Source organism: Sus scrofa, chromosome 1 (genome assembly GCF_054392235.1).
Source record: "Sus scrofa isolate SSC_HxYL_T2T_F1_AM1 chromosome 1, Sscrofa_HxYL_maternal_Yorkshire_Landrace_v2.0, whole genome shotgun sequence".
Classification (NCBI taxonomy): domain Eukaryota; kingdom Metazoa; phylum Chordata; class Mammalia; order Artiodactyla; family Suidae; genus Sus; species Sus scrofa.
This window is the reverse complement of record NC_139383.1, coordinates 195504198-195792555: the sequence shown is the minus strand read 5'-3', so window position 1 is coordinate 195792555 and position 288358 is coordinate 195504198. Positions and strand designations below refer to the sequence as shown.

Here is a 288358-nt window from a genome sequence, read left to right as displayed (position 1 = left end):
AAAGCAAGCAGATTAAAATGAAGATTACAAACTCAAGGCAAAAAAATTAAAAATACCACTCAAAAATGACCTCTTGACAGAAGTAGATGGGCAAAATACACAAAGAGAGCATCAGGCTGAATGGAGACGCAACCATAAAGCTGTGGTTTGATGCTACTGTTGGAGTCAGCCACGAAGTACCAAAGTTTTTTAAAACTAAAACCAACAATGGTAGTTAGATATGGTTTTACAGAAATATATTACAGGGGAAGCACATCACTTAGAGCTGTGGCCTATGACAGTACCAATCTGTGCAATGTAGAGCAAACATATGCATAAAATGAGTCTTACACTGTAGCAGAAACGATTCAATTAAGTAGGAAGTCAAATTTTATTTAAAAAAATAGAAAGGTGTGTGTGTATATGTATGCATGCGTAGGAACCTTTTATGTACGTTTCATAGAGAGCCTTACCCCGAAATTTCATTCCCATAAATCACTGCTTAACATGAATGAGTTAAATTTTTGGAGTACTTGTCATGGCTCAGGGGAAACGAATCTGACTAGGAACCATGAGGTTGAGGGTTTGATCTCTGGCCTCGCTTAGTGGGTTAAGGATCCGGCCTTAGCGTGGGCTGTGGTGTAGGTCGCAGACGCAGCTAGGATCTGGCATTGCTGTGGCTGTGGTGTAGGCCTGTAGCTACAGTTCTCTAGCCAGGGAACCTCCATATGCTGCAGGTGCAGCCCTAAAAAAGAAAAAAGACAAAAAACAAAAAAACAAACAAAAAAGACGTTTTCTTTGGTAGGTACAGCAGTACTAAAAGGAAAATTCCAAACGTGGCAGTGTTAACTTATGGTAAGGAGAAAATTAACTTACTACAATTGTACTAGAGTTCATTCAGGAACATTTTAAAAATCTAATCACATTCTCAATTTTTAAAAGTCACAGATAGACATAATAATTATTGTTTGAAACATACAGTAAGACAGTCATATTTATTTATTTATTTTATTACTCAAATGAATTAAGACAGTCATATTTATATAACAAATAAGCCTGTCACAATCAGTGTAAATTCCCAAAAAATTTAAGAATGGGAATACAGAATACTCCACATCTTTACATGACACATAGCTAACTTTAAGTCTGTAGTTTTAGGATTATTATCTTCTAAATGATACCAAGGTGATAAGGAATTTCACAAGTTTTTTGTTATCTATAATATGTAGAAAGGCCAGTTAAAATCAGAGGCTAGATTGTATTACTGGCCTTGAATTAAGAGTATTTATTTCCTACCTTCAATAATCTCTGCCCAGGTTAGAAATAAGAGGCCCAGTTAACTATGGTAACTCTGAGAACAGAATCTTCACAACTCAGCCAATCTTTATCTGTTTGTTTCATTTCTTAATTCACTGAAAATAATGCTGTTCAAGAAATTAAGTTTTATAAAACATGGAAAACTTTTCTGAAAAAAAGAATTGCAAGCCAAACATGCCATTGTTAGGAGCTAAGAAAAGAAGGATCATCTTAAGAAACAAGAAAAGACAGACCATCTTAGAAGTCATCAGAATATGAAGATTATCTTATACTTTAAAAATGCCAAGCTAAAGATGTTATTAGCATAGAGAAAAAGTTTGGATGGTTTCTCCACATGTCAACACAAGTGTTTTCAGAGCCTACTTGATACCCAGTGGAGAACAAGCTTCTTACCAAATTTAGCTCTTCATTCTGTCTTACTGCTTCAGAATATGAATCATCAAGTTTTTTCTGCAATTCAGTCAACAGATCTTTCAGCTGCAATGAAGTTTAGAGTTTATGATTGATCTCCTTATGATATCTCATGTTTGATGCTACTTGGAAGCTCTGCCACAAACAACTTACACTGAAATATTTTATCACTATTATAAATTTAACTTAAATTGAGAAGCAAGGTTAAAAAAAATTCTATTTAAAGTACCTCTCTGACTTCTGTAACATAGGTAGATCGTTCAATTTCTGCCTTCTCTAGTTCCATTTCCAAATGCTCTCGTTCTCTTCTCAGCTAGCAATGCAACAAAGAAGGACAAGTTAAGAAACATTTAAGATGCTTTCCTACAATGAAAAGTTATGATACTTACGAATATAAAACTGTATGAATATAAAATCATACCATCTCATACCCAATATACTCTTAAAAGCAAACAACTGCATCATTAGATAAAAGAAATCTTAAAATACAGCTTTTAAGACATCCTTAATACTAAAAATAAGTTCCATAGGTTACAAGTCAAATGATGAGATAACATACATTTTCAATATCTTTATTTTCTCTTCTTAATCGCTCTAGCTCTTGCTCAGAAGATGTGAATGACAACTGCATCTGAAATGTGAAACAATTATACGACCAAGTCAAACCACCAAGGATACAGAGGCTTTTCTATCTTATGGAAATTTTAAAAAATTATCTACTTCAGAGGTTTTTAAATGTATGCCATTAAAGCCATACTGAATTTTAAAAGAACTTAAAAATGAGAGTGTCATATTTAACTTGATTTAAACTATGGCCAAGGGAGTTCCTGTTAAGGCTCAGTGGTTAAAAACTCTACTAGTGTTCATGAGGAAGCAGGTTTGACCCCTGGCCTCACCCAGTGTGTTAAGGATTGGGCATTACCATGAGCTATGGTGTAGGTCGCAGCTGCAGCTTGGATCCCACATTGCTGTGGCAGTGACACAGGCTGGCAGCTGCAGTTCTGATTCGACCCCTAGCCTGGGAACTTCCATATGCCATGGGTGGGACCCCAAAAAAAAGCAAAATAAAATAAAATAAACTATGGTCAAAACCTACCACACTAGGCCCAGCTAAAGTACTTAATTATTTAATAATTAATAATTGATAATCAGCTGTATTTAATCTCCAGATGCACTGATACAGAAAACAAGCGAGCAACAGATGGCTCTCTTTACCACCCAAGTACTACAATGCCACGAACATCGAAGATACCAGACTTTAGTATCTATGAAGACTCCTGAAACCAGTTCCCTGAAGGACATAAAGGGACAACCATAAAAGAAGAAAAACTAAGACTGCACAATAATATTCAGGTCCCAAGAAAAGAAGGACTTACTAACTTCTTCTTGAACACTATACCATGAGTCACATATCCATCATTTAAAACTTATTTTGAACACCAAATTCTTTTCCTTATGTTATCACATTGTGATTCCATAACTTTCAAAGCACTTTACATTCTGTATCATTATTCTTTAGTAATACTCTAAACTAGTGAGTCTCAAACTTTGGTGGGCATCAGAGTCACTTAGGAAGCTGTCTAAACACAGATTGCTGGCCTCAGAGAGTTTCACATTCATTAAGTCTTGAGTGGGGACCGAAGAATGTGCATTTCTAAATTCCCATGTGATACTAGTGCTGCTGGTCCAGGGGCCACACTTTGAGAATCACTAAGCTCTTTCTCCTATTTTTAAACAGTTCACACATCCCTCACATTTATTATTTTTCCTTAAGCTCTTCTTTTTTAAATACCTGTTTAATAGTCTTTTGTGATTCATCGACCTTAACTTTCCATTTATTTTCTTCTTGCTCCACACTTCTCTGTAACTTCTGTAAAATTCCTTCCTATGAACACAAGTATAGTTGTTCTGAAAAATTCATGTTCTAATACTATTTAAGCCATTAAGGAATAAATTTATAATTTTTTAAAATGTAGATTAAAAATCATTTCCTACTGTTTCTGCAAGGACGGACTTGTATTTTTCACACTCTAATTGTAACAATGTGTGCATTTCATCAGCTTCTTTCAACTTGTGCTCCAATACCTGCAAAGAAAGAAATAAAGAAAAATTCTCTAGTTTTACCAGAAAGTTTTGTGCTTCAAATTTCAGTACTTAATGATATATTATGACAAATGGTTTCTAACTGTTTTATCATTAAACTCTATATTTCAACCTTTTAAAGTAGGTTTTACTAATAAAACTCCCAGAGTCTGTTTACTACAAAATATAGTAAACGATTTTAAAATAAGTAGGCTTGTCACTCTTTAGTATGACAGTAAAATCAAAGCAGATCCAAGTAAGATCACAATGCCACTTGAGATACAAAAAAAGTTAATCTCCCAAATTTCAGTAGTCAAGGATAAAAATGCATCTAGGCTCTGACACTCCCAATGATATGTATTTGGGGATACATGAGAAAACTAGTCAGTTTCTACCTGTCTACCTTTTATTTTACCTTTACTTTCTAAACACAGGCTAAAAAGAGAGTAAGAGTTAAATAGTTTTAGAAATGACTACGATACAGAGTTAAAGAAATGACAAGCATTACCTTTGTACACAAATCAAACACAAGGAAGATCTGATAGCATTTCCACCAAAACGTATACAAAATGAAATCATCTTCTTACACTTCCGAAAAGATCATTATTCTATTCAAAATACAGCGTTTATCTTCCCCAAGCTGATAAAGACAAATCCTTACTTTTTTTTTCTATGTTTGTTTAAAATTTAAATATGGAATTTATGTTGTGGCTCAGTGGTTAAGAACCTGACATAGTGTCCGTAAGGATGCAAGGTCAATCCCTGGCCTCACTCAGTGGGTTAAAGATCTGGTGTTGTTGCTGTGGCTGTGGTGTAGGCCTCAGCTGCAGCTCTGAATCAACCCCTAGTCCAGAAACTTTCAGATGCCACAGGTGCAGCTGTAAAAAGAAAGGAAAAATAAAGATAAAACATAAATATTCACTTCTTGGACTAACCTTAACCTCCTCTGAATTTGAAGTTTCAGCCACACATTCTTTTGCCTTCTTTTCAAATCCATGCAACCATTCACTGTAACTCTGTGGAAAAGAACAGTCAAAATATCCAATTTCAAAAAATACCTATATGAAGTAAGTAAACACTTTTAAATAACCAATTCAAAGACTATAAGACAAGCACAATCCCTCTGGAAATTTCAAAGAAGAATATAATAATTGTATAAGTTGTACATAACCCAGCCTGTAAAATAAACACTAAAAATATACCTATGTACTACCATCACAATCAAATCTAATTAGCACAACACTGTGGATCAACTATACTTTAATTACAAAAAATCTTATTCTGATTGACAAAAAAAAAGTAATCTAAATTTATTTAACTATTTTACAATACTTCCAACTGAATTCTAGACATATGGGTAGAAGATCTGGGCTCAAACCAGACTTTACCACTTACCAGTGCTAGGACTAATATATTTGATCTTTAAGACAGAGAAAGCCCAGAATGAATAATTTTTCACAATTTTTTTTTCAGGTGAGAGTTGGTTCTCAAAAACTGAGTTCATAAACTAAAAGCTCAACTGAATTTACCCTAGTTAGAGGATTTCAGATTCTATGAAGATGCTCCAAGGACTGAGAAAATACTTCAAAATAATTATGTATTATGAAGAATTTTAAAAATCATAATGAGAAATAAGAATACAAAAACATTTACGCATTTAAAACCAACAAAAACTATTTGGATGGAAAGTTTAGCTGATGTAAACACAAGGCATTATTATTGTTTTAGTCATTATTTCAAATTTCGGAATAAATTATCCTAGATTTTTGATGCTTCTCTGAATTTTAAGCTCTGATAAAGAATCTTTGTCAAATATTTTAAATTTCCTCTTATTCCTCTCTTAAGTCTTTGGCTTAGTTTAATTCAAGATAAAAATAACACACATGAAATTTCTATTAATTGCTCTAATTAAAAGTTTCACTTATGTGGCTGAATCAGGACTCTCTATACTCCAACAAATAAAAACGAAAAACAGAAGAGGATGCTGTGATCACCCTGTAGTATAATACCATAGTACAAATTTGTCAAAAAAAAATCCTCTCCATTTTAAAAAAGTTACATTCTCACATCATAAATGTGAACTGAAGACTAAATGACACAATTAAAATCCTACTTTGCTTCAAAAACTGGGATTCAATATAAATGAAATTTAGCTAAAAAACTGATGTACCTATTTAAAGTATGTAAACTTGGGAACCCTATTACATTGTTGGTGGGAATGTAAATTGGTGCAACCACTGTGGAAAACAGTATGGCAATTCCTCAGACAACTAAAAATAGAACTACCTTTTGATCCAGCAACCCCACTCCTGAGTATATATCCAGAGAAAACCATGACTCGAAAAGATACATGTACTCCAATGTTCACTGCAGCACTATTTGCAATGGCCAAGACATGGAAACAACCTAAATGTCCATCAACAGAGGAGTTGATAAAGAAGATGTGGTATATGTACACAATGGAATATTACTAAGCCATTAAAAGGACAGAAATGACAGCATTTGCAGCAACATGGATAGACCTAGAAATTATCATGCCAAGTGAGGTTAGACAGTGAGACATCAACATCATATGCTATCCCTTACATGTGGAATCTAAAAAAAGGACACAATGAACTTCTTTGCAGAAAAGATAGTGACTCACAGACTTTGAAAAACTTATGGTTTCCAAATGAGACAAGTTGTGGGGTAGAGGGATGAGCTGGGGGTTTGGGATGGAAATGCTATATAATTCGGTTGTGATGATCACTGTGCAACTATAAATGTAATAAAATTCATTGAGTAATTTAAAAAAGTAAAGTATGTAAACTTCCCTTAATGCAGGTCATATAGTTTTAGATCTATCTTCTACGGATTTCCTTAGCAAAAAAAGCAATAGAGAACAGTTTTAAAAAATTACTTCATGTATAAAAGCCCTTTTATATCTACTGACCATGCTAACTTACATTAACTATTATTATTGCTGTATTACCTTAGGGTAAATAGCTATTACCTTATTATTCATCATATCTCTAAAAACCTAAAATGCTAGACCCCCTAAGTAGCATACAGAAAGCTTCATATATTTCTTAAACACAGACTACATGCAGAAATATTCAACTTTTAATAAGGGGATAAACAAAAGTCAAATGTCATCCTCTCTGTCTTATGGTGATTTATAAATCCGTATAGTGTCAAATAAGTTTGCTTGTTGAGAGTAATACTGCTATTACAAACGAATGTTAAATAATTTTTAGTTCTGGTGATCTTATACAATCTTTAAAGAAGAGAAATTATGAACCATTAACTCTCTTGGCTCATAAAATACTTACAAATAAATCCCCCAATATCATTTCCATTAATGAAATATAAAGTAGGAATAAAGAAATAAAAACAGCTTATGGCCACAAAGGAAACGATATGTAATATCTGGAGTTTCTGTTGTGGTGCAGCGGAAACGAATTCGACTAGGAACCATGAGGTTGCGGGTTCAATCCCTGGCCTCACTCAGTGGGTTAAGAATCCGGTGTCGCTATGAGCTGTGGTGTAGGTCACAGACTCAGCTCGCTCGGATCTAGCATTGCTGTGGCTCTGGCAAGGCCTGCGGCAACAGCTCCAATTAGACCCCTAGCTTGGGAACCTCCATATGCCATGGGTATGGCCCTCAAAAGACAAAAAAGACAAAAGAGAAAAAAGAAAAGAAAAGAAAAAGATATGAAATATCTGAAGAGCAACCCCTTCTTCTAGGTTTAATGTAAGAAAAGCACTAGAGACAACAATGTATCCAGACTGCGCAGCACAAGTTATTTCTTCAGCTCAAACCACAGATGTGGATATCAACTAAATGGATCAAACCTGAATATATCCTCAACAGTTATGATGGAAACAAAAAATGTTTGTTTCCTGTCCAAGTAGATATGATGTAAGAGAGCAAGCAGCTATAACTCAAACTACACAGAGAACAGGCCACAAAGCTTACTGACACTGCACCTAGCACCTACTGCCCTCTCCTTGGAGAAATATTCTGATTCCAAGTTTGGTGCAGGAAATGTATACAATAAACCAGGAATATATTGTCACACCACAAAACAAAGAAGCTACCAAAGTTTAGCAATGCTGTGTCAAAAGGATTTGGTAGCCAGCCTAAAAGCTCTAAAAAGCCAAAGAAGCGGAAGCAGACATTATAGACCTAGACCAAGAATTCCATTAAGACTGCCCATAAAGTCATCTCATCTCACGCCAGAACTAGTCTGAATCTAATCAGGCCTCCACTGACTACCAATTTATGGGATACGCAAAAGACAGAGGAACATACTGATGTTACAAGGATGAAGTCAGCTAAATCCAGACTGGGAACCTGAATTCGAAACCACTAGGTTTAAAAAAGGGGGTGGGAGTGGTGGCGAGAGCTGACAAATAAAGGGAACCCCAGGAATAAACAGGATTTTAGAAGACATTTTAAATGAATCAAATGGTGACCTTACTTGGGTCCTAACTAAAACAAACTTCACTAAGTATATATTAGTTAAAATAGATTTGTACGACAAGTGAAGAAATGCAAGTACTGACTAGATATTTGAAATTAAGTATTTTTAAAAATGAAATAGTATTATTTTTTTTAAAGGAAACCTTATCTTTTAGAAATATTTAGAGATGAAATGCTCTGATATTTGACTTCCTTCAAAATAATGTAGGAGGTACAGAGCTAGAGGTAAAACAAGATTGTTCATGTATCAATGCATGCCACATATTGATAACTGTTCATGGTATACTGGATACATTGGGCTCATTATGCTATTCTTTCTACTTCTGATTGTATATACAATTTTCCATTAAAAGAAAAAAGACCTGTAACAACATTTTAGGAAACTACAAGCACACTCACTGGCTTTCTCTGCCCTCAAATAATCACTATATTAATTCTCTGAATCAAAGCAACTTTTCCCTCCCATTTAAAACACATACAACCTCATGTAAATCAAGTTCTTCTGTATCACCGTCAAGACTTTGGCTTAAAGAAGTTAACAGATGACCAAAACCTTAAGTTTTAAAATGAAAGAACCTGGTTCATGATATTAAATACATTTAAAAATAAAGTGATCCTAAAATGAAGATGCAATCTCAAGTTCTATTTTGAATAAAGCCAATGAGAACATTATTGATTTATTACTACTGATTTTAAATATTTTTTCCCAAATATGTTTATGATCCTCTGAACATCTCATATAAATTTTACAGAATACAACAAAGTATCAGTTGAAAAACTAGAAGTGATTTTGAACCAAGTTATTGATTTTAACTACTCAAAAGCACACTAGGTTAAAAATGGGAAAGAATGAGAAATCAGTGCACCATTCAAATGGAGAGTGCAAATGCTACTTATTCACAACTTCCCTAAATAATGATAAAGATGTCATATCTTTTTTTAAAAAATAATCTTACCAAATTAGAAGGGACAGACACCTTTGGAAATAAGTTTCTGAGAACTTCTTTAGCTTCTAACTCAATAGCTTCCACATGTTGTTGTCTTTCCTAAAGCAGAAGAACCAAATCAAACTTACAAGGCTATAGAATTTAAAAAACAAACAAACAAACAAAAAAACCTATAGTCTTTTAAGCTCTGAGGGAAGAAAAAGTCATACTGATAAATGTTGAAATTTTCCATTTTGAAATACCAAAATGCTTCCATAATAAAAAAAAATCCACAAAGTCTAAAAAGCATCCTAAATAACAAATGTCTTATTTTAATCATAATGTCTTATTTTAATCAAGCCAAGACAATATCTGACAATATGGACATTTTCCTTGCCATGAAATCAAGCGATGCCCCTCTGGGAATAATTCAAAAAACAAAAACAAACAAACAAAAAATAAATTTCCTATAGCTAAAACTTTAAACTACTTGTACAAAAAAACACTTCCTACAGCTAAAATAAACTGCATGTAAAAAATATGCATCTGGGCAAAATAACTGAGACTTATTAGGCTGGTAAATCTCTCTCCCATAATAATACCATGGGATTAAAATGGCAACTTTCATATTTCCAGTTTCAAGGTCAGTTGTAGGGATCTACTTTACCAATGCCATACATCAAGAAGACTATCAATTATCAGTTGAAAAACTAGAAGGGATTTTGAACCAAGTTACTGATTGGTCAGAATGTGTGTATGAACTCTGCCCACTATAAATTTAAGGAAGTATTATAAATGTGTGTCTAAATTTGGTAATTTTAAATCCAAGTCTAATGGGTATCAATTATTAACTCAAACCACAGTTTGTCAAAATTAGGGTAATCACATGAAAAATAAAAAGCTAACATTCAAACTGTAAGATAAAAAAAAAAGACATCTATAAAAATGCACATCTAAACCAAGCCAAGAAAATCATCTCAAAAAACTGGTGAAGTTCAACAGGTGACAAGAAGGCAAGCAAGCCAGCAAGATCTCAATCCTATCTTTTCCCCACCATTTAAATGTGATCTTTCAAATCTATTACAGATTTAAGATGCACACACCTCAATTTAAGAAAATCTGATAACATGAGAATCTAAAGTTACACAATAAGAAGCTGGATATTAATCCTATTTTGTACACACAAAAAGCTGCTACTTTATTTAGATTAGTGGCAGGATTTTTAAAACAGATGTTTTAATGGAGTATTCTCAATAACTCAATAAAGTCCACTATTTTTTCAGGAATATATCCACCTAACTGCATAAAAAAGGTATACTCATTTAAGAAAAGTGATTAACTGCTAATTCTGAGATCATGAAGAGCTCCTCTTTATCATCTGACCATAGAAATGGTAGAGAAATCTCTGAAGAAAATCAGTTAGGAAAGAGACACTGTGGAACAGAAACCTTTTTGACAATTCCCCAAGTGAAAAATAGCCCAACTAAAGCAAATAGGTGTCTAACTTGTAACTAAGAAGCACAAAGATGTACTAACAATTTTAGATTAAAAGTTTTCATTTGACATAGTAGAATTCATTGTGGATAGCTTAACACCTAGAAAAAGATTTAATACTGAAAACTGCATTATTATAATTTCCTTACTATCTTTATCTAAGCGTAGTATGTGTCAAGTTATCTTCCATGTGAACATGTCATTTACTGTAGGAGAATGTTTACTCCTTACAGCAGAACTTACTGTCCTGGGTCAATCAACATCACTTTACACCTATGCGGAGGACTCTCTAAATTCCATTAAAATAGAAAAAGAGTAAAGCCTACACTCTGTAGCTCATTAGATGGCAAGAAGCCATTTGGACTTAGTGATAATTTTTGAAATATGAATAAATTCTTACACTCATAAGCAAACACAAGATGAAACATTAATTCTAGCTTTCTTTTGGAATCATAATATGCAAGATTGCCTATGACAGGTGGTATACAGCTTCTTGTAGGAATGGCATTATTAAAAGTTTAATGTTTTCTATATATCAGTCTCATTAACAAAGTAAAAGCTAAAAGGTAGCTCTTCACAATGAAAAACAAAGTTAGAGAATCAGAAACTACACCAGAACCCCTACTGCTGACACAGCTGACTGCGACCATTTACAATGAAACAGTAATGTCCTACCTAGCCTAGATATTCTGCTCCCAATATCTGCCAGGTGTCTCAAATTAAGGTTTTAGTGAAAATTAGGGCCTGATGAATAAGTATATAAGTAACTACAAATCCATTACACTAAAGAAATAACCACAAACATATACTTGATTAAAAAATTATCAAAATCCTATTATGCTTTAAAAAAAAGTCCTTCAAATGTCACTAAGACTTGCATTTAAAATTCCTATTACATACTACCTCAGCACACAAAATACTTATAGAATGCTTATGTAAATAATATAATGAATTTTAATCCATATATAAATTTAATAATTCAGTTCCACCTTTACTATTGGTAGGAATTTCAAAATGCTTGACTAAACTGGCACATTCATTTCTCTCAATCTTTAAAAACAACTTCTCAATTACAATTCTTAAAAGTCTTCAAACCACGGAACAACTTGAACTCAGGGAGAATATTCTTGATCATTTTTAAGACAGAGGGGGATACATGTTTCAAGAGCACTTTACATACTCTGGTCAAGAGAATTATCCCTTATATTAATATTCTTTACTAAACATAATATATGCATCATTACTATCCAGCCGTTTTAAAACCTAAACTTTAATTTTAATTCAACCTCTTCTAAGGAACCATTCCCAATAATACACCCAGGATTGACCCCTTCCCTGTACTTGTGATGATTTTCATCATTTTCCATCTTGCCTGAGTCATCTTAGGAAAATCCATCGTGTATCTTAGGTACATCTGAGGTACCCAAATGCGTATATTAATTCAGTTAGAATTTATTGGCTCAGGGTTTTCACCAACCCAAGAAGTTCTCTTAACCAACCTAAGAAGCACACACTGTCTGACAAGAGCTTTCAAAGGGTAGCAGAGGTCTCCTGAGACTCTTCAGCTTAAAGCAGTAATCTCCAAAGCTCAATCATATAATCACAACAAAACAGCATGCCAAAAATTAAAGCTTCAAGGAGTAGATGAAAAAAGCAGAGATGATAGAGATGATAAATGTGGATGATAAGGAGTTTTTATGTTTAAATTGCAGTAAAATTAAATGCTTTAGTCTGATTTAAGACAAGCTGCAGATTTTCTCTGTTCAATGGATTATTTCTAGGAGTCAGCATTACAACCTTGGAAGTCTTGTTCACTTTGTCCTGCAGCATTTTTTCAGTTGATGCCAATGCTTCCATTGCTTCCCAGTTTTTCTCCCGAAGGTCCTAATCATTTTTAGAAAGAATGATTTCAGTTTATCCATTATTGAAAGATTTTTGCTTTTTGCTTCATCAGTATTTTGCACTGCATTTAAATGCTGGTTACTGCAAAATTATTTCAATGGGAAAATATGTATATTAGCAAAAAAATAAAAAGCAATGTTTAGAAGTTTGAATGAGAAAATAAAGATGCCCACTCCCCAGGTTTTAGCATACACACCAAATATGCCAGCTTTAAAGTAATTACTATGCACATGTGACAAGGAAAAAAGCATTCGAAAGTAAACACAGAAACCAAGATTAAAAATACACATTGAATATTAGAGGATTAAGGACAGAGCAAATATACATGTATTTAAAAAAGCTTTACGTGTGATTTTTAAATGAGACCCACTATCACTCATGGGACTTCCACTGCAACATACCATACCATTTTTTTTCCTCTAAATACGTTTTACTGATATAACACATTTCAAGTCTAGCTAGGAATGACATAAAAATTCACTGTACTTCTCTACCTTTCTTGGCATGGTCAAATGGGCATACCAAAAAGCAACCTGATACGAATCTTATGAGCTACTTGACAAAGGCAAATAGGGAGACTAAAAAGCTAGAGAACACATTCTTTTGGAAGAGAAAGAAAGGTCTTTGAAACTGAGTTCTGAAAGATCTATTTTAACAGCATTTCATTAGCAAATACTAATAAGGACAATCAGCTATATTTCAGTCTGTCTTGATATTCAGAATAAAAATAAAAAATAAGAAGCCAATAATCATCATGTATTGAATGCTTACTTATGTGCCCAACACTATACTTGGCACTTTACATAAATTTTCATTAATCCTCACAACAACCCTAAAAGATATTTATTCCATTTTACTGACAGCAAAACCACAGCTCAGAGAGGTTAAGAAATGTGATCCAGTCTACACAGCAAATGAGGTAGCAGAACTAGAATGGACTGACATTGCAATCTGCTGGCCTCCAGTATTCTGGTTTTCTGCACACTTCAATGCCTCTACCTCTGCTGCTGCTGCTGCTGCTGCATTAGACTGGAGTGACTATGCCCTCCTTATCTCAGACTCCCAATAATAAAACACAGTTAAGATGTTAGCAGTAATATAGGCAATTCATCTCAGGTTTTCTAGCCAAGCAATGCTATTAGTAATGTTACAGAAACATACAAAGGGAGTTCACATACCTAATTTTGACAAACTCAAGGGAGCAGGAACATTTCAACTTGTTAAATTAACAAATTAACACAAACTTTGAAAAATCTAACTTACATTAGAAAATACCAATAAATTTATTAGCAACACTCAGATTTCAGTAACATTTTTGACTTTGCTGAAGTCAATAATGACACTTTTGTGTGTATAAATTCCTTGTCTAGCAAGAATGTTTGCACTCTTACAGGTATCCTTTTCTGGTCAGAAAGAATTTAAGAAATTCAGCTAAATTTACTATTTGTCGATATTTCCTAGGGCACTATGCCTTCCATTCTAACCTAAATGTATTCAGATTCTAAGACCTCTAATAAGCTTAATTACCAAGATTTGAACAACCTCTCAGTTTAAAAAGGGAGGTGCCAGAAGGCTTTGCAAGATATTTAATTACAAAAAATACTGGGTTTGAATATTGGCATTACTCCTAGTTTACAAAAAGCCTAGCCCAATCAAAATAAGAGAAATCTTTAAAATATTGAGCTGAAAGAATAATTTTTCCAAATAAAAGTTCAACAGAAAGTTGCTATAGTGTAGTTTTTAAAAAAAATCTGAAGCTGTAACTATAGCTTCAACATTTAAAATGATATTCACAAGTACACAAAATGGATTTTTCTTCTATTCACTTAAAAAAATGCACTTTAATAAAGTGATTACCCCAATGATCCTCCCAAAAAAGCTGCACATAAAACAGTACTTTCCCCCAAGAATTAGAAGAAATCTGAGGTAAAAGTAGATTAAAAAGAAATTCTGAATGATATTTCAGTGAAATAATAATTTTAATAATAACGATAAGTTTTACTTTGATAAAGATTTGCTTACATTGTTTTTCTTCCTCTGGTGTTCAACAGCATCCTTCAAAGAATCTAATTCATTCCGAAGACCACTTATTTCTTTCTCTCTTTCTGAAATTCTGAACCAGAACATGAAAATACATATAGCAATACTTTAGGTAAATAGTGGTCATAATATATGTTACTACAAAATAAAAGCAACAAGTAGATGATCTTTTGAAAAATGCATTCACTTAAGGGGCAAACTCTTTGAGCTTAACTACAGTTACCACAGAAAGCCTATTCATGAATTCCTATTTTTAGAAATGATTTTTTAAATAAATTTTTACAATATGACATGCTGACATTTATGCTAAAGAGAAATCATCCCCTAAGAAACAGCTCATGAATACATGAACTGCTGTAGTTGTAGTTATTTCTATTTTTAGCTAGAACAATGAAGTAGCTATTTTCAGAAAAGTAAAAACTGATGTAGAAGCACTCCCTTAAATATATTTTTTTCCCAGAAGGTAATGAAATCAATTATGACTTTCTGTGAGTGGCTAACCCACAATGAAAGTATTATATTTACGTGACGTAGATGTTCTCTTTTCATTTTCATAACAGTCCTGGGATTCATGTTTTTCTGGTTCTGTCAAATGAGTTATTTCCCAGAAATGCAGAAAGCAATGGCAAAGATTCACAATTCAATTCTTTTTTTGTTTGTTTGTTTGTTTTGTTGTTGTTGTTTTTGTCATTTCTTCGGCCACTCCTGCGGCATATGGAAGTCCCCAGGCTAGGGGTCTAATTGGAGCTGTAGCTGCTGACCTATGCCAGAGCCACAGCAACGCAGGATCCGAGCCGCGTCTGGGACCTACACCACAGCTCATGGCAATGCCGGATCCTTAACCCACTGAGCAAGGCCAGGGATCGAACCCTCAACCTCATGGTTCCCAGTCAGATTCATTAACCACTGCACCACAACGGGAACTCCCACAATTCAATTCTGTTACAGCTGAGAGGCAGATCCAGTAGAAAGTTAAATTACAAATAGCTCTTCCCTAAGAATAAGGCTCTATATAATAGACTGGCAAACTGGGTGTGACCCACAGTCTGGTTTTATATGGCCCCCAAGCCAAGCTGATACTGTGTTTTTAAAGGCTTGTGGGGGGAAAAAGAAAAAAAAAAGAATACGAAACCATGTGACCCACAAAGCCTAAAGTCAGGCAATTTATTAAAAAAAAAAATTTGCTGATCCTTGCTCTATATAGTCACACTCAAGACTCAATGTAACAGTAAATAATTCCTTTTTTTTTTTTTTTTGGTCTTTTTGTCTTTTCTAGGGCCATGCCCATGGCATATGCTAGGGGTCTAATCAGAGCTGTAGCCACCAGCCTACACCAGAGCCACAGCAACGCGGGATCCGAGCTGCATCTTCAACTTACACCACAGGTCATGGCAATGCCAGATCCTTAACCCAATGAGTGAGGCCAGGGATCAAACCCGCAACCTCATGGTTCCTAGTTGGATTCGTTTTTGATGAGCCATGATGGGAACTCTAAACTAGTAAACCACCAACTTTGTAAAGAAGTCAAGATGAAAGAACACAGAGATAGCATCAAATATACTCAATGTGGTTGACATTTGATATGTTGAAACACACCAATTCATCTGAAATGAACTTAAATGCAGCCTCTTATTAGAGAAAAATACAGAATGTTTTAGTTAAAAAAAAAACAAAACTCCTTGGATCCCCCGTCATGACTCAGCAAAAGCAAATCTAACTATTAACCATGAGGATGCAGGTTCAATCCCTGGCCTTATTCAGTGGGTTAAGAATTTGCCATTGCCATAAGCTGTGGCATAGGTCACAGATAAGCCTCAGATCTAATGTTGCTGTGGCTGTGGTGTAGGGTACAGCCCTAAAAAGATACAAACAAACAAAACAAAAACAAAAACACCTCCTTAAAAGAGAATCACCATGAAGATTTTTAACATAGAAGCTAAATCAAAATTTGCAACATTCAATTCCACAATGAAATCAGGAGGATAACTAAGATAATTTAAGGTAAATTAGTGAATATAGGCTTCAAAGATTAATTTAATGTGATAGCTTTTTTTGGAATGCCAAAAAAATAAAAATAAAAAAAAGTTATCTCCCTCAACAAAATATTCAAAGATATCCAAATACCATAAAAGGTGCTAAGCTCAGCCAAAGGCACAGCTAAGCTATATTGACCTACAGTTCAAGAAATCCAAATAGAACTGTAAAAATTAGAGGAGCATTGCAGTTACATTGAATTGCTTATCTAAGTACTGTTTTAGTACATTAAAAGTTACCACTTCCCAAATTGTGAATAAAAATAATTACTTACACTTTTAATAGCTCTTCATGAGGGGGATAAGAAGATGCCTATTAAAAGAGTTAAAGGCTATTTTTTAAAAAAGCTTTTTAGAAAATGTCAAAAAAATTAAAACTCTTTTCAGATATAAATTAAGACATCAAAGGTAAAAATACCTTCTATTCTATATGCCATCAAAGAGTAATTTTAATAAAAACAAACACATTTATAAAATGCAATGAGTGCTAAATTGAATCTTCACTGTCACCATATTCTTAAAATTTTCATTAACAAATACTTAGCAATTTCCTATTACCTTAAATTTTGATAGTGCACAGTTCATATTTGACTATATTAAGCTTCCAAAAAGCCCAAGAAAATTAATAAAGGAAAAGTAGGAAAGTTAGTTAACTTGCATGTAATAAAACTGTAATTTTACATAATACATAAAGGAATTCACATATGGTGTTTAGTCCTTGATGACTACACTCTCCCAAACTAAACGACTGTAGGATTCTTGTCAACAAAGACTCTTTTGTCCCTCAGAATACTTTTTAGTTTACCCACACACATTCATAAGATAAATTAATGTAAAGGATTTTTTGGTAACATTTTTAAACTATTTTTAAAGTTTATTTTTAACCAAGCAGAATTATATCTTGAAAAGGTATTTTAAATAATAGTAAACTATTACTTATAATGTTACATACACATTTCTTAGTTTCCCTCCAATTATAGATGTAATATAATGTAATTATAGATTGAATACGTAATATTACACATTTCTTAGTTTTTCTCCAATTAGAGATATTTTGTTGGGGAAAGTGTAAGTAGGATATACACATATTTTTTAAACTGACCTCTACAGGACTTTAACTGACTTGTTAAGAAAAGCATTTCAAAGGACCTGAAAATATACATACACAGATACATAGCAGAGTGCTAATACAGATAAAAATATTTGTGTATACTGTACAAATTGCAGATTATCTACAAACTGCTTTGTTTTGTAGGAAATTTGATAAACACATAAATAAAATGACACATACTTTATTCTCAATGAAAAGGCAATGGTAATACTTTACAGTCACTGACAGTCACAAAATTTTTTACCACATAAATAAAAGGCAGGTTATCTAAGAGTACTTACTTGTTGGTAGCTTTGTTGCTTAAGCTGCTCAATTTGGGATTTAAACAGCTTGTTTTCATCTTGTAACTCCTATTTAAACAAAAAGTAAACATGAATATATGGACAAAGATGTTTAATTTCCATGTAAACTTTAAAAACATATCATACAAACTAGGAAAATTCTAAAATAGTAACAATTTTTAAAGGGTGTAGTAAGCTCTATATTAAAACACATTATAAAATTAGAATAATTACTCAGTGCTAGCCTGGGAGTGGGTATGCCTCAATGGAAAAAAACAGAATCCAGAAACAGACTCAAATACCTGTAAGAATTTAGTACAAGTTGACACATTAAGTCAGGAGGGCAAGTTCTAGTGATGTTTTGAGCTGGACGTTGCTCTGTTGTTGGGGACTGTTTAGCAGTAATTATAGCCTCCATCCACTAGACTCAGTAGCACCCCTCTATCAGCTGTGATAACTAAAAATGTCTCCAAATATTGCTAAATGTTTCAGGGTGGGGGATCACTGCAGTACAGTAATAATGGATTATTTAATAACATGGCTAGTCTTTTTTAAGGTTGAAATGTGATTCTCCTAACTTACTCAAATACATTACATCTGAATAAATCCTCTAAGCAAAAAAATAAATTATAAAATATTAGAAGCAAATGTGTTAAAGTATTTTTATGATCAGAGAGTGAGAGATACCTTTCAAGACACGAAACTCAGAAAATTATTTATATTTGAGTACATAAAAGTTTTAAACTTCCAAACGAAGAAGGCGAAAACAAATGAAGTCAAAAGAAAAACTATTATCACATATGACAGAAGGCTAATTTCTCCGATTACATAAAAAAGATCTTATAAATTAGTAAGAAAAAGTCAAGGGGAAGGGGGCTATAAGAAAAATTAAAGCCCATTTCCATACAAATGAAGAGTACTTCTCTATCAAATGCAAACTAATCTGACCATCTCTCAAGCATAATATCGAATGTTTTCATCTTCATCAGTGTTGAAGAGAATAAAGGGGAAATTAATGGCCTTCTGTTGGAGAGTGTAATTTAGTTGCTGTAACTTAATTATTTAGTGTAATTTAGTTGTCTAAACAATTATAGTTTGGTCTGCTAGGGGAGTATAACTTAGTAAAAATACTGAAGGGCAATTTAGTATTATCTGACAAAATTAGAAACAGTCTACTTGGGAAGGAGAAGGAAGGTAATAGAACCAACCCATGAAGCATGAAATATGAGCACAAGTGGAATTCCCATCATGGCTCAGTAGAAACGAATCCAACTAGAAACCATGAGATTGCAGGTTCGATTGCTGGCCTTTCTCAGTGGGTTAAGGATCTAGTATTGCCATGAGCTGTGTGTGGGTCACAGATGTGGCTCACATCTGGCATTGCTGTGGCTATGGCGTAGGCCAGAGGCTATAGCTCCGATTCAACCCCTAGCCTGGGAAGCTCCATATGCCACAGGTGCAGCCCTAAAAAAAGAAAAAAAGAAATATGAGCACAAGTATTTGAGGCAGTACAGACGTCTAAAATTTCCTCTCTCTTAAAAGCAATGTTCTGTAAAAACTTTCAGTACTAACTACATGAAGATGAAGAGATACTATTTTCTATTTTAACTACAACTTTCAAAAAGGAAAAAAACCCTCTGCATAAAACTTGAACCCACAATTTCATTTCCAGGATTTTTAAATACAGATATACTAGCTTAAGTATTAAAAATGTGTGTGTGAGGACATTCACTGTAGAATTATTGTAACAGGAAACACAACCCTAAATTATCTAAGTATCCATAAACTAGGACTGGTTATGTAAATGATAATACAATCATACAAAAGAATATCACAAAGCCATTAAAAATTAAAGAAGTACCTATGTGGAAAAATCTCAAAAACATTATTAATTGGGTGGTAAGGGGAGTAAAATACAAAAGTGCATATGACTAAACACGAAATGTCTAAAAACTATTATAAGTGCACACATACACACGCATTTTATACATGGGCACTTTCTCAAAAGATATATAAACAATTGATAGTAGTTATCTCTGAGGAATGAGACCAAGTTTCTGGGTGGGAGGGAGAGACATTTTCTATTCTATTTTCTTTTGTTGTAGTTAAAACTGTTTTCAAACATGCAAAGACAATAACTCACACATAATCAATTTTAAGTAAATATATTTACCTGTAACAGCTTTGTTTTGCTTGAAAGATCACTTTCTTTCTCTTTTAGCATAGTTTCCAATCTCTTCATTTCATTTTCCTTCTCTTTCAACCTAGAATTTTTACAAACACTTTATTTTAGTTAGGTGAATAGGTGGAGCACAGAACTTTAGGATAGTAAAGCTATTTTGTGATGATACTATAATAATGTATACATATCATTATACACTCCTCAAAAACCAGAGAACGAACACCACAAAGCGTGAACCCTAATGGATACTACAGACTCCAGTTAATAAGATATTGATTTGGTTCATCAACTGTAACAAATGTACCACACCAATACAAGATATAAATAAGAAATGGGGGGAGAGTAAACATGTATTCTCTGTACTGTTCTCTCAAATTTTTCTATAAACCTAAAAATACCCCCCCAAAATTCTTTTTATTTATTTATTTTTCTCTCTCTCTCTCTCTTTTTTTTTTTTTTTTTTGCCATTTCTTGGGCCGCTCCCACGGCATATGGAGGTTCCCAGGCTAGGGGTAGAATCGGAGCTATAGCTGCCGGCCTAGGCCAGAGCCACAGCAACGCAGGATCCGAGCCGCGTCTGCGACCTACACCACAGCTCATGGCAACGCCGGATCGTTAACCCACTGAGCGAGGGCAGGGACCGAACCCGTAACCTCATGGTTCCTAGTCGGATTCGTTAACCACTGCGCCACGATGGGAACTCCCCAAAATTCTTTTTAAATCTGAGGTAGAAATAAATCTAAAAATCACACTTTAATCATCTATATACCGATTACAAATAGACCACAAATACGTCTCAAAGCTTTCTATTAGCAAATGACACAAAAGCACCGTGGGAGTTACACAATACCCACAAGATAAACAATTAGATGTACAAATGAGCAATCTCAATGCCAAGAATAGAAACATCTACTTTGTCTCCATGAAGACAATGACATAATAAACATCTTCAGTATCTTACATTTCTATAGTTTCAAAGGGCCACTTCTTAAACATCAATAATGACTGATGAGGTTACACCACAGCAAAAATCTCTTAAAATTGATAGAAAGCCAAAAAGTTGAAGTCCAAATACCTTTCTTGTCACTGTAGACTGATTTAAGAGAACAGACTTCACAGGACAAATTTTCTAGGATGAACATTTACAAAGACTGATACCTCCTATGCTCATCAGATTGGGTATTTTTACTATCTGGCACAGCATAACTGCTATGACAACAGAGACTACTTTCCCCCAAATACAAGTTACTTTTATCTATTTTTAAAAATATTTATTTATTTATTTATTTATTTATTTATTTTTGCTTTTTAAGGCCATATCTGTGGCATATGGAAGTTCCCAGGCTAGGGGTTGAATCAGAGCCAGACCAGAGTCATGTCTACGACCTACAACACAGCTCATGGCAACACCCGATCTTTAACTCACTAATCGAGACCAGGGATCAAACCTGCATCCTCATGGATTATAGCAGGGTTTGCCACTGCTGAGTCATGAAGGGAACTCCACAAGTTACTTTTATAGAAAGATTCAATATTTATTACTAAGTTTACGGCTAAGATTATCTTCTGGTTAATTCAGAGATGTTATTCTTTCAAATACTGATTTTTATGTGAAATAAACTTACCCTCTCTTTACAATAATACATACTTCATTTTAAAAAGAGAGAGAGAACTCAAATAGAACCAGTTTATATTAGCAGAAACAGTATTCAGAAAATGCAATCAAAGGGTTTTGCAAAAGGTTAAAGTCTCCAGGTATTTGTTTTATTTTACCAGAGACTTATTTGCCCCAGACTATAATTCCTACTTAACAAGAAAGTTCATGACTTAGATGAAAGCTCATCATAATATTCAAGGATATTCTAGAAAATATTAAGAAGTTTCTCTTTAAAATGCTGGCTAAAAGTATACTTACACAGTCTCAAATTCGTCAAATTGTGATGCAGAATACGCCTAAGAAACAGATCGACATTTTTAATTCTAACATCAAAAAGATCAGGTACTACAACATATTATCTACAGAATCACTCACCAATAAAATAAAAACATAATTACATGCGGTAAATTTAAGATTGGGCCATTCATAAAATCAAGATAGAATGAATTTTCTCTAATTTTTTTTTTTTTTTTTTTTAGGGCTGCACCCAAGGCACATGGAATTTCCCAGGCTAGGGATCTAATTGGAGCTGTAGCTGCTGGCCTATGCCACAGCCATAGCAACACCAGATTTGAGCCATGTCTGTGACCTACACCACACCTCACGGCAACGCCGGATCTTTAACCCATTGAGAGAGGCCAGGATTGAACCTGCAACCTCATGGTTCCTAGTCGGATTCATTTCCACTGCTGCCACGACGGGAACTCCATAACTTAATTTTTTAATATCCATTTGTTAAATGATTACAGATTAATATATCAATTAAATGCAAACACTTAAAAATAAGCTTAAGAATCCATTTCAGGAGTTCCTGTCATTGCTCAGTGGTTATCGAATTCAACTAGGAACCATGAGGTTGCAGGTTCAATCTCTGGCCTTGCTCAGTGGGTTAAGGATCCGGTGTTGCCATAAGCTGTGGTGTAGGTCACAGACGTGGCTCGGATCCCGCATTGCTGTGCTGTGGCCTAGGCCAAAAGCTACAGCTCCAATTAGACCCCTAGCCTGGGAACCTCCACATGCACAGGTACGGCCCTGCAAAAGACAAAAAAAAAAAAAAAAAAAAAAAAAGACAAAAAATAAATAGATAAATAAACAAATAATTTTTAAAAAAAGAATCCATTTCAAAAGCACAAGGAAATATTTTTAGGCTTAGGTTGACAAATGAGGCAGTAATAGGCTTGACAGAAATAAAAGTTAACTTATTTTATTAAAAACGACAAAACTGTGGTACAGCAGTAATTTTTATAGAAAAAAACTCAGAGAACATACTAACTTCTTTATTTTCTAGCACGGTAAAATAAAGATTCATCATTTTTTTATGAAATATGCTGGTAATCGGTTTATACTATACCTCTTTCAAATTATGTTGTGCTACCTCCTGAACATGTGCTTTTAAAGACTGGTTTTCTTCTTGAAGATCCTGAAGGAGAACAGATGTGAATAAAACTGATATGCAAATATAGAACGGATATTTGCATTTGTTTTTAACTTCTCACCTGTAACCACTTCCCTCTGTTGGCTAAGTCTTTCTCCTTCTCTTCTAAAACAGTCTTCATGGTATTCATCTGTTCCTCCTTTCCTTTCAATCTGACAATAAGTTAATAAGAACTATCAGTGAAAGTGTTACATGACTATACAAAGCAAAAATACTGGAGATTGGAAAGGTATATTTTAGGTTGTACTCACAACCTAAATTGATTAAAATAAATATTTTAAGCATAAAGGCATATAAGACTTTGGAGATATCAAATTAAAAAGCAGCTCTACTCCTACCCCTTAACACCCTGTTTAAGTCAACACTATCAAATTTAGACAGCTTATTACAACCAGTTTGGTATGAAATACATAACCAGTTTCACAGTCACTTTTTTTTCTCAGCCACACCTGCAGCATATCGAAGTTCCCGGGCCAAGGGTCAAAGCCGAGTCAACTGCAGCAAAGCTTAATACACTGTGCCAGGCCAGGGATTGAACTGACAATGCCACAGATTTAATGTGGATCATTAACCTACTGTGTCACAGCAGGAACTCCCAAAATGGCTTTCAAAATGATCAAAGAGCAACATGTCAATTTAAGGCCTATTCAGACTATAAATCATAAAAATAATACTTCCAACTCTATCCCATCAAAAAACCTACAGATTAAATCCTAAAGAAAAATTTTAGACCTTGAGACCTTTTTGAGATACAATTAAAAAAAAAAAAACAAAGAAAGAACTCCTTTTTTGGTTTTTTTTTGTTCACACCCCTGGCATGTGAAAGTTCCCAAGACAGGGATCAAACCTGCACCACAGCAGTGACTCAAGCCATTGCAGTGATGACGCCAGATTGTTAACCTGGTGTGCCATAAGGTAACTTCTTTGAGAAATAGTATGATGTTCTTTAAAATATTATTTAAAATCAAATAAAAAGAAGCTATGATTTTCATATTTAACTTGTGGAAAATAGATAATTAAAAGGAAATAAAAAAGATGGTACTTACAAGTTCTGAAGTTCCTGAACTTGAGAAGTGATAGATAACTGAAATAAAAAGCAGAAAAAAAGCAATTCATAATCCCTTCAATTTATTTACTAAGCTTTATGATAAACTTTATAAAATGTGTACACTTCAAATTACAAAGATCCTAGCTGAATTATTCATGCCAAAATGAGGCATTTTGATTTTACTTTCTCTTGACTCAAATGACAGGAAGAGTAATCAATTAAAAATGGGGAGGGGGAAAGACAGGAATATAAATATCTATATGATGTGATACTTCTAAAATTCTGAAAATTAGAATATTAATGGTCCACATAGCTCCCTACCACATCAGAGCACTTTTCTTTCCACTCTTCCAAGACCAAATACTCAACAATACTCTACATTGTCCTTTAATCTCCTTTTCTTACCATATACAGTTCAATAGTACTTTTTATTCCCTACTGTCTTCTAATAGAGTCCTTCTAGATCTTGGCTTAGATGCCAGTTCTCCAGGAGGAGACTTTCCTGAACTCTCAATCTATATTAGGAGTTTAATCTTGTCATCTTTCCCTATTTCATTCAACACATTATCTCCAACCACTAACATAGAGCTTTAATAAGTAGAAGGAACTAAATAAATATTGTTGAATTAATCTATGGGATAAATGAAAGAATGAATCATCTCTTCCATGCACTCTCACCATATTTTCAGTGAAACTTTATCAGCTTAAATTCATCAAAACCACCATCTATTTCCAAAAACCACATCTACCATTGAAATCCCCCAATAAAATTTGTACTTTATTCTACACGCAAAGTTGTGCAATACATATTCTACAACAAAATATTTTGGAACATGCAGTTGAAAATGAAAAAGGTTTACCAAGTGCTTTGTTTTTTTTAAGTGGGCAAACTAAAGTGAAACATTAATACAGAAAATTTTCCCCCCCAAATTTAAGTTTTTAACAGTTTTAATATTTTAATGTTGATTAAAATATTAAGAACATTTTCTCAAATCAGGCAAAAATTTTTAAAAAGCACAGAACTCAAAATATTTATAGCACACTACTAAAAGTTTTTTTCTAACAAGAAAAAAACCAAATAGTTCATAAATACACATACAGTAACAAATCTGTCATGCTATGGCTCTGGAATTTTTACCTGTTGAGCTTTTTCAAGCTGGATATTTCCTATTTCTTCTTTTAGAGCCTCTATTTCCTTTTTCAAATCCTTGACAATGACAAAACAGACAAGATTGGACAATGGAAACACAGAAATTGACATAAAATGCAATGTAGAGACAAACACACAAAATTAAATGGTATTCGCTCAAGTTGATAAACAAAAAAAAAACCCCACAAATTTTCTCTCTCTCAATACCTGAATAGTTTTCTCTTTATTAGCAACTTTGAGAAGTTCAGCTTCCAGAAGTTCTTCCACAGACTTGATCTTTCCATCTTTTTCATGGATCCTTAGATAAAGAAATGCAGTATTAAACTTAGAAAGAAATCATCAAGATATAAAAATAGTAACAAATCATGAATAGGCTCACCAAATAAATTCTTCCCATTTTAAGTAAAATAGCAATATATCTTGCAGATAGAAGGGGGGGGGGGAAACTACTTAAAGCTCTTCCTAAATGAGAATTAAGCAGTAACTACCAGATAGCTGAAGCCTATGCACACCAGGAGCCTGGAACACGCTTCAAAAGTGCACAAGGAATATAAGATTTGTACCCCAAATATTACTAGGGAGAAGTGAATTCCTCTCAACAATACTGCTTCTAGGACTCTGAAAGCTGTGGCAGAACTTATATACAATTAAGGCATTAAACTTTACAAACACTTCAAGAAAATGATACACACATGGAACTGATCTCTATCCAATAATAGTTGCTGCTTCAGAAAAAGAAAATTAACAATTTGATGCCATAAGTTAAGAAAACAAATGGAGTAAATCAAAGAAACTGAGTTTTTTAACGATCGCATTGTGCTGGGAAAGCACAGCTAGGTGCAATGAAAATTTTTCTATCAATGAAAAATTCTAGAGTGAAGGTTAAACTAACACATATCAGCCATCTCAAACGGACAATAAAGTAAGATTTATGAGCACTAAGAAAATGGACCAAAGAGAAAGAGTGGTTTAATAATGTTATCACTTACACTTTCTTAAGTTCTTCAACTAGAGATGCAAAGGAAACCTGGAAATAAAAAGGTATTCTACTTAGTAATTTGCTCAAAACAAGTGAGTCATAAATAGAAGAATACGTTATTCTCAATGTACTTGGATTGGATTTTTCCACTACACTAAAATCCAAATGGGAAAAGTAAACACAGGAATTAATTCTTTCTAGATTTTTTAAAATGTTACAGCTATGAAAATGAAAAGCACTTTGAAAGTAACTAGCTTTAAAGCTACTCATGGTAAGCACAGGTCAAAAAAAAAAAACAGATAAATATTAAAATTATTGAATCGATAATTTTAACCAGATAATGAGAAAAAAAAAAAAAAAGATAGGAAAATTGCCTGATTTCAGGCAGCCTCTTTTACGATTAGAGTCTTAACTTTATATTCGAAAACCTTTCATCATTGCAGTAAGAGGCAATGACACCCTATCTTGAGTACTCAATGCCTGGCATAAAGTCAGCATTCACTAAATTGAAGCTTCTGGTACAGATAATCAAGTCACCGACCATTCACAGATTAAAACATTTATTGACAGGAGTTCCCGTCGTGGCTCAGTGGTTGGCTAACCCGGCTGGCATCCATGAGGACGCAGGTTCGATGCCTGGCCTCACTCAGTGGGTTAAAGATCTGGCGTTGCTGTGAGCTGTGGTATAAGTTGCAGATGCGGCTCAGATCCTGCCTTGCTGTGACGGTGGCGTAGGCCAGAGGCTGCAGCTCCAATTTGACTCCTAGCCTGGGAACCTCCATGTGCCTAGGGTGCTGCCCTAAAAAACAAACAAACAAACAAAAAACCATTATTGACAAATTCCATGTTGGAGAATGGAGGAATAAAAAAAAAAAAAAAAAAAGATTTGTCCCCATATTCGAATATAATGGGTTTGTCTACTGATTAAAAGAGAATGGTTGTAGGATCTACTAAATATATTACCTGATCATTCTGCTTGGCCTTTAAATCTTGAACTTCTTTCCTCAAAGATGAATTTTCTGTTCTTATTGCCTTTTTCAAAGACACATAAGAATAACATTTATTTTCTAAAACAAACAGCTAGCTTCAAAATACACTTCGCTCTTCATTTTTCTCTAGCTCCTTCTTTTCACTTCTGAAGGTCCAGAAATATCACTTGTTCGACATGTCTACAGTTCTATAGCTCCAGAGCTAGCCTAATGGATTTTTAATTAAAATACCCTCACAAGTATTTCTCCTCATGTTTCCACAACCTGAAAACCATAGTCATTTCTCTCCCTAAAATCATATACATCTTTTACCTTATTTTTCCAGCAATCCTATCCCAAATTGAGTTAGTTAAGGTTAATGAAAACCAAAAACTGCAACTGCATTCTCTCCTTCCTCGGGCTTCCAATAGCATTTCATGAACTTATCAAGCCCACTAGTTACTGTCTGGTTATAACTTGGATATGAGTGGAGGTGGTGAAGCATATGTTACAACTATGACAACAGTTTAATACTTAATACTTCATTAAGACAGTGAATGCTACAATCAACCACACATTTTTGTATTTATAATAAAATGTTAAGTTTAATGAAAAAAGGCATCATATATATTCGTAAAATGTTGATGACTAATATTAAGTTTAAAATCTATGGGAAAAATATTACACATTACATGAAACCCTTTCATGTTCACTGAATAATCAATGACAAGGAAAACAAGTATACAAAATGCTTTACATTCAGTTCTTCTTCTTTAGTGGCCACCTGAATAAGTCCAGTTTCAAGTAATTCTTCTACAGTCTTCAACTTCTCATCTTTTTCTTGAATGCTGAAATTATAAATTTATAACATATGTATGAACTACTTTTCAAGGAAAATGATATGGTTCCCAAATAAATATTTTACACACAGACCAACTCCTGTGTCCATCATTCCTCATAAACATTCAATTCTAGAAAGGTTTCTGAGGATTTTTGATCATGGTCTAAGGTAAGTAGACCTTTACCAAAAAGTAAAATGTATTCAAGTTATGTATGCTTACACGCTAGCCTAAACAAATAAATCATAACCACACATGACACCTACAAACCTAATGTAAGGCCAAATCAATCAACAGATACCACTCTCTTCCATTATTTTTAAAGAATTTAGATTAATATACTAATAATTCTGGTAACTCAAACTTGGTAGAAATGAGTCATTAAAATATTTTTAAAAATTTTAAAGCTCTTACCATTTTTCCATTTGTTCCACGACATCTTTATTAGGCTAAAATAAAATCAACAACAAAAAAAGTTTAATTTTACCAAGTTTGCATGAGGTAAATTAAAACTAGTTTAGAAATAGATTTTTTTTTTTTTAAAAAAAAAAAGCAGCAGTCATTTACTCATTCATTTAGCTGCACTGGTGGCATATGGAAGTTCCCAGGCCAGGAATCGAACCTGTACTGCCGTAGAGACAATGTTGGATCTCTAAGATAATTGTTTAGTATTAATTAGTTTCAAAATTTAAGATGATCCACATCTAAAGCCTGCTAATAGTTAAAGAATTATTTAATTCAGGGAGTTCCCTAGTGGTTCAGAAGGTTAAGGATACAGCATGTCACTACTACAGCATGGGTTTGATCCCTGGCCCGGAAACTTCCACATGCCATGGGCACAGCCAAAAAAGAAAAAATCATTTATTCAGGCAATGCAAGACAGAAGAGAAGCAGCTACACAAAAGACATAGAAAAAGATGACAGTACAAAGTGGGCTTAAAAAATGAACTAGTCCCTTGTGAACAAATTTTTAATTACTATAAAGAAAATCTTACAGTAAGAAGAGAATTTGCCCCTCCTTTACATTAATTCTTCAAATCTAAAAATCCAAGGCTCTAAGGTCTTGCAGGCCAAGAAGGAGGCTTTGTTCTTTTTTTTTTTTTTTTTTAAACTAAGGTATAAGGCAAGTCCACAAAACCTGTGACCAAATGAATGAATTTTTAACATATAGATTTCACATAACCACTACCTAAGCCAAAATATAGAATGTTCTAAAACTGATTGTAAAGTTTGTAGCACATGAACATATTCTCCTGTTAAAAGACGTCATATGAGCTGACCTTCGCCTCTGACCCATTCTTCTAGCATCCCCTCCATACACACAATGTTCTCAATGCTACAATTTACTATGCACCCAGAAGCAAGGCTTTCTCCTAGATGTTCCTAGGCCTTTAGGCAGCTAAGTAACATGACAAAACAGGTTTGGGGGCTTTTTCCCTTCAACATTCTCTTCCACCCATCCCATTCCCTACCTGCTTTCTCTTATTTGCTAGTTTCTTAATTTTTTCCAATTTTATTACAACCATTTTCCACAAATACTATTAATTTTTCTTTTGAAAAATCCAAGTCCTAAGATTTCACTTATTATATATTTCTAAAAATTAACACCCTTTTCTTCAATGCCTGAGTTTATGCCCTCAGTTTTACAGATCTCAAATATCACAATACCCTAATAATCATTTTCTCCCTGTCTCTAGTTCATAAAGAATATATTGTGAGGGGCAGAGAATAACTTTCCAATGGGAAAAAATTTTCCCACCATCATGAAGAGGACAGGAGCTGTTAAGAATACATTAAATCATGTTTATGAACTGTGAAAAATAAATCATTCAGTAAGTTTATAAATCTTTCATCAAGATGGTTTTTGTCCCTCTTTATTTTTGATGACTATCATCTCACATAAAGACAATACAAAATCTGTAACTACGTGTGGTGATGGATGTTAACTAGACTTAATTGTGATCATTTCACAATATAAACAAATGTAGAATCATTATGTTGTTCACTTGAATATGTAAAATTATCTCAATTTTTAATAAAGGAACACTGTTAAGAGTCCAAATTATCTGCAGCTTAATCATTTAGCTATATTATATCTTGGTACTATGTAATTCACTACCACATAAGTTCAAACACCTCATGGTTACCAGAATGATCCATCTAAAATACTAGACAAAACACTTATTCATTCTTTCAACATCCTTCGGCAGCATACCAACATGCTAGATCAAATGCATGGTCCTTACACAGCACAGAAAGTCCTTCATGATTAGGCCCTAGCAAATCTTTCTCTACTCTTACACCTCATACTTGCACTTCCATAATATGCCAATATGCTCTGAATATGCCAATTTGGCACACTTCCATGACTTTTAATATGACTTTTAGCACTCAGCCTGGATTGTCCCCTATCAGTTCAGCAAATTCTTGGCTATTTCTCAAAATCAGGTTTAGCTGTCCCCTCTCTATGATGCCTCTTTGCCCTTACTCTTCTTTAGTATCTCTTCCTCTAACGTTGTACATACAGTTTAAGAATTTTATTCATCACACTTTTCTGTGCATACATCTATCACCACAATAAGCCATATTCTTGAGGGTAAGAACCAAGTCTCATTCATCTCTGTAGACTTAGCTTTGTAGCATAATACCTAGCATATTCTCAATTAGTAAAAATTTAATGGACTGAATATCCTTCAACAAGGTTACAGTTTAATAACTACTCTTGGTCAATTGCTCAATGAACATTCAGTTGCATGAAATTGACCCAGCTTAGCACCTATCCAACATTTTAAGTTAATATATTATTATTCTAATCCAATCTAATTTTTCCTCCCTGGATGATTTTCAAAACTGTATCTTACACAATAGTGAATTCTTCTGCAATAAAATACAACTGGGCATCAGGAAAAAAGAAAAACTTCCTGCTCTTATAGTTTTTACTTAATAATTTAATCGCTGAATCTTAAAAATCTACTATAATAAGAATAAAAAAGAATGTTATTTCTTTGCTAAAAAGTCAAGACGGTCAAAAAAAGGACATTTCAGGACCCTTCCACCAAAAAGGTTTATTTTATTCTAAGTAAATGAGATCTTAATAACTGATTTGTTTATAGGATCTGTAACAACCTGTTACCTTACCTGGCATTTGTCTTTCTGCTTCCTACACCTGAAGAAACAACAACTTGGCACCATTACTGTTTTCTGCTGCAGTAAGCTCAATCTTTTCCTCCAGGATAAAAATCCATGAGGAAAAAAAAAAAAACAAAAACCTGAGTTTTTTTATATAACTAAACTGTTCATCTCTCAACTGTCACTTAGAATTCTGACTGCTGGGTAGGAAGGGGTTAAAGAAAGATGGAAATGAAGGAAATTAAACTTATGCTAATCTTTATCTCTTCCTTCACTATCAATGGCAATAAAAATGACTAGAAAAAAGCCAAAAGAGCTGGTTCTTTGGTTCACCAAGATGAGAACAGAAGTCACAATGACAACCAAAAACACATCACAGTCAAATGCTTTCTAGACGATTAAAGAAAAAAAAAGCTTTCAGAACAAGAAGAAAAATCCCAAGAATTACCCAAAAGAGCAAATATTAAAAGATAGGTTTCCTCTCTTAAAATAATTCTTTTAAATAAATTTTAAAATGTGGTTATGAAATTTTATTCTGTTGACTGCTCTTTATATTAACAAAATATCTAAACATACACAGAAACTTTATACCAGATAGAAGGCTAACTCAATAAGAAAGAAATTAGAGGACTTTTTAAAAATATTCACTCTCGCACTTACAAGAGAGAATTTATGTAAAACGTCAGATTGGAAATTGTTAGGGTATCATGCTATCTTAAGGGAAAAAAATTTAGGCTAGTGATTTTACTCTTGTCTAATGATGAAGAATACCGTCTTCGGTACAGAACAAAAGTGAAAAGAAAAGATTAAAAGTACCTGTTTAATAATTCTTATTAAACCCTAAATAAGAATTACCCGCACCTCTAATCCTGGAATTCTAGGGCAGATTGAGAAGTTTCTAGGCATTTGTTTTACCTCCTATGAAGTTAATTTTACTAAGTTTAAAACTTTATATACTGAAATAGATGTTTCAGAATCTGTGATAATCAACTAAAAAAAAAAACCTGCATTCTGCTTTTCTCAGTAAGAATTAATACAGCTAAAAAATATCTATCATATTTTACTAATCCAAGTCACCAATGATGCATATCACAACTGATAAAAAAAAACTTTACATAACACTAAAAAATTAAAAACGCCTCAAATTAAACTGTAACCAGAGACTAAGATACATCCAGAATTCAGAGATGATAAATTTACAAGAAAAAAAATTTACAATTGACGACGTGTCATATCTGTTAAAAGCTATACCACAAAGGGAAATAAGATTTAAGAACAGGACTTAAACACCATTTTAGCATCACAGTGGCATGAAGTCATGACCCTCCCTAAACATCATCTGTTCAGCATTTTCTCCTCTACTACCTTCAGTTTGAAAGGGCAAAGCATATACAAAATAATAAAGATTATGCAAAGCACTTAATACCATATTTGAGGAGGGAAGATAAATAATGGATTATTTCTTGACAAGTCAAAGGAAGTTAACGAAATACTTGCCAAATAATTCCACAGCATTTGGCACAGCTACTTATACCAATTCAATATCTGCCTAAATGTGCATTTTAAAAGAAAAAGCATGTACCTGCTAAAGGGAGTGCTATCATTCGCAATAACTTACATTTCAGCTTCTAATAAAACGTGTCAAAATTTGACAGTATTGGAGAAACATGCAAAGCTTCTATTTTAATGTGTCATCTAATATGAAGACTTTCTAGAATATTTCTTAAAATTGGAATTCAAAGAATTATTTGGAAGAGTAAGAAGGCAACCCTTAGGAATAGCCATAGAACTTGAGTTTACAGAGCCATGCTTACTCAGGCTTCTACAGTTTTGATGGCTTGCTATAAACACAGCAATAAATATGATGGCAGTAGGGCTGGAGGTGAGATGAAAAAAATAAATATTCTAAAGGGAAGGCATTAAGGCTTAACACATTTGTTATATGCAAAGCACTAGGCTACTCACTATACAAAGACTTACCCTTTTAAATCTAACAAGCTTATATGTAAATAAAATCTCAATGTAAAAGACTTAGGAGGAGAGATCTGAGAAATGTTAATCAATTTGATCAAGATCACTCTGCATTTAAGTGCTGGTAGGAGGTTTCAAATCCATTCCCTTTTTAAGAATTCACATTGCCTTAGAGAAAAAAGTGAGGTTCCAAAAGTCTAAGGACTATTATCCTGAAAGCCAAATGTATCAAAATAACTTAAAGAAATTATTATTTTTTTTTAATTTCTTCCTTCTCTCTCTCTTTTTTTTTTTTAAATAGGGCTGCACCCACAGCCTATGGAGGTTCACAGGCTAGGGTCGAATTGAATCACAGCCACCACAACACCAGATCCTTAACCCATTGAGTAAGGCCAGGGACCGAACCTGCGTCCTCACTGATGCTAGTCAGATTTGTTTCCACTGAGTCGCAAGGGGAACTCCAGAAATTATTTTTATGAATTCTATTATACCTTTCAAAAAAAAAAATTCTTATAAACAGGTTAGCATTAGTTTCTTCTTAGGAATAAAAATTATATTTTCCTTTATTTAGATACTTGATTTATGAATAGAAACGCAATTAAAAGATATATCTACACTTCGATTTCTAAAAATGAACGAGTTGATTATTATTTTAAAAGAAGCAGATCTTGCTACATACTGGTTATTTCTAACTTAGACTTCATGAAAAGTCTTACCTGTTCAGAAATAAGAGTCTGTAGCTTTTGAACTTCTAATTGTAAAGCTTTATTTTGGTCATTTAGAATCTAAAAGAAAGAATCTCAATTTACTCTTTTATTGAGAAAAGGTAACAAAGCAATCATTTAAATGTGGGTTTTTTTTGTTGTTAAATCAAAGCCATATACAATTACTAAAAATACTTATAAAGTGACAGATGAATCGTATACTGACCTAAGAACGCAAATCTCACATGGCTCCATTTTTCACTGTTTCAGTGAATATATTTCCAAAGTACAGGAATCCAGTAACAGTATAAGGTACATGGACAATGGTCTCTAAAAAAGTTTCTACTGAGACCCCATAGTCAATCATGTGGATTATCCCAAACAGTGTTAACACTGTCATAGAACCCTTTCATGTGTATTTCAAAGAGTTGAACAGTTTGTGCCAACAAATTCTGGGAAAACCTGCTTTCCTAAGTAAGTACTCACAGGATTCCTGTTAAGTTTAAAAAAAAAAAAAAAAAAAAAGCAAAGCAAAGAAAAAAAATTTAAAAAAAAAGCAAATCTTACTGCATGTAGCAATGTACCCTGGCAATCAGAATGTTTCATAATACTCAAGCTGTTTGCATGACCAAAAACTAGCACTATACCAACAATGGAGACACATAAAACCATCTCAAGCTACCAAATGAAAACTGTAGAGAAAAGGTTGGGGCAAAGCAAATATCAAAGGTCTATTATAAAAACAGGTAAGTTAAAATAATTTAAGCAAAAAGTCTATGATAAAATTAACTGTATAATTCTCCAAATAAACTACAGAAACAATGTTTCGGAGTGATTGCATATAAAAAGTAGTATTTCTACATTCACTTCAAATGAAAATTACACAAGGTTGTTCAAGAAAGCTGAGTTGACAAGGTTAATTACACACCTTAAATTCTTCCATTTTGTTTGAAATCTCACATTGTAGCTGCTCTTCAAGCAATCTTATTTTATCATCCTTAACATGAATACTATGAGAAAAAAACAAAATTGAATTACTTCATATATTAAAATTACTTCATGTATTAAAATTAAAATACTTCATATATTCAGAAAGCTTACATAAATTATGTGCACAACTATCAGTTATAAGCAGCAATATTTTCTGTAATTACACTTGAACATAAACGTATGAATGGCTTCATATACAGCAATAATTTAATCACCTTTTTTTTTTTTTTTTTTTTTTTTTAATTTTATTTTCCCACTGTACAGCAAGGGGGTCAGGTTATCCTTACATGTATACATTACAATTACAGTTTTTCCCCCACCATTTCTTCTGTTGCAACATGAGTATCTAGACATAGTTCTCAATGCTATTCAGCGGGATCTCCTTGTAAATCTATTCTACTATTCTACGTTGTGACTGATAAGTCCAAGCTCCCGATCCCTCCCACTCCCTCCCCCTCCCATCAGGCAACCACAAGTCTCTTCTCCAAGTCCATGTAATCACCTTTTTTGCATCTTCTCCAGTTCATGTGCAGCAGCAGCCTGTGGTGGGAATAAAATAAGAATTGTATCATTTCTCAGGAAGCAATCAAACCTAGTCTTTCACTATTTTTAATAAGTTATATTTTCAGAAATTTGGAATTGTTAAAGCAACAGCATACACTACTGCACACTTTTTGTTGTCCAGTATTTTATATTTCTCACTGATAAAAGATATATCCTTTTTTGACTGAATAGTAGAAAGTGAAAACAAATTAGCACATTGGGAGTATTTTAAATGAATCCTCAGTTATTTCAAAAGTTATCAATTTCTTGGATCAAACATTAATTTCAACATTAAAAATAGTAACATTTAAGTGAACTGGGAGAATTATGGTCAAACAAAAGAGGCTTTTAATAATAAACCATGAAGCCAAACACAAGTAAACATTATATTTACTATTTACATGGGTAAAATTAGGGCTTGCAATAGCAATAAAAATAAGTATAAACAAACTGAAATTCTAAGGTTAAAAGCAATAAAGATCTACCTGTTCATTTGCCAGGGCCTGTAATTTCTGCACTTCAGCATTTAATAAGAAATTCATGTTCTGTATATCCTAGAACAAGAAGGAAAAATAACATTGTAAGTATTTAATTTATGTTAAATTTGAAGTTTGTAGCATATGTCTTCTACTTAAGCAAAGGTCTCAAATTACAATTTCTCCCCTTTTTTGGGGGGGGGGCCACACCCACAGCATATGGAGGTTCCCAGGCTAGGGGCTGAATCAGAGCTGCAGCTGCTGGCCTACACCACAGCCACAGCAAAGCCAGATCCAAGCCACGTCTGCAACCTACACCACAGCTCATGGCAACACCGGATCCTCAACCGACTGAATGAGGCAAGGATTGAACCCAAACCCTCAGGAATACTAGTTAAATTCATTACCACTGAGCCACGATGGGAACTCCTCAAATTATAATTTCTTAAGTCAGAAAGAAAATCATCAATTCCTGTTATTTAAAATATTTTCCAAATTACTGTGAATAATATCATGTGAGAAAAGGCCTTTGAACTTCTCCTCTTAGAGGGATAAAGAGGGGTTTCTAATTCAGAAAAGAGATAGACACTTTTCAAATGAATTCTGAGTATTTTCCATTCTTCATATAGATACTCATACTGTACAAAAGCAGGGTAGTTAAATGCCTATAAAGAAAACCGTAGCCATTTATATAATTACTTTACCTTAAGTTCCTCCTCTTTACTTGCTAAATGATCATGTTCATTTGCTAAAGAATCTTCAGTCTGTTTTATTTGTTTATCCTTTTCTGCAATCCTTAACAGGAAACAGATTTGTACATTCAATAAACATTTAGAAATTTAGTCACAAATCAAAGGATTAAAAGCCTCAAATATGGTCATCCTTATTTAAGGGGCTTTTCAAGTAACTACACCTCCCATTTCTATAGATCTTTTCAGTTTAGTAGTAACTGTCACATGCATTATTACAACTCCTTAAAATATATACAACTATTTTAAAATCTGAGGTCAAAGAAGTTAAATATACCCTCACAAGCCTGGCAATGTCAAAAACAGATTTTCAGTCTTCTGAACTTAGGTCATCCATGTCTAGGCAAATAATATAATACACACACATAAAAAGAACTTTGTTTTGGGCATATCACCACACAGTTAGATACAGAGTAGCTACAACTACTTATTAGAAACAAAAACTAATTTTCTCCCACTAATCTCCAATTACAATAATCTCTTCCACATAACTGCCAAAGGCCAAATGGAAAAAAGTTTCCCCAATGAACTATACTTTAATTAAAAAAAAAGTTTCCCCAACTCTTTTTATGACAAAGACACAAAAAACACAGAATGTATAATGCTTAGGAACCAAACTCACTGAGAGGGAAAGTGTAAGTTGTTCCAAATCCAGTAAAGAGAATTTTTTTAACAAGTTAGAACATAAAGTTAATCATGAGTAGAGACTCTTAACAGGTATCAACAAGTGGTAATTAAGTAATTATAAGAATAACATAGAAAGGCAGTCTTACACTTTATGTAATTCTTCTGCTAGAGCTGAAGCAGAGGTCTGAGAAAGAAAAACCATGTCAACATAAAAGCCTTTAAGGAAAAGTTTTAGTCATATAATATTCATCATAATAGAGCTTTAAAAACTGAAAGCAGTAAATGTACATAATAAAGTTAAGGCAGTGTCTGGCCCATAAAGAGTGATAACTAAATAACAGCTATTATTCTGAAAGTAAATTTGATCACCAATGGCCAGTATTGGAGAATTACACACCATAAGACATTTCTAATAAAATAAGTTGACAAGCAACTCATATACAGGAAAAACAGCAGCAAAGGCCATTTTTCATCCCTATGATTCTTTTCCTTAGTAATAATTTCCAGTAATTACCATTATCATAAATGATACCATTACCATAAATGATACCATTTATGATTAAGAAAGTAAGTCATTTGGTAATACCCATGTTCATCTTTACTTTTCAAAAAGTACTTAGAGGAGTTCCCGTTGTGGCGCAGTGGTTAACGAATCCGACTAGGAACCATGAGGTTGCGGGTTCGGTCCCTGCCCTTGCTCAGTGGGTTAATGATCCGGCGTTGCCGTGAGCTGTGGTGTAGGTTGCAGACGCGGCTCAGATCCCGCGTTGCTGTGGCTCTGGCGTAGGCTGGTGGCTACAGCTCCGATTCGACCCCTAGCCTGGGAACCTCCATATGCGGCGGGAGCGGCCCAAGAAATAGCAACAACAACAACAAAAGACAAAAGACAAAAAAAAAAAAAAAAAAAAAGTACTTAGAGTACTCTCTAAATCTTTAATTTCTAACAAATTGTCCTGAACTACCTCTCAGCTATAACTTAATATCTCAACACAGAGCTGACAATTTATGCATACATATACCTCATACACATACACCCTTTCCTATATTAAATAATTCTTTCCCAATTAATTTTAGACTACAGTTTCTAGAAAGAAGGCAACTATAAAAAAAACAAACAAACAAAAAAAAAAACTTTGCAATCTCTAAGTTTTGGGACTTTCAAATTGCCTGAACTTTAAAGACAAGTTTTTAATGTTAAAACTACTTTTTAACAAAAAGAAAAGTGACTTCTATTGTAAGCTAATACTTTTCTCTAATTTTGGGGTGCCACACCCATGGCATTATGGAAGTTTCTAGGCCAGGGATTGAACTGTGCCACAGCAGAAAATGCTGGATCTTTAACCCACTGTGCCACAAAGGAACTCCTACAAATTTTAGAATTTTAAAGTTGAAGAATCAAAATTCAGATTCATAGTATGTATATTATGAAAACAAGTTAAGTACTTTTAAGTTTCTTCTCTTTCATCTTAACGCTATACTATTATATTCTAAAGGCTATATACCTGTCTACCTATCTGTCTATCATGTTCTATGACGTTGATGTCAAAGAATAACAAGTATTACAATACCACCTGCAAATGTTTGGAAAGTTTCCCTCACAAAAGTGAAGTATAGATGTAAAAATTATCCTTTGGCATATATAACCTGAGAGCTGTGGTTAACATACTGCTACCACCTGAGGGTATATAAGGTTTTCCCTTATGGTTAGTCAATATTTTGTAAGAACTTTTAATACATAAATCACTAATCCTGACACCGTTTGGCTAATTCCTCCTGTTTTGTGACAGAATGTTGAACATTTTTGCTCCTCTTAAGGTAAAAACTCTCTAACCCACCTTCCCATTAGTCAAATTTGGATTTCTTTTTTATAGCACTATACATAATTATCAGAGTGCTTGGCACTCAGGATCATCCCATTGATTCACTGACGAGTTGCTCAACCACTAATCCAGTGCATGGCACTTAACAGGCACTCAGATTATTTACACGGCTAGGAAGATATTAGTAATGACAACCAATAAGAGAGCACCATTACCTGGGCTGCTATCTGGGAATGGAATTGTTGAATTTGAGCTTTCAAAGCCTCATTCTGCTCCAAAATATCCTTTAATAAACAGTAATCAAAAAGGAGAGGAAAAAAACTGTGCTGTTAAATATACCAATGTAGATGAACAAGATGAGTTACAGGTATATCTTTTTATTTTAAAGGCACTCTTAGATTCCAAAAGACATCATTTAAACAATGATTAGGCATTCTATTATGAGCTAATTTCTAAAGCAGAAATTTAAAATATATTGTACAGTTCCTAATATAATACAAAAAGCATAAAACTGTGGATGAAGACATCTTTGAGTACATATTCAAACAAACCATACTGTGACAACTGCTCAAAGATTAAATTAAAATTATTCATCCCCACTCCAAAATTAAGGTAGACTGCCCTCTCTCATCTACACAAAACACATCAAACCACTGCTCATCTTTACTTTTTTAAAAAAGGGAAAATTAGATACCTGAATTTGCATTTGTAAGGACTCTTCTTTGTTCACCCTTTTTTGCTCTGATTCCATTAACTGCATTAGTCTTTGCTCCAACTGCTGTTTTGATACCAACGTATCTGTAAGCTTACTATGCAGACTCTGTACTTCATTTTCTTTGGCCACAAATTTACTCTGTAAATCTAATAGAACATTACATTTTAAAAAGGTCTCCTCCTTTGCCTGATTGCTTCTACATATCTTTAGTGTAAGCTTTATTTCCTCTAGAATACTCTCCTTGAATCTCTCCTCCGCTTCCCCTCTTGCATATTGCTCCTCTGATCAGCCTCCACTTACTTTTGTTTGTTTGTTTGTCTTTTTGTCTATTCTAGGGCCTCTCCTGCAGCATATGGAGGTTCCCAGGCTAGGGGTCTAATCGCAGCTGTAGCTGCCAGCCTACACCACAGCCATAGCAACGTGGGATCCAAGCCGCGTTTGCGACCTACACCACAGCTCATGGCAATGCCAGATCCTTAACCCACTGAGCCAGGCCAGGGATCAAACCTGCAACCTCATGGTTCCTAGTCGGATTCGTTCGCCACTGCGCCACGACCTTTTTCACAGTACCTGCCACACTGCACTAATTCACCTGCTCTCCCAGAGCTTTCTGAGATCGGAGATAGCCTTTTCCCTATATCCAAAGCTGTGCCCAAGGCTGGGCACAAAGTACATAATCAATAACTATGTTAACTGAATGGTACATGGATGTTTAAAATTCTAGTATCACTTCTTACAAGCATTCTTAATTTCCCCAAAGATATTTTAGTAAGTTATTTAGCGAACTTCTTGTAAATTCCCTGTACTATCCTACCTGGAGAACAAAGAAAGATATTGAAGGCTAGCAAATGTCCTGGTATAGGATGAAGTAAAAATTTTCTGTTTGCATCTCTTCTTAAACAACCCCAAAACAATAAAGAAAATGAAAAACTAACTAAATTGTCTTTGATGCAATCAGAAAATAAATGTTAACTCCAAATCACAAGAGATTATGATAAAATAAACTTGGCAGCGATGAGGAAGGGGAAGGTAAAAGCTCAGGAAGTAAGGATACCAAACATCTTGAGAGCTGCCTCTCTGCCCCATAAAATAAATAAGTCCAAAACAGGGGAGGAAACACACACACACACACACACACACCCACCAAGGATAGAGAGACAAACATAGAGAAAAAGAGAAAATGTGTATATGTGCATGTGGATGAACATGTGTGTACATATGTATGTTACGTATGTTTTAAAAAAAGTAAGGTATCACTTCTCTCTTTTTTTTTTTTTTTTTGCTTTTTAGGGCAAAACCCATGGCATATGGAGGTTCCCAAGCTAGGGGTAGAATCGGAGCTACGGCTGCCGGCTTACACCAGAGCCACAGCAATGCAGGATTTGAGCCTCGACTGCCACCTACACCACAGCTTACGGCAACACCAGGTCCTTAAGTTACTAAGTGAGCCAGGGATCGAACCTGCAACCTCATAGTTACTAGTCGGATCAGTTTCTGGTGCGCCAAGATGGGAACTACAAGCTATTACTTCTATAACAAGATACAAATAAAAGAATGGAACTCAATTCAAAAAATAACTCCTGAAAATTAAATATATAATGGTAATATCCAGGATTAGAACTCAGGAGAGCACATTTCTTACCAATAATATAAAAGTTAAAACACCAAATTCATGCCATCAAAATTCTGTGGGTAAAATTATTTCCAACCTAGACCTCTATATCCAGTCAAACATGAACTCTACATACCAATCAAGCACGAAGGTAGAAGGAATAAAACATACTCAAAGCCTCAACAAATGTACTTCAAAGCATACTCTGAGGAAGCTACTGAAAGACAGGCTATTAAATCAGGTAGGAAAGCAACAAATATAGCCATGACATAGGATCCAGAAAACAGGGTAGAGACTAAAGGAAGTCTCAGAAGACAGCTATGACCCAGCCTAGAAAGCAACAAATACTGGGGCAGGAAGACTGAGGACTCCTGAGGCACAGCCCCATTAAAAACAGACAGTTTCTCCAGTATCTAATATATTGCTGGAGGAAAGGAGAGGGTTAAGGAGTTTAAACTTAGGTAAAATTTTAATACAACAAAGATCAAGCAAGTTAAAAGCATTAAGCAATGATTAGCTTCAGAAAATTTAAAAACATTGCTTAGGAAAAGAACTTGAGTCCTATTCATCTTGGTTCAGCACTGAATTACATAGTATATGATATAAACATCGAATATGGGTATAATGAGAAAATATGCATAGCCGTATCAGGAGAATAAGTGGAAGGTGGAAGGAATGGTGTGGGAGTATTAAGCCCTCACTTTCTAGAACAGAAAGTCAACAGATCCCTATCAAGAGATAGCAGTGTAAGTAGAAATACTATGCCTACGATAGAAGATACTAAAAGCAAAAGTAATTGCTTCAGATCAGAGTGAGATATTATTGTTTATTGTTATATAGTTATAAATAGTTACATCTAGTTGATAGTTGCAATTCTTTTAGCAAAATTCATTTGTGCTTTGTTGATGAAATATATTAATTAAAAACTAAGATAATATATTTTGAAAACAAACTTTATAAAAAAAAAAAGGTCATCAAATACCTTAGATGTATTTAAACATTAACCAAAGGGAAATACCTAGGGGGTGGAAAAAAAAAATCAGAGGAAACCAAAGGTCCCAAGAGCCAAAACTCTGTGTGACCCATCCTATTGTCTGCCACTATATTTTACTAGCTCACCACCACTTTCATGGGAGGAAAGGGAATAGATAATACACACCGAAACAAGCTCCATTATCTCCTAGATGAATTCATCACATTAAGAATAAGTATTAAAAGTTAGCAGTTAGGCAGTTTTAAGCCAAATACTTGGAACAGTAATGCTCCTGCTATTTTTCTCTTCACAGTATAGGAATGAGTCCTATCCTGTTTCATTTAGAAACAAAAAATAAAACGAAGAATTGATCAAGAGGGAATAACTACAGAAAGGAAACACAGGTTCCCTTTACCCTATTTGTGGACTATAATTTTATCTGCAACTTAATGCCTCAGACAAAACTAGAGTGTAGAGAGTTTACTTTTTAAAACCCTAAGACATGTTAAAGAAACAAAAGCACTCTGAAGGTGTAAAAGCTCTTTTTATTGAGCTATAATCAAAATGCCAATTTATACTTTCTTCTCACATGGAGAGGGGAGGAACTTTTACCCAGAATGACATACTAAATTCACATGTACCTTACCTTGCTGTGCTGCCTCATGCTCTGCTGTTCTCTTCCTGATATAGCTCTGGACTTCTTCCCACCTTCTCTCAGCTTCTTGCAGTTGAACCTGGAGAAAAGGTAAGTCAACACAAACACAGGATATTAATTTAAAAAAAAAAAAAGAATCCTCTATCTTTACTGTTGTGTCCTAAAACTGCTTATGCCAACAACAATCACTAGTTTCCTATATTTTAATAACATAGGCAAATGTACTTGGCCTGATAATAGGCACTGATACTATCAGCCACAGCCATTCTGATCTCCAATATGTAGGATTTACAGATCGAAGATTACTTCAGAAACTCAATTATTTGCGCTATGTGGATCAATATAGCCACTACTACATATGTATCTGACCCACTTAGCTATGATCTGTTTTCCATTAAATTTCCTTCAGTTGAGAGGCATGTTAAATTTCAATAGGTACCTAAAATTTGTATTCTAAGGTAAAACACCACACCCTAATTATGACTGAAATATTTAATGTCATTTATCTACTTACCCATATCCACAGAGCACAAACTTCCATATTTATAAATGCCACCAGCAAGACAAATATTTAATAAAAGAAAGGACAACTATATCATTCTCCCACAGGAACCCATGAAAACTTTAAGAAACCAAAAATTACACTATTTTGCACAATCAATTATTCTCAAAACACTTTTAACCCCTACTCCTCTGGAACTGGTGTTAAGGTATATTGATTGTATAAATGACCTAGGTAGCAATCTGATACACTGAACTTATAGAATCTGAACTATATGCTCAACACATCCTCTCCCCGGTAAAAGGAGAAACAAGCAAGTCTACTCATCATTCCACACAATGTGCACATGCTTAAAAGTGCAAGAGAAATGAGTTCACTCCTCTCTCTCAGTAAGCCTGAGCAACCCTACGCATGTCTTCACAGTCTGAGAATCTCATTGCACCAAGTGACATTCTGGGATTTGAAGAAACAGCGTATGCTTTTTTCTGGGCTCAAATGAAAGCAACTGGAGCATTACTTGGCCGTGTACTCAAGCAAAGGAAAATCATCTATTTCAATGCTGGAATAAAAACAGGCTCACTAAACTTACTGAGAATCAAGCTATGAATGATAAGTGATGTTGAAGATAATTCTAACTACCTATCAAAAATCTGATTTTTACCTAAATCATGTAGACACCCTAACAGCATATGAATGATGAAATTCTACTATTTATGCCTAATTTCAATTTTTATTATTTTCAAACAGTCTTTTACTTCAAACTCAACCAATATTCAATTTTTTTGTTAGTATACATACTTCTACGAGGGAGAGCACTTAGGCTACAAGTCCTATTAAGCCTCAAACCTACATACACATTTAGGTCATTAAGCGTATATCTATGTTATTTATGAAATGATAAATAAAGGTAGGAATATATCACCTTCAACTGTGTAACTGCTTGCTCAGCATTCTTCTTTTGGACTTCCTCTTGCTGGAGCTTTCCAGTTTTCTCAGTCAGCTCATTCACCAATCTAGCATAATCTTGGCGCAGTTTATTTAGTTCAGCAGACTGCCTGAAAACAGCAACTGGATTAGGAACCTTCCATGATTACAAACATGAAAAGAGTAAATGAAATATACTTTATGTTAGTTCTGCTGAATTAGTAATTTCATTTATAGCCAAATTTAAAAAAGAAGTGATTCTAAGTGACTGACTACAAATAAAGGGGTTTGAATCATTTTGATGACAATAACACAAGTACTAAAATTACTGTAAAATATCAAGAGAAATGGATAACGGCATACCCATGAGCATAAATCAAGAGGGTCACCTTCAAACTAGTGTTCTGAAAATCTATTAAAATCAACCACCCAGAATATTCTGCGTAAAGATGCTACTAGTCTCCTCTCTAGGACTGTTTCTCCAAGTATGGGCCAGAATCTAAATCACTATCACAAGGAATGTGTCTCAACATACAGATTCTGGGACTCCACCTCAAAGCCACTAAATCCTAATCTTTTAGTGGCAGTACTCAAGAATATGATTTTCAGCTCTCATGCCAGATGCTCTTCAAAATAATGAAGTTTGAGAAGTACTGTTAACAGGGAAAAGAAAGTTAAAAGTTATCAATTCAGTCTCATAAATTTGTAGACTGTTTCACTGGTGGCAAGAGTATTGCTCATCAGTTTAGCTGAAGAGGTTCTTCACACAGCAAGAAGATGGCTTTTGAAAATTTATTTTAGAAACAAGTGTAAAAAATAAAAGTCTAACTAATTACTATCAAACACCATTTTGGTGACTGAAGAAAATATTATCATTCAATGATAACTGCTGTTCAATTTAAAAGAAAGCATTTGGAAACATACTTGCTTTCTAGTTGGTTTGTAGTGTTGCTGACAGCATCTCTCAGTATGCCATTTTCCTGCTTCAAGTGAGCTATCTCAGCCTCCATCTGCTCACGAACTTGCTGGAACTAAAATTATTTTACACACACAAAACTTAGAAAACAATGATTGCCAAAGCTAATCTCAAAGAAACTTTATTATGATGAAAAGGCAAAAAGCATCAATAGAATGAAGTCTGGACATCCTTCTCAAATAAACATATATAAATTTAATCTACTAAATTTCATCTATTAAAATCATGAAAATGGATAACATTATCAAAATAAACAGTAAGAATTAAACCTTCTAAAAAGTTGAAAGAAAAGAGGTAAAAATAAGAACAAGAGACAAAAGGCCCCTTAGGCCAAAACCTTAGGAGTTTATCCTTCATTATCATTTTTCCTCTCTCTCCACTCCATCGTCAAGCCCTATGTATATTAGCTCTTTTTTATTAAACGCACCCCTTCATTATCAACATCTAACTTAAGATTCTTGTTCTCTGCCTTGGATTCCTGCAAAAGCCTTCCAACTATCCCTTGTTCCATTCACTACACTACACTCTCCACACTATGCAAGAGTAGTCATTTAAAATACTAATATAGGAGTTCCCATTGTGGCTCAGAGGGTTAAGAACCTGACTAGTATCCATGAGGATGCAGGTTCGATCCCTGGCCTCACTCAGTGAGTTAAGGATCCGGCATTGCTGCAAGCTGAACTATAGGTTGCAGATGCAGCTAGGATCTTGGTGTTGCTATGGTGTAGGCTGGCAGCTGCAGCTCTGATGCAACCCCTAGCCTGGGAACTTTCATATGCCACAGGTGCAGCCCTAAAAAGAAAAAAGAAAAAAAAAGAAAAAGAAAATACTAATATAATCACACTGATGAGTTCCTTAAACTCCTTCACTGGCTCCCCAGTCTTTGGGTATAAAAGGCTCTTTAAAACAAAACCTCTACTTATTTCTCTAGCTCTCTTCATTCCAGCTCTGATTCCCAAATATCATAACTCTTACTGTATTTCTCACAAACTGGTATCACTAGGCAACCTGTATTGAAAACACCTGGAATGCATATTCATTGAAAAAGCTCAATCCTAGGGTCCAAAAGGGACCTACTGAACCATCATCTCTTGAGACGGAAAGGAATTACATCAAGCAATAAGCCAGTGTCCACTCCTTCACTCTCTTTCTTGACGATTCCTAATTGTTTCAAAAGATTCAACACAGTCTGCATATCATTTCTAACACATCTTCCCCACCTCTCATCTCCATTGTTTCAAAGAGCCCAACGCTTATGTCTATTGTAGTAGAGTATTTACTTGTCAACTTTCGGCCTCCCAACCTAGAAAAGTTGCCTACTTAAGGACAGGGAATGAGTTTGGCCATCTGTACCAAAGTCTAAGACAGGGCACTTAAAAGTTTGCTAATTAAATGAATGCAAATATTTATTCTGTATTCAAGAATGAAAATATACCTTCATCTGCATCTGTTGAGTCTCTTGATAATTGACATGCATTTTGTTTTGAAACACATTATGTTCCTTTTCTAATGTTCCAATCCGATCTTTCATCCTTGCTATAACCACATTGCTTCTTTCTTTCTCTGCCAGCATTTCCTAGAAGAGTAAACCAGAACAAAATTATGAAAAACTCGTTATTAAAACAGTAAGAACATGACTATACTAAGAAAACATTTTTAACATCAGCAAAAATAATATCAGTAAAACAATCATGAATTCTGAAATAAGTACTTGCTTAAAAAGCAAAGTCAAAGTTTTTGTTTTTGTTTTTTTTGTCTTTTGCATCTTACCTGCTCTTTACACCAATTCCCTTAATAAACACTTGGCTGCTTTATTTACTTGTATTTCAAATGCACTTTCTGGTCAAAGAGTTAAAGGGCTGAACATGGAATAAATCCTGCATTCTAACTTGAAAATAAGGAAGAACATTTTTTAAAACAAAAACAGTCAAAGTCTCCATTATTTGCAGTTATCAGCTCTCTTTTAGAGTAAAGAAAAGGCAAAACAAGAAGAAAGAAAAACCCTCAAAGAGAAGAGTCTCTTTCCTAGGAAAAGAGATATGGATAAGATATGTTTATAGCAAAATGGAAGCTTGGAATAGGGAAAGTAAAACTCAGAAAGTTTTATCTTCCCAAGTCAAACCTTGTGTTGCAAGTACTGTGAACTCCTAGAACAAATATTAATTTTCAAAGTGCAAGAAGGCAAGCAACTTTAAAGTCATCTGCAGGTATACTCAGTCCAATCCTTCTGCTCTAAGAAACTGACAAACCAAAATTTTCATTTAAATTGATGATTGCCCATAAGACTTAATTCATTTACATTTACTAATTGTGTTACTGATGTACATGATACACTTAGTAAAAAAAGGATACCCATCTTACGTATACAGCTCAATAAATTATACAAAAGCAGATCATTTCTTTTTTAATTTTTAAAATAATCAGAATTGTATAGCTACAGAACATTAAAGTTTCTGATCTTAAAAAAACATGCTTGGGAATTCCCATTGTGGTGCAGCAGAAATGAATCCAACTAGTATCCATGAGAATGCAGGTTTGATCCTGGCCTCATGGTTTAGGCCAGCAGCTGTAGCTCCAGTTCAATCCCTTAGCCTGGGAACTTCCAGATGCCACGGGTCTGGTCCTAAAAAAAAAGAAAGAAAGAAACATGCTTATTTTAGCAACAACTTTAATCTTAATCTAAGTTTTCCACTAACTTTTTTAATCTATCTCAAATTCTCAAATTCACATAAAAGATTTTATATTCAAATGAGGCCATTCTCATAAAGGTCATCAAGTAGCTACATGAATGATACTAAAATAAGCCTCATTTACTCTGCTATATTGAACACCTAGAAGAAACAAGCACTAGAGGAGAAATGAGACATTTACTACAGAATTCAACTCTGTTCTCAATCTACATGATTTTTCAAATTAACTGACATAGAACATTAATTTCAGATACACAAGTCAATATTCATATTTATTACTAAACCATCACAATAAGTCTAATTAACATCCTCAACACACAATTACAATTTTTTTTCTTGTGATATTTTAAGATCTACTCTCTTAGCAACTTTCAAATATACAATACAGTGTTTTGTGTTTTGTGGGGTTTTTTTGTCTTTTTAGGGCCATGCCCACAGCATATGGAGGTTCCCAGGCTAGGCTACCGTACGTAGGGTACCTATACCACAGCCACAGCCACAGCAATGCCGGATCCAAGCCACGTCTGTGACTACACCACAGCTCACGGCAACGCCAAAGCCTTAACACACTGAGTGAGATGAGGAATCAAACCTGCGTCCTCATAGATGCTAGTCAGATTCATTTCCACTGAGCCACGATGGGAACTCCACAATACAGTATTAATAACTATACTCACCATGTTGTACATCACACCCCCCAGACTTACTTTATAACTGGAAGTTTGTATTTTTACATTTTTTAAGGTTCTTTTATTTTTTATGGCTGCACCTGCAGCATATGCAAGTTCTCAGGCCAGAGGTCAAATCGGAGCTGCGGCCTAGGCCATAGCCACAGCAACACTAGATCCGAGCCGCACTTATGACCTACACTGCAGACTGTGGCAACGCCGGATTCTCAACCCACTAAATGAGGCCAAGGATCAACCTCGCATCCTCACAGAGACAACCTTGGGTCCTGAACCTGCCGAGCCACAATGGGAACTCTAGGTCTTCTAACCTCTCAGAGAAAAAAAGGATTAATGAAATTCATTGATTAGAAATTACAAATATCACAAAATGTCATGAGTCAATTATCTATTTAAGAGTTTCAAATTTATCTTATAAATTTGATTTAAGCAAGATCCACACTGAGTTTTAAGTTTCAAATAATTCTATGTCAGAACCAAATGAAACATGCTCCCAGTGTTCAAATGCTTCCATTATTCTGAAACTGGTATAACTATAAGTACTGTTATTTTAAATTCACAATTCAACTGTAGGCTATAATAACATGGAAGAGTGAGACAACCCCCCCATACCACCTCCTACACTCTAAAAGAAAAGCACTTTCAGAGTTCCTGTCGTGGCTCAGTGGTTAACAAATCCGACTAGGAACCATAAGGTTGCAGGTTCAATCCTGGCCTTGCTCAGTGGGTTAAGGATCTGGCGTTGCCATGAGCTGTGGTGTAGGTCGCAGACACAGCTTGGATCTAGTATTGCTGTGGCTCTGGCGTAGGCTGGCGGCTACAGCTCCAATTAGACCCCTGGCCTGGGAACCTGCATATGCCGCTAGCACGATCCTAGAAAAAGACAAAAGGACAAAAAAAAAGATTAAAAATTTTTTTTAAAAAAAGAAAAGCACTTTCATTGGGTATAAATTCATTACACAAATTAATCAGGAATTACAACTTCTAAAATCCTTTGGTATATCCAATTCAGAAAGAATAACCCTCTGAGAGAGTGGCATGCTGTGCCCCCTCCCACATATCTTGCCCATTCTCTTCTGTCTGGATATTCCTGAGTTAAATATATTTCTACTGGTCATAGGAATGCCTCTGCTAATCTGTATTCTCTTTAGATTAAACCTGATACAGATGTATATAACTGGACTCAAGAATGTGGTTGGAAATGCAAGTAATCTGTAATTAAAAATCAGAAACATAACACCTAGCTTGGATTAAAAAAAAAAAAAAAAAAAAAAAAAAAGAACAACCCTTAAACACAAGAGTCTTCACCTGGGTTAACTGCTTACACCGATCCTTCATAGCAGCAGCATCTTCCTTCACAGCAGCAAGTAACTTGTCTTTTTCTTGAAGCTGATGTACAAGTGCAGTTAACTCTCCTTTATTTGACTACAATTGAGAATTCAATACAGAATTAGTTAACAATGGCTAATGAAAATTATGGAAATGAACTGACTTTTTCTTAGGCCAATGGAGAGTTTGCTATTATGTTTAAAGTAGAATGACTGCCAAATACTGATCACTGATATATCATTCAGACATTACTGTATCACTATATATTCTTATATATATAATAGGACACATATCAATCAAGAAAGATATTTTTACTAAGAATTATACAACTTCTATTTTTAAGCACAGAGTCAAGAGAGTAACCTCTTACTTCTCCTAAAAGATCAAAACAGGAGTATGAAATTAAAATGCAAACTGAGGAGTTCCCATCATGGCTCAGTGGTCAACGAATCTGACTAGGAACCATGAGGTTGTGGGTTCGATCCCTGGCCTTGCTCAGTGGGCTAAGGATCCAGCGTTGCTGTGAGCTGTGGTGTAGGTCACAGACGCAGCTCAGATTCCGCGGTGCTGAGGCTCTGTCATAGGCCGGCAGCTACAGCTCTGATTAGATCCCTAGCCTGGGAACCTCCAAATGCTGCAGGAGTGGCCCTAGAAAATGCAAAAAGACAAAAAAAATAATAATAATAAAATGCAAACTGAACCAAAGTGAAACAATCATCTGTCATGTCAAACAAAAACATCACAAACGCCTGCTAAAAGTAGTGATCAAACAAATGCTTGATAATTCTGTCAGAATATATGCAAGAATACAGAGGTGTCATGGAACACAGCTCTCTGAAGTTAAAAGGCATATGATGAAAGGTAAAACCAACAATCCCCAATTTGACATCAGGAATAAGTCCAAATATAGGAGTTTTCTTGGTAGAATGTCACAAGAAGCCAAACAAGTAGGAACGAAGAAGAAATCATATAGATAAACGTTACTCTAAGAGAACAGCTAGTCAGGGAGAAAGAGTTAAGTTAGATTCTCTACAGTGGGACCCTCTGTAGTAAAAATTTTTTATCTGAAAAGAAGAAAGGCTAAAAGAGCTCATTTTCTCATATAACCTAAGGAAAACAGTTGGCCTTGGCCCTTCATTATCAATCTCTGGCACAGAGATGATCCAAGAGGAACACACCTCGTTGGAAGAGGAGTATTAATGAAAAAGAAATAAAACAGGGTCTATGTAAGACATGAGAAAGGAAGGAAAAAAATAAGAGGAAAAATGCCACATGGAGAAAAATAACCTAGAAAAAGATTGTCAAGAACAGAGGAAAATGTGCTTTTAAAAAAATACCACCATGACTTTTTAAAGTCTAATATAGCAATGATTTCTGGAAAAACAAGAGCACAGAACAGAGCTCAGAGGAAATAACTCGGAGAAAAGATTAAGACCACAGAATGAGATGAAATATGAGCTGGCAAAACTCAACGTAGAAGTAAAAGCAATACCATTTCAGAAGTACAATCCAATTAGAAGTAGCAAACAGAAAAAGACATGTTACTGAAAACACAGTAGGAGACAAAGTTCAGAGTGAAGAGAAGTTAAAAAAAAAAAAAAGTGGGAATAAACCAAATGCTTTTATTTTTTTAGGACCAAAATATGAACGATAAAGACAACAGGCAAAGAAGACCCAACATATGTTTAATTGATACCCATCATTTCAATTCCTCTAAGGGAATACTGAATCTCATGACTGAAAAGACATGCTTTGTCCAAGAGAATACTGATAGGAGTCAATGCAAAGTCACATTATAACAAAAATTCTGTGACTTCAAAGAAGCTGAATGCCTTGATGTTTATACAGTAGGGTGGGCACTGGAAAGGTCCAATAAATAATAAAAACTTGGTTGATTACCTAAAAGGATGTTTTTATTGTGAGTATACTTTGACAAAAATACATGAAAAGAATGCAAAATTCAGGCTAGTCTAGGACTTCTATCCAGAAATATGGATGTAGAGAATGGTAAAGCAAACATGACAAATTCTCAAGGAAAGAAAGTGCAATCCAGAAACATTATACCCTAGCAAATTATCACTCAAGTATAAAGACAAAAAAGAAGCATTTTAACTGGTCAGAATTTGGAAATACATTTTCCATAAACCCTTTTTGTTTTTTTTTTTTTTGTTTTTTTTTTTTTTTTGTCTTTTCGCTATTTCTTGGGCCGCTCCCGCGGCATATGGAGGTTCCCAGGCTAGGGGTCGAATCGGAGCTGTAGCCACCGGCCTATGCCAGAGCCACAGCAACGCGGGATCCGAGCCGCGTCTGCAACCTACACCACAGCTCACGGCAACGCCGGATCGTTAACCCACTGAGCAAGGGCAGGGATCGAACCCGCAACCTCATGGTTCCTAGTCGGATTCGTTAACCACTGCGCCACGACGGGAACTCCTCCATAAACCCTTTTTGAAAAAGTTCCCCTGAAAAAAACAATTTCAGCCAACAAGTGGTGAATACGGAAGCGGAAGCTTATGGCAAAAGAACTAGTATCAAGTTTGAATTTATTAAGCTATAGAATTAAGACTAAAACAAACATAAAAATTATAGCCACAAAACAAATATTAAATATTGTAGCTGATCAACAAATGCTATAGTTAACAAAAATAGGGAAGGAAAAGAGAAGGTAGGAAAAATTTTAAATAGGCAGACTTCCTCCTGACAAACACCATGGGGTCAGAACAGTTAATGAGTTGGAAAAAAAGACTCAAATAATTAAGGCAAATATATCTAAAGGCCAACACAGGGAGTTCCCACTGTGGCTTAGCAGGTTACAAATCTGGCTAGCATCCATGAGGACGCAGGTTCAATCTTTGGCCCCATTCAGTGGGTAAAGGATCTGGCATTGCTGTAGCTGTGGCGTAGGCCTGCAGCTGCAGCTCCGATTCAACCCCTAGCCTAGGAACTTCCATAGGCCACAAGTACAGGCTTAAAAAGAGGAAGTAAGGAAGGAAAGAAGGAAGGGAGCATGGAAGGCAGGCAGGCAGGCACGCAGGCCAGCTGGCCAACACAAAGAAATTAATAACCAACTAAAACTATCAAATACTAATAATTACATTGAGTTAACATCTTTGAGCAATTACTACATGCTAAGAGCTCTAAGCATCTACTATGCATTATCTCATTTAATTCTCAAAACCTTGTTATCATTCCCATTTTAGAGATAAAGAAACCGAGAAACTGAGGTTAAGTAATTTACTTAAAGCCACAAAGCTAAAAGTGGCAGAGTCCAGAATTGAATGCACAAAATCTGACTCTAAAGCCCTACACTCTAAATATAAAACAGAATTGTCTTATAGTTTAAACAACAAAGCCATGTGTGTATATACACACAACGTGACATCTCCTTTCCGACTGTGCAATCCCTTCTAGCTTTTACTGTTTTCCCCTTCCCATCTAAGCTTATTCAAAGTGGAAAGTGTCACCTTTCCCATTCATTCATCACTTATTTACAGCCTAGTATTCCAAGGAAAGTCTTTCACCAAGGATATCAAATCCATTTTTTCAACCCTTATTCTCCTTCACTGCTCTAAAGCATGTTGTTGTTGACTTTTCCCACTGCCCCTGAACCCTCTACCCTCTCCAAGCATCTGTAATTCCACTGTCGCCTGATGTTTCTCTACTCAGTGTCCTTTTGGTGCTCTTTCTGAACTTTAAATGTTGGTGCTTCTCAAGGTTCATTCTTAAACTTGTATTACCACTTCCCACATCCTCTCTGGTCTAATATACATCCACCATATATATTGATGATAGTGGATTCCTTTCCTAAATTACTCCCATTACAATCTATTTTCAACTTCAGAGAAATAGAAAAAAATAACTGTGAAATGATTACATCAACTTAAATGCTCCAAAGAATGCCTACAACTTCCTGAAATTTTTCACAATCCTCTACTCTCTCTTCCTCTGCAAAGTGTTCATAAATACCATTGCCACCACAATCTAACCAGTTACTCCAGAGCATTCATTCTAGATTCTTCTTTAGCCACCATATCTAATCAGTTAGCAAGCCCTCTAACTCCTCTACCTCTATCCAATACCTATGCTTATGCTCCTGCATTTATCTTCCCCCTTTCTCTGAAGTGCTCTTTATTAAATGTGGGGATTCATTTATATCTGAAACTTTGAAATCTATTAAAAGGTCTGACCAAGACTCAATTTCCATGACAGGAAAATGGAGAAATTAAACTTACCTAGTTTATCCCTGATATAGGAGATCTACAAGGGCACTGAGTCCCTGCAGATAAGAATAGAACCACTCCATAAGAAACCAAGAACAAGATTTTAATCAAAAGTCAAAAAGTTCCAAGGAAAAGGAAAAAATGTAAAGTTTCAAAATAATCACTCTATTTCAAAATCTTTAACAGTCCCCATCTTCTTCCTTGGCCTGCCTAATATAGATATCAAGGGGAATCTAATTTACTACTCAGTCTCTAGAATTCAAAGCTGTCTCAAGCAATAAAATGACTACTCTTGTATCCATAAACCACGGCCAACAGCCTTAGTCAGAAGAGAAACTTGAAAGCAATTAATTTTAAAAAGTAGTCATTTCATACAGGAAGAAGCATAATAACTTCACCCGGAGATTTTTCCCTGCTAGAAGATTTTTGCAATCCTCACAAATAACTAAGAACCCTTAAGATATAAACTTACCCAAATAAAATAAAATAAATCAAAAGACAAATTCTTCAAACAGCCACAGCAACATGGGATCTGAGCCACATCAGCTACCTATACCTCAGCTCATGGCAATGCTGGATCCTGGACCCACTGAGCAAGGCCAGGGATAGAACCTGCATCCTCAAGGATACTGGTCAGATTCATTTCCGCTGCACCACAACAGGAACTCCCAAGAAAGTTTCTTACAAGAGAATAATCTGACTTTGTATCCAAAGTCAGAAAGTTATCACACTTACTCTGATGACCCTTGAACACCCTGTTTACTCTGAGCCATTGCTTGGCACCACATGGAGACTGTCCAACAAGCATACTGCATCAGAAAGTGCCAAAGATTTGTATAACACATTGTCAAGAGATACTTAGGAGTATGGACAGACTTATAACACTACAACGAATGCTACGACAAAGTCATTCAGGCTGTTATAAGAAAGAATAGCAAGGAGAATAATTTAGACAGGAATTCAGATTGGCCTCATATGAGGAAATGATATTTAAATGGAGACTTGAAGGAGAAATTAGCCAAAGGAAGAGTTAGGGAATAGGGGCTTGGGTAGTTTTAGGACAGTCCAGAAAGAAGAAATCATTTGGTATGCTTTAATGAGAAGAGAGGAAAAATGTCATGAGATAAGGCTGTAGAGAATGATAGACAAAGGCCTTCTAAGGATCTGGATTATGTTCTATGTGCAAAGAGAAAGACACCAAAAGGTTTTTAAAGCAGGGAGTAATATAACCTGATTTACCTCTTAAAACTTGCCTTGCAGTTGTATAGAAAAAAAACAGATTAGAAGGCTATGAGGAAATGCAGAAACATCAACTAAGAAATGAGAAGTGATAGCCTGGACTAGGGTGGTCTTTAAGTAAAAAAATGTAAGCCACTAAAGGTTTTAAAGCATAAAAGTGTGAGGTGTGTGTGTGTGTGTTTAGAATAAGGACAGTTAAGTCCACTATCTAATACTGAACACCAGATACCATGTCATCTTATCTTATACAAGTAACACCTAAATACTTGCTACCTTTCCCAATATAACAAAGTACACATGACAATATAGTGAGTATGACCCATTAAATATTAACTCCATGTGGATTTGTTTTTGTTTTCTCAAATTTTAGTTAATCATAGCAATGATTCTATTCAAATTATTTATTTTAGAAGGGGAGTATTACATAGACACACACACACAAGAAAAAGATTCCCAGGTGCTATGAATGATGTTATCTTCAGTCACAAAAACATTCCATGTTATCCAGAAATCACCTGACCTTGCCTTCAATACTTACGTTCAGAGCAAAGCAACTTAGCCAAGTGCCAAATAGCCTTAAAGTTATATAATCTTATTTATTATAAGCAATTCACTTTTGTCAAAACCTCAGATTACTCATACACACCTGACAGAACTAAATAAGTACAATGATTAGTACCTATACATGAAATAACTTCTTAAGGCAATCTAGAATTTTTAATGCTAAAGTGCTTTAGTATTTAAGTGATTAAGTGCTTTGGGGTGTGAAGGTTGGGAGTAGATTATAATTTCTTGCCCTAGCAGAAATCTTGCTCAGTGAATTTCTCATCACTGCTCTGAAATAGGCCCATAATCAAAAATATGCTTACTTTCTTTAAAGCATCCTGTATCACACCAGACTTCTCCTTTAGCAGGTCTACAATACAAAGGGCCTCATCTTCAGAAAACATCATAGTCTTCAAGGACAGAAGGAAATCTTTAAATTTTACTTCAGCATTTTCTTTAAAAAAAAAAAAAAAAAAGGAATTAATATTTAAAAAGATACAAGAGAGTTCCCGTCTTGGCTCAGCGGTAATGAACATGACTAGTATCCATGAGGACACAGGTTTGATCCTTGGCCTCGCTCAGTGGGTTAAGGATCTGGCACTGCCACGAGCTGTGGTGTAGGTCGCAGACATGACTTGGATCCCACGTTGGGGTGGCTCTGGTGTAGGCCAGCAGCTACAGCTCCAATTGGACCCCTAGCCTGGGAACCCCCATTTGCCGTGGGTGAAAAAAAAAAAAAAAAAAAAAGATAGAAGCAAAGGTCAACAGCAAGAATTCTTGACTCAGACAGTCAATAACCAAGAGAAAATAGATTTACATTTCCGCTCAAGCAACAATGAATGTTCTGGTCAGAGGAAAAAGGTGTTTATCAAATTTAATATGGAATAATTACAGTAATTAAAAATTTGCTCAAACTGCACAATATTAAAATGCCAGTATACCTTTTAAAAAAAATCATTCAAATTTCTAGTATATGCTAGTTATCTCTATTAAATATGTTTAAAATAGCATTTAACCATAATACAACAGAGAAGCCAAATATTACAGATGAGAAAATAAGCTCAAAGACAATTGTAAAAAGGAAATTTGATTTTTACAAAGATCAAATGTATTCAAGCAATCCTGACATTTAAACAATCCAAACATCAACTATCTCCTGACTCACCACCTCAATTCCCCAGGGCTCCTATATCAGGCAATAGCTTCCACTTCTTAAAAGCAACTGCCACTCATTATACCCAAAGGAACACAGAGCTTCAAAAACTTCAGCTACACTCTAAGTTTAAAAAGGCGGTTGTGCACATGCACGGGAACAAGGGATATATACAAACTGTACTTTCAATTCAATTTTGATATGAACCTAAAACTGCACTAAAGGAAAAAAGTCTATTAAAAAATAATAAAAGGCAGTTGTGAATTAGCATAATTAAGTATAAGAAAGTTAACAAAGCTGTCAGAAAGCACAGAAAAAGCAGTAAAATGAAAATGGAGACCACTAAGGGACAATCCATGAATCATACATCTGTTATAAGGAAGAAAAAAAGGAAAGAGCCCATCAATATTTCTGCTCTTAAATGTCCAGTGACTTGAGAATAAGAAAGGATTTTTTTTTTTTTTTTTTTTTTTTTTGCTATTTCTTTGGGCCGCTTCCGCGGCATATGGAGGTTCCCAGGCTAGGGGTCTAATCAGAGCTGTAGCCACCGGCCTACGCCAGAGCCACAGCAATGCGGGATCCGAGCCACGTCTGCAACCTACACCACAGCTCACGGCAACGCCGGATCGTTAACCCACTGAGCAAGGGCAGGGACCGAACCCGCAACCTCATGGTTCCTAGTCGGATTCGTTAACCACTGCGCCACGACGGGAACTCCAAGAAAGGATTTATAGTCCAAACTTTGATGCCATTTTCTGAAAGTAAAAGGTATGCACCTTTCTAAGCTTGAAAATAGGCAGGTGGTATTGGCTGGTTTATAGACCGCCCCCCATCAGCAGCCCTTCTGGAGACCGTGGGGCTTATTCCATCCTCAGCTGGTTTACTAGCCTTCAGTGCCTTTTTTCTCTTTTTAAATCTCTTCCAGTAATATTATTTTAGCTCTTTTTTTTCTGAAAAATGGGTAGAGAGCATTCTTTTGCAGAAAGAAAGAAGAAAATGAAAATGAAAACCTGAGGTTTGGGAAGTTCCTGTTGTGGCTCAGTGGGGTACAAAACCCAACTAGGATCCATGCGGATGCGGGTTCCATCCCTGGCCTCGATCAGTGAGTTAAGGATCCAGCATTGCTGTGGGCTGTGGTGTAGGTCACAGATGCAGCTCAAATCCCAAGTTGCTGTGGCTGTGATGTAGGCCAGCACCTACAGCTCTGATTCGACTCCTAGCCTGGAAATTTCCATATGCCGCAGGTACAGCCCCAAAATGAAGAAAACAATTAAACAAAAAAACCCTAAGGTTTTTTTTACATTGAACATAAGTATATGTTGTTAGATATTTAATTTTTTTTTTTGGCCTTTTAGGGCCGCACTCATGGCATATGCACTACAGCTCATGGCAACACCTGATCCTTAACCCACAAAGCAAGGCCAGGGATTGAGCCCACAACCTCATGGTTCCTAGTCGGATTTGTTTCCACTGTGCCACAACAAGAACTCCTGTTGTTAGATATTTTAAATTAAATATTAAAATCCTGTACAATGGCTTAAACCCCACTTGTAAAGAGAGCTACAATGTACAGGGTTTTTTTAAGACAGCATCTGAGGATGACAGAAAGAATTTTGACAAAGGCAGTCTAAAGATACAAAGATTATATTATTATTAAATATTTATTTTTCAAGTAAAAAAAAAAAAAAAGAAAAAAAGAAAATTCTCAAAGACAATAATAGAAGGAGAAAAAGTCACCAAACAGCAAAGTAAACCTTAGGCAAGTCAAAGTCCAATGTTCAGCTCTACAAAGCAGACAAGGCTGGATTAGAAAGCTACCAATACATGTTTTACCACAAAGATTCTATTAGTCTTTTATGATTTATTGTTTCTATGAGAAAATGCACTCATTCCATCAGAACTCAAAAACGTTTTTTTTCAATACAACAGATTGTTACCTTTGTCGGTTTCAATCTTCAGTTTTTTAGCCCCCGTTTTCTGGATTCCTTCTACTTGGTCAGGTTTAATCAGATCAATAATCTCCCTCTTATCCACAACAGGATTTGAGTCAGCATTATCCATCAAAGGAATATAAGTTGTTGCATGAATAAGGGGTTCATCTACCAAGACTGCAATTTAAGTTCAACAAAATCATAATTACTCAGGGTTTTTTTAATAAAAGAGTAATTAAATAACATGTAAGCATACTTAAGGGTAATGATAAATACAGTTATTTTCAAATTTCTAATACCAGCTCAATTTGGCTTTAAATTCCTACTTCATCATTTAACAAGTCAAAACACTCTTCAAATTAAGCAATACCAGTTTAAATCATTTAGGTTATCTATGTGTACTACACATCTCTCTAGTATCTGAAAATTTCTTCTTATACAATCTTTACGTTTTAGTTCTTATGTTTCTCCTGGTTTAATTAAGAACCCATTCATAGTGAAGAAGAGCTCAAGAAAAAATATTTTAATTATGTATATTGGTACTTCACTGAACTCTTATTCCAACTGAAAATTCTTTTTTTTTTTCTTTTCTGTTTTTTTTTTTGTTTGTTTGGTTGGTTGGTTTCTTGTTGTTGTTGTTGTTGTTATTGTTTTGCTGCAACCACAGCATGTGGAAGTTCCAAGGCCAGGGATCTAATCCATGCTGCAGTGGTGACCCAAGCCCCAGCAGTGACAATGCTAAATTAACCTTAACCTACTGAACCACCAGAGAATTCCTCAATTGTTAATTTTTTTTTTTAATGGCCACGCCCATGGCATATGGACATTCCTGGGCCAGGGACTTAATCTGAGCCACAGCTGCAACCTACACCATAGCTGTAGCAACACTGGATTCTATAACCCACTGTGCCAGGCCAGGAATCAAACCCACCCATCCACAGCGATCCAAGCCGCTGCTACTGGATTCTTAACCCATTGCGCCAAAGTGGGAACTCCTCAACTTTTAATTCGTAATATTTTTTAACTTTCTAGATGTAAAAATTAGTCATTGTTCCTTGTAGATATCTTCTCACTTCCAATAGTTACATCTCTAATTTCCATGGCACATTTTATTACACTAGTTAAAACTTCCAGAACAACATTAATAGTAGAGGATGGAAGCCTCTTTACTTTGTTCCTAATTTTAATGGGAAGAACTCTGAATAGTGAAGTCTGTTATCTATTGGTTAGAGAAACACACTTAATACATTCATATGGAAGTCTCTATATATATCCTACTTTAGGAAAAAAAACCCAGAGAATTCCCTGGTGGCCTAGTAGGTTAGGAATCCAGCATTGTCACTGCTGTGGCTTGGGTCTCTGCGGTGGCATAGACTCAATCCCTGGCCCTGGGAACTTCACATGCAGTGGGCGTGGCCAAAACACACACACACACACACACACACACACACACACACAAAACTTTAGGACACATACAGCTCTTTTTTTTTTTTGGCTGTGCCGTCAGCATGCAAAAGTTTCCAGGGATAGAATCCAAACCACAGCAGTGACAACACTGGATGCTTAAACCACTGAGCCCCACGAGTGACCTCCCATATAGTTCTTTTATTTAAAATCTCTAATAAATACTTAATATTATCAATATTTGTGGGCAATATTTTCCTACACCTGATTGCTTGATATATCTTAATTTTACTGCAAATGACAGAACTTTATCTTTTCCTTTTCCAATTTTACTACTTTCTAGCACTAGTTGATACCATAGCCCAATATTATAAAAATCACCATTTATATAAATTCCATAGCTAAGCCTTCCATGAACAATTCTAAACAAAAAACTGCTCCATCACTTTTAATTGGATGCTTCCCATATATACACACAAATTATGTTTAATAAATAATTAGGAATGTAGGGTAATGATAGATCTAGCTAATGTTCTCAAGAATAATCTTTAATAATGTTAAAAAGTACAAATATTTCAGGAATACTTTTCTTCTATGAGGTTGTATGTATTTACATTATTTTCAAAACTCAGTTAATAAGAATATTTATAAAGGAGTTCCCATTGCAGCTCAGAGAAAACAAATCTGACTAGTATCCACAAGGACTTGGTCTGATCCCTGGACTCGCTCAGTGGGTTAGGGATCCAGCATTGCCATGACCTGTGGTGCAGGTAGCAGATGTGGCTTAGACCCTGTGTTGCTGTGGCTGTGGTATGGGCCAGTGGCTGCAGATGTGATTGGACCCCTAGCCTGGGAACTTCCATATGCACATGTGGCCCTTAAAAAAAAAAAAGAGCAGTTCCCATCATGGCTCAGTGGTTAATGAACCCGACTAGTAACCAAAAGGTTTCAAGTTGGATCCCTGGCCTCGCTCAGCGGGTTAAGGATCTGGTGTTGCCATGAGCAGTGGTGTAGGCTGCAGACGTGGCTCAGATCCAGTGTTGCTGTGGCTGTGGCATAGGCTGGCAGCTGTAGCTCTGATTCGACTCCTAGCCTAGAACCTCCATATGCCACAGCTGCAGCCCTAAAAAGACAAAAGACAAAAAAAAAAAAAAAAAAAAAAAAAAAGAATATTTATATGTGCTTTAACCTTTTTAAATTTCAGATAAAGTTCTTCACCACAAATTTATACCATGATCATCTGTCAAAGCACTACAAAACCATAAGGCTAAAGAGAACCCTCAACTTGTATTAGTATTAAAACTGTTATGGTACACATTAAGCTGGAAATTCAAGAACATGCGAAGTCTCTAGGGTCATTGCCCTAATGTACTTCTCTAGAATTAATATTTATAAAATACATATCTACACATTTCACCATTTTCAGTCTTTTGTTTCTTTGATGAAACTTTCTTCTTTCCTGATCCACTTTCTTGTTTAGTCTCTTGATGCAAGGGTAATGATTCTTGCTTTTTTGAAGGTGCCATAAGAGGTTCCACCTTTTTATCTGGATCATCTTTATTAAAAATAAGTGAAAAATCATCATAGCAAAAAACAAACATATCAGAAAAGATTCAAGTATTAATGAATATGTCCCAGAATGCTTAACCACCAAAATTTTAAACTCTTATATACAAGTCTCTATCATTACAGCTTTTTTCCTCTGCCACACCTGCTCTATAACTTCATCAAAGCTTCTACTACTTGCTCCTTCTTTTATATCCCATTTCTCAGCCACTCCTAGCCCTACTCAGCTTATAAAGCCATGGTTAAATTTCTTATCTTAAAAAATAAAACCCTTCCCACCACTGTAATCCCTAGCCTCCCACACCCATTTCCTTCTCACACTAACAAAACAATAGTCTGTACTTCCCTTTCTACCAATCATTTCTCAACTAATTGCAACCTGATTTTTATCTCTTCCACTATATCCATACAAGATTTTATTCAGGTTCCTAGTAACCCAAAAGCCACACTCTATCAATAAAATCCTTTAATCTTTTTTCGACTTCTCTTTAGCATCTCATGGTCTCATACTAATTGGTCTCTGACTCAAAATTCTTCCTCTCCATTATGCTAAGTGAAACAAGGCGGTTACAAAAAGACAAGTATTGCATGATTTCATTTAAACGAAGTACCTAGAGAAGTCAAATTCATAGACATAGAAAGTAGAATGGTGGTTTGCCAAGAACTACAAGGAGGGGAAAAATGGGGAATTAGTGCTTAAAAGGCTCTGAATTTCAGCTAGGAAAGAAGAAAAAGTTCTTAGGATGGCTGGTGGTGATGACTGCACAAGAATGTGAATATACTTAATGCCACAAAACGATACACTTAAAAATGGTTAAAACAGTAAATTTTGTTTTATATATATATATATATATATATATATATTTTTTTTTTTTTTTTTAACCACAATAAGATAGATAAAATTTAAAATTCTCTCCTATCAGCTCCCATAATTCTTTCTTTATACTCAGAATATTCCTTTGCGGTCTCCTTTGTAAGCTGTTCCTACTGAGTATCTTATATGCTGGTATTCAGAGCTGTGTCCTCATTTTAAATACTTTCCTTGAATGATCTTATTTACTACATCCATGACATCAACTACTCCTGCCTTCACGCTTAAGGCTTCTGAATCTGTATTCTAGACTTACACCTCTGCACTTAATTTCCTATTACATCCTGAATTGCTCCCTATGTAAACTAGCCCCCATAGGCACCAGAAACACAAACTGAGAGCATTTTCCTCTCTATATATATCCATTCTTTTCCCATTGTTTCCTATCTTGTTCCTACCAACATCTACAAATCAAAGGTTGGCTAATATTTTCTAAAAAGGGCTAAATAGTAAATACTTTAGGTTTTGCAAGCTAAAGTATTTAGACTCTGTCACAACTGTTCACATGCTATGGCAGTATGAAAGCCAACCACAAACATATGTTAACACAGGAGTGTGGCTGTATTTAAAAAAACTTGATTTATGGACACAGCAGTTTGAATTTCATATAATATCCACATTTAACATAATATTATTCTTTTAATTTTTTTCAATCCATTGGAAATGTAAAAACCACTCTTGGCTCATGGGCCATAAAAAACTAAAAGCAGGCCAGGTTTGGCTCACAGGTGGCAGGTGGCCAAGCCTGACCTAACAGAGAACTTGGAAATCGTCTTTGACTCTGCTTTCTCCTTTATCTGCCATGTCTTATCCAATAGTTAGCCATGTCATTTTTGCTTTGTAGATCTCTCGAACCTACTATTTCTTGTCACTCCCATAGTTCAGTCCTTTAACTTTGGAAAACAATACACTCTTAACAAATCTACCTACATCAAACACTGCCCCATGAAACTTGTCTTCCCAAGTTATGTGCCAAAAATACCTTTCTAAAATGTAAATCTGACCACATAAACTAATTTGCTTAAAAATCTTCAACAATGGCTAAATTACATCATCCCAACACCTTAGCATTCTATACAAAAATCATTATGATCTAACCACTCTGTTATCTTTTCAGCTTTGTTTCCTACCACTGCCTACCACCTCCCATTTCATAGTTCAACAATACACTGTACTCTTATACTTTTATGCCTTTATGCATGATTTTTTGCCAGTGGGGAATGAGACCTGACTATTTGCTTGGTGAAGTGATTCATTCTGGAAGACTCAGCTCAGACACTGCCTCCTCTGTAAAGATTTTGAACCATGGTGCCCCATTAAGTACTAGTTGTTTTGGCTTCTGTACTACCTCTAGACTTTGTACTTCTCTTACGTAAGTCATGTTTCATTATTGGCTTACATACCTTTCTGTCCCCATTTCTCTCACTTCCCTAGTACCATGCTTGAGCATAGCTGGCAAGCAAATATTTAAAACCCAACATAACTTAATAATCCACAAGATATGAAAATAAATTAATGGCAAACACAAGTCTTTTCAAACAGAGCAAACTGTTCGCAGTTTCATCCATCATACCAATTCTCATGTCCTTTCTGTTGCACCAATTAACTTTTCTCCTTGGAATACTCTATCCTACCTTTCCCCAGTCACTAAGAAAAGCTAGCTAGTATTTATTCAACCTTTGAGATTTTAGGCATTACATGACATGCTCTAAATGGCTCACCTTACAACTGGTTTAGACATACACATCTCATTATACTAAAGTTTACATATTACAATAATTTGTTTGTGTTTACAGCCTGCATCTCACTACCTTGAAAATGCACTCTCCTAGTACCTAATATAATGCTTAGCATAAAAGAGAAGTATGGTAAATGTTTTCAAAATCAATCAAGGGTGAAAAGGATATCCTTAGGTTATCTTTAAGTCCTATCACACTGATTAGAAAGTACTGACTGAAATAAATATAAAAGTCTCTAAGTGCTGATATTTACAGGTCCTTAGTGATTTTACTAAAACAGTTAGATTTTATATTTCAATTAAAGGTCTTCTCTGTATTTGCAATGCGAAATCCAGTTTTAAATGCCATTTTATGATCAATACTAATTATTTATATCAGCAATTAATGAAAGCAAACACACAGTGAAAAGGATAACGACCTTAATTTCAGACTCAGTATTTATGTACACACTTAACAAAGTATCTGAACCTAATAACTCTAAAGTTATTAAAACAAATATAACCATGCAATAAAACTGAATAGATTACAATACCGCTTCCATTTTTAGATTTCTTCTGTCCTGGTTTCTTCTTTGAGGCAGCTGCTTCAGAAGGGGGGGTGGGCTGTTTAGTAACTGGGACAGGTTCTACTTTTTTGCATGGAATCTTTGATACATCACTTTCTTTGGTGACCTGCTCTTCTAGTACAGGCTTGTGTTTCTTTTCTTTCTTCTTTCTTTCTCTAACACTACTTGAACTTTCAACCACATTCAGTGGAACAGGTACAACTTGCTCATCTTCTACAGCCAAGGCATCGGATAATTTAAAGTCCCGGGTTACACTCTCAGAATCAGATTCATGGAGGTTCCCATTCTGGATTTCCTTCTTCTTATTCTTTTTCTTTTCTGCCTTCTTTTTATCTGTTTTGGTAGGAATAAGCTTTTGTTCTCTTTTCTGTTTTGCAAGAACTTCATCATACAGTGTTTCTTTCATGAAAAGCCAGAAGAAGAGGAAAATTACTGTAATAACTACTGAAGGAATAAGAACAATAAAATATGTTGACTCATAAAACTCCATGGTGCTTTTGTGAATGTGATCCTATAAAACCTAAATGTGAAAGAAGGGAAAAAAAAAAAAAAAAAAAAACGAAACTAAGTTGATCTTTAAAAACTCAACACACAAAACCTCTGCCCTTTCAAGTGGTATTTCAAATTTAACCTGATCTACAAATCTAAGCAGGTTAGTTTTAAAATCACATACTTGATCACTTGGCCAACTACAATTCAAATATACTAGGGGGAAAAAAATGTGGTAAATAGAAGTATAACACATCCTTCTTTTTTTTTTTCTTTTTTCCCCTTTTTTGGCAACCCCATGGCATATGGCATATGGAGTTCCCAGGTCAGGGATCAGATCCGAGCTGCAGTGCAACCCACCCCACAACTGCAGCAACACTGGATCCTTAAACCACTGTGCCGGTGGAGGTCGAAACTGCAACCCAGCACTCCAAAGACACCGCTGATCCTATTGTGCCACAGGAGAAACTCCCATTCTTCTATTTTTAAATTATGTTAAAATGGCTATTTCAACAGGCCAAATAAATCTGAAGAGAGTCAATACAGATAAAGGATAAGGCAACTATTACAGCCTGGTCTAATAGTGAGGGTCTAAAGTAAGGGAAGAATACAAGACAACTCTTACATTTCTAGCTTAGAATAATCTGTAAATGATGAAATCCCACCTCAAGTTTAGGAATATAGGAAGAATTTCCTGTCTGGGACTTTTAGATATGATTTTGAAGGGTATAAACTACAACCATCTAGAAAATATCAGCAGTCAACTAACTAGACAAAATCAGCAGTAAAAAGCTACCATAGGTTCTAAATCAGGAAACCAAAAGGAGCAACTTTTGGAGTTCCTATTGTGGCACAGTGAAAACAAATCCAACTAGTATCATGAGGACGTGGGTTCAATCCCTGGCCTCGCTCAGTGGGTCAGGGATCCAGCAATGCAGTGAACTGTGGTATAGGTCAAGGCCATGGCTCAAATTCCCAGTTGTTGCCGTGTAGGCTGGCAGCTATAGCTCCAATTCGATCCCTAGCCTGGGAACCTCCATCTGCTGTGGTGTGGAGCCCTAAAAGGCAAACAAATAAACAAACAAACAAACAAACAGAGCAACTTTCTAAAAAGACCAATTTCACCTCCTCCCTACTATCAAATCTAAAAAACAGCCTTGGCCTTTGTATCAAATCTTCACTTATCCTCCAAAACCCAGTTCAAATCACACTTATGAAAATATCTTTTCAACTATCACCTTCCACAACAGAGTATAAATTCAATTTGTATAGTTATTTAGCATCAGTTATATGTCAACGCTATTTTCCAAGGCATTCTGAATAAACAGCAGTACAAAAGGTCACAATCCCTGCCTTTATAGGGCTAACACTCTACTAAAAGGAAGACAGTCCAGCAATTAGTATACAGTGTTGATTCATAAAACATACATGACATATTTGAGCAAAAACAACAGAGACAATGTGGTTCAAGTATAATAAGAGGAAAATTAGAAGATGATGTTAAAAAGAGATAATTTGAAAGGGTTTCTTAAAGGCAAATGGAAAGACTGTGGCTTATACTGAGTAACATGGAAAACCAAGAGAGGGTTTTCAGTGGAAAAGGGTTTAGGGAGAGGGTGAAAGTTGGGAACACTTAAGAGGCAACTCCAGTACTCTAGGCAAAAAGTGATTAGAGCAAGTTGGTATCAAGAAGAGAAGAAGTAGCCAAACCCTATGAGGGTAGAGACAAGATGATCTGCTAAGGACTGGAATATGGGTTATAAGAGAACAAGCAAAGACAAAGGCAATTCCAAAGCTTTTAGACTAAGCTGAAAAACAAAAGAGTTGTCCTTTATTGAGATGGGGGAAGTGTGGAAAGGACATGGTTGAGGTTGAAGACCAAGAGTTAGATTTTAGACAGGTGGAGATGTCCAGTAGATAAACAAAACGTGTGCTCAGAAAGGTGAGGTGTACAGGCTGGAGATATAAATTCAAGAAATTTCAGCATATGAGTTATACTTTAAGCCACAAGGTTGGATAAAATCACCAAAGGAATGGGTATACACTGTGCTCAGATCTCAAGACAGAGCCCTTGCACAATTCAACAACATAAAGATGAAGAGGAACTTGCAAAGGAAACTAAAGAGAGGTAGAAAAACTAGGAGCATGTTGCCCTGGTTGCTAAATGAATAAAGTATATCATGAAGGAGAGCTTAATCAACTTTGTCAAACAGTGGTGTAAATAAAGTACAATGAAAACTAGAAACTGAATGTTGGATTTTAGCACAGAGACCTTGGGGACTTTGACCAAAGCATAGTGTGGACAACTTTTTGGAGATGATTTCCTATGAGCAAATTAGGGAAATGCAATGGAGGTCGAATATTAGGTTGTGACTTTGGTTTTTAAAGACAGGAAAAATTACAGAATGTTAATATGCTGAAAAAGATAATCTAGTAAAAAGGGAAAGATTGATGATGGAGAGTGAAGGATGAGGGACAATGTTTTCAAATGACAAGAGGAAGCAGAATATAAGGTACAAGTAAAGAGACTGGCCTTAGATGGAAACATAGACCTCTAGAGAACATATAGGCACAGGCAAGAAGGTAGATATAGTGCACAAGTCTGTGAAAATTATCTTCCTAATGCTACTATTTTCATAATGAAATGTGAAACAAAGTTGTAAGTTCAGAGAAAAGGTGGAAAAGGTGGTACTGGTGGTCCTTTAAAACATAATTAGTATATTGCTAATTTTTTATTCTTTGTGTTTAGAGTCTCCACTTAAATATAAAATTTTAAATAGAGAATACAAGATGCCTAGCAGTGTTGCACAGTCTCTGACTTTAAATAAATTTATGATCTGGCTGAGGAAGTAAGTGCATATAATTTATAAAACAGAGCATAAAAACCTAATCTGATGGAGTTCCCTAAGCAGGTTACGAACCAACTAGTATCCATGAGGACACGGGTTCGATCCCTGGCCTTGTTCAGTGTGTTAAGGATCTGGTATTGCCTTAAGCTGTGGTTTAGTCACAGATGCAGTTTGGAACCCACGCTGCTGTGGTGCAGGCTGGCAGTTACAGCTCCAATTCAACCCCTAGCCTGGGAACTTCCATATGCCAGTGGGGGTGGCACTAAAAGACAGAAAACAAACAAACGAACAAACAAAAAAACCTAACCTGAGGAGTTCCCATTGTGGCTTAGTGGGTTAAAGACCCAAATGTTATCCCTATGAGGTTGTGGGTTCAATCCCTGGCCTCACTCAGTGGTTTAAGAATCAGGCATTGCCAAAAGCTACACCACAGGTCACAGATGAGGCTTGCATCTGGCGTTGCTGTGGCGGGTAGTGTAGGCCACAGGTGCAACTCCAATTTGACACCTGGACCAGGAACTTCCTTCAGTATGCCACAGGTGCCGCCATAAAAAAAAAGAAAACCTAACCTGAGTCTCAATGAGGTCTACTCTTCCAGCTCAAGTACGATGCCTACAAATAGTTCTTCTCCTAAAATCCTACAGCATTAATTCTCTATGTACACATTCATGGAATTCTATGATAGGGGAAAATAGTCTAACAACTATAGGAAGGTAGCAATACACTTCTGTATGATAAAGATAAAAGAATAGAGAATAATGGAACCCAAAATCCAAAATAGATCCAAACTGATTTTTAAAAATTTAGTTTATTATAAATTATTTCAAATCAGTAAAGACTGAATCATTCAGTTAGTTTTAAACTTCAGGAAAACCTATAAAGTACTTGAAAAAAAAACAATAACTAGATTCACCTTATTTTATATAGCTGTCTTTGCTTAAATGTTTACAAGTATATTAAATCTGCAATAAGAATTTTTAAAAACTTCATTCTATAGATCAGTAAGAAAAAGACATCAATGAGAAAAACAAAGTATTGTTTCCTAAAATGACCATCAAAATATAAGAACTAGAGTTCCCATCATGGCGCAGAGGTTAACAAATCCGACTAGGAACCATGATGTTGCGGGTTCGGTCCCTGCCCTTGCTCAGTGGGTTAAGGATCCGACGTTGCCGTGAGCTGTGGTGTAGGTTGCAGACGCGGCTCGGATCCCGCGTTGCTGTGGCTCTAGCATAGGCTGGCAGCTACAGCTCCGATTAGACCCCTAGCCGGGGAACCTCCATATGCCGTAGGAGCGGCCCAAAGAAATAGCAAAAAGCCAAAAAAAAATATAAGAACTCATTAAATTTCCTTTATCTGGTCACCACGCCCAAAGAATAATGACCCTGGAGTCTACAATACAATTGTAAAATTATCTTTTAAAAAAAAGAAGGGAAAGATTCAAAGCACCCAAAAGATAAGATAATCTAGCAAATCAAACAGTGAGATGTCCGACATGGGAATTCTATTTAAAACAGCTTTTTTTTTTTTTTTTTTTTTGCTTTTTTAGGTGCATATGGAGGTTCCCAGGCTAAGGGTCAAATCAGAGCTGTAGCTGCCTACACCACAGCCACAGCGACACAGGATCCCATGCAGGTCTTCGACCTACACCTCAGCTCAGGGCAACACCAGATCCTTAACCCACTGAGCAAGGCCAGGATCGAACCCAACGCCCTCATGGATACTAGTCAGATTTGTTTCCAATGTGCCACAACGGGGAATCCTACAATAGCTTTTCTAAAATTAACTTTACAGACTACACTGAAATCTTAAAGCTGTAGTACAATTTCCTTTAAACTGCAACACATACCTAATTCTATGATTCACACCTTATTAACACACCCCTTATTTCAGCAATACTCATTCTAAAGTACTGCTACCCTAAACTGAAACAACTTCAACTGTCAGAGATAGGTAATGAAATTTAATTTCTCCATTAGGTATCATGTTGCAGGTATGAAACTTGTATTGTTTTAAAGAAACTTACTTCGTTTTCCTTTAATACAAGACTGGATATATCAGTTTGAAAAGCTTAAGGATCTGCATAGCTGGTATCTGCTGAGAGTTATACAGTATCTTTCAGACTTTTGCTTACCCATCAAGCCCCAACTAATTCTTTTTCTCTGATTGCATCTTCACAGGAGAAAACCTAGTTAAAAGTTTACTCTGTAAAAAAAGCTAACTTATGATAATTTAATTAGACAAATTAAAAGCTTTAATACCAAAACTTAATACATTTAAATACTACTTCAAATCAATATATAAAATCAGTTTCTAAAGATAATTATTAAAAATCATCATTGGAGTTCCCGTCGTGGAGCAGTGGTTAATGAATCCGACTAGGAACCATGAGGTTGTGGGTTCGGTCCCTGGCCTTGCTCAGTGGGTTAAGGATCCAGCGTTGCTGTGAGCTGTGACGTAGGTTACAGAAACAGCTCAGATCCCACGTTGCTGTGGCTCTGGCATAGGCCAGCGGCTACAGCTCCGATTCGACCCCTAGCCTGGGAACCTCCATATGCCGTGGGAGCGGCCCTAGAAATGGCAAAAAAAAAAAAAAAAAAAAATCATCAAAACTTTAAAAAATGAACATTAGAACATGAAATTCACACCAAAAACTGTAAAACAGCTATACCAGATACAGAACACTCCCTCATCTAAAATCTACAAGTCTTGACCTATCGACTTTTTCACAAGATCTCTGGGTTCGAAAGGACCATTTAATTCAACTAGGCACCCAAAGACTTGACCCAGCTGAATGGTCTGTGAGCATCTTTTAAACGCTTATGAGATATAAGTACCTCCCACAAGCCCCCTTTTTTAAAAGATATTAGAATATTCTTCCTAGTTTTGACCTAAAATCTCATCCTCCTATAACTTCTCCCTGTGGCCCTCATCGCCCTAATCTCATCAACTATGTCCAATCCCGGGAGTTCCCATCGTGGCTTAGCAGAAACAAATCCTACTAGGAACCATGAGGCTGCAGGTTCAATCCCTAGCCTCACTCAATGGGTTAAGGATCTGGCATTGCCATAAGCTGTGGTGTAGGTCACAGACACACCTCGGATCTGGTGTTGCTGTGGGTGTGGTGTAGGCTGACAGCTGTAGCTCCAACTACACCCTTAGCCTGGGAAACTTCATATACTGCAGGTGCAGCCCTAAAATGACAAGAAACCAAAAAAAAAAAAAAAAAAAAAAAAGAAGTCCAATCCTAGTACCAAAAGACAGTTGTAATAACTGATGTATGATATCAATTAAACTTATCAACAAACAGAAAACCTACTGCAAACACTGTCACACCTTAGGAACGTTTTGCTAGGGTGTTAAAAGTTAAACGTAACAGGCTGATAAAATAACTCTTAAGAGCATTACCTTAGGTCACTCAACAATGAAAGTATTAAATGACAAAATGTGTTTATTCCCACAAAAAGACTGATATTTGACATCATTTCACAAACTAAACATGAACTGTAAATGACAAGAACGTCAAATACTCCAAAAGAAACTCAGGGAGAATTAATGGAAAAGCTTCACTATGAAACAAGAATTTTTGCAACTTCCCCAAGAACTGCCAAATAAATATAAAATAAAACGCCCCAAATACATATGAAAAACTTAGTTTATAATTACAGAGCCATTTTTCAAACCAGTAATACATGGATTATATTTAATAATTAGTATTGCCACAAATGATAGCCATGGGGGGGAATGGATTAAGCCCCATCTCAATTACATACGGATCAAAGCTTTAAAGATTAAAAAAATTAAACCATGAAAAACTAGAAAACAAATGTACTTTTGCATTTTAAAGTAATCTTATTTTATAAAAGGCTTTTTTAAAATATCTCATGTAAAACTGAGAGCCATAAAAGAAAAAACTGGAAAAACGTGACTAGAAAATATTATAAAGATTTTATGGGAAAAATTAAGTGACTAATCTCAAAGAAGACAAAGGTCTGAGAGACTTTCTCACTTAAAATGTGAGAAAAAAAGATGAACCCAAGAGAAAAAAAGATTAAAGGACACTAGAAGTTTCCCAAAGGAAAAAAGATATCCAATAAATACATATACTTTAATGTAACCTTAGTCACATTAAAGAAATGCAAATATACTAGAACAATGTTAATCTTTTCCCACTTAAATTGGCAGAGCAGGAAAATGTGGAAATAAGGGATTACCAAGAGGCAAGAGGAAATTTTTGGGGTGATGCATAGATACATTGATTGTGGTGGTTTCACCAGTATATATATGTCAAAATTTATAATATACACAAATACATACATGAATTATACCTGAATAAAACTGTGTTTTTAAAAATTAGGCTTGGGCCAGGAAGTATGAAAACCAGGATTCTCATAGGCTGTTAATTTGATTATAACCAGCACAATCTCCTTAGAAACTTGGGGGAAAATGTGTAAGAATAGTACACACTCTTCAATAGAGAAAATCTCTTTTTTCGTAGTTTATTGTACAGATATAATCACACAAATACAATGATAAACTCAAGAGTGTTCACTCTTAGTAATGTAACTTTAAACCTAGAAGAACCATATGTCCAGCATGAGGGAAATAACTAAATAAGCTTGCAGTAGAGATTCACACTTAATATGGGAGAACAGTCAAAAAATACTGTAGGAGTCCCCTGATGGCTCAAATGGTTAAGGATCTGGCATGGTCACTGCTGTGGGGTGGGTTCAATTCCTGGCCCGAGAACTTTTATGTACTGAGGGTACAGTCAAAAAAAAAAAAGAAGAAGAAATTATTTATGGAGTTCCTGCTGTGGCACAGTGGGTTAAGAACATGACTGCAGGAGTTCCTGTCATGGCTCAGCAGAAATGAATCCGACTAGCATCCATGAGGTCTCAGGTTCAATCCCTGGCCTTGCTCAGTGGGTTAAGGATCTGGTATTGCCGTGAGTGGTGTAGGTCACAGATGCGGCTTGGATCTCTCATTGCTGTGGCTGTGGCTGTGGCCAGCAGCTACAGCTCCAATTCAACCCTTAGCCTGGGAACCTCCATATGCCTCAGGTGTGGCCCTAAAAAGACAAAAAAAACAAAAAAACAAAAAAAAAAAAACCAGAAAAGAATATGACTGCAGCAGCTCAGGTTCCTGTGGAGATGTAAGTTCAATTCCCATCCCAGCACAGTGGGTTAAAGGATCCAGTGTTGCCATAGCTGCAGCACAGGTCACAGGTGAGGCTCAAATTCAATCCCAGCCCAGGAATTTACATATGCTGCCAGTGTGGCCTTTAAAAAAATAAAAATAAATAAACCAAATCTATGTAAAGAGCAAGTTAGAGAATGGTATAGAAATAAAATTATCTTTTACATGACAGAATCATGCTCATATATGCTTAGAGATCTCCTAAAAGGACACAACAGAAACCATTAACTCTATGGTGACTTCTGTGAATTTTCCTGGTAATTTTTCAGCCTATATCCCTCAGAATGTTTACATTTTTCCACTATGAACATTACTTTTACAATAGAATTTAACTTAAGCTTACTATATTTTTAAATTATAAGTCATGACTTTTTAAAACTAATTTGAAGAATCCCTTTCTAGCAATGAGTAAAAACTTCCAATTAAACATAAATGTTTTCCCTTTAAACACAAGTTTTCCGGAAATTAAGGGAAATTCTGGCAGACAGGGACCATCAAATAGGAACTGAAAGTGTCAATGACCATTTAAGCCTAAGATAGGAAATACTAGGCTGTATGTTGAGGAAGTGGAAATGAGGCAGGTACATAAAACTGGGGCTTTTTAAGGTGTCCAAGTCAGCAAAGGGTAAATTAAGGAAAAAGAAATTCCCATATTGTCACAAGGAAAAGAGAAAGCTGGCCTGCTTCACTTATCACCCAACAAGAAATTTTCATTAAGATTTTATAGGAGGGCAGACAAGATGGCAGAGTAGACCCTAAATCACACACACACCAAAATTACAACTACTTACAGCACAACCATTGATGAAAAAGACTGAAACATACCAGAAAAGATCTTCTACAACTGAAGACATAACAAGATGCGGAAGGAGGGATAAACTTATGATATAATAAAATTCCATACCCCCCAGATAGGCACCCAACAAACCAGAGAATAATTATATTGCAGAGTTTCTTCTGCCAGAGTGAGAGATCTGAGCTCCACATCAGGCTCCCATCCCAGGATTCTGGTGGGTAGACAAGCCCCCAGAGCATTTAACTTTGAAGGCCAGCAGGACTGTAGGAAACAGAAACTTTAGTCTTAAAGGGGTACACAAAACTCACACACCAGGATCCAGGGCAAAAGCAGTAATTTGATAGAACTCGGCCAGACCTACCTGCTGGTCTTGCAAAGTCTCCACAAGAGATGAGGTAGTGGGGAGGCTGCAGCAGTTCACTCTGGGGACACAGACACTGGTGCAGCCACACTGGGGAACACTCAGCCACAGGAACAGTGCTGGCAGCTGACATGTTGTAGCATTACTGCAAAGACTTGGCCCCACCCAAAAGCCTGTAGGTACCAGTGCTGGAACACCTCAGGCCAAACAACTAGGGAAGACAAAGCCCCATCCATCAGTAGACAGGCTGCCTAAAGACCACAGAGCCCACAGCCACCTCTGGACACACCTAAGACACAGCCTAGCTAACCAGAGGGCCAAGAACCAGCTCCCACCCACTAGTGGACAGGCATCAGCCCCTCCCACCAGGATGCCTACTGAAGCCTCTAGACCAGCCTTACCTACCAAGAGGCAGAATCCAAAAGCAAGAAAACTACAATCCTGTAACATAGGCCATACCCTACTCAGGGAATAGCTGAGCTCTGGCCCTGCCCACTAGCAAGCCAACACAACCTTCCAGAACCCCCGACCATATAACCAACTATATCAAGAATGGGCTGCCTCCCCCCCCGCCAGTACACACAAGCAATCATCTGAAATGAGCTATGGGACCTCTGGGCCCTGCAGCCAGACTCCAGGAAACAGCTCTGGCTGCGAAGTGTCCAGTACTAAGCCTGGGATCTGGCTTCAACTTGCCAGCAGGCAGGCAACAGTCCCAGAGTCTTCAGGACCCTGACTCTGCCCATCAGTGAGCCAGCACTAGCCCAGGGTCCCCTAAGATCCCACAACCAGCAACCTCACAACAAGGCCCCACTAAACAGCAGCCAATAGCATCCAAACAAGGCAGGACCTGGCAACCAACCACACAAGGGGCCAACCAAACTTAAAATACCATCCACACTGTCCATCTGCCACAATAGAAGGACCCATAAAGCCCTCTTGGGGTAACCCCCTAGAGCAAATAGCTTGGATTATGAGAGGGAAGTGCATTGCTAGAACACACAGGATGCCTCCTACAGAAGGCCACCTCTCCAAGGTTGAAAAACATAACTAACCTACCATATACTTAAAAATACAAATAGTAACTCAGACAAAATAAGGCAGCAGAGAAATATGTTCCAGACAAATGAACAAGATAAAACTCCAGAAGAACAACCAAATGAAGTAGATGTAGGCAATCTGAGAAAGAGTTCAGAGTAATGATCAAAGATGATCAAGGAACTTGGAAGGAGGATGAATGCACAGAGTGAGAAGTTAGACATTTTTAACAAAGACGAAGACTACAATAACTGAAATGAAAAATATACTAGAAGGAATCAATAGTAAGACTAAACTATTCAGAAGAACAAATCAGTGAGGTGGAACACAGAGTATGGAAATCACTGTTAGAGTACAGAAGAAAAATGAAAAGAAATGACAGTTTACACACTGATATATATATATATATTATATGCAACATCAAACATACTAAGATATACATTACAGGAGGCCCAAAAAGACAAGAGAGAAGAGGTCTGAGAAAATATTTGAAGAAGTAATAGTTGAAAACCTCCCTACCCTGGGAAAGGAAACCATCACCCAGTGCAGCAAATACAGTCCCATACAGTATTAACCCAAAGAGAAACACACAAAGACACACTGAAATCAAAATGACAAAAATTAAAGATGAACAGAAAATACTAAGATCAGCAAAGGAAAAGCAACAAGTAACTATAAAGAAACTCCCATAAGGCTATCAAATGATTTTTCAGCAGAAACTCTGCAAGCCAGAGGGAGTGGCACAATATACTTAAAATGGTGAAAAGGAAAAAAATCTACAACCATAAATACTAGCAAGGTTCTCACACAGATTTGATGGAGAAATCAAAAGCTTTACAGATAAGCAAAGGCTAAAAGAATTCAGCACCACCCAAGTAGACTGACCAAAAAAAAAAAAAAAAAAAAAAAGTATATATATATATAAAAGGAACTTCTCCAGGTGAAAAAGAGAATACTACAACTAGAAACAAGAAAATTATGGAATGAAAAAGTTTATCAGTAAAGGCAAACATACAGCAAAAGTAGGAAATCATCCACACACAAAGCTAGCAAAATGGTAAAATGGTAAAATCATCTGCATCCACAATAGGCAGTTAAGGGATACTTACAACAATTAGATGTAAAATATCATATCAAAAACAGTAATCGGAGTTCCCATCGTGGCGCAGTGGTTAACGAATCCGACTAGGAACCATGAGGTTGCGGGTTCGGTCCCTGCCCTTGCTCAGTGCGTTAACGATCTGGCGTTGCCGTGAGCTGTGGTGTAGGTTGCAGACGCGGCTCGGATCCCGCGTTGCTGTGGCTCTGGCGTAGGCCGGTGGCTGCAGCTCCGATTCGACCCCTAGCCTGGGAACCTCCATATGCCGAGGGAGCGGCCCAAGAAATAGCTAAAAAGACCAAAAAAAAAAAAAAAAAAAAAAAAAAAAAAAACAGTAATCATGAGTTCCCATTGTAGCTCAGTGGAAATGAACCCAAGGAGTATTCATGAGGATGCGGGTTCAATCCCTGGCCTTACTCAGTGGATTATGGATCTGGCGCTGCTGTGAGCTGTGGTGTAGGTCACAGATATGGCTCAGATCCCATGTTGCTCTGGCTGTGACACAGGCCAGCAGCTGCAGCTCCAATTGGACACCTAATCTGGGAACTTACATATGCCTCAAGTGTGGCCCTAAAAACAAACAAACAAACAAAAAAAAAAACACACACACAAAAAAAAAACACTTAAATGGAAATAAAAGAAAATGTTCTTTGAAAGATAAACCTTTAGCCAGACTCATCAAAAAAAAAAAAAAAAAGCAAGAGAGCCCAAGTCAATAAAGTCAGAAATGAAAAAGAAGTTAAAATTGACACCACAGAAATACAAAGGATCCTAAGAGACTACCACTGGTGTTCCTGTTGTGGCACGATGGAAACAAATCCAACTAGTATCCATGAGCCATGAGGATGTGGGTTCAATCCCTGGCCTCACTCAGTGGGTTGGAGATCCAGCATTGCCGTGAACTGTGGTGTAGGTTGCAGACTTGGTTTGGGTCCCAAATTGCTGTGGTATAGGCTGGCAGCTGTAGCTCCAATTCAACCCCTAACCTGGGAACTTTCATGTGTCATGAGGGTGGCCTAATAAAGCAAAGAGTATCCATAAGAGACTACTACAAACTACACCACAATAAAATAGACAACCTAGAAGAAAGGGACAAATTCTTAGAAATGTACAATCTCCCAGGTCTGAAGCAGTAAGAAAGGGAATATAAACAGACCAATTACCAGTATAAAATTGAATCAGTCATTTTAAAACTCCCAACAAACAAGGGACCAGATGGCTTCACAGGTGAATTTCTACCAAACAGAGAAGAGTTATCACCTACCCTTCTGAAACTATTCCAAAAACTGCAAAGGAAAGAACATTTCCAAACTCATTCTGTGAGGCCACCATCACTCTGGCACCAAAACCAGACAAAGATATCACAAAAAAAAGAAAACTGTAGGTCAATACCACTGCTAAACAAAGATGTAAAAATCCTCAACAAAATATTAGCAAATTGAATCCAACAATGCATTAAAACGATCATACACTATGACTAAATGGAATTTATCCCAGAGATGCAAAAAACTTTCAATATCCACAAATCAATTAACATGATACACCATATTAACAAATTAAACAATAAAAATCATATGATCATCTCAACGGATACAGAAAAAGATTTGATAAAACTTAACATCCACTTATAATAAAAACTCTCCAGAAAGTGGGCATAGAGGGAACCTACCTCAACATAATAAAGGCCATATATGACAAACCCACAGATAACATTATACTAAATGGTGAAAAGCTAAAAGCATTCCCTTTAAGATCAGAAACAAGACAAGAATGCCCACTCTCACCAATTTTATTCAACATAGTTTTGGAAATCCTTGCTGCAGCAATCAGGAAAAAGAAAATAAAAGGAATCCAAATTGGAAAGGAAGAAGTAAAACTGTCACTGTTTGCAGAAGACATGATACCATATATAAAAAAAATCCTCAAGCCACTACCAAAAGCTACTAGAGCTTATCGATTAATTCAGTAAAGTTGCAGGATACCAAATTAACATACAGAAATCTGTTGCATTTCTATACACTAACAACGAACCATCAGAAAGTGCAATTAAGAAAACAATCCCACATTTTGTACAACTATAATGTAATAAATTCACTGAGTAATAAAATTATAAAATAAAAAAAACAATCCATTTACCATTACATCAAAGGAATAAAATATGAAGGAATAAATCCAATAAAGGAGGTAAAAGGCCTGGAATTAGAAAACTCTAAGACACTGATTAAAAAATTAAAAATGCCATGAACAGACAGAAAGATATCCATCCTGTGTTCCTGGATTAAAAGAATTAATATTGGAGTTCCCGTCGTGGCGCAGTGGTTAACGAATCCGACTAAGAACCATGAGGTTGCGGGTTCGATCCCTGCCCTTGCTCAGTGGGTCAACGATCCGGCGTTGCCATGAGCTGTGATGTAGGTCGCAGACGTGGCTCGGATCCTACGTTGCTGTGGCTCTGGTGCAGGCCAGCAGCTACAGCTCTGATTAGACCCCTAGCCTGGGAACCTCCATATGCCGCGGGAGCGGCCCAAGAAATGGCAAAAAGACAAAAAAAAAAAAAAAAAAAAAAAAGAATTAATATTGTTAAATGACCATATTACTGAAAGCAACCCACAGATTCAATGCAAACCTTATCAAATATCAATGGTGTTTTTCACAGAACTAGAACAAATAATTCTAAAATTTATGTGGTGCAACTAGAAACTATCATACTAAGTAAAGTTAAGTCAGAAAGAGAAAAGACGAATACCATATATCACTTACATATGGAATCTAAAATATGACATCAGAGTTCCCTTGTGGTGCACTGGGTTAAGGATCCAGAGTTGCCACTGTAGCAGCTCAGGTCATTATTGGGGCATGTGTTCAATCCCTGGCCCAGGAACTTCCACATGCTCTAAGTATGGCCAAAAATAAATTAACTTATTAAAATAAAACAAAGTATGACACAAATGTTCCTGTCTACAAAATAGAAACAAGACTCAGGAATAAGGAAAATGGATGTGTGGTTGCCAAGAGGGCTGGGGGGAGGATGGAGTAAAAGGCTGGGTTTAGCAAATATTAGCTATTATGTGGAGGGGATAAACAACAAGGTTCTACTATACAGCACAGAGAACTAAATTCAATGTCGTATGATAAACCATAATGGAAAAGAGTATTTTTTAAAAGTATATATGTGTGTGTGTGTGTGTATAATTGAATCACACTTTGCTGTGCAGCAGAAATTAATACAACAGTGTAAATCAAATATACTTCAATTAAAAAAATAAAAATTTATATGGAAACCTAAAAGACCCTAAATAGTCAAAACAATCTTGAGAAAGAACAACACTGGAGGAATCACACTCCTGTACTTCAGACTTTACTACAAAGCTAAAGTCATCAAAAAGGTACCATCATACGTTGCCAGTATGGTACTGGCACAAAAACAGACACATAGATCAATGGAACCTGGACAGAAAGCACAGAAATAAACGCATGCACTTAGAGTCAATTAATCCAACAAAAGAGACAAAAATACACAATGGGGAAAAGACAGTCTCTTCAGTAAATGGTATTGGGAAAACTGAATATTCACACACAAAAGAATGAACCTGGACACCTATCTTACAACACTCAAAATATAACTCAAAATGGATTAAGACTTAAATATAAGACCTGAAACAATAAACCTTTTAGAGGAAAACATTGGGGAAAAGCGCCCTGACATTGGTCCTGGTAGTGATTCTGGTGGGGGAGGGGGGTAGTATGATACCAAAAGCATATGCAACAAAAGCAAAAATAGACAAGTAGGACTACATTCAAACTAAAACTTCTACACAACAAAGAAATGCTCACAAAATGAAAAGGCAACCTACAGAATGGTAAAATACTTTCAAATTATATGCCAGATGGATTAATACCTAAAATATATTAAGAGTTCTCTGGTGGCCTAATAGTTAAGGATCCAGCTTTGTCACTGCTGTGGCACAGGCTCAATCCTTGGCCCAGGAACTTGTGCATGCTGCAGGCTCAGACTAGATAGATAGATAGATAAAATATATAAGGAATTTCACACAATAGCCAAAAAAAAACTAAAAATGGGCAAATGACCTGAATGGACAGTTTTCCGACAAAAATATACACATGGCCAATAGTACATGAAAAGGTGCTCAATATCATTGCTCACGGGAAAAAATGCAAATAAAAACTACAATAAGGTATCACCTTACACCTGTTAGAATGGCTATTATCAAAAAGATAAGAGGTAAGTGTTGACAAGAATATGGAGAAAAAAGAATCTTGTGCACTGTGGAGGGAATGTAAATTGGTACAGCCACCGTGGAAAATAGTATGGAGGTTATTCAAAAAATTAAAAATAGAATTACCATATAATCCAGCAAACCCAGTTCCCCTGGGTAAATATCCAATGGAAATGAAATCAGTATTGTCAAAAGATATCTACACCCTAATGTTCACTGAAGCACTATTTACAATAGCTAGGACATGGCAACAACCTAAGAGTTCACTGACAGATGAAAAGATAAAGTGTGGTACATGTATACAATGTAATATTATTTGGCCATGAGAAAGAAGAAAATCCTGCTTCTCGCAAAATCAAAATCATGACAGCATTACGCTAAATAAGACAGAGTAAGACCAATACTGTATGGTACCATTTACATGTGTAATTCAAAAAAAAAAAAAAAAATGAACTGCAGAAACCATAGAATAGTGGTTACACATTATCTGGGGATTTGGGGGGATGTTTTTTGAGGGTACAAACTTGCAACTAGTACATTTAAAAAAATCCTAGAGATCTAATGTTCAGCAGGGACTATAACAAACAATAATGTATTATAAACTTCAAAGCTGCTAATAAACTTACACAATGTTATTATCTCAATTATATCTCAACAAAGCCAGAAAAAAAAATGTAGTCATAGTCACAATTAGAGGTCCTTATTCTATGGCCATCCTGCTCTGAACACTGTTTAGAAACCATATTTACACAACAACCTCAAAGACAGAAACAGTACTGCCTTCAACAGACAGTACACATTCCAAGAAACATGAAAGACTTCTTCTTTCGCCATTATTAGAAGATGCCTAAAAAGGTTAAAATCAAAAACAAAAGTAAAAACTGGTCATATACTAAAAATAGCACAAAGCAGTCTAATTAAAATTAGTGAATTCATTGTGGGTAAACAGAGAATATCACTAAGTAAAAAATTTAGAACATCAAAAGTCATTCACTACAAACAAGTCACTTCAATGCTTTTTTTTTTAAATAAAAGACTTACTAAATCTGTAAAACCTACTATACATTGTAAAACACCATATTTTGGCAAAACGCTTGGTAAAGTAAACAAGCTATCCTTGGAGACAAGATAGGTAAGGACTAAAATATGGCTGAAGGAGTAGAAATCAGAAAATATTTAAAAGGTTAAATAATCATATCCTAAAGTTGCCAATTAATAGTTTAGAGAGAACACTAACCATGTACCAAAGGCTCTATTCTTTTCCTGACCTTATTAACATTTTAATCAATTACCTGGATAATGATAAGACAAACTTGCCAGTTTATAAAGATGTGCTAAACACAAAAGAACAAAGGATAGATCAACTAAAATGTTTCATAAAATAAGATTTCTATTTATCCTTTGCTACCAACTCTTTCAGTTACCCAGCTGGAACAGCAGGAATTCCAACAGCTATCTCAGATAAGGAGGGAAACCATTTTATTTCAACCTACAGACCTACCTCACATAATTAACTGTTCAGTTAACAGGTTTATATCAAGTGACTCTTGAAAAGTACTACCTTTCAAACAGCCTTTTTTACTATTAGTTACTATTTGCCGGAAACACACACAAAATAAATATTCTATAAAGAATAAATTTTCAGGGGGTTCCCATCGTGGCTCAGCAGAAATGAATCTGACTAGCATCCATAAGAATGCAGGTTTGATCCCTGCTCACTGGGTTAAGGATCCAGCGTTGACGTGGGCTGTGGTGTAGGTCACAGAGGCATCTCAAATCGTGTGTGGCTGTGGCGTAGGCCGGCAGCTGTAGCTCCGATTCAACCCCAAGCCTGGGAACCGCCGTATGCCATGAGTCTGCCCCGAAAAATTAAAAAAAAAAAAAAAAAAAAAAAAAAAGAGAGAGAATAAAATTTCAATATTATAATTTCAGCTAAAGACACAATAAATTAATCAACATAATGATTTTCAGTTGGAATACATCATATATATTCATGTACTACACACATTTGGATGAACTGAGAACATCTGCTTTATGTACGTAATGCCAAACAAGAGGGATGCAAAGCCATGATATCCTACAACTCTGCACTATTTTCTGCCTGTATTTTAGTTCCATATTCCTTAAAGGACTTGTGTTTGACCTTTAGTCCACTGAAGGTACTTACCTACACCACAATCTGACTCTCTTTTCTCCCCTACTCCACAGCCATACTCACGGCATGCTGAAGTTCCCAGGCCAGGATCAAACCCGTGCCACAGCAGTTACCTGAGCCATAGCAGTGATAATGCCAAGTCCTTAACCACTAGGCTATCAGGGGACTCCCACAATTTGACTTTTAAGTGCAGAATGAATATAAGATAACCCTGAGCTCCAAAAGGTTTAAATTGGTGAAGAAAATTATATAAAAAGAACTCCAAAGAATTGCATCCCATCAACCACCATCACTACCAAGTTTTCTCTTCCTCATTTGTCAATTACAATACACCTTCATTTTACCACATTACCTTTTAAGTTCAAAGTGTATTTATTTACTTTCAAAGTGTTCCTTAAACTTTGGAAATTCATCTTCATTGCTAGATTAATATTTTCCTGTGTATGAAAACTGGTTGAGATGCAACACAATTTCCCACTAAAAATTAATGGAAAGGAGTTCCCGTCATGGCTCAGCAGAAAAGAATCTGACTAGTATTCATGAGGTCACAGGTTTGATCCCTGGCCTCACTCAGTGGGTTAAAGATCTGGCGTGGCTGTGGCTGTGGCCAGCAGCTACAGTTCCAATATGATCCCTTGACTGGGAACCTCCATGTGCCGTGGGTGTGGCCCTAAAAAGACAAAAAAAAAAAAAAAAAAAAAGAATGGAAATGTTTTAACAGATACACGCTATACCTAAAAAAGATAAAACAACAAGGACCTATGATATAGCACACGCAACTATATTCAGTATCTTGTAATAACCTATAATGGAAAAGAATCTGAAAATATATTTATTTATATAATTGAATCACTTTGCTGTACACTTCAAACATTATAAACCAACTATACTTCAAGTTTAAAAAATAAAGTTTACATGTAGAAAAGAATTAATGAGTTTTCAAGAATGAATTCAAGCCATTAAGCAATACATATATTTATTCCCCAAGTTTGAAATGACAAGCAACAAGAGTTCACATAGCAAGGGATACCAAAGCTACTACGAAAACGAAAAAAATGATCCATCCTGAGTTGGACTAGCAAGGGATACCTTTATTCCAAGACAGAGCAAAGAAACAGGATGGGAAACAATGTGAACATCAGTAACACAGTAACTAATGAATTGAAACAAGTTAAATATGTTTAATCTGTGAGTTCCTATTGATACTAGAACACATCCTAGTCCCATGCCCACTTCTGGGTGCACCAAACCTGGTTCTGCTCTGTTGCTGTTATCCTTAGGAGCTGAACTTCTCTGACTTTCTGCTTACTGTAGAGCCAGTATCCACCCATCCTCCCCATTCTTTATTCCCTACATTCCACTTTAGGTATGAATTACTAGTTCGATTTTTAGTTTCTGACTTAGGGACATGTTTATCTTAGTTTGGGGCTCGGCCATATCTTTTTTATTTTTCATTATTTTAGTGTTTGGCATAGAAGTATCCTTATTAGAAGTCTTCATTTCTTCCTATTATAATCTTGTTTTTTGAAGCTCAACTCAGTGCTCTTATTCAGTGATCAAATCTGCCCTCTTTTAATCTCGTTGGGTGTTATTCAACTCTATAGAACAAATCTGATTTTAATATCATACCAATTTGTTATGACTACAATCAATTAAAACCTTTAAGCCTTAAAGTATGATTTTATTCCTACTAAATGATTTCACTAATCTTTTGTTTCTTTATTCTTTTTTCTTTCTTTTCTTTTCTTCTTCTTTTTTTTTTTTTTCCCCCTTTTTCAGGCCACACCCATGGCATATGGAAGTTCCCAAGTTAGGGGTCAAATTGGAGCTACAGCTGCTGGCCTACACCACAACCGCAGCCACAGCAACTCTGGAACCAAGATGTGTCTGTGACCTTGATCACAAGTCATAGCAACGCCAGAGCCCCAACCCACTGAGCAAGGCCAGGGATCGAACCTGCATTCTCATGGATACTAGTTGGATTCATTTCCACTGAACCACAATGGGAACTCCCATTTTATGTTTCTTTGGTCTGATTTGGAATAAAGGTATCCCTTGCTAGTCCAACTCAGGCTGGATCATTTTTTTCTTTTTCATGGTAGCATTGATCCCTTGCTATGTGAAATCCTGTTGCTTGTTGTTTCAAACTTGGGGACTCAATATACGTATCCTTTGTTTAACGGCTTGAATTCATTCTTGAAAACTCTGCTGCCAAATGAAAAATTTTATTTCCTTTAAATAATGCTGAAAACCTAAGTTTTCAACAAAACCAACATATTCACTCTTTTCATATAGCCCACAATACCCACATTATACAGTATTGAAATAACTATCTACATATTATCACCAAATTATAATAGTTCAAGATTTGTTTTCCTTTTTAGCCATCCTTCCTCCACTCTCTTCCCAGAGTATATTCCAAAGGGGATATACTACAGTCAAGTTAGCACATCTTAAAGTCACTTGACATAGTTACACTCTGGTGTCCATCATGTAAATATACGTAAAATTCATTTTTTCATTTACTTTTGATTTTAGGGATTTTTAAAAATTTTTAATATAACTATGTAAAATATTTACATGGCTCCAAAGTCAAATCTAAAGAAAAAGGAAAATTCAGATCATAAACTGTACCCTTGTACTCTTCTACACTACGCTTCTCTCCCCTTAACTGTCATTTTTTAGATTTCATTCAATATTCTTCTAAAGATGAGCTATATTTACATACTATATACACACATAAAATACATTCTTACCTCCCTCTTTCTCAGTATATAATTTCTTTTTAGAAATACTTCTCTCCACTTTGCTTTTTTTTTTTTTTCTTTTTTAACTGTTCCAGAACAAACCTATTTTGTGACCAAAAAAAACAGTGGGTCAGGCAGAAACAGTTAAAAAAATATATAATTTGGGGGAGCGGGAGTTGCAATGATCCTGAGAAAAAAAAGACTATAATAAGTAAACAAAACTCCACTCAAAATAAACCTGATAAACCAATACTTCAAAACATAGGAAGAAATTTAATGAGGATGATGGGAGGGATCATGCTAGACGGTATTAACTTTATGAAACAGTCTGACAAATTTTTAACTTTGAACATGTTGAAGATGTCAAAGAGATAAAGAATTTTTTACAACCTTTTTTTAAGGGTATAAAGCTATAACAGGGAGAAATGAAACTGGCAGGTGTATATGAAAAAACAATTCCAAATTTAAGAAATGAAAACGGTAAATACTGGCACGCAGAATCAATAAACAAAATAAACTTTAGATCGGACAGAAGCAAAAGAAAAATGTAAATGGTACCAAATTCATCTAGTACAAGCCACAGAAAAATAAAGAGAAAAAAAACTGAAAGAGCAATTGAAATAAGAGGATAAACTAAGAGACCCCAACACAGGTCTACCAAAAGAGAAGAAAAGTGAAAATAACAGAAGCAATACTTGTCTTTTTTTTTTTTTTAGGGCCGAACCTGCAGCATATGGAGGTTCCCAGGCTAGGGGTCGAATTGGAGCTATGCTGCCAGACTAAGCCACAACCACAGCAACACCAGATCCAAGCCGAGTCTGCAACCTACACCACAGCTCACAGCAACCCCAGATCTTTTTTTTTTTTTTTTTTTTTTTTTTGTCTTTTTGATATTTCTTGGGCCGCTCCCGCGGCATATGGAGGTTCCCAGGCTAGGGGTCCAAGTGGAGCTGTAGCCACTGGCCTACGCCAGAACCACAGCAACACAGGATCCGAGCCGCGTCTGCAACCTACACCACAGCTCATGGCAACGCCGGATCGTTAACCCACTGAGCAAGGGCAGGGACCGAACCCGCAACCTCATGGGTCCTAGTCGGATTCGTTAACCACTGCGCCACAACGGGAACTCCGCAACCCCAGATCTTTAATCCACTGAGCAAGGCCAGGGATCAAACCTGCAATCTCATGGTTCTTAGTCGGATTCGTTTCCGCTGTGCCACAATGGGAACTCCCAGAAGCAATATTTAAAGAGCTGAGAATTTTCCAAAACTGAAGAAAGATCTAATTCCTTAGATTATATGTATACTCTGAGTGCTAGTCAGATACAGAGAAGTAGGTCCAAGCTTACAGGGCACTATGGCAAAACTGCAAAACACCAAGCACAAAGAACAGCAACTTAAAGGAAATAACTAACCAGACTATTCACAACAAATGTCCATAACAACTTAAGAAAACCACATGCAAACACTGGCATCAATGAAATGTTCACAAATCCCTTATACTGTCATATGGAAGTTAGGCAAGAGTGAAGACATCAGAGTTTACTGGATAACTCTCCATAGCTTAATATTCTTATTTTTCTAAAAGCCAGCATTACACAATACTAATAACTCAGAGATTTATTTCAAAGCATCTACTAAATTCACACATTTTAGCCCTTAAATATACAAACTAAAATGCTAATGGAATTTTGGAGAAAACAGCAGCATAAAGGGAAGAAACAAAAAACAATTCCCAAGAAAGAACTGTGAAAGGCAACATTAAACTTTATAAGACAACATGCAAAAGTATCTTTATAACTTTGAGGTAGGGAAGGATTTCTTAAATACGACACAAAGTACAAATCGTAAAAGGAAAATCCTGAGAAATTCAAATAAATTAAAATGTTTAACTTTGGAGTTCCCTGGTAGCTGCGTAGGTTAAGGATCTGGTGTTGTTGCTGCTGTGCCTCAGGTGTCTGCTGCAGCACAGGTTCAATCCCTGGCCCAGAAACTTCCTCATGCCACAGGCATGGCCAAAAATAACAAAGAAACCATAAGAAAGTGAAAAAGACAAGTCACAAAGCAGGAAAAGACATTTGTGACATGTGATTAGCAAAGAATTAGTATTCACAACATATAAAGAAATACTATCATCAAAAAGAAAAACCCAACCAGAAAATGAACAGCCACTTCTGAGAAAAGGAAACAAAAATGGCCAGCAAACATTTGAAAAGATACCTCCTCTCAGTAAGTAAAAATGCAAAACCTATAAATTAGCAATTCATACTCAAAAGGCTATCTAACTTCACTATTTACCAATATCAAGAACAACACAGGTTTGAAATGTGAGAGTCTACTTACACACAGGTTTTTTTTTTTAATAGTAGATACCTCAATACTATACAATATGCAGTTGGTTTAATCTGTAAGATGTTAAACCATGGGCTGGGAGGAACAAGGGATACAGAGGGCCAACTATAAATTACAGGTAGAATTTCAACTGCATAGAAGGTCCTTTTTCGTTTCCTTTGTTGGGGGGGAGCACTTGCGCATGTGCGCACACAATCTCTCTCTCTCTCTGACACACACACACACACACACACACACACACACACACACACACACACCCCGGCATGAGGAAGTTACCAGGCCAGGGACTAAATCTTCACTACAGCAGTGACCCCAGCCATGGCACTATCAATGCTGGATTCTTAACCTTTGGGCCACCAGGGAACTCTTTTCTCTCTTTTTTTAGAGGGTCAGGATTCCTACCCCCTGCCAAGTTGTTCAAGGGTCAACTGCATAGGCAAGAACCAGTGAGAGGAATAAACTGGTACAATTATAGTGGAAAACAATTCACCACTACCTGGAGTAAAGCTGAAAATGTACCTCTCCTACAATTCAGCAATTCCACTCAGCTGGATATAAGGTCCAAAACAATTTATTCAAAGGGCAAATCTCAACACATTAGTGGGTAGCAAAAAACAATTTAGTAAGTCTTGATTAGTGTTACTATTTTATTATATAAGGTTTCTCTTTTCCCAAGAAACTTTTGGTTTTATATGTGTATCTGATAATGTACTGAGTCTCATCATGTAAAATTTATTTCCTACTGTAAGTAGTAATAAAAAAGTTTTTTAAAACACTATCCTAGAGACGGTATGGATGTAAGTGCACCAATAGACCTGTATAAAGTATTCACAGCAGTATTGTTTATAATAGCAAAAAAAAACTGAAAACAACTCAGATGCCTACCAAAAGATAATAAATATATTGGAAAATACTCATATAATGAAATTCCATGCAGAAGTGAGAGTGAATGAATTAGAGCTACATACAACATGGAAAATAAAGTTGACGGAGAAAAAGGAAGTTGCAAGTAAACTCAGACAGAAGGATCTCATTTATATAGAGTTAATAAACAAATATAAAAAAAAAAGAAAAATACACCTCAATAACTGAAACTGAACCCAGAAATGAAAATACCAAATCATGTGAAGCTTGAGAAATTCATTTCACAGAAATCAAGTTCAGCCAACCTGAGATATCCAGATTATGAAAACTAGGTAAAATAATTATGGAGCACATTTTAAATGAACATGACTTCAATAAACTAATCAAGTACAGGTCAGAACATAAATGAATTCAACCTTTTTGTGGATATTAAACATTTAAAGTTATGGAGTTCCCATCGTGGCTCAGTGGTTAACAAACCAGACTAGTAACAATGAGGTTGCAGGTTCAATCCCTGGCCTTGCTCAGTGGGTTGAGGAGTGAGCTGTGGTATAGGTCACAGATGCAGCTCGGATCCCATGTTACTGTGGCTGTGGCAATTCGACCCATAGCCTGGGAACCTCCATATGCCACGGGTGCAGCCCTAAAAAGAAAAAAAAAAAAAAAAAAATTAAGGTAACATCTTAAATGCTCAACAACACTGTGCTCAGAACATTGGGGAGCTTTCAATGTACAGCTTAGCCTGTTCAAATTTATTTCACGGATAACTAGATCTAAACATATGCAATCACCAAATAATTACTGTACATATTTCACTCAGAACACTTATATTACTGATCAACAAGATTAACTGGTACTAAGCATAGAAGGATTTTTGCTTAAATTTTGTCTTCCATTCCACTCTCATGAGTAAATCTGAAACCCTTATTCTTGAAGTCTCACTTTACTCAGCATTCCATGTAAGTCAACTAGCCATGCTAATGGAGAAGGATAACAGCACAAAGGACAAGTAAAGCAGAAGACTCCCAGTCATTTTCAAACACCAAGCAATTTATTCACTCATTAAAGTAAGCACTTGGAGTTCCCTGGTGGCTAAGCAGATTAAGAATCCAACATTGTCACTGCTGTGGCTCAGGCCACTACGGCAACACAGGTTCCATCCCTGGCCCAGGAACTTCTGCATCCCACAGGTGTAGCCAAAAATAAGGTGAGCACTATGTAAGTGCCAGAAATACGGTTCACAGTGGTGAACAGGACAAGTTCCCACCTCATAGTGCTTATATTCTTACAGGTTAAACAGGTATTAAATAAATAAGCATATATTATACATAATGTTAGGTAATAATGGATGCAGTGAAGAAAAATAAGGCTGAGACAAAGAATAAAGAGGAGGAGTTCCCGTCGTGGCGCAGTGGTTAACGAATCCGACTAGGAACCATGAGGTTGCAGGGTTCGATCCCTGCCCTTGCTCAGTGGGTTAAGGATCCGGCGTTGCCGTGAGCTGTGGTGTAGGTTGCAGACGTGGCTCGGATCCCGAGAAGCTGTGGCTCTGGCGTAGGCTGGCGGCTACAGCTCCGATTCGACCCCTAGCCTGGGAACCTCCATATGCCGCAGGAGCGGCCCAAAGAAATAGCAAAAGGACAAAAAATAAAATAAAATAAAATAAAGAGGACATGTGTTTGATGATTAGGGTGGGCCTTTCTGAAACAACCACTGAACAACACCTATAAGATCACATGTTAATAATTGAATGCACATACACAGGAATTAAGACTGAAAAAATTTCTTGTAAATTCAAAGGCTCATAGCCTACCTATAGCTATCTACGTAAAATATTTTATGGCCTTTGGTTTTAAGCAGCTTTTATTATTTTCTCTACTTGGAAAACTTTTAAGTTCTTGAATTTAAGTCACTAACTTTAAGAGTTAATCCTCTAACTCCAGGGAAAAGAAATCTTTATAAACTTAATGTAGCTTTCTAATACCTAACATCAGATAGCTGCAAATGGATAGCGTTTTTTGGTTTTTGGTTTTTCCAGAGAGCATTCTTACAAAACAGGTCAATGGATGAGAATGGGCTCTAGGGTCAGAATACCTAGTTCAAATTCAGAGTCCTCCTTTTATTTGCTCTGTGTCTTTGGACAAACTATTTAACTTGCCTCCCTCATTTCCACCCAATACTACCTATCTCATAAGGCTGTGGAGAAGATTAAATATGATACCATACAAAAAGTGTTTACAAAGCCTTGGAGCAAATGAGCACTCTAATGTTAGCTATCACTTATGCAGAAACTACTAACATAAGCAAGGCAAATGAGTCTCGGGCAGGTAAAATCCACACACACAGCAAGTAGCATTTATTAACTAGAAAAGCCAATTTCTTTTTTTTTTTTTTTTGGTCTTTTTTTTTTTTGCTATTTCTTGGGCCGCTCCTGTGGCATATGGAGGTTCCCAGGCCAGGTGTCAAATCGGAGCTGTAGCCGCAGGCTTACGCCAGAGCCACAGCAGCGCCAGATCTGAGCCGTGTCTGCAACCTACGCCACAGCTCACGGCAACGCCGGATCCTTAACCCACTGAGTAAGGGCAGGGATCGAACCTGTAACCTCATGGTTCCTAGTCGGATTCGTTAACCACTGTGCCACGACGGGAACTCCAGAAAAACCAATTTCAAAGTCAGTTCTTCCGACTCCCTACTACCCATACTTTTTCAATTTATACCACATATTGTATAAATATTATATAAATAAAGTGATAAAAAGATAAAGAGCAATAAGAAACTTGCATAGAACCTTAGAATTAATAAGGTCTAAGACCTGTAGGTCTCTTAACTGCTGACTTCCAGATCAGATTGTTTCCCTGGCAATTTAAATGACTCATTGTGTAAGAATAAATAATAATCACTCCACATTTTCCAAAGAGAATGTAACATAACATCAGGTCTCTTGATAGACAATCTAATGTAACTAAAAATCATGTAAGTTCTGAAATCTCTAGATATCAGAGTCAAAATAGAGAAAGGTAGATAAATGACATTCTCTAGTAATGGCAGGCAACTAGGACCCTATGGACCCCATGAAAACTATTCATTACAGAAGCTCTTAAAGAACTTTTCACTGGATTAAATATTTCCCTCCTTGGTAAAAATACACAGACTGATATGTACAGAAACCTAAATGCTTCTGGCTAGCAACCTACTCTCCTATATGTTCACTTATATTCATAAATTGATTAAATGTGAGAATAAAGACAAAGCTGTTATTTCTAAGAAAACTAAGTTAATTCTTTCGGAAGGCCTTGATGAAGGGTTGGAAAAATCTAGATTGACTTTGAAATTTGAAAGTTTCTCAGTGCCTACATTTTCATTCTACTTTAAAAAAAAAAAAAGGAGTTCCCACTGTTGTGCATTGGTTTAAGAAACCAACTGCAGCAGCTGGGGTCTCTGCAGAGGCACAAACTAGATCCCAGCCTGGGGCAGTGGGTTAAAGGATCAGGAGAATTGGATTCATTCCCTGGCCGCAGAACTTCCATGTGCTATGGGTATGGCCATAAAAAGAAAATATATATTAGAAATCATAGACAATGCTTTTAGGGTATGCCGTATGGAAAACAGATCAGGAGACCCCTCATCAAAGACAAGAGGTTGGCCCAAATAAAAAGACAGGAAAATAATAGTAAATCCAAAAGTTGAAACAAAGTGCACAGAAACCTTGAGTTCTTGCTGTAAGCCATTTTTAAAATTACCTAACCAACGGTCCTAATCATGCAGGGCAGTTAACAAGGTCTCCACCACACTCGAACATCACTCCCTCCAGCAGGGGTCCCGAAGGTTCCCTGCCACTTTTCTTCCACTCTTTGAGTATTCCTAGGAAAGGAACAAACTAAAAACTACATGTGTCCAAGGATGCAGTATCTACCACAGTTTAAAAAAAAACAAAAAACTGAAGGGTAAAGATTTTAATTCATTTGTAATTAATACATCTTTACTGAGCCCTTACTTGCTATGTACCAAGCACTGCCCTAAACACTTAGGACCCATCAATAAACAAAACAAAAAGCCCTGTCCTCAGAGAGGTTACATTACAGTGTATGTCTGGGGACAGAAAGAAGAGATAATAAATACAACAAGAAAATATTATAGCTTGTTGGAAGGTGACAAGTGCTATGGAAAACAGATGAGGATACAGGGATAAGTAGGGAAGTACAAGCTTCAAACAGCAAGGCAGACCTTTTTGAAAAATATTTTAAGAACAAAGATTTGGAGTTCCCGTTATGACACAGCAGAAACAAATCCAACTAGGAACCATGAGGTTGCGGGTTCGATCCCTGACCTCACTCAGTAGGCTAAGGATCCGTCGTTGCTGTGAGCTGTGGTGTAGGTCGAAGATGAGGCTCAGATCTGGTGCTGCTGTGGCTCTGGAGTAGGCTGGCAGCTACAGCTCCGATTAGACCCCTAGCCTAGGAACCTCCATATGCCATGGTGCGACCCTAAAAAGACAAAAAAAAAAAAAAAAAAAAAAAAAAAAAGAAAAGAAAAGAACAAAGATTTGAGGGAGTTCCTGTCATGGCTCAGCAAAAACAAATCTGACTAGCATCTCTGAGGACTCAGGTTCAGTACCTGGCCTTACTCAGTGGGTTAAGAATCCAGCGTTACCGTGAGCTATGGTATAGGTCGTAGATGAGGCTCAGATCTGTTGCTGTGGCGTAGGCCAGTGGCAACAGCTCCAATTCGACCCCTAGACTGGGAACCTCCATATACCATGGACGCAGCCCTAAAAAAAAAAGATTTGAAGGAGACAAGAGAATTGGTCATGCAAATACCTCACAGAAACAGTGATTCAAGGAGAGGCAACAGCCAGTGTATTAGGGCCTAAGACAGCCAGTGAGGCTGGAGTGAAGTAAGCAGGGAGCAGAGTAGTAACTAACATAAGAAAGGTAAAGGGAGATGGGGAGAAGAGGAGTACCCAGAGTCTATAAGACCTTGTAGACCATAAGTGTTTTGAGAGAAGTGATAAGATCTGGTTGCTGCGCTGGAAAAGAAACTGCAGGGAGCTAAGATAGAAGCAGAGAAAGCTGTTAGGAGGTTAACTGCAGAAGTGTAGGCAAGAGAGTACAATGGCTTAGACCAGCCTGGTGAGCAACGGAGGTGTTAAGAAGTTATTTGATTCTCGATCTATTTTCAAGATAAGACAGAACCAAGAATGCCAAGTGTGAATGAGATAAGTCAAAATGACTCCAACATTTTTTTCACTTGAATGATGGGTAGAGCTGACATCTAACAAGATAGATTAGACTGCATCTAAGGCAGGTTTAAAGAGGAATATGCAATTTAGTTTGAGTTGAATACTTCAAATCCAAGTGGAAATTCAGAACAAGGTGTATGGAATATAAGAACTAAGTCTGGGCTGGGGGTATAAAAATGGGAGCCATCAGCATATGGGTATTTAAAACCATGACACTGGAAGAAATTACCAGAGGAATATAAAAAGAAAAATGAACCAAGGATTGAGCACTTCAAGAATGAGAACGAATCATAAAGACAGAATGAGGAGAGCAATTAGTGAGAAGAGAAACCCAAAAAAACAATGTCCTGGAAAGAAGTGTAAACAATTCATTTAAGTTCCACTTAGTGTACAAGCACTTTGCTGAAACTAGACTTAAAGTTAAAAGTTCTTAATCAGCCTATAGTCATTAAGGTGATAGGTAAAATACCAAATCATAACTTTTTAAAAAGGAGTTGAATATTTCTTACACATTTCCTAGGAATACTAGATTCCTATTGGAGACATTACTAAAACTACTTTCAGGACTAAAAGTATACATTTTGCCTATTTTATCTTTTTAACATAAAACCAATTTAAAAACCTATACTATTTAATAATTAAATTAATTTAAAAAGCCTAAATGGTTTACACTGCCATCTCTCTCAAAGACTGAGACATTTAACACCAATTCAACAGTCTGACAAGCAAACAGTTATAAAACATCATTACTTTTCTCTTTCTAGAGCTCACATACAGAAGTTAAGTCAAAATCCTTAGTCATGATATTCAAGGTTTTTCCCTTTCTGTTTAATTTTGCTTATAGAAAAAAGGCTTATATTCTTTCCTAAATCAGTGTTTTTCCTGTGCTTTGTACATAAAACATTTTTAAGATAAGAATATCCAAAGTCATGTTCAAAAAAAATGAATAAAGGGAACAACAAAACTCAATTTTATTTATGAAAAGAGTAAATAGTAACTAAAGAAATAGATACGTGCTTCTAGTCTCTGGGTATACTCTGGATTTACCTTCAAAATAACTGAAAACATAAACAGTACACAGAAAAAGCAGCTTATGTTACCCCCATATATTTGAATGTTCTTATAAAGCATGGTCTCTCTCTGCATTTCCTTATTACACATTAGGTCACATTCCTAAGAGACCTGGTCCACTACGTTTACTACAATTTAAATTTTTTACAAAGTATTGTGAGATCTTTTAGATTAAAGCTTCCTTTGCTATAAAAAATTATAATAAGCATCCAATTAAAAATACATCTTCCATACATTTCAAGTAAAATTCAAGTTAAGAATTTAACAACAGTAATACTCTTAACACAGGTCCTTTAGAAGTTAAGACTCAAAAAAAGCTTTCACTTCTCAGGCCCTTTATAAAAACCACACAGTCATTTAACATCGAATTATTAAAATGTTCTCCCTCCTAAAAGCAGATTAAAGCCTATAAATTAGAAGGAGGCTTAGGGTAAGAGATCCAAGAAAATAATTGCATCAAGTACAAGAGACTACTAACTAATGTTTGTGGAGGATATAGAAAAAACTAAACTAGAAACAAAATCATAAATTAATGATTTTAATTAATCATTCATAATACTGACCCTGAGTCATCAAGAAAGGGTAAATAATACTCAATATCCTTTATAATTTTAAAGTGCTTAATATTTTTAAGAAAAATTTTCATTAGGCTTTTGTTGTATCTTAAGTTTCAGTACAAATCTCAAGAAAGGTAAACAGAACACCTCATTCTCTAAGTGCACCTCACAGAGGCAGTTACACTGCTAATGCTGCAAAATAAGATGTGACATTTTTCTAACTCAGTGTTGGGGGGAGGGAAAGACGGGTGAATTAATGAATTTTTCTTAGAACCTACAAATAATAAACCCAGTTACTTCTTGTTAGATACCTGACCCGGGGTGGGGGGGGGCTTGCTTATGAGACAACAAATTAAATATGAACGTCTATAGCAAGGCATGTCTACCCAAAACACAGATCCACTCAAAAGTGCTCCAGTGTTATTCTTGGGACAATCATACCAGTCTCATCAGCGGGATTTCAGCCAAATTGGAGAGAGTGATGCCATGTGGCTGCTGGGTGAGATAGGGAGAAGTGCAACTTAAGCAAGAATTCAAACTTTAAGTCAGTTCCTACACAATTCAGAGTGCATAGTTCACCCTAAAGTGTCTACCTTTAGCAGGCTATGGGTGTCCACATTTCTCAAGGTTTTCCACAAAGCACCTCAAAAAACCCACTACTTTAAATAGCGAACTTCAACTGTAGCTTTTTAAGCAGCGCTTATTCAGATACCCGCTTGGGAATCCTTTACTGGTATAGGCCCAAGCATGAATTCAGAGTCCTGTTTGCTCCCAGAAGGAACAGCTAAAATTCAACAGCCCGCTCCTGAACCACATCAGGGTGCAGCTGGCCCAGGTTAGGATGCCGCTCCCGCGTCTGGGGCTGCGGGTATCTGGTACACACATGCTCCTTCACAACCAACGTCTGCGGCTGCACCTCCCACACCGTACGACTTCTCTCGGCTACCAGTTTGGTGTTCTGCCGAGGTGCCCAACGCCAAAAATCTCATTGTTGGAAACTAAAGGGGGGAGGGGTAAACAGTAAGGAAGACACACCCCTCAGGGAGAGGATGGATAACTTCCCCCGTCTCCAGGGCGGTCCCCACATTTTTCCAAACTCTCCTCTCATGCTGCTTCCCATCCCCAACGGCCCCTCTCCAGGACCCCGGAAGAGCGCGGGGCGGTGGGTGAGAGCACTGGGAAGAAGCGAGCGCCGGTTCCCCCTGACCCTCGAGAGCGGCGAGGGCTGGAATTCCAGCATGGCGTAAGCGTGGCCCAGCTCCGGCCCAGGGACGCCGGCGGGGACGCGCTCCCTCAGTCCACCGGCGGTGGAGACCGTAATCCGCCTTCCCGGCTGGGGGCCCTCACACCTGGCTAAAAATAGGAGCCTCGGTCACCCCAGGGCCCTCTCCGGCCGACCTCGCCCTCAGGAGACCTGCCAGGAGCAGCCGCCGCGGCTGAACCGGGGTCGAGCCCGGGGCGGCCCGGCGAGGCCGAGAGGCCCCTCAGAGCCCGCCCGCCAGGGCGGCCCGGCCCAGGCAGAAGCCCGGCGGCGGTCACCCGGCGCCCGCGGCCTACCCGGCGGGCGACAGCGGACGGTGTCCCGGCCCCGCGGCCGCGCCCCCCGGCAGGCGCGGCCCTCCAGTCTGCCTGGGACCCCGCGACCGGCGCCCCCTCCCCCTCACGGTCCCCGCGGCCCGAGCCTGGGCCCAGCGGGGCCTTTTCTCTCTTACCCTGAGCGGCCGGGAAAGGAGACCGGGAAGACGCGGCGGCGCCGGCAGTACGGCCCGGGCCGCGCGCTCCGAGTCCCCGCCGCCGCCGCAGTCGCTCAGGTGCCGTCGCGCTGCCAGGCAGGAAACGGGCGGCTTCGGGGCGGGGCGGGGCGGCCCCGGCACGTCCCGGCGTCTGGGCCGGCGGTGCCCGGAGACCAGCCCCTTAAAGGGACAGGAGTCGCCGCCCCGACCCCCGCGCGCTCTGCTGTGAGCTTGGGTAAGTCCCAGCGTCCCGCTGGCTCGGGATTCCGCGGCTTTCCTCCCGAGATAACGTCTCGGTGGAGGGTGGGAGCCCCGGGTCTCGAGGCTCAGTGGAATTCCCTTCCTGCGCGAGAGCCCTGCTCTCTCTAGTCTCTCTCTCTCCTTCCCGAAAAGCTGGTTTCGTCTTGCATGCCCGCCTACAGAAGCACCACCTGGGCCCCGAGACTGGATTTTTTTTTTTTTTTTTTTTTTTTAAGCATTAAGCAAATAGTACTCGATTTCACTTAGCCCATTCCAGATTCCTCCCCACAAATCTCTAGAAAACGGAATCTTCCGTTCCTCTGTCTCCAGAGTTGCTGAATTCTCCTTTGGGCAAAACTGGCGTCAAAGAGAGAGAAATTTTAAACCGACCCAAATAATTGTGTGCAAATATTGTGTAGCTGTTGTGTCTGCCAGCTGGTGGCCATTCATTAAGCCCCGGCAAATAACTAGAATCCGAAGCGGAAAGAAGAGGTTGGCCAGAATCCCTGCTTATTAGTTTGCTCTTGCTACAAGAATGACAGCTGTCTTCCTGGTCACTGGCAAATGAGATGTGTTGATTATCATTACTTACTGCTTAACAATCTCTCCCAGAATGCCAGGCATTGCCCAGAACATATACAAAACATTACAAGCTCTCCTCAAACGTTATGGGAGCTCAAAAATGATTCAAACCCTTTTAGTGTATGGATAGAGATACATAAAATTAGGACTCATCACTAACACCTCTCCCTACCTACTGACAGAGGGGAACAAGAACAATTTTTAAATAACGGATATCAAAGCAGCTCCTACACAGGATTTTCCTTTGTATGGGCTGGCTAAAAACATACTATACATTTGTATTCTAATTACTTTTTTGTCAAAGCTTTCTAGAGCATCCCCGAAGTACAAATGAAAACTGTACAGTATGTGGTAGCCTGAGATGTTGAGAATTCTGCCTGTCTTCAGCCACTATGTTCTCCAGAGACGCATTCTGTCTTATTTTAACTCCAGAAATGCCGCCCTCTTTTTTGTTTCTTAGTAGGGTTACTCAGCACCTCAGTGGTTCCAATGCCCTCAAAGCAATCTATCCCTAAACCATCAGCTGTTTCCTGAGCCTGTGCCAAAGGATCCACCTTCGGTGAAGAGCGAAGCCATTAGTCTCTTAATACAAAGAGGAAAATATACCATTTCTATAAAGGAGTTCAAGGACTCTTGACTAGCCTACAAACGACCATCTAATTTCCTATGGTTAGTACTAAGCAGGTATTGGGTTAGAAAAAAAATCTATCCTTTTTAAGATTTCAGTAAAACCTCAGTGTCATTTTAGAGACCGTAATTTTTAGGTATTTTGTATATGGAGCTTAGGGACATGTTTGCCTTAAATATACCACTTCTTATAGTCAGGGATCACTCATTTTTGTGTTACATAGTTTGAAACAAAGACACATAAATGTATCAGCTATTTCAACTTTTCTAAGTGATTTAACTTTGACTTTTTGAAAGGGAAGTGACTGGATGCTTCATTCCTTCTAAGCTTTATATTTATTCACATCAAAACAAAAAGGTTTACTAGAACTCTTATGAATAAGCCCTAATAGAAATTAAGACCTACCCTCTTAAGTTTTGAAGTATAGTATAATATGATATCATTAACTATAATTAACAGATATAATTAACTTAAGATATAATTAATCTTGGTTGCTGCTTACCAACCAAGTTACTGAAGCAGCAACTAACTTGCTAAAAACAATTAGCACTCCTAGCATCCGAGGTATCTCTAGTTGTAACAACTAAGAAATTAAATTTTATTGAAAACTATGAAGGATAACACTGTTATCTAAACAGTATCCTCCCCAACAAAGTACAATTTACAGGAGATTGCCTTCTGACTTTTAGCATGTCATAATCCTTTTTTCTTAATTTTGAGGGGAAAAAAGACACCCAGTGCATATCTCTCTAGCAGATAGAGAGAAAGCTGGCTATTCCTGTTTTGACTAGGGAAGACTTCTCAGAAGTGGTGAGTTATGTAGAGATATGAGTAATATATGAGTAACAGATTACATCTCCTACTCCACCATTTCAGGGATGGCAGAGATGAAGGTATAATGGAAGCATTAACAGAACTAAAAGTAAAGGGAAAATTCCAGGTTCACCTTCTCCACCGAAGTAATAGAGTGAGGAAGTTCACAGAAACATCTGCAGCTGCAGATCGAGAAGTAATCAGTTATTCTAACAAAGTATCTGGCACATAACTGTGCTTATCAAAGGTCTGCATTGTTCCCGTTGACATGTAATCTCTTCAGGCATATGGCATTAAATGCTTTCATAACAGACTAAAGGTGCCATAAATTATTTGCCTACTCTTTTGCATGAAGAGGTGAGATCTGCGCCCTTCCTTTGAATCTGGGAGGGCTTTGTGACTAATGTGACCAATAGGATATGACAGAAATAACAATGTGCCAAGTTGTATGGGCCCAGACTGTAAGAGAAAGGCAATCAAAAGTTCATTTCCTATCTCTTGGAACTATTGATCTTAGAGCCCTGAACTGCCATATAAGAAGTCCATGGACCCACATGTTCATTGCAGCACTATTCACAATAGCCAACACATGGAAACAACCCAAACGTCCATCGACAGATGACTGGATTAGTAAGATGTGATATATATACACAATGGAATACTACTCAGCCATAAAAAAGAGCAACAATGCCATTTGCAGCAACATGGATGGAACTAGAGACTCTCATACTGAGTGAAGTAAGTCAGAGAGAGACAAACACCACATGATATCACATATCTGGAATCTAATATATGGCACAAATGAACCTTTCCACAGAAAAGAAAATCATGGACTTGGAGAATAGATTTGTGGTTGCCGAGGCGGAGGGAGAGGGAGTGGGATGGCTTGGTAACTTGGGGTTAATAGATGCAGACTATTGCCTTTGGAATGGATTAGTAGTGAGATCCTGCTGTGTAGCACTGGGAACTATGTCTAGTCACTTATGATGGAGCATGATAGTATGAGAAAAAAGAATGTATATGAGGCGGAATATTAACTCAGGTAGTCAGTGTAGGAGCATGGGCTTGATGCATTCTTTGATATGGCCATTGATTAAGATTTGTGGTTTAAGGGCTCCAGGGAGTAACATCCCCACAGGCCTTGTTTACTATAGGGAGTGTACCCACACCCAGATGGACATTAATCCCTAATCCCCTGTGACTCAGTTTACAGGAAGAAAAGGGCAAAGAAACTATGAGATTTACCAGACATTTCCACCCCTAGGACCCTATGGGACAAGGACTGATATAGGTAACTGAGCAAGGCCAATGGGAGAAGACCACATCTTTCTGGACCCCACGTTGGTACCCCCTGCTCCAACTTTAAGGAATAAAAACCCCTATAGGACAATAGAGAAAGGGGCTCTCCTCCCACCTCCCAGCAACCCTGGGAGCTATCTGCTTTCCTTTAATAAAGACTTTGCTTGCTTGTTGCCTGTGTGTTCTTGGAGTTCATTCCACCGTGAACAAGAACCTGGATTCCGGTATCATCTTTCCAGTATCATATACATGTATGTGTAACTGGGTCACCATGCTGTACAGTAGAAAACTGACAGAATACTGTAAACCAACTATAATGGGAAAAAATAAGAATCATTTTATATATATATAAAAGTCCAGCTACCTTGTTGGAAAAACCATGTGGAGAGGCCTTGAGATTACATAAAGAGGAAGAGAGAACCAGCTCAGCCTAGCCTTCCAACTGTCCCCACTGAGGTGCCAGACGTATGAATGAAGACTTCTAGAACCCCAGACCATCCATGCCACAAGTTAAATACCACCAAGTGATCCCAGCCAGTACTATGCGGAGCAAAAGAACCACCCAGACAAGCCCTTCTTGAATTTATGACCCCATATAATTTTTATGATTTTTGGATTTTTTTATGCAGTGATACAAAAGTGGCACATCTTTATTTATTTATTTATTTATTTTTTCTTCTCTAGGGCTGTACCCTCAGCATATAGAGGTTCCCAGGCTAGGGGTCTAATCAGAGCTACAGCCACCAGCCTATGCCAGAGCCACGGCAATGCCAGATCGGAGCCACATTTGTGACCTACACCACAGCTCACATCAATACCGGATCCTTAACCCACTAAGGGGGACCAGGGATCGAACCTGCAACCTCATGGTTCCTAGTCAGATTCGTTTCCTCTGCCCCATGACAGAAACTCCACATCTTTCTTCTAAATAGCTGCAAGAAATCTTAGAGTCTCATTTAAGCAGAAGGGAGTTTCCATTTTGTCTATACAATCCCAAGACATCACTGGGTCCTTTCAAGGGAAATTTGGGCAGGAGTGAGTAGGGAGATAAAAAGCTATTTTGTAGCATGATTTAACATTACTGAAGGCATCTTCATGTCTCCTATCTTCAAAGGCTGCCAGTGATTGGAAACCGGTAGATTAAATAAGGAAAGAGGAACCAGTACTTATTCTGCATATGCCCTGTGCAGATGTTTAAAATACATTAGCACAATCATCTAAACAACCCTATAGCACTAGAGTTACACTGAACAACTATCTCAAGGACACACCTCAAAAACCAGCACTTGAACTCAGATCTGTTTGATTCCAATTCCCATGCATGTGCCACTGCAAAGTGTTGACTCCCAAACCATAAACTTTCAGATATGCAAACAATTAAAATATGAGTTTTCATTTATGTATGGGATTCCCTTGCTCATAATACCTTTTTTGTCATTAGCATAAATAATGAACAGATATATAACACTAAATTAAATCAACAGTATTAAATTGGCTGCCAAACCCAGAATCATGTGAACTCTTCTAACCAAAATAATACAGTATTGAAAAATGGATATTTTGCCCAAGTACCCCTAGCAATTGGAAGAAATCATCTTTAAAGTCTGTTTGATTCTTGATTCCATGATTTCTTTCTTTTCTTTCTTTTTTTTTTTTTTTTTTTTTTTTTTTGTCTTTTTGTCTTTTTGCCATTTCTTGGGCCGCTCCCGCAGCATATGGAGGTTCCCAGGCTAGGGGTCTAACCAGAACTGTAGCCACCAACCTACGCCAGAGCCACAGCTTCGCGGGATCCGAGCCGCATCTGCGACCTACACCACAGCTCACAGAAACGCCGGATCCTTAACCCACTGAGCAAGGCCAGGGATCCAACTTGCAACCTCATGGTTCCTAGTCGGATTGTTAACCACTGAGCCACGATGGGAACTCCTTGATTTCATGATTTCATCTACTTCTTTTTAAGAATTTGTGTTAAATATTGAATCTGCAATCACAGAACCTGTATGTGCTCCCAAGCTTTGCTCCCTTCTAGCTGTGTGACTTTTAACAAGTCACTTCATTCTCAGGCTTTTATGTTCCTCTTTGATTAACTGAGGATAAGAGCACTTAGCCTGAAGGGTTAAAAAATAATCAGATCATGTATTTTAAAACATTTTTAAACAGTAAAATCGTATACAACTATTTTATTACAGATGAACCACCATATTACATGTTCTTATTCAGTGTAGATATTACATAAGACATTGTTTAACCTTGCTTTAATTTTACTGAATTAAAAACTACCACATTAGCTACTTTTCATGTACTATATGTGATTGATAATTCTAACAGCAATCATCAAGTAGAATGTAATTATGTTCATTTTACAGTCGAGGAATTAGGCTTAAAAAGTCAGGTAACTTGTCTAGGCCAAATGGCTAGTAAGTGGCAAAGCTGAGTTTGAAATTCCAAAATCAAAGCTACTATACTAGTCGGCCTCTCCCCCATTCCAACAAGCTAGTTTACAACCTGTTTATATATCATAAAAGCAGTTGACATCTTTCCTCTCACCTCAAGCGAAATCACCCTTTCCCCCACCAGACAAGTAGAAATCATCCTTATCCAAAAACTTTACACATAATTCAGAATCCTTCCTCAAACAGCTACTTTGATGTTTAATGATTTTACTGACCTCACTGTTGTGTAATTCTTCTATGTTCTAAACTCAATCTTGGACACTTTTTTTTTTTTTTTTTTTTTTTTTTTGCTTTTTAGGGCCACATTTGCAGCAAATGGAGGTTCCCAGGCTAGGGTTCAAATCAGAGCTACGGCTGCTGGCCCACACCACAGCCACAGCAACAAGGGATCCGAGCCATGTCTATGACCTACACCACAGCTCACCGCAATGCCAGATCCTTAACCTGCTCTAGCGAGGCCAGGGATCATGGTTCCTAGTTAGATTTGTTTCCACTGTGCCATGATGGGAAATCCATCTTGGACACATTTTTAATTGCAAATTCATCGTTTAAAAACACTTGATAGGTAGTATTTTTTAAACATCCATAGATAATCACAAGTAACATTTTTAAATTTCTTCCATTTTTTTAATCTATGCATATTTTTTATTTTAACCATAACTGTAAATGCCAAGTAATGTATGCAAAAATTTTAAAAACAATATCCTACTTATTAACATATGTTTTCTGACTTTAAGATTAACTCATAAAAAAAAAAAAAAAAAAAAAAAAAGAGAAAGGAGTTCCCGTCGTGGCGCAGTGGTTAACGAATCCGACTAGGAACCATGAGGTTGCGGGTTCGGTCCCTGCCCTTGCTCAGTGGGTTAATGATCCGGCATTGCCGTGAGCTGTGGTGTAGGTTGCAGACGCGACTCGGATCCCGCGTTGCTGTGGCTCTGGTGTAGGCCGGTGGCTACAGCTCCGATTCAACCCCTAGCCTGGGAACCTCCATATGCCGCGGGAGCGGCCCAAGAAATAGCAACAACAACAACAACAACAACAACAACAACAACAACAAAAACGATTAACTCATGAAGTGGAAAGACTATTATATATTTAAAAAGACAAAACAAACAAATGTGGTAAGTTGGGTTTTCATGCAAAAAAAAAGTTATAAAAAATATTTTGAGGAGTTCCTGTTGTTGCTCAGTAGTTAACAAATCCGACTAGGAACCATGAAGTTTCGGGTCCAATCCCTGGCCCTGCTCAGTGGGTTAAGGATCTGGTGTTGCCGTGAGCTGTGGTGTGGGTCACAGACGTGGCTTGGATCCCACGTTGCTGTGGCTCTGGCATAGGCCAGTGGCTATAGCTTCAATTTGACCCCTAGCCTGGGAACCTCCCTATGCCGCAGGAGTGGCCCAAGAAATGGCAAAAAAGACAAAAAAAAAAAAAAAAAAAAAGATATTTTGAGTACAAATTGTGGTTATTTGAATATGTACTGAGCATTGGATATATTAGAGAACTGTTAATTTTTGAAGGTATAATAATAGATACAGTTGCAATATGTAATTATATAAAATAACTATTTTTCAGAAACACATGTTGAAGTTATTGGAGTAAAAATCATGATGTCTATAACATACTTTTAAATGATTCAGCAAAAATATATGTAGATAAAGACAGTATGGAAAAATGCCAGCCACTGTTGAGGCGTTGCTGTTGAGGGTCAGCAGAAACGAATCTGACTAGCATCCATGAGGATGCAGGGGGGTTTTTTGTTTTTTGTCTTTTTTGGTTTTTTTTGTTTTGTCTTTTTGCCTTTTCTAGGGCCGCTCCCTCGACATATGGAGGTTCCCAGGCTAGGGGTCCAATCGGAGCTGTAGCCGCTGGCCTGCGCCATAGACACAGCAATGCCAGATCCAAGCTGCGTCTTCAACCTACACCACAGCTCACAGCAAGGTCAGATCCTTAACCCACTGAGCAAGGTGAGGGATCGAACCCACAACCTCATGGTTTCTAGTCAGATTTGTTAACCACTGAGCCACGATGGGAACTATGTTAACATTTTTTCTTTTGCAGGTTTGATCCCTGGCCTCACTCAGTTGGTTAAGGATCTGGTGTTGCTGTGAGCTGTGGTGTAGGTCACAGATGCAGCTCGGCTCCTCTGTTGTTTTGGCTGTGGTATAGGCCAGCAGCTACAGCTCCAATTAGACCCCTAGCCTGGAAACCTCCATATGTCCCAGGTGCGGACCTAAAAAAAGACAAAAAAACACACGAAGACCGTTGAGTCTAAAACGTAGGTGTACTGGTATACATTGCACTGTTGTTCGACTTTCTGTATGTTTCAAATTTTTCACAATAAAATACTGGGGAAAAAAAATCCAAAAGGAACATATGTTATTTGTAGAAAATTTTCAGAAAACAGAAAAATGTAAGGACAAAAATCCATGTGGTTTTAAGCTTTTTGTATCCTTTGCGAAAACCTCCTTTACTTGTAAATGCTTGAAGAATTCATGAAAATAACCCTTGCAGTCTATCTCTAATCGTTACTCCCAGGTCTTCCCAGTTATCTCCTCTTTTTGGGGTCCTCTCAACAGTTTCACAGTACTCTTGAAGAGTGGATGCTATGCTTTTACCAATAAGAGACCTAAATAAGGTATGAGGTAATATAAGATTAATTTATAGTTCTCTAGTCCTCACATGACAAGTTTTATTTGCTTAGTAAATTAGATCAATTGATTGGTATTAGCTATTCAATGAGGTCTAAATAAAAAATGTAGCCAGGAGTTCCCTGGTGGCCTAGCAGTTAAAGGATCTGGCCTTGTCACTGCCATGGTTTGAGGTCACTGCTGTGGTGCAGGTTCAATCCATGGCCTGGGAACTTCTTTATTCTGGGGGCATAGCCAAAAAAAAAAACTGAAAACAAACAAACAAACAAAAAAAAAAACCAATGTGGTCAGCATGCAGGTTGCTTAGCAGCACATAAAGAAAAAAAAGTCACTGTCTTTTACCACTACTGCCTGTATAAGCTTTACCCTAACTAGCCAAGTTGCACAAATTAACCTTGGCCAGAAGAAACAGGCAAGAGAACGTGGATATTTCAGCATAAACCATCACCACTCCTGCCCAAATAATTCTTAAAAGTATGACCTAGTGAGGGCAGATGAGTAGCAACAAATCAAACCATGTCAGCAGTGTTTGCAATATGCACAGCATCATGTTAGGTGTTTGACTATAAAACATGAGTTTAAAATTGTGTGTCCTCAAGAACGGTGCCTGATTTTTAAACCATGCTTCTGAGACAGGATGACTGGAGCTTACCTTCTCTCATAAAAACAGCAAAATTACAACGAAATGCTGAACAACCTTCAACCAAATGGACTGGAAACCTTCAAAAAAAATATCCTACTCCAGAAAACAAAGAAGAGACCACATCAAGAGGTAGAAGGGGCGATTACACAATATAAGCAACCCCATACCTGCTGGGTGGGCAGTCCACAGACTGGAAAGTAACTGTATCATAGAGACTCACCTACAGGAGTGAGAGTTCTGAACCCCATGTCAGGTCCCCACACCCAGGAATCTGGCATCGGGAGAAAGAGCCCCCGGAGCATCTAGCATTGAAGGTCAGTGGGGCTTGTGTGCAGGAGCTCCACAGGACTGGGGGAAATGGAGACCCCATTCTTGAAAGGTGAACACAGGCTTTCATGTGCACTGGGTCCCAGGGCAAAGCAGAGACTCCATAGGTATCTGGGTCAGACCTAACTGCAGTTATTGGAGGATCTCCTGGGAAAGGAGGGGTTGACTGTGGCTCATTGTGGGGGGAGGACATTGGAGGCAAAGGTCTCAGGAATATTCATCAGCATGTGTTCCTCTAGAGGTGGCCATTTTGGGAAAATCTGGTCCCATCCATCAATGCTGAGAAGCGCCGGGCCAAACAATAATCCAGGGAGGATCACAGCCCCCACCCATCAGTAAACAGACTGCCGAAAGACCCCCCAGGCACACAGCTGCCTCTAATCTTATGCAAAGCCCGGCCCACCAGAGGGATTCGAATCAGCCTCACTACCCACCACCTGCTGGCACCAGTCCCTCCCATCAGGAAGCCTGCAGCAAGGCCCCCATGCCAACTTCAGCCACAAAGGGGGCAGACACCAGAAGTAAGAGAGGCTACAACTCTATTGTCTTCAAAAAGGAGACCACACCAAAAACCTATAAAAATGAAAAGGCAGAGAACTGTAACTCAGATAAGGGAGCAAGGAAAAAACCCCAGAAAAACAGCTAAGTGATCTGGAGATTATCAGCCTCCAGGAAAAAGACTTTAGACTGATGATAGCGAAGATGATGCAAGACATTAGAAATAAATTGGAGGCAAAGATTGATAATTTACAGGAAACAGTGAGCAAAGAAATACAAGAGTTAAAACTTAAGCAGAAATGCAAAATACAATAACAAATAAAAAGCTAACTAGAAGCAACCAACAGCAGAATACAGGAGGCAGAAGAATAAATAAGAAGCGAGGTGGAGGACAGACTAGTGGAAATCACTGATGCAGAACAGAAAAGAGAAAAAAGTTTGAAAAGAAATGTAGACAGTCTAAGAGAACTCTGGGACAGTGTTAAACACACCAACATCTGTATTATAGGGGTGCCAGAAGAGAAGAGAGAGAGAAAGAGACAGAAAAAATTATTTGAAGGGATAAACCATGCTTCTATTTGCTTGGTCATATCCAGCTCCTCATGACAAGTCTTAGACCCCAGCCAGTCATTGCCCAGTGTTTTTCCTCCCCATAGAATGAGAACCCTATAATTAACCTTTCCCTAGGCTTTGTTCCATTAATTTCTGACCACCATCTCCAATTTACCAATTTCCTTTGATTCAGGGGTCAACGATTTTTAAAAGCTATCTTTTGGTACTTCCATATATTGTTTTGGAAACTTTATATTTATGAGAAAAGGTAAACAGACTGCAAGCTCCATTACAAATCACTGTTGTGTGAAGGCTGTAGAATAATTCCTCTGGATGCAGATTGTCATGACATAGAGCTCTGGATGTCAGCCCTCTGGGCCTCCTCAGGGACCTTAGTCCATCAGCAATGCCCTTTCTGTCTAAATCTTCAAACTTTCCCTCTCCATCAACCATTAGTGCATTGAGATCTCTCCACTTAAATGAGGAAGATAGTAGTTCCTTCAAACTTCAGACCTTCCCATCCCCTTACAAAGCCAGGTCTTTGATTGATCAGTGGTTTGACTGAGATGCAACTTACTTGGAGTTCTCTTGTGGTGCAGCAGGTTAAGAGTCTGGCGTTGTCATTGCAGCCGCTTGGGTCATAGTACAGTTTTGGTCCCTGGCTCAGAACTTCCACATGCTATGGGCACAGCCGAATATAAAAAAAGATGCAACTTACCGTATTCTCACTACCCATTCCCTCACTCCTTTTATTCTGATAACCCACTTCTGCACCCACAACTGGATTCTAAAACACTTTTCATAGAAGTCACCAATGATCTCCCTATGCTACCTCCTCTCTGATTACTTCTTGCAAGGCTTCCCTTTTCCTTGACCTCTGTGACCTCACCCACATGGCTCTTCTCCTTCTTTGTAACCGCCTTGAAGCTCCTTCTCAGAGTTTCATTTCTCTATCACTTTTGTGTTGATGTTCCTTGGGGTTCCAGTCTCATCCCTTTATTTTCTGACTTTGCAGTCCCTTCCTGGTCTTAAAATCTGTATTCCCAAGTGAAGACCAAGGGGCTGCATTTTTGCAACCCCTACCACTGAGGAAAAGTCTTAAGGGAAGAGTGAACATTACAGTTCAAATCCCAAGGAAGTCTGCTGGCAGACTTCCTTCTTCCTCGGGGGAGGTCAGATTTAGTCTTATAAGCCCATCAACTGATTGAATGAGGTTCACCCACATCATGGATAGTAATCTGCTTTACCCAAAGTCAGCCAATTAAAATGTTAATTTCATCTAAAAAGTACTTTCACAGAAATATCTAGATTAACATTTGACCAAATATCTGGGTACTATGGCCTAGTTAAGTTGACACATAAGATTAACCATCACTGTATCTTCTGGAGGCAACATATACTGTATTTGGGTCTGCTACTCTAACTCATTTACTGGACAACCAGTAAGCCACTAATTTTGTGTAGGGCCAAGATCAAGAACGAACTCTATAGCAGGTCTAGGGCTTGTGTGCACTGTCATCAATTGCAGCAAATCCAGCAGATCCAGCAATGAAGATGAGAATACTGTATAAAACCATTGGCAAGTCTCAATAAGAGAATCATAATGCAGATTTTGGAGTTCCTGTTGTGGCACAGAGAAAACGAATCTGACTAGGAACAATGAGGTTGCAGGTTCGATCCCTGGCCTCGCTCAGTGAGTTAAGGATCTGGCGTTGCCGTGAGCTGTGGTATAGCTTGCAGACGCGGCTCAGATATAGCGCTACCGTGGCTGTGGTGTAGGCTGGCAGCTATAGCACAGATTAGACCCTAGCCTGGTTAAAAAAAAAAAAAAGACATAATGCAGATTTTTTGGTTTGGGGATATACTGGCCATTGTCTTCCAATTAAGTTCAAGTACTTGACCAAAGGACACGAACCATCCAGGTGGCCTGAACTGCCCATTATGAATTGGATGTAATCTGACCTATCAAACATACATTTGGGTGATAGGAAAGGATGTTCATCATCAAAAAGACATTGTTTGTGCAAGATCTAGCTTAAACAGGTTCTGAAGACACAAATGAGTTACATATATAAGTGGCTAAGACTCCCACACCATAGACTCCAGCACCACCTCTCCTTCATTTATATCTATGGTCTCTTAAGAAATTCTACTTGATCAAGGAAAGAAAATTTTGAGCCTGGTTTAGAGATGCATCTACACAACATGTGGGTACCAGATGAAAGTAAACTGCTACAGAATTACAACCCCATTTAGGCTGGCCCTGGAGAACTACGGGGAGGATAAATTTTCCCAGTGGGCAGATAGTTAAGCCATACATCTCGTATGCACTTTTCCTGGAAGGAGAGATGGCCATATATTCATGCCTATACAAATTCATGGGATGGGGATCGAGGATTTAGAAAGTATAAGATTAGAGAACTGATAAGGAGGTTTGGGGAAGAGGCATATGGATATGCTCACTTAATAATGGATATAGAATTTAAGAATTTACTTCTTTTTTATAGGAATGCTTATCTAGGGCAAAAGAATGCAGTTATCTAAAATTAGGTAGGCAAGATGGGCCACTATGGGTATACCAATATATTTCCTCAGCCAACCTACAATTTGTTCAATGAATTCATAAGTAAAATGGTCATCGGAGAAGAGATGGAGGTTATGCAAGGGTTCAAGCACATGGACTTCTCACCAGGATTAATCACTCTACCACCACTGCTAAGTGCTCAGACTACCAACAGCAGAAGCCTACACTGAACACATGTATAGCACCAAAGCTTGGGGGGAACAGCAGTCATCAGATGCCAGGTTGATTTTATTAAACACCTTCTATCACAAAGGGAGTAGTGATTGGTCCTCCCAGAATAGACACTCCTTCTAGATATGGATTTTCTCTCCCTGCATGCAAAGCTTCTGCCATCACCACCATCTGTGTACTTGCTGAATGCCTATTCACTGTATCAGAATCCCACACAACACTGTTCTGACAAAGAAACTCATTTCACAGAAAAAAAATTGAGGCAATGGATTCACTAGAAGTAGCTGACATTATATTGAAATGGCTATCAAAGACCCAGTTTTGGTAGCAAATGAGAGACAGGAGCAATACCTTGCAACATTAAGCTGCTCTTCTACAAGAAGCAGTATATATTCTGCATCAACTACCAATAAATATGGCTCTTTTTTTTTTTTTTAACTCCACAGACAGAGTTTATAGGTACAGAAACCTAGAGGAGGAAGTAAAAGTAGCTCTTCTCATTATTCTACCTCATCATCTGCTTCTAAAAATTTTGCCTGATCTCTATGGCTTTAGTGATCTTAATTCCCAAGAGATGAAGGCTTCTACCAGGAGACACAATATGGTTCTATTTGAACTGAGATCTGAAATTTGAGGCTTCCAACTGGCTGTTTTGTGTTTTCTCAAGCCAGACAAGAAGAGGGATATATTCTATTGACTTGGGTAATGGATCTCTACTACCAGTGGGGATCTGACTTTTGGTTCTTTCCTAACTAGGGTGACCAACTTGTACCAATTTGCCTAAGCTTTTCCTAGTTTTATCACTCAAAGTCTTGCATCCTACGAAACCCCAAGTCCCAAGCAAACTAGGACAGCTGGTCACCTTAATTAAGTTCTCTGAGACACTGAAAGCATTCATCAAATTTGCTCTAGAACAGATCTTATTTATGTTAGGTTAAATCCTTCCCTGCCCTCCCAAAATATAGCCTGATGACACCCAAATTTGTTTTGCACCCCAGGGACAAATGTTTGACAATGACATTGGCTTGTCCCTTCATTCTATCGCTTCTCCTCACAAACATTCTCTTCAATGCTTTACATGCCTTTGGGGACAGTTATGCTTTCTTGGCAAGTTGAAGGGAAAACGCTGGATGTCATCCCCATGTATACTCTTTACTCGTATTTTCCCAGACATGAATGGGTGCTATGATCTTTTATCTCTTTTTGTGACTTCTCATTAATATAATTTTCCTAGCACTGTGGAAATTTTATGTTAGATCTACAAGAGATCATAGAAATCATCTAATCCAACCCATATATATCATTTAATTGCAATGCTCTTTTATTTAAACTTCATTATTTTTGTTTTTGTTTATGATTTGTCATGCTCACCAAGCATTCATTTTCCTTAACTGAACAAAATTTTTACTTACACATTTAATCCAGTGGGTGATTCATTTTTTGCTCATATGATTGTGAGCTCTGATTTTCCAAACCTAGAAAAAGACCAGTGTTCTTTAGTATCTCATCAGAAATCACTACTCAATGGGGGTTTGTTGGTAGGGACCCTGTTCTTCTAAGTATTGAACATCAGTCTCATTTTCTATTGTGTCTGGGTAATGACACCAGCGATTGTCAAAAGATCTGTTTGCAGATGAACTTGACTTACAGCACCAATCACAGAGTAGAACTCAAGATTAAGATTTATTTCATTTCAGGTCAGAACCAACTGAGGTAAAACAATACCCTCCCACAAAACCTCCATTGGTACTACTCTCAACCAAATAATGGGGTAAATAAATCACTAGTCTTGTGTTATGTTCTTATGAATCAGTTTTTCCAATTTTTCAAAGATGAAAATAAAGAGCAGGATTTGCAGAAACAATGAGTTGTGAATTTAAATATTAACCAAGAAATATTCATCATGCTTAGAAACTCATGTCAGGTTTTATCAGAATCCACCTCCTGTGAAAGTGCCAGAAGAGAAAGGAGATTTATACTGTCAACTAAAGGCCAAAAAAGGATTTTTTAAACCTTTTTTTTTCATCTTTGACTTTAAAATTAATTTTTTATAACTGTATTTTCTTCTACTGAGTGCAATGCAACTGTCATGAGAGATCTGAATTCCCATCAGTTCAGGAGATTAAAAAGAAACCAAATTATAGGAGCATAAAGGTCAACAGCAACAAACTCCTTTCAGCTTCTAGCCTGACAGTAGAGAATATAATAGCTAGACTAGTGAAAAGCTCAGATCCAAGCACTGACACTCCACTGAAAAGTTTCATGAATACTTTTGTCAAAAGTTATTTAGTATTGAGAAAAGAGAAAGAACAGGTATCTCTGAAAAAGAAAAAATAATGTTTTGATTGAAGGAAGTACAAATCAACAGCTAAAACATCACACAAAGCATCAGGTTTGAATGATTCCTCAACTTTTTTCCAGTTTCTTTTCATCAGTTTGGTAGTTAATCTTGTCCCATCAGTTGTAAGAGTCTATTGTAGGTGGCAAGCAATTTCAAATGGCTTCAGAGCAGAAGTCAAATCTAGGCAAGAACAGCAAGATTCTTTAGTGAGAAGTCAGAGAGATTTGAGGTAGTGTCCCATAGATCCTCACAGACAGGAGATCTTCTAAGGATTTTTAAGAGTCTATCTGCAGACTTTCTCTGTTTAAGTAGTGGGGCTTCTAAACACCTAAGGCCATTGTGCAACAGCAGCTTCACAGAGAGTCCAAGGTTAAGAAAAGTTTATTTGAAAGAGATTTGTGGGCCTGGCTTTTATGTAATGGAATGGATAATAAATTGACACTCAGGAAGTCCACAAAGTTTTTAAAGTAATTCTATCAGCATGACCTGAAAAAAAGAGACACACAGTGCCTGCCATGCCTTTACCAGCATCTCTCAAAATGTAGTCCACAAATTATTTGGACTACACACATCAGACCACCTGGTATGACTTTGGGATGAGGAGGGGTAGAGAGAGGCATATTTAGGACTTAACATTTTTAATAGGTAGTACTTATGAATGTGAAATGTTGACATCCTACTTACTGATTCCAAAATATATTATTCATATGGCACTGCCTTCCATTCTCTCATGTTGGAATACCATCGCCTTCCATTTCTCACATAATAGCCATAGTTTAAATTTTACACATTCTGGAAACTTTGCCATTTGCAGCAACATGCATGGACTTGGAGGGTATTATGCTAAGTGAAGTAAGTCAGAGAGAAAAAGACAAATATTGTATGATGTCACATATATGGAATTTTAAAAATATAATAAACTCATCAATAAAACAAAAAAGAAGCAGATTCACAGATACAGAGAACAAACTAGTGGTTATAAATGGGGAGAGAGAAGAGGTGAAAGGCAATATAGGGGTAGTAGGGAAAAAAAGGTTATTATGGGACCATAGAAAATCATCTTATGAAACTTGAAAACTGTAAAGCACTCTAAATTTAAAGACTTTCATTCAATAAAAATATATTAAATACTTTTTTTAATGTTTTAATAAATAATTTTACACTTTATGTCTTTTCGATAAACAAGGTGGATCAATTGGTCAGGGAAAATGTGATGCCTATCTTACATTATGTACACATACAAAAAATTTGATTTCAAACAGATTGTAGCCCTAACTATGAAAATTATTCATGTGCTTTTAGAAGAAAACATAGGAGAATATCTTCATAATCTTAAAGTAGACAAACATTTCTTAAGAGAAAAATGTATGAACATAAAAGATTAAAAATTGCACCTCTTTAAAATGAAGAACTTCCTTTCACCAGAAACACCATTAAGAGAGTGAAATGCAAGGTAGAGTTGGGAGAAGATATTTAAAAGACATATATTCAACAAAGTAATTGTCTCCAAAATATGTAAAAGCTCCTACAACTCTAAAAGGCAGACATCCCGTCATGGCACAGCAGAAATGAATCCGACTAGGTTTTGGGTTGTGGGTTCGATTCCCTGGCCTCGCTCAGTGGGTTAAGGATCCAGTGTTACCATGAGCTGTAGTGTAGGTCACAGATGCGGCTTGGATCTGGCAATGCTGTGCCTGTGGCTGTGGCCAGCAGCTATTGCTCTGATTAGACCCCTAGCCTGGGAACCTCAATATGCTTCAGGTGTGGCCTAAAAAGATAAAAAGGCAAATAATAAAATAAAATAAAGGGCAGATATCCTATTTTTAATGGGCAAAATGCCTTAATAGGCACTTTACAAATGAGGTTATCCAAATAGCCAGTAAGCACATAGAAAAATGTCTAATAAGACGAATTATCAGAAAACTGTAAACTAAAGCTATATTGAGTGGCAAATAAGAATTAAAGATGTTCAACGTGGAGATCCCTCTGTGGCACAATGAGTTAAGAATCCAACCGTAGCAGCTCCAGTCACTGCTGAAGTACCAGTTCAATCCCTGGCCCAGAACAGAGGGTTAAGGATCCAGTGTTGCCGCAGCTGTGACATGGGTCACAGTTATGGTTTAGATTCAATCCCTGGCCCAGGAACCTCTGTATGCCATGGTTGTGGCCAGGAAAAAAAAAAAAAAAAAAAGACATTCAATGTTACTAAGTCATTAGGAAATTGCAAAGTTAAAATGTAATTAGGGAGTTCCCATTATGGCTCAGCAGGTTACAAACCTATTATCCATGAGGATGTGGGTTCAATCCCTGGCCTCAGTGGGTTAAGGATCTGGCTTGCTGTGAGCTGTGGTGTAGGTTGCAGACATGGCTCAGATCCCGTGTTGCTGTGGCTGTGGCATAGGCCAGCAGCTGCAGCTCCAATTTGACCCCTAGCCTGGGAATTTGCATATGCTGCAGATATGGCCCTAAAAAAGCATACAACAACAACAACAATGACAAAAAAGACATAATTAGATCTTACTTCATACCTACCAAGATTGCTAAAATTAAACATTCTGATAATACCAAGTGCTGAAAAGAATGCTGAGTGACTGAAACTCTCATACGTTGCTGGTGAGAGTGCAAAATGTTAACACCACATTGGAAAACATTTTTGTATAAAATTAAACATATACTTACCATACACATTAATTTGCTAGGAATTCCATAATAAAATCCTACATACTGATTGGCTTAAACAACATCAAAATGTCAGCAGGTTGGATTTCTTCTAAGGATTCTCCTTGGATTGCAAGGGGCCACCTGCTTACTGTGTCCTGACCTGTTCTTTTCTCTGTGTGTTTGTGCCCTAATCTCTTCATATAAGGACACCAGTCATACTGGGTTAGGGCCCATTCCAATGACCCAATTTTAACTGAAGTACATCCTCACGAGCTTTCATACTAAACATAAGTTTCAGATTTAAAAAACAAACAGGAGTTCCCTGGTGATACAGCAGGTTAATGATCCAGCTTTGTCACTGCTGTGGCATAGTTGCTGTGGTGCAGGTTTGATCCCTGGCCCAGGAATGTCCTCATGCCACAGGTGCAGATAAACAAATGAACAAGTAAGTAAATATTTTCAAAAAAAAAAAAAAAGGAAAAGGAATAATCAATACCACTACACATCCTCTAGACTGCATAAAGACTGGCAATACTAAATGTTGGCAAGGATGCAAAGTAACTGAAAGAACTGCTCTACCTTGATGATGAAAGTATAAATTGGTACAAACACTTTAGGAAATCTACAGTACTTAAAGATAAACATTCCTACTCTGCAACCCAGATATTCCACTCCAGTAAGTACACTCAGCAGAAATGAGTGCATATATCTACCAAAAGGCATGCACAAGAAACTTCATAGGAGAAGCTAGAAACAAACCATATGTCTATTAGCAGCAGAATGAATTAAAATCTAGAGTATTCACATAATGAAATACTATACAGCAAGAAAAAACACACTACTGTTACTTGAGACCATATGAATAAATCTCATAGATATGACATTGATTAAAGAAGCTGGACACAACAGAGTACAGACTATATCATTCCATTTATATGAAGTTCAAGAACAGGTGAAACAAATTTAAAATGATACTTGTTGAATAGTGTTATCTTGTGGAGTGGGGCAGCATTGACCAGAAGGGACATAAAGAAGCTTTCTAGTAAAAGCTGGGAATGTTCTACTATCTTTTTTCCCCTAGCTTTATTGAGGCAGAATGTCCTGTATTGATGCAAAAAGTAGTTACACTGGTTTATACATATATAAAATTTCATTGAGCTGTGTTGCTAAGATTGGTGTTTTCCTGTAGGTTATACTTCAATTGGAGGGGGGGGATTAAAACAAAACAACTGTACCCCCCCCACACAAAAAAAACCACAAACCATGCTGAAACAAAACAAAACAAAAACAAAACTATACCCATCTTTCCGAAGGGGGAAGTAGATGAGAAAGATTGGCCTTGTATTGATAACTGTTGAAGCTGGGTGATCCACACAGAGGCTCATTGTGTTCTTCCCAATTTTTTTCCACTAAAGAGAAATCTTTTATCCATTCTTATGGGCCCATCAAAGCCACTTCTTCTAGGAAGCTACAAGATATTCTTTCTTCTTTTGAACTTCCAAAGTGTTTTGCTTGATCAGTAGAAACTCTCTTTACCAGCTTCCACTTAATTTATTCTCCAAACTCAGTGGAGAGTTCCATTCTCTCTGTACTATGCACTGCCTAGTAACACCTGTGCCTATAGACTTACACACTAGCACATCCAAGGACATCAATGTCCATGACTGAGTATGCTTACCAAAGGTCAGTTATGTTTTCTCACAAACCTATTTGTGTCAGATTTCTATTACTGTATTTACATAATTTAATCAAATACTGAGTGCAAAAAGTTGTTTATTAAAACTATGCTCATTGCTTTGGAAAAATTGGTAAACGCAAATAGCTAGAAACTTTAATGTCAAATTAGGTGTGTGTGTAACTGGATTATATTAAAAAAAACACTAAATTGTACAGAGGTGAATTGTACAGAGTGAATTTTATGGTACATGAATTATATCTTAATAAAGCTGTTACAAAAAATTAAGGAGTTAGTGAGATGACTGCAAAAGATTTCAAGGACTTTAAAAAAAATCTAAAAGACCTTTCAGGGAGTTTCCTTATGGTGCAATAGGTTAAGTGCCCTGCATTGTCACTGCAGCAGCTCAAGTCGCTGCTGTGGCATGGGTTTAGTCCTGGCCCAGGAAGTTCCACATGCCGCGGGTACAGCCAAAAATAAATAAATAAATTAATTAAATAGATTTTTTAAAAAATCTTAAAAAAATAACAAATAAATAAAAGACCTTTGCAATTATGTTGCAGATGTCAAATTTCTTATTTACCTTTTAGGAAAATATAAAGGAAATCATAGACAACACTTTTGAGTGTGATTTATGCAAGAAAAACAATAGGGAATTTTAATCAGCAAACTTATACTCAAATCTTTACCCTGAATCAAACCATTGGAAAATAAAATGCACATGGTTTTAGGCTAAAATAAAATGCTTAAAAGATTAATAAACTTCTGTGGAGTCCCAGTCATGACTCTGGTTAACGAATCCGACTAGGAACCATGAAGTTTTGGGTCCCATCCCTGGCCTTGCTCAGTAGGTTAAAGGATCTGGCGTCACTGTGAGCCGTGGTGTAAGTCGCAGAAGATGTGGCTCGGATCCCAAATTGCTGTGGCTGTGGCATAGGCTGGCAGCTACAGCTCCAATTCGACCCCTAGCCTGGGAACCTCCCCCTGCCTCGGGTGCGGCCTTAAAAGGACAAAAAGACAAAAAAAAAATATTAGTAGACTTCTGTTCAATTTTTGTTGATTCCATATGTATTAAATATACTCCGTATGTGTGTCTTATTGCAATATAATTCATAAACCATACAATTCACCCATTTAAAGTAATCAAGTCAATGGTGTTTAGTATACTGAGGAGTATAACCATCACTACAATCAATTTTAAGTTATTTTCAACATCCCCAAAAGAAATCCCATACATATTAGCAGTAAATTCCCATTTTTACCCAAGCCCTCCATCTCTTGGAAACTACTAGCCTACTTTCTGTCTCTGTACATTTTATGTAAATAGAAGCATGTAAAATGTGATTTTTGTGACTGGCTTCTTTCACTAAGCATAACGTTTTCAAGGTTCATACATGTTATACCATTAATCAGTATGTTATCCCTTTTTTGCCTGAATAATATTTCATCTTATAAATATACCATATTTTATTTATCCACTTAACTGATGAACATTTTAGTTGTTTCTAGTTATTACGAGTAATGCTGCTATGAACACTTGTGTACAAATTTTGTATAAATATGTGTTTCATTTCTCTGAGGTATATAAGTAGGAGTGGCCTTGCTAGGTCATATGGTAATTGTTTAATTTTTAGAGGAACTGTCAAAACTGTTTTGTGCAACAGCTGCACTATTTTATGTTCCTACTATCTGTAGATGAAGTTTCCAATTTCTCCACATACTCACCAACACTTGCAATTATCTGTTTTTTTTTTTTTTTTTTTGGCCATGCCCATGGTATGTGGGAGTTCCTAGATTGAGGATCAAACCCATACCACAGCTGTAACCAGAGCCACAGCAGTAACAATGCCAGATCCTTAACCCACTGAGCCATCAGGGAACTTCCTCATTGTAGTTTTTATTCTTATTTACTGATAATTACCAACATCGAGCATCTTTTCATGTATCTGTCGGCCATTTGTATGCCTTCTTTGGAGAAAAGTCTATTCAAGCCCTTGTGCATTTTTAAATTTTTCTATTGAGTTTATGACTCAGAGACTTAGTATCATTTAAACGTTTATACTATCCAAAGAGATCTATCAAATCAATTCTATCTCCATCAAAATCTCCATGGCATTTTTTTTACCGAAGTATAAAAAAAAATCCTAAAATTCGTATGGAACCATAAAAGATGTCAAATAGTTAAAGCAATCTTGAGAAAGAAGAACAAAGATGAAGGTATTATACTTCCTGATTACAAAATATACTACAAAACCAAAGTAATTAAAATGGTATGGCACTGGCATAAATACAGATATGCAGACCAATGGAAGAGAGTAAAAATGCCAGATCATATGCATATATGATCAACTGATCTTTGACAAGAGTGGTAAGAATACACAACAGAGAAAAGACAATCTCTTCGATAAATACTGCTGGGAAAATTGGATATCCATACACACAAAAAATGAAATTGGACCCCCACTTTACAGCATACACAGAAATCAACTCAAAATGAATTCAAGACTTAAATGTAAGGCCAGAGATTATAAAATTCCCAGGGGAAAAAAAATGCATAGAGAAAAATCTCCTTGAAACTGGTCTTAATAATGATTTCTTGGATAGGACTCCAAAAGCACAGACAACAAAAGCAAAAATAGACAAGTGGGATTACATCAAACAAAAAAGCTTCTACACAGCAAAGGAAACCATCAAGAGACTGCAAACACAACTTATAAAATAGGAGATAATATTTTCAAGCCTCATATCTGATAAGGGGTACATTTTTCTGGTCACACCCACAATAGGTAGAAGTCCCAGACCAGGGATCCAACCTGTGTGACAGCAGTGACCTGAGCCACTGCAGTGACAATGCCAGATCATTAACCCACTGAGCCACCAGGGAACACCAAGGGGTTCGTTTTCAAATATCCTTTTGAAGTTTCATTTGAGCCCTGTAATAAAAAGTCACAGACCCATCAAGTGTCTCCCCCTTGTAAGTTGTGCAAATGCATCTGGGACAACACGGAGGCCAAAGAGCATGGACTCAACATTCCACTGACTGCTCAGCATCATGTTCCTGCTGAGTCAAGTCTCCTGGCACCCAGGGTGCCCAGAGCTCTGACTTGGGCTGAGATGCAAGAGCTACAAGCACAATGGGAAAGGAGAAAAATAACAGAGGGAGCTGTTGACTTTGAGGTATGAAATAAAAGGGAATCCATAACACTGTGCTCTGGTTCACAGGCACCTCAGTGTGTTCCAGAACTGCCATTCCAAATATTAAACAGGAACCTTTGTTCGGAGATTGGCTCAAATGTGCCTATTAAATCTCAGCTTGAAGTCTCTCTGCCTATTCCTCTCTCAGAAGTCTCATAATGCATGGCCCAGGGCCCGCAGCCCTGTGCTGTGGTTCTTTATCATATTGAAGAATGATGCTGAACAACAACAATATTGCCTGAGAGTGGTAGTGTGGTTGGACAGATTAATGGAAGATTTGTATTTTAGTTTGTGGCTGTGGTCACTGCTTGCCTCTCTGCCTCTCAACGATTTCAGTTCAAATTAAGCAGTACTTCTCAGACTGTGTGTGCCAACATGCTGTACATGCAGCTGCTGCCTTCCATCCATCATAGCCCAACTTAGCCCACTCTAAGTTCCAGGTCAGCATTTCCTGATTGCATTCCTTGTCCCCGTCATGCTTCGAGCTGCCCTACTTCGAGCCATTCATCACCCAGCAATTGTTGCTGTTAGCTGTGTTTCTCACATGACTGGTCCTGCGAAGTGTACCAGATGGGAAGGCTGGAGGCTGGTCAAAAGCCAGGATGTTGCCCGGGATTTGTAAATGATCATAAGTATCATAGATAAACGCTGCAAGTAAAATCTGTGCTGAAGCTGAAAGCAAAATCCAAGGACATCAAAGGCCTAGCTCTTTCTCTACAAGGTTAGAAAGCATCCTTGATGCCATGCTTGGGCTGCAGTATGGACTAGTGCTTAAGAGCACAGGCTTTTGAGTCAGACTGCAGGGGTCTGCCGCAAACTGGAGAGGTTACCTTAGCTCTACTCTGGTACATACATAACCTTAGTTAGAGTTATTGCAAGAACTGAATGAGTTAATTTATGCAGCTCAATTAGAATATTGTCCATCGGAGTTCCCATCGTGGTACAGTGGTTAACGAATCCGACTAGGAACCATGAGGTTGCAGGTTCGGTCCCTGCCCTTGCTCAGTGGGTTAACGATCCGGTGTTGCCGTGAGCTGTGGTGTAGGTTGCAGACGCGGCTCGGATCCCGCGTTGCTGTGGCTCTGGCGTAGGCCGGTGGCTACAGCTCTGATTAGACCCCTAGCCTGGGAACCTCCATATGCCGTGGGAGCGGCCCAAGAAATAGCAAAAAGACAAAAAAAAAAAAAAAAAAAGAATATTGTCCATCACATTAAGAATCCTATAAGGGTTTGTTATTGCTATTTTTCTGCTTAGTAGGTTTAGCTTGTCTACTTCAGGTCAGTTATCTATTCTTTCAGTCAATATTTAGTACATGCCTGTAATGTTCCAGGCACTGTGTGGACAGTTATCCATTTCCTTTACAGCAAGCCTTGGCATGGTCATTTGGGAACACTTTTGCACTCACAGCTATGCTATTTACTATGGAAGCCCCCCAGAGAAGAAATGGTTGACCAGCACACCTAGGCAGATGGATCCTAGGTAGCCTCTCCTGATTCCCATGCTCCTAGAGAGCTTAGGAAAAATAGAGACAGAGGACGTGGAAGACACAGTATCAACCTGACCTTCCCCCAACACCCCATTCATCTTGGAACTTTGACATATTCTCAAGTAGAGGAGAAGTTTTGAGGGAGGACAGGGGCAGATGAAGGGGGAGATGTAGAGGAATCCTGCAAATGGCTAAGGTCCTCTTTCTAGCCAGTGTGGCAAGATGAAGCTTCAAAATAGAAAGAAATTGATTTAGAGAAAATTACTAGGGTAAAGCATATGAAATTGCTGATATTTCACACAGGTAAGGAGGAGCCATAGGAAAAGCACAAGTGATGGTGCAGGTACCCAGGGCTTCCAGCAGCTGCAGAGCTGTCCTCATTAGGCCCAGTGAAAAAAGGACAAGGGAAAGACTGGTTTGGAAAACTGGGGAGAGAAGACAGTGTAGTCAGCCACCTTGTGGATAATGCCTTTCAGTGAAACGCACAGCCAACTCTAAGAGACCTGCCATGGAAGGAGCTGAAAGGAATACTCTGATCTTACTCTTGTCCTTTCCTCCAATGTCCTGATGGGGCTTTGCTTTGCCTCAATCTAACGGGAAGCCAGAGGGCAAAGAAACCAGTTAGTATTCTCCCTAAAGACACTGGAGCTGAGAAGGGCGGAGAAGAGTAGAAGGAAAATCTGGGGAGTTCCTGTGGTGGCGCAGCAAAAACGAATCTGACTAGGAACCATGAGAGTGCAGGTTTGATCCCTGGCCTTGCTCAGTGGGTTAAGGATCCAGCATTGCTGTGAGCTGTGCTGTAGGTCACAGATGAGGCTCAGATCCTGTGTTGCTGTGGCTGTGGTGTAGGCCGGTGGCCCCAGATCTGATTGGACCCCTAGCCTGGGAACCTCCATATGCCATGGGTGTGGCCCTAAAAAGACAACCAACAACAACAACAAAATGGAGGAATAGAAAAGAGATTTCCAACTTAAAGATGTTCATCACATCACTGTTTATGATAACATAAGATGAGAAATAGCCTGAAGGTCCCAAATTTAGGGCAATTTTCGAAATTTAAGATGTGTATACCAAGTGCAGTGTTATGCAACCATTAAAAGTATTAATGTATAAAAAGTTCACAAGGGGGGGTTCCCATTGTGGCTTAGTGAATTAGGAACCTGACATAGTGTGCATGAGAATTCGGGTTCCATGGCCAGCAGCTGTAGCTATTCGACCCCTAGCCAGGGAACTTTCATATCCCACAGGTGCAGCTCTAAAAAGAAAACAAAAAAAGTCTCACAAGGCAATCTGTATAATGTGCTTTACTTTGTAAAAACTACCTCTGAACACAGTTTAATACTTGTATATATACATATACAATATATGCATACACATTCATAGAAAAAAAATGGCTTAAAGTATATGCATCAAGATGGTGGTTATCACAGGGAGAGTAGAATTATAGATTTATGCAAGCTTTTTTAAGCAAGGAAAGTTTAACATAAAAAATTATTAACTGTAGCAGGGAATTGGAGTAACAAGGATTCATCTAGTAAGGAAAAAGAGAACTCTAAAGAATATCAGAAGGGCAGATATAAGCAGCAGCCACAACCCCAAAATCTGACCCAAGGACCCCACCCCCAACCATACCTTCCCCCTTGCATGTGGCCACAGGCTGGCAGGGAAGTTACTGTGCTGTCAACACTTGCTTCAAAGAGGTTCTCTTGCGTTCTGGGGAAACCAGAAGCATTCTGTTGCCAAACCACTGGAGGGGCTGAGTGGGGCTGCTGAGGGAAGCTCCTGACCGCAAGAGTTTGCCAAGCCAGTACACTAGAACAAAGGAGGAAAATCTCTTCCATCTACAATGAAACTCCAGCTCCCTGTACTAATAAAGTTTAACACACATGTTAGCTGGCAAAAGAAAATATATACCTCTATTCTTGCATAACAGGGAATGAAGTATGGAGTTAAGCCTGAAAGGCAATAAATTGATAATGGGCACAGTGCCCTTACTACCTAAGGGCACTAGATATGCATATGGTTTTATAACCTGCTATTTTCCTGTGGTAGATACATGGACATCATTCCTTGCCCATAAATATAGATCTACATCAACATTTTTCATTGCTGAATAGTATACATACACTTTGTTTTATATAATAATTTCCTATTGGTAAATATTTAAATTGTATCCTATTTTTTATATTATGAATAACACTATGTTGAACTTTTTTTTTTTTTGGCTGCACCCACAGCATATGGACGTTCCCAGGCCAGGGATCAGATCTGAGCCACTGCGACCCAAGCCACTGCAGAGGCAACAATGGATCCTTAACCTGTTGTGCCATGGAGGAAACTCCTATTGAATTCTTTAAATAATTATTTTTTCATAATAAATTACTAGAAGTAGAATCATTGGATTAACAGTTGTGTGTTAAATTATAAGGGTCACTGATGGGTGCACTATTTATTTGATTTAGTAAAATGTGCGTTTTCCTTTTATGTATTTTTTGAGAATGTGTGAAAAAGACATAACTCAGACACCTGATCTGGAACCCAAGTTAAGTAAGGTCAGATACCATTGTGGTTCTAGGGTAAATTTCTCTGAGAGCCACGTATCCTGGCCAAGAAAGCTAATTGTTAAAGATGGCACCAGAGTTCCTGTCATGGCTCATCAGGCTACGAACCCCACTAGCATCCATGAGGATGTGGGTTCGATCCCTGGCCTCATTCAGTGGGTTAAGGATCCAGAATTGCCATGAGCTGTGGTGTAGGTCGAAGTCAAGGCTCAGATCTGGCATTGCTATGGCTGTGGTGTAAGCTGGCAGCTGCAGCTCCAATTTGACCCCAGCCCAGGAACTTCCATATATTCTGCAGGTGTGGCACCTACTTTGGCTTTTCCCTGAAAGAACATACCAAAAATCTTGTAATTAATAAATTTTATTTTTAGAGCAGTTTTTATCTAGGTTCACAGAAAAAGTAAACAAAGGTACCCCCTGTCCATACACATGCACAGCCTCCTCCACTAACATTGTCCAGAGTGGGACAATTTTACAATCAATGAACCTACATTGATACATCATTATCACTCAAAGTTCATAATTTATATTAGAGTTCACTCTTCATATTGTACAGTGTATGAGTTTTGACAAATGTATATTGACATATAACCACCATTATAGTATCACACAGAATAGTTTTAGTTTCTTAAAAATCCTCTGTGCTCTGTTCAGCCCTCTCTATCTGCTAACCACTAATCATTTTCCTTTCACCACACTTTTGCCTTTTCCAGAATGACATATAGTTGGAACCCACAATGCGTAGCCTTTTCAGATTGGCTTCTTTTCCTTGGTAAAATGCATATTTAAGTGTCCTCCATGTCCTTTCATGACTTGATAGCTTATTTCTTTTTAATATTTATTTGTCTGGTTGTACCACTTTATTTACCCATATTTGTGCTTCCAAGTTTTACAGATTATGAGTAAAGTTGCTATAAAACATCCTTATGTAGGTTTTTGTGTAGACATGCATTTTCAATTCATTTGGGTAAATAAATACTAAGGAGTGCGACTATTGGATCAAAAGTATATTTTGTTTTGCAGAAAACTGTCGAGATGTCTCCCAAAATGACTGAACCATTTTGCATTCCCACCAGCAATGAATGAAAGTTCCTATTGCTCCACATCCTCACCAAAATTTGGTGTTGTCAGTGTTTTGGATTTTGGCCGCTCTAACAGGTGTGTAGTGGTAACTCACTCTTGTTTTAATTTGCAGTTCTCTAATGATGACGAACTTCTTTTCAAGTGCTTAGTTACCATCTATATATCTTCTTTAGTGAGAGGTCTGTTAAGAGTTTTTCCCATTTTTTAAAATCAGGTTATTTTTCTTATTGTTGAGTTTTAAGAGTTCCTTGTATGTTTTGGATAACAGTCCTTTGTAGATGTATCTTTTGCAAATATTTCCTCCTAATGTGTGGCTTGTCTTATTCTCTTCATAGTGTCTTTCATGGAACAAAGGTTGTTTGTTTTTTTTTTAATAAAATCTAGTTTATTAGCTATTTCCTTCATGGATTATGCCTTTGGTGTTGTATCTAAAGAGTCATCATCACCCAAGATCACCCAGGTTTTCTCCAATGTTGTCTGCTAAGAATTTCACGTTTAAGTCTGATCCATTTTTTGTTCATTTTTGTAAAGAATGTAAGGTGTGGGGGAGTTCCCATTGTGGCGCAGTGGTAATGAACCCAAATAGTATCCTTGAGGACTTAGGTTCGATCCCTGGCCTGGCTCACTGAGTTAAGGATCCGGTGTTGCCACAGGCTTCGATATAGGCTGGCAGCTGCAACTCCGATTTGACCCTTAGCCTGGGAACTTCCATACGCTCATATGCGGCAAGTACGGCCATAAAAAGAAAAAAAAAAGTAAGGTCTGTTATCTAGATTCTTTTTTTTTTTCTTTTTTTTTGCATGTAGATGTCTAGTTTGTTCAGCACCATTTGTGGAAAAGACTGTCTTTGCTCCATTGTCAAAGATCAGTTGATTATGCACATGTGGATATATTTCTGGGTCTCTGTTCTGCTCCACTGATCTATTTGTCTATTCTTTTAACAACATACACTATCTTTTTTTTTTTTTTTTTTTTTTTTTTTTTTTTTTGCTTTTTAGGGCCACACCCACAGCATATGGAGGTTCCCAGGTTAGGGAGCAACTGGAGCTTTAGCTGATGGCCTACGCCACAGCCACAGCAATGCAGGATCCGAGCTATGTCTGCAACCTACATCACAGCCCACAGCAACACCAGATCCTTAACCCACTGAGCGAGGCCAGGGACTGAACCCTCAACCTCATGGTTCTTAGTCGGATTTGTTTCTACCGTGCCATGATGGGAACTCCAAGATACACTATCTTGATTACTATAGCTTTATAATACATCTTAAGAGTTGAGTAGTGTCAATCCTCCAACTTCATTTTTCTCTTTCAATATTATGTCGGCTACTCTGGGTCTTTTGCCTCTCCATATAAATGGTAGAATCAGCTTGTCTGTATCCACAAATAACTTGCTGGGATTTTGTTTAAAATCGCATTGAATCTATAGGTCAAGTTGGGAAGAACTGACCTCTTGACAATACTGAGTCTTCCAATCCATGAATATGAAATATTTTCATTTATTTAGTTCTTCTTTGATATTTTGTACAATTTTGTACTTTTTCTTGTAAAGGTCTTGTACACATTTTGTTAGAGTTATACCCAAGTATTTTATTTTGGTGAGTGCTTCTGTAAATGATAATGTGTTTTAAATTTCAAATTATAGTTGTTTATTATTCATATGTAGGAGAGTGATTGACTTTCATATATTAACCCTGGATCCTGCCGCTTTGCTGTAATTGCTTATTAGTTCCAGGAGTTTTCTTCTTGCTTAAATTTTCCAACAGAATAAAATAGGGTTGTTTTACTCCTGTTCCCCGGTAAAGCCCCCCTCCTAACTTTATTCACTATTTTAGATCATCTGAATAATCCTACTCAACCTTCGAATCTCATTAAATATCTCCTTTTTATAGGATTCTTCCCCAACTCCTAGATCAGTATAAGAACCCCTGGTTTTATGTTCTTTTAGATCCTTATTCTTATTATAATATTAATGTTTTACTTTGGTTATTAACTAGAATTCTGTCTGCAGTGTAAAGTTCATTGAAGTCAAGGTCCTTGTCTGCCCAGTTTAACACTGCTACATAGCATGGACTCTCAATGAATGCTTGCTGAATGAATGAATGATTGTACCTTCCTTCTAATCACCACTAAAAACCCCAGAATCATCCCATATCTGTCACTCAGAATCAAATCAGGAAACTGAAATCTCTTGGAGTATTTAAAGCAGAGGAATTTACTACCGTGAATTACTAATAGAGGAGATGGAAGAGGCTGAGAAGAATACTAGGGAATGGAATGCAAAGAATGTTGCCTGCCACATAGAAAAACAAAGGATGTTGTGACAATTAAACTATCAGCCACTGCAGCTGCTCCCAGTTGCGCAGCCTGAGGGGATTTAGGAGAGAGAAAGGCAGGAGGATACTTGCCATAAATAGTTAAGGTGCACACCAAAAGAATGATTTCAGTGAGCCCAGACTCTTGCATCTTCCCATACAAAGAAAAGCACTAAATTCATTAACTTGAGATGTACAGTTTTCTTTCATAAACTACCTGGTTTTTGTTGCAACTCCTAAATATCCTGGCTTTTCCCTTAGTTCTTTGGAGCAGTCTCTCAGAGCTATCTGACATGCTGTCTTCAGGCTTAAGTGCATGGCAAGTCCACTGAATGAAATATAATTCTCAATTTTTAGGTTGTGCATTTTTTTTTCAGTCGATGGGAAGGTATCTCAGATATTAGCAACAGCAGGAAGCTCTTACAGCACTCAGCTGGTAGTGACAGGAGGAAGAACTGATATTACAGAACCCAGGGCCCCCAGTAATGTGGGTCAGTGCGACTCAGCTGGGTCCTCTGTGCAGTCTCTGGAGATGAATTTACTTCCACAATCATTCAGGTTATTGGCAGAATTCAGCTCCATGCAGGTCTAGGACTGATGTCCCTGTTTTCTGAGTATCAAACAAGAGTGATTCTCAACCTCCAGAGGCTGCCCACATTCCTTGTCTCATGCCCCTCTTCCTCCATCTTCAAAGCCAAAAATGGCAGACCAAGGCTTTCTCATGCTTTAACTCTCTCAGACTCCTGCTGACTCATCTCTCCTATTCCCCAAACAAAGATGGTTCTCTGTTTGTAAGTGCTCATGCGATTAGAGTGAATCTACTTTGGTAATCCAGGACAACCTCCCCATGGCGGGTCCATAATGTTAGTCGTATCTACAAAGCCCCTTTTGCCATGTCGCATTTGATACTTTCACAGGTTCTAGGGGTTAGGATATGAATGTCTTTGGGTGCCATTATTCTGCCTCTCATTGGCCAAACTCAGCCAGAATCTAATTGATATAAGGGCCTAGGGAATAGGCCTACAGAGCAGAAGAATGAGGAACAGATCTGAGAGCAAACAAGCTTAAGATCACCACATTCTAAGATAACAACACTTTTTCTTCTCAAACTGGGACTGGCTTAACAGAATTGGCCAGCTTTCTAATTGCTGTCAAAAATAATGAATTAGGCCCATTTACCTCTTAAAAAAAAAAAAAAAAAAAAGACTGATAATACACTCTGCAATGAGATTAATTCAAATATAATGCAGTTGTTAACTGGTTTCTATTATCCTTCCAGCTCTGTTTCTCAAGTCAGAGTCAGTTAAAATTCTTATCTTCCACAGAGAAAAATGGAAGTGAGGACTAGGTCACGCAGGGAAACAGCAGACAATACCAGTCTTAAGAAGTACAGAGGTTGGGAATTCCTGCTGTGGCTCAGCAGGTTAAGAACCCAACACATGTCCATGAGGATGTGGGTTTGATCCCTGGCCTTGCTCAATAGCTTAAGGATCCAACATTGCCATGAGCTGCACTGTAGGCCGAAAATTCGGCTCAGATCCCGCGTTGCTGTGGCTGTGGTGTAGGCTGGCAGCTGTAGCTCTGATTTGACCTTTAGCCCTGGAACCTCCATATGCCATAGGTGTGGCCTAAAAAAATTTTTTTTCAAGAAGTACAGAGGTTGAAAGTGAGTGTGTGAGTGGATAGTATATTATTGGCTCAATCTCCTCTGAATTAGGCCATCAAGATAAGTGCTAATCAACCCAGAGATTCCTGGAATCTTTGCTGCTATTCCAGAAGACTCAGCCTGACACAGGACCCAGAATTATCTCCAGCAATATTTACATCAATAAACTCTCACCAGGTGATATTAAACTTCAGCAGGGACCAGGATAGATTGAATTACACTCCTAGAACTCTTGGCTACCTTGTTCTGCATTGCTTGTCCACAATCATTTCATCAACCACACTGTAACAAGATGCTGCATTTTATATGGCTTAAGTCTCTGAACCCTACAAATCAGAGAAGGGATATTTACAGTGTTTTAAAAGTTAAATTATCATTTTTGGTAAACATCTTCCAACACTGTCTTGCTTCTCATTAACAACCTTGCATGGCAACAATATCTAAAAGGGAACTTTGAAAGTTTAGCACTTTAACATTTATCCTGGCTGCTCAAGCTTAAGTTCTTGTCTAAATTTTTAAAAAATTTTTATTTCAAAATTTACATATAGCCAAATTTACTCTTTGGTGTACAGTTCTATGAGTTTTAACGAATAAATAAAGTGTGAAACCACTGCCACAATCTAGACACAGGACAATTCCATCATCCCAAAAAAACCCTTTAGGCCACTTTGAAATCACCCTCTCCTAACCCTGGCAAAGACTGCTGTGTTCTCTGTCTCTTTTCAAGAATGTTGTATAAATGAAATGGCACAGTATATAGCCTTTTGACTCTAGTTTCTTTCACGAAGCGTTTTGAGATTTATTCATGTTATTGTGTGTATCAATAGTTCATTCCTTTTTTTTTTTTTTTTTTTTTTTTGCTATTTCTTAGGCCGCTCATGCGGCATATGGAGGTTCCCAGGCTAGGGGTCTAATCGGAGCTGTAGCCACTGGCCTACGCCAGAGCCACAGCAAAGCTGGATCCGAGCCACGTCTGCAACCTACACCACAGCTCACGGCAACGCCGGATCGTTAACCCACTGAGCAAGGGCAGGGACCGAACCCGCAACCTCACGGTTCCTAGTCGAAGTCGTTAACCACTGCGCCATGACGGGAACTCCCATTCTTTTTTTTATCACTGAGTCCTATTCTACTGATGGAGTCTTAGTTTCCTATAGCTGTTGTAACAAATGTCCACAGATTTGGTGGCTTAAAGCAACAGAAATATATTCTCTTACATTTTAGAGGCCAGAAGTTGACATCAGTATCTCTGGGCCAAAATCAAGTGTTGGCAAAGCCTCTGGAGGCTGCAGTGGAGAATCTTTTCTGTACCTCTTCCAGCCTCAGGTGGCAGCCAGCAATACGTGACCTATGGCCACATCTCTCTAAACTCTGCTTTTGGTTTTATTTGGTTTGGTTCTGGTTCTGGGCTTGAACCCAAGCCATGGCAGTGACAATCCTAGATCCTTAACCAGAGGCACAACCAGGGAACCACTCGAGTCTCTGCCTTTGTGTTCGCAGTAACTTCGGTGTCTGGAGTCACATTTCTCTTTACTTTCCTATTATAAGGATACATGTGAATCTCCCCTTCTCAAGATAATTAATCACATGTGCGGTCTTTTTTTTTTTTGGCACATAGAGTAGCATTCACAGGTCCCAGGTTTTAAGATATGGATATCCTCCAGAGTGCCATTATTCAGCCTTCCACATATGGATACGCTACAGATTATTTATCCAATTCACCTGACATTTAGGTCATTGCCAGTGGGGGGCAATTATGAATAAAGGTGCAATAAAAGCATGAAAGCTTTTGTGGGACCATAGGTTTTTATTTTTCTTGGGTAAATACCTAAGAGTGGGATTGCTGGGTCAAATAACAATATTTGTTCAATTTTAAAAGAAACTGTCCAGCTGTTTCCAAAGTGGTTGTGGCATTTTGCATTCCTACCAGCAGTGTGTGAGAGTTCTAACTCTGCCATATCCTTGGGCACACCTGGTATTGTCAGTTTCTCTGATTTTAGCCATTCTAGAGGATGTATAGTGGTATTTCCTTATGGTTTTAATTTGTACTTCCCTATTCAGAGATGCTGAGCATTTTTAATGTGTTGAAACTTTAATGTTACATCATTTCATGCCCTCTCTCAGTTGGCTACATTTTTACTCAGCTCTTAAATATGCTGTAGTAATGATTTAGAAACAATTAACCACTTAATGGGCAAAAATCTTAGAAGGATTACCTTCGCATGAAATTAAAACTACTGAGTAACTTTCAGTGTAGAGGATTTCTAACTATCAAAATGACTCAACACAATATTCATGAAACATTCACAAGGTGTATGATTAGAATGAGATGAGTCAGATTGTCTGTGATAGACATGTCTTCCTTTTCATCTCTATAAAGCAATTTGGATTAAGAATCTATATGCACTGTAATGATTCAGGGAGTGTTCCCTTCAAAAATGTGGATGTAATATGATACATCTACCCCAGGAAGTCCATATAATTAGGTCTTCAGGGCATGCATGGATGTGAAGTCTAACAAACTAAATTTGCTTAGAAGCAAGTTTCTTAACCATGGAAATACTTTCTCTGAAACTGCCAGAAACTCCAAATATCAGGGTCTGCAGAGGCACCACATTATACACCTATATTTATGCCTATAGTAAGACTTATGATCTCATAAGATAACAATAAGAGCCATCTGAATGCAAATCCACCTTCTTTCAAAAGCCTAAACTCTCATTGACTGGTTCATGCATAAAATATGCCTTCATGATTCCAATAGTTTCAGGATAAATTTCCTGTGCCAAAGAAATAAAAGAGATAAGGCAACTACTTTAGGAGGCTTGGAAGACAGGGGAAGCGAAGATCTTAGTACAAAGGACTCAAGTGTAGAATTTTATTCTTTCTTTAAAAAACATTAGAATATTTTAGTTAGCAAATGTGGTAGCAGAAATGGTGTCTCAGGACCTCCTCTTACATATATTTATAAAAATTATCATTATAGTAGCTATCTCTTCTTGCACATTTACACTGTTATACCAGATACTATTATAAGCACTTGGCATCAATTATACATTTAATCCTTACAACAACCCCAAGAATATGTACTATTTTCACTCCTATTTTACAGATAAGGAAACTGAAACATGAAGACATTGAGTAACTTGCCCAAGGTCTCAGTGTAGTGTAAGCAGTCAGCTGGAGACGGACAGGCTCCACATTAGGTGACAGCTGCTGTCCAGGAGCTGATACTGTGGCTGATGACCAACCAGCCTTGTGAGCAGCCTGACCTATAGAGCTTTTTGAAATTATGATTCCCAGGCCCCTGCTCCAGGGTTCCAGGTGATCAGTCTACAATCTGCATTGATTTTATAGTTTCCCCAGGTCTTTCTGAATATTAACTGGTTTACCAACATTAAGTTGGTCTCCACTAGTAATTTATCAACACTTTTGCTGGCCCCAAACCACCCTGCAGAGAGATCAGACTCTCCAAGTATCCTTAGTAAGTTCTTCTTCATGGTGATGAGGGGTTAAGACAACACATATTTCAGATATTAGGCATGTAATTTGTCAGAGGTAGGTTACTATTCTTTAAAATCTATACATAGAACTTCCATATGACCTCACAATCCCACTCTTGGGCATCTATCCAGACAAAACTCTACTTAAAAGAGACACATGCACCCGCATGTTCATTGCAGCACTATTCACAATAGCCAGGACATGGAGACAACCCAAATGTTCATCGACAGATGGTTGGATTCGGAAGATGTGGTATATATACACAATGGAATACTACTCAGCCATAAAAAAGAATGACATAATGCCATTTGTAGCCACATGGATGGAACTAGAGCCTCTCATACTGAGTGAAATGAGTCAGAAAGACAAAGACAAATACCATATGATATCATTTATAACTGGAATCTAATATCCAGCACAAATGAACATCTCCACAGAAAAGAAAATCATGGACTTGGAGAATAGACTTGTGGCTGCCTGATGGGAGAGGGAGGGAGTGGGAGGGATCAGGTGCTTGGGGTTATCAGACACAACTTAGAATAGATTTACAGGGAGATCCTATTGAGTAGCATTGAGAACTATGTCTAGATACTCATATTGCAACAGAACAAAGGGTGGGGGGAAAATGTATACATGTAAGGATAACTTGATCCCCTTGCTGTACAGTGGGAAAAAATAAATAAATAAATAAGAAAAAAATTAAAAAATAATAATAAAATAAAATGTTTCAGGTATAGTGAATAAAAATCAGGATTCATCTTTTACTTACATATCATACTTCTTGTACCTGACCTCTTCTTCCATTAAAATTTGTTTTTTATCCACATTATACATCTATATTTATGCCTACGGTAAGACTTATAATCTCATTATTTACTCTCATGGTTTCCCCCATATGCTGGTGATAACCAAATTAATTGATTGATTGATTGATTTAATCTCTTTAGGGCTGCATCCACAGCATTTGGAAGTTCCCAGGCTAGGGCTGAATTGGAGTTGTAGCCGCCAGCCTACACCACAGCCACAACACCAGATCCAAGCCACATCTGTAACTTGCACCAGAGCACATGGCAACGCTGGATCCTTAACCCACTGAGCAAGTCCAGGAATCAAACACACGTCCTCATGGATACTAGTCAGGTTTGTTACTGCTGGGCCACCATGGGAACTCCCCAAATTTATATTTCCACCCCAGACCTTGCACTCCTGGCCTGAATATCCAATGACATGTTGGATATTTATTCCTGGAAGAGCCACATATTGGATGTTTCTTCCTGGAAGAGCCTTTGATTGAACATGTTTGAAACCAATCTCCTCATACCTCACCCCAACCAAACCCATTGCTTCTCTTACCTTCCTTTTCTTGGCAATTAGCCTCACCATCCACTCAGGAACACAACTTGGATGCTGGAAGACATTTGAACTCTACTCTTTCCTACTCTTTCCCTCTCTTTCCATGACCCAACAGTCATGTGCTTCCCACCTCTCAGGGCCTCTCTATTCCCACTGCCACCGCATCAGTTTGCGTCACTACCACCTTTCATCTGGACATTGCTGTGGTCTCCCAGATCCCTTTCTCTGGGCTACACAACTGCCTGAGCACTGCTTTCTTTCTTTACTGTCTTTTTGTTGGAAAAAGTGTACACTTTTGAATCCAAGTTTAGCTTTTTTTTTAAGGTTAAATGTCAAATAGACAGCTGAGTATTGAGAATAATATAACCAACTGTGTTCTGACTACCAGTTTTATCAAAGTCTTAACATTGCCATATCTGCCATTTTACTTAAAGAAATGAAGATTGAGATGTAGATATGGTTGTAAATATAGATATTGAAACCCACCTTGACTAGCCTGTTCCCCATTCCCAAGTTCCTCCTTCCCCAGCATATTTTCCTGAATTTGCTATTATGAGTCTCATGTATGTTTTATGCTTTCTCTAGAAATTTATGAATCAACCGTTTTTTTTTGTTGTTGTTGTTGATGGTGGTGGTGGTTTTTTTGTTTGTTTGTTTTTTAGGGCTGCACCCGAGGCATCCAGAAGTTTCCAGGCTAGGGATCAAATCGGAGCTACAGCAGCCGGCCTACATCACAGACATAGCAACTCAGGATCCGAGCCTCGTCTGTGGCCTACACCACAGCTTACAGCTGAATCAACAAACAATTTAAACATTGCTTTGTAAGTTTTAAAATTTTACTAAAACAACATCTACTGGATCTGCAACGTGCTGGCCTCACTCACTTACTTTTTTCTTCCTATTGACACATTGCACTAATTCAATGACATTAACTACCATAAGGTATTTTGCCAAGTGACTCTACCACAATTTATTTATATATTCTCTGTCAAAGGACATTTAGGAATTTTTTTTTTTTTTTTGCTAATGCAAAGAGTTCCACATTGCTCTCTTTGAACAGATGTTTCAGAGTTTCTTTAAATTATATTCTCAGAAGTGGCATTACTTTCCTGGTCTCCTAAACCAGGGAGACAAATAATTCCCTGCTTCCCTTTCTCTATAGACAGTATACTGCTGTCAGAGTAATTTTTCTGAAATACAAATATGATCCTATGACTCCCCTGCCTACTAACCCCTCATGGAACAAACCCACCATTCCTCAGTGAGACTCAAGGACCTTGTGCTTGTCCCTGCTCCTTCATCAGCACCCCCTGCACCTCACCCCAAACCCTGCCCATGCTAGGCTTTCTCACAATTGCTCCCTGCTTCCTCACAAGCTGGGTTCGTCCTACATCGCACCCATTTACATATTCTTCTCTTTCCAGGATGGCCCTATCCTCAACTCATCCCTTCCATCCTTCCTATCAGGAAATAGCTAATTGTTTTTCAAGGGTCATCTACTCACTAAAATCTTCCCTCACCTGCCAGAGATCACCAGTTTGTTTTTTGTTTGTTTTCGTCTTTTTAGGGCCACACCCTCCACAGCATATGGAAGTTCCTAGGCCAGGGGTCAAATTGCAGTTGGCAGTTGCTGGCCTACACCACAGCCATAGCAATGTGGGATCTGGGCTGCATCTGTGATCTATACCACAGTTGATGGCAACGCTGGATCCTCAACCCACTGAGCGAGGCCAGGGATCAAACCCACATCCTCATGGATACTAGTCAGGTTCATTACTGTTGAGCCACAACAGGAACTCCCTAGAGATCATCAGTTTGAATCCCACCCCACTACTTACTAACATGGGCAAATCTTTAATCATCTCTGAGCTCAATTTTCTCATATACCAGCAAAATGAAAATAATAATAATGCCTACAATATATGCCTACCAGCAGGGTTAAATGCGATTATTGATATTGATTATTGAATTTCATCCTTAATATAGAGTTTCATTCAATGCTTAACCGTAAATGTTATCTCTTGTTCATTTTTCTACTAAAGATTTTATTACAATTATTTCTTTTTGGAGTTCTCATCATGACTCAGTGGTAATGAACCAGACTAGGAACCATGAGGATGCAGGTTCCACCCCCGGCCTCGCTCAGAGGGTTAGGGATTGAGCATTGCTATGAGCTGTGGTGTAGGTTGCAGACATGGCTTGGATCCTGCGTTGTTATGGCTGTGGCTGTGGCTGGCACCTGTAGTTCTGATTAGACCGCTAGTCTGGAAACTTCCATTGGCTGTGGGTGCAGCCCTAAAAAGCAAAAAAAAAAAAAAAAAAAAAAAAAAAGAATTGGTTGTTTTTTTGTTTGTTTGTTTTTGGGTTGTTTTTTTTTTTGCTGTGAGTTATTTCTTCACATTTCTCATCCCCTCTACTAACACTCTGAGGTCATGTCTAATTCATTTTTTTTTCTTTTTAATACTGCACCTCTGGCATATGTAAGTTCCCAGGCTAGGTGTAGAATTGGAGCTGCAGCTGCTGGCCACAGCCACAGCCACAGCCAAGCCAGGTCCTAGCTATGTCTGGGACCTACACCATAGTTCACAGCAATGCCAGATCCTTTAATCCACTGAATGAAGCCAGGGATCAAACAAGCATGCTCATGGATACTAATCAGATTCTTAACCAGCTAAGCCACAACTGAAACTCCTAATTCACTTTTTTTTTTTTTTTTTTTTTTTTTTTTTTGTCTTTTGTCTTTTTTTGTTGTTGTTGTTATTGTTGCTATTTCTTGGGCCGCTTCCGCGGCATATGGAGGTTCCCAGGCTAGGGGTTGAATCGGAGCTGTAGCCACCGGCCTACGCCAGAGCCACAGCAACGCTGGATCCGAGCCGCGTCTGCAACCTACACCACAGCTCACGGCAACGCCAGATCGTTAACCCACTGAGCAAGGGCAGGGATCGAACCCGCAACCTCATGGTTCCTAGTCGGATTCGTTAACCACTGTGCCACGACGGGAACTCCCTAATTCACTTTTATATCACCAGCACAGAGCCTGGCATAGAAAAGGCACACAATAAATATTAAGTGAATAAATGAATGATTTTTGGGGCTTTCAGAACTGCTAGTTTAAAAAAAATAAAAAAGAGGCATCCTTGTTGTGGCTCAGTGGGTTAAGAACCCAACTAGTATCCATGAGGATTTGGGTTCGACCTCTGGCCTTGCTTAGTGGGTTACAGACCCAGCACTGCTGTGAGTTGAGGTGTAGGTCTTGGATGCATCTTGGATCCTGTGTTGCTGTGGCTGTGGTGTAGGCTGGCTGCTATAGCTCCAATTCGACTCCTAGCCTGGGAACTTCCATTTGCCACAGTCTTGGACCTAAGAGGCAAAAAAATAAGTAAAAAATTTAAAAATAAAGATTTAATGCTTTGTCACATGGTATCATAGTTCCATAGAAAAACGCAATCTCTAGTGACATTATTTTTCTTTCCCATCAGAGTTTCCTGCTTCATTTCTTTAGGTTGGTAATGATTTATACAAGACAAGCAGTAAAGAGTATTAAAAGAGTTTATTTTGCCACATTGTTGATGCCCAGGGAAAGTGTTTGCTTTGAAAAAAAAAAAAAAAAAGCATCACAGTTCCTTTAGTTTTGTTGCTTCCTTACAATCTTGTTGAGGCATAAATTAGTATTGAGAATTTCAATGAAAAAGGCAGTGATAATTTCTGAAATCTGAAGATAATTCATGTAGATTCACTAATAGGAAATGCAAATATAAGTGCTTCTACCTGGAAAGGAAAGTTCTCATTGGGCATCATCAGGTTAATAAACTAACATAGTCTCCGTTCTTAACCTGCTGAACCACAATGAGAACTCCCCTAAAATTCACATTGAACTGGATGTCCTGTATTTTTATTTGCTAAATCTAGGAACGCTAAACAGAGGGAGATTTCTTAATTCCAAGGATGGTGACTCCTTCTCCAGCCCCAGAAAGTTCCCAGTTCTCAATCAGTCGTGATCTTCTTACTCCCCTTGGCTAATTATTGCTCTGATGCTGGCTTAATATCCAGTTATGATAAATCAGATGAAAGGGAAATTAACAGAGAAGAAAAGCCTTATGAGAAAGTCCTATAATTTCCCCTGTTTTGTTTTCTGCTGTGAAAACAAAAATCAGAAATACCATAGTAATCTTTTCACCAGGAGGCAACCCAAAGATGCTGGGCATCCCTTAGGCCTTTGCCGGGGAGTTCTCAATGTCATCTCTTTTCTAACTATGTATCTACGTGACACCAGATTTCTTTCACATACTTTAATTAGAGGACCATGGCCCAACAGATTGACTGCAGGAGATATGAGAATCTAGTGATTCTTTTTTTTTTTTTTTTTCTTTTTGTGTGTGTCTTTTCAGGGCTGCACCCATGGCATATGGAGGTTCCTAGGCTAGAGGTCCAATCAGACCTGTAGCCACTGGCCTACGCCACGGCCACAGCAGCATGGGATCTGACGTGGGATCTGAGCCTCATCTGCAACCTACACTACAGCTCATGGCAATGCCAGATCCTTAACCCACTGAGTGAGGCCAGGGATTGAACCCACCAGGGCCAGGGTTCCTAGTCAGATTCGTTTCCGCTGTGCCACAATTATTATTTACTAAGCAAAAGATTTAAGAGATTTCCAAACAAAGCTAATTTTCTCACTGATTTTTTTCTTTTTGTTTTGAAAATATAGTTATTTTTCATAAAAATATGCTATTTGTAATTGGCTTATTATTATTTTCAAATGAATCAGTAAATACTTTTTAAAATTTATGATTTAACACAGTCAATATCAATTGATAGAACCTACATAAATAAAACTTTGACTCAATAAATTTTAACAATAATGGTTAACAATGTGAAAAAGTTCTGGGTCCAAAAGCCTGAGATTCATTGACCCAGTCAAGGTCCTGACAACTTAATCTATTCAACAGATGTCAGTAGCCAAAATCCTCCAGATTTCTTGTAATGAGAAAAATTAACCCCTATTTTTTAACTCCTCTGATAAGGTTTTCTTTTAGTGGCAGCTCATGGAAACCTCAAATGACTCATGAGCTAACTCAACAATAAATAGTCATTGATGAGGCTTTATTTCAAAATGATCAGTGGAAAAGATAGTTTTAATCACTCATGGTTATTGACTAGTAATAGAATGACAAGGTCATAACAATAGGAAATATGATTTACAGAAAGAACAGAATAAATAGAAATCTTTGTAGAGTTCCCATTGGGCCTCAGCAGGTTAACAATCCCGACTAAGATCCATGAGGATGTGGGTTCGATCCCCTGGCCTTGCTCAGTGGGTCATGGATCCAGTATTGCTGTGAGCTATGGTATAGGTCAAAGACAAGTTGCTGTGGCTGTGGCGGAGACTGCCAGCTGCAGCTCTGGATTCAGCCTCTAACCTGGGAACTTCCATATACTGCACATGTGGCCCTAAAAAGCAAACAACAACAACAACAACAACAACAAAACCCATCTTCACAAGGCATGAAAGGGTAACTTTGGGAAATTTGCCTCCCAAATTTCACTGATAGTCATCCTACCTCTGGAAAGGTATTTTCACAATAAATATTCAGTACTTCTATTGAATACATGGTATGAAATACAGGAAAATTAAGAGCAAATTACCTGTTCCCCTCTTTGAGGAAAGTACCCTAGGAACTTGTTTGGAAATAAGCGATATTTGAAGAGTGCACTAATTATTGTCTCTGGTCTACTGTTCTAACCTGCAGATCCTGGACTTGAGCTGCAACATTTCCAGACTCCAGCCAACCCTGCTTGCTTCAGACTGGATACCCAATCCAAATTGGCAAGTGCCAAATCCTATCTATCCTGTTACTGAATTCATTGGGTTTTGCATACTGATAGACTCCTTGGTTGGTTCAAGTCTAAAGTCAAGAGGAGATTTTATCAGCAGCTAAGGGCCTCTGTTTAACCCTGAACAGGTTTTTCCTCAAACTGCAGAGCTCGTCCCTACACTTCTGCTAAAAGTATATAGTTACATCACTCCCTAGATCTTCTCGAATTGTTGAGTTTATTATGCAGTGTTTAATATATTGTACCCTTAAAGTTGTATGTCCATTTATCTTTATTTTGAAAATCTGAACATATGGCCAGCCTATATTTGATCTCAGTGTTTGGTGGTGAAAAGTAAATGCCAATAAAATAGCATACTGGTTGAAAAAAAAAAAAAAAGGAACAAAGTATATATTCTATAGTTCCTACCTAAGGAGTTTTCCTTGAAAGCTAAGATCCTATTTAGATTCTTTGATCTTGAAGCTTAATTACATAGTATCTTTGTGCTCTTTTTTTCCATTGCATTTGACTTTCTCACCTCTTCATTTCTAACACATCATAATTACCTAATTCTTATAAAACACCTGTGACTTCTCTTAAGCTCTTAACATTTACACCTGCACCTTTGTTTGCTGAGCATCCATTCACACAGAATTGGCAATGAGGCTTAAGTGGTACTCCAAAGAGTTATATAAAATGCTCTTGATCCTTCCTCATTTTAAGAACAAAGGCATAACTTCCTGTCACCTCAAAAACAGAAAAGAAAAAAAGCAAAAAAAATTTTTTTTTGGTGTACTTTCAGTTAGCAGTATTAAAGGTAATATAAGATATAAATCTGATGCTGATTTTCATGAAACTACTCACTGGAATATTTGGGCATGGAAAAGAGGAAAAAAGGCTTGCATTCGGGTTGCTCTGCTCTTTAAAACAAACATCTAACAGTGTGAAATTCTGCCTTAGGCCATTAAATTAATGAGAGAACCCACTGTCAATATACTTTTAAAGCTCCATGTTTGTTCTGGAAAGCACATACAACTACTACATTCAAAGCCTATAGATGCTTACAGATAGCAAATCTGGCATTAAATGAAAAGTTGTCAATTAGCTTTCTCTATTCAGAGAGCTCTCAAGGACTAGCTAAAAAGAATCAACTGCTGTCTTTACTTTTGCATTCTAAATAATTTTCATAGACAACTCACACATCTTCCTGCATAACTAATAAGAAATCTTGGGAAAACTGGACTTTAATATTATTTATTTTTTATTAATTTATTTTTGGCCACAACTATGGCATGCAGAATTCCTAAGCCAGGGATTGAACCTGTGCAACAGCAGTGACCTGAGCCACAGTAGTGACAACGCCACTTCCTTAACCTGTTGCACCACCAGGGAATTCCCTGGACTTTTTAAAAAGTGCAATCTTTTTTCTAAAAATTGTGGTAAAATACATATAACATAAAATTTACTGTTTTAACCATTTTAAGAGTACAGTTCAGTAGTGTTAACTGAATTCATATTGTTGTACAATCAATATCTAGAAATTTTCATCTTGCAAAGCTGAAACTCTAGGAGTTCCCATTGCAGTGCAGCAGAAACAAATCTGACCAGGAACCATGAGGTGGCAGGTTTGATTCCTGGCCTCACTCAGTGGGTTAAGAATCTGGCCTTGCCATGAGCTGTGTCATAGGTCACAGATGTGGCTCAGATCCTGCGTTGCTGTGGCTGTGGTGTAGGCCTGGAAACCTCCATATGCTGTGGGTATGGCCCTAAAAAGCAAAAAAACAAAACAAAAACAAAAACTGAAACTCTATACTCATTCAAGAATAATTCTCTATTTTCCCATCCCCCAAGCCCCTGGCAACCACCATCCTGCTTTCTATGGGTTTGGCTATTATGGATACCTCATATAAGTGAATCACATATTATTTATCTTTTTTGATTGGTTTTTATCACTTAGCTAATGTTCTTTTTTCTTCAAATTATTTATTTTTATAAGATTTTAATTTTTTCCATTATGGTTGATTTACAGTGTTCTGTCAATTTCCACTGTACGGCAAAATGACCCAGTCATACACATATATACTTTTTCTCACATTATCCTCCATCATGTTCCATCGCAAGTGACTAAATACAGTTTCCTGTGCCATACAGCAGAATCTCCTTGCTTATCCACTCCAAATGCGATAGTTTGCATCTATTTTTTAATTACTCAATGAATTTTACTACATTTATAGTTGTACAATCATCACAACCAAATTTTATAGCATTTCCATCCTAAACCCTCAGTACATCCCCCCACCCCCCTAGTTTGCATCTATTAACCCCAAACTCCCAATCCATCCCACTCCCTTCCCTTTCCCCTCTTAGCATAATGTTTCTAAAGTTAACCCATATTGTGCATGTGTCAGAATTTCCTTCCTTTTAAAAAACTTTAATTTTCTATTGTATTCCTTTTTTCTTTCTTTCTTTCTTTTTTTTTTTTAGGGCCATACCCAGGCTAGGGGGCAAGTCGGAGCTGAAGCTGCTGGCCTATGCCACAGCCAGAGCCACACGGGATCTGAGCCACATCTGTAACCTATTCTGCAGTTTATGGCAACACCAGATCCTTGACCCACTGAGCAAGGCCAGGGATCAAACCTTCATCCTCTTGGATACTAGTAGGGTTCGTAACCACTGAGCTACAACGGGAACTTCCCTATTGTATTACTGTAAAGGCCTATATTAGGCTATTTTGATATAAATGAGAACAAAGAAATACATTGCTTTGAAAGGAAGAGAGTTTTTCTTTGTCAACATTAACTAAACTATGTATATGTGAACACATATTATAATTGCCACTATAGGATAATGATGGAAGAGACATTCAGAGGTAATCTTTAATAGTTCAAACAATGCAAGGATTGTCTATTTGGAGAGAAGAGATCCTAAAAACCTGAAGCATCCCATTATGGGCAAGTCCCATTATCTCCCGAAAAAGTCAGTATGAAGAGTGCTTTCTCTGGAGCTCCCTGGTGGCTCAGGTTAAGGACCTGGCATTGTCACTGATGTGACTTGGGTCAATGCTGTGGCATGAGTTCAACTGCTGGCTCAGGAACTTCTGTATGCTGTGGGCATGGACAAAAAAAAAAAAGTGTTTCCTCTCCCCCTCTCCCTATATGTGGCCCACAAAGAAGGAAGATCTAATCAGTAGCCCTTTTCTCCCAGGAAACTTTCTTTTCTACAAAGTTTATATGGAGGAGGGTGGCTGCAGGGCTCCAACATAGTTATCCAGGGAAACTATGCTTTCAGGATAGTGCCAAAACTTAACAGTAATCCAAAACATGGGCATATTAGCTGAATAGCATTCTCAGGCTATGAAAAAGAATATTTATTTGTTGCTCAGTTATGAATTATTAGTTATGAAATTGCCAATATTTTCCTGTTTTGACCTACAAAAACAGCCCTTTCAAATCATTCAACCCAATAAAATCCTACCACTTTTACTTTTTACCTACCAGAGATTTAATGTAAATGCATTCTTCTTTTGAAGCAAAAAGCATAACTAAGCAACAGTTGTTATACAAGCAACAGACTCAAAAAGACTTTGCTTTGAATCCCAGCTCTGTCTCTTTGTAGATGTATGGACTTTAGCAGTTTCTTAAGCTTTCTGGGCCTCCTTGATCATAAAATGCAGGTAAAAATACCTCTCAGGGAGCTGTTGTAAGGTAAAAATGAGATAAGATACACAAAGTGCTTAGTACAGTGCCGGGCACTTAGTAAACTCTCAGTTAATGCAACTCTTACTATTATCACAACAAACAATTGAAAAATTCACAGTTGATGGCTTCTAAAAGGTAAGATCATTTCAGACATGATGGTTAGTTAGACTCAGTTCTGCTCTCTTAGTGGAGAATCCCTGAAATCATAACAAAGCACAGCAAAGACCACAATCCTCATGGCTAACTTCCAGGAGTGCACGCCTATCAGAAATGGGAGAGTGGAAATGGCCTGTGGGTGCTAATTTTTTGGGGGGTTTTTTTGGTCTTTTTTTTTTTTTTTTAGGGCCACACCCACAGAATATAGAGGTTCGCAGGCCAGGGGTGGAATCGGAGCTGTAGCTACTGGCCTACAATACCCACAGCAACGTGGGATCTGAGCCGCGTCTGCAACCTCAGCTCATGGCAACACAGGATCCTTAACCCACTGAGAAAGGCCAGAGATCGAACATGCATTCTCATGGATCCTTGTCAGATTCGTTTCTGCTGAGCCACAACAGGAACTCCTGATTTTGTGAGAGAATGCCACAGAATGTGAATACTCAATGACTCTCGGTTGGGATTTTTGAGCTTTCTGCCTCTCTGGAAATTATTAGTTGGCTTCCTTTTGCTCCATTAACTGTGTACCTGCCAATACAAAATGAAATGCTCATGTCATAATTTAAAAATAAAGTATATCCCAAAGGATCACCAGGCAGGGCACGCATCAGTGTTTTCCACACTATCTGCTAGTCTAATCGCAGTAACAGTTTAGAAGAATCTACCTGTCACTGCCCAAAGGACTCAAACTTCTGAAGTCAGAGCTTGTCAAATGGGGGAATCCAAGAGCTGCAGTAGCAGCCTCAGAGGACTCTCAGTTAGCTGTTTGATTCTCATTATGGAGCAGGGATGTATTCTCTCCTTAAAGCCTTATGTGTTAACTGGCACTCGTATTAGGATCTTACAGGATTAGAGAGCAGTGTGCTGCAGCAAGGAAGGGGAGCATCTCTTTAGGGTGCCTGGGTTTGATTTGGCTCCACCACTTAACTGGGTGTATGGCCTTTTGCAAGTTATTTGACCTTTCTCTGCCTCCATTTCCTTAGCTGTAAATTAGAGATGATAATGGAGCCCAGTTCATTATTGGGTATTGGCAGGATTAACTGAATTCATATAAAGTATTTAAAAAAGTGTTGGACAAACAGTAAACATATTGTAAGTACTTACTGCTAGTGTTACTTCTTTTTTCATTTCTTTTTCTTTTTTTCATATAAAAATAGATGCAGCTGTATGTGATGTTGTTACTGACCTTATCCAGTTAGTCCAGTAAAGGTCCTTCTGGCCGGTGTCACTTGAACCAATAGAACAAAACCCAGCTAGGTTCAGAAGCGAGGGGAAGCTGGAGTTCCCATTGTGCCGCAGCAGAACGGAATCCAACTAGTATCCACAAGGGTGGGGGTTCGATCTGGCCTCGCTCAGTGGGTTAAGGATTCCTCATTGCCGTGAGCTGTGGTGTACGTCGCAGGCGCGGCTTCAATCCTGGTTGCTGAGACTGTGGCATAGGCGGGCAGCTGCTACTTGAATTAGAACCTGTGGGGAAAATGGCTTCGCTTGGCTCTTTTCGCTTGACTTCCGCTGACAGCCATAATGAGCTGGTGAAGGATGATTTTGGAACTCTTAGGTAACAGTATCTACCTAGATGCAGGCACAGTAGGGTGGGATGACGACCACCTCTTAAGTAACATTTTGTCAAACTGCTGGGGGGTTTTTTTGTTTTTTGTTTTTGTCTTTTCTAGGGCAGTACCTGTGGTTCCCAGGCTAGAGGTCTAATCAGAGTTGTAGCCACTGGCCTACGCCAGAGTCAGAGCAACGCAGGATCCAAGCCGAGTCTGCAACCTACAACACAGCTCATGGCAACGCTGGATCCTTGACCCACTGAACGAGGCCAGGGATCGAACCCTCAACCTCATGGTTCCTGGTCGTATTCGTTAACCACTGAGCCGCGACGGGAACTCCAAATTGGTGGACTTTTTTTGTACCGGTATATAAGGCGGTAGGGACTTTCCGAGACGTGGCTGCCACCTGTGAAGCTCATAAAGGGGTGTCTGACCTACCTGGGGCACCCCCAATCTTCTTTCAGTTGCACGAATCAGGAAAACCCCAGAGTGAACCTGCCTGCTCTTGAGAGACTGCGGAACAGACCCGTAGCCTGGGAACTTCCTTATGCCCCGGGTGCGGCCCTTTAAAAAAAAAGCAGCGAGGTGAAGCTTTACTCTTAGATTTGCATATAAAGAGATGCACCTGACCTCCCTGAAAAAAAAGGTTGTGCTGGGCGCTGCTTTGTAGCGATTGGCTGGGCGGGGATGGGGCGGAGTTTCCTTTGGGCAGGCGCATTTGCTGCTCAGGCTCTAGGCTCAGTGCCCAGCGCAGCTCTCTACGAACAGCCCGGTGCCGCCATCTTGAGTTGAGGGTTGGCCGGCAGCACTTTTGCACACGCCCGGAGCCGAGGTATTGGCACTCCCGTTTGGTATGAGGAACTCTGGTCTGAAGGACTGGATCCGAGGCCTTTGGACGGGCACTTTCTGAGCAGGGGAAACTACATGAAGCGGAAAAGGACAGGTTAGACTTTTTTTTTTTTTTTTTTTTTTGCTTTTTAGGCCGCACTCTTGGCATATGGAGGTTCCCAGGCTAGGGATCAGATAGGAGCTACAGCTGCCGGCCTACGCCAGAGCCGAAGCAAGGCCAGATCCGAGCCATGTCTGCTACCTACACCACAGCTCATGGCAAGGTCAGGTCCTTGATACACTGAGCGAGGCTGGGAATCAAACCGCATCCTCGCAGATCCTAGTGGCATTCGTTAACAAGACAGGACCTCTTAGACTGTATCTTTATACCTAGATTCCATCTTACTTTTCCCAGGAACCCTGGTGGGTTTTGCCAGTGACAGAGTGGTTTGAGGAGAGTCTTTTTTATGGTAAACTATAAATTGAATTAAATTAAATTGAGCATCTTAACCATTAAGTTTACAGCTCAGTGCTGTTAGGTCCATTCCCGCTGTTGTGCAGCCATCATCACTGTTCAACACCAGAACTTCTCATCTTCCCAAACTGAAACTCTGCCCATTAAGTGAAACCACCATCCTACTTTCCACCTCTATGAATTTAACTCTTCTAGGTACTTCCTGTAAGTGGAACCATGCAGTATATGACCTTTTGTGACTACTTTATTTCACTTTGAATGATGTCATACATGATATAGAACGCCTCAGAATTTTACTCCTTCTTAAGGCTGGGTAATACTCCATTGTATGTTTATGCCACATTTTGTTTATCCATTCACCTGCTGATGGACATTTGGGTTGATTCCACCTTTTGGCTGTTGTGAATGCTGCCATGAACATGGGTGACCAAATATCTGATCTTGTCCCTGCTTTCAGGTTTTCGGGGTATATATCCAAAAGTGAAATTCATAGATCAAGTTCTACATTTGACCTCTTGAGGACCCACTGTACCACTTTCTACAGTGGATGTTCAATTCAGTTTTACATTCCCACCAGGAATGCATAACTTCCAATTTCTCCACATCCTCGTCATCCTTATTTTCTTCTTTTTAAAGAAGTCCCCTTGTGGCGCAGTGGGTTAAGGATCCAGCATTGCCACTGCAATATTTTGGATCACTGTCGTGGCTCAGGTTTGGTCCCTGGCCCAGGAATTTTTATATGCTGTGGGTGCAGCCAAAAAGCCCCAAGCAAATAGAAAACACTTTTTTTGATGGCCTCACCTATGGCATATGGGAAGTTCCCAGGATAAGGGTTGAAATGGAGCTGCAGTTGCTGGCCTGTGCCACAGCCACAGCAATGACAGATCTGAGCTGCATCTGCTCATGGCAATGATGGATCCTTAACCCATTGAGCCAGGCCAGGGATCAAACCCACATCCTCATGGATACTAGTCGGGTTCTTAACCTGCTAAACCAGACAAGAACTCCAAAAAACACTTTTATAACAGACATCTCAATGGTTGTAAAGTCATATCTCTTTGTAATTTTGATTTGCATTTCCCTAATAATTAATGATGTTGAGCATCTTTTCATGTGCTTATTGGCCATTTGTATATCTTCTTTGGTGTAATGTAACTTTTCAGATACACATTTCCTAATTATTAACTGCAAATAATAATAATGAGGCTTAATCAATCAATTAGTATTTAATGAGTATCTTCTACTGTGCCTAATACCCTATATTCACCACACAAGCATAGATAAATAGAAACCCTAGCAAAGTTACGGGTTTTATTTTTCACTCAGCCAGGTATGATAGCCTAACCAAGGAGATGATGGGCAGGAGGTTTTCTGAGAAGAGGCATGGGAGATTTTCCAGGCAGAGACTGAAAGTTGTTCTCTTCCTCCTGAGACTCTTTCAGCTGTCACAGTTCTTGCAGAAGGCAATTGATGGCCAGCATTCAGGGGCATTTCCTGGCAGCTGTAACAAGTATTCTGCAGAATTAGAGTCACATATATTATAACTAAAGCCATAAAAATACATTTGTTAGATACTCTGTACTTTAAATCTGCACTCTGAGCAATTTCAGACAGGGGAACAAAGGATTCCTTGCAAGGAAGGCATCTGCTCTGACAGTATAAAGTGATGTGGTCATCACTTGATATAAGATATATCTGAAGATCTGAAGACAGGTACAAGCAGAGCTGAAGAAGAAAAGACAAGGAGTTCCCATCATGGCTCAGTGGTTAACAAACCTGACTAGCATCCATGAGGACTTGGGTTCAATCCCTGGCCTCGCTCAGTGGGTCAAGGATCTGACATTGCCATGAGCTGTGGTGTGGGTCGCAGCTGTGGCACAGATCCTGCATTGCTGTGGCTCTGGCGTAGGCTGGCAGCTACAACTACAACTTCAATTCCACCCCTGGCCTGGGAAATTCCACATGCAATGGATGTGGCCCTAAAAAAAAAAAAAAAAAAAAAAAAAAAAGAAGAAGAAGAAAAGAAAAGAGATTAGCCTAGGACCAAGACACACACATTTCCTGTAGCTACACCTGCCTTAAGGTCTCACCAATATCTGAAGGATATAGGACCCTGGAGCCATTTGCTCATAAATTTATTCATCAAATGTGAACACAGAGGCTACTGTGTGCCAGATGCTGTTTTAGGCTCACAGTGGTGAAAAAAACAAAATCTCTGTAGTCTGAGCCTTTTTAGTCTATTGTAAGAGGTAGGAAATAAATGATCAAAGACAATACTTGAGCTGAATATAAGGACCATGCAGAAAACAGAAAAATTAAAGTCTTTTAATTACACCTGTAAATTATCATAACTCTATACATAGTGTATAGTTATATATAAGCGATGTCGTACATGGTTCATTCCATAGTATGGATTCAATCACCTCAATTAGTCTTCCTCTTGTCTTTCAAAGCTCTAAGAAAAGAATATCTGCAAGTATTATTAAAAAGTTGTTTGAGGGTGTTCCCATTGTGGCTCAGTGGTAATGAACCTGACTAGTATCCATGAGGACTCAGGCTTGATCTCTTGCCCTGCTCAGTGGGTTAAGGATCCAACATTGTTGTGAGCTACAGTATAGGTCCCATGTTTTTGTGACTGTGGCATTAGCTGGCAACTGCAGATCCAATTTGACCCCTAGCCCGGGAACTTCCATATGCTGCAGGTGCAGTGGGTTAAGGATCCAGCATTGTCACTGCAGCAGCTCAGGTTGCTGCTGTGGTTTTGTTTGATCTTTGGCTGAGGAACTTCCACTTGCTTTGTATGTGGCCTCTCCCCTCAAAAAAAAAAAGCATTATTTGAATCTGAGAGAGCCAACCTATGCCCAGAGTATGTGTGCCAAGAAACCAGTCTTCTCATAATGGAGTCTGATGAAAAATAAGCAGGTAGAATAAGCACTGTTAAGTGCAAAAGAAACAGGTTGAAAATAGAAGAGTCAAAAGCATGAAAAGACAAGCCACAAACTGGGTGAAAATATTTTCAAAATGTACATTTGGTAAGGGACTGTTATCCAAAATATATGATGAACTATAAAACATAAAGTAAAGAGCCTGACTAAAAAATGGCCCAAAGACCTAAACAGTCACCTCACCAAAGCAGATATAGAGATGGCAAATAAGCATCTGAAAAAAAAATTCATGTCATCAGAGAAATTAAATTAAAACAATGAGATAACTCTACTGTGTAGGAAATATTCAGTTCTTCTCTTTTAATCTCACTTGACTACTATACTCACTTCTGACCTCACCAGATATGAGAGGGTTGTCCCCCACCAAACAATTCTCTATGACACCAGCTGAATGTTCTACAATTTAATGCAATTCTGACATTATCTCCCTGGAGACAGCATCAGATCCCACAGGTTAAAGGCTTACTCCTATAAGACTGCCCCCACTTCACATGCCAAGTCCAGGCCATCACCTGTGCTTCTGACCAACAGACTGTAGACTGGAGATTACCACTAATCCTTCTTTGGGTTTGATTAATTTGCTAGAGTGGCTTATGGAATTTAGGAAAACAGTTTTCACTATTTACCAGTTTTTTATAAAAGGCTATGATGCAGGATACAAGTGAACACCCAAATGGGCAAGGTATGTGAAAAGAAGGTCAGAGCGTCCATGTTCTTTCCGAGTACCACTCTCACAGCATCTCCACATTCTGACCAATTTGTAAACTGAATCCCATACTTTGGGTGTTTTTATGAACATTTTATCACCTAGTCATAGCCTTAAAATGAAGAATATTTTAAGAGACAAGGAAGGACACTACATAATGATCAAAGGATAAATCCAAGAAGAAGATATAACAATTTAAAATATCTATGCACCCAACATAGGATCACCACAATATGTAAGGCAACTGCTAACAACCTTAAAAAGAGAAATCAACAACACAATAATAGTGGAGGACTTTAACACCCCACTTACAGCAATGGACAGATCATCCAGACAGAAAATCAATAAGGAAACAAAGGCCCTGAATGAAGCATTAGACCAGACGGACTTAATAGATATTTATAGGGCATTTCATCCAAAAGCAACAGATTACACATTTTTCTCAAGTGCATACGGAACGTTCTCTAAGATTGATCACATCCTGGGCTACAAATCAAGCCTTGGTAACTTTAAGAAAACTGAAGTCATATCAAGCATCTTTTCCGACCACAACGCTCTATGACTGGACATCAACAACAAGAAAAAAACAGCAAAATCACAAACACGTGGAGATTAAACAACATGCTACTAAACAACCAACAGATCATTGAAGAAATCAAAGAGGAAATTAAAAAATACCTAGGAGCAAATGACAACAAAGATACAACACTCCAAATCCTATGGGATGCAGCAAAAGCAGTTCTAAGAGGAAAGTTTTATAGCAATACAAACCTAACTCGAGAAACAAGAAAAAGTTCAAATAAACAAGCTAACTTTACATCTAAAGCAAGCTAGAGAGAGAAGAACAGACAAGACCTAAAGTTAGTAGAAGGAAAGAAATCATAAAGATCAGAAATCAATGAAATAGAAACAATGAAAACCATAGAGAAGGTCAATGAAAGTAAAAGCTGGTTCTTTGAAAAGATCAACAAAATTGATAAACCCTTAGCCAGACTTATCAAGAAAAGAGGACTTAAATCAATAAAATTAGAAATGAAAAAGGAGAAGTAACAACAGACATCACATAAATACAAAGAATCATAAGAGACTACTATATGCAACTACATGCCAATAAAATGGAAAACCTAGAAGAAATGGACAAATTCTTAGAAAAAGTACAATCTTCCAAGACTAAACCAAGATGAAATAGAAAAGAGGAATGGACCAATCACAAGTACTGAAATTGAAACTATGATTAAAAAACTTCCAACAAAAGTCCAGGACCAGATCGCTTCCCAGGTGAATTCTATCAAACATTTAGAGAAGAGCTAACACCTATCCTTCTGAAACTATTCCAAAAAAATTGCAGAGGAAGGGACACTCCCAAACTCATTCTATTAGACCACCATCACCCTGATACCAAAACCAGAGAAAGATACCACCAAAAAAATTACAGGCCAATGTCACCTAGTCATAATCCATCACTAACTCATCTTTGACCCTCTCTTTCCTCTCTCTGGAGAATGGGAGGTGGGGCTGAAAATTCCAAGTGTCTCAGCATGGTTTGGTCTTTCTGATGACCAGCCCCCATCCAGGAACTTACTAAGTGTCACCTTGTTAGAACGAAAGACACTGCTCTCCCCCAGGAAATTCCAAGGGATTTAGGAACTCTGTGTCAGGAACTGAAGTCAAAGACCAAATATTAGAACAAATGACTCTTCCTAGTACTCCTGTCTCTTAGGAAATTACAGAGGTTTTTGTTTGTTTGTTTGTTTGTTTGTTTGTTTTGGTCTTTTGCTTTTCTAGGGCCACTCCTGCGGCATATGGAGGTTCCCAGGCTAGGGGTCGAATTGGCTGTGGCCTACACCAGAGCCACAGCAACTCGGGATCCGAGCCGCATCTGCAACCTACACCACAGCTCACGGCAACGCTGGATCATTAACCCACTGAGCAAGGCCAGGGATCGAACCTGCAACCTCGTGCTTCCTAGTCGGATTCATTAACCACTGAGCCACGATGGGAACTCCAAGGAAATTACAGAGGTTTTAAGAGCCTTTGCCAGGAACCAGGGGTGGATATTTATATATTTGCTATTATCTCACAGTTACACACCTATTAAAATAGCCAAAATCCAGAACACTCACAACACCAAGTGCTAGAAAGGATGTATAGCAAGAGGAATTCTCACTCATTACTAGTGGGAATGCAAAAATAGTGCGCCCACTTTGGGAGACAGTTTGACCATTTCTTACAAAGCTAAACTACTATTACATACCATCCAACAATAGTATTCCTTGTTTTTTACCCAAATGAATTGAAAACATGTCCATACAAAACCCACAAATGGATGTTTATAGCAACTTTACTCCTAATTGCCAAAACTTGGCAGCATGGATGGATTAACTGGTACATACAGATAATGGAATATTCAATAAAAAAGAAGTGAGCTACCAGCCATTAAAAATCATGGAGGAAACAAATGCATCTTATTAACTGAAAGAAGCCAATATGGGAAGGCTAAATATGGTAGAGTCCAACTATATGGCATTCCAGACAAGGCAGAATTGTGAAGAATAAAAAGATTAGTGGGTGCCAGGGGTTAGAGGAGAGGGAGGTATGAATAAGCAGAGCATAGAGAACTTTTAAGGAAGTTGAAACCATTCTACTATGATGTTAGATCTACGTCAATATACATCTGTTAAAGTCCATAAAATGCACTACAGCAGGAATGAACCCTAAGGTAAACTATGGACACTGGGTGACAACGATGTATGCATGTGGGTTTTTTTTTTTTTAATTTAATTTTTTTTTTACAGAATAAAATGCACATATTTAAACACAATTACATTCACACAGATTATTATATCATGGATCTTAAGAAAGAGATTAAGTGACTCCCTCTGGAGAAGTGGAATGGGAAATATATGAGACAAATAGGAAATTTATTCTATACTTTATCTCATTTTGTATGGCTTTCATCTTTTCTATTTAGTATTACCTATTACATTTCAATTTTTCTTTAAATATTAGCATTATATTAAAATTATGTGTATTATGCAACTAAAATTTATAAAGAAGAAAGCCTTATATACCATTAAATATTTTAAATAGCATAATAAAAAGAATAACTTAACTGGTAAGAATAACAAAAATAATACACCCTTTGAAAATAAGTAAAATATAAAATGCATAAATTGGTTAAAAAACAGTGCAACTGTATAAATATGTCTTCACAATTTGTTACGTCTTATTGATTCTTCAATATAGGCATTACACCATTCTAGGTGATGTGATAAAGAAGACATTATAGACTTTACATTTTACCATGGAGAGAAATGGTTATTAATAATACAATTGTAAAACTGTATTATTTAATTGTACAGTTGCATTATTTAATTATAATTATCATAAATTCTTTGATGGAGAGGAAATCAGAATCAGATCTAAAAAGACTTCAGCATTCCAAGAATGATGTCAAATGACCCCCTTCATGGTGGATTATACACTTATTCACTGTGAGATATATTTCTTCTCCAGAGATTCCTTGTTTGTGTATCAATTGTAGATTTTTGGTTTGAAGTTATTCTGAAGTTTTGATATGAGTCTGTATGTATATGAAATTGTTTTAAGCTGTTGTTCTCTTAATTGCAAGTTCATCTCCAGTGTCCTGCATTTGTACCCACCTCTTCTCATGATTTCTGATTTTGGTGGTATAATTGTGCATGGATGATTTCGTATCTTTACCGTATATATACCTTTACTGGTGAGCCTTGTCATTTGTGGTATTTTCGTTTCTGATTGCAGCCTTTTCTTTTCTGCCTAGAGAAGTTCCTTTAGTATTTGTTGTAAGGCTGGTTTAGTGTTGCTGAATTCTCTCAGTTTTTGCTTATCTGTGAAGGTTTTGATTTCTCCTTCAAATCTGAATGAGAGCCTTGCTGGGTAAAGTAATCTTGGTTGGAGGTTTTTTCCTTTCATCACGTTGAGTATATCATGCCACTCCCTTCTGGCCTGCAGAGTTTCTGCTGAAAAATCTGCTGATAACCTTATTGGGGTTCCCTTGTATGTTATTTGTTTCTTTTCCCTAGCTGCTTTCAAGATTTTCTCTTTGTCTTTAATTTTGGTCAGTTTGATTAATATGTGTCTTGGTGTATTCCTCCTTGGGTTTATTTTATATGGTACTCGTTGTGCTTCCTGGATTTGAGTGAGTGATTCCTTTCCCATGTTAGGGAAGTTTTCAGCTATTATCTCTTGGAATATTTTTTCTGTCTCCTTCTCTCTCTCTTCTCCTTCTGGCACCCCTATAATATGGATGTTGGAGCATTTAACATTGTCCCAGAGTTCTCTGAGACTCTCTTCATTTGTTTTCAATCTTTTTTCTCTTTTCTGTTCTGCATCTGTAATTTCCACTAATCTGTCCTCCACCTCGCTTATTCATTCTTCTGCCTCCTGTATTCTGCTGTTGGTTGCTTCTAGTGAATTTTTTATTTCAGTTCTTGTATTTTGCATCTCTTCTTGTTTAAGTTTTATATCTTGTATCTCTTTGCTCAGTGTTTCCTGTAAGGTATCCATCTTTGCCTCCAGTTTATTTCCAACGTCTTACATCATCTTCAGCATCGACAGTCTAAAGTCAATGGAGGCTAAGAATCTCCTCATCACTTAGTTGATCTAAGAATCTCCTGGAGGCTAAGAATCTCCTCATCACTTAGTTGATCTTCTGGAGTTTTTCCTTTCTCCCTCATCTGAGTTATAGTCCTCTGTCTTTTCATTTTTATAGGTTTTTGGTGTGGTGACCTTTTTATAGATAATAGAGTTGTAGCCTCTCTTACTTCTGGTGTCTGCCCTCCTTGTGGGCTGAAGTCAGTATGGGGCCTTGCTGTAGGCTTCCTGATGGGAGGGGCTGATGCCTGCCCACTGGTAAGTGGAGCTGATTCTACTCCCTCTGGTGGGTGGGGCTTAGTCTCTGGATGGGATTAGAGGCATCTGTGTGTCTGAGGGGTCTTTAGGTAGCCTGTTCACTGAGGGGCAGGACTGTGATCCCACCTGGATTGTTGTTTGCCCTGGGGCTTCTCAGTGCTGACTGAAGGGTGGGGCCAGATTTTCCCAAAATGGCCACCTCCAGAGAAAGGCACTGCTGCTGAATATTCCTGAGAGCTTTGCTTTCAGTGTCCTTCCCTCACAACAAGCCACGTTCACCCCTGTTTTCCCAGGATGTCCTCCAAGAACTGCAGTCAGGTTTGACCCAGGTTCCTGTAGAGACCTCACTCTGCCCTGGGATCCAGTGCACGTGAAAGTCTGTGTGCGCCTTTTAAGAATGGGGTCTCCGTTTCCCCCAGTCCTGTGGAGCTCCTGCGCACAAGCCCCACTGGCCTTCAATGACAGATGCTCCATGGGCTCTTTCTCCCAGTGCCAGAACCCCACACATGAGGGTTTGATGTGGGGCTCAGAAATCTCACTCCTGTAGGTGAGTCTCTCTCTGTGAACCAGTTAGTTTTCAGTCTGTGGAGCTTCCTACCCGGGAGGTATGGAGTTGTTTATATCATGAAATATCCCCTCCTACCTCTTGATGTGGCCTCCTCTTTTTCTTCTGGAGTAGGGTATCTTTTTTAAGGTTTCTGGTCCATTTGGGTGGAGATTGCTCATCCTTTAGTTGTGAATTTTGTTGTTTTTAGGAGAGAAGTCGAGCTCCAGTCCTTCTGTTCCTCCATCTTAATCCTCTCTCGGCATGTAGGTTTATCGATTATAACAAATGTTTGACTCTGGTGTGGGATGTTGATATTAGGGAGGTTGTCTGTATGCGGGGACAGGGAGTATATGGTAACTTTGTACTTTCTACTGTGAACCTAAAAACCGTTCTAAAAAAACAGTTTATTAATTAACAAGAAGACAGTGCCTAAATTGCTGGCCTACATAAGTAGAATCTTTGAAGTCTTCAGAGAAAAGCACTTCTAAATATACTGATGAGGAACTCAAAGACAGTCTACAGGTGCACAGGCCCCCAAGTGATTTTTTTTTCTTTTTAGGGCTGCTCTTGTAGCATATGGAAGTTCCCAGGCTTGGGGTCAAATCAGAGCTGCTTCTCCCAGACTACACCACAGCCACAGCAATGCCAGTTCTGAGCCATGTCTGTGACCTACACCACAGCTTGTGGCAACACTGGCTCCTCAACCCACTGAGTCAGGGATTGAACCTGCATCCTCACAGACACTGTGTCAGGTTCTTAAGCCTCTGAGCCACAGTGGGAATGTCACCCATGTGATTTGATGCATGGCCATGTTTGGAATGCCCTACCTATGACCACACAAAGTTAAACCATGATTCTCCCATGTGGAATTCACATTATCGTAAAAAATATTTCACATGAAATAACACCTTATTTCATTCTCATTTTTAATAATAGGACCAGGTTTAGTGTCCTATCTTCAGATGAAAAGACAATACCTTTTTTTTTTTTTTTGTCTCTTTGGCAGTTCTTGGGCTGCTCTCGCAGCATATGGAGGTTCCCAAGCTAGGGGTCGAATTGGAGCTGTAGCCGCCGGCCTGCGCCAGAGCCACAGCAACGTGGGATCTGAGCCATGTCTGTGACCTACACCACAGCTCACCACAATGCCAGATCCTTAACCCACTGAGCAAGGCCAAGGATCAAACCTGCAACCTCATGGTTCCTAGTTGGATTCGTTAACAACCGTGCCATGACGGGAACTCCATAATTCACATGATATCTTTGAAATTAGAAACATTATCATTGTTTAGACTTTTTAAACTCTCAATGGCTATCATTGTTCCCAAATTTTATTTTTCTGACTAAATTAACCTTTAAGAAACTCTAAAATATACTTTGGTGATCATTTTAAGATCATTGTATAGAACTTCTCAAAATTTAAAGATTCTTGGGAGTGAACATCATCTCAATAAAACCTTTTTTTTTCTATTTTAAAAAAAGATTAGTTATAGTTGATTTACAGTGTTCTGTCAATTTCTGCTATACAGCAAAGTGACGTATATATATATACACACACACATATATGCATATATATACATATATATACACATTCTTTTTCTCATATTATCTTCCATCATGTTCCATCACAAGTGATTATATATAGTTCCCTGTGCTATACAGCAGGATCTCATTGCTTATCCACTCCAAATGTAATAGTTTGCATCTATTAACCCCAAAGTCCTAGTCCATCCCACTCCCTCCCCGCCCCTTGGCAACCACAAGTCTATTATCCAAGTCCATGAGTCTGTTTCTCTTCTGTAGAGAAGTTCATTTGTACCGTATATTAGACTCCAGATATATGATAGCACAGGATATTTGTCTTTCTCTTTCTTGTTTACTTCGCTTAGTATGAGAATATCTACTTCCATCCATGTTGCTGCACATGGTATTATTTTGTTCTTTTTTATGGCTGAGTAGTATTCCATTGTGTACATGTACTACATCTTCTTAATCCATTCTTTGGTCAGTGGAAAAACTTTCATTTTCTTGTTACATAAAATCATGCTTAATACAGAATTCATGGTATGGTCTAATCTTTGTTTTTAAAATGTATTTAAATACATATGTATGTATGAGAATATTGTGGAAGCCATACAGAAAAATCCTCCAAAGTATGTGTTTTAAATGTGGCCCTCAAATTCTCTGATTCTTCTTCCACTGAATGGTGGGGTCTGTGGTTCCCCTCCCCTGGATCTGGGCAAGCTTGTGGCTGTTCTGACCAATAGAGTATAGCAGAAGTGACACTCTGAATTCTGAAGTTAATCCATAAAATGTCAGAAAGTTTCTGCCTGGTTCTCTTGGAATGCTCCCTCTCCTGAAGTTTCTTCTGAATAATTCTTCTCAGAACCCAACTGCCATGCTGTGAGAAGCCCAGACCACACAGAGAGGCCAAACCTCCAGGCTCCAGGCAAGAATCCCAGCCGGGTCTGGCCTTGCGTCATCCCAGCACAACCAGCAGATCTGTGAGTGAAGAAGCCACTGGATGATTCCAGTCACCGCTTCTGAGGTACCAGCAGTCCCTTTCCAGGTGAGGCCTCAACATCATGGAGCAGAGACAAGCTGCTCCTAGGTCCCCCATCTGAACTCCTGACACACAGACTCTGTGTGTATCATAAAATGTCTTGTGGCACAAAATTTGGAGCTGTGTGTTATGCAACAATGCATAATAATATACAAAATAAACTCAACAATAGGTAACTAAAGGCCAAAAAATGAAAATTTTTCTTTTTTTCTTCTTTTTTTAACTCAATGAATTTTATTACAATTATAGTTGTACAACAATCATTACAACCCAACTTTTCCATCCCAAACCCCCAGCCCATCCCCCCACCCCCCAACCTATCTCCTTTGGAAACCATAAGTTTTTCAAAGTCTGTGAGTCAGTATCTGTTCTGCAAAGAAGTTCATTGTGTCCGTTTTTAGATTCCACATGTAAGTGATAGCATATGACATTGGTATCTCACTGTCTGACTGACTTCACTTAGCATGATAATTTCTTTTTTCTTTTTTAGTGATTTTATTTCCCCATTATTACTGGTTTACAGTGTTAAGAGCTAAGTGCTAAGAGCTAAGATCAATCTGTGGATTGAATAAGTAATCATGAAATTATTATTTTCTCCCACATTACGTTTCTTTTTTTTTTAAGAACCCAAATGATAAAATTTATTCCTTCACAAATTTAAAAAAAAATCTAAGGGTAGTTGAGATGGGTGACTCCTACAACTTATACAGCAAGAAGGAAATTACAAATGTACATTTGACACAGTAAATGCTACCAATTAACTATACCAACAAGATGGAACAAGCTCAGATTATGTGAAGAATATGTAAAGGCTCGTAATTACTATCCAAAGGGGGGAATTATTGTATTAGTTTTGGAGCAAGAGCTTGGTAGTGTTTTTATATTTAAAAATAACTTAGATTTGTTGACTCCTTAATTTAAAGATCACTTTCAAATATGCTGTCACATTTAAGTCTCACACCAACCTCAGGTGCATGCATTCTAAGTGATATCTTAGAAATTTTAGAAACTGAGTTTCTTTTTTTTGTGTGTGTCTTTTTTTTTTGCCATTTCTTGGGCCGCTCCCACGGCATATGGAGGTTCCCAGGCTAGGGGTCGAATCGGAGCTGTAGCCACTGGCCTACGCCAGAGCCACAGCAACGCAGGATCCGAGCCGAGTCTGCAACCTACACCACAGCTCATGGTGACGCCAGATCGTTAACCCACTGAGCAAGGACAGGGATCGAACCCGCAACCTCATGGTTCCTAGTCGGATTCGTTAACCACTGCGCCACAACGGGAACTCCAGAAACCGAGTTTCTTGTGTGGCCATATAGCAAGGTCATATAGCAAGTAAACGGCTGAAAACATCAAAAAAATAATCTGACTTGAAGGAGGAAAATGCTTTTCATTGGATTCTCATGTAAGCAGTCTTCTTTCCACAGCATCCCCAGATGTAAGAATTCACCCAAAATGGAAGGGAACATTTCCTGCTCCCCAGTTGGGTTTGCTGAAATTAAAAATCCGTGTGTAGTATGTCAGTCAGGGTTTCACGCACAAGCAGGAGAAAACTACTCTGGCTAACTTAAGCAAGAAAGGAAATCTATTGAAAAGGTATTAGACATTTCATGGAAGGTGATTTGGGCAACTGAGAACCAGGCCCGGATCTATATTCAGACTGGTGCAGGATCTCTATGCACTGATGCTGTTGTCCCTGGGTGCAGCCACTGCAACTTGCACTTCCACCCCACCGACACTGGACACTGGGCACTGTTGCCAGAGACACTGCACTTGTGTCTCCAAACAGCTACCAGACCGCATTCTACTGGGCTCCTTTCTCACCATTATTCTCATTTCAAAGTCCAGGTCATGTACTCTGAATGATTGGTGCTATGCCTCTGCCTTGGCTGCAGCAGGCTCAGAAAGTGCATTTCTGGTAGTTTCAGCTTCTAGAGTGAAAGCCTGACTCTGCCTCCCAAAGCTGCAGATTTCCCTGTCACAGGTTCATAGTATAGAAAGACAAAAAGAATGAGTGACCTCTGCCTATGGTAAGGACCTCCCACTCCCCTCAAAAGGAAATTGAAGTTGGTGTATATTTTGCACCTAAGTGAACTTGATGACATCTTGTTTGTGCAAATGCTGACGACTAATAAATTAACGGCTATGTGAATTTGTTTTCATGGACAAATAATAGCATACACTTGACGACATCTACCATCTATCAGCATCATCAGGAGCAGATTTACTATAAAGCTAATGAAGGAGAAGTTTCAGGGCTGTCACTTACAAGGGCCTTTCTAAGGTCTTGCACTTCATTTTGTTTTTGTATAATTTTGTGTTCTTTTTCTTTAAAAAAGGACCTTCAAGTTACATAAGCTTCTGGTCCACAAAACCTGGATCCAGCTTTGAGCACTATACTAGGTACTTTATATATTATTAGCTGTCATTTTCACAATACATACAATTACATAAAGGTAGGTAATGAAGGAGTTCCCATCGTGGCGCAGTGGTTAACGAATCCGACTAGGAACCACAAGGTTGCAGGTTCGATCCCTGGCCTTGCTCAGTGGGTTAAGGATCCGGAGTTGCCATGAGCTGTGGTGTAGGTTGCAGATGCGGTTCAGATCCCAAGTTGCTGCGGCTCTGGCGTAGGCTGGTGGCTATGGCTCTGATTAGACCCCTAGCCTGGGAACCTCCATATGCCACGGGAGCAGCCCCCAAAATGGCAAAAAGACCAAAAAAAAAGGGGGGGTAGGTAATGAAGGCTAAATATTGACTTAAGCATTTGTGATCACCTACATACATACATACATATCTACACTTACTCTCTTTCTAAAAATGGTTGATACTTTTGTTTGCTAAGGCTGCCCAGCTGAATTATATTTCCCAGCCTCACTTACAATTATGTGAATCAGTTAGCATTTGCTGCATAACAAATAACCCTAAAACTTAGTTTAAAACAATGTGGCATACATGGAGATAAACCATTCAGAGTCTTCGAGTGAGAACTCACTACTTGGAAGCAAGAAGTGAAATTATCTGACAGCTTTCACACTGAAGCCATTCTCTTCTCATGGTAGGACCTAGCCCATGACTAAAGAAAGGCAGTAGTACAAAGGTCTAGCCATTTCTGTCCAGTACAGGGCTTCTCTAAGGGGCAGTTTTTGCTCTGGACCTCCTCACTGGGCTGATGGAGCTTTGTCAGAAACATCATGCTCTGATGGCCCCCCACCAAACCCTGCTTCCTTCCTTTTCCTTTCACAGGTATTTTGTATTCCTGAGTCCGTCTCAGCATCTGCTTCCCAGAGAACCCAACTTGAAGCAAATAACCATTTATTTAGCTCATAATTCTGTGGGTCATGGATTTGGGCTGGGCTCAGCTGGGGAGTCTCATCTCTGTTGCATGGTCTCTCATCTTCCAGCAGGCTACTTGGATTTATTCACAGAGACTTGTTCACTTTTGTGAACTGGAGATTGCTGCTTGCCTTCTGCCTCTACACAGATTGAATCATGAGCTGCTGTAGCTGCCAACCCTGAACACCCCCCCAAAAGGAGCTTAGGTTGGAGATCAGGAGTGAGGCACTCTGTCCTCTGGGAAAACTGGCAGAACAGGTCTTCCAATAGATATTTTCAGGAGATTTGGTGAGTCTAATTCTTGCATCTCCTCATATCTAGAAAAGCACTAACATCCTTCATGGTGACTTCGGCTCTGTGTGACTAGCAATAACCGTCAAGATACTAGCAGCAACCTTTTGTAAAAATGTGTGCTCGGTTGCAGGTACCTCCATACCCCTGCCCTGTCACCAAAATCTCATATATACTGACATTTCCCCTACCTCTTTGGGGTGGTATTTCAGAGCTTTTTGAAATGCTGCCTCCCAGGCTATATACCTTGTTTTGCCCCAAATAAAACTTAACTCTCAACTTTTAGGTTGTATATTTTTTTTTTTAATGGACACTTTTCAGAGTTCCCATCGTGACGCAGTGGTTAATGAATCCGACTAGGAACCATGAGGTTGTGGGTTCGATCCCTGGCCTTGCTCAGCGGGTTAAGGATCTGGTGTTGCTGTGAGCTGTAGGCTGCAGACATGGCTCGGATCCCGCGTCGCTGTGGCTCTGGCATAGGCCGGCGGCTATAGATCCAATTCGACCCCTAGCCTGGGAACCTCCATATGCCGCAGGAGCGCCCGAAGAAATGGCAAAAAGACAAAATAAATAAATAAATAAATAAATAAATAAAATGGACACTTTTCACATGGCAGATAGAAAGGATCCAAGAGGTAAAGTAGAAAGCCCTTGAAATCTAGGCTCTGAACTGCCACATCACTTCTGCCATAATTCATCAATCACAAGTCCAGGCCAGGTTGGAAGAGGAAGAGAAACAAATTCTACCTCTTAAATCAGATGAGCTGCAAAGTCACATGAAAAAGGTTAGGTATAGGGCAGAGTGAAAAATTGTGGCCAGTTTGCAAACTGCTACAGTAGGTGTGGTCAGGTGATTAAGTTATCGGCAAGTTAAGATAAAATGTTAGCAGAAGTGAAATATGAATTTATGAGCCTGGGTCTTCAGATGTAGAGTTGTGCCTCAACACCCTCTTTTCCCTTCCCTCCATCTGGAATCCATCCAGTTTTATTATGCAGATGATATCAGTACAGGGCTTTAGAATGAATCTGGGTTCTTGAATAACAGAGGAGCAGAGCTGTGCTGCTGACCAGGATCATTTACATTCTAGCTGTTTCAAGAGAGAGAAAAAACCCTTTTTTCTTTTGATCACTGCATTTTTGGACTCTTTGTTATGGTAACTTATCATTACCCTAACTAATGCATATGAAATTTGATATAGGTACTGAAATCTGGCAAAGTAAAAGTGTTGTAAGAGGAGTTTTAAAGAGCCTGGTAGGTGTTGTGCAATGTAATCCTCTTTTTTTCCTAAGTAAACTCATCGGCCTTCATCACTTTTCAATGTGGATTTTAGTTTATTTTTTTCCACAGAAATGTCAGTATACTGACCTACATCTTAAGAAAGCAAGGGGTGGCATTCTCTTCATGGCTCAGCGGTTAACATACCCAACTAGGATCCATGAGGATGCGGGTTTGATCCCTGGCCTCGCTCAGTGGATTAAGGATCCGGTGTTGCCGTGACCTGTGTTGTAAGTCACAGATGTGGCTCAGATCCTGTGTTGCTGTGGCTGTGATGTAGGTTACAGTGTCATTACCCCATTTTTAGAAAGGGACCCTGAAGTTATACAGCAAATAGCTGATGAAAACAGTATTCCAATCCTACCTTATCAGACCCCATACCCATTCCCCACCTAAGCAGTTATTAGGTTTATTTTTCCCTCCTGAGTATAGTAGACGTTTTCTTCTCTGTGTTGTCATCTTTAGAGTGGGAAGCAAAACCTCCCATTCTATCCTGTGGCAGGTGGTGGTGTATAGGGATACACTGCAGAAATGCAGCCAGGACTCTAATATTCTCTTTGGATAAAGAGAAGCAAGAGAGTTCAGCCAAGTCATCTTCTTGCCAAAACCACTCCTTATATGAAATTATGACTCATTTGGAATCTTTATTAATTACTTTGATGAGGGAATAGCTGGGTTGGTGCCATCTATGCAGAAAGATAAAGGTGGCTCATGTTTCAGCCAGAAATCAGAAGAGGAATAATAGAAGCCGGTTTAAAATTGGCATAATGCTATAGCCCTCTCTCAGTCTTTTGCCAGAGGTTTTGTTTCTGGCCAAAACAGTAACACATTTAACAGTATTTGCATATCCCTTCAAGCAATATAAGTGTATATATGTGTGCACAGATTACATGAAAAATATAACATTTCATAACTGCACTCTCAGGCTGAGATTTAGTATCTTGTAATTTTCTGCAACTGAGCAGGAGGGGGAAAATATCTAATGCCTGGCATTAAATTTTGCTTTCCAGTTCCAAATAACAGTTTTAAATCTCAGGGCTTAAACAGCAGTAGATTAAAAAAGAAATTTATATACATAATTAACTACATAACTGATTATACTTGCCTGAATATACACTTGATTAGTTTAGTGTTCCTTGAGTTCAAGTTTCCAAGCAATAGTATATTTGGTGAATTGAAACAGAAATAAACAATGATAAGAAATTTACTGACAGCTGTATTAAAATAAGATCTTGAAAACATCTTCATGTAATTCAAAACCATATTCACAGAAGTAGTTCTTTGGTATATTTTATGCAAAACTTTCCAAGTAATAATGCTGCCAAAATTATTTCTCATAGACAAACACTGAAAGTTAGTGACTCTTAACCAAAACTTCAAGCTTAGAGAAGCACTGCACAATATCAAGTTCATCATATTAAAGAGGAAGAAATTGAAACTCAGAAAAAATTATTGATAAGTTCACAATTAATATTATTTTATTATGATGAATATCCACCCCTCTATCCTTAGTGCTATTATTTAAGTATTTTCATAATCAATTGCTGAAATAAAAGAAATAAACTCTAGAGGCAAAACTGATCTCAGAATTATAAATGAAATTATTTCTCTTTACCATTAAAGGGCATTTAATACAACATTCTTTCCACACACAAGTTTTCATCTCTGCTTGGCACATAGTAGATTCTCAATATTATTTGAATGAGTGAGTTCTTCCAGGATAAAGAAAAAAGCAAAGAGAATCAGATTTGCCCAGCATATGGATTCACTGTAGAAAGGTCTTTTGTTCCACCTCACCTGATCAGTTACCTTACCCTCAAGTCTCAGTCTAAATGCCATTTCTCTAAAAAGGAAAGCCTTTGTACCCCACCCCATCTCCAATCAAAAAACTAGGGCAATTTTACTTATTCTGCACAGCCTTGATCAGAATCTCTTCATCTTTAAATATATATGCAAATATATACTTAATGTGTCTCTTTCCCACTAAATCAAAAGCTTCTCATTAAGAGTTTTGTCTCTCTTCACCACTGTATCTCCAATACCTCACCCTAGCCTTGCCCCATAACAAGTTCTCTCTAAACATGTGCTGACTCTATGGATAAATGAATGAGCGAATAAACAAATGACCCCATGGCAAAATCACATTTGGCAAGAAAGACCTACAGGAGAATATATAATTTGTCTTTCCTTGAATTGTTTAAAAAATGAGATAGGAGGAATTCCCCTCAGGGCGCAGCAGAAATGAATCCAAGTAGGAACCGTGAGGTTGTGGGTTCGATCCTGGCCTCACTTAGTGGGTTAAGGATCCAGCGTTGCCATGAGCTGTGGTGTAGGTCGAAGATGCAGCTCGGATCCCGCGTTGCTATGGCTGTGGCTAGGCCAGCAGCTGTGGCTCCAGTTAGACCCCTAGCCTGGGAACCTCCATGTGCCGTGGGTGCCACCCTAAAAAGCAAAAAAAAAAAAAAAAAAAGAGGAAAGGCTATAAACAAATCACAACAGACATCTAGAAGTTATAGTTCCAGATCAGAGGCAAATACAGACAAAAGTGTAGCAAGAAAATAATATTATTCCAAAGAAATACATTCGGGAAAAAAATGGCTCTGGCACAACATTTTAAAAATATATCCCTGTTCCCTGTTTCCTGCAATAAACGGGAGCAATTTACCTTTGAAGCAAGCCGAGAAATGCTGGGGCAGAAATAGTATCTTACACATGAACATCACTGAATAAAAATATAGTCTTACATGTGCTTTTCTTCATCCTTCTGTGTTGCCACCTGTTATGTAAAGATCACGACAGGGGCAAGGACAGTCCTAACACAATTTTAAAATAAGAGTCAAAAGCCTTAAGGCAAAGGTTTTTCTTGAAAAACCTCCACACCTACTTAGTTGACTTATTGGACAACCAATAAAAAAAAACTCAAGCTCATGGCTGTGTCCTTCAAAATAAGTAAGGCAAGAAATAAGAGCTAGGTTTTCAAGGTGAAATCAAAAGCTTCAAAAGCAAAAAGGAGATCTAAGCCAAAAATTACAGGCTATTACATTAAACACAGGAAAAAAAACCCCTCTATACTTTAATAAATTACAAAAATAAATAAAAGGAAGTGGCATACAATGGTTTATATACACTGTTTAACACACATCTTGCAACTGGAGAAATCAAGTTCCAGAGAGGAAACACATACTGAGTGAGGCTTTTATCATCAAAGCCCAAGCAGGCTCATTATAGCAAGGTTTCTCGACACAAGGATCAAAGAAAAAATCCCCAAAGAAGCAAGGTTTAGGGGACTCCTTATATCAACACAAATATATCAGAGGAAGCATAAAAAAAAAAAAAAAAAAAAGATGACTGTGACAGTGATAACCCACCACAGAATGTGATATAATGGAGAAAGTTTGGCTGTCAATGCTCAAGTTACTTGCTGCAGTGAAATTAAGAGAGAAAAGAAACAAACAAAACACCCTAATGGCAAGGGATGTTTTACAACACATCTGATCAGTTCTCAAAACTATCAAGACCATCAAGACGAAGCAAAGTCTGAAAAACTGTCACAGCCAAGAGGAGCCTAAGGTGTCATAACAACTAAATGTAACATGGTGTCCTGTGTGGAATTCCGGAATAGAAAGGGACGTTGGATAAAAACTAAGGAGATCTGAATAAAGTATAGACTTTATTGATAATAATGTATCAATATTGGTTCATTAATTATAACAAAATTACTGTCAAATCTCTAAATGCTGTACAAGTTTTTAAAATTTCTCTCAGTTTTGGTACTTATCTCATTATAGGTGGGTAACAAACAGCTCACAGACTGGCACTAGTCCATCAACCACACTTTGAGTAACACTGGTATAGGCCAGTGCTGCCCAAATACCATGGTGAAGTTTTCATTGGGTATACAGCCAATGAGAAAAAAAAGATAATCGAAGTTCCTGTCATGGCACAGCAGAGACGAATCTGACTGGGAGCCATGAGGTTGTGGGTTCGATCCCTGGCATCCTTGGTTAAGGATCCGGTGTTGCTATGAGCTGTGGTGTAGGTCGCAGAGGAAGCTCGGATCTGGCATTGCTGTGGCTCTGGGGTAGGCCAGCAGCTACAGCTCTGATTAGACCCCCTAGCCTGGGAACCTCCATATGCTGCAGGTGCAGCCCTAAAAGGACAAAATGACAAAAAAAAAAAAAAAAAAAAAAGATAATGAATTGAGTTTTCCATAAAGCCAATTTATTTTTTTATTTTTTTTTTTACTTAATGGTCTATTAGTAGAGAGTTTGTTTGTTTGGGGTTTTTTTTATTTTATTTATTTTTTCCTCACTGTATAGCATAGGGACCCAGTTACACATACATGTATACATAATTTTTTCTTCCATTGTGCTGTGAAGTAAGCATCTAGACATAGTTCTCAGTGCTACACAGCAGGATCTCATTGTAAATCCATTCCAAGAGCATAGTTTGCATCCGTTAACCCTAAGCTCCCAATCCCTCCCACTCTCTCCCCCTCCCTCCCCCTCCCCCTGGGCAACCACAAGTCTGTTCTCCAAGTCCATGATTTTCTTTTCTGTGTAAAGGTTAATTTGTGCTCTATATTAGATACCAGATATGAGTGATATCATATGGCATTTATTTTTCTCTTTCTGACTTATTTCATTCAGTATGAGAGTCTCTAGTTCCATCCATGTTGCTTCAAATGGCATTATTTTGTTCTTTTTTATGGCTGAGTCGTATTCCATTGTGTATATATACCACATCTTCTTAATCCAATCATCTGTCAATGGACATTTGGGTTGTTTCCATGTCTTCATAAAGCCAATTTATTTTCATGTAAAGGACCATCCTATATTCTGACATTATCTCCCTTCTACATATTTAGGGTTGTGCGTATTTGTGTGTGTGTGAAACAATGGAGACAGTAAATGATAGTTGTCTTTGGATGCTTTTTATAGATTATTTGAAAAGTAGATTAAATAGTAAAGATTTTTAGCACCTTTCATACAAGAAGCCTGCACTTAAATGGAAACTTAAAGGGGTTCCAAGGAAGATCCAGTGCTGTGATTCCAACAAGTTTCCTTCCTTCTCACTGAGTCATCTGCAGTGTTTTGGCTTGTCCCCTTAAGGTGACTTTCCTCATGGTCCCAAGATGGCTGCAACAGTTCCATTTGTCCCATGAAGACAACAATATGTCTCAACAGGATTGGCAGCATCTCTGCAGTCCCAGGACTCAGGTTCAATCCCCAGCCTGGCACAGTGTGTTAAAGCATCTGGCATTGCCGCAGCTGCAGCAAAGGTCAAAACTGCATCATAGGTCACAACTGCAGCTCAGATCTGACCTCTGGCCCAGGAACTACATATTCTGCAGAGTGGCCAAAAAAAGAAAAAGAAAAAAAGGCTGCCAGTAGTGATTTACCAAAAAACTGAAGAAGCTCAATATTTAGAATCCTTTGCTTACACAGGTTCCTTCCAAATTCCTGGAGAGGACCCTAGTAATGCATTCACCTGGTCATATATTTTTGTAAACTGTGAAAAAGCAAGACAATTGTATACCCTCTTCCTTAAAAGGGCCCCCCAAATTGTATAAGCTTCAAGTCCTACAACCCAATCCTACCCTGAAGAGCACTGTTTCTTCATGTACCTCTCCTTTTGAAAGAAAGAAAAACCTTTCCCAGAACTCCTGCTTTAGATCTCATTGGCTAAAACTAAGTAAAGTCTCACTCCTACACAGATTGGTGGCAAGGGGATTACATTATTGGCTTATACTATCAAAATTCACTCCTTGTTGCCAAAGATGAGCCCAATTAACCCGAATCCCCTGACTACCAGATACCTGAATAAAACTGGATTCTGAAAACAAAAGCACATGAAATTTTAATATGCTAGCAATAGTGTCTGTCATAGGATTTTTCCTCAATTTTTATTTGCAAAACTAGAAGTTAATAACCCCATGATGGTCCGCCAGTTTAAAAAAGTAACTTTCCCTCTGGGTGAAACTGGATTGGCAGTGTCTCTGGAGCACTGGGACACAGGTTTGAGTCCCACCCCAGCACAGTGGTTAAGGACCAGTACTGCTACAGGCTGCTGTGTGGGTTGCAGCTCCAGCTCGGATATGATCCCTGGCCTAGGAACCCCATATGCCACAGGGTGGCCAAAAAAGAAAAAACAAAAATAAAAGATAAATTTAAAAAAATAAATAAAAATTTAAAAAACTATACTGGACCATTAAATTAAAAAACCTGGAAACTTCTAGACATATCAGTGAAAGAATGAGCATAATAACTTTTAAAGACTTGGGTCTGGTTACCTAGAAGTAAAGCCTGAGATGGGATTGGTCAGTCATTTATTGAGCAGTGCTCTCTGGAGAAACCTGCAAGGTAGAAGGGTAACAGGATAGGACAGGAGTAAAAGCCAAGCAAAGCCATACTTTCAGCTGGAGTCTATCTTCACACTGCTCCTATTTGGGGCTTTGGAATGTGTCTTGCATCAGTTAGCCCTCCCTTGAGGCAAGAGCTTTGATCCCCACATCAGTCAGTTACTGGTAGGGTGAGGGGAAGTGGCTAACAACCTCCCAGCCACCTCTAGATGAGCTGGTTCTCTCTGGTAGAGCAATTATCTGGGGGTGGGGGCGGGGGCGGGGGGGGGGAATAAAAGGTGCAGCTATGAGTGGTTTGCTACTAACATACACAGCAGCTGAATTCGTTGATCAGTTCAAGGAGTTTTTGTGTCGAGTCCTTAGAGTTCTTTGTATATAGTACCATATCTTCTGTATATAGTGGCAGTTTTACCTCTTCTCTTCCAATTTGGATACCTTTTATTTCTTTCATTTGCCTAATTGCTGTGGCTAGGACTTCCAATACTATGTTGAATGAAAGCGGTTGAGAGTGGGCATCTTTGTCTTGTTTCAGATTTTAGTGGGAAGTTATTCAGCTTTTCACCATTGAGTATTGTTTGTGGGTTTGTCATAAATAGCTTTTATTATGTTGAGATATGTTCTCTCTATACCCACTTTCGTAAGGGTATTTATTATGAGTGGATGCTGAATTTTATCACATGTTTTTCCTGCATCTATTGAGATAATCATGTCACTTTTGTCTTTTCTTTTGCTGATGTGGTGTATCATATTGATTGATTTCTGTATGTTGAACCATCGTTGTGACCCTGGGATAAAACCAGTTTAATCATGGAGCTCCTCCATTCTAAATCTAATTCTACGGAGTTCCCATCATGGCACAGTGGCTAATGAATCTGACTAGGAACCATGAGGTTGAGGGTTCAATCCCTGGCCTTGCTCAGTGGGTTAAGGATTTGGCGTTGCCACGAGCTGTGGTGTGGGTCACAGACTCGGCTCGAATTCCACGTTGCTGTGGCTCTGGCACAGTCCGGTGGCTACAGCTCTGATTAGACCTCTAGCCTGGGAACCTCCATATGCCGCAGGAACAGCTCAAGAAAAGGCAAAAAAAAAAAAAAAAAAAAAAGGACAAAAAAAAAATTCCAATTTAATCACGATGTATGATCTTTTTGTGTTTTTGGATTCTGTTTGATAATAGTTTGTTGAGAATTTTCGCATCTATGTATATCGGATATATTAGCCTGATTTTTTTTAGAATGGTGTCTTTTTCTGGTTTGGGTATCAGGGCAATGGTGGTTTCATAGAATGTCTTTAGGAGTGTTCCTTCCTCTTCAATCTTTTGAAGAAGTTTGAGAAGAATTAGTATGTGTTTTTCTTCATATGTTTAATAGAATTCACCTCTGAAGCCATCTGGTCCTGGACTTTCATTTGTAAGGAGTTTTTTTAAAAATTATTTCAGATTCTATTTCACTTCTAGTGATTGGTTTATTCAAGTTATCTATTTCTTCTTTTTTTTTTTTTGTCTTTTTGCTATTTCTTGGGCTGCTCCCGCGGCATATGGAGGTTCCCAGGCTAGGGGTCGAATCGGAGCTGTAGCTGCCAGCCTACGCCAGAGCCACAGCAACGCGGGATCCGAGCCACCTCTGTGACCTACACCACAGCTCACGGCAACGCCGGATCCTTAACCCACTGAGCAAGGGCAGGGACCGAACCCGCAACCTCATGGTTCCTAGTCGGATTCGTTAACCACTGCGCCACGACGGGAACTCCTCTATTTCTTCTTGATTCAGTTTTGGTGGGCTGTGTATTTCTAGAAAGTTGTCCATTTCACCTAGGTTGTCAAGTTTGTTGGCATGTAATCCTTCATAGTATTCTCTTATGGGTTTTTGTATTTCTGTTGTATCAGTTTTGATTTCTACTCTTTCATTTCTTATTTTGTTTGTGTCTCCTCTCTTTTCTTCTTGGTGAGCCTGGCCAGAGGTCTATCAGTTTTGTTTACCCTTTCAAAGATCAAAGAACCAGCTCTTAGTTTTATTGATTTTCTTTCTATTGTTTTTGTAATCTCTATTTTATTCATTTCTTCTCCAGTCCTTATCATCACCTTCCTTCTGCTAACTTTAGGTTTTGTTTGTTCTTCTTTTTCTAATTCTTTTTTTTTTTTTTAACGGCTGCACCCATAACATATGGAAGTTCCCAGGCCAGGGTTTGAATATGAGCCTTAGCTGCAACCTATGGCACAGCTGTAGCAACATGGGATCCTTTAATGCACTTCACTGGGCCAAGGATCCAACCCACACCTCTGCAGCAACCCAAGCCACTACAGTTGGATTCTTAACTCACTGTGCCATAGGGGGAACTCCTTCTCATTCTTTTAGGTGATGGGTTAGGTTGTTTATTTGAGATTTTTCTTATTTCTTATTATTCTGCATTATTCATTCTGCTATTCATTGCTTTTAGCTCAACATTCATCTTGGCAAATGAATTTTATAATTTTCTTGACTCCTCTTTGTAGTTTCTAGTTCCTTTTTACAGTAATCTGCATTTCTACCAATAATCCTTTTAAACGCCTTCCATATTTTCACTATCTCCCTTTTGAACTCAGTGTCAAGCTCAGTGAAGTCTATTTCATTGTTTATTCTTTCAGGGGATTTCTCTTGATCGTTTAATTGGGAGCGGCTCCTCTTTTTCTTCATTTTACTTATGAGGAACAGTTATCTACTGTGGTCTTAGAGGGCTATTTTTATGTGGGATCATCTCTGAGTAGCTTGTGTGGGCTTAATATTTTTTTACATGAGAGCTGTTTTTAGTGTGAATGACTGCTGCCTCTTTTCTCAGTGTATGCTTGCCATTATCCCCTTGATAGGAGGTGTGTTATGGTGACCAGAGCCTGCACTGGATATTGAGATACACCTCCTCTTTGTTCTCTGGTTTTCACTGCCCTGTCAGGGTGTCAGGGTCTGTTCCCTAGTTGTTGGAGTGGAAGGCCAAATCTGTTTCTGAGCTGTGGTATAAGGTAGGTAAGGAATGGACTGCTCCCCCTGAGAGAGAAGCCACTGCATATTCCTCTGCCAGAGATGTTCACCAGTGACTGTGCTCTGTTGTGTCACCTGTCATCTGTTGTTTGAGCTCACAAAGTACACTGTTATTGGCTCTGTCCTCAGCCCCAACTCAACCTTGGGAATGCTGGCAGTTGGCCCTGGTGCCCCTCAGGTGTTGTTTCCACAAGGCTACCAGCACAGATCCACTGAAGTCAGGCCCCAGGACTGTATTAGTTGTATACCTGGACCTGCTGTGGGAATTATGGCTGGAACTCAGAACTTGGCCTGGCTTAGCCCCTGCATGCACATTTCCACAAAGCCCATAGCTGCTAAGGCCAGGGCCTCCCCAGCATTGGGAGCAACTATTGTCCACTCAGATGTCCTTCAGGCTCTGAATTTACACAGCAGGTGATGGAGGTGTAAATCTGAGGCCCACACAGCCACAGGGAGAGATTTCAGCTCTGCTTTCTAAGTCTCAGCTAGGTCTCAGTTGTGGTTTCAGCCCCACCTTTGCACGTGGACAACCTGCTGGCATCTGTTGAGGTAGTGGCTGGGGCACACTCTCCTAGAGCCCCTGGAGGTGGGCTGGAATGTGGAGAAAGAGGCTTCTGGGACCCCCCCTCTTCTCCCTTCCCATGCCACTTAACACTGGCACTTCAGTTCTATGGCAGACCCGGGCTTCCTCCACAAACACCCCCAGTTGCATCTGTACCACATTCCAGCTCCTTCAGGCTGTCCCAAACAGCCAATAGCAGTCTTTTCACGGGTCTATCCACTAAACCCTGAGTTCCAGCCCCCAGCCTCCACCTGCATGTGCATCTCATGCTGGGGCGTGTAGGGTGGTGGCAGGACTGTCTGTGCAAGTCTCTCCCTGTTCCGCATGCCATAGACCAGTTGTTACACTCTCCTCTGAACCTCTGAAGCTCCCTTTCTGTCCTGGCTGATCTCTCTGATGGTGAGAGGGCTTCTTAGGATTCAGGAAACTTTCCTCTTTTCAGCTCCCTCCCAGGGGTGCAGGTCCCATCCTATCCCTCCCCCCCTTTTTTTTCTTTTCATCCTACCTGGTTATGTGGAAATGTTCCTTGTCCTTTCCAGGGTTTGAGGACTTCTACTAGTGTTCAGTAGATGTTCTGTGAGAATTGTTCCATTGGTAGATGTATTTTTTATGTATTTATGAGAAGAAGTGAGTTCACATCCTTCTACTCTGCCATCTTGATTACACGGATCACCTTTTTCTTTTTAATATTTATTTATTTATTTTTTTTTGTCTTTCTGCCTTTTCTAGGGCTGCTCCTGCGGCATATGGAGATTCCCAGGCTAGGGGTCTAATCAGAACCATAGCCACCGGCCTACACCAGAGCCATAGCAACGCAGGATCTGAGCCGTGTCTGCAACCTACACCACAGCTCACGGCAATACCAGATCCATAACCCACTGAGCAAGGCCAGGGGTCGAACCCACAACCTCATGGTTCCTAGTTGGATTCATTAATCACTGTGCCACAATGGGAACTCCACTTTTTTTTTTTTTTAATCATTACATTCTTAGAGTTGTAAATATGTTACAAGGACTACTTCAATCAGTTTGCTTCAGGTTATATTCAATTAATGTGGAATAATTTATCTCAGCGAACATATTTTTACATCATTTAATAGTGCTTATATTTGTTGTTTACTCTTTATTATATTTTTATGTCCAGTGCAACAGTAGCTTAAAAATTGTTCATTGAAGTGTAAATATAGTAATGAAAATAATAATATAAACCCTATAATTGAGAATAACCAGATAAATATAAAAAGTGACCAGAAATCTAGAATAAATATAGACTGTGAGCCTAGTCATGCTGGGACAAGTGAGTCTATGAGTATACTGATTTCTTACAAGTAACCAAAGTTGAAAAATACAAGAAGGAAATACGATGAATCTTTGAAATTGAATGATGTTCATTCATCAATTTATTCTTCTCCAGTTCTCAGCATGTTGTCTGCTTCAGAATGTTGTCAAATAGTAGCATGAATCCTCTGTGTAATATTCAAACAAAGCAACATGACCACTCAGATGAACCAAGCATCTGTTCTATTCTAAGACAAACAGAAAATAATGTTCTCCAATATGAAAGCGATTAAATGTGCTGCTAGAGCAAAACAATGCCTATCATTCATTCTTATAAGTCTTATTAAAAGTAGATACATGTCATGGCATTGCTGAACAATAGTTGCAAAGCAAAAGATAAGAATCATATTCAGAGAGAAGACAGAAAAAGCTATTGGCAAATCCTTTAATGAATGACTCTATTGTGGAAGCTAATAACAAAGGCACACATGGTGGAGGAGCAGTTACTACCCATTGTGCATGCATGCTAGTACTTCACAGTAGGAAGAAATCACTGATGCGTACCAGCGTATAAATCAGCCCTTGGCATATTGTGATATAATATGTGAGTGAGAAGTTCTTGATGACTTTTTGTTCTCCTTATTCCTAAAAACCCATGCTAATTATTTGTTTGGTTACCCAAATTCGATGAATCATAATCTTTTTTTTGCCTTTTGCTTTTTAGGGCTGCACCTTTGGCATGTGCAAGTTCCCAGGCTAGGGGTCAAACTGGAGCTGTAGCTGCTGGCCTACGCCAGAGCTGTGTCTGCAGCCTACACCGTAGCTCACTGCAGTACTGGATCCTTAACCCACCAAGCAAGGCCAGGGATTGAACCTGCGTCTTCATGGATGCTAGTCCAGTTTGTTACCATTGAGCTGCAACGGGAACTCCCTGTGAGTCATAATCTTAACAGGAAGAAGTGTGCTGAGATCTTCACTGAAAGCACCAGGAAGGTATGTAATAAGAATGATATTAAAGGGAATTCCCACTGTGGCACAGTGAATTAAGAACCTGACTGCAGCCACTTGGGTGGCTAGAGAGGTGCAAGTTTGATTTCCAGCCCAGCACAATGGGTTAAAAGATTTGACATTGCCATAGCTATGGTCATAGGTCACAGCTGAAGCTTGAATTCAGTCCCTGGCTTTGGATACTTCCATATGCTGTGGGTGTGACAAAAAAAATGATATTCAAATAAAAAGAGGCTACACCTGAATGCTAATCCACACTGTACTTTATTCAGAGAGAATAGTAGGCTGTTTTACACACACCCACACTGTTTGTATGTCTCTGGAGAACTTACTTTCATAAATAAAAGACCCTTTGGTGACCTCTGGAAAGGTAGACCCCATGCCCTGAGGTATGGTATCTATCCAGATCCAGAAGGGACAGGAGGCACCAGAACTACCAGGCCCAGGGATAGTTGGCCTAGATGAGGATCCCAGCAAAAGGAGTGACCCAGCTCACAGTGACAGGCTGGTCAGGCTCGGGAAGCAGAACCTTGGGGGCTACAGTGGAGTTTTTTGGCTTTGACTGTGGCTGGGGTAGAATAAGTGGCTAAGGGTTTTAGGATGGAGTATCCAAGGAAATCTCAGGAGCATAAGGTGTATCTGAAACTTACCTGAAGCTGACTTTAGGCACCATTTATCTAGATTTTTTTTTTTATTTTTTATTTTTTGGCTTTTTGCCTTTTCTAGGGCCGCTCCCATGGCATATGGAGATTCCCAGGCTAGGGGTCTAATCAGAGCTGTAGCCACCGGCCTGTGCCAGAGCCACAGCAGAGCAGGATCCAAGCTACGTCTGTGACCTTCAGCACAGCTCACGGCAACACTGGATCCTTAACTCACTGAGCAAGGCCAGGGATCGAACCCTCAACCTCATGATTCCTAGTCAGATTCGTTAACCACTGAGCCACGACGGGAACTCCCATTTATCTAGATTTTTAATGTTGAGGATAAAATATCAGGATTTCTTCAGAAAACTGAATCGTGTACAATTGGCTCAATCACTAAGACCTTAACTTTTCACTAACTCCTGATGATTCTTCAGATATCTGGGAAATAAATCAATGATATTATCAGCCTATTTGAAATCACAGTCAAAAGGTGCAACAGTGAATTAATCACTTCCAGAGTCTACTATGACCAAAAAATGAATTTGAATGAATGAATGAATGAATGAGAATCCATTTATCCCACCTCTCTTAAGCCAACAGGTTAAAACTTCAGTGGCTGAGTGTGATAAGCTACAGTCCTGGCATCTGATGGAGCCCTAAAGTAGTTTTCTATTTCTGCATGCAGATTGCCCCCAAACTTAGTGGTCTAAAACAACATCGTATGTTTGTATACATTCTGTAATTTGGACAGGGCTCAGCAGGAACAGCTTGTCTCTGAGCCACTGCTGTTCCCTTGGGGCAGCCTAACCAGGAGCTGGGCTACAGGTTTCCTTGCTATCAGAAGAAGTGTTCCTAGGAAAGCTTTCTTAAGCCGAACTGGCATAAAGCACAGATACAATTACCTTAGGACACATCTTGCTAAGGAATGTGCACAATTCAAAGATGTAGCAGCTTGATGATGAGATGCTGAGAGTAGTTTCCTGGGAGGGAGCTTGGTGGTGCCTCCCTTGCTGCTCTGGCTGCATGTTTGTATAAGGGCTGATGCAAAGTGAAGGCTAAACATTAATTTCACCTTTCACTATAAACACGAATTCCCTTTGGATTTCTTTGGGTTTGTAGAAACAAGTGAGCACTAAACAAGGTCTTTCATAAAAGCAAAGTGGCATAAAGCAAACTTTAGAAAGGGGGTTGGGGAGCAGGGGGAAGATTCCTCTGTCTGAGAATGGCATTATGCACAGAGCAGGCAGTCCATTCTGGCTGCTGGCTGGGAGCACAGTTGGGGCTGTCCCTGGGACACCTAGGTTCTCCTTCACATGGATGGCTTGCACCTTCTGAAAGCATGATGGCTGGGTTCCAAAAAGGAGCATTCCAAAGGGAAAAACTATGCAGAGGATGGAAGAGAGCTCACCTAATGAAAGGAGGAGCAGAGGATTACTGCAAATAGCTATGGGATGGGGGATGTTGCTCTTTGAAAATAGTTATCCACATCTATCCAAATAATAGCAAAAATTGTCTGAAAGAAAATCCTGGTACTATTCACGCCTGATACTATTCTCAGCCACTTTTGGTTGTGAGTTTGAATTTTCTGAGTTAGAAATAAATAGTAAGAAACCAATGTGACCTACAGCTCAAGTTATTTTTGACACTGGCTTGACAAAAATTGCATTCAATGTCATCTCTCTTAAAAATCTGAAATGATCTTCATGAATTTTTAATATTACTTTTTACTAATGATCAATCTTTTAAAACTTTCACCTAAAAATTTCAGTTCACAAATGGGCCAAATATTAATAAATGGTTTAAAGAGGCCGGAGGTGTGAGAAAAACTGCCTTGTGAGCATCTGTGAGATAACCACAAGGAAAATGATACCATCTGGCCTGCTGAGTTATTTTTTTTTCTTTTTAGGGCCACATCTGCAGCATGTGGAGATTCCCAGGCTAAGGGGTGAATTGTAGCTGTAGCTGCTGGCCTACGCCACAGCCACAGCAACTTGGAATCTGAGCCGCATCTGCGACCTACACTGCAGCTCACGGCAATGCCAGATAATTAACCCACTGAACAAGGTCAGGGATTGAATCTGTGTCCTCATGGATGCTAGTCAGATTTGTTAACCACTAAGCCATGGCGGGAACTCCTGGCCTGCTGACTTATTTAAATATCAATTCACTGTTGAGAGTCTTGAAAGCAAGAGACTTTGCCATCTGAATAGTTAAGAGAATTCATAAGGACTTGATACAGTTTCACAGGGAGGCTGTGAGTACATTAAAGGCAATTAGAGACACAAGCCATCACCATCATGTTCCCAGAGATCTCAGGTATTACATATCAATAAAGGGTATTTAAATATCAAAATTAAAAAATGTGCCCTTTCCCCAAATAAATAAAGTCAATAGATGATTGATAGAAATTAGAATAAAAAATGCAAAGATCTATTTATGCCTAAAATACACAGAAAATTGCCCTTGGGAATGGGGATTATAATAATAATGATCAGCGTGCATTGCGTGTTTACTGGGTTCCAAGCATCATGCTAAGTACTTTTATTCTAACCTTATTACTACTGTCTTTAAGAGAAGTACCATAGAATGGTTTTGTGCTGCTTTAACAGAAATACCATAGGATGGATAGGTTATAAACAACAAAAATTTAGTTCTCACAGTTCTAAAGGCTGGAAATTTGAGATGCGGATGCCAGAATAGTTGAGTTTTGGTGAAAGCCTTCTGTCCAGGGGCAGACTTCTAGTCGCATCCTTACCTGGCCGAGAGCAATAAAATAGAGCAAGCTGTCTCCCGTGACTCATGCAGGAACACTAATCCCATTCCTGAGGGCACCACCCTCATGACCCAATCCTAAAAAACTCCCAATACAATCACATTGGAGTATAAAGGTGGGGGGTAGGGTTTCAACATATAAATATTAGGGGGACACAAACATTCAGTCCATAACTACCCTGCAAGATAAGAATCATTGTTAACAAATGAGAAAATTGAGCAGAAAAAAAAAGTTGAAAATTGCCATGTTGAATAAATTGCCCTGATACTTCATAGTTTTATAGGTCTAAATGGAGTATGTCTTACTCCAAAGCCATACCTTTAGCATAATGCCACAAAAGAAAGATTCTGTGGCCTGTTGAAAATAAATGCCTCCCCTGGAAGTAAAAGATAAACTCAGAGAAGGGAAAAAATAGACAAATCAACAAGAATTCTGCAACTGTGATTCATAAACACTAGGACAGAGATCATTTGTTTGATCATGAAAGAAAAAGGCAGCTGCTGGGATCCCAACATGAGCATCAGAGGCTGATTGAGAGGGTTTTTCAGGCATCATCTCTCTTTATATTTTATTTTTTTTCATCATCTCTCTTTTTAAACTAAACTTCCAGAGGTATGTTAATTTTATTAGTAATTTTAAAGAACCAGGCTTTTGCTTTTTGATTCCTTTTTACGTTTGTTTTCATTAATTTCTGTCTTATTATTTCCATGCTTCTATTACTGCTCATAGGTTTATTCTTTTGTAACTTTAATAACTTAAATTTGCCATTAATTTTTGATCTTTTAGCTTTTCTAAATTATCCACTTATGATTACAAATTTCCCTTTATGCATTGCTGTAGCTGAATCTCTAAATTTTTTTTTTTTTTTTTTTTTGGTCTTTTTGCCTTTTCTAGGGCCGCTTCCCACGGCATATGGAGGTTCCCAGGCTAGGGGTCTAATCAGAGCTGTAGCCACAGCAATGCAGGATCCGAGCCGCCTCTGCAACCTACAACACAACTCACAGCAACGCCGGATCCTTAACCCACTGAGCAAGGCCAGGGATCGAACCCGCAACCTCATGCTTCCTAGTTGGATTCGTTAACCACTGCGCCACGATGGAAACTCCTGAATCTCTAAATTTTCTACATTTTGCACTTGTTTTTATTTTTCAGTTCTGTGTATTTTAAATTTTCCATTATGATTTCCTCTACCACCTGCGAATAACTTAGCAGTTTATTTTAAAATTTGCTAGCAACTAAGATTTTCATGGTCATCTTTTTATAAATTCATTTGAATTTTAACTGCATTGTGGTCAAAAATTGTGTTTCCAGTTCTTCAAAATGCATTGACACTTAAATTGTGGACTATTCAGAAAGAGAAAGACAAATACCATATGATATCACTTATATCTGGAATCTAATGTATGGCACAAATGGACATTTCCACAGAAAGAAAATCATGGATGTGAACAACAGACTTGTGGTTGCCAGGGGAAAGGGGAGGGAGTGGGAAGGACTGGGAATTTGGAGTTAATAGATGCAAACAATTGCCTTTGGAATGGATAAGCTATGAGATCCTGCTGTATAGCACTGGGAACTATATCTAGTCACTTATGATGGAGTGTGATAAAGTGAGAAAAAATAATGTATATATATATGTGTGACTGGGTCACCTTGCTGTACATTAGAAAATTGACAGAACACTGTAAAACAGCTATAATGGAAAAAAGTAAAAATCATTAATTAAAAAAACTGTGGACTATTAAGTAGTCAAATTTTGTAATGTTCTGTGTAGCATGAAAAGAATGTGCATTCTCAAATTGTTTTATGGGATCCTATATACACTCATTAAATCAAGCTTTTTTTTTATTTTAATCTTTTGGCTGTGCCCATGGCGACCCAAGCCCTTGAAGTGACAGTGTCAGATCCTTAACCCGCTGTGCCACAAGGAAACTCCTATATGGAGCTTGTTAATTGTCGTATTCAAAATTTATCTGTCTTTGGAGTTCCCATTGTGGCTCAGCAGTAACAAACCCATCTGGTATCCATGAGGATGTGGGTTTGATCCCTGGCCTTGCTCAGTGGGTTAAGCATCTGGTGTTGCTGTGAGCTATGGTGTAGGTCGAAGATGCAGCTTGGATCCGGCATTGCTGTGTCTATGGTGTAGGCCAGCGGCTACAGCTCCCATTTGACCCCTAGCCTGGAAACTTCCATGTGCTGCAGGTGTGGCCCTAAAAAGCAAAAAACAAACAAACAAAAAAAATTATCTATCTTTACTGGTATTTTTATTGGATCTGTTTGATCTATTCATTACTGGGTAAAGGAGCTAAAATCTTTCACTATGATGGGGGATTTATCTATTTCTCTTTGTAGTTTTATCAGTATTTGATTCATATATTTTAAAGCTATAGTGTTAAGTACATTCAAAATTAGAATTGTTGTAAACATTCTTCTAGTTAACTTGTGTGTGTATGATATTATATATACATTTCCACATATACATACATGTACAAGTAGACACACACATATGCTTGTGGTAACCATCTTCCAAGATAGCCTTTATGATCCCTACCTTCTGGTATTCATGCCCTGGTGCAGTCCTCTCTCCCCTTGTACCAGGGTTGATCTTTGTGAACAATAGAGTACAGCAGAAGTAATGGTGTCACTTTTGGAATTGTTATAAAAGAATATGATGGCTGGAGTTTCCATTGTGGCACAGCGGAAACAAATCTGACTAGGAACCATGAGGTTGAGGGTTCGACCCCTGGCCTTGCTCAGTGGATTAAGGATCCAGCGTTGCCATGAGCTGTGATGAAGGTTGCAGACGTGGCTCGGATCTGGCATTGCTTGGCTCTGGAGTAGGCCAGCAGCAACAGCTCTGATTAGACCCCTAGCCTGGGAACCTCCATATGCCACGAGTGCGGTCCTAAAAGGACAAGAAACAAACAAAAAGAATATGATTGCTATTTGGGGTGCTCTCTTATGCTCCCTCTAACTTTGTTCCTATCACTTTCATCACATTCTCTGGGGAAGCAAGTTGCTATGTGTTAGCAGCCCTTTGGAGAGGCCCATGTGGTGGGAGCTAAAGCCTCTGGTCAATTGTCAGGGAAGAACTGAAACCTGCCAGCAACTATTATAGCTTGGGAGGGGATTCTCCAGCCTCAATCAAGCTTTGAGATGACTGTAATCTCATGAGAGATTGAACCACCTGGAACCATGTAGATAAGCCACTCCTTGATTCCTAATCCCATCTTCAGTGAAACTGGGAAATAATACCATTCCAAACATCAATCATGAAGAATGTTTGCCACACACTTTCAAATTTGAACAGAAATGATGGAGAACACTGAGAGCCTTGGACCTCAGGTGGGAGTATATATATTTCTGAAAATAGATGACAGTTCCAAAGAGTCTTTAATTGAAGCACCAAGACTAAGGGACGTGGGGAGACCATGGCAGAAGCAGTGGTTGCCCCTAGTGAGACTCCAGTTCGGCAGTGTAAAGTGGCAGGGGAGGGACAGCTGAAAGAGAGCCCATGATAGCAGTAAGTTGTTTTGTCTCTAATCTGATCTAGGAGCTGGCTGATAAAGAGAGAGTTTAAGGGAGTTTTCAGAGGTAGTTTCAGGGATTTTTCTGCACACCACACTAACCTCCTGAATGCCAAATATGAAGAGTATGTGAACCCTTAGGAAAGAGGAAGTCACAGTTATAGGATGCTGAAAACTACCCAATTGTTCCTGACCTCCTCCTCCCACAAATCTTCCCCTGTTGGTATCGTAAAACCATCCAGGCTGTCTGCATATATTCTGGAGGAAGGAAGAAAAGAGAAAAGGCATGTAATCAAACTAAAGATAAAGAATATAGATAGAAGAGGAATTATCCAAGGAAACAAAGGAAGGGTTCAAAAAACAATAGGGATAAAAGGCAAGCCAGCAGAGCTCAGGAGAAATGGTAGACTGGAGATAGAAAGTCATTACCAAAATACACTACATGACAAATAAAAGTGGAAAGAACACAATCAAAACATTTTAAAGAACATAAATGACACGCTTTTCTAAACCCCAGAAAGAGATGGAAAGGGGAAATGATATAGAAAACATTAGAGAAGATGATAGACACAGAAGTCAAAGTAGCTCTAACAGACACATAGTTTTTTAATTTTTTAAATTTTATTGATGTATAGTTGATTTACAATGTTGTGTTAATTTCTGCTGTACAGCAAAGTGATTCAGTTATACATCTATACCTATTCATATTTCATATTCTTTTCCATTATGGTTTATCATAGGACATTGAATATAGTTCCCTGTGCTGTACAAAAAGGACCTTATTTACCTATCCTATATATAATAGTTTGCATCTGCTAATCCCAAACTCCTAATCCTTTCCTCCCCCAAGCCCCCTTGGCTGTGTCATAGTTTAGATTCCACATATAAGTGATATCATACGGTATTTCTCTTTCTCTTTCTGACCTACTTTGCTTGTAATCTCTAGGTCCATCCATGTTGGTGCAAATGGTACTATTTCATTCTTTTTAGGGCTGCGTAATACTGCATTTTGTGTGAGTGTGTGTGTTTACACTTAGATACACATACCACGTGCTTTATCCATTTGTCTGTCAATGGCTATTTAGGTTGTTCCATGTCTTGGCTATTGTAAATAGTGCTGCTATGAACATAGGGGTGCGTGTATCTTTTCAAATTACAGTTCTGTCTGGATATATGCCTAGGAGTAGGATTATAGGATCATATGGCAACTCTATTTTTAGTTTTCTGAGGTACCTCCATAGTGTTTTCCATAGTGGCTGTGCCAAATTACATTCCTACCAGCAGTGTAGGAGGGTTCCCTTTTCTCCATGCCTCCAGCATTTGTTATTTGTAGACTTATTAATGATGGCCATTCTGACCAGTGTGAAGTGGTATCTCACTGCAGTTTTGATTTGCATTTCTCTAATAATTAGCGATGATGAACATCTTTACATGTGCCTTTTGGCCACGTGTATGTCTTCTTTGAAGAAATGTCTAAGTAATGACACATATTTGATGTTCCCAAAGAGTAGAACCAAACAAATTTTAAAATTTTTTACAAAAAAAGTGATAGAAGAAAACTATTCCAAAATAAAAATTGGAGTCCTCAGGACAAAAAGCCATAACATGACCAGGAAAAACTGAGGTTTTGCTCCAAACAAAGATATATTCTAATGAAGGGAAAAGGACCAATCCAATCAGAAAAGCAAAAATTATGTACAAATCAAAAAATAAAAAGTTTCACACAAGAAAGAAAAATCCAGTGACACTTAGACTTCACCACAAAAATCATCTGTTCCAAAAGAAAGCAGAACAATGTCTGGAGAGTTTTATAAGAAATTGTGACCTAGGAATTTATATTAAAAGAGTTTATATTTACAAATTTGTTTTTCATAAATAAATGCAAAAGGCAAATAAGCTCCAGCATGAGAGAACTCAAACAAAACAATAGCTAAGAGCTCTTTTGAAAAAGAATACAAAACAAAACTCTGATGATAAAATGTAGTTATCTAAGAAAGGATAACTCAAAACCAAAGATTTTATAAAAGAAAGAGCTCTGGGAAAAAGACTGGTGGTGAGTATAGACTTTGGTGACAGACTACCTGGGCTTGAATCACATCTCTGCATAACATTGGACAGGTCATTTAAGCTCTCTATACCTAGGACTTCTCATTGTAAAATGAGGACAATTGTTGAAGTGATGTCTTAAGAGTTTCTAAGACTTCATTTGACACATGTATGAAATGCACTTAAAACAGTGCCTGGTATAGAAAAAAAAAAAAACTGTGAGCTATGTATGTGAAGCTACTATTTCATTTTATAAATAAAGCTGAACATCTATGAAGGCTGTTGCTACAAATCAGAATATTGGGTACCTCAGAATTGTTAGGAAGGCAGCATAGCAACCTTGAAGTGTTTATAGCCAAGAACATCCGAAATAATGCTTCAAGACTGGTCTAGTGAGGAGAGGCCTATTGCTACTGCCAAGGAGTGGAAATAGCAGCTTATGGCCCCACATCCCTGGCACTGGGCACTGGAGACTACCACTAGCAGTACTGCCCCTGTGCTCCTGAAACTTGATCTTGTTGCAGTGGTCACCAGAGATCATGCACCTGATGGGTCAGCCTGGATCACACATCCACACCCAAGATGCAAGGGAAACCAGGAAATGAGTATCAGCACTTTCAGATTTGTAGAAGCCACTGGGCTCTGTCTCCCACCCAGACTGTGAAGGACAATTTCCCAAACATAGTTTGGGATTCAGATGCTGGGAAACCTAAAAAAATGACATATCTTTGCTACGTAAAATAAGTCCATATAGCACATGAGTTCTATACACACAATGCCTGAGGGCAAACACTATTCAACTGTGGCCAAGTTAAACTACAGAAGCCTCCATTTCATCTTAGAGATAATAGTACTATTCTCATAGTGCTGTCCTGAGGATTAAATGACTTAACTCATTACATAAGTTAATTCTAGTGCCCAGTAAATGTTAGATTTATTAAAGAAATTCTTCATCTCCTATTTAAGCTTCCCCTCTTCTTCCTCTTCTCTTCCTTCTCTGCTTTTTCCTCCTCCTCTTCCTCTTCCTTCTTCCTCTCCATTCCTTCATAGCCCAGTATCAATAAATACCTTTCTTCACATTTATAATTCCCAGTGCACTTTCACCCAACAAAATTAAGTTACCTTATGCAAACAAAAATATATTCACCCCTTCTTTAAATTCTCAAAGTTGGAGTTCCTGTCATGGTGCAGAGGAAATGAATCCAACTAGAAACCATAAGGTTGTGGGTTCAATCCCTGGTCTCACTCAGTGAGTTAAGGATCTAGCGTTGCTGTGAACTGTGGTGTAGGTTGCAGATGCAGCTCAGATCCTGCGTGGCTGTAACCGTGGCTGCGATGTAAGCCAGCAGCTGTAGCTCCGATTCAACCCCTAGTCTGGGAACCTCCATATGCCACAGGTGCAGTCCTAAAAAAAAAGCAAATAAATAAATACATAAATAAATTCTCAAAGTCTAGTTACTACATCCAGCTTAAGTCCAGGATATCTAGGAGATGTCCATTTGTCTTTTGTTCTGCCATAGTCTTTATTTATCATCTGTAATATGTAGAATAAAAGTTAAAGTTAACTATCACCAGTATGCTGTCTCTATGTAACTGCGGAAAGAAAGGAAAAAGAAAGAAGAGGGGAAATTAAAGTACATAAGCACATACATGACACAGCAGAGAAGAAAACATGAGTTGATGAAATTGTTCTTATTTCTGCAATGTTGTATAAATACCAAAATTAGTATTTACGACTTCTTTTTCTTTTCTTTTTTTTCCAGTTTCCACGTTCTTTTTCTTTATTTTTCCAGACTTGGGGGGTAAATATATTTTGTTTTAAATGTTACTGCTTTCCCTTACTCTTTTCACATCCTGTAGTTAACTTGGCACTCTGGGGATCCAAGGATTACTGCAGTTTATCAAAGAAGCTTCTCAACCTGTCCAGTGAGGATATATAAAGGACATGTAGTAGCTATGGATACACACTGCTGGCTTCACACAGGAGCTGTTGCATGTGCTGAAAAACTAGCCAAAGGAGAGCCTACCGATAAGTAAGTTTGAACCTTGTATTAATTCTTTGCCAACTAAGAACAAGACTTATAATGAAGACTAATTCTTCAGTGGGATCATTCTCATTCAATGCCAGGTTTATCACGAAGGGAGAGTGTGTGCTTTAGGATATTGCCAAATCAGGAAACATTTCCTTCTGAGATACAGGTCTGGTTTGCATTCTCATAAGCCAGAGTATTAGGACACCAGTGGACAAAGACCAAAGACTCTCCTTTATTCTTTATCTAAGATTAACCTTGTCACAATCATCTAAAAATCCATGGTGATTTCAGACTCCCACTTTCTTGGGTACAGTCAATGCACTGCTAAACCCTGTTAACAAAACAAGGCATTTGCTTCTAAGGGACAAGGTGAATTCTGATTCTCTTTTACTTCACTTGGGGCTAAAAAACGTGGCCTTGTTGACATCCAGTCCTGATTCTGTGACCTTATGTGATACAAGGCAAATATTCTGTTTATATTTTAAATAGGAACAATAGAAAAACAAGCAAGCATAGCATAGTTTGGGGGCAGAGATTTACCACAGAGATTTGGACACTTGTGTATTTTCTTTTTTGCATATATCATTTATCTCCTAGTGGAAAGGTCCACAGATCTTAGTATGATTGACTTAAGTACAATGGACAATAATAATCCTTTTTGGTTTTTGGAGAGGGGGGTAGGGTGGAGGATCAGGGATGGAGAGCAGAGGAGAAGTCATTATTGAAAGGTGAATGTATGTTTTTCTTTATTCCTTAAATGTTTTTCTTTATTTTTATAGGTATGTAGGATTTTGTAGGAAATTTGTAAACATATTACTGTCTCATGGGATCAAGCCTATCCTGGTATTTGGTGAATGTACTGTACCTTCTAAAAAGGAAGTGGAGAAGTCTAGAAGAGAGTAAGTTGATTCTCTAACTTAATTACTTTAAGGTCTAACATTGTGCTCTGTATGATAGCAATTTCTTGTGATTTTTGTTTGTGGCACGAACAGAGTACCCTAACATTCCATGTATGCTAGAAAGGAATGTGTGTTCTTCAGTTACTGAGTGGAAGCTTTCCTGTCTGTCCAGGAAATCAAGCTTATTGATCATAGTGCTCAAATCTTCCATAGCCTTGTTGGGGATAAGGATTTTTTGGTGGGGTTTTTTGCTTGTTTGTTTATATGTCTACTTAATACAGCAGTTACTGAGAAAAGTATGTTCAAATTTCACTGTGATAGTGGAATTGTTTATGACTTATTTTTCCACCACCTATACCCTGTCCCCTTGGTTTTCGAGTATCTCAGCTGGTTGGGATTTTTTACCTGATGAAGTGAACCAAACCTTAATTTTTGTGGGAGCTCAGCCTCTTGTGGCCCAGTTGCTATCGAGTTATGTGGTTTTCCACTTACTTCTACCATTGGCAGTGGAGGAGGCAGTCCACTGGTTCCCTTGAGTTCCATCCATAATCCTTTTTCCCCTCACTGTGCATCATGTTGCCACGATGGGAACTCCTACTGTGCATTTTTCTTAATGAGACTAAGTGCTTAGGGCCCTTCCAGAGGGGCATTTATTTAATTTTCTCATTCACTAACAGAAAGGTTTTACATTCACTTTTCTGTTACCACCTGCTGGGGTAATTTCATAAGCTCTTACCAGGAATAAGACACCAGTATTGCCAGGAAATATTATAGGATATTAAATTGTAGTTTAACAGTGCAGGTGTGTATTACTTCTAAACTCAATATCAAACACGTTAATTGATAAGATACATTAATTTTACTGGAGATGGAGAGCAGGTGGGAAAAGGAGGTTAGAGAGTGAAAAGTGACTGATTAACAAAAAATTTTCTTTTTGTTGAACAATTCTTTTACATTATGAACTCCTCAAATGCATTTAAAACACAATTCAGTTTGCCACAACTTGACTTACATGCAGATTTTTTTTCTAGGAGTACATTTCTGACAAAAACACATTAATCTCTGTTTTCCTAAAACTACAATATTTTCAACTATGTGCTCCAAATGACAAATGGGGTGGAGGAGGCACCTTTGATCATTCCACTCAGTGACCTACTTGCAAAATTTTCATTGCTCATCTTCAAAGTTCCGTGCTTTGTCATGCCCAGGGGAGGAATGCTTCAACTAGCAGAGGCAATTATGGTTCTAATGGATTGGAATTTGAGGTTTCCACATGTCATTGGCTGAACAGACATAAAAAGAAGGGTTTACAATGTTGATGGGCTGATTGTGCTTGGCTCCTAAGGGGAAATGAAATTGCTGCCTGTGGAAAATGCAGAGATGATCCAGCTAGAATCCTTTGAAAGAAAGACTTGCAGCTCAGCTACGGGCAATTCGGTCAGTAGCCAGCTTCCAGATATCAGGTCCTTAGCCACCTTGTACATACCACACTCTTCCTAGGATAGCCAGTGACTGAGTGGCATGGGACACAGCAGGAACTGGCAATGCTTCCTCCAGAGATCCCCACCAGGCTGGCTGAGACTTTCCCAGCCTTGCACTGCTGTTCTATACCACTGCTTAATTCTGCTTCTGCTCCCTTAAAGTCATTGGGGTTGATCCCTAACAAACATCTTACACCCCAAACTCTGTCTTACTATCTGCTTTCGGAGACCCCAACTGGCAACATGATGCACAGTGAGGGGAAAAAGGATTATGGATGGAACTCAAGGGAACCAGTGGACTGCCTCCTCCACTGCCAATGGTAGAAGTAAGTGGAAAACCACATAACTCGATAGCAACTGGGCCACAAGAGGCTGAGCTCCCACAAAAATTAAGGTTTGGTTCACTTCATCAGGTAAAAAATCCCAACCAGCTGAGATACTCGAAAACCAAGGGGACATGGTATAGGTCATGTTGCCAGTTAGGGTCTCTGAAAGCAGATAGTAAGACAGAGCTTGGGGTATAAGATGTTTGTCAGGGATCAACACCTGTGACATTAAGGAAGCAGAAGCAGAATCGAGCAGCGGAATAGTACAGCAGTGCAAGGCTGGCAAAGTCTCAGCCAGCCTGGTGGGGATCTCTGGAGGAAGCATTGCCAGTCTCGCTGTGTCCCATGCCACTCAGTCACTGGCTATTCTAGGAAAAATGGCTTAGCAGAAACGAATCTGACTAGTATCCATGAGGACACAGGTTTGATCCCTGGCCTCTCTCAGTGGGTTAAGGATCCTGCATTGCCCTGAGCTGTGGTGTAGGTCAGACAGGGCTCAGATCTAGTGTGGCTGTGGCTGCGCCTACAGTTCCTATTCCACCCCTAGCCTGGGAACCTCCATATGCCATGGGTGCAGCCCTAAAAAGCACCCCCACCAAAAAAAAAAAAAAACCTCTTCCAGCTTGCCCTCTGGGAAGATAAGAATGTAGCCTTGTTTCACCCCTACCACATGCACTGCCTCTCCCATTCTGCCTTTCCCCTGAGAGACCCATATCATAATTCTGGCTAAATCAGCTTCAATATTTACATTATAGTTGCAATGCAAATACTACCCATAGCTGAGCAATTTGGCCTATTAGGATAATTTTTCCTTTCTTTCCTTATCATCTTTTTCATTTTCTGAGCTTTCAGCCACAAACATTTTGTTTATGTCTCTAAGTCTCCACTCCAAATTTTTTGAGATATCAAGTTTTACATTGATTTAAATTTTGTTTTTTCCTTTTTTATGGCCACGCCTGCAGCATATGGAAGTTCTTGGGCCAGGAGTCTAAGCCATAGACAGGGCAAGAGCTGATCCAAGACACATCTGCGACCTACGCTGCAGCTCATGACAATGCAGGATCCTTAACCCACTGATGGAAGCCAGGGATCAAACCCATATCCTCACAGAGACAACATTGAGTTCTTAATCCGATGAGCTACACAGGAAACTCCCGATTTCATCTTCTTCATCCGTCCTAGAGTCTTATGACCGCTCCAAATCCATACTGGTTGCCCTTCATGCTGATGTTTGTCAGCCTGAATTGCAGCCATAGGTTGAACTTTCCTTTACTCTCAGGCTGAGAAAGGATTGTCTTTTCTCCCTCCTGTTTCCTTCTCTCTTAATTTACTCCCTTGTGTTGGGAGACATTCCTCCTGATACCTTGAGAAAAGGGTGTTTGAGAATTAAAATGTTTGGAGATGGGATTGTGCAGGGAAACACAGATTACAAAGAAGCATAAAGACATTTTGGGGTGAGATGTATGTATCCATTATCTTGATTATAGGATGGTTCATTGTTGTATACATATGACAAAACTCATCACATTGTGTGCTGTATATTGTATGTCAGTTATAGCTCAAGTAAGCTGCAAGAAAATAAGAAAAAAATATTAGCATATAATATTCAAAAGTATTAACATATATTGTTAGCAAGTCTGTGGGGGGGAATATAGTACTACTGGGAATGCAGATGGTACAACCTCTATAGAGAGGATTTGACAGCATCTAGCCAAATTACAAATGTACTTAACCTTTGGCCCAGTAATTTCACTTCTAAGAATCTGTACCAAACATACATTGGCAGAAATACAAAATGATGTCTGTTCATAGCTCTTTGTTGAAAACTATTTGTAATAGCAAAAGACTGGAATCAATCTAAATGTCTACCTGCAGAATACTGATAAATGGTGGCACAGCTACATAGTGAAGCACAATTTTCAGTTGAGAAAAAAAATGAAGGTGTTGATGCACTACTGTTGACTGACCTTCAGGATATATTGCTAAGTGAAGATAACAAGTTTCTAAACATTGAGGATATTGTTACTTTTTGTGCTTAGAAATGCTCTATATCTTGATCTGGGTGGTAGCTACATGGGGTGTATAAATATGTAAAACTCATTGTGCTGTACATTTAGGATGATTTTACATTACCATACGTGTGATAAATCTTGATTTAAATTTAAAACATTAGATGGAAGCAAACTGAGTCAAGAGTAGAAGAAGAGGAAATAGAAATATGAGACTTTGGGAGGAAGTGCTCACTAGCTAGAAGAGAATGTGATGTCAAGGGAGAATTTTCCTCTCCCTCTGTTTTATTCCTTCCTTCCTTTCTTCTTTCTTTCCTTTTCATAATGGGAGAGGCACATATGTAAAAACAATTGAAAAGTAAAATTGACTCTAAGAAAAAGAAATTATAATCAATAGTGTCATGTCCTGGGAAAGTTGAGAGGGTATAGAAATCAAAGTACCAGTAGAGGAATTGTTCTTAGACAGAGGAGACATTTCTGCTATCCACACAGGGGAAAAGGAGTCTGGAATGGGGGCAGCTATAGTAGGACTGGGAAACCAGGCACAACTGTACTAGGTAAAGAAGCTCGGTGGGTAGGGTATGAGTAGGGTAGGGAGAGGTAGTTGTAGAATCCAGTAAGTAAAAAGGGATTGATATAGTGTGATAGGGCGTGGGAGAGTGAGAGAGCAGGATGTAAACTGCACAGGAAACAGAGTAGGATTGCCAGGTAGCAAGGGCCCATTTGAAGTTAATTATCATATGGCTTTCTCCAGCAGGGCTTGGTGAAAGCAGAAAGTTGGATTCATCCACAGCTGGGTTTTGCCAGATTGGTACAAATAAGAGATAAGGGGGCTTATATAATTGGCCAAGCATGTTACTAAAATGATGACTCATTCAGTCTAAGGTGGATGAACAGGGAAGCAGAGAAAGCAGAGGGCTGGTTAATTAGAAGCCAACAGAAGGCTTGAAGGATTGGCTTTCCAGTGAGATGGAAAAGCAGTTGTGATGGGACTGGTTGAAAGGTGTAAGTCAGCATTTCCCAGAGTGTGTTCTGAAGAATATAACCAGATAAATGGCTTATGTACCAATAATGCATCATGAAGATTAGGAAACACTTTGCATTACAGAAACCTGCTTAGTGTATTTAACCAAGCACTCCTTGAACCCTTGAATCACTAAATCTTTTTATTTTTATTTTTTATTTTGTTTATTTGTTGTCTTTTTAAGGCCACGTCTGTGGCATATGAAGGCTCCCAGGCTAGGGGTCGAATCAGAGCTGTAGCCACTGGCCCACATCACAGCCCCAGCAACACCAAATCCAAACCATGTCTTCAACCTACACCACAGCTCACAGCAATGCTGGATCCTTAGCCCACTGAGCAAGGCCAGGGATGGAACCTGTGTCCTCAGTCCTCATGTATACTAGTTGGGTTCATTTCTGCTGAGTCGCAATGGGAACTCCTCACTAAATCTTTTTAAATGTAACATCTATTAACATTTTCTAAACTAGTGTTCTTCCATACATCCTTTAGAAACTGCTTTGTATGTCACATGCTGAAACTCTTACATTAATGGGATGAAGTGAATAATTATCACAGCATGTAATCATTGTTTTGATATCCGTTTTAATATATTTCAATGTGAAAAGATTCTTTTCTTTTCTTTCTTTTTTTTTTTTTTTTTTTTTTTTTTGGTCTTTTTAGCTATTTCTTGGGCAGCTCCCACAGCATATGGAGGTTCCCAGGCTTGGGGTTGAATTGGAGCTGTAGCCGCAGGCCTACGCCAGAGCCACAGCAACGCGGGATCCGAGCCGCGTCTGCAACCTACACCACAGCTCACGGCAACGCCGGATCATTAACCTACTGAGCAAGGGCAGGGACCGAACCCGCAACCTCATGGTTCCTAGTCGGATTCGTTAACCACTGCGCCACGACGGGAACTCCTGAAAAGATTATTTTCTATTAAAAGTATGTATAAGTGTAAAACATATTTTCAAAATGTTAAAGCGGTGGTGGGGAGTTCCCTGGTAGTCTAGTAGTGAGGCGTTGGCACTTTCACACTGTGGTCTATGTTCAGTCGCTGATCTGGGAACTGAGTTCCCACATCAAGCCCCTGCACACAGCCTCCCCCCACACCATCACCAAAAGAAGGTTAAAGAGGGCATGATTCATGAGGTTAATATTGTTAGGTTTACCTTATTCCACTATGAAGCTACATTAAAGACAACACTATTCTGTTGGATAATTAGAGTCCAAATTTAATCACTAAGATTATTATTTTATTCTACATTAATACTATAATGTATTTTGACTATTAAGAAGCCTTCTGTTAAAACTAATTATATCCCAGCTGAAGAAAAGACATTGAATAATAAGAATCCTGATGTTAATCACATCAAATGTGTATTTTTATTCTTTAAACCTCAAAATAAGATTTCTACTATATATAGTAAGAAGAATAAAATATAGCCATTAAAATCTGATAATAAACAGAAAGTTCTTTATTTTCCTTCACTACATTTATTTAAGAACAATAAAATGTAAGTGTCAGATATAAATAGAATTACTGTGTTTGCTTCCCAGCCTTAGGGAGGATCATACTTGCCTACCTCCCTGTCATTAGGTTGGCCAATGAAATGTGAGTAAAAGCGACATGAGTTACTTACAAGCAGATGATTTTAGAGTCAGTACAGGGTTCACTATGACCTGTTTCCTTCTGCCACAAGACCAGCAATGGTCCAGATGGAGGCTGCTCTGGTAGCCTGACTCCCTGGACAAAGGTGACACAGAGCAGACATTCAGCAGATCCTGAAAGGATGGGAGGCATGAGCAAGAAATACTGAGATTTGGGGGTCAGTTTATACTGACTGACACAGAAATCTCATTTTCTACACTCTACTCATTTCCCCAAACTGGCAACTGTTAATGAATAGAAATAGAAGTAATCACCAAAAGCATAAAACTTGCTCCACAGCATATCTAGAATATTGGTGGCAAATTGGTTTAGTCTTTCTCGTCCACTCCCATGGACTCATAATGACAGCTGAATCAACACTGTAGAGAAGGATTCTGAGACATGTCCTTGCTTAGCAGAAAAGAGGGCCATATTTACAGTATACCTTCCAGGAGAAGGAGGGGTAATGAACTGCCCATCCCTGGCCTAAGATGAACAACCTATGCTTACTATCATTTCTGCTTTCTTTTCCCCTCCTTTTGTGCTGGAGGCATTATTATTTTTTTAATGTACCCAGCTCACTGAAATACTTAGAACAATAAGTAATTTCATTTTCTTTACTGATGGGGGGAGAAAAAATGTTTCTGTCGGAGCTGATCACAGAATTTCTCCTCAGGCAGAGAACTTGGTTAGAAACATCTTTTTTTTTTTTTTCTTTTTTGTCTTTTGTTGTTGTTGTTGTTGCTATCTCTTGGGCCGCTTCCGCGGCATATGGAGGTTTCCAGGCTAGGGGTTGAATCGGAGCTGTAGCCACCCGCCTACGCCAGAGCCACAGCAACGTGGGATCCGAGCCGCGTCTGCAACCTACACCACAGCTCACGGCAACGCCGGATCGTTAACCCACTGAGCAAGGGCAGGGACCGAACCCGCAACCTCATGGTTCCTAGTCGGATTCGTTAACCACTGCGCCACGACGGGAACTCCTAGAAACATCTTAAATGCACTTTTTAGTTATTAGGATGGCCTTCTAGGCCGCATCTGGATGATTTGTAGAGAAAGGAAAACAGTTAAACTGTTTTACATCAGAAGTGTACAGTAATTGTTAGAGTTGTTGAGTGAACCACAATGAAGCAAAGAGAAGTCCAAGAAGAGGGTCCAGAATGGGTCCAGCAACCTGGTAGGGAGCCGAGGGGAAGAGAGGACCACAGGAAGTTCTCCAGAGGATGGAATGGTGGAGGGACTTTTCCAAACTGAGATGGTTAAATATTCAGTTGCAAGTGTTTTGCCTTTCTTCTCTGTGATGTAAGATTCCTAACCCTAACACACACACACTCATGCATGCATGCACTGCATTTCCCAAAACATCAATAAAGTCTGTGGCACCCACAGTGGTGCTCTGGGTACTGACGGTTTGTAAGGGTTTTGGTAAGTACACACTATATGTAAAGGGAACAGGGCAAACGGGAGGCAGAATGCAAGAAAGCAGTGGAAACAGAGAAGGTAGGTCCTTCTGTTTGTGCTGGAGGAAGACTTTTCAGAGCTACTGGGAAAGCATCTGGGCTACTTCCTGCATAAGGGATGAAGACTGGAGATAATTTTTCCTAAATCATAAAGGACCAGATGAGGTCAGCAAGCTGGGGAAGTTTGAAACAGCTAGCTGCTGACATCTGGCTCACACGACTAATGATGTCAATGGATGTCTCTGGTTCACTGTCAGCAAGTCATGTAAGTCATGAGCAATTGAAGGAAACTGGCTCACTGCACCATCCCTGGAAAAAAAAAGAAAAAGAAAAAGCAGCCCCCGCAACAATCCAGGCTGCTCTGACCTTGGCCTAATACTCATGATTCCCTGTGCGGTGATAATGAGTTCTCTGCCTTGTGGCTTTTAGAGGTAAGGAAAGAGATGAGCTTGGTCTAATGCCTGCTGACTCATAAGCCATAGGGGCCCTGGCCTGTCTCTGATGTGCTGTGTGCACTTGAATCGGGAATGATTTCCATTTTCTCTCCAGCAAAGAGAGGTTGCCAACTAAGTGTGCAGAATGAGACATAGGAACCCTGCCTCTGCCACCAGGGAGGGAGGTGTAAAGAAGGAAGAAACAGGTACCTTCTCTCCTAGCCCTCCTCTTTTAGCTCCTCTACAAGCAGCTGCTATGAGAAAGCACTTTAGAATTGTTGCTGATTCCTATCGGGTAGGAATTATGCCAAGCCTAGCCAGGCTTAATGAAAGGCTGCTTATCCTACGTTAGGCATTAACTGGGTGCAAAAGTGAATCAGCACCCTTCCTCTCCTTAAGCAGTGTGCAGTCCAGAGGGAGTGTAAATGATGAAATAAATATAGGGCAAGGTTAAATGGAATAAAGGCCAAATGGAGCTAAAGTGACATGGTACAGGCATTCAGAAGGAAAATCGTGTCTTAGTTGTGTCTTGGAAGATCAAGAACAGCTCCATACAAAAGGCAGCATTTGAAAACTAGGGAAAATTTCCAGGGGGCAGAGAATCTGGAAATGGTGTTTCCAGCTGGGAGAACTATAAGAGCAACGCTAACAATTTTTCAGAAGCTGGAAGTAGTTTGGAAAGTGAAGATGGAGAGGTTTGATTTTTTTGCTTTTGTTTTTGCTTAAAAAAAATTTCGAACTTAGAAATTTGCACTTTATTCTATACACAGTGGGGTAACAATGAGATTTTGTAAGATAGTCTGTGTTCCAAAAATGTAGGTGTGGAGTTCCCATCGTGGTGCAGTGGTTAACGAATCCGACTAGGAACCATGAGGTTGTGGGTTCGGTCCCTGGCCTTGCTCAGTGAGTTAACGATCCCGAGTTGCCGGGAGCTGTGGTGTAGGCTGCAGACGCAGCTCGGATCCTGAGTTGCTGTGGCTCTGGTGTAGGCCAGCAGCTACAGCTCCGATTGGACCCCTAGCCTGGGAATCTCTATATGCTGCGGGAGCGGCCCAAGAAATACCAAAAAGACAAAAAAAAAAAAAAAAAAATGTAGTTGCAACTTACAGATTCAATCAGTAATTAATGCCCTTGTTGTATGCCCTGCATTTGGCCAGGCCCATGGCACCAAAAGGAAGACCACGCTCCTTACTCTAAGAGGCTACAATCAATTAAAGAGATAGTGCACAGACCCAGAATCAGAAAGAGAGCTGGGGAGGAGTGTCATAGAAGCAAACTTGTTGCAGGAAACCAGAAAAGGAAAGCTAATCAGGAGGTGCTTAATGGAGGAAGGAAGCTGGGACTGAGCCAAGAAGGAATTTTAGGATCGGAATTGCAGAAAGGAGGGAAAAACACATTCTGGGACTGAGCAGGAGGAAGATAGGACAAAACAACATGCACAAGACTGTTAGGGTTGTGGACTTGGGGATATTGGCCTGGGTTTGGAAACTGCAAATAGAATTTCCCAGTTCACAAGTTTTGCAGTCACTACCAACATGACACTGTGTCAAAGCCATTTCCTTTTCCCAGACCACTATAGAGATGCAGGCTACATAAGAGGACCCATTTTATTCCCTCTTTCCCAGTATGACCAAACTGCACTCTGATGCTGAAATACGCTTTTGTTCTTTTGGGAAATAGCACAAGTTCATCAGCCTAGAAAGTCTTCAAACATTCTTGGAGCAGAGGTCCAGGAAGTACAAGGTCAGTGCCTAGGCTCTAGGAGGGACCATAGGAGAAACGATCATACAAAATCATGACATGAAGTAAAAAAACCAGCAGGCACAGGAAAGTTCTGCACATATGCCCCAAACTGAATTCTACTGCTTTAGTGGCACTGACTGAAAATAATCTCTTATGTAGGAGGTGGTTTGGTCTCTGGGAAAGGCCCAAGGTTGAATCCTGGCAGCACCACTCACTCTATGACCTAATTGCTTTAAGCTTCAATTTCCTCATCTGTAAAATGAGGATAATAGCATCTGCCTCAGAGTTCTGACACAAAGATGAAATGAGATAACATGTGCAAAGCACCTTGCATGATAACTGACATTGAGTCAGCCCTCAGGAAACTCTGACTCCCCTTCTTTTCCTCCCATTGGTCTCATAATCTAAAGCCAGATCAAGAGGGTCAGTGCTATTTGGGGACTCCAACCAAAGGAATAAGATGCCAATGAAGCTTGAAGACTCAGACCACATTAAAGGTCCCCAGGGCATAGCCAATGTCCAAATCTTCTGGATGGCTCTGAGATTTGCATCTGTTCCAGATGTCATAGCTTGATCAATGCTGCTGCTCCATCACACTTTAGCATCAAATGTTAAGACAAGGGCTATTCTAGAATGCTGGAGTGAGGGCAGCACAACAGCCCTGAAACCCTGCCCCCTCCTCCCAGCTCAGGTGTGTGGGAGCCAAGAAGAAGTAACTAAGGGCACCAAAACAACTTCCAAAGGTTCTGCTCACATAGGAGGAGCAGAGGCAGAGAAAGCCAAAAAGATAATTCCAAGATTCAGAAAAAGTCCCCAACCTTGAGCACAGCCTGATTGCGAGGAAGCCTGAACAACTTAATAATCCAATTTGACAGGCAGCCAAAAGACTTGGGGTAGCTCATTTACCTTGTGGGTATGATGCAGCCCAGAAGACAAAAGTGCATAAAGAACAGCAGGTAAAATATGAATCAAGCTACTTAGCAAGTCAGACTGAGATCTCTTAATTGCCAAGTCTCTCGGATTCCTACAAGACACTTTTCCTCCATCTCTTCTCTTCATCCCCACTGCCCTTGCCCCAATTCAGGACCCTATCACCTTCTGCCAGCTCAGGGACACTTTAATTTTCTAAATATACAACTCTCATCAAGTTCCTCATTGCTCAGCAAACAAAATCTACATTTCCTAACCTGACATTCAAATCCCTCCATCAGAGGATATGACCTCCATCTTAAACAGCCTGTTCCCTCTTAGGATCCTTATGCTTCAGCCAAACCAAAATAGACACACACTCAAACCTCTGTATTTTTCCTTCAGTGTCTTTGCTTGAGCTGTTGTTTCCCAGCGATTCTCACATACTCTTTGTGTTTGTTTCCCAGAGCTCTCACAACAAATTGTCACAAACTGGGTAACTCAAAACAAGAGAAATGTATTCTCTTGCAGTCCTGGAAGCCACGAGTCCAAAATCAAGGTACTGGCAGGGTTGGTTCTTTCAGGAGGCTCTGAGGCATGATCTGTTCCATGCCTCTTTCCTGGCATCTGCGGCTGCCAGCACCCTGGCTTCCAGCTGCCAGTTTCTGCCTTCATCTTCCCATGGCATTCATCTTCCTCCATGTCTGCATCTGCAATCTCCCTCCACCTTTCTCTTATAAGGTCACTTGTTAAAGGATTTAGGACCCAACCTTAGTCCAGTATGATCTCATCTCAAGTTCTCAACTTAATTACAGCTCAGTAACTCATTTTCCAAATAAGGTCACATTCACAGGTTTTGGGAGAACAAGATTCTTGAAGGCACAGTTCAACCCCCTATGCCCTTCAAGACTTTGCTCTAGAATACTACTCAGCCATAAAAAAAGAACAAAATCATGCCATTTGCAGCAACATGGATGGAACTAGAGAGTCTCATACTGAGTGAAGTAAGTCAGAAAGAGAAAGACAAATACCATATGATATCACTTATATGTGAAATCTAAAATATGGCACAAATGAACCTATCCACAAAAACAGAAACAGACTCACAGATGTAGAGAACCACTTGTGGTTGCCAAGGGAAAGGGGGAGGGAGTGGGATGGCCTGGGAGTTTGGGGTTAGTGGATGCAAACTATTACATTTAGAATGGATGAGCAATGAGGTCCTGCTGTATAGCACAAGGAACTGTATCCAATTACTTGTGAAACGATAGAAGACAATATGAGAACAAGAATGTATATATATATATATATATATGTATAGCTGAGCCACTTTGTTTTACAGCAGAAATTGACAGAACAGTGTAAATCAACTATAATAAAAAATTATTTTAAAAGACTTTGCTATATGGCAGCCTCCTCTGTGATGTATGCCCTGATGCCAATCCACAGGAAATAATCTTTTCCTCCTATAAACTTCCAGGACATTGAACTAAATTCTACATGGTGTTACTGCGTGTTTGTATGCAGGACTTAACTTTTTGTGAGTTTCCTGAGTCCCACAGGCCTCAGTTTCCTCATCTTTAAAACTGAAATGAGGATTTCCCGTCGTGGCGCAGTGGTGAACGAATCTGACTAGGAACCATGAGGTTGCAGGTTCGGTCCCTGCCCCTGCTCAGTGGGTTAACGATCCGGCGTTGCCGTGAGCTGTGGTGTAGGTTGCAGACGCGGCTCGGATCCTGCGTTGCTGTTGCTGTGGCTCTGGTGTAGGCCGGTGGCTACGGCTCCGATTCAACCCCTAGCCTGGGAACCTCCATATGCCACGGGAGCAGCCCAAGAAATAGCAAAAAGACAAAAAAATAAATAAATAAGTAAATAAAACTGAAATGATAGGAATTTCCATCATGGCTCAGCAGAAACGAATCTGACTAGTATCCATGAGGATGCAGTTTCGATCCCTGGCCTCCCTCAGTGAGTTGCTGAAGGATCCAGTGTTGCTGTGAGCTGTGGTGTAAGCAGCAAATGCGACTCAGATCCCGAGTTGGTGTGACTGTGGTGTAGGCCAGCAGCTACAGCTCTGATTTGACCGCTAGCCTGAGAACTTCCATATGCTGTGGGTGCAGCCCTAAAAAAAAAAAAAAGGTAAAACCCTGAGATGATAAGATACATCTACTTATAGCATTGCTTTGGTACAAAGACATTTTAAGGAACTTAAAGCAGTGCTGGACATAGTAAGTCATCAGTTAGTGCTATTATTATCATTATCATTGTTGTGATTTTCAGCTTCCCTACTATATTCTAAGTTCTTTAAAGATCTCTTTATCCTCCACGGCATCTGAAGTGTCTTGCACAGAGTAACGGATGAGTGACCATATTGGGAGACGATGACGGATACGTTGTCTTGAAATAAAAATGTCAACACAGAGACGTGTTTGGAAACGTTATGAAGAGGATGAGTGCTCTATCCAGCACTTCATCAGCAGCAAAGTGCCCGGTCTTCCCTAAAGGTGGAGAGTCTCTTCTTGGTCACTCCTAGGACAATTCTGCCAAGAGTTACTCCCTTTGACCTACGAGAAGTACAGTTTGCAAATGTGCCACTCAGTGGCTCTTCTGAGTAAGCACAGCATATCAAAAGGAGAATTCATTTTCATAAAATACATCATCTGCAGATTTGTCATCATGATAATTATATTTTATTATTCTGATTGTACTTCGCAGCCCTGATGTGACTGAAATAGAAAGGAAAAAAGGAGGTGGGGGGGAACCTAACTCCTGGTTTCAGGGAAGAGTGACTCAGTGACTCTAGGAAGCCTTCTCTCAGGAACTGGGTAGGTGTGCTGACTCACCTTGGCCCTGGGCCTCCTCCCAAAAGTTGCTCCCCTCCAGGGCCTCTTGGTATTTTGGAAGCCTTCAGTTCACTGTGGTTCTCTCTACACTCCATATTCTCCTCCATGTGATTCCATGGATTATTTCTAAAAGGACAAGTTTTTGACAAATGGTTCTGTCTTTTAGAATATTCTAAAGTTTTCTTAAAGATGTTCACTATTAGGAGTGAGGGCTGGTAGTCGCTCCTACCTAGCTGCAGATAATATTCCTAGTAACACCACCAGCGCTGACTAGGCACTCAGTATGTGCCAGACACTGTGCTCAACCAGTTATCTCCTGTAATTCCTACTCCAGCTCTAGGAGAGAACTATGATTAGCTCCATTTCTCAGGAGAGAAACTGAAGGCTTCCAGATATTAAATAACTTGCCTAAAGTCACAATCCTTGTGTATGACTAAGCAAAGATTCCGACTATCTATATCCCAAGTTGAGGCTCTTCTCCACTGAACATCCCTATCTCCCAACATGCATCCATATATTTCTCTCTCCATAAATACAAAAAGGAGGTCCATTTGATACCAAAGTGGAGAATGAAAATAGCAATCTTCTTGCATTTCCCAAAATTAGAACTACTGAGGCAAACTCTTCACAGATGGGTAAACAGCTGCAATTTCACAAGTTTAACCAGATTTTGCATAAGAAACATAAACATGTTTCAAGTTTCCAGAGGATGTATATCACAATTAAATGTTTACATGTTCATTCTTGGGGAGGGAGATATGGTATTGGAGAGTCATTTCCAACTTGACTCTAATTATACAGCAGGCAAGTGCAGGCATGTGCAAAGATTTGTATTGCAGTGAGGTGTGTACAAAGTGCAGTTCAGTGAGAAAACAGAAGCTGAAATCCTTTTATGTATTTTTCCCAAGCAAATATTGTAAAACCTAATCTGCAGTGCATGGCAGGGGGCAGGTTGCTGTTATCTGGGATCAGACTTTCCTGGATGGGTTCAGTTTGGGAAATGGTAAAGCAACTCTCTTCTGCCCAGAATCTGTACTGACTGATTTGGTTCAATTTCCATGTAACAACTGCTAAAATTATGCTCGGAAATAACATTTCCTACTTATATGTTTTTTAAAAAAATAATGATTCTTTATTGTAGAAACTCTTTGATGGTATATGTCCATATAGAAATAAAATAATAGGGATTAATTTTTAAAAAGCCTGTGAAATTTTCAAATAGCAATAATTGCTCCTCAGGTAAACCTCATTGGCTACAATACTGCCACTGCACAAAGCTTAAGCTTGTGAAATTTTACCTTGTCTCTTTAATTTTACATGAAAGTTGAGCCATTTTCCTGGAAAATTAAAATCCAACATGTCTTCGCACATCCAGAGCACGGTACCACCTGAGAAAGAAAGCAGTGGCATTATTGGGGAGACACTGTGATGCCATTACCATTCAGGATTTTCAATGGATTGAGATTGTGAGCCAAGGCTATGGCAACGAAGAAAGTCATTTGCAACAGCTAGGACTCCATTAAGTTCTAACACAAGCTGCTTCCCAGATGCTGCTGTGTATGCTCCATATCCACTGAGAGGGGGAAGGATGAGTTATTGTAGGCTGTTTTTATTTCAAATGATTACTGGAAGGATAAAAATTCATCAAATTTTGATCTAGATGAGACTTTCAAGCAAAGCTCAAATCCTTCATATCCTTGTGCATAAATTCCCTGTCAGGAGAACTGACAGCACAATGAAGAAATTCATCACAATGAATGCCCAGGACTCCTAAAAGAAAGAGAAGACTAAGTCCAGCAAAATTGCCACCGCATTAAAAAAATGTTCTCCTATCTTAGCCTCAAGAAACCTAATCACATTAATGCAAACACTTGCTTCTCAGCTTATTCCTAGACAACACAGTTGCCCCTCACATAGAGTGCATATCAAGATAATATGAACCCAGATTACCCTACAAGCATTTTCAGTGAGGTTAACCACTGAAAAAACTGAATCTCCTTGTACAAATATGTACAAATATATTTGCATTGATCTGTACAGTGACTAATCCTATTTAGTTCTGGAAGTATCCCCTGGTCTTCTGACACAGAGCAGTATTCACTTTTTATTTTAACATCAAGGGGAGGCATGGAGCCCTTTGTACTTGGGCTCCAAAAGCTGTTTGCTCCCCAAAACAAAGAAATTCCCTTCGTGGAGATGAAAGAGCACCCCCTAGTGAAACAGAGTTTCCCAACAGTCCTTCAACAGTGAAGTTCCACCTCTGTTTTATGGCAGTGTGACTGCAGGTTAGAGGCTAAGGCCCAATGCCCAGGGCCCAGAAGCCTGTCAAGAGAAAATAAAATTGAGAGCTGAGAAAAAGCTTTTTAAGTTCCAAAACTGAAGCTAGTAAATTTGATTAAATGTCTATAAAATGTGACATATCAACTAGTCACAGCAATTCAACTATTAATGGTTACAAATTACATCTAATGTGAGATGTAATTTTTAATATTTTCTATGATGAGGGACAAAGCCTCTTAAAATAAGAGTTAAAAGCCTTTTTTTTCACAGAGTTGACCTCTCTCAAAGAGTCTTCATGATCACTGACATGGTCCATCTAAGTTTGGATGTTACTCTCTTAAAGACATTAACAAGAATACTTTATATTGTGGAGTCCCCAATAAAAGTTTACATATACTCCCATTCAAATATTTACAATAGTAAATTAAGAAATAATGAATTAAGATTTTTGGATAAGGTGGATTTTTTTGGTTTTTCTCCTTTTCTTCTTCTTTGCCAAAGTACAAAATATTACAAATTCTGAAGCAAAAACCAAAGAGAAAACCATCAGAATCAAAACAGATTAAGAAGCACAATTAAAAGTCCACAAATAACAAGTGCTGGAGGGGCTGTGGAGAAAAGGGAACCCTCCTGCACTGCTGGTGGGAATGTAAACTGGTACAGCCACTATGGAGAACAGTTTGGAGATACCTTAGAAATCTATACATAGAACTTCCATATGACCCCACAATCCCACTCTTGGGCATCTATCCGGACAAAACTCTACTTAAAAGAGACACATGCACCCGCATGTTCATTGCAGCACTATTCACAATAGCCAGGACATGGAAACAACCCAAATGTCCATCGACAGATGATTGGATTTGGAAGAGGTGGTATATATACACAATGGAATACTACTCAGCCATAAAAAAGAATGACATAATGCCATTTGCAGCAACATGGATGGAACTAGAGAATCTCATCCTGAGTGAAATGAGCCAGAAAGACAAAGACAAATACCATATGATATCACTTATAACTGGAGTCTAATATCCAGCACAAATGAACATCTCCTCAGAAAAGAAAATCATGGACTTGGAGAATAGACTTGTGGCTGCCTGATGGAAGGGGGAGGGAGTGGGAGGGATCGGGTGCTTGGGCTTATCAGACACAACTTAGAATAGATTTACAAGGAGATCCTGCTGAATAGCATTGAGAACTTTGTCTAGATACTCATGTTGCAACAGAAGAAAGGGTGGGGGAAAAAATGTAATTGTAATGTATACATGTAAGGATAACTTGATCCCCTTGCTATACAGTGGGAAAATAAAAAAAAAAAAAAGAAGCACAATTAAGATGAAAACAAACTACTAAATGTCACATGTAGGAGTTCCCGTCGTGGCACAGTGGTTAACGAATCCGACTAGGAACCATGAGGTTGCGGTTCGGCCCCTGCCCCTGCTCAGTGGGTTAACGATCCGGCGTTGCCGTGAGCTGTGGTGTAGGTTGCAGACTCAGCTCGGATCCCGCGTTGCTGTGGCTCTGGCGTAGGCCGGTGGCTACAGCTCCGATTGGACCCCTAGCCTGGGAATCTCCATATGCCGCGGGAGCGGCCCAAAGAAATAGCAAAAAGACAAAAAAAAAAAAAAAAAATGTCACATGTAGACTTCAATGACGGATGATACATAGCATGTGGCTTTAGAATCAGATATTATGAATAGGAGCTGGGTGACCTGGGACAAGTTACTAACCTCTCTGTGCCTCAGTATCCTCAACTATAAAATGAGAATAAAAGGATACTTATTCACAGGGCTGTTGTAGTATCTAAGTGAATTTGTATATATGAAATACTTAGACTAGTGCTTGGCCCATAGTAAGAGTTCAGTGAATGCCAGCAACCAATTATTATTCAAACCATACCGATCTCTGATTCTTAGAAATTGAAGAATTTAAGATTTTGAATAAATTAACTCTTACCAAAACTGGAAACATCTAGAAAAACAGTCACTCAAGTTTCATTTTGAAACTTTTCATTTGAAAATAATTTCAAATTTAGAATTGTTAACATTTTACTTGCCTTAGCTTTTTTTTTGGAATTCTTGGGTTGCCCTTGGGATATGGAGCTCCCAGGCCAGGGATCAGTTTGGAGCCACAGTGGTGACCTAAGCCATAGCTCCACCAACACAGGATCCCTAACCCACTGTGCAGGGTCAGGGATTGAACCCTCATCCCAGTGGCTCCCAAGGCACCGACTGTTCCTGTTGTGCCACAGCAGGAGTTCCTAATTTACCTTATCATTTGCTCTGCAGATCACCTCAAATCTGTGTCCCTACTTCTTATTCATATTTTTATGATGTATTCATTTTCTATTTCTGAGTAACAAATTACCACAATTTTGGTGGCTTAAAACAACACCGATTTATAAGATCACAGGTGTTCAGGTCAGAAGTCTAAGCACAGCATGGCTGGGTTCTCTGCTCCGAATTTACAAGGCTGAAATGAATGTAAGCTGACTCAGCAGCCAGGCTGAGCTCCTTTCAAGAACTCCTTTCTTTGTTGTGGCCAAATTCAGTTCCTTGCAGCTACAGGACTGAGGTTCCCATATCCTTGCTGGCTATCATGCAGGCCACTCTCAGCTCCGCAGGTCACCCACCTTCCTTGCAACATGACCCCGTCCATCTCCAAAGCAGCAGTGGACAATCTCTCTTATGGTAATTCTTCCTTAAGCTTTGGATCTTTCTCCCAAAGAGCCCAGTTCCTTTTAAGGGCTCTCCTGATTAGGAGATTAGGTCAGGCTCACCCAGGATAATCTGTCTCTCTTTCTTAAAGTTGACTGATTTGGGACCTTAATTAGATCTACAAAACCTGAAGCCATTTATCAGCCCTCGGCTGCACCTTCTCTCCTTCAGGAGGCAAAGGCAGCATTTGCAGTTACTGACAGAAATCTCCAGATTTGCAGGCTGAGCTGTCTCTCAGCTGCAGACAGAGTGCAGTGCTTGCACCCTGGCAAAAAGAGTTTTCCCGTCCCAGGGCCAGCCCCAGCCCTCCTTTCCTTGCTCAGAGACCAGACCTTGAGCCTGGTGCTGAGTACCGCACCCCCCTCCCTGGCTCACCATCCATGCCCTCAAACCATTGTGGACTGGCCGAGGGCCCACACCTGGCCCCACTAGGCCCCAGCCCCCTCCCGGGCCCCGCCTCGCCACGTGAACCCCAGGGCTGATAAATGGCTCCTGCTCACTGCGTGCTTGGCCTGACGCTGCCCAGCTCAAGTAGCGCTGGCCCTTCCTGCAAATTTCCAACTTCCTTACCTGAGACAGTGAGCCCTCCACCCATGGAGGAGGAGAAGATGTACCTGGAGCTCTACCTGGACCGGTGGGCCGCCCAGGTGAGCCTGGAAGCCACCAGCACTGTCCCAGATTTTGTGCCCTCGTCCTGCCTTATGGCTGAGAGCAGGGTCCTGCGCACCAAGGACTCTGCCTTCATTTTCTCTTTTAAAAACTAGTGACCCTAGGAGGTGGGCTTAATTATCTCCCTCTTTTCGTGGAAAAAAATAGAAACTTTGAGAGATGAAATAACTTACCCAAGGTTGCCAGCAGCACTCGAACTTGGTCTAGCGTGAATCCAGGTTGGAGGCACCTGTGATCAGTTTGTGATTCTTAGGATTTTTTGTTTTTGTTTTTTAATTTATGAACTGTAGAAAAGAGTGGAAGGTATCTTCAAAAATAAAGGTAAGAGAGCAATTTATGAGAAGGGAGATTTTTAAAGAGACAATGATTAGCAATGAGGTAGAAATCCCACAGCCTTAACATCGCAAAGGAGGCCAGGCAGGAAAGGTTCTGGGAAAGATGAGTTAATGGCTCTGCAAAGAAGTTTAACAAAAAGTTTCTTCAGATATAAATCCAAGGATGCAGGGAATACTCTGTAAGTATATTCTCTGAGGTGTATTTCTGCAAGTGAGCTGGAAAGGAGGCTGTCAGGGTACCACTGCCATAAAACATCCCCCTTCGATATCTTGTTGCCATTGCCTTAAATTTCCTTGTTGACGTTTAGTTCTTTGGGTGGAAGCTTTGTCCTCTGCTAAAGTGCCATCATGGGAAAAAGGAGAGACACCAATTATTGTAAATATTAGTGCTTTAATACAAATCGGCTGGCTGATGGGATCTTTTCCAGCTAGAACAAGAGGCCAGAGAAGCAATGGAGAGGAATCTGGGGCATTGTCCTCACCCCACTTTTCCTTAGGGCCCATCTGTGGGGGAGGGTGGAGGGAAAGAGAGAGTAATAACATAATTCAAAATGAAATAAGGTTAGGAGTTCCCTGATAGCCTAGAGGTTAAGGATTGAGTGTTGTCACTGCTGTGGTTTGGGTTCAATCACTGGCCCTGAAAGCGCAGCCAAAGGAAAGAAGGAAGGGAGGAAGGAAAGAGAAAGAAGGAAAGAAAGGGAAAAAGGAGTTCCCTTTGTGGCGCAGTGGAAATGAACCTGATTAGGAACCATGAGGTTGTGGGTTCGATCCCTGGCCTCACTCAGTGGTTAAAGGTCTGGCATTGCCGTGAGCTGTGGTGTAGGTCACAGATATGGCTCTGATTTGGTGTTGCTGTGGCTGTGGCGTAGGCCAGCGGCAACACCTCTGATTAGACCCCTAGCCTGGAAACCTCCATATGCCATGGGTGCTGCCCTAAAAAGACCAAAAAAAAAAAAGAGAGAAATAAGGTCAGAAATATATACTTTTTGTCTTTTTGGGGGGGCACACTTGCAACATTTGGAAGTTCCAAGGCTAGGGGTCAAACTGCAGCTGCAGCTGCTGGGCTACAGCACAGCCACAGCAACTTGGGATCCGAGCCTCGTCTTCAACCTACACCACAGCACGTGGCAGCACCGGATCCTTTAACCCACTGATTGATGCCATGGATCAAACCCACATCCTCATGGATATTAGGTTCTTAACTCACTGAGCCACAACAGGAACTCCAAGAAATCTTATTTCAAGAGAATAACTGAATTCTTCTAAGTGTTTTCTTATAATATTAGTCACCCCTGCCATCTGCTGGACTTAGAGTAACAGAACAATTCAATAGGATCCAGACAGATTAGTACCTGAGGTAGCTTTGTCATCAAGAAGATGCAGCACAGGCATTCCTGAATGCTCAGTTGTCAGAAGTAAGACCTTCTAAGGGATGAGGTTATCCTGCCAGCAGTGCTCAAAATCTAGAATCCAGACCTGCAACTTGGGCAAAGCGGGTAGTAATGTATTATATACCGGGGATTTTTTTCTATAACGAAGGCCATGAATTTTACATAGCTGCTTCCCTCAGTTGCATACCTCATTCCCTGGGTTGATGGTAATGAAAGAGGAGCAGCCTTCCTTGGACTGGAAATACAATACATTGATTTAAATGAGTCTTTCCATTTACATTTCAATAACTTTTTTCCTATTGTACATTAACATAAATGGAATGATTTCTTAGCTCTCTTTTGATTAGAAGGAATAAAGATGGGCCCTGATTAGCACTCAAGGTTCTCTACTCAAGGTTCTCTACTCAGCTTCCTTCACTTCTTTTCTTCGTTCTTCTTTTTAAAATGTGAATTTAAAACTCCCCCAGAATCTTTAAATCTGTACTCTTCAACATATGTGCAGTTTAGACCGTAGTTGCCAAATTGCCTCAATTACAAAATTGGATTTAGAGTAGCAACTTACTACTAACCAAAGTAGAGAAAACTCTTTATGAAAAATGCTTCTGCATTTTCACCTAGGCTTTTCTGTTTTCATTAAGTGTGTTGTAACCCTATAGGAGAAGTTCAATGATGCTGTGTGGAAAGAGCAGGTCATGAATACAAGCTATCCCTTTGGTGTGACGTGATGTTCTGTTTGTTGTGTGTTTTGTCTGTTTTGGGAATGGCCTAGGATGACCTTGCCCCACCCAGATCACCCCTGCTCAGCCCAGTTGTGCCTTATGATGTGCACATACTTAATTCATCCAATCCAGAGACTGCATTTAATTCACAGCTTGAAGAAGTCAAAGAAACATCTGGCCACTTCTCGTCTATGGATCTTAGCTTCCTACCAGATGAGCTTACCCAAGAAAATATAGACCAGACTGTCAATAGAAGCCAGCCTGAAACTGAAGAAAATGGTAAAACTCTAAGTCAGCCAAGTAGGTTGCCATTACCCAGCCAACAGGATGCTAGCCTGGCCTTAAACAGTGGCAGTGGGTCAAATTCCCATTCACCTCTGCACCCTGGTGATGCTGAGTCAGTCCAGCTCTCTCCTGAGAAGCAACACTTCTTGCCTCTGACGTCATTAACTCCCATGACACCAATGATCCCAGTTTCAGAATGTTCTGGAATTGTACCTCAACTACAGTAAGTTGTTGTTGTGGTTTTCAATGGGTAACACTTCTGAGTACACATTTTATAGTCCTGAATGTGACAGTAATAGAGTAGGGAAGAGAACTTCAGATTTCATCATCCTTTGCTTGATCAGTTCTTAATGGCTTTGACTTTAGACAGTTTGGTTATCTGTAAAATGAAGCATTAACTCTTGTTCTTCTAAGAGAGAGTTAATTCTTAAAGGATTGTATTGTTTATACTAAAGCAATATAGTTGCTGAAAATCATGGTTGGTGTTGGAAAAACACAAAGGATAAAAAAATAAAATTGAATTTGGTTTGAGAGTTGATTGAATATTGTGTTTTCTATTTTGAGGCATTTTGAAAATGATCTAAAGCCTTATTTTAGCTAGTCATGAACTTTTAGAAAAAGCTATTTTAGTACTTTAGGATTTTCATATTTTACTGGGGACCATATTACTATACATTTTACATTTGAAATAATTCTCCCCCTAGGAAGTCATCTAAACCAATGAAATGAGGAAGTTAACACATTTTAATTATTTTTTACTCTTTATATCTAGTATAACTTAGGTCCACTTATTTCTTTAGGAATATAGTTTCCACTGTAAACCTGGCCTGTAAATTGGATCTGAAGAAAATAGCTTTGCATGCAAAAAATGCAGAATATAACCCAAAGGTAAGTTTTCTCAGTAATTATTTCAACAATTAGCTTCTACCTCATTTTGTTTTTTTTTTTTTTTTTTTTTCTTTTTATGGCCACACCTGCAGCATATGGAAGTTCCTGAGTCAGGGACTGCATCAGAGCTGTAGCTGTGGTCTATACCCTAGCCATGGCAATGCTGGATCCGAGCCACATCTGCAACCTACGCCACAGCTTGCAGCAGTGCCCAATCCTCAGCCCACTGAGTGAGGATCAAACCCTCATCCTCACAGAGACAACATTGGGCCCCTAATCTGCTGAGCCACAATGGGAACTCCTTATTTTTCAAAAAGAAAAAATTTGTTGGTTAACAGCTTTTGGCAACTCAAAGGTTAATTGCTTCATCCTTTGTTTCTAACTTATAAAAAATAATATCATTTTCTGTGCTGAACTGAGCAATTATTGAGCAGTTCCTAAAAGTCAAGATCCTTCCCTTATCATTTGGAAAAATCTTTCAGTATAACTATTTTCAGCCTGACTATGGAGGTGCTAACTTTCTTACAGTATCATCATATGTCTGGAAATTATTTTTTCTAATTGTTGTCCCATTAGCTGATGCTTGTCTGTTTTTTCCATTTATAGTTTCTCTTACCTGAGAAAGCTCAATTGTTTAAAGAGTAAAGTCCAAACATCTACTTACTAGTATAAGATGCAGGGATTTTTTTCCACCCAAAATTTAAGAAAATCTATTCTTTCTTGTGTCCTTTCCAAGGCCAGGCATCCCATTTTCAATGGTCTGTTTACTTAGGAATTAGATTTGTTGATTCAATCAACATTTAACAATTGTTGGGCTCTGTACTTAGGAGTACAAAGATGAGTGAGGCCCTGTCCCGACTAAGAAAATTTCACTGTCTTGGGTGATGGAGGATTTAGGGAGTTGGATGAAAAAGGCCATTATTAGTAGGAACCCAGAGGACCTTGCCAGCCTCACTGTTTATGGATTGTATTTGTTTTTTCTTGCTGTGGTAGAGTTGTTGCTGAAATCTCAATTGAAATGTTACCTGAATGTTATGGAGTGCAACAGAACTTTCCTATTTTCATATCATGTAGCTGGCTATGATGAGGACAGAAACCCAGTGATGAGCTAGGACTTTTGTAGCTGCAGCTATGATTGACTGCACTATTGAGCAATCAGCATTTTAAGCATGGTTTATTCTCCACCATCCTCAGCTCTCCTCTCTTTTTAGTTTAGTGTATAGGATCTGTCCACAGTCAGACTTGACAGCCAGAAAAATTCTGGCTTGGCGCTTAAGCTGCCTTAAGAATTTAAATGAGAACCAAGTGAGAGTGCTACCTTTTTAGTAAATACCTGGGAAACATTAAAAGAACTTGATCGGTTCTGTGTAGTGCTGACTCGGGGTTCTTTACTGTCCACACTTAAAATCTGAAATTGCCAGTCTGGCCTTCAAGTAACCTATTGTCCTGTGGAGTGGCCCCGACCCATGGAACTTCAGCCTTGCATGGTACCCACCCTAGTTTCCTTCTCAGCTTCACTGGGGAGAGAAGGGGAGGTGAGAGTCAATGTAGGCCAGCAGGAGGACACATCATTTAGAGACATGTCCGTGTGGCAGACCAGTCGTTATCCATCCTCTCCTGCATCAGCACCACCTAGAGGACTTGTGAATGCTGCCAGCCTAGGGCACATACTGAGAGCTATGGCAGGCAAGAACTGGAAAAACACACTTTTTTGTCAGACATCTTCAGAATGCCCATCAATATATGTATTATGTTTTATATTTTGGCTGGTTTTTAGTACATCTAGATTCTTAGCAATCCTGTAACATACTTCATACTCATTTTTCCTTCAAAGAATCTTTGAGAAAAAAAATATAAAAGCAAAAAGCATAGAGTCTGATTATTCATGGTTTTCTTTTCTTTTATTTCTTTTCTTTTTTAGGGCCACACCCACAGCATGTGGAAGTTCCCAGGCTAGGGGGTCAAATCAGAACTATAGCTGCTGGCCTACGCCACAGCCACAGCAATGCAGGATCTGAGCCCCGTCTGTGACCTACACCACAGCTCATGGCAATGCCAGATTCTTAACCCACTGATCCAGGCCAGGGATTGAACCCTCATCCTCATGGATCCTAGTCGGGTTCATTAACCACTGATTCATGATGGGAACTCCTCTGTTTCTATTTTGTAGATAGACTTTTCTGTGTCATTTTTTTTAGATTCGGCATATAAGTGATATTATATGGTATTTGTCTTTCTCTCCCTGACTTATTATGATAATGTCTAGGTCCATCCATAATGCAAATGGCATTATTTCATTCTTTTTTTATAGCTAAATAGTATTTCATTGTATACATGTACCACATCTTCTTTATCCATTCATCTGTTGATGGACATTTAGGTTGTTTCCACGTCTTGGCTATTATGAATAGTGCTGCCATGAACATAGGAATGCATGTATCTTTTTGAATTATAGTTTTCTTCAGATATATGCCCAGGAGTGGAATTGCTGGATCACATGACAACTCCATTTTTAGCTTTTTAAGGAACCTCCATACTGTTTTCTATTGTGGCTGCAACAACTTATATTCCTACCAATAGTGTAGGAAGATTTCCTTTTTTCTACACCTTCTCTAGCATTTGTTATTTGTGGTGATTAGTCGTAGTTTTAAATCTCAACTTTACTGTTTCCTGCATAATGTTGAAGCTAAACTACTTAGTCTCCCTGTGTACTAAATGAGAATTAAAATGGGCTCAACATAGGCCTGTCATGAGGATGAACATAATGAAATCTGTTAAGGTCGTAGCATTGGGTCTAACTCAAATTTTAGCTTTACATCTTTTATGATCTCTTTTTTTATAAGAATATTTTAGAATTATAATCATTTCATTAACCTTATATTTTACAGTTTTCCCATTAAATTTCAATTTATTCAACACTGCTTTCATGTCCAGCTCAGCTGTTGGTCCAGAGTAGTATTAACTACTAGCAGAGGCTAATTGTCCTTTTGGCTTCTGTGTGCAGAGGCTTGCCGCTGTCATAATGAGGATCCGAGAGCCCAGGACAACAGCCCTCATATTTAGCTCTGGGAAAATGGTCTGCACAGGAGCCAAAAGGTAAGAGGAACCACCCTCCACCATGCCTGACAAATAATTCAGTGTATAAAACAAGAAAAGATAGCATTAATGTTCTAAATCACAGAGTACTGGCTCAGTAGTAACAAATCCAACTAGTATGCATGAGGACATGGGTTAGATCCCGGCCTTGCTCATTGGGTTAAGGATCTGGCATTGCTGTGGCTGTGGCATAGCCTGGCAGCTGCAGCTGAGATTTGGCCCCTAGCCTAGGAACTTCCATATACCATGGGTGTGGCCCTAAAAAGAAAAAAAAAAAAATAGAAGCAAAATACTTTTCTTTGCTGAAGAGTTAAATTCTCGAAATGCCAAATTTTGGGATGAAAAACATTCAGCCTCAAAATAATGACTTATATCCCATTTTGCAGTCCCCCACAGTGAAGGAGGAGGAGGCCTCACTATGCTGTTACAACTTGTTTGTAAGGTGTATTTAGAAAGGGGACAAAAATAGCTATAGTCTTGGTAAATCCTGTTGGAGACCTGGGGAAGTAGTTCTTGTGTATTTTCCTTGTGGTAGGCAGACAGATGAACAGAATTTTTAAAGGAGGGAAATTAGACATTTCTTGACCATTAGCTTGAGCATTCACTCAGGATCTTCAGCATCCATTAAAAGGCTCATCTTTCCTGGATCTCCGGCAGAGGTGCCCTGTGCTGCTGTGCATCCTTTGGCCAGAAAATTGTGGGAAAGCTTCTCTTCCTTCTAAGTGTTAGAAGATGAGTAGTAAACTCCCCCCCGAAGGGTTGTACCAGTTTCTTCTTTCCCAAGAGATGTACCTGGTGTTCATTTAATTTTATCTAAAAGCACTTAAAACAAAGAAAAGACAAAAATCAACTTCTATGTGAAAGACAACAAATGAAAAAATATGTTTAAGTTCAACAATGTTTGGAGTTCTGTTGTGGCTCAGTGGGTTAAGAACCTGACTAGAATCCACGAGGATGAGGGTTCAATCCCGGGCCTCGCTCAGTGGGTTAAGGATCTGGCATTGCTGTAAGCTGTGGCATAGGTGCTCAGATCTAGCATTGCTGTGGCTGTGGCAGAGCCTGCAGCACAGCTTCAATTCAGCCCCTAGCCTGGGAACTTCCATATGCTTCATGTGAGGCCCTAAAAAGCCAAAAAACAAAACACAAAAACAGTATTCATTGTACCATACTTTTTTCTAGGTGCTAGGGATACAAGTGAGAGAGGTAGGTCCTTGTCCTCAAAATTCACAGGTTCATAGGATACACTGAATGATAAACACGATACAAATGCTAAAACTAAAACCAGAGAAGTGTGTGAATACAGCCCACCTAGCATAGCCGTCATGGTGATTAAGAAGTCTTTAATTGTGTTTACCCTTCCCCAGTGAAGAGCAGTCTCGACTTGCATCAAGAAAGTATGCTCGTGTGGTGCAGAAGCTGGGCTTTCCTGCCAGATTCCTCAATTTTAAAATTCAGAACATGGTTGGAAGCTGTGATGTGAGGTTCCCTATCAGGCTGGAAGGTTTGGTGCTAACCCATCCGGAGTTCAGTAGGTACGATCGTTGCATAACATAACTTTGAGGTTACCAAGATATTAAAGTCGTATTATGGGCTGCTTATATGAATGTAACTTTCAGAGAAAGTGTATTTTTTAAACTCACAATAAGTGAAAGGGTTAAGATGCTATAGTTATGTCCTCGTTGGTTACCACATTTGTCCATATCTTCTGAAATAGTGATTCTCAAAATTCAGTTGCATAGTAATCACCCAGACAGCTTATCAAACCACATTGCTACTGGGCTGAGGTCCCCAGAGATTCTGCTTGGCTTTGCAGTTCCAACAATCTCACAGGTGATGCTGGTGCTGCTGGCGAGAGGCCTACACCTTGAGACCCACTGATGTACGGATTTCTAAAATAGGCACACCTGGCTGGGGCAGGGGTGGCAATGGAGAGAAGATAAACAGGTCTGTTAGGGATTAGGTAAATAGGAAGGGCTGACAGCCAGTGAGGAGAGAAAGGGCTGGAGAGAAGATTGAAAAAAGAAAAACCATTGCACATGCTATGAAGGCAATCCTATCTAGTTGTTGTCCTGTTGAGTTTGTTCAAGGTTTTCTTTTTCTGTGTGTGTAGCTATAGCCCCCACCACAGTTTGTTTTGTCACAGATTCATATTCCTGGGGGAGTATCTCTAGCCTGCCTGGCTTCTTCGAACGTAACTTTTTTTTTTTTTTTTTTTGGTCTTTTTGCTATTTCTTGGGCCGCGGCATATGGAAGTTCCCAGGCTAGGGGTCTAATCAGAGCTGTAGCCACCGGCCTACGCCAGAGCCACAGCAACGTGGGATCCGAACCACGTCTGCAACCTACACCACAGCTCACGGCAATGCCGGATTGTTAACCCACTGAGCAAGGGCAGGAACCGAACCCACACCTCATGGTTCCTAGTCGGATTCATTAACCACTGTGCCACGACGGGAACTCCGTGTAACTTATTTCAATAGCAAACGCTTCTCCTCCTCTCAACTGCCTCAGCTCCTTTGGTGCTTCTCCCAGCCTGCCTCAGGCCCCCAGAGAGCAGTGACAGAAGTTGACCGACAAACACCAAATCCCACCACCCTTTGAGATACGCACTGAGGCCAGGGCACTTGAACTGGCTTAGAACCACAGATGCTCTTAAGTTCTCTTGAAGGAGCTTGAACTGAAGTCCATTCACTCTGCTTATCCTTCCCTTTACCTTTGAGCGATCATTCTGTTTAATACGGTGGGAAAGGATCAAATAGTTGTGCTTTTTCTAACATTTGTTAGCTTTCCTTTGAGACATGACCTGAACAGAAGTTAGAAATTGCTTTGTTTTTTCCCAACTTTCAAAAAGTATTGTTCATTCTGAGATTTCACTTTTTTGATACTCTTTCGGCAATATTTATTTTCCCCTTGATTATATTTTCTTTTTTTCTCTGCATCATTTTTTTTTTTTTTTTTTTTTTTTTTTTTTTTTTTTTTTTTTTTGTCTTTTTGCCATTTCTTGGGCCGCTCCCGCGGCATATGGAGGTTCCCAGGCTAGGGGTCAAATCGGAGCTGTAGCTGCCAGCCTACGCCAGAGCCACAGCAACGCAGGATCCGAGCCGCGTCTGCGACCTACACCACAGCTCACGGCAACGCCGGAACCTTGACCCACTGAGCAAGGGCAGGGATCGAACCCGCAACCTCATGGTTCCTAGTCGGATTCGTTAACCACTGCGCCACGAAGGGAACTCCTGCATCATTTTTTTGCAGCATATGCTTATTAAGTATATGAGGTACCCACTGAGTTCACTGGGAAGCCCAATAGGCAAGACATTGCCTCTTTATATGTTCTTTTCTTTCTTCAATCTTGGAATAACTCATAGATTCATAGTAAAACCCTCATTTTTAAGAGTCTTTCAACACATGCACCACCTTATATTTCAGATCTTCAACCTTGGACCTCTAGTCTCTCTTTCTCTGAAACAACTTTTTCTGAATGTGTGAAAGATGTCTGCCTCAATTCTAAGGTATCTGTCTATATTAGCTTAGCATTCCCCTTTCTGGACATTAGGGCTCTAAAGTGATGTGCACAATTCCTCCCAAATTTCATTTCTTTTTCACCAAGATCGTCTTTGTAGGTCAGACTTAAGTCTGGAGTGGCGGTGTCCCTTGTCACTACTTCTACCTCTGAAGGATAAAATTGCCAATAGGGCATGATGAAAATTCATTGTATGCATTACTTTTAGTCACTTGGAGTAGTCCATCACTGTTCTTTCTTCCTCATGAGCCAGTTTTGTGATCTCATCCATCTTTTTAAAAAAATTTTGGCCAGGAAACTTGTTTTATAGTCTCACAGCTATCCCTTTCTAGTCTCATTCTTAGGTTAGGGATTTCAACTCTAGTGTGTGTATTTACACTGGGGCATTAAGATACCTCTCTCTCAGCAGGTTTGTGTCTTTAAAATGAGGAGTCTCTTTAATTGCTTATAGCCCTGTGAGTAACCATGGAACATATCACTTATTATCAGGTCAAATTTGCTTTATGTTAAAACTTCAAGTTACTTTAACTCCCTTGATTCTACAAATATGTATATCAGCATTTGGTAATACGAGTATCTCTTGTTACTGGGCATCTGCTCCATCAATCTTTCTATGCCGCAATTGTTTTCAGTTTTCCCTGAGCATTTTCCTTTCTTCCCTTCAATTTTTAAACCAAAGATATCTTAAATATTTCTTAAATGAGTAAAATCTAGGTGGCTACTGTGTAGCAGATGCTGTGGTGGTAGAGACAATCAATACAGCTGTGGTCCTTTCCCCATATGGAACCACTATCTACAAGGGAAAACAGAACTGAAGACATTAATGAAATATAACTATGAAGGAGAACACCTCTTGGAGTGTTAAGGTACCTTCAAGCAGGATACTTAATGTAATGGGCTGAGGGTGGGGGAAGGAATGGGAAGGAGATCAAGGAAAACGTCCTGAGGAAAGTGTCGTTTAAGCTGAAACTTGAACAATGAGTTGAAATTGAGTTGCCCAAGAGATTGGCAGCTGTTTGTTGTTCTCCATCTTCATGAAATGTTTTCTGTTTCTAACCAAAACCTTTTTTTTCTCCTGTATCAACTTTGTTTTGAATTAAGGTAGAGAATAAATAAGATGAAGTAAATCTCTAATTGGTAGTCAGCATGCTGGTACATTAAAATCATGGTTCTCAAAGCCAAAAGCAGTTCACCATCATTTACATACCAAAGATTTTTTTCATAGTATGTATGTATTTTTTATTGAGGCATAGTTGATTTACAATATTATATTAGTTCCAGGTGTACAACATAGTGATTCAAAATTTTTATAGATTATAATCCATTTAATGTTATTATAAAATATTGGCTCTATTCCCTGTAGTGTACATTATATCCTTGTAGCTTATTTCTGTTATACATAGTAGTTTGTACCTCTTAAGCCAGTACCTCTAGCCCCTCCCCGCCTCCCTCTCTCATTGGTAAGCTTTGTTTGTTTTCTCTACCTGTTTCTTTTTTGTTATACTCCCTAGTTTTATTTCTTAGATTCCACCTCTAAATGATATCACATAAATACAGTATTTGTCTTTCTCTGCCTGACTTATTTCACTTAGAATAGTACCCTCCAAATCCGTCAGTGTTGTTGCAAATGGCAAAATTTCATTATTTTTTATGGATGAGCATTATTCCATTTTGTGTGTGCATGTACACATTGTCACACCCTCTGTATCCATTCATCTATTGGACACTTAGGTTGCTTCTGTATCTTGGCTATTGTAAATAATGTTGCTGTGAACTTTGGTGCACATCTTTTTGCATTAATGTTTTCATGTTCCTTGGATATATATCCAGAGGTAGAATTGCTGAATCATAAGGTAGTTCTGTTCTTAGGGTTTTTTTGGCAAAACCTCCATACTGATTTCCATAGTGGCTGCACTAATTTATATTCCCACAAGTAATGTACAGGGGTTTACTTTTCTCCACACCCTCACCAATGTTTGTTATTTGTAATCTTTTTGATGATAGCTTTTTTAGCAAGTGTGAGGTGATGTATCACTGTGGTTTTGATTTGCATTTCTCTGATGATTAATGATGTTGAGCATCTTTTCATGTGCCTTTTGGCCATCTGCATGTCTTCTCTGGAAAAATGTCTATGCTCATTTTTTAATTTGGTTTTTTTTTTGATGTTGTTTTATGAGCTATTTATATATTTTGGAAATTAACCCCTATTTGAGTGCATAATTTGCAAATATTTTCTTGCATTCAGTAGGTCATCTTTTTGTTTTGTCATTGGTTTCCTTTGCTGTGCAAAAGGTTTTAAGTTTAATTACGTATGATTTGTTTATTTTTGTTTTTTGTTTCCTGTGTCTTAGCACAGATCCAAAATATTGATAGAATTTATGTTAAAGAGTGTCCTGCTTATGTTTTCTTCTGGAGTTTTAAAGTTTCTGGCCTTACATTTGGGTTTCTAATCCATTCTGAGTTTATTTTTGTATGCAGTATTAGAGAATTTCTAATTTCATTTTTAAACATGTAGGTTACCAGTTTTCCCAGCACTACTTATCAAAAAGATGGTCTTTTCCCTATTGTATATTCTTGCCTCCTTTGTTGTAGATTAATTGACCATAGGTGTTTGGGTTTATTTCCGGGCTCTCTATTCCATTCCATTGATCAGTATGTTTGTTTTTGTGCTGGTACCATAATATTTTGATGACTGTAGCTTCATAGTATAATCTGAAACCAGGGAATGTGATACCTCCCACTCTGTTCTTCGTTCTCAAAATTGCTTTAGCTATGTGGGGTCTTTTGTATTTCCATATAAATTTTAGAATTACTTGTTCTAGTTTTGTGAAAAATGCCATTGGTATTTTGATAGGGATTGCATTGAATCTGTAGATTGCTTTCAGTAGTATGGTATTTTAACAATATTAATTCTTCCAATCCAAGAACACAGGATATCTTTCCATATCTTATGTCATCTTCAGTTGCTTTCATCACTATCTTACAGTTTTGCAAGGATAGGCCTTTTACTTCCTTCATTAGATTTATTCGTACGTATTTTATTCTTTCTAATGTGATTCTGAATAGGATTATTTACTTAATTTCTAATAGTTCATTGTTAGTATATAGAAATGCAACACATTTCTGTGTGTTACTCTTGTATCCTGCAACTTCATTGAATTCATTGATGAGCTCTAGCAGTTTGTGGTGCTGGCTCGAGTATTTTCTAAGTATGATATCATGTCATCTGCAAACAGTGACAATTTAACTTCTTCCTTTCCAGTTTAGATTCTTTCTATTTCTTGTCTTATTTACTGTAGCTCATACTTCCAATACTATTGTGAATGAATGTGACAAGAGTGGGCATTCTTGTCTTATTCCTGATCTTAAAGGAAATGTTTCCAGCTTTTCATAATTGAGTCTGATGTTAGGAATGGTCTTATCAAACATTGTTAACATTATGTTGAGGTACATGCCCTCTATACCTGCTTTGTGGAGAGTTTCTATCATAAATGGATGTTGAATTTTGTCAAAAGCATTTTCTGCATTATTGAGATAATCATGAATTTTATTCTTTGATTTGTTAATGTGGTGTATCACATTGACTGATTTGTAGACCTTGAACACATCCTTGCATCCCTGGAATAAATCCCACTTGTTCATGATGTATGATCATTTCAATGTATTGTTGAATTAGGTTTGTTAATGTTTTGTTGAATTTTTTTTGCATCTGTATTCTTAAGTGATATTGGCCTGTGAATTTTTTTTGTGAGTGTGACATCTCTGTCTGGTTTTAGTGTCAGGGCGATGCTGGTCTTGTACAGTGAGTTTGGAAGGATTCCTTCCTCTGCAATTTTTTTTGGAATAGTTTGAGAAGGATATGTGTCAACTCTTCTCTAAATATTTGGTAGAATTCACCTGTGAAGCCATCTGGTCCTGGACTTCTGTTTGTTGGGAGTTTTTTTGTTTTTTTGTTTTTTTGTCTTTTGTCTTTTTGAGGGCCGCACCTGTGGCATATGGAGGTTCCCAGCCCAGGGGTCTAATCAGAGCTGTAGCTGCCAGCTTATGCCACAGCCACACCAGATCCGAGCCGCATTTGCGACCTACAACACAGCTCACTGCAATGCTGGATCCTTAACCCACTGAGCGAGGCCAGGTATCAAACCCACAACCTCATGGTTCCTAGTCAGATTCGTTTCTGCTGCATCACAATGGGAACTCCTGTTAGGAGTTTTTAAACAATTGATTGAATTTCATTACAAATAATGCATCTGTTCATGTTGTCTAGGGTCAGTCTGAAAGTTTGTACATTTCTAGGAATTTATCCATTTGTCTATTTCTTTTAGGTTGTCCATTTTATTGATGTATAGTTATTCATAGTAGTCACTTATGATCCTTTGTATTTCTGTGATGTCAGTTGTAACTTCTGACTTTATTGATAGAGGCTTTCCCTATTTTTTCCTTGATGAGTTTGACTAAAGGTTTATCAGTTGTGTGTATCTTTTCAAATAACTAGATCTTGGTTTCAATGATCTTTTTTTTTTTTAGTCTCTATTTCATTTATTTTTTTCCTCTAGTCTTATCATTTCCTTCTTTCTACTAATTTTGGATTTTGTTTGTTCTTCTTTCTTTAGTTCCTTTATGTGCAAGGTTAGGTTTTTTGAGATTTTTCTTGTTTTCTGAAGTAGGCTTGTATCATTGTAAACTTTGCTCTTAGAACTGCTTTTGCTGCATCCCATCAATTTTGGATCATTGTTTTATTTGTCTCCAGGTATTTTAACTGAAGTATAGTTGAATGTTGTGTTAGTTTCTGGTGTACTCAAGATATATATTTATACACACACACACATATACATGCACATACATATAAGAAATATTTTTTTCAGGTATTTTTAAATTTCTTTGATTTCTTCAATGATTCATTGATTATTTTTTTTTTAATAGAGTTGTAGCCTCTCTTACTTCTTTTTTTTTTTTTTTTTTTTTTTTTTGTGTGTGTGTGTGTGTTTTTGTCTTTTTGTTGTTGTTGTTGTTGCTATTTCTTGGGCCGCTCCCGCGGCATATGGAGGTTCCCAGGCTAGGGGTTGAATCGGAGCTGTAGCCACCGGCCTACGCCAGAGCCACAGCAACGCAGGATCCGAGCCGCGTCTGCAACCTACACCACAGCTCACGGCAACGCTGGATCGTTAACCCACTGAGCAAGGGCAGGGACCGAACCCGCAACCTCATGGTTCCTAGTCGGATTCGTTAACCACTGCGCCACGACGGGAACTCCGATTCATTGATTATTTAATAGCATATTGTTTAGCCTCCACTTGTTTGTGTTTTTGTAGATAATTTTTAGTCTCATGATGTTGTAGTTAGAAAAGATGTTCGGTATGATTTCAATTTTTTAAAATTTACCAAAGCTTGTTTGTGGACTAGCATGCGATCTATCTTGGAGAATGTTTCATGTCCATTTGAAAATAATGTGTATCTTGTTTTTGTATGGAATGTTCTAAATATATTTATTAAATCCATTTGATCTAATGTGTCATTTAAGGTCGGTGTTTCTATGTTGATTTTCTTTTCTTTTCTTTTTTTCTTTTGTCTTTTTGCCTTTTCTAGGGCTGCTCCTGCGGCATATGGAGGTTCCCAGGCTAGGGGTCCAATCGGAGCTGTAGCTGCCGGCCTACACCACAGCCACAGCATTGTGGGGTCTGAGCCATGTCTGTGACCTACACCACAGCTCACGGCAACACCAGATCCCTAACCCACTGAGCAAGGCCAGGGGCCAAGCCCACAACCTCATGGTTCCTAGTCAGATTTGTTAACCACTGAGCCACAACAAGAACTCCTCTATGTTGATTTTCTGTCTTAATGATCTATCCATTGACATTAAGTGGGGTGTTAAAGATCTCCTACTATTATTGTGTTACTGTCAACTTCTCCCTTTATGTCTGTTAGTATTTGCTTTACATATTTAGGTGTGCCTGTGTTGGGTTCATATGTATTTACAATTGTTATATCTTCTTTTTGAATTGATCCTTTGATTATTAGGTAATGTCCTTCTTTGTCTCTTGTTTTAAAGTCTTTTTTTTTTAAGTATTTTTGTGTAATTTAAGGATTGCATCCTACCTTTCTTTTGATTTCCATTTGCATGGAATATCTTTTTTCCATCTTCTCACTTTCAGTTCGTGTGTGACTTTAGATCTGAAGTAAGTCTCTTGTAGGCATCTTTTACACAAATCTTGTTTTTGTATCCATTTAGCCAGGCTGTGTCTTTTGATGGGAGCACTTTGTCCATTTACAACTTAAAGTAATTATTGATAAGTGTATTCTTATTGTCATGTTGTTAATTGCTTTGGGGTTGTTTTTGTAGGTTTTTTCTATTTGTTTCTTCTTTTGATCTCTTTGCTTGTGATTTGATAGCTGTCTGTAGTGTTAGGTTTGAATTCCTTTCTCTTTTTTGTGTGTATCTATTTTAGATGTTTAGTTTGTGGTTACCATGAATAAATAAATATAAAGATATATGTGTGTGTGCGTGTATCTTTTTTAACTTATTTCTTAAGTTCAAGCCTGTTTTTTACTACCGTCCTCCCATGATTACTCTTTTTGACATATTTTACATCTTTTTCTTTTGTATATTCCTTAACTACTTAGTGTGGATACAGATTATTTTAGTGCTTCTGTTTTTTAACCTCTCTGCTAGCTTTGAACATGGTTGATTTACTACCTTTACTGTGTATTTGCCTTTGCCAACGAGCTTTTTACTTTCATAATTTGTATGTTTCCAGTTGTGGCCTTTACTTTGTTGCCCAGAATAGGTCCATAAAGCTGATTTGGTGGACCTGAACTCTTTTAGCTTTTGCTTGTCTATAAAACTTTTTTGCTCTGTTCATGAAATCTGAATGACGGTCTGCTTGGATAGAATGTTCTTGGTTGTAGGCTTTTCCTTTTCATCATGTTAAATGTATTGTGCTATTTCTTCCTGGCCTGCAGAGTTTCTGCTGAAAAATCAGCTGTGATAGCCTTATGGAACTTCCCTTGTATGTAACTTCTTGCTTTTCCTTTTCTGCTTTTACTATTCTTTCTTATCTTTAATTTTTGTCATTTTAATTATTGTGTGTCTTACTGTGGTCCTCTTTGGGTTGATTCTGTTTGGGACTCTTCATGCTTCCCAGATTTGTATGTCTGTTTCCTTTCCCAGGTTAGCAAAGTTCACAAATATTTACCTACCAAAGACTTTTATTTTCTCTTTTCCCTCTTAGTATCTTAAGATTTTGTCAGAAGATCAGATGGAAACATTTCTTCTGTGCCCCCCAAGTCTTCACTTTCTTGACTCCAACCTTGCAGTTCCCACAGAAGTTTTCCAGGGCTCTGCATAGTATCATTGTCTCCTCAGTGTCCAGAAGTCCTGATGGGCTTTCCCAGGTAGACATGTCCACTCAACAACCTCCATATACTTCAGATGGGTAGCCTCTCTACTGTGATAAATCTTTCTGGTGCCAATAAGAGGTTTCACATCTGCCGTGCTATGGATCTTATTCATTGCAGAATAGAATGGAGTTTTTCTGTGTGATCTGAACTCACCCTTTTAAGTGCTAAAATTCATGTGCTTTATAATGTTCCATTTCTCAGATTTGGTTTTTTCCTTGTGTCTCCATTGTCTTGAGAATAGTTTTATTTATCAACTTCCTCTTAACTACTGACTTCTTTTTTGTAGGCTCCTCAAGCTTTTCTGGGAATCCCTCTTTTCTATGCTGGTGTGGAGAAGCAGTTCTTAGCCCAATCATCCTTTGTTCCTCAGAGAAATCAGCTTACATTTAGTAGTAAATATGAGTGAGTTACTATTTATAGGAACAAGTCTTGAATTTTTAAAAGTTGGGATGGTTTAGTTTTCTTTATACAGCACCTATCCAAAAAAAATTAATAGTGGTCTAGAACACTTTTTAGGTTTTATCTGCTAAAAATTTTTGTATTTTATAAATATATAAAAAATGTTCTCATTATTGAAGAACTTTGAATATTTAGAAAATGTGTTTATGTATTTTTACTGATAGACTTTTTTTGAAAGATGGAGAACATTTAACTAATAAGATCTTTATACAATCTGATGCCCTAAATTACCTTAATTTCTAATAGTTTAGGATTACTGGCACGTGAAAAATACAATGACAAACAGCGAATTGTGTTGTTGATTGCCACAGAAATTACCTAGGACACTCAAGACTTCTTTTATCAAGTTAACCAGAAAGTTTTTGTTAAAATAGCTTTTTAAAACTGCTTTTGTGTTCTGGATCTGAAATGTCATGAGGAAATAATTGCGTAGTGCTATTTTTCACTTTTTCCTTTATATATTAACAGTTATGAACCTGAACTGTTTCCTGGCCTTATTTACAGAATGGTGAAACCACAAATTGTGTTACTTATCTTTGTATCTGGAAAAGTTGTGTTGACAGGTAAGTTCTAAGATTCTGACTTTCATAAAATTCAGTAGCTTTACATGTGCTTTGCTTTACCTTTTAAATAGCTTTGGTCACCACTATGAGACAGTTCTTGCTATTATAGAATTACCTGGGGGTGGGGGGGGAGAAAAGTAGAACTATAACATCACCTATGGGTCTTAGTAGTCAATATAGCTTTTTTCTCATGTTTTCATGTCATTTGATATGTATATTCATCTTTACATCCTGCCTTTTTAATAACCATTATAACATATGTAGCTTAACTCATTTTTTATAATGATTTTTATTTTTTCATTATAGCTGGTTTACAGTATTTTGTCAATTTTCTATGTAGAGCAAGGCGACCCAGTTACACGTATTATGTATACATTCTTTTTTCTCACATTATCATGTACCATCATAAGTGACTAGATATAGTTCCCAGTGCTATACAACAGGATCTCATTGCTTATCTTAACTCATTGTTAAAAACTTTTAATGAAGGCTGTTAATTGTTGAACAGTGTTCTGTTCAAAGTTTTTCTGCAAAGGGTCAAATACTAAAATCACTCTTAGCTCTATACAAAAACAGGCTATACAAAAACAGGCAGCAGACTAGGTTTATTCAGCAGAGTTAAGCTTTCCAACCTCTCTTCTAACTTGCTATGCATCAACTTTATTCTCCCATTGTCAGATGTTTATATGTTCTGTATGTTCTTTCTCTGTCTGCTGGTTATAAAAGGCGCAAACGTGGCTATTTTTATGTGTGTAGAATCATTTTTTAGTGGAAATGCTCAGAAATGGGACTGTTTTCTAAGAATAGGACCATTTTTAAGGTTCTTAATACAAATTACTAAATTGTTTTATAAAGGGTTGTATAATACATTTCTCCTGTATCATAATTTCTACCAGCAATGTACCTAAGTATCTTTAACAACCCAAAGCAGCATTCAAAACAAAACTGTACAAAAGAAAATTTTTACCTATATAAATTAAAATGATCTCACTGCTTTAAGTGGTAATCATAAATAGAAATTGACCACTTTTCAACACATCCAGTAAATAGCATTTTATCTTTCATAAGTAGTATGTACATAATTTACTCCTTTTGTCTACTTAGTTTTTATTGATGTTTTTATCCCTAAAGATTTGTATGAGTTCACCATAATATTGAAAATTAATGTTTTATTTGTGATTTTTTCCAGTTGACTTAATTTTGCATAAATGCTTTTAAAATTCTTGAAGTAGATGATTGAGACTCTTTCATAACATTCTGCTAAAGCTTGCTCTTTTTGCCTTATTTTACACATATTACTCTCCTGTACCAGGATGAATATCAAGTTTATATGGCATGATCCAGATTAATTTTACCTACCCCCAAATAGTTAGCCAGCCATATTAAAACTACACAGTCTTCTTATTAATTTGTGATGACTCTTTTTGACCTTTATTTTTATATACGAATCTGTTCAGCAATTCGGCCTTTGCTCCAGAATTATACTATGATATCCTATTGTATTAAATATGCTTTAGTTCTAGTGGTCCCTATATCTGATAGGGTCTGTTTCTTCTCATTTCTTCTCTTTTTATTAGCTCCTCTCAAATGTTTATTCTTCCAAATAAACTTAAAAGTTTTTATAGCATCTTGCCCAATTTAGAACAATTGAGATTTCTGCATTAGCTGAATTAATTTGAGAAACATTTACAAAGTTATCACTCAGCATCCAAAAACATGGAGGGCCTGTTATTAAATCTTTTTTTAGAATGCTAAATTGTAGAGTTTATTTTTGTCTAATGTGTCTTCAAATTGGGAAAAGCCCACTTGGAATTTAAGAATCTTTTGAATACAACAAAGTTACAATTCCTCAGATGCCACCAATTTAGTGTCTGGAATAATTAAGACCTCCTAGTGACTGACATAAAGTTTACCTCTATCTGCCCTAAAGGAAGGTGAGGAAGCCTGCCAGGTAAATTGAATGGAGGCCATATGTGCCCTACTTAAGGGAACATACTTTTCAAGACCTTTATAAGGATGCTTTCATCTGTGTGCTATGTGTCATTGTGAATCTGTTTTATTAAAAATGCAATTTGCCAGAGTTCCCATTGTGGTGCAACAGGACCATTGGTGTCTCTGCAGTGGTATGGACACTGGTTCAGTCCCTGGCCCAGCACAGTGGGTTAAGGATCTGGCATTGCTGTAGCTGTGGTGTAGGTTGCAACTCTGGCTTGGATTAGATACCTGGCCCAGGAACTTCCATATGCCCCATGATGGCCAAAAAAGGAAGAAAAAAGTGCAAAATTGCCAAGTACAGGCTAAGTTCCTATTATACGTACATAAGAATAAGTTTCTCTAAATATCCTTAATTCAGACCACCTTTCCTACTAAAAGGAAAAAACGAATTTTTCATGTGCACATTTGCTAGAAGTTTCAAATCACAAAAGTAAATGGTTGTCAACATACAGTACTGAAGACCATACAATACACTTCTTAAAATTTACTAATGTGTTCAGCCCAGAGAACAGGCCAAAGCTGTTTTTTTATCCTTCCAAGACACAGATCATTTTTGTGGAGGGGGAATGAGGTGTATTAACTGAAATTCAAATTTCTACTTATATGTATTATGAAGTATAATCCAATCAATGCTTTACTGCTGAAATATGAGTAATTACCCTCTATTGAGATTTTTCCCTGTTTATGCCATAGTGTCTTAAAGTACTTTATCTGAAACCACATGGTTTAGGTAACTTTTGCTCCAAACTGCAGACAAATGCTCCTCATTCTTTAACCTTAGTTACCTAGACTCTTTTCACCTGCTAAGGGATTTAAAAACTCAAGGACCCAATTTTGGGTATGAACCTGGAAGAGGGACCAAGGAGGCCTCCTTTCAGCCTTGTCTCTAGAACCTCAGTGGGGGTTGGTTGTGGAGCACCCAGTGGAGTTCTAGAGGCTCCCATGGTCTAGTCCAATGTGGCAAGACTCTGCAAGCTACTTATTTTATTTTACTATTTATTTTATGGGCCTCACCTGTGGCATATGGAAACTCCCAGGCCAGGAATTGAATTGGAACTACAGCTGCCAGCCTACACCACAGCCACAGCAACGTGGGATCCAAGCCACATCTGTGACCTACACCGAAGATTGCAGCAACAGATCCTTAACCCACTGAGTGAGGCCAGGGATCAAACCTGCATCCTCATGAATACTAGCTGGGTTCTTAATCCACTGAGCCAAAATGGGAACTCCTGCAGAGCTGTTTTAAAAGCCAAGTCCCAACAAATGTGAATAACTTTTGCCTAGAAAATGTTAGAGTATTGAAATTACAAATGCACTTTGAACTTCACTGAATTAAATAATGGATCTCAGTTCTTCCTTGGGTACAGACTGTCAAACACCAATGCACATAGTACAGATGAGTGGTAATTTGAAATTTATGTATCATATGCCATTTGCAGGGGCTTTGAAAATAATTTATCCGTGTAAAATTGTCTTACTCCTCAAGGCATTCAAGCTGTAGCCCCCATGTCCAAGGCAACATCTGAATGAATGAATAGTTACTTGAGCTGAGGACAAAGAGGTCCTCCTATCCCACTTGTCAAGTTCCCGGACAACAAACAGCAAACGGACCTTGGTCAAGCTTAACACTGCTTTCCCAGATCCGTGCTTCTTTTCAATGGTTGATGTGACATTTAGGACCCATGCTTTTTCTTAAATCATAGTAAAATGAATTGTATAGCTAGGATCTGTTGGAACAATGAATAGCAAATATGTCAACTTTCACTTCTGAGATGTAATAGTTACCATATGTTGGGCAGTCATGTGCCAGGCCTTGTGATAAGTGAGTGCTTTTGTGTGGGTTCTAGTTAGCTCTGTGTGGCTGTACATAATAGCTGTCTCATCACCTGTAAAATGAGGACAATGGAGAGGTTAGGCATCCTTAAAAATTTCAAACAGTTGTACATGCTGCAATATGTGGGAACTTAAGCAGCCTGGCTTCAGAGCCCACCATCTTCACGTGTTAACCCTGTCCTCCAGCTCCTTAGAGGCCTATGAAAACAGTTCATTCAGTCCTATACTAACCCTATGAAAAGGCTATTGTCCTTTATAGATAAGGAAACAGAAACTTCAGAAGTTAGTCATTCCTGGTAATCCACCACTAATAGCAGCTTGATATATACTGTAAAATGTATACCTTGAGGGGTTTGATGCTGGGTTGTCCCCCTCTCCCAATTTGTAAGATTTTCATTTATATGCACACACATATGGTATCACTTAGGAAAATAAGATATGTGGTTGTGGCTTAGTGTAAGAATAGAATTAGAAAATCCAAGTAGGATTGGAAATTGATATATGGGCTGGCTAAGGGGTAGGGATGAGCTTATGAACCTTATCGACAGGTGATAGATGTTTAATAAATGTTGGGTACCTACTTACCAGGTACATGTATTGTTTTAGGTGCTAAGAGATTAGCAAATAGAACACACCCCTCATCTGGCAAAAACCCAGCCCTGGTAAAGGAGACAAATTACATGATACTGGCTCTCAGAGAACCAAATGATAAGCCGTATGTACTTGGACCAGCCATCCCAACATCCCTAATCCTGAAGTACATTCTTTTAGGACAGTAAAAATGGGTTATATCTTGTTAAGCGTTATGGTTTGTAAAGGACTTTTTTTGCAACCATTTGTTCATGCAGTCCTATACTAACCTTATGAAAAGGCTATTGTCCTTTATATATAAGGAAACAGAAACTTCAGAAGTTAAACAATCTTCATGTGGTTTAATGGCGTGGGGTGAATGTGTGTGTGTGTTTGGTATATCTACCATACTTCACTGTTTCCCAGTTAAGGAGTTTGTTCTATTCAAATGTTTCCAGAAGCTGAAAAAGTCCATCAAACCAGAGGCAGAGAGTCTTGTTGCAATGGTGTTTTACTTTCTGCTTCTCTACTCACTGTTTAGTTTCTATAAAACCAATCCCTTCCTCCCTTCCTCCTTTCCTCCCACCCTCTCTCCCTTCATGCCTACAGCATGCCACATTACCTGAGCTGCAGCGGTAATAATGCCAAGTCCTTAACTGTTAGGCCACCTGGGAACTCCAAAACCAGTATCTTTAGAAACTAAAATTTTAGTGCTGAAAACTAAAGGGATGTTTCCTATCCCAAAGGTACAGAGCTTCTGTTACCCTCCTCCCTACCCATCATCTTCAAGGGTAGAGACTCAGAAAGTAAACTCTTAAGCAATGAATAAGTAACCTTTTGCCCTTATCTACCCCCCCCCCCCCATTTTAAGCTTACAAGTACTTTTTTTGATTTCTTAAAAAAAATTTTAGGAGTTCCCATTGTGGCTCAGCAGGTTAGGAGCCCAACGTTGTCTCTGAGGATGAGGAGTCCATCCCTGGCCTTGCCCAGTGGGTTAAGGATCTGGAGTTGCAGCAAGATATGTTACAGATGCAGCTCAGATCTGGTGTTGCTGTGGCCGGCAGCTGCATCTCTGATTCAACCCCTAGCCTGGGAACTTAAATAGACTGCAGGTGTGGCCCTAAAAAGAAAAAGTTTTTTTTTTAATTTATTGAGGTGAAATTCACACAGCATAAATTTAACCATTTTTGTTCATTCACAATGTTGTGGAACTACCACCTCTGTCTAGTGCCAAAACATTTCCACTACTCCAAAATAAAGTCCCATATCATTAGGCACTTTTTCCCCATTCCTTCCTCCCCCAGCTCCTGGCAAACACCAGTCTTCATTCTGTCTGTGTGAATTTACCTATTCTGGAGATTTCATGTAAATGGAATTATACAATACGTGATCTTTCATGTCTGGCTGCTTTCATTTAGTATAATGTTTTTGAGGTACATCTACACTGTAGTGTGTATCAGTGCTTCACTCCTTTTTATGGCAGAATAATATTCCATTGTATATATATATATGATATTCATCACAGTTTGCTTATACATTCATCTTTTAGTAGACACTAGGGTTGTTTCCACTTTGAGGCTACTATGAATAGTACTACCATGAATATGTGTCTACATGTGTTACTGGTTTAAAGATTTTTTTTCAATTTGGGGGGTATATACCCAGATACCCAGGAGTGAAACTGTTGGGTCACATGGTAATTTTTACTTTAACATTTTTGAAGAACCACCAACCCATTTTCCATGGTAGCTGAATGATTTTATGTTCCCACCAGCAATGTATGAGAGTTCAATTTCTCAGGCTCTTTGTGAACACTTGCTATTTTCCATTTTTAAAATTATTATTGTTCGTCCTGGATTCTGAATCCTGATTTCTACTTGCTTCTCAAATCCGGTGATACTCCTTTTGGTGATTAGTCCTTTGGGACTAATTCCCTCTCACTAGTCCCGTCATTAAACCAGACAACCACTTCTCACAGGTCGTTCCTGCTCTCTTACAGAGCCTTCCTCCTCTCGACGTTTATAGCTTAAACTATTTTTAAGAATTTATCAGCTTAAACTATTTTTCATTTTTCTCCATGATAAAAGTTTTTAAATGCTTTTCATTAATTTCCTTGCCTTCTGCACAGTACTATTAGATAACAGTTTCCTGATTAGCTGACAGTTCCATGTAAACACAAGTACTACCAGGAATTAACTCTTAGTATAATGTGCCTGAATAGTTTTGAAAGTAGAAGGTAGTTAGTAGCGGGTTGGCAGTGGTGAGATAGGAGTAGAACAGACTGATAATCTCTTTCAAGGGTAGGAACTGTATCTAATTCATGTTTTTAATCCATTTTAATACCTACAGCAGTTACAATTAAAGATCCCTTGAAACTTAGGGCGACGGTGGTAAGATTTCAAGATTTCCCCAGTTTTCTAACTAATAGTCCCTTTCCATACACTAAAATTTAAAACTTTAGAATAGTTCCAGTTTGTCTCACTCTGTTGGTCAAAACCAGGGAATCAGAATGTCTACTAGAGGTGAGCAGATCAAAGGACGTCCCTTTTGCTGGTAGCTAAGGGCCCACAGATGCTGATGAAGGTCATGTTCTGTGGTCACATCCATGACACCCTGAGAAACAAGATTCCATATTTCATACTATTCCCTGTGAAGCCAAAGATGTACTGATGTGTCTATATAGCAGAAGTATTATAAAACTCTGCTCTAGGTATGTGTGTAGGGAAATGTGGCTCTAGTCACCAAATTCTTTTGTCTTTACCAGGAATAAATGTCATTTCTCAGGGATACCTACAGAGATGTCATTGAATTAAAAGCAATTGGGGTTGACAATGAAATTTTAGCCTTAAAAATTTCTACTATTGTTTTAATATTAAAGATTATGTAAACATGGATTTCTTTATAGGTGCCAAAGAACGTTCTGAGATCTATGAAGCATTTGAAAACATCTATCCTATTCTAAAGGACTTCAAAAAAGCCTGAATACAGTATTCAGTATCTTACAGTATATTAGTTTGAATGTATACATAAGCCCAGCACAGAAATGGCTGGATTGTTACTGTTCCATGAACATTTTGACTTTATTTTTTTTTAATTTTTTAATTTTTTTGCTTTTTAGGGCCACACCTGAGGCACATGGAGGTTTCCAGGCTAGGGGTCCAATTGGAGCTACATCTGCTGGCCACAGCCAGAGCAGCATCAGATCCAAGCCACATCTGGAACCTACACCACAGCTCACGGCAACACTGGATCCTTAACCCACTGGGCGAGGCCAGGAAGTGAACCCTTGACTTCATGGTTCCTAGTCAGATTCATTTCCGCTGCGCCACGACAGGAACTCCTTGCCTTTAGTTATTAAAGTGTGATTCTATACGTGTATTCATGCTTAAGAAGTGAAGAAAATTTTTTTTCAAAATAACTATGTTATTTTTTAAATGAAAAAAGTAAACATTTCAGAATTTGAAAGGTTTAGGGCCTTGCTAGAGTGATATTGTAACATTAAAATTTACTCTTGTTAAAGATGTAGTCCATTAACATGTGTTCTCTGAAAATACATAGCAATATGTAGAAATTTCATATAGCTGCATAAAGTAGGATAGAAATTGTATATTTTTTGCTTTTTAAAATATCAAGTAGATGATCCTGGCCATTAGGTACAGGCTTGTGAAGGATCTTGTCAGAGTACAAATGAAACATGAAGGTCTGAAAACAAGATAAACATTCTTTTCTTTGAAATGGTCAGAGAAAATTATTATCTCTTCCTTAAAAATAAATCTTAGAGCTTACACTAAACCTGAATGGTTCCTGAAAGTTTATTTTGAAAAGTGTTTGGGGATTTTGTGCTTTTTTCATACTTTTATAATCCTATGTAATTATGTTAAAATAGATTAAGAGCCTGGAACAGAGTTTACAGACTCAAGGCCTAATTAGGTTGTGGAATTATCCCCATTTGATGGAGATGTGGAGATTAACAAGGAGGGTTGGGCTAACAGGAGTTATGGACCTTGATTCCAAGTGGTCAGTGAATATGTCTTTCATTAAGATGAGAAAACATAGGCAGGGAGGGAAAGGTTGGTTTTCAGTTCAGTTTCCAAATTACTGAGTTTGTGGTGTTCACTGTACACTACTTTAGACCTAGTGTAAGCAGTTATGAATTTTGGGGTATGGAAGGGCAGGGGAGAGAAACCCTAGCTGGAGAGAAAATTTAGGGCAGTCATTAATTTACAGCCTGCCAAAATAATCTTTGAGACTCACTGGTGTAGATCATTTGACCTAGGAGCCCAATATTTTTCCTTCTGTAGTTTATAGACATATTCAAACACTAATTACTCTGATAAAAATCCTCCGACCCACCCTATTTATCCCCACAGAAACAAACTTGGAAAAATGTAACTATGTTCAATTCTACCTAGTTCAAATTTTTTCTCAGAGCACGGCCCAGAGTAGGAGCGGAATGCTGCACCTTAATTTAAAAATTTGTTTTTCAGAAAGATACATCTTTGATTTCCACATTCAGTACAGTTTCCACTGGTTAGCTATTATCAGTAGAGTACTTAGCAGACTCCTACCAAACAGATTTACTTATGACTCCTCAGGGTGTTACGGTGGGTTCTGTAATTCTCTACCTTTAAATCACGTAAGAACACAGGCACAGTGAGGTGAGTAATTTGCCCCAAATTACATAGCTATTAGGGAGGTGGGTGAGGCAAAATTCAGTCTAGCTCCAAGACCCAGTTCCCTACCCAACTCCGCTGTACTTTTAGCCAAATTTAAAAACATCCACAGAGAATTACAGAAACTCCCTATTGTGTTCCCAATCGGTTTTCCCAGAATCCTTACGGCATCGTTTTACTATTTCTTGCACAAATTTGAGGCGTTAACTTGTAGGCTGGTCATGATCGAGCAGCTGATGACATTTTGTTGGGGTGACTCGGCCCACTAACGTAATTCCTGCCGCGAGATCGGCCAGCCCTGAGATGTCAGGAAAACCGACAGCGCCTCGGGCTGCAGCGGTCAAGGGCTAGGCAAGGCTGGGCTTGGAGGTGGCGGGACCCCCGCGGCGCTCCCGGCGCCTCCTTAGGCCCCTCCCAGGCCCCACCTCCTCGCCCAGGATGCACCTGGTTGAAAACAAAATCCCACGTGACTGGCTCTTCTCTCAGGCCATCATGGCGTCTCCCAGTGGGAAGGGATCCCGGGCGCCGGAGGCTCCTGGCTGTGGGCCCCAGCCACTCGCCCGGGACTTGGTGGACTCCGTGGACGACGCGGAGGGGCTGTACGTGGCGGTGGAGCGGTGTCCGCTGTGCAACACTACCCGCCGGCGGCTGACCTGCGCCAAGTGCGTCCAGAGCGGCGATTTCGTCTACTTCGACGGCCGCGACCGTGAAAGGTACGGCAGCCGCCACGGCCCCATTGTTTTTTCTCCGGGAGTCACCACCGGCTACGAGACAGGAGCCTGGGACCAGAGTACGTGCCCCGGAGCCTGGCGAGAGAAGGGGGAGGTTGGGAGGGTAGCTGCTTTGCGCTAGCGCTTTCCTCCCAGAGTACAGGTTCCAGGATGGGGGCCAGAAGATGAAGGTTGTCATTTCCTCATAACTCACTGGGGAGGAGTCCCACCTCACGATGCTCCTGGGTACTCCGGAAAAGAGATAGATGTGACTGTGGAGAGGTCTTCCCCTGTTACTGCTGTAGAGTTGGATTCTCAGTACTTTGCTACACTCCCATTCAGAAGCTTGGTTTAACCTTTACCTTCGAAAGCACGTTCATTTTCTAGAGGAGAGTCCAGAAGGGAATAAAATAAAAGATTTTTGGGCCCTGGTAGCCTGTCACAGATGGACCTTGTTATCAGACATGCTTACTGTAATGTGTTAATTAGGCTAGTTAGTCCTCCCTTTTCCGCTCTCTGCCTCCAAAGATTGTTTTGGGTGCTGAGAAGTTTGGGGATGTGTTTTGGCTTTGTTTTAAAATCCAGACTGGGAGTTGCAAGCCCTTAGTTAAGAGAATTGAATTTAGGAACACGTTTTGGCCTTCTTTTGAAATTTGTTAAACAGAGACAAGTCCTTGGTTAAGATAATTGAAAAATTAGTGTGATTAGCTGCAAGGTCTCTCAGCCCCAACATTTGTGTCAGTAACTTAGTGATAGTAAAAGATCTAATATTTTGAGTGCAAAAGTTCAGGTATTCATTACAACAACCCAGTAAGTTATTATCCTCAACGTAACTGCTAAGGAAACTGCACGATACCTTGCCCTGGGTCACAGATAATAAGTGTAGGGACCAGAATTAATATCCAGGCAGCCTGAGCCCTATGCCATGCACTTAACCACTGGATTGTACAACATCTATATTTGGAAATTTTTTTGAGTTCCTGGTAGTCCTCTGTTCATGAATGGAATTTATTTCTTTTTCTTGAGATTTGTATGGTGTAATCTTTTAGTTAGTTGCTATGCCTCATTGATGTACTTGATGGCTTTAGAAACTGTTCGTGTGTAGTAAGTGATAGCTTTAAAAATTAAAACAATTTTACTGTAAGAATCCTAGGTATGAGGTGGAATTGTTTAACTTAAGGAGTTTATCACGGGTTCAGTTCTGGATCCTCTTCTCTTTATACTTTTACCTAGATCCATTCCCATAATTTAAATATCTTATATAGGCTGAAGACACCAGACTTATATCTCCAACTCGGGCCTTTGTAAAATCAAGAAGACAGCTGCCTCCTCTTTCTGTACTTAAATTTGTAATGAGGATCTCCATCTTTTTTTTTCTTTTCTTTTTTTATCACCCCTCGCCCCCCAAAGGCATCTGGAGGTTCCCAGGCTAGAGGTCGAGTTGGAGCTACAGCTGCCTGCCTATACCACAGCTCACAGCAACATGGGATCCTTAGCCCACTGAGGGAGGCCAGGGATCGAACCCTAGTCCTCAGGGATACTGGTTGGGTTCATTAACCACTGAGTGATGATTGGAACTCCAGGATCTCCATCTTGATATGACAGATATCACAGTTATCCATCATAAATCTGTTCCTTTCATGCTCATCCCAACCCAGTAAATGATAGCCTTATTCTTTGGTGCAGGCCAAAAGACCCAGTCCCCTTGACTCCTTTCTAATGCCACCATATCTAATCCCATCAACAAATCCCATCTGCCTTACAAAACCTATCCTAAAGCCAGCCCTTTCACTACCTCCTGGTCTGATCTACCAGAGGATTATTGCCCCTTTAGCTCCCACCTTTGCTCCTTTATAGTATTATTTCCATATTGCAGCTAGAGTAACACTACTCCTCCATTCCTCTGTTCACATCTTCCAGGGCTTTTCTGTTTTACCCAAAGGAAAAAAAAAAAAAAAAAGCCTTAACCATAGTTCTCTATTGTCTGTTCCTCCTCAGATTGCCTATTTTTTCCCCTTACCTACTTGCAGTACCACCCTGGCCCCCTTTCCAGTCCTCAAACATACCAAGAACATGCCTGCTTCAGGACCACAGCAGTCTTATTCAGACCTCCAGGAACTCTTTTCCCAGAAGGTTTCAGGGCTGCTTCCTTTGTTTCCTTTAGACTTCTGCTCATGCATTAGAGAAACTCTTTCTGATCATTTAATTAAAATAGTAACCTCCTTTCCCACTTAACCTGCCTTATTTTTTATAGCACTTATCACCATCTTATGGTTTACATATAAATATGTCCAACTGTGCCCCCCCCTCACTCCAAGGATGTAAGGCCCTGTGATAACAAGACAGTTACGTACTGTGCTATAGCCTCACATAGTAGAAGCTTAGTGAATATTTGTCAAATTATTGAATGAATCTACTATTCTTTTCCAGCTTAGCCTGATTCCGAACCACTTCATTGTTATAAATCATGACCCATTTGTTACTAAAGGCAGAAACCTGAGAGTTATCCTAGCTTTTCCTTTTTTCTTATCCCATGTATCCAAATCATTGACAAGTCTAATTTGATCTGTTCCAAAGTAGATCTTTATTCTCTTTCTAGTCCAGACTACTATCATTTCTCTCCTGGCTACATATTAATTTCTTTTCTTGTACACATACAGCTCCTCCCTGGCCTCCCTCTGGCCTCACCCAGCAGCCACAGTAGAAATGTAAATTAGATAATGTTACTCTTTTGCTTAAATCTTTTAGTGGCTTTTTAAAATTAAATTCAAGCTCTTTGCTATAGCATATTAGGCCCCAGGTGATTTGGTTACTGCCTACCATCTAACTTTGACTTTAAGCTTGAGTTGAAAATGTGATCTTTGGATTCAAGCTTCATTGAATTGACTCCAAGCTCCACCACTTGTTATGTGATCTTGAACAAGTTTCTTAATCTCTCCTGAGCTTATTTCATTTTGAAAATGGTGAGGTATCTAACTTCATAAATTTCTGGTAGCAATTACATAAGAGCATGCACTGAAGTACTTGCAAATGGAGCATGCCATGCTCCCTCATGTTCACAGCTCAGTAAGCAGGGGCCTTCTCTCACATCCTCAAACACATGAAACGCCACCCCCACTCCCACCTTTTCCCATGCTGTGCCCTCTGCCTGCAACACTTTTCCTCCTGATTAGCATCTTGCCTTTAATGTCTCAATTTAAAAGTCACTGTCTCAGCGAGGCCGTCCCTAACCTTCATTAAGGTATGTCCCTATTTCCATCTCTCCCCCCATTATTTTCTGGTATAGTTCTCAATTCTTTCATGGAATTGAGCATGGTAAGTGGTGTCACTTATTTGAGGAAGATCCAAATACCACATCCAGAATGTAGTTCTACGCAGGCATGAGTTCTAGTTTTGTTCGGTCAGATCCTCAGCACTTGTGCAGTGGCAGTGGGTAGCATGGAGCAGGCAGATTGTTGAAGGAATGGCAAAGGCAAGACAACTTTAAAATTTTAAGTTCAGAAGTTATCTGGTGGCTCAGAGGGTTAAGGATCCAGCATGGTCACTGCCACGGCTTTGTTTCAATCCCTGGCTTAGGAACTTCTTTTTTGGGGAGGGGCATGACCAAAAAAAACCCCTGAAGTACAAATTGTTTTCAGAGGAGTGTGTAATAGTGGATTTCTTTTTTCTTTTTATTTATTTATTTATTTGTCTTTTTGTCTTTTTAGGGCCACACTTGTGGCATATGGAGGTTCCCAGGCTAGGGGTCTAATTGGAGCTACAGCTGCCGGCCTACACCACAGTCACAGCACCGCAGGATCTGAGCTGAGTCTGTGATCTACACCACAGCTCATGGCAACGCCTGATCCTTAACCCACTGAGCAAGGCCAGGGATCAAACCCACAACCTCATGGTTCCTAGTCGGGTTCGTTTCCGCTGCACCACGACAGGAACTCCAATAGTGGATTTCTTTTAACAGAAAAATGAAAAATAAATACCAGAACCATTCTCATTTAGAAATGAAAAAGAAACTTTAGGGCTCAGGGGTAACAGAACTGCTCAGCAGCTTCACTTGCCATGGTTCCCTGTTCTGAACTGTAATCCAAAAAGGAATTCACTTCTGTTCCTTTCTTCCCAGAAGTGTCTAGTATGTAGTAGGATGTGAGAATCCCTTGAGACCCAGGACCACTGTCTTAATGGCAAAATCATTGGGTAAGGCTATTTGCATAAAATATTCTGGCAGTTACAGAAGAGAAAGGCAGGTCTTTGCTCTCAGTGGAGCTACTAATAAGCCTTCAGTTTCTTGGGCCAGAGGTTGATTGTGAGATATTCTACTGTCTTCAGTATTTACGAAAAATTCTGTATTCTGTGCTTTGCTTTCAGACTCTTTTACTTTATGAAAATCTCCTCACTAACTGTGAGAAAACCACTTGGAAGTAAAATATAGAAGCTTACAGAGGTTTAAGGATCTAGTGTTGTTACTGCAGCAGCTTGGGTCACTGCTGTGGCACAGGTTCCATCCCTCGCCCAGGAACTTCCACATGTTTCAGACGTGACCAAAAATAAAAGCATTTAAATACCTTTGTTTAAGTTCTGATTCTTTTCAGTAAACTAGTCACATTAGCTGTGCTTACATGGATCTTGAATGCCATGTGCATATCGACATTCCTGTAAATGTAAATACATTTTTCAGGTTTTATTAATAGACTAGCTAAATAAAAGGTTCTGATGGTTTAGCAGATCAAGGAAAATTAGATACTAAATAACAAATCTGTTTCCTAATAATTACTTCCTTTGAGAGTTCCTGTTATGGCTCAGCAGGTGAAAAACCTGACTAGTAGAGTTCCTGTCATGGCTCAGTGGTTAACGAATCTGGCTAGGAACCATGAGGTTGCAGGTTCAATCCCTGGCCTTGCTCAGTGGGTTAAGGAACTGGCATTGCTGGCAGTTGTGGTGTAGGACGCAGACGCGGCTCGGATCCCGAGTTGCTGTGGCTGTGTTGTAGGCCGGTGGCTGCAGCTCCGATTAGACAGACCCCTAGCCTGGGAACCTCCATATGCCACAAGAGCGGTCCTAGAAAAGACAAAAAGACAAAAAAAAGAAAGAAAAAAGAAAAACCTGACTAGTATCAGGTAAGAATTCAGGTTTGATCCCTGGCCCCATTCAGTGAGTTAAGGATCTGCCATTGCCATGAGCTGCAGTGTAGGTTGAAGATTGGCTCAGATCTGGCGTGGCTGTGGTGTACGCTGGCAGCTCTAGCTTCAATTTGACCCCCAGCCTGGTAACTTACATATGCTGCAGGTGTGGCCCTTAAAAAGCAAAAAACAAACAAACAAACAAAAAAAACCAAAAACAGTTCTTTTGACAAGAAGGGAACATGTGTCTATATATAATTTTGTAGACTGTATCAGTTTGGCAGTTAGATTGATTGAAAAGTATCTAAACTCATGGCTTTTTGTCATTGTTCAGAGGAAACACTTCCTTACAACCTTAGTTTCCTTATCAAGCACTGTCCTTTCCTTATCTCCCATCTTGGCTTAGTCCTAAAATAGTGCCCATTTTCTTCTCTACTCTTTTATCTACCTTTTCACTTGTGTTCCTCCTTAAGAGATGAAGAATGATTTCAAGCAGTACTTTCAACACAGTCTTCTTTGGGTCTTGTACTGGTGAACATTTTAAAGTTGCAGGTTCCTTCCTTCTTTCCTCCCTCCCTTCTTCCCTCCTTCCCTCCCCCTTCTTCCTTCCTTTTCTCTCCCTTTCTTTCTTTCTTCTTTCTTTCAGAACTCTTTCTTTCTTTCCCTCTCTCCCTCCCTCCATTCCTTCCTTCCCTGCCTCACAACATATGGAGTTCCCAAGCCAGGGATCACATCCAAGATGCAGTTGTGGCCTAAGCCACAGCTGTGGCAACACTGGATCCTTAACCCACTTCCCTGGGCCATAGATGGAACCTGCATCTCAGTGCTCCCAAGATGCCGCCGATTCTGTTGCGCCACAGCAGGAATTCAGTTATAGGTCTTTTAACAGGGACATAATTTTCTAGCTTATATACATTTATCTGACACCAAAACTAACACTGTTACCCAATACAATAGATAACTGATGAATTGAAGTAATGTCTCCACACAAAACTGGCAACAGTTGGTCACCAGTTTATGACAGGTGTGGGAATGAGATGGGAAGCATAATCTGAGGATACTCAGAGACCATAGCAACCCAGGAAAATCTGCCTGCTAGTTTAGGAACCAGTTATTATTTTTAAAGTGTGGGTCAAAAAGAAGGGCATGTTTTATGAGCATATGGATATTACTTTCATAAGTATACTTTCAGGAATAACGCAGCATTACCTTCACTGATGAGTTTTAAGACTATATGACTATACCTTTACCAGGAAACAGAAATATGGGTGCTAAACAAACTGAGAGGTGGAATAAAGGACAAGCATGAAATTTAGATGTTACAGAAGATTTCACAGGCAAGACACAGCCAGCATCCAAAAACCTATCCTTTAGACATTTCTGTTCTTCCTCTAGTGTCTTTTTGGTTGTCACTCACTGTATAAAAATCTCTTCTTGCATTTCCCATCATGGCTCAGCACAAATGAATTTGACTAGTATCTGTGAGGACACAGGTTCTATCCCTGGCCTCGCTCAGTGGGTTAAGGATCTGGCATTGCCGTGAACTCTGGTGTAGGTCGCAGATTCGGCTTGAATCTGGCGTGGCTGTGGTGTGGGCCAGCAGCTACAGCTCCAATTTGACCCCTAGCCTAGGAACCTCCATATGCCACGGGTGCAACCCGAAGAAGACCAAAAAAAAAAAAAAAAACTCTTGTCATGAAAATTCACTTCTAGACCCACATTTATGTACCCCACTCAGCAGAGCAAAAGCTGTATGGGTAGCTGGTTCCCCATCTTTAGGACAAGAGTCTATCACCCTGACTGTTCTTTGGTTATGTCTTTTGGAATGGTCACAATTCCCATCCCATGCAGCTTATTAATTGTGTTTACACCAGTATATGTGGATCTGCTAAGAAAATACAACTTTTGTTTTCTTTTTCTTTCTTCCTTTTTTTTTTTTTTTTTTTTTTTTTTTTTTTTTTTTTTTTTTTTTGCTTTTTAGGGCCTCACCTGTGGTGTATGGAGGTTCACAGGCTAGGGGTCAAATTGGAGCTAGCTGCTGCCCTACACCACAGCCACAGCAATGCAGGATCCAAGCCATGTCTTTTACCTACACCACAGCTCACGGCAACACTGGATCCCTGACCCACTAAGTGAGGCCAGGGATCAAACCCTCATCCTCACAGATACTGACTAGTCAGAGTCGTTTCCACTGCACCACAACAGGCACTCAACTTTTGCTTTCAGTTCATATCACTGGCCACTCTTAGCATTATATGCACCTTTTAGAATTTATAATAGGATTTCACATTTATTATCTCATTTTTTCTCTACCACAAAGCCATGAGTTATTAACCTGTGTTTAAAATGAGGAAACTCAGGTGGTTGTGCCTTACTTAGTACTGGGCTATGCTAATTCTTAAATTTACTTCCAGATCTGAAATATATTCAGTTTAACACATTAGTAATATTCAGTGCTAAATCACTCATTGCAATGAAGGGAAACTAGCCTATATCATGTGCTGAGTGCCTGTGTCTAATGCTTTCACTCACGTTTATCTTGTTTAATCCATATAACCAAGTAGGGTAATCATTATTCCCATTTTATAGGTGAGAAAACTAAACAATGCTTTGTTTCTTGTTCCTGTTAATGACTTAACCTTCATTCCTCCTAGTGGAGTAAGTTTTTATTACAGTTGACCCTTGAACAGCAGGGGTTAATTCGCCTATAATTTATAGTCAGCCCACCATATTGACTATTCTTCCTCATCTGTGGATTCAGCTAAATACTGTAGTATTTACTGTTGAAAAATATCTGCGTATAGGTGGACCCACACAGTTCAAACCCACATTGTTCAAGGATCAGCTGTGTATTTTCTCACGCTCCAAATATTCTAACATAGAAGAACCATCAGATAAGGACTGTGTTTTCATTTTGCATTTGTTGTGAACATCATGCATTTGAATGACTGAAGAATTTAAGGGAAGAAAATTTGGTGGCTAGTAATTCTTGCTGTGTTAGTATCCTAGTTCAAGAAATACTCAGTTCCTTAACCATTTCCTCTCAAATAAAGATGATTGCTGTGCTCTTCCTTAGGTGCATCTGTGTTCTCTCTTACCCCAGAAGCCTTGCTGCCTTATTGCTACAGCCAGAATCATGAACTCTTTACCAAACCTGTATCCACATCAGATGGGGAAAGTTCCCCACCACTGACCTAAAAATTGTTGGGTGCTCACTTCTCCCCCCACCCCCCTTGACTTAAGGAACCTATAGATAATCTGTGTCAAGAGGCCTCAGGACTTTAGACACTTTTAGGGGATTGTGTATGTTTTTATTTATAGTGGATATGATCCTCAAAGGGGGAGCAGTGTCCTTCCTGGCAATAAGGTGACTTGATAATCATTCTCCCCTTGGACACTAAAGTTTCCAGGTTTTGCTCTTATGATTGTTTTCACACTTGGCTCCTTCAAACATAAACCTTCCTCCTCTCTGATCTTTTCATTGAACTGCATAACTGATTCAAAAGGTTTAACACTTTTTTTTTAAGGCCCTCAGTTGCATATTTGAAAAGGTTATTTTTGTGGGCTCTTCATTGGGTTTTTTTTTTTTGCCTTTCTTGAAATACGTTAGTAGTGTTTCTTGGACTATTCTACTACCATAACCCTAGGCCCAAAGTAAAGCTAAACTACTAGGACAAGGGAGAGGACTGGGAAGGCAAATGCACAGATTAGGTTTATGAAAGGTATTAACGCTTGGGACTCAGCGCTCAGTGAGTTGTGGGTGTGATGACGGTGTTGATTATCACCTGGCCCAGAATTACCAAGGGTTCTCTTCGTGGCTTAGCGGAAATGAACCCAACTAGTATCCATGAGGATGCAGGTTCAACCCCTGGCCTCACTCAGTGGGTTAAGGATCTGGCATTGCCATGAGCTGTGGTGTAAATCACAGACACAGCTCAGATCCCAAGTTGCTGTGGCTGTGGTGTAGGCTGGCAGCTGTAGCTCCAGTTGGACTCCTAGCCTGGGAACATCTATTTCCCACAGGTGTGGCCCTAAAAAGATTTTTTTTAAAAATTACTGGTAGGATCCCTTATGTGCATGTGGGGCAGATTGATGTGACTAGTCTCACCTGTGGTGAGAGCCGATGGCTCGCTCGCCCATGCAGGTCTCTGGCAGGGGTACAGCATGAAGCGATGCAGCTCATGCTCTTACCTGATCCCCAGCAGCAGCACACTCCCATCCCTGCTGTCTCACCAGTGTGTTGAAATTCTTTGGGGCAGGGCAATTCTTCCCTTGTGAAACAGCAGAATGTCCTCTGCCTCTAATGCCTGCCTCGGCTTCACATGGCTGACTCTAACTCATCCTCAAGTTGCAGCCTGGGCAGGTGGGACCCCGGAGAGCTGCCTTCAAGCCTGAGATGGGGTGTGTGACCAACCACTCCTCTTTCTCATCAGTCTCTATTACTGGAGGACTATTTAAAGTTGATTTAAGGCAGTACTTTTTTAGGAGTAAAAAGCAAACATAAGTCTGGAGGAATTGGTAAATAATGTAGGAGGCATTTTTAAATTAGGAAAGAAAAACTGTAAGAAATAGTATAAAGCCATGGTACATGGTACACATTCACTGGCACATTCCTTTCAGAAAACAAAACAAAACTACACAGCCATTAAACAACAAAATTGCGGAGTTCCCGTCGTGGCGCAGTGGTTAACGAATCTGACTAGGAACCATGAGGTTGCGGGTTCGGTCCCTGCCCTTGCTCAGTGGGTTGACGATCCGGCGTTGCCGTGAGCTGTGGTGTAGGTTGCAGACGCGGCTCGGATCCCTCGTTGCTGTGGCTCTGGCGTAGGCCGGTGGCTACAGCTCCGATTCAACCCCTAGCCTGGGAATCTCCACATGCCGCAGGAGCGGCCCAAGAAATAGCAACAACAACAACAACAACAAAAGACAAAAAAAAAAAAAAATTGCGTAAGGTTTTGGAAAATTTGTAGAGCAGAAACAAAATTAGTTACTAGGCATAAGAATAATTTGAAGATGTAGGACAGGGAAATGGATTATTTCTCTAGTAAGTAACCCTTTAAGGATTTCCCATTGTGACTCAGTGGTTAATGAACCTGACTGGTACCCAAGAGGATGTGGGTTTGATCCCTGGCCTCGTTCAGTGGGTTCAGGATATGGTGTTGCCGTGAGCTGTGATATAGGTCACAGAAACGGCTCAGATCCCCCGTTGCTGTGGCTGTGGTGTAGGCCAGCAACCCCTAGCCTGGGAACCTCCATATGCCATGAGTGCAGCCCTAGAAGACAAAAAAAATTTTAAAAACCAAAAAACTAGAAAAAATGAACAAAGGACATATGGGAATAACAAAAGAAAAGTACCAGTAAGATAAGAAACAGTGTTCACATTTCTCACAGTGAAATGAAGAAGGGCAAATAAATGAATTGTGAACTATCTTTGAGGGGAAGGAGTAGGAGGCCAGTCAGGTTAGCAAATACCAAACTGCACTGTTGAGGGAGAGAGTAAGAAAACAGGTTGTTAAAGGTTGTAAATATTACGAAATGATTCAGAGGAAATTTAGAGATACCTGCCATCTGTTTGCATGTAAATATTTGACCCAACAATTTATTTTATCTGTAGGAATTTCTCATAGGAAAACCTAAAAGCTTGTAAAGACTTGGGCACCAGGATCCTCATTTTCTAACATTACTGATAATAGTGAAAAATTGGAAGTGATGGCAATCAATAGGAGTTTCTATAAATAAATTATATGACATCCATTCAGTGAAATTCTGTGTACCTACTAAAGAATGAAATAGGTCTGTATGTTCTGACATCAAAAAAGATGCAAAACATATCATGTGATCAACCCAGCTTGAAAACATGTTGTATAAAATATGCTTCCCCCCTTCTTTTTTTTAAATCTCCGTGAGTCCTTGGATGGAGAATGGATGAGTGTGCTGATGAGCAGTTGACATGCTGACCAGATACATTCTTTATATTCATCTGCTCTTTAGCTTTGCTAACACCAAGTATTTTTAATTTCCTCCATGAAGAATAGTATTAATCATGAAGTGTCTGATACAGTAGGGATTGTTATCTTCTGTTTGGTTTTCTCCAGTCATTTTCCAGTCATCTTAAACTATATTTTAAGTTTGTTATTGTTTTATTTTATTTTATTTTTTAAAATCCAAGGCCCAAGAGAACTAACCAGCTTGATATAAAGCTGGACAGTGCTATCCAAATTTATTTGAATGCAAAGTGACATTTTTACAACAGATCTAAAAGGAACTTTTTTAGCCTCTAAAGCAGGATTTTATTCTCCATGCCACCCTTTGTTTGCACAGTTGGATGAGTCTTGTGAGTTTGTCAGCTCCTTCAGGTTCTTAGAGCATGAATCATGACATTGCCTCAGTGAGGTAGAGGTAAATACCACATTTCTCATTTTGGATACAAGGAAATGGAAACATGTAACAGTTAAGTAACATGTCCAGGATGCAGCCAGTTGCAGAAGAATGTATGATTCGATTTCTTAGTATTGTGTAAGATGCTGTGTTAGAAGTTGCTGCCTGATAAACTGGTGAATCTGTGAATTTGTCTACATCCCACATTGGTTTCTCAGTTTTCCTAACACTGTTTGATGTGGTTACTGCATCACTGGCTATTGCAGTGCTATGCAATAGAGCTTTGTGCAGTGATGTTCTGTGTCTGTGCTGTCCAGTAAGGTAGCCCCCAGACATATGTGGCTCTTGAAATGTGGGTAATGCAACTGAGAAATTGACTTTTTCATTTAATTTTAATTTTGTCACATAAGTGTACAATTCTGTCACATATTATATTGCCTGATTTGCTCTCTAGTTTAATACATGTTGTACATTTTTGGTGACTTTTTTTTTCTTCCAGGGCCACACTTGTGGCACTTGGAAGTTCCCAGGCTAGGGGTCAAGTTGGAGCTACAGCTGCTGGCCTGTGCCACAGCTACACCAGATCCAAGCTGCATCTGTGACCTACATTAGAACTCATGGCAATGCTGGATCCTTAACCCACTGACTAAGGCTAGGAATCGAACCGGCATCCTTGGAGATCCCAGTTGGACTCATTAACTGCTGAGCCACAAAGGGATTTCCCCAGTGACTGAAGTTTAAAATGGTAGGGTCATAATTAGACCATTCTATCCTTTCCATTTAGAAGAAGATATCTGGGTATGCTTCAGATGTTGGATGATAGAAATAGCATGTTAGCGTTAGATGTCTGGATCATTTTAAGGAAGAGATTTTTAGGACTGTTATGGTTCTGTTAAATTGTTTTCATTTAGGCTAGGAATTAAGGAGATAGCCAAAAGCCTAATCTTGGACTCCATACCATGCTACTCCATAGAATGTGGCATTACCTCTGTTTCTTTGAAAATCATGAGCAATTTTCCATTCTACATCAGTTGCATGATGTTAGTCATAGATTTTTTTTTTTTTTTACCCAAATTCTTGTTAAGCAACAAGCCACACTGTAGGTCCTCAGTAGCCTCGCGTGCTTGATGGCTACCTAACTGCCCAGCACAGGTCTAGAAGATCTGAGTATCACTGCTAGCCACTGTCAGGTGGTTGACATTTGATAGAACCCTGTACCGAGCAGCTGTAGAATACACAACCTTTCAAGTGGAACTTACACCAAGGCCTATCATATGTAGGGTTGTCAAGAGAGCCTCACATCAGTGGTTGAAATCTCATAGAGTATGTTCTGTGACAATATCAGAGTTGAAATAGAAAACAATAGTAAGTTACCCAAAAAATCCCACATGTCTGGAATTTGAACAATATGGGTCAAAGAGGAAATTTTATGAAAAATTAGAAATTTCAATTAAATGATAACATACACCATATTAAAATTTTTAGGGTTTAGCGTAAGCAATACTTTGGGGGAAATTTATAACTTTATATGGTTATATTAAAAAGGGAGAGACCTAAAGTCGCTGATCTAAGTTTCTGCCTTAAACTGCAAAAAATTAAAAAAGCAAACTAAATCCCAAATAAGGTACTGGGAAGAAAATAAGGATAAGGGTAGAAATATGACAAACAGCGAAAGTGAACTGCAAAGTGTTATTCCTTTTTGATAATTTTTATTAAGTAACTTTCTAGCCCATAATATCTAGCAATAAAATTAGAAAAAAAATGTTCTTTAAGAATTATAAGGGACCAGTTTATAGTTGAGAGCAAGGTTAAATTAAGCTTAATAATTAAAATTATTTTTATAATGGAAGTCTCAGTTTCCTTGAATGCAGATCCACTTTCATGCTCTGATTTGCTTGTTTTGAAAGACCATTTAACCTAGGGGTGGAAAAAACCTATAGACATTTTATAAACCCATGAAAGAGTTTTAAAGCTGAGAATTCGAACTTAGTTTTAAATAACCAAATGGTAAGCTGTGTGCATCGCATTGAGAAGATATGTTCAAACAGTGACATTTCTGGATGAGTCTGCAGAAAAGATTGGCTCTCAGGAATTGCATAATTTCATTCAACAGAAAAAAAAATGAACATTGAATTTTTTTTCTTACAGGTTTATAGACAAGAAGGAAAGGTTAAGCCAACTTAAGAGCAAGCAAGAAGAATTTCAAAAAGAGTGAGTTTTCGTTTTGCTTTTTAATTCGTGGAGGTTATCTAGTCACCACATGGTGTAATTCTGTGCTATGGTGTGCAGATATATGGATTGTGAATTTACTATACTAAGTTTAGGATACAGTTTTTTGTTTGTTTGTTTGTTTGTTTGTTTTTTGTCTTTTGTCTTTTGTTGTTGTTGCTATTTCTTGGGCCGCTCCCGCGGCATATGGAGGTTCCCAGGCTAGGGGTCTAATCGGAGCTGTAGCCACCGGCCTACGCCAGAGCCACAGCAACACGGGATCCGAGCCACGTCTGCAACCTACACCACAGCTCACGGCAACACGGGATCGTTAACCCACTGAGCAAGGGCAGGGACCGAACCCGCAACCTCATGGTTCCTAGTCGGATTCGTTAACCACTGCGCCACGACGGGAACTCCTAGGATACAGTTTTAAAGTGTGAAAAGCATTGAATCTGGGAGAAGCAAAATAGGAGAGATTAAGTTTCTAGAAAACACTGGGATCAGACCTGGTGCCTGATTCACAACAGGCAGTGACTGGATGGATGAATCAGCCCCCCCCCCCCCCCCCCGGCCCTGTTAATTGATGTGTAGTAAATGGCTCCAAGACAGAAGGCTTATTAGACCTGAATTATTGGTGGTGGCGCTTGTAGGACATTATTGCTTCATTCTTCTATGTTAAGATTTTACAAAGTGTGATCTGCAGATCATCTACATAAGAATTCATTAACTTGCGTAATGGTAAAAAAATGCAGATTCTTGAAATCCTATCCTGATGTTAGGATTCAGTAGGTTTAAAGGGAGGCCCAGGAATCTGAGTATTAACAAGCATCCCTGCTGAATCTCATCCTCTGGATTTGAGAATTCTCTTGCAGAGCCTCGTGTCCCAAACTGACTAACCACTATTCTCCAGCACACCCCAAGTCTGATTAACACAGGTATAAGCAGACGAAGTCTTTGGAGATGCCTAGATTTGGAGATACTGGCTTGGATTTATTTAACTCCGTCATTTCTTGAACTTACTCTGTCGCAGAAACTTTATTTTCCGTAGAACACTTCACTCCTAAAATAAATGTTTATCAGAGCCGGCTTGTGCCATTTTGAGAGAAATAGACAGCAGCATTTTGGATCATGAATTCTCTAGTAACTATCATTTATTAATTAATTATGACTGATGGAATTTATTTATTTATTTTTGTCTTTTTGTCTTTTCTAGGGCCACTCCTGAGGCATATGGAGGTTCCCAGGCTACGGGCTGAATTAGAGCTGTAGCCACCGGCCTATGCCAGAGCCACAGCAGTGTGGGATCCAAGCTGCGTCTGCGACATACACCACAGCTCACGGCAACACTGGATCGTTAACCCACTGAGCAGGGGCAGGGGCCGAACCACAACCTCATGGTTCCTAGTCGGATTCGTTAACCACTGCACCACGATGGGAACTCAGAATTTATTGATTATAATGGAGGACAAAGGCTATGGCTTTAGGGAAGTTTATTGTGAGCATTTACAGAAAGCCCTAAGTTGTATTAAAAGTGCAAGAGGCCAATTCGACCCCTAGCCTAGGAACCTCCATATGCTGCAGATGCAGCCCTAAAAAGACCAAAAAAAAAAAAAAAAAAGGTTGAGAATTATGTTTGGATTTCCGATTGTGGCTCAGCTGTAACAAACTTGACTAGTATCCATGAGGACAAGGGTTCGATCCCTGGCCTTACTCAGTGGGTTAAGTGGTTGCCACCAGTTGTGGTGTAGGTCACAGATGAGGCTCGGATCTGGAGTTGCTGTGGTTGTTCCCTTGCCTGGGAACTTCCACATGTGGCAAGTGTGGCACTGAAAAGAAAAAAAAAATCGCAGAAGGAAGGAGGCAAGAAAAAAAATCGCAGAGAGCAGGGACTTTGGAAAACATTTTGGTGTTTCCAGCCATTTTTAAGACCTTATTTTAAAAAGTTGTTGATTTGGGGTTTTTGAGCTTCAGCAAATTTATTAAGGACTTATTTCCTTTTTCTTCTTCTCCATACAGAGTGTTAAAAGTTGTGGAAGGAAAATGGATAACAGATCAGTTGGTAAGCTCTAAGAAGTATATAAATAATACCTTTTATATCTGAGGTTACATGTTTTTAAGTTGACAGACCTTAAAGAATCATTTTGAATTTAAATTTATTTTTGATCGTTTTTTGGCAGCCCTCCGTGAATATATTTGTAGTGTGGGCTTTCAGATATTTCACCTAGATACCAAAATGAGGTGTTGGCGATTAATAATGGAACCGCCGTAAGGAATAACTATGAAATCCAGTATTGACATAGACATACAAGAAGAGTGAGGTGTCCTTTTTGAAAAAAACTCACTTTTTTTTTTTTTTTTTTTTTTTTGGTCTTTTTGCCATTTCTAGGGCCACTTCCATGGCATATGGAGGTTCCCAGGCTAGGGGTCTAATTGGAGCTGTAGCCACTGTCCTACACCAGAGCCACAGCAACTTGGGATCCGAGCCGTGTCTGCAGCCTATGCCACAGCTCACAGCAATGCCAGATCCTTAACCCACTGAGCAAGGCCAGGGATCAAACCCGCAACCTCATGGTTCCTAGTCGGATTCGTTAACCACTGAGCCATGATGGGAACTCCTGAAAAAACTCTCTTATTGTAAACACATACTTTCTAGATGGATTAATGGTTAGATGTGAAAAATAAACTAAAAAATATTAAAAGAAAATATGAGAGATTATTTATTTAATCTGTAGGTGAGCAGACCTTTAGAAGCCATGAAGGAAAATATGACAGGTTACATAAAAGTTTAAAAGTCCTATATGTTAAAGACCCTAGCAAAAAAGTATAGCATATGAAAATAAGGGGTTTGATTGATTACACTTTTATTCACTGTTAATTGGATTGTATATTGACATAATTGTTTGGGAGACAATTTGATGGTGATTTGTTGGGTTTTTTTTTAATGCACATATGGTATAGCCAGCAATTTTCCTTCTTAGAAAATGCACATGAATGTAGAGATTTATGGGTAAAGAAGTTGATTGTGTGTGTCATTGATACTAAAGTTAATATATAAATAATCTAAATACTCATCAAATAGAATAAGATAATTATGGTACTCCGTAGCTATTGAAAAGAAGGTGGTCAGTTTTCATGTGTAGGTATGGAATGATAGTCAAGGTGTTTTGTTTGTTTTTTTGGGGGGAGGGGGGCACTTCCATGGCGTGTGGAAGTTCCTGGGTCAGGGGTTGAACCCATGCCACAGCAGTGACCTGGACTGAGCCACACAGGAACTCCCAAGATATATTTTTTTAATGAAAAATCAAACAGAAGGTGGGCTAGGGTAAAGTATGATTCTATTCGTGCATATGTTTTAAATATATTTTCTCTTAAAAAAACCCTGAAAAGACACATATCAAACTTTGAGATCACCCCTGAAGAGTGGGAAGGAATCAACCTAACTTTTCTTTTCTTTTGTGATGCTTAATTTTTTCACAGTAATAAGCATCATTCAAAATTTTTAACTAATACTTGAAGCATGATATAAGTGAATTCTGCTTATGCTCTGAATGTTATGTATATAAAGTAGTATGTTATATAGGAAAAGATTATCAAAGAATCTCATCCTAGTTTTTCTAAATTCCTTCTACTGTTTCAAGTTTTTCAACCAAAAACTTATATATTAAGACATCTAATTGTGAGTTCATTCCTGAATCCACCAGCTCCCATGAATCTATTCTCAAATGTTTCTCTCACTCCACTGGAGAAGAGAGCGTTTAGACCACCACACATCCCTATAATTGACTCTCTATCTTGTATCATCAGGCTACTTTAGACAAGTGTTAAACATGGTAAACACTTGTGTGTTACTGTAAATTTTCTGTTATCCCCATTTATGAAGGCATTATGGAATAGATAATCAGTCTTTTTAAAACTAATAGGTCGGATTTTTACTGATCCCTTATTTTCTTTGGAGAAGCCGTACCAAAATCCTGGAGTTGTATAAAAGCAGTTTCATGTTTCATATTTTCTGATGCTTTTCAAGAAGTCTTACATGAGTTATACACTTTAAAAAAAAAAAAAAAAAAAAAAAGGAGTTCCTGTAGAGGTGCGGTGTTTAGCGAATCTGACTAGGAACCATGAGGTTGCAGGTTCGATCCCTGGCCTTGCTCAGTGGGTTAATGATCCGGTGTTGCTCTGAGCTGTGGTGTAGGTCACAGATGCAGCTTGGATCTGGCGTTGCTGTGGCTCTGGCTTAGGCCGGTGGCTACAGCTCTGATTAGACCCCTAGCTTGGGAACCTCCATATGCCGCAGGAGTGGCCCTAGAAAAGGCAAGAAGACCAAAAAAAAAAAAAAAAAAAAAAAAGCTTCTGTTTTATTGCAGTTTTTATTTTTTGCAAGTAGTATTTGCTTGTTATATCAGTGAGATGATACAGTGATGGTCTCCTCAGTTACCAGCACTGAGAGTTTAGAGCTGGGCATCCATAGAAGTCTCTGATGATGCACATATTCTCTGTCTTTACTGCTGGCTATGTACTATTAGCCACACGTAGTGTTGACGTGTACCACCTGCCATGTGGGTAGTATGAGTAGGAGCTGGATTTTTAAATTTTATGTAATCTAATTGACTTTCAGATAGCCACATGAGACTAGTAGCTATATATTAGATGGGGTAAGTTAAAGGAATATCCTTCAACATTTTTCTCTGTGCTTATTAACACATAAAAGAACTATGTAAATTTCTCCTTCTCTCTTGTGGTTTCTGCACTGAACCAGAATAACATTTATTCTTTTCTATAATCCACTAGTTACAAAAGCTATAATAAATATATTGGTCTTTTCTTCCTTACATTTTCTGAGATATACCTCAAAATAAGTAGTGGTCCCAGATGGATAATCTTAATTAATCATAAGAGACCAACATTTGTGATATTTATTGCATACCTTTTTTAAGAGATGGAAAATAATGTCCTACAAGATGAGGATTGAACAACTGAAACAAACTATATGTAAAGGAAATGAAGAAATGAAGAAAAGTAAGTAATTTTGCTCACTTCTCTCTATCATCCCTAATAAAGGGCTCATGTGGAATCTTGTGGGGTTAAGAAACTAGAGAGACTGAAGGGAGGGGAGAGGCAACAGCAACCTGGAAGATTTTACTGCTTGCCTTTCTATAAACTGCTACTTTTCTAAATTAAAAAAGTTAAAGAATGTATGTGTCCCATGTCACTTAGCTGACAGGAAGCTCAGCATTTTTCTTGGTACTCAGGTATGGTAATTATTAGTTCATACCAGAAGCACAGAATATTGGCTTTTTCTCCATCAAGGAGTATTACACATATTTTAATCTGTATCGATCTTGCATTACATTTGTGTACTTCCTACCTTATCACATATGGTTGTCCAGATTTAGAAGCGTCTTTTTAGAACTCTTGTGTCCTTAGAAGTAACCCTTGTATTTTTAAAGATCAGTGTTTAAAGTTTAGAATGGGTTGCCATCATAACCTTGTGACTCGCTTTCTTGTCCATTTATTGCTTTCAGAAGCAAGTATTTTATAGTGGGATGTAATGGTGTAAACGCTGCCTTTGAGAATGCTTGTCCTGGTAAAGTGCTTGCATCAAGTTTCACAGGATTAGTAAGCTAGAGAACCAGGGTACCCCAGTGAGGCGGTGTTCAGGACTATAGCAGCCACTCTGGAGTATGGCTTGTGCTCTGCCCAGGCTCCAGGCCAGTAGCTGTGCAGGGGCTCATGACTTGCCATGGGTTCACTCCCTTTCCCCTCCTCCCTGTTTGTCATGTTAGGAATTTGCCATGGGCCATTTGAGAACCTCCTGCAATTGCTGGATTTACTGGGCTTGTGCACTTCTCTGATGAGCAAGTTTATTTTATTTTAGGGCCACACTTGCGGCATATGGAGTTTCCCAGGCTAGGGGTTGAGTCAGAGAGAGCTACAGCTGCTGGCCTGCACCGCAGCCACAGCCATGCCAGATCTGAGCCTCATCTGCAACCTACAACACAGCTCATGGCAACACCGGATCCTTAACCCACTGAGAGAGGTCAGGGATCGAACCCTCAACCTCATGGTTCCTAGTGGGATTCGTTTCTGCTACGCCCTGACGGGAACTCCTGATGAGCAAGTTCAAAGCTTCAATCAGCTCTTTTTAATAGGTTCCTGACCCCAAAATACAGAAGCAGCAACCGCAGAAAATAAAAGATACGGTTCTAATTTAGTGGACCCCATAAGTGTGGTTTTCATCCCTAGCAAATCATCAGGATCACCTGGCAACCTTTTTTAAGATGTAGAGAGAGAACCCTGGGACCTGCCCTGAACTTAGGAAGTTAACATCTCATGCACGGGGACTGAGGCCAATAGTTCTTCAACTGTCTCTAGTAAAAGACTGCTTTCCCTTTCTTTTACAATGTGTTGTAAACTGATACTAATACTTTTGTGAAATATGATGTAGTTACTAGAAAAATGATCGTACACCTGGATATCATGGCACTGTCAAATAGCTATGTCAAAAAAAAAGTTCCTGGAGTTCCCGCTATGGCACAGCAGGACCGCTGGCATCTTGGGAGCATCAGGGCAGCATAGCGGGTTTAGGATCCGGTGTTGCCACAGCTGTGGCCTAGGTTACAACTATGGTTCAGATATGATCCCTGGCCGGGAAACTCCATATCCCGGAGGGTTTGATCTATATTTCTTTACTTCTCTTGTCTGGTAAAAGTTTGCAGACAGGCCAGATCCATAGCTCATGCTCTAGTAGTAGCACTGTTCTGATGATCTGTGAGCCTGGGGGACCACTTCTCTTTAGAACATAAATAGAGTCTGGTTGCCACCCTCTAGACCAGACTCATAAAACTTTGCAAACAATTTTAAGAGAGTTAATGGATTCCGAAAGCTATGCATGAGCTCAAGTCTAGGATTAGATTAAGAGATTGCTACTTAATAAGTACTCTGTCCTTTTCAAAAAATATCTGATTTTTGTTGTCAAAATATCAAATATATCCAGAAAAGGACATAAATTATAAACTGTAGAGCCTGATAAATATTTCTCCAGAATCTTTTCATTTAAAGTCCCATGATATGAAATAATATGGCATAGATAGGAGCAGTTGGATTGTATTTGAAATCTCAGAGTTGATTTGATCTGTGATACAGACAGTTACTTGTCCAGAAAAGCAAGTGTAGATTATAGGCACAGCATCCAAATGTTTTAATGGTCAAGGAGAAATGGCATGGAGAGAAGGGCGAATTAAATTCTGAGTCTGCACTAGTGAAGGTTGGGTGACTGATGATTTCCTGCTACCTTGAGGAGTCCTGATAATAAACTGGAAAATGTCCTTTAAAAATCTGACCACCATACAGTTCAGGTGCTCAGGCCATGGCTAGTTAGGTATGTTTGAGCATTGTTAAGAGCTCAATAGAGATCATGAAAATGAATGAACTTACTGCAAAATGTGTGATAGAACCAGAGATTTAACTTTTAGGACATTCGTATTGAGCAGGAATGGTGAAGAGATGTATCTGAGGGGGAAAAAAAGTAAGAAACCTTATGCTTGCAATGAGATAACTAGGTTCATTGGTCCTCAGTTGAGGAGGGTGGTTTTGGTCCACAGGCATTTATCAACTGCTTCTATCCCAGTTAGGAGATGACAAGCCTTTTTTTGTTTTGTTTTGCTTTTTAGGGCCCCACCTGAGGCATATGGAAGTTTCCAGGCTAGGGGTCAAATCAGAGCCATAACTGCCGGCCTATGCCACAGCTGCAGCAAAGCTAGATGTGAGCCTAATCTTCCAACCTACACCACAGTTAGCAGCAACACCAGATCCTTAACCCACTGAGCAGGACCAGGGATCAAACCCTCATCCTCGTGGATACTAGTTAGATTCGTTAACGCTGAGTCACAATGGGAACTCCCGACAAGGCTTATTTAAGTAGTTCCACCTTGTGGAAAGGATTTGAGGTATCTGGTAATTGAGAGGGGGGAAGGATGTGCAGAAGGGGACTATAGGGTATGTGCCAGTCTGGTGGTGGCCAGGAATTGAGGGGTCTCGTCGGTATTTGATCAGCAGTGGAGAACCGCTGACACTGGCTATACTTTATGAAGACTGAGCCAGTGAGAGGCAGGAGGTGTGTGGGGTGGAGCCAACTGGAGGTAGGCAGAGTTTGGGTGAGACCAGTATTGTGACGTGGGAATGAAAGACCTAGATATAAGGAACCATAGGACAGCTCATGGAATGGGCCATCAAAAGATTAATTTAGGAAGTGGACAGGTCAAAAGTAATTGTGAAGGAGGGAACCTAGCTTAAAATAGGTTAAGAGAAAAGATAATGAGCTTGTTTTTGAACTTGTTTGAGCCCCATGGGTGTTCTTGGGTGTCTGAGATTTTAGAACCTGTTATTGCTACTTTAGAGAAGTTTAGCCACAACACTATAACTGTAGCAGGTCTGTAAGGGCTTCATAAAAAAGACATACATTGAGCAGGACAAAGTGTCTACCTGTTTTCTTGGTTATGTCACCAGGCTCTGACTGCCCCCTCGAAGTGCTTATAATGCTGGTGGATGAGAGGCGCTCCCACCCTGTGGGGGCTGCCGCACTCCACTGTGACTTTGCTATACTCCTGGTCTCTCTGCTGCATGATCACCTGCCATGAGATTATCCCTGGGTTCTCTGGATGTAGCCTGAGGCACACTTAATAGTTTTCTAAGGAAAATCAGATAGCCAGTAAGTTTTTCAAACTTAGATCTCTTTTCTGCCCAGTGTGGCTTTTGTTCAGAGCCTGCTGTGAGAAAGGCAGGTACTAAACTCAAACCTGATAGTCTTGAGTGATGCTCACTAATGTTGATTACAAAGGGAGACCCAGAGTCACTTAAGTCATGGTCCCCTTTGCTCCATGTGTAATACCTACTTGAACTGAACTCTGTCTCCATACTTAGTGAACATCTTGTAGTTAATTTTATTGAGGTTTTGCCTTCAGTTGAGACTGCAGGGAAGCATTTAGGCTTTGGGGGCAGGAAGAGGTGGGGAGTCCATAGTAGCCAGGAACCATCCTTAGAGATAATTGTTGGGTGTGATTTATTCATTTTAGATTCTGAAGGCCTCCTCAAAACCAAGGAAAAGAATCAGAAACTTTATACTCGAGCACAACGGCATCAGGAGAAAAAGGAGAAGATTCAGAGGCACAATCGCAAACTTGGTGACCTGGTAGAAAAAAAAACCACTGACTTACGAGGTCATTATGAGCGTCTGGCAAATCTTCGGCGATCTCACATATTGGAGCTCACCTCTGTCATTTTTCCAATCGAGGAAGTAAAGACTAGTGTGAGGTATGGTACTCGAGTCTTTTGACTCTAGGAAAACGCAGGTTCCAAAGATCAAGTGTCTTTCAAGTATGTCAGCACCTCATTTATTGGGCCTCATTCTGGGTTTTCCTGGTAATGAAACTTAAGTCTTATCGGCTTCAGCAAACAGTACACACTGGGACAAAGTTGAGGAGGAGGCCAGGGTGAAGGGCAGTGGCCCTGGGCGGGGGGCAGACCTGTGCTCTCTCAGAGATGAGGTGTGGGCTCATGCCCCTGATCAGGAACCACCTGGTGTGGCTGCAGGACCAGTTGAGCTGTTCAGTAGTTCAGTGCTGTGAAGCAGGTTCTTGAGCCTGGAAGTCTGGTTTCCTTGTCTGTTAGAGGCGAGTGAGAAATGCCTACTTCACAGAGACATCCTGAGCTGAGGTGGGAGAAAACACCTAGGGGTCTATTAATTGGTGGGCAAGACTTGCTGACTCAGCCTTTTCCTGGTAATTAACACCTAGGGCACTGGATCGTGGATGTTGAGTCAGGCAGTAGTGCACAGACACCCTGAGGAGTCTTTGTGGTGGTTGTTTTCACCCAGCTGTTCCTTAGTCATCCAGGAACTTTAGAAAAAGACAGGTTCCAGGGACGCAGTTCCAGCCTCCCAGTCCATCTCGTGATACTTTATTATCTTCCCCAGATGATGCTGGGGATCATCCAGGTTTGGAAACTTCCACTGAAGAGTTTCGTTTGCTTTCTCACTAACCATCAGGTTGATCCAGTTGAGGGTTTTCTTGTCTGTCCTGTTGGCCCTCTCTTGCACCTTTCCCTATAACTGGACAGTCAGTCAGCTATTGCTTCTTAGAGCTTAATATTTTCTGCCTCTGCTTCAACCTGTTTTTTCCTCTGTTGCCAGAATTAGTGTCTTAAAAGCCTAGGAATTGCTTCTGGCTTGAAAAACTGCTCTCTGACTTTTTCTTTTTTCTTTATGCTTTTTAGGGCCGTACCTACAGCATATGGAAGTTCCCAGGCTAGGGGTTGAATTGGAGCTCCAGCCACAGGCCTATACCACAGCGACAGCAAAATCAGATCCAAGCCGCATCTGCAACCTACACCACAGCTCATGGCAATGCTGGATCCTTAAACCACTGATGGAGGCCAGGGATCAAACCTGTGGTCTCATGGATACTAGTTGGGTTGCTTACCACTGCGCCACAAGGGGAACTAACTCTTGCTCTTTGACTCTTACCGAGTAATTTGTCATTAGTAACAGATGGCAACTATAAAAGTAAAAAGGCAGATAAAAATAGAGAAGAAATGAAAGTTCATGGGAGTTCCCATTGTGGCAAAGCAGAAACGAATCCAACTAGGAACCATGAGGTTGCAGGTTCAATCCCTGGCCTTGCTCGCCGCAGTGGGCATTTTGAATCTGTGGAAAAGTTGGATTATCAAAAATTGGCAGAAAGACAGCTGGCCGGGCCTTTGAAGGGAAAAAAAAGCTGACATATAGAAACATAATTCTAAATTAAGTTTTCTTGGGCCAACATTTCAATCTTGGAACACATTACAATAAACCAAGACTAAGATACTATTCCAGAGTTGAGGAGACTAGGGAAATTGACAGCGGAATACCGAGTCTCAGAAGAGAAGACATGGAAAGCTTTCTTTCTCTTCCTTACTTAGTGTAGCACAGAAGGCCCTTCCCAGCCTGTCCATTTTCAGCACCGTCTCCCGTCCCTCGTGCCTTCTGCCTGCCATCATGCTGATCCTCTCTGCTCCCATGTTCTCCCCACCCCCCATTCCCACTCTCTAGACCACCAATTCTCAAAGTGCGGTCTGTGGGCCACTCTGGGTCCCTGAGACCCTTTCAGGGGGTCCATGCAGGTTAAAACTGTTTTTGTAATAATGCTAACACTTCATTTACCCTTTCACTGTGTTGACATTTGCACTGGCAGCTCCAAAGCCATGGAGGGTAAAACCTCTGTTGCTTTGACAGATTTCAAGGCAATGACACCAAACTGGTCGTTGTATTCCATCCCTGTCCTGGGACTGTAAAAGACCAGCCAGTTTCACATCAAAAATATTACTGATGGAGCAATATAAATTATTAATTTTATTTACATTTTATTAAGTCTTGATTCCCGTGTTTATATCTTTTGACTGAACGGTGCAGTGAGATGGACAGTCTGCAGAAAGCATGCTGCATGCACACTGAAGTAGCTCAAGGAAAAGACCCTAAGTGAGTTGCAAGCAGAAGGAGTTGGGTTTTTTTCATGGGATGTTGTATCTACTTGAAAGAACAACAGAAGGACGTAGGTATTAAAGAGATCTTCAGAAGTCATAATCAGTGCTACACTGTGCTGGATGACTCAACTGGTCAACACATAATGTCACTCTTGACTGTTTTCTTGTTTTGAGAAATACAGATTTTTTTTTCATAAAAATATGTTACATGTAATGAGTCATCCACAGCACATGAAAGTTCCTGGGCTAGGGGTTGAATCAGAGTTACAGCTGCCGGCCTATACACCACAGCCACAGCAACACCAGATCTGAGCCACATCTGTGACCTACCCCACAGCTCATGGCAATGCAGGATCCTTAACCCACTGAGTGAGGCCAGGAATTGAGCCCATGTCCTCATGGATACTAGTTGGGTTCATTTCTGCTGAGCCACAAGGGAAAGGGAAATGCTCTAAAATTTTCTCAGATTTCTAATACAGTAAATATTAATAGAGCTAACCCACATCCATGAAAGCTCTTTGGGGTCCTCAAAGTATTTTTAAGCATGTAATGGGGTCTTGAGACCAGATAGTTTGAGGAGCTTATACTGGAAGACTTAATGCATGATGCCATCTTCCTCACATGCTGTGAGCTTCTGTGCCACAGCTGGTTTGATTTTCATATGTGATGGAATTCTTCATCTCTATATTCCAATTAAACTCCTATTTCTCATGTGCATCTTCCCAGTCTTTTGCATATCTACCAAGTAATTTCATGTTCTAAAAAACCCAGTCCCCTGACATCCATATGCATCTTTGGTTTGTAGAGATCCTGCAGATGTGTCTTCAGAGAGTGACAGTGCTATGACCTCCAGCACTGTGAGCAAGCTCGCCGAAGCCCGGAGGACGACTTACCTCTCGGGCAGATGGGTCTGTGATGACCACAATGGCGACACCAGCATTAGCATCACGGGGCCTTGGATTAGCCTTCCCAACAACGGAGACTACTCTGCCTACTACAATTGGGTGGAAGAAAAGAAAACCACGCAGGGCCCTGGTGAGAAGCAGGATAGTCTTTGAAAACTCGTATAAATATATGTATATTTTTCAAGTTTCAGGCTGGCTGGCTTGCTTGCTTGATTGATTGATTTATTCATTTATTTTTGTTTCTTTAGGGCCACACCTGCAGCATATGGAAGTTCCCAGGCTAGGGGTCGAATTGAAGTTGCAGCTGCAGGCTTATACCACAGCTCACTGCAACGCTGGATCCTTAACCCACTGAGCAAGGCCAGGGATCGAACCTGCATCCTCATGAATCCTAGTCAGATTGGTTTCTGCTGAGCCGTGATAGGAACTCCAAAGTATATTTTTTAATGGAAGTAAAATTTATGTAACAAAATGAACAATTTTAAACTAAGCAATTCAGTGGCATTTGGTGCGTTCTCAGTGTTGTGCAACCAATACCTCTGTCTGGTTCCAAAGTATTTTTATCACCCAGACAGAAACTCTGGGGCTTGAATCAGTCATTCCCCACCCCCTCCACTCCTCAGGCCTTGGCAGCCACTCTCCTGCTTTTTGTTTTCATAGATGTGTCTTTTCTGGATATTTCATATAAATGGGATCATGTAGTATGTGGCCTTTAGTGTCTGGCTTTTTTTGTTTAGCATAATGTTTTCAAGGTTCATTCACATTGTATGTAGTGTGTATCAGCATTTCATTCTTTTTATGGCTGAATAATATTCCATTGCATGGATATGCCACATTTTGTTTACCCATTGTGGATGGACTGAAAACATGTATTTTTTAAGATATTTCACCTTTGGGGGTCAGTATTGTTTTATTTATATGAAAAGATCTCACTGTTTAAAGAAGTGTCTTTAGCCTTTTGGGTCCTATTTTTATAGTTTCCAAGTTTATAAAAAACTTTTTTTTTTTAACCAGTCCTAAATGGAGATTGAAATACCACAGTAGAAAAACTCTTTAAAACCCCAATAGCTAGAGTTCCTGTTGTGGCTCAGCAGATTAAGAACCCGACTATTGGAGTTCCTGTTGTGGTGCAGTGGTTAATGAATCCGACTAGGAACCATGAGGTTGCGGGTTCGATCCCTGCCCTTGCTCAGTGGGTTAACGATTCGGCATTGCCGTGAGCTGTGGTGTAGGTTACAGACACAGCTCAGATCCCGTGTTTTTTGGCTCTGGCATAGGCCGGTGGCTACAGCTCCGATTCGACCCCTAGCCTGGGAACCTCCATATGCCGCGGGAGTGGTCCAAGAAATAGCAAAGAGACAAAAAAATAAGAAGAAGAAGAAGAAGAAGAAGAACCCGACTATTATCTGTGAAGATGCAGGTTTGATCCCTGGCCTTGCTCAGTGGATTAAGGATCTGGCACTGCTGTAAGCTGTGGCATAGGTCGCAGATGTGGCTCAGATCTGGCATTGCTGTGGCTGTGGTATACACCTGCAACTCCAATTCAACCTCTAGCTCAGGAACTTCCTTCCAAATGCCAAAGATGCAGCCCTAAAAAGTTAAATAAAAAAAATTTTAAAAACTCAATAGCTTCTTTTTTGTGGAGAAAGATTACTCATTTAACCATCCAGCAAGTATTTAGCGAGTATGTGCTTTCTGTCACCCACAGTGCTGGGTGCTGGTGATACAGAGGTGATGTCGCCAAGACAGGCACAGGTGACTTTACCTTTCTGTGGAGAGGAAAGGAAGCAGTCATGATCAAAGGCATCACACATTGAGTGTGGGTTATGGACGGAACCAGCACCATTGTGGGATGGGGCTACCAAGGAAGAGCTTACTTTTCTACAGGGTAGTCAGGGGAGGCCTCTCTGAGGAGGTGACGTTTAATTTGAGCATTAATTGTTCAGATAAATAATACCTTACGTCCAAGCAGCTCAGACTTCACTTTCATTTTTGCTGGGTCCATTTAGGCCCATTTGCTTAGGTTACATTCCACACAGCAAAAGTCGTAAACAATGAAATAATAATGTCTAGCCATGGACTTTTATTAGAGTAAAGCATAGCCATCAATAATGTCTTGATAAAACCACACATCTCAGAAATCTAGGTTCATTAATATTTTTGTTGAAATTAAAGTTTCTTCTGTGTGGCTCTTGTTTTTATTCTTTAGACATGGAGCATAATAACCCTGCTTACACAATCAGTGCTGCACTATGCTACGCCACTCAGCTGGTCAACATTTTATCTCATATACTCGACGTGAACCTTCCCAAAAAGTTGTGCAACAGGCAAGTGATGTCATCTTTATCATGGCTCTCTCATTTTCCTATTGTGTTTATTTTAATTAGAACGAAAACAGTGGAGTTCCCATTGTGGCTCAGTGGTAACAAACCAAACTAGTATCATGAGGATGCGAGTGCGATCCCTGGCCTCGCTCAGTGGGTTAAGGATCTAGCGTTGCTGTGAGCTGTGGTGTAGTTTGCAGATGAGGATCAGATCTGGAGTTGCTGTGGCTGTGGTATAGGCCAGCAGCTGCAGCTCCACCTGGACCCCGAGCCTGCAAACTTCCGTGTCCCAGGTGTGGCCTTAAAAAGCAAAAACAAACAAACAAGAATTTAAGTATTATTCAGACAGAAAAAGTCTGACCATGAGATATTGAGACTGATTGCATAAGCCTAATGTGCAAATTCATGACATTGTCTTAAAATTGCCCATGAGGTCTTTAAAAAGACCACAGATTTCTCCCATGTGAAAAGATAACTGAAGGAAAAACCAGGATATTCAGAGGGTATGCTTATGGGTAAGAACAAGTGAATTGTAACACTTTAATATTGTTTTGGTTTTTTTTTAAGTAACAGTGTTTGGTTTTGTTTTTGTTTTTTGTTTTTTTGTTTTTTGCTATTTTAGGGCCTCACCCGCAGCATATGGAGGTTCCCAGGTTAACGGTTGAATCGGAGCTGTAGCCACTGGCCTACACCACAGCCACAGCAACACGTGATCCAAGCTGCATCTGCAGCCTACACTATAGCTCACAGCAGTGCCAGATCCTTAACCCACTGAGCAAAGCCAGGGATCAAACCCACATCCTCATGGATCCTAGTCGGGTTCGTTAACTGCTGAGCCACAAAGGGAACTCCATAGTTATTTTTTTTTAATAAATTTTATTGGAGTATTGGTGACTTAAAATGTTTTGTTAGTTTCAGGTGTACAGTAAAGTGAATCAGCCATACACGTACATATATATCCATTCTTTTTCATATTCTTTGCCCATATATATTATCACAGATTATTGAATAGATTTCCCTGAGCTGTATAGTAGTAGGTCCTTATTACTGATCGATTTTATATATAGTGGTATGTATAGGCCAGTCCCAACCTCCCAAACCATTCCTCACCACAGTGTTTCCCCTTTGGTAACCATAACTTTGGTTTTGAAATCTCTGAGTCTGCTTTGTGAATAAGTTTGTTTGTTTTTTTTTGTTTTTTGTTTTTTTTTTTGTCTTTTTGCTATTTCTTAGGCCGCTCCCACGGCATATGGAGGTTCCCAGGCTAGGGGTTGAATCAGAGCTGTAGCCACCGGCCTATGCCAGAGCCACAGCAAAGCTGGATCCGAGCCGCGTCTGCAACCTACACCACAGCTCACGGCAACGCCAGATCATTAACCCACTGAGCAAGGGGAGGGACCGAACCCGCAACCTCATGGTTCCCAGTCGGATTCGTTAACCACTGCGCCACGATGGGAACTCCGTGAATAAGTTCTTTTATATCATTTTTATTAGATTCCACATGTTAGTGATCTCCTGTGATAATTGTCTGTCTGACTTTATTCAGTATGATAATTTCTAGGTCCATCCATGTTGCCACAAATGGCATTATTTCATTCTTTTTATGGCTAAGTAATGTTCCATTTTATGTATGTACCACATCTTCTTTATCCAGTCCTCTGTTGATGGACACTTAGATTGCTTTCATGTTTTGGCTAGCCCAGTCATAAAATGGTCAGAAGATCTAAATAGACATTTCTCAAAAATAAATAGACAGATGGCTAAAAAACATGAATAGGTGCTCAACACCTCTAATTATTAGAGAAATGTAAATCAAAACTGCAGTGAGGTATATCACCTCATACCAGTCAGAATGACCATCATCAGGAGTTCCCGTCATGGCACAGTGGTTAACAAATCCAACTAGGAACCATGAGGTTTCGGGTTCGATCCGCAGTGGGTTAAGGATCTGGCATTGCCGTGAGCTGTGGTGTAGGTCGGAGACACTGCTTGGATCCCGTGTTGCTGTGGCTCTGGCGTAGGCCAGTGGCTACAGCTCCGATTAGACCCCTAACCTGGGAACCTCCGTATGCCGCGAGAGTGGCCCTAGAAAAGGCAAAAAGACCAAAAAAAAAAAAAAAAAAAATGACCATCATCAAAAAGTCTACAAACAATAAAGACTGGAGAGGGTATGGAATAAAGGAAACCCTCCTACACTGCCAGTGGGAATGTAGGTTGGTGCAACCACTATGGAGAACGGTATGAAGTTTCCTTTAAAAACTAAATATAAAACTACCATATGATCTAGCAATCCCACTCCTGGGCATAGATCCAGAGAAAACTATCATTCAAAAAGATACATACACCCCAGTGTTCATTGCAGCACTATTTACAATAGCCAAGACATGGAAGCAACTTAAAATAACATGTGGTTGGGAGTTCCCTTGTGGCTCAGCAGTAACAATGCAACTAGTATCCATGAGGACACGGGTTCGATACCTGGCCTCACTCAGTGGATTAAGGATCCGGTGTTGCTGTGCCTGTGGTGTAGGCCAGCAGCTACAGCTCCCACTCAACCCCTAGCCTGGGAACTTCCATAAGCCACAGGTGCAGCCCTAAAAAAAAAAAAAGACAGGAAAAAAAAAATGGTTTAAAAAAAATTTTAATGGTAAAATTTTATGGTTGACCCGGTACCTACTAAGACCTTCCTACCTCCCTCCAGTTATCCTTGCATTTCAAGTAAATATAACTATGTATTATTATCATGCCCCCCTTTAAACACAAAAGGTATCGTGCTAAACTAAGGTGTTTTGCCCCTGACTTTTAAAGTTTGTTATTTATTTACAAAGGTTTATTGAGAGCCTGCTGTGTGCTAGGCTTTGAGGGTACAGTGGTGATGAAAACACTGTCTCTACTCTCTTGGCACTTCATTTTAATGGTGAGACACATAATAGACAAACGAAATGTCAGATGGTGATGAATGTGGGGAGAACATGAGAGCAGGTGAAAGAGAGGGAATGTGGGGCTAAGCACAGGCTTACTGTGTTGAGTGGGCAGTGTGGCAGCTCATGTGAACCTGGGGGAGGCTGGGAGCAAGCCAGGGGGGTCCTTGGGGAAGGAGATTTGGGGCAGAAAGAGCAGGTGCAAAGCCAAGAAAAGTGAGGGAACAAGGCAGCAAGGACAGACGGCTGCAGATTCTGTGGGGCCCTGAGGGCCATGGAGTGGCCTTCATTCACCTGGCCTAACGTGGATAATTGCAAAATTATCTTACTAGTCTCTTACGTGCCCTGTTTATACTTCAAGGAATAATCCTATACCATTCTTCATTTCGTTAGTGTGCAAGTATTTGTGTAGAATTGCTTTGTCAGGAGTTCCTGCTGTGGTACAATGGGATCAGTGGGATCTTGGGAGCACTGGGATGCGGGTTCAGTCCCCGCCCTGGCACAGTGGGTTAAGGATCATGGCTTAGGCTGCAACTGTGATTCGGATCTGCTCCCTGGCCTGGAACTCCATATGCCGTGAGGCAGCCAAAAAAGGGGAAAAAAAAGAATTGCTTGGTCAGAGGGTATGTGCATTTGTAATACTCATTCATGGGTGCAGTGAAATTGCCCTCTGTGAGAGCAGTAGTTCATTCTTAGAAAGTTTCTGTTAAGTGGAGTTTATGAAGAGGTAAAGGAGATGGGGTATGTTTTGTACTCAACTTTAGTGTAAAGCATACTTTTCAAAATCAACATTTTAACATAGGATTTCCAGATAAATGGCAACTTTATAAATTGTATGTTTGTTTTACAGTGAATTTTGTGGAGAAAACCTCAGCAGACAGAAATTTACTCGAGCAGTAAAGAAACTAAATGCAAATATTCTTTACCTATGCTTTTCTCAGGTATGGAAAATATGCCATGAGCTAATGTTTAATTTGTTACATTGTTGAAAATATTAATCAATTTTTTCCTTTTTCTAGCACGTAAATTTAGATCAATTACAACCACTGCATACTCTCAGGAATCTAATGTACTTGGTCAGTCCGAACTCTGAACACCTAGGCAGGTAAGAAGGGTGTTTGTTGCTTTTCTTTTAGTAGTGTTGTTGTAACTACTTCTAAATAGAGTTACTGTACGTGTGGGCAAGAGTACAGGGGTCTGATCCCTAGCCCCAAACTCTCTAGAAAGGACAAAGGTAACGCCGTCCTGTACAGAAGGAAACAATGGCTAGTCATATTTGATCCTTATAGTCCATATATATAGTCATTTTTCTGAGGAAATATCTCTAACATATGAAATAGAAGAACTCATATATTCCTAGAGTGGGGACTTCTTGTGTAGTCCCTGATGACAAAGGTGCTCCTTTGAATCCACATCTGTTTCCTCCTTAGCTCTGCCTAGTGTTTCCCCTGATTCTTTTTTTTTTTTTTTTTTTTTTTTTTTTTGGCTTTTTGGCTTTTTGCCATTTCTTGGGCCACTCCCACAGCATATGGAGGTTCCCAGGCTAGGGGTCGAATTGGAGCTGTAGCCGCCGACCTGTACCAGAGCCACAGCAACGTGGGATCCGAGCCACGTCTGCGACCTACACAACAGCTCCCGGCAACGCTGGATCCTTAACCCACTGAGCGAGGCCAGGGATCGAACCCACAACCTGATGGTTCCTAGTCGAATTCATTAACCACTGAGCCATGATGGGAACTCCTCCCCTGATTCTTGTGCATTTTTTTTGTTGTGCTTGTTCCTTCATGACAGTTCTTCATAGTTGTTTTTGTCACTAAGTCCCTCTAGCCACTATTTGTTGGAGACAAAGGATATTATAAGTTTATGAGATGAACTAGTTTGAAATCCATTATCTTAAAAACAGGAGTCAATGACAAAAAAAACAAACCAGGACTGGTCTATGGGATCTGTTTATTAGTCTCAGCCCACAGAGGCATGACATAGACGAGGTGTATCTTTGGGATGCCTTCTTTGAGTGCTTAGCTTTTTTCCTTGCTCTGTCTCTACATTTCTGCAGATATGACTTGGTTAATGCATTTGAGCTTTTTTTTTTTTTTTTTTTTTTTGCTTTTCAGGGTCGCACCCGCAGCATATGGAGGTTCCCAGGCTAGGGGTCCAATCAGAGCTGCAGATGCAGGCCTATGCCACAACTACAGGAACACCAGATCTGAGCTGCATCTGTGATGTACACCACAGCTCATGGCAACTCCAGATCCTTAACCCATTGAGCGAGGCCAGGGATCAAACCCGGTTCCTAGTCAGATTTGTTTCCACTGTGTCACAATGGGAACTCTGCATTTGAACTTTTGAAAGAGAACAAAGAAAACTAAAAAGGTAGGAAAGTTCCTTTGGGACTCCCTTCCCCATCTTTCATTTGCTTTGACATTGGAACTCAAAGGAGAGACAGACCGGCTCCACTGACCAGGGTGACTGGCTCCCTCCACATTGCAGTGAATAAGAAAAATTATTTAACGTATATTTCCTGAATGTCCACTGGCTACTGTCTGAGGTGTGGGACTGAAAAAAAAAAAGCAAGCCCCTTAGATATTCTCTAGGATGGGAAGACTGAGTGTGGTACAAATGCCACTTCTGCCCAGAAGGAAACCTGATCAGAATTTGAGAAGATATTTCCTGGAACTTTGACAGGCTGATTCTAAAGTTCAACTAGAAGCAGAGTCCAAAAGGAAATTTTGAAAAAGAATAATAAGGGTTGGGCTTGGACCCTTATTATACAGTATAATTATTATATAGTATATTTATATATGCTTGTATACTTTATACTTATTATATAGTATAAAGGTAATTAAAACAGGGCGCTGTTAGCATACAAAGAGGTGGCACAGTTAGAGAAAGAGAATAGAGAGTCCAGAAACAGACCTGTGTGAATGTGTGTGTGTGTGTGTGTGTGTGTGTGTGTGTGTGTGTGTGTGTGGTGGTGGCGGTTGTTGGGGGGAGCAGTTAATAATGATAGGGGTGCAGACATCAGATAATAGCAGCAGCTCAGTGGTGGTGGGCCAGTTGGGTATTTATATGGGAAAGAGCTGGATTCATACCACGTTATATGTAAAAATAAATTGCAGATGATGTAGAAGATCTTATTTTAAAAAAATCCAACCTGTAAAATAACTAGGAGAAAAGACAATGTTTTATAATCATAGGTTGGGGAGGAAATTCCTAAGCAAGCCGCAAAACCCAAAAGCTATAAAGGAAAGGAGTTACGTATTTTTACTATTTTACTGTGTTAAAACTAAATGTTTCTAGTAAAAGATATCATAAACAAGACAAGCAACAAATATGTTTTGCAACCTTTATAATAGACAACAGCTTAAAATCTAGACTACTTAGAGAAATCTTTCAAATCGATAAAAAACCTCGTAGAAAAATAGGCATAGGATTTGGAGTTCCTGTCGTGGTGCAGCAGAAACAAATCCGACTAGGAACCATGAGGTTGTGGGTTTGATCCCTGTCCTTGCTCAGTGGGTTAAGGATCCAGCGTTGCCATGAGCTATTGTGTAGGCCGGCAGCTACAGCTCCAATTAGACCCCTAGCCTGGGAACCTCCATATGCCATGAGTGCAGCCCTAAAAAGACAAAAAAAAAAAAGAAAAAGAAAAAGAAAGAAAAACAGGCATAGGATTCAGGCAGGCATTTTACAGAAAAGAAATGCAGCTAGTCAGTATCAAATGAAAAAAATCTTCAGCTTCAATCGAGAATAAAGAAAAATAACTCCTTAATTCACAAGTTCCCTCTGGTGGAACAGAATAGGCAGCATTTCTGCATTGCTGTGGTTGTGGTGTAGGCCAGCAGCTACTGCTCTAATTTGACCCCTAGCCTGGGAACTTCCATATGCCATGGGTGTGGCCCTAAAAAGAAGGAAAACAAACAAAAAAACCCAAACAGCTTTCTAGTTTTCAGCCATCAGTTTGGCAAAAATAACCAGTGTGGCTGATTTTTTAGGGAAAACAGACACCCTTCTTCTCAGGCTGGGTTTCCTTGGAGGGTCTCAAGTTTTCTTTGAGCTGCCCTCAAGTCAGCTCTCCGATTAGATGGCTCTGTCCCACAGGAGTAAACATGCCCAGCCAGGTTGCTGTCGTGTTTGTGAGCCAGGAGGTCAGAACAGAAGCTTCAAGAGCCCCTTTTGTACCTGCCTCAGTCAGAGTGAAGGCTTTAGAGGTGGGTGATAGAACCTGGGTGCAACTTCCTGCTTCTTCTGAGACCAGCTGAATGAGGAGCCCATCCTGAATCCAACGTAAACTTTTTCTTTGAAATAAATTCAGACTTAACAGAAAAACTGCAAAGAAAAATGAAAGCAGTACAAAGAGACATATACCCTTTACCCAGAATCACCTTTATTAGGATTTTTACCACATTTGCTTTATCATTTGTGCAGTATCTCTGTCTCTCTTGTCTAAATAAACACACATTTACATACACTAAAACTTTTTTCTGAACTCTATAAGATACATACGTTATGGCTCTTGACCCCAAATAGTTCAATATGTATTTCTGAAAAATAGGGATACTTTCTTTTAACCACAATACAGTGATCACCATCAGCAAATTTAATATTGATACAATATCTGAGTGCCCATATGCACATTGTGTCAATGGAGCAGATCATGTCCTTTATAGCACCTCCCACCCCCACCACTGAGTAACAGGATCCAGTCTTGAGTTGGATGTTTCACTTAGTTGCTGTGTCTCTTTAACCTCCTTTAAATCTGGGATATTTTCTCAGAATACTTCATCATCTATGACATTACCATTTTTCCCTTTTTTTTCCCCTCGCTTTTTAGGGCCGCACCTGCGGCAGATGGAAGTTCCCAGGCTAAGGGTTGAATCAGAGCTGTAGCTGTCGGCCTACACCACAGCCACAAAATAGAAGTTTTATTTTGAGTTTGACGTTTCCTAAAAATGAGATCAGGTTATAAATTGGAGGCCTAAATGCAGTGGCCATATGTCCCTTATTGGCGATGTTAATTTGATCACCCAAAAAGATGCTTTCCAACTTGTCCTTGGTACAATTTTTTCTTATCTGATCCAATTTTTACCATAATTAACATACCGTTTCCATCCAAGGTTCATAGATTATATTAGGGATCACTCTCGAGGTTGTATATTCTATCAGATAATATTTTTGAAACGTTTTGCAAAAGAGGCTTCTTAAAAGCCAAAAATCATTTTAATAAGAATAACTCCCTACAGAATCATGAGAAAAATGAGTATTCCGGCTTCAGTGTCATGAAATTATTCACTAAGCTGAAAGCTAGAGGAATGATTTTACAATCTTTGTTCCCCATTGGCATTAGGTGAAAAGACTTAATTATTTTGCTGGTTAATTCTGTGTGATGTGTGTGTGGCTTGGGGTATGCTGGGCAAATAATTGGTTTCTGAGCCCGAAGTGATGGGAGAGAGGCTCGGCTCAATGGAGAAACATCTTCTGCTCCTGCAGGTTCTCAGAGATGTGATTTATGTGTTGGATCTGAAATTGTTCTGAGTGGCCGCTTTGGGGATCATCTACTAGTTTGTTTTTCACTTGAAGTAATTAATTAGCACTTTCTCCACACCATGTGGCCTCTGCCCTGTGGAATTCCAAGCAGGGAACTGGAGTCCAGGAGCAGAGAGCTCTGCCTGGAGGAGGGGTCATCCCCGCCTTGTATCACTCCTGCCTTAAAGAGGGGCTCGGGGTCATGGCGGTCTCTCATGCCAAGAGGGACCCAAGAGGAGATCTGGGTCCATGAGGGAGCCTGGGGGGCTTGGGAGATGCAACCGGTGGTGGATGCAGAGGCCCCTGGACAGCGATGCTGAACGGAATAGAATCCAAGAGCCTTGTTTTCAGGAAAACAGGGAGCCTGGCTAAGGCACTTAAATTGTGACCAGTTTTGATGGGCAGCTGCCATGAGGGGAGTAGGTGGGGAGGAGGAGGGACCCTGGAGAGGAGGTGGGGTGAGGTGCTGTGAGGATCTGGCTGGAGTGACACATGATGGAAAGGGGGCTGTTGGTCTTAGCGGCCAGGTATGTGAGGGAGGAGATTTGCAGCTGGCTTGTGTTTTGAGACTAGCTCAGACCTAAGAAGGGTCTGAAAGATTAGCCACCCTCATATGGGGAACTCTGGCAGCCTGGGGGGGGGGACTGAGGAGTAGAGCCTGAGAAAATGTCTTCGGGGTGGACATGCTTGTCAAGGAAAAGAAAAAGGGGAAGGGAGAAAAGGACTGTCAAGAAGACCCCTTTTAGGAAACAGAACAGGGATACTAAGAGCTGAGATACTGGGTACAGTGGTTACTGCACCCACTGCAGTAAGAGCGTGTCAGGGGAGGTAGGGAGACTGTTGGAGAGACTTCCCGTTCTGCTCCCTTCACCTCTTACAAAGTAGAGCCTCTAATCTCAGGGGCTCCTTGAAATGTAAATCACTCACTGCAGACCAAGGGGAAACCTGTGGCACATCTTCCTATTTCATTAATACCTATAAAGCTCTAAAAACAGTGCCTGGAACAGAAATGTTAGCTCTTACTGATGCTGTGTTGTAGATGAGAAGCAGAGTGGTCTTGGAAGAATGAAGGTTGCTTGATCCTGGAAAAAGTAAGTCAGAAGCTGTAGGTCTGAGGAGGGGCATTGGAGGCCAACTCTAGGCTTTATTGTGATACAGGGTGCAAAGAATTTTGGACCATAGCCTAAAACAGCAGGCTGCACAATTTTTTTTTTCTTTCTTTTTTTTTTAAGGGCTGAATCTGTAGCGTGTGGAAGTTCCCAGGCTAGGGGTTGAATCGGAGCTATGGCTACCAGCCTATGCCAGAGCCCCAGCAACTTGGGATCCAAGCCACGTCTGTGACCTACCCCACAGCTCATAGCAATGCTGGATCCTTAATACATTGAGTGAGGCCAGGGATCGAACCTGCATCCTCATGGATCCTGGTCAGGTTTGTTACGGCTGAGCCACGATGGGAACTCCACACTGTACAATTGTAAGCTATTCCTCATATGTATGTATATTATTTTATGTCATTTTCCCCAAAGTAACTGTCAGTGAAGCTTTTGCTGCTGTTGTTGTCTTTTTAGGGCTACACCTGTGGCATATGGAAGTTCCCAGGCTGGGGGTTGAATTGGAGCTGCAGCTGCCGGCCGATGCCACAGACACAGCAACTCTGAGCCATGTCTGCAAGCTATACACCACAGCTCACTTCAACACGGGATCCTTAACCCGCTGAGCAAGGCCAGGGGTCAAACCTACATCCTCATGGGTACTAATCAGGTTCTTAACCTGCTGAGCCACGACGGGAACTCCACTATCAGTGAAACTCTTAGGTAAACCAATGCATGTGTCTTTATCTTGGGGATGGGGGGGAAGGGGGTAGCGCTGTTGATGTGTCTTCGTCCCACCTATGGCTGGCTGCAGAGAAATCCCCTGGAGGGGCAGTAGGTAGGGGGACTGCCCGCCCACACAAAGGAAAGGCAGCCTGGCTCTCCTGAGGCAGGAGCTGATGGGCATTTGAAAGATGGTGAGGATAATCAGCAAGGGCTTTGTGGGGTTTGCTGACAAGGGTTCCACAGTGGCACTGAGGAGCAGTCATAGGGCATGATGTCATACGGACCTTTGAGAAATAAAAATCATTTTATCCTAAAGTGTAGTGCAAAAGTACACACTATTCCAGCTGAATATATTCTAAATAGTTGTATCTCATTCAGTGCTATAAATGTGTCCCTAGAAAACAATGGTATCTTAAAACGTGTGCAAGAGCTTGATGTTGGCACTAATACGTTTTGCCAACAGACATACAGTCCTATCATTTAGCCTCTTTTGAGTCAGACTTTAATAATTTGGGGGCTTCAGTAAGGGCAGAGAACACCCGTATGCTTCTGTTATTCCATTAATACACTGGTGTATACATCAGGTGACTTTTTGTCAGAATTCTCTCCCTGGACGGTAGATACTGCAGTTGTTGGACATGGGAAGTCATATGTTGGACCAGCAGGCATAGTCTCAGTGGGAGGGTTTTTTCTGACCTGGGTCTTCACAAATAAAGTGGGATGAATACAGGCAAAGTGTGTTGCAGTGGCTTTATTCATGACTTGGATGGCTCTTACTCAATCCTGGACTTGCAGTGGGTGCAGTTTTGGGTGGTGAGGGTGATGCTTGTCTTAAAGGGCCCTCACTATCTGCACACAGGTCGGGACCCTTTGAAGTGCGAGCCGACCTGGAGGAGTCCATGGAGTTTGTGGATCCCGGAGTTGCTGGAGAATCGGACGAGAGTGGAGACGAGCGCGTAAGTGACGAGGAAACCGACCTGGGCACGGACTGGGAGAACCTGCCCAGCCCACGGTTTTGCGACATCCCCTCCCAGCCCGTGGAAGTCTCCCAGAGCCGGAGTTCCCAGGCGTCCCCGCCCATCGCCAGCAGCAGTGCCGGCGGCATGATCTCCTCAGCCGCAGCCTCCGTCACCTCCTGGTTTAAAGCTTACACTGGACACCGCTAACGAGCAGACGGAGACACGCCAGATCCGCGTCGAGAAAGCACTACGCTCTAGGTTATGTGTTTAGTTAAAATAGTGCCTGGAACAAAAGAGGTTAAGCCGTGGGGTTTTTTTGAAGCTGGGAGACTAGCATTTCTCCTCATCAGCTGGCAGGGAGTGGCCATGTACAAGTTTATGGTAATTAACACAACAGAGGGTCACGGTCCTTCTCCCAGACCAGCTGCTGGAGCAAAGACCCTGTACCCGCGGCCAGCTCTGTTGAGGCAGAAACGTGTGGCGCTCCCACCAATCCCGCCGCAGGCCCCACAGACAGGTGCTGTTGCTGTGAGGCAGAAATGGTTCGTGAACAGTTTCAGAGGCTGAATCACAAGGAAGTGATTCTTGATGATCAGGACTTGAAAGGTAAAAACTGTTTAATGTACGTTTGTTTTTATGCCATTTTTTGCAGGCAATTTGACACACTTCATTTCTTTATAATTTGGTCACATTAGGTTTTAAAGTCAAGGATTTTTGTTTTGTTTGGAAGGGGTGAGGTTTTCTTGGTGAGGGAGAGGTAGTTTAAAAATGATTTCACTTGTGCTGCTCTGCTGTAGCCCGTCGGACATTCCTGTTTTGTTTTGTTTTTTTCCTCCCCATGAACCAAAGAAACTAAAGTGTTTTTTTAGGACTTGTCCATAAAGAGAAGAAATCCTGGCTGCAATAATGTCCTAGAGATTTTACACCTATTTTCTTGTATTTTGAGGGGAATTAAGTTCACTCTTATCTAGATTATTGAATCCCTACCATCGATGCTATTATGTATGTATGTTTTGAAATTGAACTTATTTTCTGTGAGTGAAAAATAAGTCATTAAGGTTGTTCCCTTATGGAAGCTACATGTCTGCCTGGGCACAGGCTAAAAGCCACTAAAGTGGCCTCTGGTCATTCTTCTGGTGTCTAGTTTCTTTCTAAGGGATGTAGTAGGTGGTACGTTTTTCCCGGGAAAATTAGCCTGCTTGTTTCCTGGAGTTCTTTGTTGCTCTAAGGACACTACCTTTGCTCTGAAATGCAGAGCAAGTCATTATAGCTTGTAGCAGTCTTCTCTATCCTGAGAAAGGTCTTTTCCCTTCCCAAAAGATCATTTTCAGCTAATGTGTCTTGTCATTCTCTTAGTGACAATCTTATAAGAAAACTGTAGAGAGGCATTATGTACAAATATGTAAGTAGTTTTTTATTTTTAATAACTGCAAAAAAATCCTATGAAACAACTACAAAAAGAAATCCTATGAAATATTCCTAACAGGCATTATTACCATACCTTGTTAGTGTAATTAGCATGATAGTACCTCATAAATCACTGGGAAGTTTGCCCTACCCTAGCTTCTTTTCTTGTTGCAATTATTATAGTTGATATTTTGCCCCAAATCCGAGGTGCTATATATATAGCCCTTGCTATTGGTATATTTAGTGTGTGGTAGAGTTTTGGGTAGAATTGCAGAAGGGTCTTTATTGCTATCCAAGAGTCCCAAGTTCCCTGACTTTATGAATTTTCCACTTAGGAAACAGGCTTTTCCGCTTGTGGGTTCTTAAACAGCTGCTATCTGTTTTAAGTGCTGGGCTTCATGGTTGCTGGGTTGTATTGTCTCATGCAGGTCTCTAGTGTAGGTCATAGAGAGTGCCTGTGGCAGACATGAACAAATACAAATGAACTTAAAATCCTGAGATAGGGGTTGTCTAGGTATTCAGACCCTTAGAAGAGCTTAATCTTAAGAGTTGGAACACTGGGATTTGGGGCTTAGGGGTAGAGAATGACTTCAGCTGAAAGATGCACAACAGTCATGGTTTTCTTTCTCAAGTAAGCCTCTTACAAAACCATGAGATGACAAACGAGTAATTCAACATAACTTTCCAGGATATGGGAAATGTAGGGATTGATAGGGTGCATTTTGTTGTTGTTAAAATCAACTAGAGGCACTTTACTTAGGGTTAAATGATCAAACCTTGAATGGTTTTGAACACCAACATACTGGCTTACACTGCTGAGATATTTTGGTTTTCATTATTTTGCACTGGATCCACCCTGTAAATATTCCTAAATATACATTTCAACCACTGTTTTTTCTACTCTCTTTGCTGCTCATTAAAATCTTTCAGGTAGGTGCCAGAACCATATGTAAACAGCTTTTATATGTAAATTGAAGCTGGTATTTTTTTTTTAAACAAAAAAGCCATAGAACTTGGTCATGTGTTCCATAATAAAATAATTTGTTGAAACAAGGTAATACTAAAAAGAAAATTCACAGGCACCAAATAGGCTGCTTATAATGGTCTGTTAAAGACTTCTTTCATAATGGAGAACGACTAAGAAAAGTTTTGCACATCTGTAAGTTAAGGCGGAAAACAATGTCATCATTGGATAGTGGACAGGATTCATTCCCCACTTGGTAACTTGGGGAAGAGCGCTTGCTGGCATGCTGTTAAAAGAACTCTAGTGTCTGAGAATCTCCTCATGGTGTCATGTTGCAGGGGTTCCCCACTGCTCTGCAACTTCCAAACCAGTTTGAGTCATACGAATTTTTCTAAACTTTTATTGTATTACTACAATAAATCTTTTAACAGTACTTTGCAAATATGTATGTCTTTTTCAAGATCTGCTGTTCTGCTGATAAATTGAAGGTAGCAAGAATGAGATCTAACTCTGGATTGTTTTATACAAATTATAGTATAATTTTTTTAAAAGAATTTTTTGCCAGGTGGAGTTCCTTTCATGGCTCAGTGGTTAACGAACCCAACTAGGATCCATGAGGATGTGGGTTCGATCCCTGGCCTTTATCAGTGGGTTAAGGATTCAGCGTTGCCGTGAGCTGTGGTGTAGGTCGCAGATGTGGCTCACATGCCGTGTGGCTGTGGTGTAAACCAGCAGCTGTAGCTTCAATTCGACCCCTAGCCTGGGAACTTCTACATGCCATGAGTGCGGCCCTCAAAAGCAAAAAAAAAAAAAAAATGCCAGGTAATGAAAAATGCCTTTTGAAAAATTATACATCATGATGGTATTAATAATAATGGTCCATCTTTAGTAAGATCAGAAACCAGTTGCTTATCCATTACATACTTTCTCTGAAGATGAAGTTTTCCTTTGTAAGCCATCACATGATGCAGGTGCCCAGCAGTGAGTCGGTGTCTGGCAACAGCCCTTTGAGAAGGGCAGAAGCGATGGGGCCACTAGGTTGGGTTGCCCACATGGGATTTGCCTTGGCTTTCCATGACAGGGGAGAAAGGGAAATGGTAGAAGGAGTCTGTAAAGCTGAAAGAAGAAAGTAGTTTTGGAGAATCCCTCCCCTTCTTTGCTTTTTCTAACTACATAGTCTCTTCCGGATGGACAGTCTATACCTTCCAGGTGAGATTATTATGGGGCAGGGTTATATAATACCAAGATGGGGATACCAAGAGTTATTACTGGGGAACAGGCAGGCCAACTCAGAGATATACCAATGAACTGGTGTCATGGTCATCCTACCCCTTTACTGCAGGAGACCAGCCAGCAACAGGGGGACAAGCAAGGAAATGGAAGGGTTCCTGGAAAGGGCATGTGCTTCAGAGTTAGTCCTGCAGGCTCCCTGGGTAACAGTTAGTGTGTAGACATAGATTACCAGCCCTCAGAGTTATAGCATGATTGATGTGGGAATCAGGTGGAAGCAGATGGAAAGAACTAAGGATAACTTTGCCCTTAATAGTTGGGAGGTCATTTGGAAATTACTTCAACAAAATATACCAGGAAATGTGAAACTGGCTTTTGGGCAGATTATCTCAGCTTCAGCTATGAACCACTCAAAGGCACCATCAGTACCCCATTCTAAAGATATGATGAGAAAGTACCCTGGAAAAGTGGTTTACCATCTGCTTAGAGTTACACAGATGAAGTAGAATCATTTTTTTAACCAGAAACCTTAATGTTTTCTAGTAGGGATGTTAAAACACTAAGACTCACGTCAGTGACTTTTTTGTTGTGCTTTTTGTAGGAAGGATACTTTTTGAAGGATAGTCTGGTAGCGAGAAAATCTGAAGGAGGCTTTGGTCCCTTTAAAAAGAAATAGGACAGATCTGACAGCACTAGTTAATTGTTGAAAAATTGGGCTGGAGCCTGCAGAGTAAAAGCAGCTAAGAGTAATGAGGGTATTAAAATCTCAGGGTCCATATCAGACTGTTCTTTATTTCCCCCTTTGGGTGTGGCTTTTTAGTATTTACCCTATGACTTCAGAAGACATCTGGGTTTTGAGGAAGGGGCTTTCCTACCCTTCCCAGCAGCTTCTCCCCTAAATTTAAAACATCATCAGGGAGTTCCAGTCGTGGCGCAGTGGTTAACGAATCCGACTAGGAACCATGAGGTTGCGGGTTCGGTCCCTGCCCTTGCTCAGTGGGTTAAGGATCCGGCGTTGCCGTGAGCTGTGGTGTAGGTTGCAGACGCGGCTCGGATCGCGCATTGCTGTGGCTCTGGCGTAGGCCGGTGGCTACAGCTCTGATTCGACCCCTAGCCTGGGAACCTCCATATGCCGCAGGAGCGGCCCAAGAAATAGCAACAACAACAACAACAAAAAGACAAAAAAAAAAAAAAAAAAAAGACTTTAAGAGTACAGAAATTATTTCAGGTGTCTTCTCTGACCACAATGGCATGAAACTAGAAATCAACCACAGGAAAAGAAATGAGAAAAAACTGACTACATGGAGACTAAACAACATGCTTCTAAAAAACCAGTGGGTCAACAAGGGAAGCCAAAGGGAAATTGAAAAACACCTCAAGACAAAAGATAATGAGAAAACAACCACTCAAAAATCTATGGGATGCCACAAAAGCGTTCTTAGAGGGAAGTTCATAGCCCTATAGGCCTTCCTCAGAAAAGCAAAAAAATTTCAAATCAACAACTTAACCTACCAACCTAGAAGAAATGAGAAAAAGAAGAACAAACAAAACCTAAAGTCAGTGAAGGAAGGAAATCATAAAGATCAGAGTGGAAAAGAAATTCAAAAAACAATAGAAAAAAAATCAATAAAACCAAGAGCTGGTTCTTCAAAAGGAAAAACAAAATTACAAAACTCTGGCCAGACTCACCAAGAAGAAGAGAGAGAGTAATCCAAATAAGAAATGAAAAAGGAATAGATACTGCAGGAATTAAAAAAAAAAAAGAATACTATTAACAATTATTTGACAACCTACAAGAAATGGGCAACTTTCTAGAGACATACAGCCCACCAAAACCAAATCAAGAAGAAATAGATCAATTGAACAGACTGATCGCTTGAAATGAAATTGAATATGTAATAAAAACACTCCCTAAAAACAAAAGTACAGGACCAGATGGCTTCAAAGGTGAATTCTAGAAACATACAAAAAAGAACTTAAACCCATCCTTCTTAAACTTTTCCAAAAGGTTGAAGAAGAAACACTCCCAAAGATACTCTATGAAGCCACCATCATCCTCATACCAAAAGTAGACAAAGATACTACCAAAAAAGAAAAGTATAGGCCAATATCTTTGATAAATAGAGACATTAAAATTCTCAACAAAATTTTATCCAACTGAATCCAGCAACACATAAAAAAGATCATACACCACAACAAAGTGGGATTCATCCCAAGTTCACAAGGATTGTTCAACATATACAAATCACTGTCATACACCACATTAACAAAAGAAAAGTCAAAAAACCACATAATTTCAATAGATGCAGAGAAAGCATTTGACAAAATCCAACATCCATTCATGATAAAAACTCTTAGCAAAATGGCTACAGAGGGAACATAACATAATAAAAGCCATTTATGACAAACCCACAGCCAATATAATACTCCATGGAGAAAAGCTGAAAGACTTCCTGCTAAAATCTGGAACAAGACAAGGATGCCCACACTCACCATTTTTACTCAACATAGCATTGGAAGTCCTAGCCACAACAATCAAACAAGAAATAAAAGGTATCCAAATTGGAAGAGAAGAGGTAAAATTGTCACTCTATGCAGATGAGGTGTTACTATATATAGAAAATTCTAAGGACTCTACACAGAAATTACTCAAACTGATCAATAAATTCAGCAAAGTAGCAGAATATAAGATTAACATTCAGAAATTGGCTGCATTTCTGTATACTAACAATGAAATATTAGAAAAGAAACATGTAATACCTTTTAAAATCACACCCCCCCCCAAAATTAAACAGGAATAGTAATAAACCTAAGGAATGAAAGACCTAAATGCTGAGACTTATGAAACAATAATCAAGGAAATCAAAGAAGACAAAGAAATGGAAAGATATTCCATGTTGCTGGCTTGGAAGAATTAATATTGTTAAAATGGCCATACTACCCAAAGCAATCCCCAGAGTCAGTGCAATTCTTATCAAATTACCCATGACTTTTTTCACAGAACTAGAACAGACAATCCAAAAATTTATATGGAACCATAAAAGACCCAGAATTGCCAAAGCAGTCCTGGGGGTGGAGGGGGGGGAGACAAGCAGGAGGCATAACTCTCCCAAACTTCAGACAATATTACAGTAATCAAGACAGTGTGGCACTGATACCAAGACTTACAGACCAATGGAGCAGCATAGAGAACCCAGAAATAAACCCAGATACCTATGGTCAGTTAATCTTTGACGAAGGAGGCCAGAATATAAAATGGGAAAAAGACAGTCTTTTCAGCAAGTGGTGCTGTTAAAACTGGACACCAGCATGTAAATCAGTGAATCTGGAATACACCCTCACACTATGCACTAAAAATAAACTCAAAATGGCTTAAAGATTTAAATGTAAGACAAGACACCATCAAAAATCCTACAAGAGAATACAGTCAAAACTTCTCTGACATCAGCCTTACAAATGTTTTCTCAGGTCAGTCTCCCAAAGCAACAGAAATGAAAGCAAAAATAAACCAATGGGACCTAATCAAACTGACAAGCTTTTGCACAGCAAAGGAAACAATAAAAAAACAAACAAACAAACAAAAAAAAAAACTTATAGAATGGGAGAAAATAGTTTCAAATGATCAACTGACAAGGGCTTAAATCACTAAAATATGCAAACAACTTAATACAACTCAACAGCAAAAAAGCCAACAACCCAGCTGAAAAATGGGCAAAAGACCTGAGTAGACATTTTTCCAAAGACATACAGATGGCCAATAGGCACATGAAACAATGCTCAACTTCACTGATCATTAGAGAAATGCAAATCAAAACTACAATGAGGTACCACTTCACACCAATCAGAATGGCCATCATTAGTAAGTCCACAAATAACATGCTAGAGAGGGTGTGGAGAAAAGAGAACCCTCCTGCACTGCTGGTGAGAATGTAAATTGGTACAACCACTATGGAAAACAGTATGGAGGTACCTTAGAAAACTATATATCTAGAACTACCATATGACCCAGCAATCCCACTCTTGGGCGTATATGCAGACAAAACTTTCCTTGAAAAAGACACATGCACCCACATGTTCATTGCAGCACTATTCACAATAGCCAGGACATGGAAACAACCTAAATGTCTGTTAATGGATGAATGGATTAAAAACATGTGGTATATATATACAATGGAATACTAGCCAGCCATAAAAAAGAACAAAATAATGTCATCTGCAGCAACATGGATGGAACTAGAGACTCTCATAGTGAGTGAAGTAAGTCAGAAAGAGAAAGACAAATACCATATGATATCACTTATATCTGGAATCTAATTAATGGGACAAATGAACCTTTCCACAGAAAAGAAAATCATGGACATGAACAGACTTGCGGTTACCAAGGGGGAAGGAATGGAATGGACTGGGAATTTGGGGTTAATAGATGCAAACTATTGCCTTTGGAATGGATGAGCAATGAGATCCTGCTGTATAGCACTGGGAACTATATCTAGTCACTTATGATGGAGCATGATAATGTGAGAAAAAATAATGTATATGTGTATATATAACTGGGTCACCTTGCTGCACAGTAGAAAACTGACAGAACACTGTAAACTAGCTATAATGGAAAAAAATAAAAATCATTAAATAAAAAAATAAACCCAGATACCTATGGTCAATTAATCTTTGATAAAGTAGACAAGAATATAAAATGGGAAAAGACAGTCTCTTCAGTAAGTGGTGCTGGGAAAACTGGACAGCTGCATGTAAATCAATGAAACTAGAACACACCCTCACACCATGCACAAAAATACACTCAAATCAAACATACAAGCTTTTGCACAGCAAAGCAAACCAGAAAAAAAAAAGCCCATCCGTGGAATAGGAGAAAATAGTTTCAAACAATACAACTGACAAGGGCTTAAATCTCTAAAATAGGCAAACAACTTAATAGAACTCAACAGCAAAAAAACCAACAACCCAATTGAAAAAAATGAGCAGAAGACCAGAATAGACATTTCTCCAAAGAAGATATACAGATGGCCAACAAGCACATGAAAAAATGTTCAGCATCACTGATTATTAGAGAAATGTAAATCAAAACCACAATGACGTATCACCTCACACCAGTCAGAATGGCCATCAACAAGTCCACAAATAACAAATGCTGGAGAGGGTATGGAGAAAAGAGAACCCTCCTTCACTGTGGGAATGTAAATTGGTACAACCACTATGAAAACAGTATGGAGGTACCTCAGAAAACTAAATATAGAACTACTATATGACCCAGCAATCCCACTCTGGGCATATATCCAGACAAAACTTATCAGAACTTTCGCTGAAAAAAATACATGCACCCTATGTTCTTTGCAGCACTATTCACAATAGCCAAGACAGAAAAGAAACAAACTCATGGATATGGAGAACAGACTTGTGGTTTCCAAGGGGGAGGAGGAGGGAGTGGGATGGACTGGGAGTTTGGGGTTAGTAGATGCAAACTACTGCATTTGGAGTAGCTAAGCAATGAGATCCTGCTGTATAGCACAGGGAACTGTTATCTAGTCACTTATGATGGAACATAATGGAAGATAATGTGAAAAAAAAGAATATATATATATATGTGCACAACTGAATCACTATGCTGTACAGCAGAAATTGACAGAACATTGTAAATCAACTATAATTTTAAAAACTAAAAATAAAATGCAAAAAAAGGAAAAAAAAAGAAATGTAGGATCTTGGGTGCCATCTTTGACCCACTGAATCAGAATAATTTCAATCATTCATATATGTACGTTAATATTTGAAAGACATCGATCTATAGCACTGCTTTCCAACATAATATTTAATGTAACCCGTACCTGTAATTTTAAACTTTGTGATGGTCTGATTAGAACAATAAAAAGAAATAGGTTAAAAAAATACATTTTACCTATTTTAACTCAGGATATCCAAAAATATTTCATATTTAATCAATATGAAAAATACCAAGGAGTTCCTTGGTAAGCTCAGCAGGTTAAGGAGCCAGCAGTCACTGCTGTGGTTTGGGTTGCTACTGTGGTGTGGTTTCAGTCTCTGGCCCCAGAACTTCCACATGCCTTGAGCATCGCCCAAAAAAAATGTTTTTAATGAAGAATATTAAGATGAGGGAGGTGCTGCAGGAGGGTTCTATTTGTATTCTTATGCTGAGCCACAAAAATATTGGGGAGAGTTTTCCCTGGTATATATACACTCGTATAAAAAACCCTCCTTGAATTCACTTTTTGGGTGTATCAGCCATTTCCTGTTAGGAAGATGTGCGGTAAAGAGTCTCTTCAGAGCACACACTAGAAGCAAGTTGAGTGGTCTGAAATGTAGACTGCTGGCCTCGTTACAGGAAAAGGTCGTGCAAGAGGTCACAGGTTGGATGCCAGGGCAGCCGAGGCACCATCTCTGCACAGAAAAATCAATCAGGGTTAGGGTGCAAGGGCAATTGTTCATGGCAGGCTCCACACACTACAGCAGAATCATGCTTAGCTGCCTGTACAGGAGGCTCGGTGAGGAAGAGCACAGAAGGCCAGCAGCTCAGTCCCCAAATAGGGAAGCTGGGTGGGCCCAGGCCTGGCTCCAGCCCTGTCCTTCCCCTGGACTGCACAAACTCAGTTATATAAGTGGGCCATTTCCTCTCCTCATGGATAGGGGACTAACACAATACAACCATGCTCTACATTTTACCGATTGGCAACTAAATGATTTTGAATCTGCATGAACCTCTTCATACTATTTTCTGAAAATAATACTTGGTAAAGCAATGGTTTAATTCTCTGATTTGGAGGAGAGGGGTAGACAGAGAGAAGGGAAATTATTTAAATAGCACAAATGAGTCTGCCCCAATTAACTGGGAGATGGGATCTGCTATTCCCCAAGTCATGGTTTCTATATACTTACTGCTCATCATGTGGCAAGAACACATCCTCTTTCATGACTTAGGCATTTCCCACTGCTGTATATGGTATGTTAACATTCTCTACTGGGTGGATGACAGACACACAGGACTTCCCAAAGTAACTGCAGCTGTATGCCATTGTCCCTCTAATCGCTAACTTTAGAAGCTAATCCCTGCTGGGTTTTATCATTCCAAAGAGAAAAGCAAAACATTTAGTAGAACTTTCTAATTTTAAACTTTTATAGCCCAGAAAGAATCTTAATCCAAAAGGAATTTGGGACAACGGGTCCGAAAACTAATTTGTTCTGAGGCCTGTTCTCTGCCTTTGAGAGAGGAAGGTTTCATTTTGCTTTTTAAACAGAGCAGCATCACCTCTCACCAGGGTTTTTGTGATATAAGGATGGCCATCCCTCTGGTCCCACTCCCTTCCAAATGCCAACTTCAATGGCTCTACTCCCCTAAAATAGCAACAAGGTCAAATAAGCCACCTAGCATAGGGCTGCTGCCTAACTGTGGTTTTTCTGAAACCTGGTAGGTGTAAATGCACTGCCAGGTCCCCCAGGGGTTCATAACTACAATGATGTTTGCTATTCCCATGAGGTTATGCAAATGCCAGCTGTGGCCATAGACTCGGGCACGTCAGTAGAAGGGACTGCACGTTTCCCACAGAGGTACCTTCACCAAATCACAGAGATTGCAACATGAGCTTCTGTGAACCCAAAGGAACACTTGGGATAGAAACTGTCAGATTTCCTGACTGCCAGGCTCTGCATACAGCAGGGGATGCATTTATGTAAATGCAGCACGGAACCTAAGCGCTAGATAACATTGGCTCTGGTTATCGGTGCAGTCTACAGCATATGGTGGGGTTTGTGCGCAGTCTAGCTTTATTCTGTTTTTTTCAGGTAGGCTGTGGGATGCAAGAGAGGAGGAATAGCCAGTCTGCTAAGTAAAGAAGGAATGGAAGCTACAACAATTTATGTATATAAAGCTATCTTTAAAAACTATTTTGGGCAGAGCTTCCATGCCTGCCCGCTTGCACCTCTCACAAACGTCCTATCTTAATTTATTTCTTGCCTATCAAAAAAAAAAAAAAAACTTTTGAAAATACGATGTGGGAGGAAGGCATGGAGGCTACTAAAGCTGTGCGAAATGCCCTGGAAGACCCACATAATAAAACCGGCATCCAAGGCCAGCCCATAAAGGTTGTCAGGGAGGCCCTGACAGTCCATGCAAGACGGGCAGTAGGACAGAGTCCAGGAAGGGGACCCCTAGATCAAGCATAACCATCAGCTCACAGCCTTCTGCAGTCAGAAAGCCCAAAGCAGCCTGCTGCTG

General features: G+C 39.1%; 5 protein-coding genes and 1 pseudogene across 25 annotated transcripts in view; 4 read left to right on the top strand and 2 right to left on the bottom strand.

The window, feature by feature from the left end:
* KTN1 (kinectin 1) overlaps positions 1-98476 on the bottom strand; it is a 109080-nt gene extending 10604 nt beyond the window's left edge. The window contains 40 exon segments of one of the 12 annotated variants that reach the window (NM_001258303.1): positions 1690-1773; positions 1937-2020; positions 2267-2338; positions 3500-3592; positions 3703-3792; positions 4725-4805; positions 9211-9300; positions 12472-12558; positions 14599-14689; positions 16925-16962; positions 18042-18110; positions 20215-20305; positions 22139-22176; positions 23232-23300; positions 23377-23467; positions 24362-24399; positions 25502-25570; positions 25721-25811; positions 26503-26540; positions 27456-27524; positions 28218-28308; positions 28714-28748; positions 34116-34184; positions 35032-35113; positions 35596-35633; positions 36122-36190; positions 36817-36907; positions 37635-37672; positions 39524-39592; positions 40003-40169; positions 43255-43342; positions 44688-44820; positions 45614-45720; positions 47101-47241; positions 50350-50466; positions 56699-56829; positions 59466-59636; positions 62281-62418; positions 65572-66124; positions 98370-98442. In NM_001258303.1, coding sequence (NP_001245232.1) covers positions 1690-1773; positions 1937-2020; positions 2267-2338; positions 3500-3592; positions 3703-3792; positions 4725-4805; positions 9211-9300; positions 12472-12558; positions 14599-14689; positions 16925-16962; positions 18042-18110; positions 20215-20305; positions 22139-22176; positions 23232-23300; positions 23377-23467; positions 24362-24399; positions 25502-25570; positions 25721-25811; positions 26503-26540; positions 27456-27524; positions 28218-28308; positions 28714-28748; positions 34116-34184; positions 35032-35113; positions 35596-35633; positions 36122-36190; positions 36817-36907; positions 37635-37672; positions 39524-39592; positions 40003-40169; positions 43255-43342; positions 44688-44820; positions 45614-45720; positions 47101-47241; positions 50350-50466; positions 56699-56829; positions 59466-59636; positions 62281-62418; positions 65572-66094 — 3771 coding nt within the window. In that variant the 5' untranslated portion in view covers positions 66095-66124; positions 98370-98442. 12 annotated transcript variants of the gene reach the window in all.
* On the top strand, positions 97707-99888 carry LOC146406939 (uncharacterized). The gene is made up of 3 exons (XM_085014063.1): positions 97707-97875; positions 97927-98625; positions 99673-99888. Exons 1-3 carry the CDS (start codon positions 97707-97709, stop codon positions 99744-99746), a joined length of 942 nt encoding a protein of 313 aa, XP_084870189.1. The 3' UTR covers positions 99747-99888.
* Positions 99889-147648: 47760 nt separating this feature from the next.
* LOC110262228 (exonuclease 1-like) lies at positions 147649-203940 on the top strand. Its single transcript, XM_084981649.1, has 5 exons — positions 147649-147831; positions 159666-159848; positions 187809-187981; positions 188761-188880; positions 202177-203940. Exons 2-5 carry the CDS (start codon positions 159804-159806, stop codon positions 202193-202195), a joined length of 357 nt encoding a protein of 118 aa, XP_084837775.1. The 5' UTR covers positions 147649-147831; positions 159666-159803; the 3' UTR covers positions 202196-203940.
* LOC146406938 (U4 spliceosomal RNA) lies at positions 203895-204018 on the bottom strand (annotated as a pseudogene).
* A 4204-nt stretch (positions 204019-208222) lies between these two features.
* Positions 208223-235252, top strand: TBPL2 (TATA-box binding protein like 2). Of its 8 annotated transcripts, XM_084981543.1 has the most exons (8): positions 208249-208386; positions 208699-208729; positions 211006-211361; positions 211939-212026; positions 215031-215122; positions 216487-216654; positions 227001-227059; positions 234366-235252. In XM_084981543.1, the coding sequence occupies exons 3-8, from the start codon at positions 211045-211047 to the stop codon at positions 234440-234442; spliced, it is 801 nt and encodes a 266-aa protein (XP_084837669.1). In that variant the 5' UTR covers positions 208249-208386; positions 208699-208729; positions 211006-211044; the 3' UTR covers positions 234443-235252. The 8 variants fall into 8 exon arrangements, 7 of the variants coding, with proteins under 7 accessions (XP_084837668.1, XP_013848896.2, XP_020958006.2 ...); XM_084981542.1 differs by lacking the exon at positions 208699-208729 and having other exon boundaries at positions 208223-208386; XM_013993442.3 differs by lacking the exon at positions 208699-208729 and having other exon boundaries at positions 208223-208386; positions 226965-227059.
* Positions 235253-236617: 1365 nt separating this feature from the next.
* Positions 236618-279316, top strand: ATG14 (autophagy related 14). Of its 3 annotated transcripts, none has more exons than XM_001924990.6 (10): positions 236618-236846; positions 250484-250546; positions 252563-252605; positions 255481-255562; positions 259618-259855; positions 262866-263095; positions 265175-265292; positions 269061-269151; positions 269230-269315; positions 276413-279316. In XM_001924990.6, exons 1-10 carry the CDS (start codon positions 236626-236628, stop codon positions 276717-276719), a joined length of 1479 nt encoding a protein of 492 aa, XP_001925025.3. In that variant the 5' UTR covers positions 236618-236625; the 3' UTR covers positions 276720-279316. The 3 variants fall into 3 exon arrangements, with proteins under 3 accessions (XP_001925025.3, XP_084837649.1, XP_084837639.1); XM_084981523.1 differs by having other exon boundaries at positions 252563-252784; positions 254866-255562; XM_084981513.1 differs by having other exon boundaries at positions 236618-236923.
* The last annotated feature ends 9042 nt before the right edge of the window (positions 279317-288358 follow it).

What these genes read in the sequence shown, in the direction of transcription:
- TBPL2 (XM_021102347.2), top strand. Translation starts at nt 208,225, where the DNA reads ATGGCTCCTGCTCACTGCGTGCTTGGCCTGACGCTGCCCAGCTCAAGT. An exon ending in GGAATTGTACCTCAACTACA is followed by an intron (nt 211,362 to 211,938) that starts GTAAGTTGTTGT and finishes TTATTTCTTTAG; the next exon opens with GAATATAGTTTCCACTGTAA. An exon ending in ATGCAGAATATAACCCAAAG is followed by an intron (nt 212,027 to 215,030) that starts GTAAGTTTTCTC and finishes TTCTGTGTGCAG; the next exon opens with AGGCTTGCCGCTGTCATAAT.
- LOC110262228 (XM_084981649.1), top strand. Translation starts at nt 159,804, where the DNA reads ATGATTCCAGTCACCGCTTCTGAGGTACCAGCAGTCCCTTTCCAG. An exon ending in TACCAGCAGTCCCTTTCCAG is followed by an intron (nt 159,849 to 187,808) that starts GTGAGGCCTCAA and finishes CACATCCTGTAG; the next exon opens with TTAACTTGGCACTCTGGGGA. An exon ending in AAAGGAGAGCCTACCGATAA is followed by an intron (nt 187,982 to 188,760) that starts GTAAGTTTGAAC and finishes TTATTTTTATAG; the next exon opens with GTATGTAGGATTTTGTAGGA.
- ATG14 (XM_001924990.6), top strand. Translation starts at nt 236,626, where the DNA reads ATGGCGTCTCCCAGTGGGAAGGGATCCCGGGCGCCGGAGGCTCCTGGC. An exon ending in GAAGTAAAGACTAGTGTGAG is followed by an intron (nt 259,856 to 262,865) that starts GTATGGTACTCG and finishes TTTGGTTTGTAG; the next exon opens with AGATCCTGCAGATGTGTCTT. An exon ending in TTTACCTATGCTTTTCTCAG is followed by an intron (nt 269,152 to 269,229) that starts GTATGGAAAATA and finishes TCCTTTTTCTAG; the next exon opens with CACGTAAATTTAGATCAATT.
- LOC146406939 (XM_085014063.1), top strand. Translation starts at nt 97,707, where the DNA reads ATGGATAACTTCCCCCGTCTCCAGGGCGGTCCCCACATTTTTCCAAAC. An exon ending in CCCCCTGACCCTCGAGAGCG is followed by an intron (nt 97,876 to 97,926) that starts GCGAGGGCTGGA and finishes GCTCCGGCCCAG; the next exon opens with GGACGCCGGCGGGGACGCGC. An exon ending in GCGCTCTGCTGTGAGCTTGG is followed by an intron (nt 98,626 to 99,672) that starts GTAAGTCCCAGC and finishes TTTGTTTCTTAG; the next exon opens with TAGGGTTACTCAGCACCTCA.